The 242043-nt window shown below is 42.0% G+C and overlaps 3 protein-coding genes and 1 long non-coding RNA gene across 37 annotated transcripts; 2 read left to right on the forward strand and 2 right to left on the reverse strand.

The window, feature by feature from the left end:
• The first annotated feature begins 3138 nt into the window (after positions 1-3138).
• On the forward strand, positions 3139-91886 carry Lrrc9 (leucine rich repeat containing 9). 23 transcript variants are annotated; one of them, XM_087552730.1, is made up of 32 exons: positions 3139-3322; positions 17382-17462; positions 17730-17948; positions 18754-18894; positions 19687-19750; positions 20278-20348; positions 22392-22574; positions 24362-24517; positions 27580-27761; positions 28617-28748; positions 31022-31198; positions 31527-31644; positions 32643-32775; positions 35849-35971; positions 36933-37036; positions 40141-40353; positions 45459-45578; positions 46544-46735; positions 48025-48146; positions 49817-49951; positions 51359-51484; positions 52991-53211; positions 54375-54497; positions 75066-75196; positions 76132-76327; positions 76858-76997; positions 78973-79109; positions 80091-80308; positions 82608-82676; positions 87632-87772; positions 90149-90220; positions 91660-91886. In XM_087552730.1, exons 2-19 carry the CDS (start codon positions 17415-17417, stop codon positions 48031-48033), a joined length of 2385 nt encoding a protein of 794 aa, XP_087408856.1. In that variant the 5' UTR covers positions 3139-3322; positions 17382-17414; the 3' UTR covers positions 48034-48146; positions 49817-49951; positions 51359-51484; positions 52991-53211; positions 54375-54497; positions 75066-75196; positions 76132-76327; positions 76858-76997; positions 78973-79109; positions 80091-80308; positions 82608-82676; positions 87632-87772; positions 90149-90220; positions 91660-91886.
• LOC102549502 (uncharacterized) lies at positions 81400-161176 on the reverse strand. 3 transcript variants are annotated; one of them, XR_015623116.1, is made up of 4 exons: positions 161031-161167; positions 157169-157389; positions 113334-113447; positions 81400-81535 (listed from the first exon to the last, which is right to left on the reverse strand). It is a non-coding gene; the product is annotated as an uncharacterized LOC102549502 (long non-coding RNA). The 3 variants fall into 3 exon arrangements; XR_015623115.1 differs by lacking the exons at positions 81400-81535; positions 113334-113447 and adding an exon at positions 145323-145641 and having other exon boundaries at positions 161031-161172; XR_015623117.1 differs by lacking the exons at positions 81400-81535; positions 113334-113447 and adding an exon at positions 155945-156059 and having other exon boundaries at positions 161031-161176.
• Positions 111615-162307, forward strand: Pcnx4 (pecanex 4). Of its 6 annotated transcripts, none has more exons than XM_087554766.1 (11): positions 111615-111816; positions 125541-126283; positions 140005-140184; positions 140468-140982; positions 141204-141304; positions 141421-141540; positions 145246-145609; positions 149798-149901; positions 153631-154661; positions 155302-155488; positions 161497-162307. In XM_087554766.1, exons 2-11 carry the CDS (start codon positions 125595-125597, stop codon positions 161746-161748), a joined length of 3543 nt encoding a protein of 1180 aa, XP_087410892.1. In that variant the 5' UTR covers positions 111615-111816; positions 125541-125594; the 3' UTR covers positions 161749-162307.
• Positions 162308-184175: 21868 nt separating this feature from the next.
• On the reverse strand, positions 184176-198554 carry LOC120093108 (dehydrogenase/reductase SDR family member 7-like). 5 transcript variants are annotated; one of them, XM_087555104.1, is made up of 7 exons: positions 197784-198061; positions 195698-195850; positions 192818-192924; positions 191919-192158; positions 189326-189364; positions 188858-188980; positions 184176-188250 (listed from the first exon to the last, which is right to left on the reverse strand). In XM_087555104.1, exons 1-7 carry the CDS (start codon positions 197908-197910, stop codon positions 188029-188031), a joined length of 1011 nt encoding a protein of 336 aa, XP_087411230.1. In that variant the 5' UTR covers positions 197911-198061; the 3' UTR covers positions 184176-188028. The 5 variants fall into 5 exon arrangements, with proteins under 5 accessions (XP_087411230.1, XP_087411231.1, XP_087411232.1 ...); XM_087555105.1 differs by lacking the exon at positions 189326-189364 and having other exon boundaries at positions 197784-198554; XM_087555106.1 differs by lacking the exon at positions 189326-189364 and having other exon boundaries at positions 192072-192158; positions 197784-198513.
• Positions 198555-242043: the final 43489 nt, after the last annotated feature.

Consider the following 242043-nt stretch of genomic DNA (forward strand, 5'->3'; position numbering starts at 1 on the left):
ACCCAACCCAGAAGTCTCTGTTCCTTCCACCAAGGTCAATAGACTCTTCAGCCCCTCACCCTGAGGTGCACCTCAGGTGTACCTCCTAGTATTCCATGCCTCAGCTGGCCAGGAAATCTGCCAACAGTCTGAGACCTGCCTTGACAGCCTGGTTTTTGCTCTCTCTCCCCCTCCCCCTTCCCTTCTCCCTCTCTTCTGCTTTAGGGAAGTAGCAAAATGGCTACTTCCTCCTATTTACTTTGGACAGGGCCATAGTCCATGGAGAGCAGTCTGAACACCACACCACAGACACTGGCAGAGGTAACCGGCTTGAGCTGTTTCCCACACAGCCTGATCTTTCCCAGAAGGAAGGGCCTCCTTTTCTTTTGCTCAAAGGTGCTATCCCTAAGTAAGGTTTTCCCAGGATAGCCTTTTCTGCTCAAAGAAAGAAAAGTTCTATGAGCTACTGTGGACAAGGTTCACTCCCTTCCTAACAGTCTGGGCAGAGAATCTCTAGGACTGCTAACAGCAGAAAGACATTTTCTCCCACTTCCAGAATCCAGAAGTCCCGAATCAAATGTTAGCTGTATCACACTCCCTCTAGCGCCTTTTGGTAATTTTAGTCTTTTCCCTGCCTTCTGTTGGTAGACGGCCATCTGGTCACCCCTGACTTGTGGCCGTCCCCTCCAATCCCTGATTTTTGACCTTTCTTTCTTCTATTTGTCTGCTGCCCAGGGCCTTTTTGTCTAAACAAGTCATTAGATTCAGATAGGGCCCAAACTAATGTAATATTAAATTGTTCCCAACTGGCTTGTGTATAATTATCTTATCACCATGGTGTTTCATGCCTAGAATTGGGGAAGCAGAGTCTAGCAGATTGTCACAAGTCCAGGGCCAGCTTCGAATACAGGAGAAGTCTGAATTTACTAAGCCATGTTTATCCAGGAATAATTTACCTTTTTTGTTTAAAGTTCTTTTTCCCCCATATAAGAAACATTCTGAATGGGGGTAGACACTATGCAACTCAACACAGAGAACAATGCCCTTTAGGGAACATTTGTCCCCTTTATGCTCTTCCCTGCTAGAATCATGCCACTCCATCTCCCTCACCTCAACCAGGGTCTTAGTCAGGGTTCTCTAAAGAAACTTACATACACACACATATACACGTACCACACACACACACACACACACACACACACACACCACATATACATACCACACACACACACACACCACATATACATACCACACACACACAAACACACACATACACACACATACATATACAATCCACACAACACACACACACACATCATACATACATACCACACGAATACATATACATACGCAGACACACACATACACATACTACACACACATACACATACCACACACATACATATACAGCACACACATACATATACTACACACACATACATATACTACACACACATACACACGCATACATAAACATACCACACACACACACACCACATACATATACAACACACACATACACAATGCAGACATAAACATACCACACACACACACACACACACACACACACACACACACACACACACACGTAGATATGTATGCTGGTAATGAGATAAACTTGCCAGCAAGTGTTAAGGTGAACAGGCAGAAAAGCAAAAGCTCCCTTCTTCCTTTTATCTTGTCTGCCACTAGGAGGGACTGCTCACATTTAGGATGGCTCTCTTCTTCGAATAATGAGATCAAGCTATCCCTCTCCAGAGTGTTTTGGTTCCTTTCAGATCCAGCCAAGTTGTCAACCAAAATTCACCATCACATCTAACATGACAAGCATGGCCCTTGCCTAGGCTCTGCCAACTCTCTGCTCACCCTGAGTCTAGAAGCCAGCAAAAGAGAATCCGTTGCAGAAAACAAATGTTTGGAAATGAAGTAGCTTCCCTCAACAGAATAGCAGCTACAAGAGGGAAGAGAATTGTGTTTGTTCACTGATGTGTGCTCGATTCAGTGACAGTAAATGGCAAGATGGCAAGTGGCTCTTCAACAGATCAAGGACTCTGGGAACATCTCTGAATTCAAGTCTTTGAAATTGTTAGTTTTGGTTAAAACCCATGAAATAACCATTGTTCCACATTCTGTGCTGCTGAGATTTGATATAAAATGTTGCCGAAGCTTCTGCAAATACTGCTTTGCAGGTAATAGGTTCTATTGTGTAACTAGTCAACTCTGCCACTGTAATGAGTAAATACATGGGTGCAGCTATGTTCTAATGCAAACTCATTTTACAAAAACATGGAGCAAGCTGGACTTAGACCAAGGCCATAGTTTGCCAACTCTTTCTCTAAACAAACACTGTCCTGTACAACTCCTTTTTTATTCTTCTCTCTTTGCCATCATCCTTCACTGTGCCCAGCCACCAGAACAACAGGAAGAATACCACTTTTTCTTGTCGAGGGTGTACAGAAGCTACACCTGCACCTGCATGGAGAATACAGTTTGGTATTTGTTGAACAAATACCATCTGTAGAGTATGTGCCTCTAAAACTGCACAGAACCTGGACAAGGAAATGCAAAAGATGTGTGGAGGGAGGAGCAGCCATGGGACCACACACTGAAGACTGACAGAGCCACCAGCATGCAACTCCTTCCTGAGAGAAACACACACGTGCAATCTTAACCTGTGAGAGCTACAATGGGGGCAATACCCAGCTAAGCTGGGCCACCCAGAGTTCTGGAGGCCTAACCTTTGCTCTGGTGTGTCTAGAAGACAGGACAATAAGCCAAAGGTTAATTTTGTACTGGAAAGCTTAATATTTTCCTTGTTTAGTCTTGGGAACAAATGGTATGTACTAATTATTCTTCTTTCCTATGCCTCCCTCTCAGAATGGGAAGAAGGTCTCCCTGTGCCTGTCCCATTGTTTTCATTGAGGATATTGCTGGAATTATTTTACAGATCTACAGCCAGCCAGGAATCTGCCTGGAGATTCGCTTATGCTTGATTAATATAATATGAAGGCTCTTGGCTTTGGCTCTCAGTTGATGCTTGACTTTGGGGCTGTTGGGATGGAGGTGGGCATGTGAAGATGACGACAGCTGGGGAGAACCAGGAGTGGAATGTAATGATCAGAATGTCTGTGTCTCCCCAAGTTCTTATGTTGAAATTCTAACTCCATGGCAATTAGGAGGAAGGGCTTTGGGGAGGTTAGATCATGAGGAAAGAACATTCGTAAATGAGATTAGTGCTCAGAAAGAATGGCCAGTGGAGTTCACTTAGTCCTTGCCCTGGTGAGAAAGCAGTAAGAAGTTTGAAGCCCTTCATCTTGCCGAATGGGGATTAGATACACTCGTAGTAAGTCATGGTTGTTAATTGGAGCTTTATAAATCCCAGTCTTCATATAGCATTTAGTTTGTTTAAAGTGGAGGAAACTTGAAATGTTTTAGAGAGAAAAATTACCTGTAAATATGACATGGTTTAAATAAAGTAATAAGCATATCACTTGGTAAGCATACAGTCAATGGTACTTTTTTTTTGTTGTGTGACAGCTACTAAGCCAGATGCTGGGGTTTCAGTCACAAATGAGGGAGGGATGGTCCATGCCCTCACAGAGCTCAGGACCTTATGGTAGAGGCAGACAGGATACAAGTCTTTAGCAAAGATGAGAGTGATGGTGCGAATACAAGTAAGGAGAGGAAATGCCCCAACATAGAAGGCGAGAGAACCTGCTCCCCAAGTTTCCTTCAAGGTACTTTCTTTTGTAATCATAAATTCTTTATTGTCTTGCTTTATCTGTGTGTATACATATGACCTTTCTCGTGACGTAGGGGACATCTCTTTTAAATGTAATCCTCAAGGGAGATCGTTCCCTTCTCTTGTTTCCTTGGTACAGTTGGGACCTAATTACTGTGAGGCGCCTCTGTCTCCATCTGCCTTCTGTTAGGAAGCTGGCTTGTTTTTCCTCTAGCTCAAGCCATTTTAGTCAGTGCAGGTGGTTTAAGCAAGTTACTAGGAGAATTTAGGATGAACTTTATGCTTATCCCAAAGGTGTGACAAGGGTGCTTGCCAAGCTTTCTTAATTGAGAACAAGCTGTTTATTTTTAGAGTATGTGCCATGAATTGTATCTGTTTGGTTATATAATGTCATCCTGCAATTGTCATCTCTTTAGTGGCTTGCCTGTAAGATCTGTCAGCATTGGTACGATGCTTTCATACTAGAATGACTTCTTCCAATACTGTGGAAAGGACTTTTGGAGGATTGGCCAGAGATTTTGCTTTCATTTAAACTTTCCCAACAAGAAGAGTAAGATTCCCCAAGTACTGCTGTAGAAAGGAAGTCTGGGACAGCCATTCTGGGGAGTTACCAGATCATATTTGGTAAATAAGAATGCTTACCTTAGCTTAGAAGTTCCATTCCTGCTATTTATCCCAGAGAAATTGTCCTTGAGAAAACAATTACAGGTTGAACACTGTGGTGTTGTTTATTGGAATCAAGCTGGGAGCCCATTACTAGGAACATAACAAGAACAAAAGACAACAATGGCTGGTGTATGTTATAGTCTAGAATGCAGAATACAGAACCAGTTAATTGGATGTATATATTGAAACATAGGCATATAGTAAGATAGCATGAGATTTAAAGATTAGAATAAATTTTATATCAAAACACCATGTATATAAATAAAAATATGGACATGCAAACCATTTAAAAGATAAATGTATGAAACTCATAAGAGGCATTCAATTGCATTGCATCACATTAAGAACTTTCTAGCTCAGAGGCCGTTATGCTGCCAAACCCAGTGACCTGAGTTTAGTCCCTAGGATTCCCATGATAGAAGAAGAGAACTGACTCTTGAAAGTTGTCCTCTGACTTCCACATACATGCATACATGTGATAAATAAATGTTAAAATACAACATGAAGGATGAGAGAAAATACCTTCCAGCCATTCTTCCAACAGAGGAACTGTATCCTTGATATATAAAGCACTTACATTTTGCTGAGCAGTAGTGGTTCACCCCTTTAATCCCAGCACTCAGGAAGCATGGGCAGATGGATCTTTGTGAGTTTGAGATCAGCCTGGTCTACAGAGCAGAATTCAGGACAGTCAAGGCTGCACAGTAAAACCCTATGTCGAAAAAGCAAAAGCAAGCAAGCAAACAAACAAGCAAACAAACAAACAGAACTTAAAATTTAACAGCAAACGAATAAGTAATCCCATCAATGTACATACAAATGAACTGAGACATTGCTCAAAGTACGGACAGACAATAGGCATTTGACAAAAAAAAATTAGACATTTTTTAACCATCAGACAAATGCAAATCAAAGCTACCTTGAGGCTTTTTATCCTGCTCCAGTTAAATAGAATGGCTGTTATCAAGAAAGCAAAGGAAATAAAAGCTAGAGGGGATTCAGGCAGGCAGGAACTCTTGCATTGATAATAGAATGTAAATTGGTGCAACCTCCTGGAAATCAGTAGAAAGATTCCTCAAAAGACTAGAAAAGATCTACCATATGACTGAGCTATACCAGTCCTGGTTATTAAGGCAGCATATACTAGATCCGCTTAGCCGTGCTTGTTACGTCTCTATTCCCAATAGCCAGTTTACAGAATAAGCCTACATATTCATCAGTGACTCAATAGATAAAGAAAAATACACAACACACACACACACACACACACACACACACACACACACACAAATAAAAAATATGTAACGTGTGTGAAGATATCACAAGGAAACCCATTTTCTATGTAGTTAACATGCATTAACATGAATACGAATCCTTGGGTTTTGTCAGTGGCTAGGATGGAGGTAGGATATAGACAACAGTTGGGGAAGAAATGTAAATGGAGAAGGGCTTTGTGTACGTGGCTGGTAAATGCTGAGGTCTAAGAATATGGTCAAGGCTTTTGGCCTAAGTTCTAAGTGCAGAGAAGGTAGAGATGGGGTTCTCCCCAACAAGGACCGTCATCTCTCCAGTGGATTAAGCCTCCCTCTCTGGTTTAAATCCATTGTCCTTGGATGCAGCCTAGAGCGAAATGCAAGCCTAAGGGGAAGGGTGAAAGGAGGGATGAAGCTGTCTGAGACACGGAAGTTCCTTTTTCTGTCCATTAATTATGAACCATAGCCAAAACCTAAGTCTTTCAGGTAGAAACCGTGGAAGTAGAATTATGTCAACCTAATTAAAATTTTGCCTAGCACAGCTTCTAACTTTTAATTGTGTCCTAATGTATTCATTTCATAGAATTTGAATATTCATTGGTAGACATTAGTAAGTAGGCCTTTAATGATGACTTTGTAAGTACCACATAATTACTCCTTCTACTGCTTGAGTAAGTTTTGAATTGTGTTCCGTTTATGGGTTTTTATGACATGTAAAATTCAAGCACAAGGCAGTGAACTTTTACAGACAATCTATGAAATCATTAGTTGGGAAGTGGTCATTTGGACGAAGATCAAGTGTCTATAAAAATGAGAAATTCAAATTAACACCCAAACTTTTCATTTTCCCACTTACATTTGATGGGACAGTGAGGCGCAGCTGTAATTAGTTATCATTGCTGTTCTCTTTCCTTAATGGTGGCTTTCTTGGATAAGTAAATTTAATAGTCAATCCAAAAGATTTTAATTAATGAATGGTAACATCATTCAAGCTTCTATTTTCTTTTGCTTTTTTCCTCTTATTGAAAATAGATTTTTTTCCTCGAATAATATATACTGATTATGCTTTTTTCTCCTCACCTTCCCTCCCATCTGGATCTACCCTCTTTATGTGTCTAAATAGTAAATGAACAGGCTTCTAAGGACAACAATAAAGTATAATATAATAAGATAAAACAAGGACGCATCTGAATAGGACAAAGCAAACAGAAGGAAAAGAGCTCAAGAGAAAGCACAGGAAACAAATGTAGATGCACAGACCCTACTCGTTCACACAAAATGCCACGAAAATACTAAACTACAAGCCATAATATGGATGACAAGAACCTGTGGGGCAAAATAACAATAATAATAATAATAATAATAATAATAATAATATGAAAAGTAAAATGGAGGAGAGGAAAAGCCCTGACAGCATTATGAGACCAGGAACCTCCCAAGATACCGTTAAGTTTGTTTGTTGCTGGCCATCTATTACTGGGCACACAGCTACCCTTAGGAGTAGTTTGTTTGGCCAGTGAGACTCCCTGGAAGAAAACTAAATTCTCATTTGCAAGTGATAACTATTGGAGATGGCTTTTGGGTTAGAGTTGGGGACGTATGTGCACTTCTTCTCTTGGCTCTATCAGTGATTTCACTTCCATTTACAGATACATAAAAAGGTATCATAAGTCAACCTCAAAATGAGATTGACTGCTGCTCGCACCTTTCCTCTTTAAATGACATCTGGAGTATTGACACAAACAAGCAATCTTTTTGGACAAAGGACTTTTAATCTGGCAAACACTGAAGGCTTTTACTCTGAGCCTATAGAGGTTGCTGACATCATCCTACTGGCAAAGTCCTTGAGTTTCTCTAGAGAGAAAGGGCACTCTTCCCATTAAGGGTGGGTGTGAGGAGATGGCTCAGTAGGAAAACTGCTTGCTGTGTAAGCATGAGGACTGGACTTCAAGGCCCAGAACCCAAATAAAACATCTGTTAGGTAGTGAGGCTTGCCTGTCATCCCAGCTGGGGACGGAGGCACTGGCTAGACAGAGGACCATAATTCTAGGAGCACCAGCTTCCAGTGAGAGACCCTGTCTCAGGAAACAAGATGGATGGCTCCTGAAGATAGACTGGGAGCTGGCCTCATCCTGTGTGAGTTTACACAATCCCTTTTTATGTAATACATATAGAGTGCATACTAGCACTTTCTCTTGTAGGGGAAATTGCAACAGATTTGTATACTTCAAAACAAAACAATGTATTCTGATAACCTCTACCTATCCCTGAACACTACATTCTTCCAGTTCTGGTTTGTTTTCTAGTGCCATGAGTAGCAGCATGACCAAGCAATTTAGATAGGAAAGGGTTTATTTTGTCTTCCGACTCCATTGGTGAAGGGAAGTCAGGCCAGAAAATCAAGCAAGGAACTTTCGGGCAGGGTCTGAATCAGCAGAACCATGAAGAAACTCGGCTTACTGGCTTCCCCCCTCCCCCATGGCTCTCTCAGTTGCTTTCTTCTACAATCCAGAACCACCTGCCCACGGTGGAGCTGCCCACTGGTGGAACTACCCACAGTGGCCTGGGCCCTCCCACATCCATTGTTAATAGGAAGATGTCCTACAGACTTGCCTTCAGGCCAATCGGATGGAGGCATTTCCTCTATTAAAGTTTGTGGTAAGTTGAAAAGAACAAACAAAACCACCCAGACAGACAAACCTAACTAGGATACCCCAAAGTGAAAATCTTGATGCATCCGTAGGTAATTTCATCTAACTGATCTATGCTGGGATTCCTTTAAAGTTTAGAAATAGAAACTATCCCCATATTTAATCTTTATATTCTAAACAGAAAGCTTCTACAAGCACAGGTTATCTTGTTCAACTAGATTTTCAGAGAGTAAATAGTAAAAACTAAAACACATATCGGATTTTTTTTTTAAACCTGATATCACTTTTACCCTTAGACCTCAAAGTTTAATCGGCTTACTTTTGGTCTGTGGCTGACAGGAACAGCGCTCAGTGGAATGAAAATACAGAGGGGAAATTAATTTACTTCTTCAGTGAATTTGTTTACAGACTATATTACAGACAGCGAAGTCATCAAATGAATCCAACTCTTCAGTTGTTGAATAGAAATATTTATAATGCGAAACTTTTCTTGAGAAAACAATTTAAAACTAGGCTGAGCAAAGCAGCCATGCGGTGATGGAAAAGCATTACAGATATTCTTTTGCAAGAGGACCCAACGATCATAAATATTAACACAAGCCCACTGAATTATAAAAATTAGTGCAGTGTTGTCAAGAGTTTTGTCGATTTGATACAAACCCAGATACAATGACAGAATCTCAACTGAGGAACTGCCCCTCTCAGAGTGTCCTGAGGGCATATCTGTGGGACATTATTTTGAAGGGTGACTGATACGAGAGGGCCCAGCCCACTGTGGACAGTGCCACTCCTGAGCAGGTGGTCTGGGTTGTGGAAGAAAGCAACCTGAGCCCGTAGCATTTCTCCACTGCGCCTGGCTGAGCTGACTCTCCTTGTGAAGGACTGTGATCTGACCATATAAGCCAAATAAACCTTCACCTCAAGTTGCGTCCAGTCTCGGCGTTTTATCTCTTGCAATAGACAGCAAGCAAGGACAGGCCGTGTCCAAATAACCCAATGCAAGCCTCCCCAGCAATTATAAACTGTCCCGATAGCCAAAGTTTCAACGTAACAAGCAAAACAAAAGCTTATTCAACCCAATGCACCCCCAAACAGTTTAACATGTGATCGATACACAAATCATTAACGAAATCGTTTCCATTGCATCTTTGCATTCTAAGCATTTAACTTTTGAGGTGTATTTTACTGTACACGTCAGTTCCGACTACTGCATTTAAAAGGGCACAAACATGGCTGTGGTTAGTGGCTAACTCTAGTGAACATTGTGGATGTCAAAAAACGTGGAGGGCTGGAAGCTTTCTCAGCCAGTCTCTCCCTGTGCCTTTAACTTCTACTCTATTTGTAAATAAATTATTGGCTTCTGAATTGGCAAATTTAAAAGACACTCAAAAGCCTGCCTGAGAACTAAAAGACCAGTGTGGGTGGATTGGATTGCTTGGAGAGGGTGGCTTGGAGACGTTCTGAGCGCGCGGTCTTGCGCTTGCTCTGGGGGGGTGGGAGGGCTCTGGGACCGAGACTCTCAGCTGCGGGAGGGGGCGTGTCTGGGAACCGTCCGGTGACCTCACTGCTCCCCGCCATGCTTGGGGATCAAGACCAGTTAATACTGCTGACTTCGAGACTCCAGGTGCCAAAACTTTCACTGTGAAAATGCCAGGACCAGGTCCCCACAGCCTAGCCCACAAACTGTCACTGTCCTCGGAAGGAAACAAAGAGAAGAGATACACCCAAGACTAAGAAATAGCCAGCGACCGGCTCCCACCGCTCCCCAGGAGCCATAGCTAAGGTGGGAGGGGAGGTCTTACGGAAGGGGCGGGGGGGGGGAGGATCTTCCCTGCTTATGTTATTGGTTGTAGGTTGTCATCACGTGATGCAGAAAAGGATGGGCGGCTGATTTCTCCGCCCTCTTCATCCCTTCTTGACCCAGAGGGAGAGCGGGTTTCCTAGGCAACCTCAGTGGTGGGTCAGTACACAGCAGGCCCAGGACTGGAAAGCGTGCGGTGTTAGCTGCACCAAAGGATTGGGAGGTCGAATTGCACTCTGACCTGTCTAGGAAAGCCCAGGAATCCAACCGCTCTCTGGAATAAGGTACTGAGTATCCGTCTTCTAGTGGCCTCTAGGCGTCCCTCTTCCTGTAGGAAGGAATAAGGAGTGAACTCTACTCACGCATGGAGGAAATCTATCAGCAGCACACAGATCAAGGGACCCACGTGATGGTGCAATGGGGGGGGGGTTACGATAATATTGTGATGATAGTTATACTAATAATAATAAATAGTGATACTTTAGAGAGGACTCCTAGGAAAAAGAAATAAAAGATGAACCACATGCTCGGGTGGCCACTGGACTGAAAAACTCGAGTGCTCTCTGGTGAAGCTGATGCTGATCATCTAGAAATAGGAGGGCGTTTACATGAGCCAACAGTTCTCACTGATGGATTCTGGTCCCTTTATCCTCAAGTGAGAAAACAGTTGGACCATGTAGGGTTTCTGCTGGACAGAAAAGTTGTAGTTTCTTACAATAGTAGTTTACTCTGCTTTCCTGGCAGACAGAAATAGTTCTTACCAGACCAGTTAGTACTGTGTTTCAATTTGTCATGCAGAGCAGTGTTTAAAATTATGCTGGATAGCATCTGTGTGGCATGACAGTTAATTAGAACCATTTGATAAGTTGCGTTGTACACTCACAATGTGTCAGACATGATTCCTATTCTCAGTGAGCATGTTAAGAGGAGAGACCTGCAAGTACCACAATACAATGTAACAGACAGTAGCTATACAGAGGACACGCCCTACCTAACCCAGCCACATGAAAGAGAGTGTTTACAATAAGACCAAAGAGGATGCAAGCCTTTGAAGAAGACTCAGTGCACTCTAAGGGTATGCGGAGTATAAAGTCAAGGAGATTTCAAAGACAGGAAGAAATTAGGTGCTAAAGTACAGCCATACTAGCTCTCACAGGATGAGAGTTGTGGCCAGTCCTAGAATGTTGTATGGCTATTTCGGTTGACCAGGAGTTTAAGAGATTGGCGTGAGTCTGAACATGGTGGACATAAACAATTTCCAAGAGGGATAGCATAAGCAAGTGTACCCCTCAGGAGGCTGGCTGCTCCCGTGAATTAGAGAATGGGGTAGGTGGTGAGACAAGAGGGGGCATGATGGCGGAGAGTGGAGAGGAAGTGTGAGAACTGTGTGTGTGTGTGTGTGTGTGTCTGTGTGTGTAGACACAGTCTGTGTGTGTATATGTATGTATATGTCTGCGTCTCTGTGTGTATGTGTGTGTCTGTGTGTATGTCTGTGTATGTGTGTCTCTGTGTGTGTGTATGTCTGTGTGTCTTTCTGTGTGTGTATATCTCTGTGTGTGTATGTCTGTGTATGTGTGTGTATGTCTGTGTCTCTGTCTGTGTGTATGTCTGCATGAGTCTCTCTGTGTGTGTATATGTCTGTGTGTGTGTCTGTGTGTGTATATGTGTGTCTCTGTGTGTGTCTGTCTGTGTGTATGTCTGTGTATGTGTGTCTCTGTGTGTGTATGTCTGTGTGTCTTTCTGTGTGTGTATATCTCTGTGTGTATATCTCTGTGTGTATATGTCTGTGTATGTGTGTGTATGTCTGTGTCTCTGTCTGTCTGTGTGTATGTCTGTGCATGAGTCTCTCTGTGTGTGTATGTCTGTGTGTGTGTCTGTGTGTGTATATGTGTGTCTCTCTGTGTATGTGTATGTCTGTGTGCCTGTCTGTGTGTGTGTATGTCTGTGTGTGTCTGTCTGTGTGTGTGTATATCTGTGTGTGTGTGTGTGTGCTTGGTGAGGAATGAGCATGGGGGAAAAGCATGGGGGTAAGTCTCAAGTTTCCAACTTGGATGAAGAGGGCTTGGATAGTCTTGTCCTTTGGCACAAGAAAGCATTCGTTAAGGGGAAACAGTAGTTAGAAAGGTGAGTTCAGCCTAGGACACACTGAATTTGAGGTACCTGGGTCATGTCTATATGGAGCTTTCCTCGTGGGCTTTTGAGTTTATTGCACAGGAAAGAGGACATAAAGGACGAGCGACTTTTACCAAGAAGGAAGCCGTTAGTGCAAAATAACAAGTAGAGGACTAGGGCGACAGTTCAGAAGCGCTTTCCTTGTAAGCAAGAGGACCTGAGCTCCATCCCAGAGCCCCTGTAAATAAAACATGGCATGTACATGGCATGCAATTCCAGTGCTGGAGAGGCAATTCCTGGGGCTCCTTGGCCAGCCAACCCAGCCTAACAGGTGAGTTCCCATCAAGATGAGAGACACTGTCCAAAAGAAAGTCAAGGTGGACAGCACCTGTGGGATGGCCCCTGAGAGTCTCCTTTGGCTCCACACTTGGATGCACACACCAGCGTTTACACCTGCATGTGCATACACAAGAGTGGGAGAGACGGGGAGAGGGAGGGAGGGAGGAGACTGAGAGAAACCAAGGAGAAATTTTAAGAGTAATCAGCATTGCTCAAAGTCATGTCAAGGTCAAGTTGAGCGCTGAAACATGTCCACTGCCTTTGGTAATCTGGAGGTTCCTTACTGTTGATCTCGTTTGACCGTAAGTAGAAGCTGAAGTGTGGTGTGAAGTGTTTGCTTTCACATTACAGTGGGTTGAGGACTGAATGGAGTAAATTGTTGCTGCTGATTGTCTAGAAAGTTCTTTGTAAAAGTGTGAAATGTAGCTGCTATTTGGGTTTTTTTAATGCAATATAGAAAGGACTTTTCTAAATAGGGGAAGCTGGTACTCACACACAGAGGAAAGGAGGCCCTGTGGAAAGATGGAGGACTCACAGAGCAGTCTCTAACAGAGGTAGAAAAGGTGGACCCATGCAGAAAAGCTAATGCCTCTTAGTCAAAATGAAGACTTTATTTATTGTATGTGACATGTGCACACATGTATGGGGGGGTGCATGCTCACCCAAAGGTGTGTGGAAATCAGAGCTTGCTAATATGGAATCTTCCTCAACTGTTCTCCACCTTATTTTTTGAGACAGTCTCTCATTAATCACAGAGCTTACCAATTCAGCCTAATTGCCAGACCCCACAAACCTTCCCCAACTCCCACACCCCTACCTCACCACTCCCACACTCCTACCCCATAATTCCCACACCCCTACCCCACCACTCCCACACTCCTACCCCATAACTCCCACACCCCTATCCCACCACTCCCACATTCCTACCCCACAACTTCTTGGGCCCTTTGTCTCCACTCACAGGCCTGGATTGCAGGTATCCAGCATTTACATGGGTGCTGGGAATCCAAACTGAAATCCTCATGCTTGCAAGCAAACACAAACACTCTGCCCACTAAGCCAGCTCTCTCAGCCCCAAAATGAACATTTCTACTGAGCTCTAAGTCCTAAGGGGTGGTGGGGATGTGTCTTTAAGGAGAAAGGAAATTGAAGGGAATACATCCTATGACAGCCCTGTTGTCTGTGAAGGAGAGGACAGGATAAGCTCATCAGAAGGCGGGGAGAGAGGATAGGGGAGGGGAGAAGCTGGGGAGAACAGGGGAAGGCTCCAAAAGGGTGGTGACTATTAGGGTGCTCTCATGGACCCCTGGATTTTGTCTTACATCCTATTCTAAAGGAAAAGGAGCTGAGGACAAACAGAAATGGTCGCCCCTGTAACTGGGGAACAGCTTCTCAGAGCTCAGATGTAGTTGTGCAGATTTGGGGGCTGTCATTCAATTTTGCATTGTTAATTAACTACTGAGTTAGAAGATTACTTGTCTAATGGGGCATTGATGCTGACAGAGTAGCATGAAGTTGAGAATCTGCAAGTTCGTACACCCAGAAAATGTAGTCTTCTTGACTGTATGAAGAGAGGTGCTTCGTTCTTATGAAGGCTCAGCTCTGTAAAAGTCACACCCTTCCTATAGGACACTTTTGTAATGTGCTCTTCAATCAGAATCCCAGCTGGACTTTTAAGATTCTTTTTTATATTTAATTCGTATTGTGTGTATGGATGTGTGCAAAGTGAATAGGTACTTACAGACACCAGAGGAACGGGATCTGCGGAGCAGGGGTAGCTCCTAGCCCACCAGTGTGGGGACTAGGAATGGAGCTCCAGTCCTCTGGAAGAACAGCAAGTGCCCTTAACCACTGAATGATCTCAAGCCCCACAACAGAGTACCTTTAGCAGCAACAACAAACCTTAAGTATTAGTCATAAAAATAAATATAAAAGATTAACTAAGAAACTTAAAAGAAGGAAAAGGAGGAGAAGGAAGAGGAAGTAGAAGAGGAAGGGCATTGTACTGGCAAGTATGGAAGCATAGAAGGAAGGCTTTATTGTGGCCTTGTGCTTCTAGAGGGTTGAGAGCCTATATTAGTCAGGGTTCTCTAAGAGAAGAGAACTGATTGTGTGTGTGTGTGTGTGTGTGTGTGTGTGTGTGTGTGTGAAGAGGAACTGATTAGAGTGACTACAAGTTGTGGCTGTGGTCTAGCTAGTCCAAGAATGACTGTCTTCTGACTGGAGACTTGACTGGACAGCTCAGCTGGTCTGCAGTCTGTGTTGGAATCCCTATTGAAATAGGATTCTAATGCCAGCAAAGTCCTGCCTCAGCTGCAGGATAATTGGGTTTGTCTGTGAGAGTGAGAGAAAGGCAAAAACCAAAAAGCTTCCTTCCTCCACCAGAAGGCTTAGCCTAGATTTAGGGTGGGTCTTCCCACTTCAGATAATCAATCAAGGAAAGGAAAAAACTCTACAGGAATGTCCAGATGTTTAGGTTTTAGTTGACTCCAAATGTTGTCATCACAGAGTGAAGTGTGGCGACAGACAAGCATAGTGGCAGAGTTAGCTAAAGGCTAACATGGCTTTTGAAAGCCTGCTCCCCTCCCCCCATGACACACTTCCAGCAAGGCCACTTCACATCCACCAACTGGGAACCAAGTGTGCAAATGCCAGAGATTATAGGGGACATCTCATGGAAGCAGGGTGACACAGCTACTGGAGAAGGGGGTTGGGGGAAAGAGGTACAAGTCAGAAAGTCCAAAATTAGTACAAAATGTCTGTAATCATTTGGGAGGAAGCAGAGTAGTTCTTTCCAGAATTGATATCTTGGGCATAAATTAAGATTATCTGGGTACTTATTTGGTGTCTTTGGAGGTCCTGGGGATTGGCTCTGACCTTTGCATTGTCGTGGGCAGATAGCCCTCCCTTCAGCTCCCACAGACATTAGACCAGTGTAAGGCTACAAACCCTTCCTCTACTTGGTCTTCCTTCTGAGTAAATCTAGGGATTGGATACTATGGCCTGTATCTACATGAGGTCCTTTGATGGAGCAGCTAAATGCTTTCAAGTATTTTCTAGCTAAATTCCTTTACTGCTAGTGTTCTCTTCCTAATTAAGGTTAAAGTCTGCCATTATCCAGATAGGCTTCTGAGCTGGGGCAAAGTGGCAGAATCCGTTTGTCAGCAGGGCTTCTCCTTCTCTGCTTGCCTAGGGAGTTCAACATCCCCCAACACACACACACACACACACACACACACACACACACACAGAGAGACACACACACACACAGACACACACACACCTCTATCTGCCAATGTCATGCAGATTTTGTTAGATTACAGATTCAGCTTCCTTTCTCCCAGTAAGAACCCAGACAGCTAGACCTGAGATTCCTGGAAAGTCTCCCCATGCTAACGAGGCACCTCAGGTCCTTAGCCTTCAACCAATAACCTTTACCCACCCTGGATAACCCTACCCACTTCCCCAATCTATTGAATCCTTGAATCTCACCCCAAGTAAAGGTGGTCTGTCTCCCCATCTCCCCAAAGCTTGCCCCAGTAAGTCATTACTACCTTACCGTTCGAACTCATGGGCCATCTGAAACCCTGTCCGTGGACTCTCCTTCCTTCATCCGCATGGGCTGGTGGACAGTGAGCCCAGGGAGAAGGAAGACCCACACGGTAGCACTGCTGTATTCTGGATGTGAAGATGCCATAGGAAGCAGAGAAGGAATGAGCAGCAGAGGTCCAGCCGTACAGCACTCCTCTGACTGCAGGTCCCGTTAGCCTGCATGGTCTTCAGTGTGGTCCATCACATCCATCCATCTGCTTTGTTGTCATGCAGATATCCCAAGCATCCTTAGCCTGTGTTCTGACTGCTACTCCCTCGAATGCATGTGACCCAGATTCCTTCATGCTTCACCTTATGTATTCAGTACTTTGCTCAGACTCCATACACCAGCTCAACCTGGCGCTCTCTCCCCTCCTTTTTCATCTGGTATCTATTAGGTCTTTGATACATAGGTTAGTGACTGGGGAAACGGCTAAACTGACCCAAGACATCAGCGCAAATAAGGTAGTTTTCTGATTGCATTTTGCTCTGTGGAATTAGCTGTGTGGGGTTCCTCCTCTTCTTGGCTCAATGCCTTAGTCCGTTTCATGTTGCTATAATAAAATGCCCAGAGTCAGATAGAATCCACAGACATTTGTTTTCTACAGTTGTGTATGCTGGGAACTCCAAGATCAAGGCACTGGAATCAGATATCTGGTGTGATCTCCATGTGGCAGGTGGAAGAGGAAAAGGGGAAACAACCCCATCTGTCAGGCTGGTGCTGGACACCAGGCACCGGTCTGGGGAAGGAACCCTCAGGGCCTCTTAGGCACTCTACCTCGTGATGACTTTGTATTGACAACATCTGACCTTTGGAGGGTCCTTATCCAAGGCAAAGCTTCATCAAGGTGGGGCAGTGTCCCCAGTCCCCAGGCCGGAGTGCCAATCCACAGGTGCTTTACTGTAAGCACTGCAGCATCGAGAATGCAGTTGCCGCTCTGAGTTTGAAAACAGCTTTACATCTTTCTAAAAATTAGCTTAGTAAAACTTCTCTTTCCGGTGTCTTGAATGTTGGCATGGTTTGTACAAGTGACTTTTCTCCCAATCCGATGTCTGGTTCATCTTGAAACAACCTCATCGGTGTTTCCAGAGGTCAGCCTTTGCCTGTGCTGGTATACATTCCTTTACCTAACTGGCTAGTTGTAATCAGGGACCAGAAAACGCCACAGTTGCCAGCGGTAAGGTGATTCCTCAGTCTGCCTGACCCGACTCCAGGACTGAACTCCATCTTTTGTTTTCTTTAATAGATATATTAGTGTGACCATTGTTTTTAGTGGAAGATGATTGAAAGTGAACACTTTAATCGAGGTGAAATCATTAAAGAACTGGTGAGTCCGAGCCCTTCTTTCAGTCATATTTGTAAGAGTATTGAGCAGAACATTCTGACTCTCCTTCCTGGAGCTGAGAGGGTTGATGGGAAGGAGATCCTCTTATTGGGTGACTGGAGGCACAGGTGTCTGGAGAGCGATCCAGCTTTCTTTCTGAGAACGGTATCTGTTCCCCGGGAAGTTTCTAGTTTGTGCTGTCAACAGACAGTTTTTTTTAAAAAAAAGCTAGTTAAAACATAATAATTCAAATTCTTTCTTTTAAAACAGTGTTTGTGCAATGGTTTATCTTATGAGATGGTTGGACAAGAAGGATCAGATACTTCAAAACTGGAGATGTTCTTTTCAGGGTATCCCCGAATAGTTGGATTATCACTGTTTCATAATTTATCAAGTCTTACAATTGTTGCTCAAGATATAAAGGAAATTTCAGGGCTAGAGACTTGCTTACGGCTTAAGGAACTTTGGATTGCTGAGTGCTGCATAGAGGTAAGTCTAAGCAAACAGTCTCACGAGGTGCATCTAATCCTGAATTCTTAACGTTGGAAAAATGGCTCATTAAAATATGTGCAGTGTGTATGGATCAAAACTGATAAGTGGGCAAGGATAAAAATATGTACAGAGTGTAAACAGAATAAGGAATCAAAACATAAGGGTTGTTTTTGTTTTTTTTAGGGGGGTAAACATATCAACTCAGGTCATAGTCAGTATTGCTTTCTAGCAAAACTGATTCACCCTGACACTAAATGGTTAGATGTGTGTTTTAGAAAGAAACACTACAAAATTTATCATGGGTAATTAGAAATGTACGTACCTTTGAACTCAGAAGCCCCTACCCTAATAATTCTATACCCGAGAAGTAATTCAACAACTGAGAGCAGTTACACATGAAGGTGTCTATTGTACCTCTTTCAGAACAAATAAAATCATCAAACGTGAATATTCTGCGCATAGGGGACTTTTAAAGAAAGCTATTATGACCTTCATAAATATTTTGTAATTATTAAATATTAGGCTTTGAAAATTATGGAAATGTGTTAGATGGTCTTGATCAAAAAAAAAAACAACAACAAACCATACCACCCATAAAATCACATGCATATGATTATATTAATACCAGATAGATGTAGTTGGTCAACATTTAAAGGAAACATACAAAATTAAATATAGCTGTGTTTAGACGGGGAAATTATATGTTTTTCTTAATTTAGAGCTGATTTTCTGGGTATTTATTCAAAACTCGCTTTAAGTCAAACATGAAATAAGTAACGCTTCTCAATCTCCTTCTCAACAGAAAATTGAAGGCCTTCACGGATGTAGAAATTTGGAAAAATTATATTTATATTACAATAAAATTTCCAAAATAGAAAATTTAGAGAAGTTAATAAAATTGGAAGTTCTGTGGCTGAACCACAACACGATAAGAAATATTGAGGTGAGATAATTTGGATAATTTCCATGTAAAGTCACTTTACTGCTATGGCATTAAAACCACAGTGTCTAAGATACAATGTTAAGGGTTAAAAATATTGATTAATAGCATAATTATTATTGTCAAAATAATACCTTGGGGGTAGAGAGATGGCTTAGAGGTTAAATGCACGGCTGCTTTTCCAGAGGAGATGGGTTCCAGTTTCAACACCCACATAGCTCATAACCTTCTGTAATTCCAGTCCCAGAAAACCCAACACCCTCTTCTGTTCTCTGTGGTACCCAGCATACACACAAGCAAAACACACATACACACACACACACACACACACACACACACACACACACACATATACACACACATATACATTTTTTTTTTGGTTCTTTTTTTCGGAGCTGGGGACTGAACCCAGGGCCTTGCGCTTCCTAGGCAAGCGCTCTACCACTGAGCTAAATCCCCAACCCCATATACATATTTTTTAATAAAGTATAAAGAGGAACTACTGTGTAGATAGCGTTTTCTTCACAACAGGGCTGGTGTTACAAGGGTTTCAAAGCAAGGTCTGAGAAGCCACGTGATGTGTTGTTGTCTCTCCACTCACTGAGCTGATCTTCCCCTTCACTCCTTTCTGCTCCTTCTACTAATTCTCCATTGATGTGGGGGTGGGGAGGCTTCATTGGACCCATCTTCCTCTGGGCCCATGAAGCACATGGTTTCTACTTTCCAAGCACCCAAGAAAATAACAAGATTGATCAGAGTGGACGTTTTAAAGGTACACATTGTCTGTGCTTTCAGGGCTTGCAGACTTTGAAGAATCTAAAAGACCTCAACCTTGCGGGGAACCTAATAAGCAGCATTGGTATGTATGCTTCCCACGGAATCTGTGCTAAGGCATCTTAAAAGCCTGTAATAGATTTGTCTCTTAGACTCCATGCCATTGAAAAGCAGTTTTACTTTTGCACATAGTTTTACCTTAGATCATGGTTCTTTCTATTGACCTATGAGGATCTTTTTAAGAAATTTTTGGTTTTTTGAGAGTTTCTTACACTGTGTTTTGATCATATTTATACCCACCATCTCTTCCCAGATCCACTGCCACTTCCCTACCTAACTTTAGATCAATGGTTCCGGTGTTTAACTCTCAGCCATTGATCACTATTGCTAATGAAGCACTGGTGTCTTTGATACTATTGAAATGCTGGGACAATGGTCACCCGTGACTTACAAATGTGCCAGGGTATATTACAAAAGGTAGAACAAAAAAACCTAAATATTTTTCGTAACGCTGAGGATTGAACTTGTGGCCTTGGGTATGCTAGAAAAGCACCCAGCCACCGCGCTATGCCCTCTTTCTAACGTTTCTTTAATTTTGTTTTCAAATGAAAGGTCGATGTCTCGATCCCAATGAACAACTGGAAAAACTAAACCTTTCTGGAAATCAAATTACTTCTTTCAAGGTATGTTCAATTAAATGATTGATTTCTGTTTATTAGCCTGAGTTACGAACTGTATAGACCAGAAAATACACCAAACAGTCCTCCTTCAAGGAGCAATTGCATTGAGTTCATTGCTCTGTGCCTCCTGGTGGTCTGGGGCAGTGGATCCCAACCTATGCTTTGCAATCCCTTCTGGAGGCTGCATATTAGAGATTTACATTATTCACAGTAGCAAGATTGAAGTTATGAAGTAGCAACAGAATAATCTTATGGTTGGGGTCATCACAACAGGAGGAACTGTACTGAAGGGTCACAGTGTTAGGAAAGTTGAGAAGCACTGCTCTAGGGAGTTTGAGTGGCATCTCCTCAGTTAGTCATAGGACTTGATCCTTTCGGAACCAAAAAGCTAGCTCCTCAGTTGGCCAGTAGGATGCTGCTTTCTCTGAACTTTGTCCTAGTCTCTCTGGCTATATTCATCTTGTTGGGGGTTCAGCCCCTGCTAGCATCTGTAAAGGTGGACTGCCCCCTCTGAGTCCTGGGGCTCTTCACCATTTCTGTGCATACTCAGTCTCTACATAATCCCATCCTCTGTTCGGACTGTGAGTGCATCTGCTCTAATTACTGCTCAACTGGTCCCTCTGTTTACCCTGTTGTCGCCTCTGAACTGCAGATGTCTCTTAACGAGCTCCAACTGTTGTACCCTCCCCAAACCCTCTTTCCTTGCAGGTGTCTCTGACTCTCTAAATACTTTTTCCACTCTTCTAGTTAAGCAAAACATTTTACAGCCTTTTTTACCTCTATTATTCTTCATATCTCACCTTCATTCTGTGAGCAAATCTTGTTGTCCATTCGAAATATGCCCAGAGCCTTACTACCTGGGTCACTGTCAATCTGGTTAGCAGCATTATCATTACCAATCTACATTAGTGGGGGGGGGGACTTCTCACAATCCTCCCTGTTTTTAGTGTGTGTGTGTGTGTGTGTGTGTGTGTGTGAGCGCGAGCGCGTGCATGCCGTGACACACACGTGGAGACAGAAGACACCCTGCAGGAGTCAGTTCCCTCACTCTACCACATGGATCGGGGGATCAAGCTTAGCTGGCAGGCATGTCAGGCAGCGCCCTTACCTGCTGAGTCTCCTTGCCAACCCTCCTTCCCTTTTCTCTGCCCTCAGTCCACTCTCTGTGCAGCAAAACTTGCTGGAGCACTTTTAAATGTGCTATAGTAGATCTCTCTTGTCAAACTCCTTTGTCGTCTGGCCTTGCTCACACTGTGATTCTGACAACGTGAGACTGAAGGGACACAGTCGAGCACAGCTTATGAGAACACAAGAGAAAATGGAGTAAGAGGTGATTTTAACTCAGTCAATGTAAAGAGATACTCTTTAACTCAGAGAAAGCTTAAGAGTAGTGCAAGGCAGTAGAATGAATAAGAAGAAATTTGAATAAAATGCTACCCGATTAGTCCAACTGCAAAGGAGCTAATCAATATGAAAGGCTAGAAGCGTTTTAACAGGCGCTGGAAGAGGCTCCTCTGGGCGGTGCCAGTGGCCATTCTAAGAGGGAGAGATGAGTGTGTTCATGAGAACATGGAGATAGGAAATCACGGATGCACTGAGTAAAGTCAGCGTTGCTGTTTGGCTCAACTTCCTGGTGAGCACAAGAGCACAGGGAGGTGGGACTAAAGGGCGAATGGAATCTTCAGTGTGGCATGTTTGGTAGACGACACGAAGCTGCCACTGCTTTTCAGCAAGGGGCTATTATAATGCCATCACAGATGTCCCTCAGGAACGGTAAACCAGAATTCGTGTTTATTGGTTAGGAGCAGCTGGGACGCACAGAAAATGCATAGCTGTGAGGTCCGCCATTTAGCCAAGGTTGATCTTCTCTTTGGAACTTAACGTGTGCTTTCCCGAGAGAGTAGCATCTCGGCCATCTAGATCACTTTGACATGCGTACTTAGGTGTGTGGTTAGAGTGGTTCACTGGATTGTGATCTTAGGTGTTAAAACACTTCCTCTCAAGGTGAGCGTGCCTCACTGATTGAACATTCTCATTGATGTTTAGGACCTTACTAACTTGACCAAGCTCCCTCGCTTAAAGGATTTATCTCTGAATGACCCTCAGTATAAATCAAATCCAGTGTGTCAGCTGTGTAACTACTCCACCCACGTGTTGTATCACCTGCCTTCTCTTCAACGACTTGACACGTTTGACGTATCAGCAAAGCAAATCAAGGAGCTGGCAGATGTAAGTGTGGTTGCAATGAGGTATCTTTGGCTCATATTGGTGTAGTTCATGGCTTCTTTCTGGTTGGGTCCTCATAGGGCTGTCAACATGCGGTCAGTTCTCGTCTCCTGTTTGCTCTTGCCCCTTCCATAAACAGAATGTTTCACCTTAAAGTGTACAGATTATAACATTAATTCTGGAATTCGGTAGTCAGACACAAATGGGGAAACTGATGTTGGAAATAGATTTTTTTGATACACGATTCTTAAAATTATTTTAGAACAAATTAAATGTAGTATTTTAAAATCTTTTCCCCTGCATGGAAGAAATTAAGTTTAAATTTCATAGAAAGTATGTCTGGACAGAACTAAAGGAGTACAAGCAAGTTGGTGAACACCTTGCTGCTTGAGATGTAACCTAATAGCCTCTATTTTGTCTGGCAAACTAAGCTACTTAATCCTCAAAACATGATGGTGTTGGAGATTTAAGAATTTATTTGAAATCCCTTTACCTGTCAGTGACTCACATATATTTGTATTGGATTTTCCATTTACCCCAAATATTTAAAATAACAAGAGACATCGTTTTCCAATGTTTTTCTTCCTTTCACACACACACACACACACACACACACACAAACACAAACACACAAACACACAAACACACACACACACACACACACACACACACTAGATGACTAGATGTCAGGTGTTTGCTCTGATGTTCTCCACCCTATTTTTCAAGAGGGAATCTCTCACTGAACCAGGAACTGATCTTTTGGTTAGACTGGCTGGCCAGTTCTTTTTGACTAATGTAATTCTCAGGCATCATTTAACTTGTATAGTTCGTAATGGGCTATTTAATCAATTTGTTATTATTGTGAGTTAATAGGTGAATGGTTATTAAGTGAAGTAAATTTAAGGTTGGATATAATTACATTAGAATGATAATTTAATGGTATTATCAGTCTAAAAGGAGTTCACTTAGAGCACTGTTTCACAGATTGGGGTGATGGCAATTTTTGAGGTCAGGCTCTTAAAAAGTGAATTATATTCAATTTGACATTTACTTTTAACTCTTTTAAATTTGTTTTCCCTGAATTAATAAAGTAGGAATAATGTGGCTTAATATTTGCTCCAGTATTATGTCTTTTTAGCTAAGCATACTGCTTTATAAGTTAAATAAGTTAAATTGTATCTGTGATTTCTTTACTGGAAATCTTAGAAATAGACATTCATATGCCTCATGCTCACATATTAAAAATAAAGATGCTCTTTGGGATTTTATGTCATACCATAAATTAAATACAAAATCCTGCAGCACTGTCATGTCTCTGTCTGCATGAGCATTTCTGATGGAGCTGGCAAACTTGCAGACTTATAAAGAACTGTTACGTTTACAGAATTCCACAGATAGCTATAGCTTAGACTTCTATTGCTGTGATCAAAACTCTTAGGGAGGAAAGAGTTTATTGCAGTTTACTCCTTGCAATTTATCTCCCAGAAAAGTCAGGGCAGGAACCTGGAGGCAGAAGCTGATGCAGAGGCCATGGAGGAATACTTCTTGCCAGCTTGTCCCCCGTGGCTTGCTCTATCTGCTTTCTTACAGCACCCAGGACCACTGCCTGCAGTGACCTGGGCCCTCCCATATGCATTACCAATCCAGAAAACACACCACCAGCTAATCTGGCTGCACATTTTCTAAATTGAAGTTCTCTCTTCCAAAACAACTCTAGCTTGTGTCAAGTTGACATAAAACTAGCCAACACAGCTTCCTGTAACTTGTTTTATCTAATTTTTTACCTTCAGTCAACAGCAATGAAAAAAATAATGTATTATAACATGAGAATAAAAACTGTTCAGAGACATCTGAATGAAGAACTTGAAAAACTGAATGACAGGAAATGCAAGTTACAGAAGCTACCGGAAGAACGGATAAAATTATTCAACTTTGCAAAGAAAACAGTAAGATTTAATCATGTAAAATTTTATTGGTCACAGTGTAGGAAAATTATCCAAACACCTGGTAAATCCTTAATTCTACTGCCCATTCACTCCTACCGTGTGTGTGTGTGTGTGTGTGTGTGTGTGTGTGTGTGTGTGTGTGTGTGTGTGATTAATACTGAGATTTGAGTCAGGTTTATTCTAAAAATACTTTGGTTCCAGATATTTAACTGAGCTGCATTCTATGTATAATTTTTTAAAGGTATGAGACCTCCGTTCTGATCTCCAATGCCCTTATACACACACATACACTCACACATACATAACACACTCATACACATTCAAACACACATACTCACACACACAAACACACTCACCAACACACACACTCAAACACATGTACTCATACACACAAACACACTCACCTCACACATACACACACACTCATACACACACAGACACACACTCAACACATATACACACTCACACTCATACATACACATATACACCTCACACACATATACACACACATATATACATACACACCCACTTACAGATCATACTCACACATACATACATACACACACTTATAATACGCACACATACATACATACACACACACTAATACACATTCACGCCCACGTACATACATAGACACTGACACACTCAAACACACACACACACACATACATACACACACTCACACACATTCATACATTCACATACTCACAAACATACACACACGCAAACATACACACACTCACATATACATTCACATGTACACATATTCACAGTCACTCACACTCACATATACATACACACTCACACACTCAAATATACACACTCACACATAAATACTCATACATACACACACATACACACTCACATACACATACATATACACACTCATACACAGGTATACACACTCACAGGTATATAATGGGGAACTTTAAATCAGACTCTATTTTAGTAGTGTGTGTTTTTTATGCAGAATAATTAGATTACTTTTATTAAAAGTAGATCTTGAAAAGTTAAGAATCATTTACTTGAAAACAGAACCTTGTGAGTGTAAAATTTTCTGTAACTTCTCAAAAACATGAAGAAACAGTGGATTCAGCAAATGGTGCTAGAAAGCTGTCAAGGTACTTAGGAGCAGGGGAGCTGGGTGCTCTGGTTTGCACTCTACCAAAAGTGTCAGTGGGGATAAAATTAAATGACAAAATATCAAGAACAAATATGTAAATGGATTGATTTAGCTGATCTCAATCTGCCAAATACTAGACATTGCAGAGAAAAGAGACTTAAGTTCAATTGCAAAACAAAAAGTGAGATGCTGTTGTGCTACAAGGCATTATTCATAAACAGTATGAACACGGGCTAGGGAGACGGCTCAGTAGGTAAAGTGCTTCCTGCACAACATGAAGACCTGGGCCCAGTTCCAAGGGTACATATAAAGGGTAGCCATGGTAATGCGTGCTGCTCCTCTTAGAGCTGGGGACATCCAGGCCAGTGAACCTTGGCCACCAGCTGAGGTACTTGGCAGACTCCAGCACCTTCCTTGGCCTTCATATGGGGCCTTCGTTCATTACACATAACCACACACCCATAGATTTAAAAGTAAAAGAAGTAAAATAAAATGTTTATGGAGCATAGGTTTAAAAATATATTTAATGGCCCTTTCTACTACTGAGCATATTTTTGTCTTATAATCAGAATGAGATTCTTGAAGTACAATGTTAATTAAATTTAAATTATTTAATTAAAAACCACAGAAAGACCAAATGTCAAAATCCATTTTATAATGTCCCATTCTTACCTAGAATGCTTTACAACCAAATGGATTTCAGAGTTTGGAGGCTTTCACATTTTGGAATGTTTACATGAACTCTCAATGTCCCTTATCTGAATAAAATATGTCCAAAGTTTCAAATTTGGGTGCACTTCAAACTTCAGCCACATTAATTAAAACCAGCAAACAAGGAATGGTATATATATTATATAAACTGCATGCATTGTTTAAATATGTAATTTGGTTATAGCAGCCAGATATAGCTAACTAGTGAAGAAATATCACTAACTACTACATTTCTGTTTGCAAATGTTTTGCATTATAGTTTATCTTTAAGTCCTACAAAAGATTTGCCCTAGTCTCAGACTTTAAGGGAATGACACAAAGGCTAGGTAAACAAGATAAACAATATTTAAAGCAATATTTTAAATATCCCAATTAGTGCCAAAAAGCCTAATATGGACAAGTCCCAAAATATTAAAATCTGACACAGTGTGTAGTTTTGAGCTGGTCAGATACTGAAGCAAAAGGAAAACGCTGTCTCCCCTTTGTGTGTTTTCAATGGTTTATCTCTCCATACATAGTTTTAAACAATTGAAACACTGAATAGTTATTATGCTAGAAATTACATTATATGAAGTGTAAGGTTTTATTCACAAGCAGACCAGCATTGATGGTAATTTCACCTTGGCTTTACGAAGCAAACACAACATTTCACAGCCTGTTTCTTTAATGTTCTGTGAAGAGACAGCCACCCTCATCGTTTAAACCCATCACTCATTCAATGGACACTAGCTGAATTTGCACCAAGATTGAAGCCGCCTATTTGGCTTTTATAAAGCTTGGGCTTCTTGGGTTTCTACTTTGACCATTTTTTTTTTTTTTTTTTGGTTCTTTTTTTCGGAGCTGGGGACCGAACCCAGGGCCTTGCGCTTCCTAGGTAAGCGCTCTACCACTGAGCTAAATCCCCAGCCCCCTACTTTGACCTTTTAAACTGACTAATAGATCTAACCACAAAATGAAATCTGAATGGAGGCCTTGCCTTAAGCATGTTTTATTTATTTTTTTAAAAAGATTTATGTATTTATTTTATATATGAGTACACCGTAGCTGTACTCAGACATACCAGAAGAGGGCATCAGATCCCATTACAGGTGGTTGTGAGCCACCTTGTGGTTGCTGGGAATGAACTCAGGACCTCTGGAAGAGCAGTCAATGCCCTTAACCGCTGAGCCATCTCTCCAGGCCCCATGTTTTATTTTTAATTTGCTCTTTGGTTCGTTGACTTCCACAGTTAGAACGGGAACTGGCTGAACTCAAGATCTCTGGCAAAGGGCAGAGTGATACTGCACCAGAGGCCGAGAAAGCCCGGAATAGTGAGACTCTCACACAGGAATCGGTTCTGCAGCAGAAGATACTGACCAAGCTGAATGCCCTGGACGACAGAGTCATGTTCTGGAACAAGAAGCTACATGAGTATGTTTGCTGAACTGTCTAGTCAATCTGATTGATAACAGGAAAGAATAACCGTGTTGGAGGCCAAGAGTTGAGCTCAATTCCTTTGCTAAATGGGAGAAAACAGAACATGAACTGTGTTGGCACACCAGGTTCCTAGGGGCTGGCCCACTCAAAGCTGGGCTTTGGCTGAAGCCATTTTCAGTTAAGCAGAGTGGCTTCTTCCCCTCCGCATGGTGTCACATCTCTGGTTCTGTCTGCAAACTAAAAGCAATTGTGTGCTCCTTAGCTGAGAAACCCAGCAAGCTGGGGACCGAACCCAGGGCCTTGTGCTTGCTAGGCAAGCGCTCTACCACTGAGCTAAATCCCCAACCCCCACACCTCAGTTCTTACTGTTCACACTGCTCCTTCATTTGTGGGGACACTGGGTAAATGGGTTCCTAGACCCCTGTAATGATCTTAACAACAGGACTTAGCATTTGGAGGTGGGGACTGCTCCATGCAGGCGACCCTCCCGCTAGCTCTTCTGATGGAAGTCCTATTAGTCCTGCTGTGGTGCTGAGAATACTTTGGTGTACGAAGACAAAATGGCCTGTCTAGGATATGGCAGCCATGCTTTTAGACCGGGGAGAGTCTCAGCTTTCCATCCTCTGCAGGAGGGTAACATCAGTGGGGCCTTCACTGCCAGAGCAGAATGTCTTGTTCTGGGTCTAACTGCTAACACTCGTGTTACTCATCCACTGGAAGTGAGATGTAACTGATACTAAAACGCAGGTTCCATGCTGACGTTCACGAAGCCCATGAACGGACGGCTTTGCTTCAGTGCTGTCTGTGACTTTCATATCCAATGAATTTTGTGTATTTTGTCTGTGGTAGAATTGAAGCAATTTATCGTACTGAAGTAAAACAGAAGAAGAAGAGCCATGGCTTACTGACCCCATTTCTGCTCACGGAGCTGGAGACCGTGGGGAACATCCATTTTGAGGAAGGCACTCGAGCTGATGAATGGTAAACCTGAGCTTTAAGTAGAGCTCCAAGATAACTGTACTTAAGATCGATCCCGAGCCAGGGATCGCTTTCAAGACAGTTCTTACCTAAATACTCATCTGCTGACACTTTGCTGTCAAGCAGTTTTCACCGGTACCTTTGTCTCACTACTTTATCATCATCGCCACACCCCGGACACCTCAGCGGGGTCACCCCTCACCCATTCTTCTTAGCCAGTCAGCAGGAAAAGTAAATGGGAAGTTTGTAAAGATTTTAAGGGTTTATGCCCACTGTTGTCCTTGTGATGTTTATGCAGTTGCTGGGCAAACAGCCCTGGATTCTGAATTCTGCCTGAAAACCAGAGCAGGGCAGATGGCCCAGCGGGGGGCTGTTGGGGTGTTGAGTGGGGCACATTATGGAGGCCTCCTGGCTGTCCTGCAGGCCTGTAGTCGAAGGGGAAGCCGTTTGGGAGCTAAGCTAAGTCAATGGTTCGTGGCCCTTGGGTGTGGGAGAAGGTACACAGAGCCAGACTCCAGGCTGCGGGGTTCTCTGTATCACAGCCAGCCAGGAAACGGTCTGGGCAAGGTAAGAGTGAGACTCTGTCCAGGCCAACTTTGTCAGCTCTGCTGGTTCTACTCCTGGAGTCTGACACCACGTGGCTTATTATAAGCATATTTAAACAAAGCAGTTTGTTACTGTTTCCTTGTGTAATACAATCTCTGATCCACAAGGAGGCACAATTACATCAAAACCTACTTTGAAGTGCCTGTCATTTCTGGCAAGAAAGTGAGTTCTAGAGACAGGTTGCATGTGTTAGACTAAGGGCCTAGGGAAGGATCTGCCATGGTCTGGGTCATACATTTAACACAGAGGTCATTTGGGCTGTTAGTCACCTCCTGCATTGATAAAGCCTTTGCTTGTAAGGCGCTCTAAGCTATGAGTTCAGATATGGAACTCAAACCACCCATGAGGAAGCTTCCCTTTGTGACTGTAGCCCTCACATCCATTCATTCCAATGGTTACAGGGTAAATGTATCTTATAAAGGATCATTTGCTTCCTGGTCGAATGGTCCATCTTCCGGTCTTAATGTTCATTCTGTGCATTTTAAGACAAGATTGTAATTTTATAAGAACAGCCAGATGAGGGCAGCAGAGAGCCGACCAGCCATTGCTCAAAGCTGATACATCTTCCTCTGGTTCTCAGATTGCTTTTCTTCCTGGAAGATCTCTGAGGCTTCAAGAAGGTTCCTTGAGTGCTCCTCACCCAAGGCTTCTTCTCTTCTAAGTCTTCACTCTTTAGCATTTGTTATATTCATGGCTTTATATATTATTGAATGTCCACTCCCTTTGGAATATAAAGCCTTGGGAGAGAGGTGGACACCGCCCTTCTCACTGTGTGCCCTAACTGAGGATAGACCCAGAGACAGTGCCCAGTGTTGATGATGACCCAGGGTCTGATTCAGCAAGTGTGTGAGATGTGATCAGGTGTGCTAGAGGGTGAAAAAGAGTGGAGATTGTCACTCCTGCTGTTGTAACTACAGGTTGGGGCCAGGGGCTGAGTAAATTAGCTTTGAAAGGCCCTTTACATATCTACACTGGTGTTTTGGAAAACAGTGGATATTAAAATCTGGGTACTACAGTTACATTTGGATAGAAATGATTATTTGTGTATGAATACATACATATGTACATACATACATACTTATATACATGCCAGATAAAATCATCTAAGGACAGTGGAAACAAGAGAGCCATAATTTTGGTTCCTGGGGAAATGCAAACTTTCCAAGTCTATTGGAGACTGGGGAATAGCTCAGTGACAAAGAGCTTCTTCCCTGCAGGCAGAAGGTCCTTGGTTCAATCCTTAACACCATAAAAACATAAAGTAAATGAAAATTTAAAAAAGGAATCACTTCAGGGAACCAGAAAAAAAGGAAAGAAAAGACGAAGGCCTAGCCTGCAGGAAGGCAGCAGGAACTATGGCCACACTGAAGGTAATCAAATCACCATGGGAAGGAGGACTGTTCAGGTCCTGACATTGTCTTCAGGTAGAAGGACCAGATAACAGAAATAAAAGTAAAACACATTTTACTGCGTTTCAAATTTTAGCACCTTTTCTGATCAAATGTGCCCATTGGAACACAAATGCAGTTACCTTGATCTGATGAAGTATGTTTAGGAAAAATATCACAAAATAGGACCTACGAGTTTTATGGCACGGGCGTCATTTCCTTCAGCATTTTGAGGGCAATCTCTTGTTCTGCTTTATGTGTGTATTCTGTATCCCCACATAGGTTTAATTCCTGCTATGAACTAATTCTTTCACGTTTCTGCACCTGGGACTTCAGAGCATACGGCATCACAGGGGTGAAAGTCAAGCGTGTCATTAAAGTCAACAACCGTATTCTGAGACTGAGATTTGAAGAGAAATTCCAAAAGTGTTTGGATCTAGAGGACATACAAGATTCAGAGTAAGAATCAATTCTGTAATGAGTAACTGTAAAAAGCCTGCCTTTGTTTCACTTTGAGGGAGAGAGAATATGAATATTCCTGTCTTAAAAGTTAACATATAAAAGATGCACCCTGCTAGGAAATGTAGTCTGGTCCTGTGTCTCCCATGGTCAAGATGACCTCACGATCCATCTACACTGAACCTCTTTCTGATTGTGGGGTAGAAGCACTGGAGGTTTTAATGACATTGGAAACAGGAAACTCTCACATGGTGTACAGTTAACTTAGCAATGGTTACGCTTTTGTGACATTAACTCTCACTCTCTTTCTGCCTCTATTCTTCCTAAGGAGCTATCGAAAGATGCTGGAATGCCTCTTCTACGTCTTTGATCCTGAAGTGACAGTAAAGAAAAAGCATCTGCTACAAATACTTGAGAGGGGATTCAAAGACAGCGACACAAGCAAGGTAGCACACGCTCTCACCCAGAGTACTCATGGGCTGCCCCTGGTCCGGTGTGTCTCCCCACCCCTGCATCACTGTTTACTGCAAACTTCTGCTCCTGTTTCCCAGGAGTCCTCCATGGCTCGCTCTGCCTGTCTGCTTTGACTTGGTTCTTCTCAGAGTCCTTTACTGGTGACTTTGAAATCTCCTTTAATTGGCTTTAAACTCAACACGAACCTCCAACACTCCTGTAACTCCATGTTGAAAACATCCCATTCCCTCACTTCAGCTGTGCCTTCTAGCTGCCACCGGGCTTTCTATTTCCTTTTTCTGCCACCATTTCTTTCCTCACCGCTAATACTGCATCCTCGCTGCATCCCTGAGCTCCAACATATGCAGCCCACTCCCCTGCACCTCCTGATGAGGAGCTGTAGCCCAGCGTTACAGACTTTGCTAGTTTCTAGTCCCATACTTGGAATCTCATAATCTCTCCTCACAGATCTAGGTTGCTTACTCAGAACAGTGATTCTCTTTGCTCTTTGTGTAATAATGATACAGTTTGGAAGAAGTGAAGTTAGTCGCAACAAAACTAAGATGTCTGTGCACAATTGAAAAAAATGTCGACTGTATAGCATACACCCGAAAGGAATGGGATCCTTTACAGATGCAATACCTCGCCCCAACAGGGCCTTCCTTTTGGAGTTAGCAGGAGTCTTTCCAGAAGTGCTTGTTAAAGCTGTTGAACCCGGCACCATGCAGTGCTAACGTTGGTTATGACTTTGGCTTGTTTTCCCTGTGGAGCAAATTTTGTTCCTTAGCACTTTTGTATAGACCTATTTGCATGTGAATTTTGAATATTTAAATGAGTCTGCATAATGAACCTGCACCTGGAGGTAATCTCTTTGTAGATTTCTTTGGCCCACACAGAAATGTAAAACAATAAGCTATCCGCATCCAAGCAGGGATGCTGTTGATTTTACACTTTTAAAAGAGCCCTCAGATGGTTTTTTTCTCCTGTGCAGCCCCCTCTTAGAAAGGAAGCTGTTACCCTTGTGAACAGCCTCAGTATGTGTGAGTGCCCCCGAATCGAGTTCCTCCAGCAGAAGTATAAGGAGGAGAAGAAAAGCCCATCAGAGAGCGACCTCTACAGACACGGTAAGGACAGTGCGTGCATCTGAGGTCGTCATAAGGCCCTCGGCTCCTCCATCCCTGCATTCTTGGTTTTATCAATCCAAGGGACACTGTCCAGGTTGTCGTGTGGCTTACTCACCAATAGTGACATGCCCCTGTCAGTTCAGCCTCGCTGTCTGCTAAGGCCAGCCTTAGGGAGATCCTTTGTTGTTCATACATTTCACCCAACTTGCATATGCTTTTCAGAGGCTGCTTCTGTCTTTATGTTGCATCATAAGAATAAACTCAGAAGTATGCACATGCTAGCTTCACGAGAGAGGAAAGAGAATTGGCTTGTATGTGAAATACTCAGATAGGGCAGCCAGGAAGACTGCATGTACTTGTTCTGAGTCATCACAGTCTAAGGTGATGAGAAAGCCTGACAGGAGTTGTAAGTCATGCGGATTATTGTTCTGTAGGAGGCAAAGGGTGTGGTAGTTTATTCAGTTAGTAAATACCATTCCCACAACTTACATAGATGGCAGTGTTAAGTACAAGAACCAACCTGTAAAACACCTTGGAAGCACTTACAGGCTGACAGCCTTCTCTTGCCTCCCCTTCCACTCATCATTCTTCAGAATGTACTCATTAACAATGTGCTAATTAAATGCTTATTGTATCTCAGGCACTGTCTGGTTTTCTGTAAACCAGTTTTCCCTACATAGTGCCTGCAAAAATCAATAATCACAAAATGAAATAAAAGTTGTAGTTACTGTAATAAGTATAAATACGAATGAAGTATCAATGCATACGATAAAGAGGACAGACAGACCATCAGGCTAGGGGTTAAGGGCACTCATTCTGTTATCTCTCTGACTGACTTAGTGTCAGGTAGGCAGAACTTTGGTCTGTCCTCAGCAGGGAACGCCTGTCGATAGGAGGTTTACCATCTTAGCAGAATGCCTGCCTGGTGTGCCTGGTGCCTTGAGCTAGCAACACTTACTGATTCTTTGAGAATAACAGGATCCAGACCACAGTTCTGCTGGGATGGGTCACGGCAAGCTGTCAACTGTGCCTGGCTTCATGTAGTTAAATATCATCAGAAACACAAACTGGCTGCTAAATCAAGGCCTCTTCACTTGAGAAAAAAATTGATACTTTTCAAATCATTCTTTTTCATTACAGTTATTAGACAAACCTCATATTTACCATCTAGTTACTCCTTCTCAAATACATTTCTAAAACAGGCTGGCCTGATTCACATTTTATATCTTGTATAGAGTAAAAATAAAGAGTCAGGCCTGGGGAGATGGCTGAGTGCGTAAGAGCACGGCTGCTCTTGCCGAAGGCCAGAGTCAATTCCAGCACCCAACTGGGAGGTTCATAACCACCCTGTAACCCCAGTTTCAGGGGATCCAATATGCTCTTCTGAGCTCCACAGGCACTGCTTTCATGTGCAAACGCTCACACACACACACACACACACACACACACACACAAATAAAAATTAAAAATTAAAAATAATTTTTATATAATGCATATGTAATGGTTAGAATTTTTTCAACTTTATTGACTCATAGGAATCCTTAGTATTTAGCAGATTACAAGGATCTCAAGAATCCATGAGAGAAGAAATGTCTGTCCTTCCATTCCATAGATATGTACTTAGTACCTGTCAGATCTCAGGTGGAAGAGGCCAATGTCTCAGCAGGTACCTGAGTTCAGTCCAGGACCCGACACAATAAGAGACAGTGCATACACACAGAGACACAGACAGAGAGACAGGCAGAGTCACACACACTCACACACAGAGACACAGACAGAGAGACAGGCAGAATCACACACACTCACACACAGAGACACAGACAGAGAGACAGGCAGAGTCACACACACTCACACACAGAGACACGGAGAGACACGCAGAGTGACACACACTCACACACAGAGACACAGACAGAGAGACAGGCAGAGTCACACACACTCACACACAGAGACACAGACAGAGAGAGACATGCAGAGTCACACACACTCACACAGACACACAGAGAGAGAGAGACAGGCAGAGTCACACACTCACACACAGAGACACAGACAGAGAGACACGCAGAGTCACACACACTCACACACAGAGACACAGACAGAGAGAGAAACGCAGAGTCACACACACTCACACACAGAGACACACACAGAGAGAGACAGGCAGAGTCACACACTCACACACAGAGACACAGAGAGAGAGAGACAGGCAGAGTCACACACACTCACACACAGAGACACAGACAGAGAGAGACACGCAGGTTCACACACACTCACACACAGAGACACAGACAGAGAGAGACACGCAGAGTAACACACACAGAGACACAGACAGAGAGAGACACACAGGGTCACACACACTCACACAGAGACACAGACAGAGAGAGAGGCAGAGTCACACACACTCACACACAGAGACACAGACAGAGAGAGACACGCAGAGTCACACACACTCACACACAGAGACACAGACAGAGAGAGACACGCAGAGTCACACACTCACATACAGAGACACAGACAGAGACACGGAGAGTCACACACACACACACAGAGACACAGACAGTGAGAGACACGCAGAGTCACACACACTCACACACAGAGACACAGACAGAGAGAGAGACAGAATCACACACACTCACACAGAGAGACACACAGACACAGAGAGACTGGATACACAGCAGAGGCATTTCTAAATTCCTGTGTTCTTTTCTTGACTCTTTATAGTTTTATTTATGTTTCCTTTTCCATTTGTTAGGCCAGCCATGTGCAATTCAGTATGTAAACTTGGCCTACAAGTTATAAGGATCCTGCTTCTGCCTCTTAAGCACTGGGCTGTATGAGCATAAGCCACATGCCCAGTGCTTAGTGTGTTCACTGAAATCACAATGTCCGATTTAAGACCCGTTTATTAATTTAACAGATATGCCCTAACTTCTACCTTGAATCAATTTGTATGCTGTGCACTATCCAGAATCAAGATAGCCATGGCGTCCGCCAGTACAGAGTATTGAGATTAATAAACATTACATTGGATATATATTAAGGTCATATTTGTTAAAATTATGTCTTTTTTCATATTTAGGCACCATCCTCATTGCGAAGGTTTTTCTTGGCCAGAGTATTCAGGCTCGTGACCAGGAACCCATCAGTAAAGCCAACTACCCCATGGTTAACTCGGTGTTTGTTCCTCAGAGACACATGCTAAGTATGTCTGCCAAAAAGAAAGATGCGCTGTCATCCCTGTCAGTACAAACATCCCCTTCAACACAAGTCTGTGACTTACAGCATGGTCTAATGTAACCTAACAAGGCCTATCACTTTTCTGTGCAAACCTGCTTCCAGATAGTAATGATTTTTCTCTTACTCATATCAATAATGTGTTGAAACGTATTTCAATAATTATTATTTGTGGTAGGTGTGTGTGTGTGTGTGTGTGTGTGTGTGTGTGTGTGTGTGTACACTCACCTACACATTCAACTCTCATTCAACTATCTGTGAAGAATTAGTTCTAGAGTACACACACACACACACACACACACACACACACACAGATACACACACACCTATAGATAAAAAAAACTTCTTGAATTCTTAAGTCCTTTATGTCAAACGGCATGGTGTCTGCATGCCATCTACTCAGCCTTCCTGGCGACATGACACCATCTCCATATCATCTAATACAGTATAAATGAGATGCTGCAAACCCTTTATTGTTCCAGGCATAGTGACACAGTTCACTACAGACACTTTTTTAAAACCAAATACTTCTACTCTGCAGTTTTTGAATCAATGGTTGCAGAAGTCATGGGGATGGAGTGATTCTTGTGCAAGTGTGTGCAAACAATTAGTTTTCAAAGGATTAAAAAAAAGAAAGGATCTTACAGTGCTACGTTTATCAAAACTCCATTTAGTCCTTGGTATAATGAAGATTTAAGAGGAAAATGATAAGTTAAAAGTCAAGCCTGCTCTGTGGGGAAAGGGCTATAATTATTCTGACATCCATGTTGGGGCACCGGAGGCTTTTATAACACCCTCAATTTTGTAATTGTGAGAAATTGTTGGTAAGAATTTGTTGTCACTTCTTCATATATGCTGGAGTTTAAATGTTTACTGTATTTTGAGTGTTTATTTTCCAGACTTTTTTTTAACTCTAGATTCTATCATAGGACAAAGAACTTGTGATTGTGGATATCGGCAGTACAAATGGTTTGTCTTTGACCACGACCTGGTTTTGCCAGAGTACATCGTTGAGTTTGAGTATACTACAGTGGTATGCAGTTTTCTTTTTCTTACAGTTTTTAAAAATGTGAATTACTTAGCCTGGGGAGGAATAATGTGAAATGCAATAATGCAGAGATGGTATTATATATGCTCATCAAAGTTTTGTGTGCATGTGTGTGCACGCATAATGGCTATTCTGTGAAGGACTGAATTTCAAAACTTGTCATCATGATACCTGAATACTTTTATTATGTGAGCACATTGTTGGTTTATTCTATAGCTGTAGTCTCACTGGGAAACATCCTAAGCCTATGAATGCCTATAGAATAAGTCTAGGAAGCTACCATGCCCTTAGCCTCCTGCCCCTTCCTTTCATCAACCAGTCCCCTAACAGTTTTGTCGTTTGCTTTCAGTCCATTTCTGTTGACACACACACAGTCTTAGCTACCAGAAGCAGGCTCTATGTCTTGCTTTCCACAATACTTTATGAACATACTTTGTGTCATTGCACATAGATGTATAGTTTTCTTTCTGAGGCTGTTTAGTACTCAGAAAAACTGATTTAAGTTCTCCTGTGCTGATAACATTTATAAGTTCTATGTAGTTTTATTTATTTAAATCCTGTTTGAGTGAACGTTATTATAGATGTGTGTTTCTATGATTGTAGATGCTCTTATGCAAGCGAGACCTACAGAAAACAATAAAAGTGCACAGATGCATAGCATTTAAGTTTTGGCATTTCCACATATTTGTCACAGAGGCTTGGCCATTTTACATGTATCCAGCAGAGAGGGGATTTCGTTGTTGGTTTTTTGGTCTGTTTGTTTTTTGTTTTTTTGTTTTGTTTTGTTTTGTTTGCATCCTTGCTAGTAGGGTATACTATCAAACTTTCTGTTCTCTTAGGCAAAAAAGCAAAATATTACAAATTTTATATGCCTAAAACTATTCACAGCATTACAAATCACCTGTTACATTCTACAAGATGGTTGTTTTCATGCTGATTTTTAAAACTGTATATTGTGAATATTAGTACTTCATTTTATAGTGCAAAGTTTCTGAGGTCTTCATTTTAATTGTATGGATACTATCTAGTCATTGTCCTCTTGCTGTGTTTTGAAATACTACCTTACTCATTAAATTATTTTAACGTTTAAAAAAATTTATGTATAAATCCCTGCTCTGTTCCACTGATTGATTTATCTGTCTTCAGGATCTATTTGTTTTAGTTAAATACAACCTGATAATGCATTTTAATATACGATAGGATAAAGTCTCTTTTAAAATTTTTGAAAAACTCTTGAACATTTTTATTCCTAAAAAAATTAAAATCAGCTCATCAGTTTCTATTAGAAACACTTTTTAAAAAAATTCTTGATCATTTTTTCTCAAACTCTAAAATTAGTTTACCAGTTCCGCTTTTGAAATTCCTACTAAGATTTGATTGAAACTGTATGGAATCTGAGGCTTCATTTAGAGTGAATTGTGTGTGTGTGTGCCTGAATGTGTGTGCACACACGTGAGTGTGTTCAGTTTATGCCGTGTATGTGTGTACACGTGTAGGCCAGCACAGGACATCATCAGGTGTCTTCTTCTGACACTTTCAGTTCTCTGAGACAGGACCTCTCACTGAAGCAGAAGCACACTTGTCATTGGGCAGGGCTGCCTAGCCTGAGCCCTGGGGATAGCTGGCCCCAGCCTCCCATTGCTGGGCTTGCAGGTACAGGAAGGCATGCTCAGCCTTTTACCCGGGTGCTACGTTTCTAACTCACAGTCTTGTGCTTTGTACCCACTGAACACTTTCTCTACCCCTGATTTAAACTAGTTTGATTCATCTGTCTTCTTGTCCAGAATCACAATGGCCCACCTCACTCATCTGAGTATGGGCACATACTCCCTTCTGTACACGGGTCTTTACTTCTCTGTAGTGAATAGAAGTCTAGGTGTCTTTTATTTTTACTGATCTACCTGTCCTGTACACAGAAGCTCACACAAACAGTAAGCAGCAGTTCATGTAGCGCACATGACACAGCAGTCTGGGGAGGGTGTGGGGAGGGCAGTCTGGACAGTTTGCTGTCGCCAGCCAGACATCCTGCTTGCTGCTCGCCACTTCAGGAACTCTTCGAGTCTGATGAGTCAGTCTTGTCTTTACCTCTGGGAAGTTTCTTCTCTTAGTTCCTTTGATTATTTCTTCTTTTCAGTTCTCCGTTGAGTCTTCTGAAATCTACTCTGGAGAAGTGGCTCTGAAATGATGATTAAAAGATGTGGAAATGACTTTCTCCTTCTTTCTCCTATTCACCTAGTTCTTTGCTATGGGAGATTTCCTCAGTACTGGCTCCCAGGATGACAATTTAATCTGCTGTTATATTCACTTGCCTTCTTAATACTTATTAAGTTTTATTTTGGTATTTGTTTTTACATTTATTATAGCATTTATTCTATTCTTTTCTATAGTGTCTTATTATTTTATTATACCTTCTGTATTCTCCTACATTTAAAAATATTCTCTGATTAATTATTTCCTTCTCTTCTAGGGTCAGTTCTATTTGTTCATGTAGCTCTTACTTGTTCATTCACAGTTCTTGCTGTAATCACTTTCTTACCCAATGCCTACCAACAGCAGCCTCCTGTCCGACTGCCTACCAATGGTAGCCTCCTATCCCACTGCCTACCAACAGCAGCCTCCTGTCCCAATGTCTACCAACAGCAGCCTCCTGTCCCAATGTCTACCAACAGCAGCCTCCTGTCCCAATGCCTACCAACAGTAGCCTCCTGTTCTATTTATTTACTCTAAACATCCCATTTCTCTGGATCTGGTCTTAAAGGTTATCACCTGCCTGTGTTTTCCCTAAAAGTCACAAATTCTGCTCTTACCTGCCACACATCAATGCCTTCTGCATTATCTGATAATTTCTTAACCCTTGTTCTATGCATTAAAATATTTTAAATTTATTCTTTGCCAGTTTTAAGAAATCTTTATGGGTGAGAACACCCAGGCCTTGCTCATGATCTTAATCTACGCTTATACATTTACTAAAGTGATTTTATTATCCTAGATATTATTGTAAACTGCAAAACCCAATTCTTTTCTATACAGTTTGTTTGGTTTTATATAACAAATAATCAACTGACTTTCAACATTTGAAATATTTTTAGGTCAAAGTCCACTCTTTATTTTCCACATTAAACAATGTTATTCTAGAAGAAGGCAAAAAGTATTCTGAAGGATTAGTATTCTCGCAGGATTTGAAGTTTGACGATGAAGTTCTGAAGATGGAGCCCAGGATTAAGCCCCGCCCAAAACTCATTAGTTTGGATGAGAAGACAATAATTTCCCTTGCTAGGACTAATATTTATAGCCATATTGTGGTGAGTATTGTAAGGATAAAATTGGAAGGGAAACCTGAATTTAGAATTTGAATTTGAATCTAGTATGTGGAGTCTAAAGTTACTACCTGATGTTGTTAGAAATTGTGTAATTGTCTTGAAAAGTACCCAGTCCTCTCTTTGTATGAAGACTAGACCAGTGTTCTAAAGTAGTAATCAAGTGTGAAACACATGTGTAGTTTTAAGTTCTCTTAAATCACTTACATTTTCTTAAATTACTTTTTTGCCACAATTTTGTTCAGGTAAAACTCATCTTGATGATACACTTTATGTAACCCAAATATGTAAAGTATTTCAACATGCAGTTGAATATGAAAACGTATTATGGAGAAATATTAGTATTAAGTCTTAATTTTGGACTGTATTTTCTGCCAATCGCATGTCTTAATTCAGTCTAGCCATGGGTTGGGAGTTCAGTAGCTCTTGACGTGAAGTGGCTTTCCAGTAAGCAATTTTATTCTGAATGATCAGTAATCTCTCTTTAAATGATTTAGGTAAAAGCAAAAAGTTTTGAATCGGTTTCTATGATTAATCAGCCAGCATATGACAGCTTTATCTTTACAGATGTACGAGCAGAATGTGAGTTACTAATTAAAGCAATATTGTACACGAAACAAACTCTATGTGAGATAGTAACCTATTTGCACTTCTGACTTTGAGAACTATCATGTTCAGATGTGCCGCTACCATGATTTCCAAACTACCTTCACGTCTGACCTACTGTACTGTCCTATCTTTGTAACCAGGACTTCTATACTCTGCAGTAACAATTCTGAAACTCCAGAAAGTGTACACTTTGTATCCTACTCCAGAAAGTATGGCACATTGTAGTCTGCTAATGGACTTACAACTAAATAAAATTCAGGGCAGGAAAGATGGCTCAGCCAGTAAAGTGCTTACCACCAAGCCCCATGACTTGTATTTGACCTAGAACCTTCTGTAAGTTGTCCTCTGAGTGCCACACGTGTGCCATGACACATACATACACATATAAATAACAGCGTGGTTGGAAAGAGAACCCAGAGATGCAACAAAGGCCTGCCCATGTTGGCTCCACTCAGCTTAGTCTGATCTTCTCAATATGCAAGTCTGACAATATTAGTTCCACGCCACCTCAAACACTCCGGCTTAAAACCCTCAATGTGTTCACACTACTGTACGGTACCCCCAAAGTGTTTAACTTGGCCTGTAAGTTGTTGCATGGCCTGATCCATTATCTACTTTTCTACACTCTTTCCATTTTACCTTCCTGTCAGGTCTGCTCTGCCCCATGTGTATTTCTTAAATGTGATATGCTCTCAGCTTACACAAGGTCTCCTCCCACAACCCTCCCCTCCCGGTTAAGCCCTGCTTCTCTTGGAGCTCAACTTAAACACTAAGGACTTCCTTTATCTCTGAGCCCATGCTATACTTCTTTGTTCTATGTTCCATGCCTTTCCTAGAGGGTGAGGAGGTGTGCAGGTGAGGAGACTCTGACCATTCCTAGTCATCTGTGCTTCCAGAGCCAGGAGAACAGTGTGAGGTTGAGTAGGATGCTTTGGGCATGAGGGCCATGTCGAAGGAACACATTTTAAAACCATAAGGTTTTATGGTTTTAAGCTTACAACAGTTTTCTAATAACTGTTGACATAATTTCTTAGCAAACCAGTGTTATCTTAAAAAATTATAAATCTAGCCCTAGGGTATTTTGAGGAAAGGATGGTTAGCTTCCTCTTAAGCTACCCACAAGAGCTCTATGGACTGCCATTAACCCCACCAATACCTGGCACAGTATGTATACATATATGCTTGTGTGTGTGTCTGTGTGTGTGTGTACACATATAAACCAGAGACACTGGTTGCTTGCTTATGCATGCATACCGTGTGTGTGTGTGTGTGTGCGTGTGTGTGTGTGTGTACACATATAAACCAGAGACACTGGTTGCTTGCTTATGCATGCATACCGTGTGTGTGTGTGTGTGTGTGTGTGTGTGTGTGTGTGTGTGTGTGTGTACATATAAACTTGTTTGCTGGAACCTGCAGAAGTGTGTGGATGCACCTTGAGAAACCAGGTTTTTCCCATATAACACTCACTATGTCACTATAGGTACTGTGAGTGCTGAAACATAGATAAAGATGCAGAAATTATTTTGATCTTTGAATTTAATTACATGACTTCTGTACCACAATTCTAAATACAAGAAGAAAATCCTAAAGCAACAGAATCCAAAATTGAAAATAAGGGAACTTGATAATTCTATTTCCATAATTTCAGAAAATATATCCTTCAAAGTATTACAAATTTTTGTGTTCATGGAGCTGGATTGCCTCCCTCTACAGAATATTTAAGTCTAGACGAGGTTAAGCATGTCTTAGTTGGTTATCATGACTGACAGAGGCTTCATGGCACCATCATCCACTGTGGTGTCAAAGCACAGAATGGTATGACAGACACGCTCCTCGAAGTTAACGTGTTGGGAAAGTATTTTCAACTACAGTGCTAAGAGGGATCCATTTTCACAATAAATCTTAGTAATAAGATGAGTTTGAAAAGATGAGTGTAGCTGACTAGACCGAGCCCCTTCAGCATGTTTCTTTAAACTTAAAGGGATTAAATAAAAACCAGAAAAACAGCCACAGAAAGTGGGAGTTGTAAATAACATAGGAAACAGGAGTGAGGGAGACCTGGTAGCACTTGTCCTTAATTAATTAATTTGACTGCTTTGATTGACACTTATAACCAACATGGGCTTTTTCACTTTAAATTTGACTATACTGCATAAAACCAGCAATTTCTAGGGTCACTAGTAAGAGTTCTCATTATCGTAGTAAGACTGTATAGACAATTTCTCCTTTCTGTCCTTTTTGCACATGTGCCAGTACAATAAATGAACTTCAGAGTGCAGTGCATCTCTTATTTTCTTTTTAATCTAATAATTTTATTAGAAATTAGAAAACTAAATGATATTTACAAAAATAAAATGAAATATACCCTTACAACTTATGGCACTGAATTCTATATTCTCTTATAGACAGCCAAGTGTCGACCTGGCTAGTTTGTTTGTTTGTTTGTTTGTTTGTTTGTTTACCTGCCTATAATCGGTTACTTACTCTAGTTGGATTTCTATTGTTTTGACAAACATTATAACCCAAAGCAATCTGGGGAGGAAGGGTTAGTTTCCACTTACAGCTTTACTAACGTCATCCTGCATGACCTGGGCTGATTCCGAGACAACGGGGGAGCACTGTTTACTGGCTCCATGACCCACATAGCCTGCTTGCTTATACCAACCAGAACCCAGGGTGGCCTCCCCTGCCCGGAAGTGAAGTGGACCCTCCTACATCAATAATTAATAAAAAAAAATTCTTCATGGACTTGTCCACAGGCAATCTGATGGAGACATTTTTCTCAACTGAGGTTTCTCTTTCCAGATAATTCTAGCTAGTGTCAAGTTGACAAAGCTGACCTGGGCAGTACTGAAAATGGATAATTATTTTCCCCACTTCAACATCACTCTAGTTTCGGGAACAGAGGTACAAGCAAGTGTAGGAAGATTGGAATCCTGGGCGAGCTTTATAGAGATGAGTTTTGTGTGCACTTTTTTTAAGGATATGAGAAATGCATTGCCTATAGCTCTTAGAGAAAATACTCTTTCTTATAGAAATATAGCTTCAAAAGATACTAGCATCTTGTGGGAACACTGAGATCTTCAGTCTGACTCAAATACAGGGTTGTGATGGTGGGAGACACACATGTATGTTGGAATGTAAGGAAGATACAGGAAGCTAATGCAGGAAAATTAGGAGGTTGGAGCCACATAAGGATGAGTTTTAGAAGCCAAGTTCAGAAGATTTGCATTTTCAAGGAAGAGAATCTTACCATGGCTGAAAGCTGAAGTCACTCCACAATGCCACAATGCAGCAGTCAGGCTGGTGGTGTGAAGATCCAGCGGGAACTGCTGCAGGGGGTCCACGAGGAGTTAGTCAGTGTGACACACTGGTGTGGGTGCAGGATTGCATAGCTGGCATGAGAAATACTTCTAGAGTCATATATATGGAAAGAAGGAAAGGGGTGTTCAACAAATACTGAATCTCAGAAGCCACAGGCTTAAGGAGAAGACAATGACTTTCATTTCAGATTATCCATATTCATATTAAATATGATGCATCTGTACAACCTATCAGTGAATATCAGTGCATTATCTAGCCTTTCGTAGCAGTTTTAGCCAATCTTGAATATGATGAGAAACTCAGTTGTCTCTCCCTGCGAGGAGCTCAGTTGTATTCACACCAATAAGATGACTGCAGTGTGTGACCATGGCTGACAGTAGAAAGCTGAAGTCACTCCACAATGCCACTTGTGCTCAGCTAGTTGTACTGTTTTCTTGTGCTGGTATTTACTTCCTAGTGTACCCACAAGTGCCTCTCTTTCACTCGATACCATTCAGAACATCATGAGCACTTCTGAGTACAAAACTGAAACAGTGTTCATCTTGTGTGTGAGCGGATGACAGGAACAGGGAGTGTCTGGGCCAGCGTGGGATGTAGGTGTGGCCTTAGATGCCCCCTCATCTCCCTCTTTGACATTCTGTCCCCCTGTTTCAAGACTCTCAGATTTTCTTCCTTGGTCCAGTGGCTCAGTCGAGGGAGACACTTCCACTTCTTTCCCGTGTGGTTTTCTGCCTCATGTCTGAAACCGTGAGAGCCTCATTGTTTACTGTCTAACCTGAGAAACAGACCTTCCCTAATAAATACCCTAACCAGCATATTTATTCACTAAAGAAGAATTGCTAATTATTAACAAACTTAGACCAAATAGGAAGTCATGTTAGTCACATACCAGATGCATCTGTGTTGTTACATACTATTATTAAATTTCAACATCTTGTATCAGTGATATTTATTTACTCTATTAGCATTCTCTGAATGTTATTCATAACCACCATGTTCTCATTTTTGTAGATGATTTAATTATTCTACACTTGATCTTAACCAAAAGGCCAAGAACCATTGATAATTATGTTAAATATGTTAGACAGTATCACCTAGACTGTGTCACAGAAAGTAACGTATGTTGTTTTTCAATTCACATTTTATTTTGCTTCCAGAATCTGAATCTACATGGGAATAGCTTGAGTAAACTGAGAGATCTTTCCAAGTTAACTGGGCTTCGAAAACTGAACATTAGCTTTAACGAGTTTACTTGCTTAGATGATGTCTACCACTTGGTAAGAGCTGCTCTTTTGAAACGGAAATGCAAAATCAGCCTCATAGAAGCAGGAGGACAGTCTGGGCCTTGGGGGAGAGGGAATGTTGGTCAGAGGAAAGAAGTGTTCATTTATGAGATGTCCATGTTGTGGGGTCTAATGCACAGCATAGTCAGATGGCCTCATTACCTATTTTATTACTTACGATAAAATAACATTAAGATACTTTAACAGAAACAGTACAAATGTATGAGTTGAGGCACTCTTAGGAGAGTGGGCTTACAGGCAGCCAATGCAGAAAGAGGGGAGTTTGCTACTGAGAGCCTCCTCTGCCCCTCCCCTCTATCCTATCTCTGCACTGTCCCCTGGTCATGCTGTCACCTAAGTTGTAGTCACACCCATGTTGCACACACTGTTGTAGTCACTTGGCTATGTCGTTTTAAGAGGAGCATTTTTTGCTTGCAGCAGTCAGGGTCTCTACCATGAGGCCATGCACCTCTACAAAAAAAAATTATAAAATAAAATTAAATTTCTGTCTCTAAGGATATACACTGTAATTGAAGCCATTTCAACACTATAACTAGGTATAAAGTCATGTATATTTTTTGTGTGTGGGTAACAAGTTGTCTTACAAGTTGCTGTTTGCCTGCCCTTTCGTGCAAACAAGACCCCACAGCTCTGTGTTCAGAGAGATGAGGAAGCTTATGCTGTAGTCTTTAAGAAGTGCATGTTTGACGGTGCTCCCCCATTGTCAAAGCCATAATCTAATCGCATATCCACAATCCTATCTTCTCCCAAGTTTAACACAGCCAAGCCTGACCTGAGAATTTGCAGTGACCCAGTGTGTTACCTGTATGGCAGAGTGATTGTTGTATGGGCTCTCTGTGTGCGTTATAAGGAAACATGTGACATGTTTAAAGAAGTGGGGGAAGCCTATGGTAGCCGCAAACCCCGAGTTAGCATTCCCCTGTTTGTATGCGCTGCAGTACAACCTAGAGTATCTGGACGCCAGCCATAACCATGTGATAACCCTGGAGGGCTTCCGAGGCCTGATGAAGCTGAAGCATTTAGACTTGAGCTGGAATCAGCTCAAGAAGACAGGCGAAGAGATCAACGTGCTGTGCAAACACACCACCAGCCTCCTCACCCTGGACATCCAGCACAACCCCTGGCAGAAGGTATGTAGCAGGCACCACTAGAAAAGCAGACACTCTGAGTTCAGAGCCAGTCTCCCTGCTTCACTGGTCAATCCTAGCTGGAAATAGACAAGCCACACCTATCCCTGTGCTTCCTTCAAAATCCTGTATAAGTGTGTTCAGAGTGCTGATCTAGTGGATGGAATGTCATGTATGAAAAGGCTGTGCTGTCATGCCAGATACCTTGTAACCCGTGACAGTGTGAATGCCGTTATTGCTCTAAGAGTCATTGAAGTCACTGTCATTTACAAATTTCCAGAGAATTCAAAAGTGCTAGACTGTTTTTATAATGACACAGGGAGCCAAGAATAATCTGATATGGTAAGGGAAACACACTGGTAAGAAGGGATCAGCATTTTACAATGTGCCCTAAACTCTGAATAATAAATATATAGGTTTACTCTGCAGTTTCCATTATTTATTCTCTTTAAAATGTAAAAATCATATCTCTTCATAAACTTAAGTTAGAAAATCATATTGTTATAGAAGGAAATTTGAATATTATTTTTATTATTGTTCATGTTATATCTTTAAGGCTATCACTAAGTATTTTAAATGTACCCAAATCTATAATTTTAAGAATCTTTTTATTGCTTCTAAAATATATACAGAGCCAGACACTGCACTAGAGAGGCAGAAGCAAGAGGGTTGTGAGTTCAAGGCCAGCATAGGTTCTGTAGGGAGACCACACTCCACAAATAAATAACTAAATGATGCTTGTAAGGTTATGTTTAGTGTTTTAAAAGTACTAGTAAAATGACTGGTTCTATTAAGTGGACTGTATTACTGAATTTCTAACACTGAATTTAAGCTAGGTAAAACAATAGTGTTCTGTTCTGTTCTGTTCTGTTCTGTTTTGTTCTGTTACCAAAGCAGACTTCTCCAATGGCCACTATCTCCCTGTAGTCAAGTTGGACTTCAACTTACTGAGTTCAGCTCAGAGCTCCTTGGCTTACTGCCCACTCAATAAGCATGAGTCTCCACTGTGGTTCCCATCATCCTTTTCACCAGACACTTTCCAACAGCTCCTGGGATCTCCCACCCAGAGCAGTAAACTCACATCCTGAAAATGGAACAGATTTATCCTTACATAATTTAATTCCAACTATTATTTAAAGAATGAAATTAAGTCTTTAGTTTTAGAAGCTAAGTAGTTTTAGAAGAGGGATATACAGTTTTCAATTATATGGAAAGGAAGTGTTACTTTCCCATGCCATGATACATGTGGTGTCTAATGAAAATGAACTTTTTGATATTTTTTCCCAAGCCAGCCACATTGAGGCTGAGTGTTATTGGCAGACTAAAGACTCTTACGCACTTAGACGGACTCCTCATCTCTGAAGAAGAAACCAGAGCAGCTCTGAAATTCATTAGTGGAACAAAGATTACTCAGGTTAGCATCAGTAGGTAACTCTTCCCTGTGTCAGGTGGAACATACAAATAACACATTTCTGGCTTATTTTCTTTCACTAAGAATGATATTCTCTCCTAGCATATTGATAAAAATCGACATATACTGATGCTATCACTTGACAGTTTTCCTACATCAATGTGCCTCCCATACCCTCCCCCATAAATGGCAGCGGGCTTTATGAATTATCTTGGATCAGCCCCAAATGACAGCCCCTCCCCCAATATCTTTAGGGTAATTACTGTCTAATCACATGAACTTACTGAGTCTTTTCTAGAGGCTACATGAAAATAAGCAGTATTTATGTATGCAGTAAGCTGAGGACGCTATGAGAGAGCATTAGTACACATTCTACTTAGTATCAGTCTCATGTGTAACCTGCTAAAAACAAGCTAACCTGTTAGCCTGCAGGATAGAGATACATACATTACAGAGAGAGAATCCTGCACTTTGGATGTGGACAACCAACTGAGGGAAAACAAAACAATGAAGGGGGTTGGAAAGCATTTTACTGGGTAGGATATCGGAAGAGCCAGCTAATTCAGAAAATGATTCTTTACCATACTAACATTCAAAAACCAAGGTTCAAACACAATGATTTGCCAATTAATACAGATTGCCAAAAAGTTTGTTGCAGCCAGAATATGAAACAGCAACTATAATTGTTACAATTGTTTTGGAAATTTTATTTGACTTCCTACCTCTCTGTTCACTCCCTCTCCTCCCTTCCTTGCCCTCCCCAACAAACTTCTGTAACTTTGTATTCTCTGAAGAAACCCTGAGTATGCCCAGGAGTCATGCCCAAGAGCACGAGGGTATCACAGGGGGAGTGCTCGATAGCCTTGGGCTCAGCAACAGTACTCACGGTCGGCAGAGTCATTAAGCGAAATCTGTACAAGGCCAGGGATGTAGCTCAGTTAGTGCTTGTCTGCCATGCAAAAGGCATTGGGTTCAATTCTCAGCAGCCCACGAACCAGGCGTGGTGTGCATATCTGTATCTGGTATGCTTGGGAGGGGAAGGCAGTGGACTCAGAAATTTGCCATCCTAAGCCACATAGGAGGTTCAAGGATGTTCTGTGCTACATGAGACTTTGTCTAGAAAAGGGAAGGAGCAGGGAGAGAGAGAGACAGAGGGGGTTTACACACCACTGACTACAGATAACCCAGCTCAGTGTTGCAGCACAGACGAACTGCAGAGTGTTGAGGAGCAAGTAAGTGCAATGCACAGTTTGGTTTCCAAAAAATTCAAACACTGTAGGGCTTAATGATGCGTTGTGTCTGAGGAGAGAGAGAAAGGAGTGGATGGTAGACAAACATGCAGGAGGGATCCCATCTAAGGGGAGATGCGGGGAGCCCTTGGACTGGGACCCAAGGGGCCTGCAGGACAGTGGTACTGTTCTAGATCATGTGTGGTCTCATGGGAGCATTATATGGATGTTCATAGTATAAACATTCTTAAAGCTGTGGGTAGGAAAACAAGACAAACTGAAAATTAAAACTTATCTGGATATGGAGAATATTTTAAGGGAAAGGGAAGGTTTTAAAATCATTAATTGGGCTATTCACCTTCTGTGGGAAATAAAACTTTTTAGCTGTGTATAAATGAACATCATTATGCTGTCCCTTTTATTCATTTTGTTTTTTTTTATTAGTTAACTCTCTTACAGCATTCTAGCTCTAAAGAGGAAAGACCTCGGATGCTCAGTATATGGCCTTCTGCCAAAATTCTGACCCAGATTTCAAAGTTAGGACCCCACTTTCATCTGACTGGGAACTGGTACTTGAAGGTAATGACTCATTCATTAAAACTTGTGTCAGCTTACATTAATCTCTGTATTAAACATTGGTGTGAACCATGAAGAGGACACAGATAGATAAGAAACAGAAACACAAAGAGATAAAATGGGAAAAGAAGACTTAAGATGTACTTCCTTGGCAAATCTCAAGTATATTATACAGTGTTTCCAACTGTAGTCATAATATTATACGTTAGCCCCTCAGAACTCACTGTTCTTGAAAAGTTAAAACTTAGTGCCCTTTGACTCCATTTCCCTGCCCTCCCATCTCCATCGCCAGAAACTACCAATCTCCTCTCTGTCTCTGCGAGTTTAGTTACTTAGAGTCCACGTCTCAAAGAGATCACGGCCTTTAATTTATAATGCATGGCTATCAAATTAAATAATATACTCTAAATATCATTGTAAATGGTAAATTATGCTTCAATAAAGTTGAGAAAACATATAAGGCAATTTATGGTTTTTAAAGTAATAAATGTACCATTGTTGTTGATGTTTAAAAACATGAAACGACAAGACCAAGTTCCAGAATGGTGTCGCAGGGACTCCTCTTCAGCTATGGTTATTACGGAATTGGAGACGTAGAATGAAGGGTATAAAGTGAAGAGTAGACTTTGATACTGAGTTTAGCCAACTTAATGCTCCGAGCCAGAGATCAAGTCAGCATCCTGATGGCAAGGGAGTAGAAATTTCTGCAAGAGAATCTGGGAATTATTGAGGCCTCAGCCAGGGACAAGTCACAGCCTCAATGGCTTCTTGCTGCACAAGGTCACCTGACCATATCAGAGTCCTCTCTAATGCAGACTTGAACGATACCAGTGAAGCTAACAGAACCCTTGAAAATGGGAAACATTGGTGGCATTTTTCTCATATAATATAGGTTATTATTGTGCTGCAGTGCAGGCTCAATGGTAGTCCCAAATCCTGGAATCAGAGTGATGCTTTAAATATGTTCCAAGTGGGGCTGAGATGGCCAGATTTTTATAACCACCACTAACAATGAGCCAGGCTAGGAATGAGTGTGCCCTGAAGCAAAGTGACTCTGCAGCTGAGGCTGTCCCCAAAGGGACTGACAGCTCTACCAGGAGCTGTCCCAGTAGTTGCAGTGACTGACCCAACTGGCACACCACTGTGCCCAGATCACAACAACCTCCCTAAATCCCATTAGAATCCTGTCGTGCTTTTACTTCATTGTAATCTAAGACTTTTCCACATCATTAGCTCCTGAAGGAATTCTAGCATTTACGTATCACATTTGGATTGTTTTTGTTAGCTTTTTAAAATCTAATAACTTTGAATTTGTTTGCAAGATTCAGAAGTAACATGTAATATAAATTATTGTATAGATAACTGCCTTAAATTTAGATGGACAACATCTCTTTGAAATCACAAATCTAGAAAAATTGGAGAATTTGAAATGGGCATCGTTCAGCAATAATAACCTCTCCAAAATGGAAGGCCTTGAGTCCTGTGTCAACCTGGAGGAGCTCACATTAGATGGCAACTGCATCTCAAAGATAGAAGGTAAGATGTCACAGCCCCCCACAGCTCACGCAACCAAAGGGGAAGATGTCTAGAGAAGCTTCCGGAAGGCCTGTGTTGGAATCTTCTGCATACCTGTGGACAGGATTGAGCTGAACTGCTAAGCACAGTGAACCCCAGCAGCTGTCAGCCCCCCAGCTCTCCTTTCTCATGCAGGGGATTACCATCAATTTCTACACTCAGTGTGTAGCCATGTAGTCAAAGTGGTCATGAACATTTGTAGCACTGAAGAAATGTATGAGTGAGGCTTCCTTTGGGAAAGAGCCAACAGTCTCCCTTCATTGTGTAAGATGTGGAATTAAGGTGATATTTAGAAATGTGAAGTCAACAGAAGTGAAAATTATACTCACTGGAAATTAGAAAATGAAAAAAAAGTCCTGTAAACATCTTCTATGGCTTCACTTCCAAACCACTTATCTGCTTTCCTAAGATCTCAGTCATAAAGACATGAGTGCATGTTGATGGTTTAAAGTTTAACATCAGATTCTTTGCCAGAGAGTGAATTCTCCTCCCCGCAACAGCTACCCTAGATTCGCCAGATAACATTAGTTTGTGCTTATCTGCAGCTAAAACCCATCATTTACAGAGCGTGCTTTGAGACACACTAAATATTCGGCAGCTGTCTTGGATTCTATCCCGTCCCTTGCTTGATGCCTTTAAAAGAAAGAACTTGAAAGTTTCCTCTTCTGGCCTGCTAAAAACTGTCTCATAGTCTTCCTTCCTAGAAACAGCTGTGCTTAATTCTGTATCCCCTAAGCAGTGCGTTTTCACACGACCCTTTATGGTTGAGGAAAGAAAATGATTGTATCCTTTACCTGTGGCTCTGTGTCACACATTTGACGAAGGTGACTGTGACTCCAAAGTTCTTTCAGCCAGCTGTGTGGTGACTCGCGTCAGTAACCCCGGCGCTCAGCTGTCTGAGACAGGACAACTGTGAGCTGTGAGTCTGAGGCCAGTCTGATCTACATACTGAGACCTTGTCTTTAAACAGAGAAAGAGAAAACTTTCTTTCAACTTCTCTCTCCTGCCTGCATGCTTCTCCACTGTAAACATTAGATCCTGCTGGGAATGGCCAGCCCTCAAATTTCATTCTAAAAACAATTTTAGGCATGTGATGTGATAATTAGGAAAAATGGTTGCCATTAAGACGGCTGAGTCCATAATTTCCAGAGCGTTTACACTTTGGTTTCTAATCTTTAGAGTTAGTTTAATATGAGATCTACTAGCTATTATATTTTTATTTTTATTTTTGAAGGAGAAATTGTTACCTACAAAATGCCTTTCTTTAACATCTAAGAAAAGTGAATCTACTTAGAAATTCAAAATCAAAATTTGATGCATGAGTGGAGCTTTCTACACATGACTCTGTCCTTCTGAAACACAGAGAAAGAAATGATTTACACAAGGAGCATCGGTGCAGTGGCTAGCTTGTTCTGTTTGACACTAACCTGCCATCTGAGTCTCTCCTTGGCTTTGCTGATTTTCTAGGCATCACCAGGCTGACCAAACTAAGCCGCCTCAGCATGAACAACAACCTTCTCACCGGCCTGGAGAAGCACACGTTTGATAACATGCTTCATCTCCACTCCCTCTCTCTCGAGAACAACAGGATCACATCACTGAGCGCTTTACAAAAGACATTCACTCTGATCGAGTTGTACATAAGCAATAACTACATAGCCGTGAACCAAGAGATCTACAACTTAAAGGTGACTGCCTGGGCTCTCAGTTTTCTGCTTTTAATAGCATTTACTGTTTGTTTACACTACAGAAGTCATGCTCACTACACCGAGTTTGTTGAAACAATAAGGAAGAATATCAAATAACAAGGTTTATTGAAATGCATTTGCCCTCATTTTATGTAAATGTACAAATGACAGCATTCTGATACAAGTATGGGGTAACTTTTTATCAGCATACTTAGTGGTGCAAAATCATTTGTTTCATTACGACATTTTCCCGGCACATACAGTTGTTGTGATCATATCCATACCCTTACTGCCCCTACCTCCTGCTCCTCATCCTTTTCCTCTTCCCACCCTCATGGCCTTTGTTTTCACTAGCTCCATATATGAGGGAAATCACACAATATTTGTTTTTCTGAGACTCTCTTATTGTAGTGCATAATTTTAAAAGGACCCACGCTTGTTCTGGCTAGGTGCCAGCATCAGCATCTTGTCCATCCCCCACGGCTAGCTCCAAGTGAACCCCAACAACCACTCTGGTCTCACTCAGTTCCCTCTAGCCCCATGAAAGGAAAACACTAAGAACTTACATTTATACCAGAAACTTACATTCATACCAGCCAGATTTATATTGGTAAATCTCCAACCCCAAAATGCCCGTGCAAAGAAAATACAACTCAGTTAATATATTTATAAGCCGCACACCTAGGTTGGACAGATAAGGCATTACACTACTCTACTGCCCCGCTGTGAAATCCCTAGCTACTTGCAACTCCTCCAGACCACATGGGTCTACTCCATCTTCTACCTCCTCTTCCTCTATCTTCTCCCTCTGTCCTCCTCATCTTTCTCTTCTTCCCTCATCTGTCCCTCTCTAAAACTTCCAGCCCTGCCTTTTCCTTCCACGGCCCCATCACCAGCTCAAGCCTTATCTGGCCAATTAAGGTTTCACCTGAATACTTCATCTACTCCTTGTCTGGGCACCTCTCTTGCGGGAGCAGAATTAGCAACAAAATACAAACAGCAATCCACAACATCTTATTTTCCATGAACACTCAAATTCCATAATTATATATACGATATAGTTGAAATATTAAAATTCAAGGCTGTCTCACCTCTGGGAAAATAACTTGATGGAGTGTGGTTGATTTTCTATGTACATAATATAATGCATTCTCATTATCTAGGGTTTATGCAACTTGGTCATTCTAGACATGTATGGAAACATTATTATATGGAACCAAGAAAACTACCGGCTGTTTGTAATATTTCATCTTTCTGAACTGAAGGCCTTGGATGGAATGTCAATTGTAAGTTTTTTTATGAATCATAATATTTGATCCACAGTGCAGACATTTGCATACTCATAGGTCATAAGCATTTTGAATATTGATTTATCTCTACAATTATACTGAACCCTACCATGCTTATTAAAAATATCCTTTTCCAAAGCTCTTTTCGGTTCTGGATCTTACAACTCACTCACCTAGCCAATTCTTAATAGTCTTAACATGAGGCAGAGAGGGAAGATGGAGTTTACTTTTTCATACAGTGAATTGGGTGCCTCTAAACTGAAGAGTGGGCTCAGCAGGTAAGGTGCCCATAGCACAGCACGAGGCACTGAGCTGGGATCTCTGGATCACATGTAAAGCTAGGCAAGTTCTGCACCTGTAACCCCAGGGCTCCTCCAGTGAGATGGAAAGCAGACACAAAAGACTCTTCAGATGCTTTGGGCAGGTAGCCTGGTATACTCAGCACTGAAAAACAGGAAGGACCTGTGCCCAAGGTATCCCCTGACCTCCATATGCAGAGACACTCAGGAAAAAAAGAGCTCTTTTAAGAAAAGCAGCAGTGAAGGTGGAGCTCAGTGATGGGTAACTGCCTGATGAGTGGCGTTCTGGGTTGAATCTCTAATCAGTGCTGCAGCAGACAAGGCCCAATCCTACAAGGCAGAGTAGAAGTACACACCTGAGTACCATCATGTTTCTTAGTTCTGGGGAAATACAATGTTGGCAGTTATGGAAAACATATTTGAATCCACAAATGTAGTGTGGTAAGATTTCTTAAAAAGAGTAAATGGAAAACCCAGGATTTAGGAATGAACACAAAATCTTCATGTGAACACCCAGGCTCTATAACGAGTTCATGGGGGACTCCCAGGATCCATGTAACAGGTAAGTGCCAGGCAATCCTATGAAGGATGCAGTTCCCTCGTGAAATATTATCTAGCAGAAACAGAAATGTACATCAAATTTTCTAGAAAATTGAGAGACAACTCCTGGTGGTTTAATACTCTGAGACACTCTGAAGAGATTACTAATACCACATTTTCAGGGTCTCACTGAATAAAGCATCCTATTCCAATAAATATAAATTCTCTGGAAGTGTGTACATTGGACTCATTCCGTCATTCAGCCTTCACTGAGGGTGGATTCTTCCTCATAGTCTTAATTTAACTGGTATACATTCGCTCTAAATATGTTAGAGCTCTTATCCTTCTTAACTGCCCTCATTTAAAAGGTGTCAGGAGAAAATATTTTTGTGGGGGGAGTCTTGTTCTGTTCACTAACAATATTATGCAAGTATTTCCTTTTTCACTTTAGTATGTCAAAAACTCAGGGCCAATTTTATGATTCAATAGTAGAAATTCTACAGTATACTATATTCTCTCTGTCCCTAACCCTAGTTTTTATCTGATCTAATTTATGCTCTTGTTGGATTTTTGTTTGTTGGTTGTTGTTGTTGATGTTATTGTTGCTTTTTGCTATTTTTTATCTTTATTAACTTGAGTATTTCCTATTTACATTTCAATTGTTATTCCCCTTCCTGGTTTCTGGGCCAACATCCCCCTAACCCCTCACAATCCCCTTCTATGTGGGTGTTGCCCTCCCCATCCTCCCCCCATTACCGCCCTCCCCTCAAACTGCCAAATGTGGGGCAGGCTCTGAATGGGTGTTCCTTCTGCCTCTGTTCTAAACTTTGCCTCCCTATCCCCTCCTAAGGCTATTCTTGTTCCCCTTTTAAAGAAGGAGTGAAGCATTCACATTTTGGTCATTCTTCTTGAGTTTCATGTGTTCTGTGCATCTAAGGTAATTTGAGCATTTGGGCTAATAGCCACTTATCAATGAGTGCATACCATGTGTGTCTTTCTGTGATTAGGTTAGCTCACTCAGGATGATATTTTCCATTTCCATCCATTTGCCTATGAATTTCATAAAGTCATTGTTTTTTTTTGTTTTTGTTTTTTAATTAACTTGAGTATTTCTTATATACATTCCGAGTGTTATTCCCTTTCCCGGTTTCCAGGCAAACATCCCCCTCCCTCCTCCCCTTCCTTATGGGTATTCCCCTCCCAACCCTCCCCCCATTGCCGCCCTCCCCCCAATAATCTAGTTCACTGGGGGTTCAGTCTTAGCAGGACCCAGGGCTTCCCCTTCCACTGGTGCTCTTACTAGGATATTCATTGCTACCTATGAGGTCAGAGTCCAGGGTCAGTCCATGTATAGTCTTTAGGTAGTGGCTTAGTCCCTGGAAGCTCTGGTTGCTTGGCATTGTTGTACATATGGGGTCTCGAGCCCCTTCAAGCTCTTCCAGTTCTTTCTCTGATTCCTTCAATGGGGGTTCTATTCTCAGTTCAGTGGTTTGCTGCTGGCATTCGCCTCTGTATTTGCTGTATTCTGGCTGTGTGTCTCAGGAGCGATCTACATCCGGCTCCTGTCGGTCTGCACTTCTTTGCTTCATCCATCTTGTCTAATTGGGTGGCTGTATATGTATGGGCCACATGTGGGGCAGGCTCTGAATGGGTGTTACTTCAGTCTCTGTTTTAATCTTTGCCTCTCTCTTCCCTGCCAAGGGTATTCTTGTTCCCCTTTTAAAGAAGGCGTGAAGCATTCACATTTTGATCATTTGTCTTGAGTTTCATTTGTTCTAGGCATCTAGGGTAATTCAAGCATTTGGGCTAATAGCCACTTATCAATGAGTGCATACCATGTATGTCTTTCTGTGATTGAGTTAGCTCACTCAGAATGATATTTTCCAGTTCCAACCATTTGCCTACGAATTTCATAAAGTCGTTGTTTTTGATAGCTGAGTAATATTCCATTGTGTAGATGTACCACATTTTCTGTATCCATTCCTCTGTTGAAGGGCATCTGGGTTCTTTCCAGCTTCTGGCTATTATAAATAAGGCTGCTATGAACATAGTGGAGCATGTGTTTTTGTTATGTGTTGGGGCATCATTTGGGTTTATGCCCAAGAGAGGTATAGCTGGATCCTCAGGTAGTTCAATGTCCAATTTTCTGAGGAACCTCCAGACTGATTTCCAGAATGGTTGTACCAGTCTGCAATCCCACCAACAATGGAGGAGTGTTCCTCTTTCTCCACATTCTCGCCAGCATTTGCTGTCACCTGAGTTTTTGATCTTAGCATTCTCACTGGTGTGAGGTGAAATCTCAGGGTTCTTTTGATTTGCATTTCCCTTATGACTAAAGATGTTGAACATTTCTTTAGGTGTTTCTCAGCCATTCGGCATTCCTCAGCTGTGAATTCTTTGTTTAGCTCTGAACCCCATTTTTAATAGGGTTATTTGTCTCCCTGTGGTCTAACTTCTTGAGTTCTTTGTATATTTTGGATATAAGGCCTCTATCTGTTGGAGGATTGGTAAAGATTTTTTCCCTATCTGTTGGTTGCCATTTTGTCCTAGCAACAGTGTCCTTTGCCTTACAGAAGCTTTGCAGTTTTAAGAGATCCCATTTGTCGATTCTTGATCTTAGAGCATAAGCCATTGGTGTTTTGTTCAGGAAGTTTTCTCCAATGCCCATATGTTTGAGATTCTTCCCCACTTTTTCTTCTATCAGTTTGAGTGTATCTGGTTTGATGTGGAGATCCTTGATCCACTTGGACATAAGCTTTGTACAGGGTGATAAGCATGGATCAATCAGCATTCTTCTACATGCTGATCTCCAGTTGAACCAGCACCATTTGCTGAAAAGGCTATCTTTTTTCCATTGGATGGTTTTGGCTCCTTTGTCAAAAATCAAGTGCCCATAGATGTGTGGGTTCATTTCTGGGTCTTCAATTCTATTCCACTGGTCTATCTGTCTGTCTCTGTACCAATACCATGCAGTTTTTATCACTATTGCTCTGTAATACTGCTTGAGTTCAGGGATAGTGATTCCCCCTGAAGTCCTTTTATTGTTGAGGATAGTTTTAGCTATCCTGGGTTTTTTGTTATTCCAGATGAATTTGCAAATCGTTCTGTCTAACTCTCTGAAGAATTGGACTGGTATTTTGATGGGGATTGCATTGAATCTGTAGATCGCTTTTGGTAAAATGGCCATTTTTACTATATTAATCCTGCCAATCCGTGAGCATGGGAGATCTTTCTATCTTCTGAGCTCTTCTTCAATTTCTTTCTTCAGAGGCTTGAAGTTCGTATTGTACAGATCTTTTACTTGCTTGGTTAAAGTCACACCGAGGTATTTTATATTATTTGGGACTATTATGAAGGGTGTCATTTCCCTAATTTCTTTCTGGGCTTGTTTCTCTTTTGTGTAGAGGAAGGCTACTGATTTATTTGAGTTAATTTTATACCTAGCCACTTTGCTGAAGTTATCAGCTTTAGTAGTTCTCTGGTGGAACTTTTGGGATCACTTAAATATACTATCATATCATCTGCAAATAGTGATATTTTGACTTCTTCTTTTCCAATCTGTATCCCCTTGATCTCCTTTTGTTGTCTGATTGCTCTGGCTAGAACTTCAAGAACTATATTGAGTAAGTAGGGAGAGAGTGGGCAGCCTTGTCTAGTCCCTGATTTTAGTGGGATTGCTTCAAGTTTCTCTCCATTTAGTTTAATGTTAGCAACTGGTTTGCTGTATATGGCTTTTACTATGTTTAGGTATGGGCCTTGAATTCCTATTCTTTCCACGGCCTTTATCATGAAGGGGTGTTGAATTTTGTCAAATGCTTTCTCAGCATCTAATGAAATGATCATGTGGTTTTGTTCTTTCAGTTTGTTTATATAATGGATCACGTTGATGGTTTTCCATATATTAAACCATCCCGGCATGCCTGGGATGAAGCCTACTTGATCATGGTGGATGATTGTTTTGATGTGCTCTTGGATTCGGTTTGCCAGAATTTTATTGAGTATTTTTGCATCGATATTCATAAGGGAAATTGGTCTGAAGTTCTCTTTCTTTGTTGGGTCTTTGTGTGGTTTAGGTTCAAGAGTAATTGTGGCTTCATAGAAGGAATTCGGTAGTACTCCATCTGTTTCAATTTGGTGGAATAGTTTGGATAGTATTGGTATGAGGTCTTCTATGAAGGTCTGATAGAATTCTGCACTAAACCCGTCTGGACCTGGGCTCTTTTTGGTTGGGAGACTTTTAATGATTGCTTCTATTTCATTAGGAGTTATGGGGTTGTTTAAATGGTTTATCTGTTCCTGATTTAACTTTGGTACCTGGTATCTGTCTAGGAAATTGTCCATTTCCTGCAGATTTTCAAGTTTAGTTGAATATATGCTTTTGTAGTAGGATCTGATGATTTTTTGAATTTCCTCTGATTCTGTAGTTATGTCTCCCTTTTCATTTCTGATTTTGTTAATTTGGACACACACTCTCTGTGTCCTCTCATTAGTCTGGCTAAGGGTTTATCTATCTTGTTGATTTTTTCAAAGAACCAACTTTTGGTCCTTTTTGTTTCTACTTGGTTGATTTCAGCTCTGAGTTTGATTATTTCCTGCCTTCTACTCCTCCTGGGTGTATTTGCTTCTTTTTGTTCTAGAGCTTTTAGATGTGATGTCAAGCTGCTGACATATGCTCTCTTTTGTTTCTTTCTGCAGGCACTCAGAGCTATGAGTTTTCCTCTTAGCACAGCTTTCATTGTGTCCCATGAGTTTGGGTATGTTGTATCTTCATTTTCATTAAATTCTAAGAAGTCTTTAATTTCTTTCTTTATTTCTTCCTTGACCAGGTTATCATTGAGTAGAGCATTGTTCAACTTCCATGTATATGTGGGCGTTCTTCCTTTATTGTTATTGAAGGCCAGCTTTAGCCTATGGTGGTCTGATAAGATGCATGGGATTATTTCTATCTTTCTGTATCAGTTGAGGCCTGTTTTATGACCAATTATATGGTCAATTTTGGAGAAAGTACCAGGAGGTGGTGAGAAGAAGGTATATCTGTTTGTTTTAGGATAGAATGTTCTATAAATATCTGTTAAGTCCATTTGGTTCATGACTTCTCTTAGTCTGTCTATGTCTCTGTTCAATTTCTGTTTCCATGATCTGTCCATTTATGAGAGTGGGGTGTTGAAATCTCCTACTATTATTGTGTGAGATGCAATGTGTGGTTTGAGCTTTAGTAAGGTTTCTTTTACGTATGTAGGTGCCCTTGTATTTGGAGCATAGATATTTAGGATTGAGAGTTCATCTTGGTGGATTTTTCCTTTGATGAATATGAAGTGTCCTTCCTTATCTTTTTTGATGACTTTTAGTTGAAAATCAATTTTATTCGATATTAGAATGGCTATTCCAACTTGCTTCTTCAGACCATTGGAAAGTTGTTTTCCAGCCTTTCACTCTGAGGTAGTGTCTGTCTTTGTCCCTGAGGTGTGTTTCCTGTAGGCAGCAGAATGCAGGGTCCTCATTGCGTATCCAGTTTGTTAAAATATGTCCTTTTATTGGAGAGTTGAGACCATTGATGTTGAGAGATATTAAGGAATCGTGATTACTGCTTCCTGTTATATTCATATTTGGATGTGAGATTATGTTTGCGTGCTTTTCTTCTCTTTGTTTTGTTGCCAAGACGATAGTTTCTTGCTTCTTCTAGGGTATAGCTTGCCTCCTTATGTTGGGCTTTACCATTTATTATCCTTTGTAGTGCTGGATTTGTAGAAAGATATTGTGTAAATTTGGTTTTCTCATGGAATATCTTGGTTTCTCCATCTATGTTAATTGACAGTTTTGCAGGATACAGTAACCTGGGCTGGCAGTTGTGTTCTCTTAGGGTCTGTATGACATCTGTCCAGGATCTTCTGGCTTTCATAGTCTCTGGCGAAAAGTCTGGTGTGATTCTGATAGGTCTGCCTTTATATGTTACTTGACCTTTTTCCCTTACTGCTTTTAATATTTATTTATTTTGTGCATTTGCTGTTTTGACTATTATGTGATGGGAGGAGTTTCTTTTCTGGTCCAATCTATTTGGAGTTCTGTTGGCTTCTTGTATGTTTATGGGCATCTCTTTCTTTAGGTTAGGGAGGTTTTCTTCTATGATTTTGTTGAAGATATTTACTGGTCCTTTGAGCTGGGAGTCTTCACTCTCTTCTATACCTATTATCCTTAGGTTTGATCTTCTCATTGTGTCCTGGATTTTCTGTATGTTTTGGATCAGTAGCTTTTTCCATTTTACATTATCTTTGACAGTTGTGTCGATTATTTCTATGGAATTTTCTGCTCCTGAGATTCTCTCTTCTATCCATTGTATGCTGTTTGTGATGCTTGTATCTAAGGCTCCTTGTCTCTTCCTTTGGTTTTCTATATCCAGGGTTGTTTCCCTGTGTTGTTTCTTTATTGCTTCTATTTCCATTTTTAATTCCTTCAACTGTTTGATTGTGTTTTTCTGGAATTCTTTCAGGGATTTTTGTGATTTCTCTCTATAGGCTTCTTTATGTTTTCCTGTGTTTCTCTAAGGGAATTCTTCATGTCTTTCTTGAAGTCCTCCAGCATTATGATCAAATATTATTTTAAATCTAGATCTTGCTTTTCTGGTGTGTTTGGATATTCAGTGTTTGCTTTGGTGGGAGAATTGGGCTCTGATGATGCCATGTAATCTTGGTTTCTGTTGGTTGGGTTCCTGTGCTTGCCTCTCACCATCAGGTTGTCTTTGGTGATACCTTGTTCTGCTATTTCTGACAGTGGCTAGACTGTACTATAGGCCTGTGTGTCAGGAGTGCTGTATACCTGTTTTCTTTCAGCCAGTTATGGGAACAGAATGTTTTGCTTTCGGGTGTGTAGTCTTTCCTGTCTACTGGTCTTCAGCTGTTCCTGTGGGCCTGTGTCCTGAGTCTACCAGGCAGGTCGCTTGGAGCAGAAAAGTTGGTCTTACCTGTGGTCCCACAGCTCAAGTTGCTCGTGGGGGGCTGCTTTTGAGCTCTCGGTGAGGGTGGCAACCAGGAGGGCCTGCATCACCTTTTCTGGGAGCCCCCATGCACCGGGGTCCCAGGTGGCATTAGGTGTTTTCCTCTGGAGTCAGAAATGTGGGCAGAGTGTAGTCTCTTCTGGCTTCCCAGGTGTGTCTGCCCCTCTGAAGGTTTAGCTCTCCCTCCCATGGGATTTGGGTGCAGAGAACTGTTGACTGAGTCCCTTCAGGTCCAGGCAGTGTCTGGACTGTAAGTGTTGTTTTTGTTTTTGAGACAGGGTTTCTCCATGTTCTCTTTGTAGCAGCCCTAGCTGTCCTGGAACTCCTTCTGTGATCTAGACCTGCAACTAACTCAGACATCTGCCTGGCTCTGCTCGCAGAGTGCCGGGATTGAGCATGTGTGCCACCACTTCCTAGCTGGCTCAACTTACCTTGTCCTTAGTCTTGATCTTCTTCATTATTTATTATTCATGTTTTTATTGTTTTTTATGTTTGCTGTAAGCTGCTCTAAGTTCTTTGTGGAATGGAGTATGTTATAAATCTATGAATGATTAATGGGACATAAAGACTAGGCTCTCTCTCTCTCTCTCTCTCTCTCTCTCTCTCTCTCTCTCTCTCTCCTCTTGCTCCTGCTCCAGCTCCTTACTCTCCCTGTTTCCTCTCCCCCACTCTCTAAAATAAAAAATAAAAAAAAAAGACTAGGCTGAAGAATTGGACTTCAAGTTAAAGAGAATGGGAACACACCAAATAGTTTTCAGAAGGATAATTACATATCTAGAATCTAGAACTGTGTATTAAGAATTGTCATCTAGGGCTGGAGAGATGGCTCAGCAGTTAAGAGCACAGGATGTTTACTCTTCCAGAGATCCTGAGTTCAATTCCCAGCCACCACAGGGTGGCTCACAACCATCTGTAATGAGATCTGATGCCCTCTTCTGGTGTGTTTGAAGACAGCTGCAGTGTACTCATATAAATAAAATAAATAAATCTTTTTTTTTTCAAAAAAAGAATTTTCATCTAATAGCAGTATTCATGGCAGTAGAGAAGATAACAACAAAGAAAATTACTAAAATACACCAGAAACAAATAATGAGAAAGTGAACCAGAAGAGGTGACTTTAAAAACAGAAAGATGGCTGGGCAGTGTGGATGCATGACTTTAATTCTAGCCATTAGAGGCAGAGGCAGGCAGATCTTTGTGAGTTAGAGGTCAGCCTGGTCTATGCAGTAACTCCCAAGACAGCCAAAGCTATATAGAGGGGCCCTGTCTCAAAAAACAGAAAACAATCAAATAAATAAGTAAAACAGAAAACTGAAATTTATGAGAATCAATAGGGCCTCTTCAGTCATACCATGCTAAATGTGCCTGCTCTTATCTAATCCTGTAAGCTAAGCAGGGTCAGGCCGAGTTAGTACATGTACAGGAGAACTACCAGGGGAAATTGACAGAATTTATCAGCCATACACAGCAAACATGAAAAGATACCTGCTGATGGGGTCCAGGGATCACCACACAAACCACTCACTCTGGACTCAGTCAAACAAGAATAGTTTATTACACACACACCAAGACTGACCAGTCAGGGGATTAGGGGCACAGCATACATAGATTTGGGAGCTAAGATTCTCAGGGATTGGTTTATAAAGGCAAATGCACAATGAGCTCATGCACAGTTTCAGGGTGGTCCAAGCTAATTTGGCTAGCTAAATAAAATAGTTCTAACTGACCTTTAATCTGATTGGTCCTAAGCGGAGCCTACGGTTGTGGAATTTCCAAGAAAAACAAAGCTCAGAACATAACAGTATATGTGGTCAATCTGACCCTGAAGAAAGAATTTTCTGTGTCAGCATTACAACAACGATATGAAATGGCTGGCAGGCATGAAACAAAAATGGCTACAGTTATGCTAGGGAATCTGGTTCTAACGACTACGAAGTTTGCAACTACAATAAAAGTGTTAAGGGGAACTTGAGTTTACCTCTTTGGATTCTCAGCCTTCATAAAAGAATTTTAAAAGAGACTCACTAGGAAGCTTAAGGTCAACTTTACTAATGCATAAGAGAAAACAACAGGTAAGCAAGTTATAAATCTTGGCAGTCGTTGGGAAGGGTCTGTGGAAGGGAGGGAAAGAGAGAGCCTTGAGTTAGGTCTGCATGCTCTGCAAGGGAGGCCAGCAGCCAGGCACATGGCAGCAAGCAGGTACACAGCAAAGGAGGTAGCTTCAGAGGAGGATTGAGAAGACCCAAAATGCTAGAGAAAAACATGCACAGGCTTTGGTTAGTAGCCCTCCACACACACCCCCAAAAAAGTGACAGAAAAGACGGCTAGACCTTAAAAGATCAGCCTAGTGACAGATCCATGAGTGACCACACTGCAGGTGATAGTCCAAAGAAAAAGCACATCACCTCACTAACAGGAAATTATTCCTCCCAGTGTTTCAGCACATCTTTGAGTGAATAAACCTTCCTGAGGGGTGATGCCTTGGAAAGGGAATTGACAGTTCTGGTGAATTAAGTCTCAAGAGAGGAAACAATGGTATGTCAGGTCTCCACTCAAGCCAGAGCCTGATTCCATGCTTTAGAGGAGGAGGAAATAACTTTCCCTTGATGAGCATCGACAGATCTCTGAGAGTATCCCAGACTGCTGTAACAAACAGGCCCCAAGAGAAAGGAGCTTCCGGAGAAGAGTTTCAGATGAATTACATCTCAGGACATTTGGTTATCTGCTGGAAATATCAAGCAGGCAGTTGAAGTCCTGAGACTATATTTGAATGTGGAAATTTCATTCATATTTTTTTTAAGAATAAGAACTGGCTTGAAGAGAGCTGATAGTTTAAACTGAAAGCATTTGTAAGGCTGTCTAAAGAAAGAGAATACAGAATGCAAGGAAGTTTCCGTAAGGCCTTGGGGGAGGGGTATCCTAGCACTCGGTTTCCTAAGGAAGGAAGTGGAGTCAGCCATCAGGGCCAAAGATGCTTCTGTCTGCGATCATGTGGCCAAAAGCCACTGGCTTCTGGTGATGAACTCCTGATGAGCAGGGGAAAGAAATTACTCTTTGACTCAGGCCGCTCCCTGATCAGGCGCGAGGTTTGGAGTTCCTTGTCTCTTCATGAGCCAGAGAGAAAGGAGAAGAAAAGAGTATGGAAGGAAAGGGAAGAGAGAAAGGGGGGAGGGGCATACCGCATGAAGCTGAAGACGGTTGTGCCACCATTTTCTTGTGGTTCTTAGTTTTTATCTTTTCCCAGGATAATTGGTCACATGACTTCCTAAGAATTTTTACAGTCTATGAGTTCATACTAAGTTTAAGGCAATAGTTCATGTCATAGATTGATAAGATTTAAGGATTACAGCAGAATTGTTTACATGTCTTTCCATTAAGGCTATTACCTGTCTAAATATTCATTATCTGTTACTAGATCCATAAGTTCATAAGTTTAAAGCAATATTTTTATGTCATAAGTTAGCATGGTTTTATCAAGAGATAAATATCTGCCTTGTATCTCATTATTTGGAAGTCTTATATAGATAAAATAGACTTATTTATTTTCTGTTCTTTTACCTACAATAAATTGACCATTCTTAGTTTATGACCTTCAGTTACCAGATAAATGGTCTCACACCTAACCTAAAAGGAATGTTTTCCTTGATTGTAAATTTGTTCCAAACCTGTTTTCTTTTCCTAGTGCAATTAGCCTGTGACATAAGAAGTTTTACAGAGCTCTATTTGCAGCTTTTATTCTATAGGAAGTTTGCGATTGCATATATCAATTTAGGAATTCTATAAAATCATTCTTGGGAATTACTAAATCAATTTGCCTATTCAGTATTACTATGTGAAAGTACATCTTCGTATTGATTCTGCAGGAAATCTGCCCACTAGGGTGGGCTGATGCCCAGGAAACATTAGGCTATGTAATAGTGACAGGAAAGGCAGATCAGCAACAAGAAGCAATCCTGGAATGAAGTCTCTATAGACCCTCACCCATCTCAGAGCTCACCCATCGCAGCCATGCAAAAAGACGGTGGGCCATCTCAAAAAATAAAATAACCTCACTTGCTTACCATAGCCTTTCCTAGGTGGCTTCTGACAGGCTTTAATATTTTGCCTAGGAAACCTAAAATGAAAAAGGAAAGGAAGAAAAGCAGTGAGGAGTCGGGAGGGAACTAAAGGGTAGCATCTCCCTGGGGTCTTTTGACCTATAAACAGACCAGGAATGGCACAGGTCAAAACACTGATGCACACAAGAACTGAGAGATGACCCATGGCCTGTTTCAGTTGGCACAGTTCGTTATTTGTTATTGTTACCTAAGTGAAGGCAAAGTCTCTGAGGAGCTACGGAGCTCTTAGTGGTCGCAACTTCATTGTATCCCACCTTCCTACCTCGTTTTGAAAATGTAGGAAATGCAGAAATCAGTTTGCATACAGAGTATATATCTTCATTTTAAATATGAAGTCTTTGTGAATTAGAAATATAAGAAGGGAAGATAAGTAAATGGTGATCAAATGACTTATCAATTTTATGGAAAAAAAACTGAAAAGCCACTGCCCTTGGGATACCTGCCTGGTTATATTATTTTTCAGAATTAAAATCTTTTCGTAGCATCTATCTCTTTCTTGGGGTTTTACTTCCTTGCTGGTACTCAGCGTTTTCATTTGCTTCAGGTACACTCGTAATGGCTGGAGTGGTTTTGTGAGGCCTGACTGTCAGTAATTATTCTTGTCTATTCCATTTCATGATTGTCTCTTCACACTGAGCTTTGTCTTGTGTTTTGTGTGTGTGTGTGTGTGTGTGTGTGTGTGTGTGTGTGTGTGCTTCATCTCTTTTTTTTTTTATTAACTTGAGTATTTCTTATATACATTTCGAGTGTTATTCCCTTTCCCGGTTTCCGGACAGACATCACCCTCCCCCCTCCCCTTCTTTATGGGTGTTCCCCTCCCCACCCTCCCCCCATTGCCGCCCTCCCCCCAACAATCTAGTTCACTGGGGGTTCAGTCTTAGCAGGACCCAGGGCTTCTCCTTCCACTGGTGCTCTTACTAGGATATTCATTGCTACCTATGAGGTCAGAGTCCAGGGTCAGTCCATGTATAGTCTTTAGGTAGTGGCTTAGTCCCTGGAAGCTCTGGTTGCTTGGCATTGTACATATGGGGTCTCGAGCCCCTTCAAGCTCTTCCAGTTCTTTCTCTGATTCCTTCAACGGGGGTCCTATTCTCAATTCAGTGGTTTGCTGCTGGCATATGCTTCTGTGTTTGCTGTATTCTGGCCGTGTCTCTCGGGAGAGATCTACATCCGGCTCCTGTCGGCCTGCACTTCTTTGCTTCATCCAACTTTGGATGACTGTATATGCATGGGCCACATATGGGGCAGGCTCTGAATGGGTGTTCCTTCTGTGTCTGTTTTGATCTTTGCCTCTCTATTCCCTGCCAAGGGTATTCTTGTTCGCCTTTTAAAGAAGGAATGAAGCATTCACATTTTAATCATCCGTCTTGAGTTTCATTTGTTCTAGGCATCTAGGGTAATTCAAGCATTTGGGCTAATAGCCACTTATCAATGAGTGCATACCATGTGTGTTTTTCTGTGATTGGGTTACCTCACTCAGGATGATATTTTCCAGTTCCGACCATTTGCCTACGAATTTCATAAAGTCATTGTTTTTGATAGCTGAGTAATATTCCATTGTGTAGATGTACCACATTTTCTGTATCCATTCCTCTGTTGAAGGGCATCTGGGTTCTTTCCAGCTTCTGGCTATTATAAATAAGGCTGCTATGAACATAGTGGAGCACGTGTCTTTTTTATATGTTGGGGCTTCTTTTGGGTATATGCCCAAGAGAGGTATAGCTGGATCCTCAGGCAGTTCAATGTCCAATTTTCTGAGGAACCTCCAGACTGATTTCCAGAATGGTTGTACCAGTCTGCAATCCCACCAACAATGGAGGAGTGTTCCTCTTTCTCCGCATCCTCGCCAGCATCTGCTGTCACCTGAGTTTTTGATCTTAGCCATTCTCACTGGTGTGAGGTGAAATCTCAGGGTTGTTTTGATTTGCATTTTTCTTATGACTAAAGATGTTGAACATTTCTTTAGGTGTTTCTCAGCCATTCGGCATTCCTCAGCTGTGAATTCTTTGTTTAGCTCTGAACCCCATTTTTTAATAGGGTTATTTGTCTCCCTGCGGTCTAACTTCTTGAGTTCTTTGTATACTTTGGATATAAGGCCTCTATCTGTTGTAGGATTGGTAAAGATCTTTTCCCAATCTGTTGGTTGCTATTTTGTCCTAACCACAGTGTCCTTTGCCTTACAGAAGCTTTGCAGTTTTATGAGGTCCCATTTGTTGATTCTTGATCTTAGAGCATAAGCCATTGGTGTTTTGTTCAGGAAATTTTTTCCAGTGCCCATGTGTTCGAGATGCTGCTCTAGTTTTTCTTCTATTAGTTTGAGTGTATCTGGTTTGATGTGGAGGTCCTTGATCCACTTGGACTTAAGCTTTGTACAGGGTGATAAGCATGGATCGATCTGCATTCTTCTACATGTTGACCTCCAGTTGAACCAGCACCATTTGCTGAAAAGGCTATCTTTTTTCCATTGGATGGCTTTGGCTCCTTTGTCAAAAATCAAGTGCCCATAGGTGTGTGGGTTCATTTCTGGGTCCTCAATTCTGTTCCATTGGTCTATCTGTCTGTCTCTGTACCAATACCATGCAGTTTTTATCACTATTGCTCTGTAATACTGCTTGAGTTCAGGGATAGTGATTCCCCCTGAAGTCCTTTTATTGTTGAGGATATTTTTAGCTATCCTGGGTTTTTTGTTATTCCAGATGAATTTGCAAATTGTTCTGTCTAACTCTCTGAAGAATTGGATTGGTATTTTGATGGGGATTGCATTGAATCTGTAGATCGCTTTTGGTAAAATGGCCATTTTTACTATATTAATCCTGCCAATCCATGAGCATGGGAGATCTTTCCATCTTCTGGGGACTTCTTCAATTTCTTTCTTCAGAGTCTTGAAGTTCTTATTGTACAGATCTTTTACTTGCTTGGTTAAAGTCACACCGAGGTACTTTATATTATTTGGGACTATTATGAAGGGTGTCATTTCCCTAATTTCTTTCTGGGCTTGTTTCTCTTTTGTGTAGAGGAAGGCTACTGATTTATTTGAGTTAATTTTATACCCAGCCACTTTGCTGAAGTTATCAGCTTTAGTAGTTCTCTGGTGGAACTTTTGGGATCACTTAAATATACTATCATATCATCTGCAAATAGTGATATTTTGACTTCTTCTTTTCCAATCTGTATCCCCTTGATCTCCTTTTGTTGTCTGATTGCTCTGGCTAGAACTTCAAGAACTATATTGAGTAAGTAGGGAGAGAGTGGGCAGCCTTGTCTAGTCCCTGATTTTAGTGGGATTGCTTCAAGTTTCTCTCCATTTAGTTTAATGTTAGCAACTGGTTTGCTGTATATGGCTTTTACTATGTTTAGGTATGGGCCTTGAATTCCTATTCTTTCCACGACTTTTATCATGAAGGGGTGCTGAATTTTGTCAAATGCTTTCTCAGCATCTAATGAAATGATCATGTGGTTTTGTTCTTTCAGTTTGTTTATATAATGGATCACGTTGATGGTTTTCCGTATATTAAACCATCCCTGCATGCCTGGGATGAAGCCTACTTGATCATGGTGGATGATTGTTTTGATGTGCTCTTGGATTCGGTTTGCCAGAATTTTATTGAGTATTTTTGCGTCATATTCATAAGGGAAATTGGTCTGAAGTTCTCTTTCTTTGTTGGGTCTTTGTGTGGTTTAGGTATAAGAGTAATTGTGGCTTCATAGAAGGAATTCAGTAGTGCTCCATCTGTTTCAATTTTGTGGAATAGTTTGGATAGTATTGGTATGAGGTCTTCTATGAAGGTCTGATAGAATTCTGCACTAAACCCGTCTGGACCTGGGCTCTTTTTGGTTGGGAGACCTTTAATGACTGCTTCTATTTCCTTAGGAGTTATGGGGTTGTTTAACTGGTTTATCTGTTCCTGATTTAACTTTGGTACCTGGTATCTGTCTAGGAAATTGTCCATTTCCTGCAGATTTTCAAGTTTTGTTGAATATAGGCTTTTATAGTATGATCTGATGATTCTTTGAATTTCCTCTGAATCTGTAGTTATGTCTCCCATTTCATTTCTGATTTTGCTAATTTGGATACACTCTCTGTGTCCTCTCATTAGTCTGGCTAAGGGTTTATCTATCTTGTTGATTTTCTCAAAGAACCAACTTTTGGTTCTGTTGATTCTTTCTATGGCCCTTTTTGTTTCTACTTGGTTGATTTCAGCTCTGAGTTTGATTATTTCCTGCCTTCTACTCCTCCTGGGTGTATTTGCTTCTTTTTGTTCTAGAGCTTTTAGGTGTGCTGTCAAGCTGCTGACATATGCTCTTTCCTGTTTCTTTCTACAGGCACTCAGCGCTATGAGTTTTCCTCTTAGCACAGCTTTCATTGTGTCCCATATGTTTGGGTATGTTGTACCATCATTTTCATTAAATTCTAAAAGGTCTTTAATTTCTTTCTTTATTTCTTCCTTGACCAGGTTATCATTGAGTAGAGCATTGTTCAATTTCCACGTATATGTGGACATTCTTCCCTTATTGTTATTGAAGACCAGTTTTAGGCCACGGTGGTTCGATAGCACGCATGGGATTATTTCTATATTTCTGTACCTGTTGAGGCCCGTTTTTTGACCAATTATATGGTCAATTTTGGAGAAAGTACCACGAGGAGCTGAGAAGAAGGTATATCCTTTTGCTTTAGGGTAGAATGTTCTATAAATATCTGTTAAGTCCATTTGGCTCATGACTTCTCTTAGTCTGTCTACGTCTCTGTTTAATTTCTGTTTCCATGATCTGTCCATTGATGAGAGTAGGGTGTTGAAGTCTCCTACTATTATTGTGTGAGGTATAATGTGTGTTTTGAGCTTTGGTAAGGTTTCTTTTAAGTATGTAGGTGCCCTTGTATTTGGGGCATAGATATTTAGGATTGAGAGCTCATCTTGATGGATTTTTCCTTTGATGAATATGAAGTGTCTTTCCTTATCTTTTTTGATGAATTTAATTGAAAATTGATTTTATTTGATATTTGAATGGCTACTCCAGCTTGCTTCTTCTGACCATTTGCTTGGAAAGTTGTTTTCCAACCTTTCACTCTGAGGTAGTGTCTATCTTTGTCACTGAGGTGTGCTTCCTGTAGGCGGCAGAATGCAGGGTCCTCGTTGCATATCCAGTTTGTTAATCTATGTCTTTTTATTGGGGAGTTGAGGCCATTGATGTTGAGAGATATTAAGGAATAGTGATTATTGCTTTCTGTTATATTCATATTTGGATGTGAGGTTATGTTTGTGTGCTTTTCTTCTCTTTGTTTTGTGCCAAGACGATTAGTTTCTTGCTTCTTCTAGGGTGTAGCTTGCCTCCTTATGTTGGGCTTTACCATTTATTATCCTTTGTAGTGCTGGATTTGTAGAAAGATATTGTGTAAATTTGGTTTTCTCATGGAATATCTTGGTTTTTCCATCTATGTTAATTGAGAGTTTTGCAGGATACAGTAACCTGGGCTGGCATTTGTGTTCTCTTAGGGTCTGTATGACATCTGTCCAGAATCTTCTGGCTTTCATAGTCTCTGGCGAAAAGTCTGGTGTGATTCTGATAGGTCTTCCTTTATATGTTACTTGACCTTTTCCCCGTTCTGCTTTTAATATTCTTTCTTTATTTTGTGTGTTTGGTGTTTTGACTATTATGTGACGGGAGGTGTTTCTTTTCTGGTCCAATCTATTTGGAGTTCTGTTGGCTTCTTGTATGCCTATGGGTATCTCTTTTTTTAGGTTAGGGAAGTTTTCTTCTATGATTTTGTTGAAGATATTTACTGGTCCTTTGAGCTGGGAGTCTTCACTCTCTTCTATACCTATTATCCTTAGGTTTGATCTTCTCATTGAGTCCTGGATTTCCTGCATGTTTTGGCTCAGTAGCTTTTTCTGCTTTACATTATCTTTGACAGTTGAGTCAATGATTTCTATGGAATCTTCTGCTCCTGAGATTCTCTCTTCCATCTCTTGTGTTCTGTTGGTGAAGCTCGTATCTACAGCTCCTTGTCTCTTCTTTTGGTTTTCTATATCCAGGGTTTCCATGTGTTCTTTCTTGATTGCTTCTATTTCCATTTTTCATTCCTTCAACTGTTTGATTGTGTTTTCCTGGAATTCTTTCAGGGATTTTTGTGACTCTTCTCTATGGGCTTCTACTTGTTTATTTATGATTTCCTGGAATTCTTTCAGGGATTTTTGTGACTCCTCTCTATGGGCTTCTACTTGTTTATTTATGATTTCCCGTAATTCTTTCAGGGATTTTTGCGATTCCTCTCTGTAGGCTTCTACTTGTTCTCTAAGGGAGTTCGTCATGTCTTTCTTGAAGTCCTCCAGCATCCTGATCAAATATGATTTTTAAACTAGATCTTGCTTTTCTGGTGTGTTTGGATATTCCGTGTTTGCTTTGGTGGGAGAATTGGGCTCCGATGATGCCATGTAGTCTTGGTTTCTGTTGCTTGGGTTCCTGCGCTTGCCTCTCGCCATCAGATTGTCTCTAGTGTTACTTTGTTCTGCTATTTCTGACAGTGGCTAGACTGTCCTATAAGCCTGTGTGTCAGGAGTGCTGTAGACCTGTTTTCCTGTTTTCTTTCAGCCAGTTATGGGGACAGAGTGTTCTGCTTTCGGGCGTGTAGTTTTTCCTATCTACAGGCCTTCAGCTGTTCCTGTGGGCCTGTGTCTGGTGTTCACCAGGCAGGTCACTTGCAGCAGAAAAGTTGGTCTTACCTGTGGTTCCGAGGCTCAAGTTTGCTTGTGGGGTGCTGCCTACGAGCTCTCTGCGGCGGCAGCAACCAGGAAGATCTGCGCCACCCTTTCCTGGAGCCTCCGTGCACCAGGGTTCCAGATGGCGTTTGGTGTTTTCCTCTGGCGTCAGAGATGTGTGCAGAGTGCAGTCTCTTCTGGTTTCCCAGGCGTGCCTGCCTCTCTGTAGGTTTAGCTCTCCCTCCCATGGGATTTGGGTGCAGAGAACTGTTTATCCGGTCTGTCCCTTCAGGTTCCGGCGGTGTCTCAGGTGCAGGGGTCCTGCCGCTCCTTGGCCCTCCCCCACGGGAACCCAGAGGCCATATGCAGTTTCCTCTTGGGCCAGGGACGTGGGCAGGGGTGAGCAGTGTTGGTGGTCTCTTCCGCTCTGCAGCCTCAGGAGTGCCCACCTGACCAGGCGGTGAGGTCTCTCTCCCACGGGGTTTGGGAGCAGAGAGCTGCTGCGGGCCAGGATCCGCGGGTTTGGGACTCCCGGTAAACACAGGAAGTGCCCGGTCCTAGAGGAATTTTGCCTCTGTGTGTCCTGAGTTCACCAGGCAGGTCACTTGCAGCAGAAAAGTTGACCTTACCTGTGGTCCCGAGGCTCAAGTTTGCTCATGGGGTGCTGCCTACGAGCTCTCTGAGGTGGCAGCAACCAGGAAGATCTCTTGTCTTGGTTTTTATCTACTTCTCCCTGGACAGTTTTGGGCTTGTTGCAAAGCAGAGGTGACATTTCTCAGCAGCCCTCCTCAACCCCAAGCAGCCCTCCCCTGACCATGCACTGTCACCTTTCTCCAACCCATGTGGCTCTGTGTCTGTGAGACCTGGGAGCTGAGGATCTGAAAGAACCGGGCAGGCAGACTACGGCCCAGTACTGCAGGCAGCCTTTCCTCAGTGTCAGTGCACGTTTATACACGGATGTAACACAGACTGCAATGAGCCAAGGAAGGTCGTTTGGTTCAGGAAAACATGGAAATAACCATCAGAAACCCATACTAAATACCAACAGAGCAGCCCTTTCCAGAACTTTCTCAGGACAGACAAACTAAGCACAATGGTGGCACATGCTCTAGAGAGCATCTGAGAAAGCACGACAGCAAGGCAGAGGCCGGATCCAGATTCAGGGTACACTGAGCACATCAGGTTCTAAGCTGTGTTCTGACATCCGACAGGAATAAATGTCTTATAAGTTAAATGTAGATGTTGGTCCCAGGATGCACGAAATCATGTCCAAGAACAGCTCAGGGATCAAAGTGCACCTGAGGTAAAAGGCCTCCGCTTTCATTCCTGGAGCCTCCCTCAGCTCCCCAAGGCATTGTTTACCATGTGTCATTCTCTTGACTGTGCTCCAGTATGTGCCAGTGAGAAAATTCGGGGCACCAGTTTGTTGCTGCCAGTCTGAAGTGTGTGTAGTTCCTTAAGGCCAAGGCCAGGATCAGAGTTCATGCTTTCCAACACACCTCCATTGGTTATGTGTGTCTAGGAGAGACATCTTGTTATGTTCTCCATTGGCCTCTGCTGATTCATCCTGGCTGAGAACCGGCCTATTTTTATCTCAAAGGCTAACAGTCCTGGTCTTCTTTTCACTTCTCCAGTGATTGGAGACAGTTGGATCATGGTGGACTTTTAGTTTTCTGGCTTCCCAGCACCCAGTTTGGCTTCTATGAGTCAAAAATAAAATTCTGGGTATCATCCCACAGCTCACAAAGTCCCTAAAACCCTAGTACCATCTTGTGTTGTTTGACCTATCCAATGTGCAAGGGGCTGGGAGTAGCTGCTTCTACTGGAAAAAAATAAAGAGAAGTGCATTGTTTCATTTGAATCTGTAACTAGAGGTTTGGTCATCTATCAGAGAGGTCATCACTTTCTATATGTCCTCATAGGAACCATCAGAGACTGAGAATGCAAAAGATTTGTTTGGTGGTCGTCTCACCTCTGACATGATTGCTGAACGACAAGGACACTCAAACTTTGTCCAAATGCAAGAGCTAAACTGGACCTCCTCATCCATCAGGTATGTCCACTTCCTTATGGGCATGTGTCATTGTAACATCGTGTGTGGTTGTGTGCAGGTGCCATTGTAACAACAAATATAGTTATTAACAATTTTTTATTTCCTTTCTGAACATACCCAATAATTGTGCCCCTTAAAATGATGCAATAATTCTTATTGTCAGGAGCTATGGTTAAAAAGGTACCAAGAGGTTTTGTTTTTCACCTGGTTTTGTTTCTCCCGTTTCCTTTACAGCCAGTCATATTAGATTTACTACTTACATTTGGTGTGTTACTGTTGTTCTGTTAAGGAACAGCAAATGTGTAATTACAACTTAAGAAAATCATGAACATCACAGATAGTATAAAAAAAAGCTGTTTACACTTTTAATTGCACCTCACTGTAATGGGGCTCTTAGACGCATGATAGGACATGAATGTGTCAATCTCCGGAACCTCTCCAATGACCCCACAGGGCCATTACTGTTCGCAGTAGAGTTGAAACCAGTGCTGTGAAGGATTTTCCAGAGCTCAGAAAAGTCTGGTGTCAAAGCCCTCTCCTCTCTCTCCCTTCTGTCCACTCCTTTCACTTCTTGTCATTTTGGAAACAGCCTACTTCACATGTGCCCATGGAAGCTTAGGACCTGCTTGTTTTATGAATTACTGTATCCAGTCTTGTGTGAGTTCATGAACTTGTGTGTCAATTTGTAAATAAATCGGAGCTGGTTGTTGTGTAAGTGTCCCCTACAGTGATTGTTTAATGGTGATAGATACGGGTTGCTTTATTTTTAAGCGATTGGATTCTGTCATTTTCTTCATACCTGTGCAACAGAGCAAATGTTTAGCTGAACATTCATCTCCTGCACTTGACATTTTATGTAATTTGGCTTTGGGAGTCATACGTAGTGGAACTCACTTTGCCCCATTGGAATAATGACTATTGGCTTCGTATTTCAGGACTGTGGATCTGATTCCTGTTGACCACTTCAGGAATGTGAGCAATGTGAATCTCCAGAACAACAACCTCACGTCATTCAGTGGCCTCATCTACCTGCCCAACGTGAAGGCACGTGGCTGCCGAGCCATATTTGCCCTCAAAGACTTCAGCACAAGTTTTAATCTTCATTTACATTAAACTGTATTCCTTATTAAGGTGTCGAAATTATTCCCTAAATTGTATTTTATTTTGTTTTTCACTGATCAAGAAAATCTTAGTCTTGCCTTCCAAATTTTTTAGTCAATCTATCTTATGTCCTTTACTTACATGCAGATCTTACTCTTCAGTAGGAGACCGGGTGAGAGACACTGTCTCTAGTGAGCAGATATGAAACGAAATTGAGAATGAGGTGGTTTTGAAAGCACTCTCATTGCCTCAACTCAACAATGAAAGGCATCTAAGCACAGAAATGAGCAACTTGCTAAGTAATTATTTCATCTCTCTCAGGCCTAGACAAACTAGGAGTGCAGATTGAGAACACTGCGAAGCTGGCTAATGACTTGCATATTTTATTTGTTGTGATTCTCCAACATGTACGATCATTAAAAACACATTTGAAGATAAATTTAAACACTTTGGGATAATTTTATATTTCACAATAAAATATTATTGCTATGTTCTTTATCCCCTGTACTAGTCATACCATTTGAATAGTTCATAGGATTAATGAGATGTTCTTTCTGTAGGTCTTATGCCTCAACTATAATCACATTGAATCAATCATGCCTAGACTAAAGCCTCAGACTCACTTAAGCAGCAGACAGATGCTCTACCAGAAAGTGCCCTCAAGTGGCTATGGACAGCAAGGAAGCTCAAAACTAAATAGGTACTTTAAAAAAATCTTTTATTTTTCACACTTAAAAACAACTAGAGAAGTAACACATAGCAGTGCACATATTTGGCTGATCTTAAGAATTATTTTATTTGGGGCTGGGGATTTAGCTCAGTGGTAGAGCGCTTACCTAGGAAGCGCAAGGCCCTGGGTTCGGTCCCCAGCTCCGAAAAAAAGAACCAAAAAAAAAAAAAAAAGAATTATTTTATTTAACAAACAGTGTGCTGAAATTAAATGTCACAAATAAAAATATAAACTATGTCTTTGTTATTATTTCTCACCCAATTTTTTGTTTTTCATTCATTTATTATTTTATGTGCGTACACTGTTGCTTTCTTCAGTCAAGCACACCAGAAGAGGGCATTGGATCCCATTAACAATGGTTGTGAGCCACTATGTGGTTACTGGGATTTGAACTCAAGACTCTGGAAGAGCAATCAGTGCTCTTAACCACTGAGCCATCTCTCTAGCCCTCTCCACCCAGTTCTTATATTAATTGGAAAGATATAGTTTGTGAAGAGGAAGACATATCTATCCTGCCTTCCTATACATTTATAAAAGAAAGGATGGCTAGATGGACAGACAAAGATGTGTGTGTGCATCACTAAGTCAAAATATGTTCATGTTCATATTCTCAATGAAGAGCATTTCTGTTACCGTCTTTATTGAGGTCCAGTTTGTATGCAACGAAGTTACGAAATTCAGTGTAATATGTGATGATTTTTGACCATGGAATTCAGTCCTATACCTCTGTCTTAGGCCTCACTAGTCACAGTGTGGAGTGCCTGGCCCCTCGAGCCACCCCACTTTTCTTTGCAATCCCCTTCCCCACATCCAGGTCTTTGGCAATAGCCACAGACCTGCTTTCTTTCCCTACAGTTTTGCCTCCTTCTAGAGTGGTGTAAGATTGGAATTACATAGTCAGTGCTCTTTTGCACTTTCATTAGCATTTATTAATTGTATAAAATAGTGGATTTCATCATGGCATTCCATGTGTGTGTAACCCACTCTTGTTCTCTTCAGTCCCCTGTTCCCTCTCCCGTGGTTGCTCTCCGTCTGCCTCCGAGTTCCTACTTTCATTTTAAGTCTGGCTGCTTTCACTTATTTTCTGAGGCCCATCCCTCGTCACAAGGGCCAGTCATGAGTTCACTGCGCCGCTGTGACTGTTTCAATACATAGAATGTGAGAAGGAAGCCACCTAACTTATTTCCCTTTTTTAAATATCACTTTGGATATTCAGAGCTCTTTGAATTCTTTGTAAAATTTAAAGCAGTTTATTTTCTCTCAATGAGTTTTTCTCTATCTCAATGATAGAGATTGTATTGAATCTATTCATGGATTTGAAAGAATTGACATCTTAATATTCAGAGTTCTAATCCACAAACACAAAATAATTTTTGCTGACACCTCTGTTGGTTTCATTCAGTTATGTGTAGCTAACTATATATAAAATTTGTGCCCTTTTTTGGACTTTATTCTAAAGTGTTCTGAAATTACTTTTTCTTGCACTGACATAAAAAGTGGAAGAATTGTTTTCTTAATTTTATGTTTTATTACTGGTACTGTAATTTCAGACCACATTTATTATTTTATCTTGTGACTTTGATGAATTAATTTATTAGCAAGATTATTTCTTTAGTAGATCAGTCATAATTTAATACACTTGAGCATACATCCTCTTAGAGTCAAGGTAGCTGCTCTCATCTCCTCATGGAATACAGCATTTTCCTTTTCTTGCTGATTCACTTTTCACTGTGACCTTTGATACTTTATCCCATATAAGCATTTCTAAGAGATAAAGTTGTTGTTGTTTTGATGATGATGATGATGAAGAAGAAAGTACTACTCAAAAGCTCATGTACATTTTTATCTTACTTTTACTTTATAGTAAATACACCTCAGGCTGCCTTCTATGACAAGATTGCTTTTAAATCAAGTTTATGACTTCCGACTTACCTGTGTGTTTCAGAGACTCAGTAAGCAGCGAGAACTTGCCCCCAATAATGCAGAGTTTAGAGGTTCTTCATCTGGGATACAATGGAATTTGTAACTTAGTCCAGCTGCAACTTAACAGACTAAGAAACTTAAAGCTCCTCTTTCTACAGGGTGAGTAGACGTGCTGCTCCTATAAGTGGCTGGGTTGTCACCTCGCTTTGAGAAGTTGGCGTAAGCATCATTGATTATTGGCAACAAAAATTTAATAATCACAAGGTTTTCTTTAGTTGTAGATTATTAAATAACTTTTTAAAGAGTAACTGATTTTACACACTCATTGTACCTGGTAGCATTATGTAAGGACATTTTCATACATGTATATTATGTTGGGTGTACTCTCTATGTCCCTTGACTCCTCCTCCTGTCCCCATTAGTCAATCCCTTTGTTCTCTTCACTTCACTTCCACATATGACTACCTTAATTTGCTTAATGTGATTATCTTCATTAGCATGTGTTTCTTGCAATGAATATAATCTCGTTCTTCTTTATGACTGAGAAATTCATTGTATGTTAACCCATCACATTTTCTTAGCCATTTCTCTGCTCTTAGACACCTTGGGGGTAGGAAAGAAAAAGTAATTGAGGTTCAATGTGGCTAAATAATGTACCCAAGTTTGCACTGGGGTGTAATGGTAATCAGTTCATCTAAAGCATATGCGTTTTTGATCCAAGATAATATATATCAATCACATATTAACATATTATTGTTATATATTATATACTATATGTTAATATAATAATATATTAATATATATACTAATAATGTCCTGGCCCACAGTGGAATTAATAGAAGCGGTAGGTCTAAAAGGAGGAATTATGAGGACTAAGAAACAAGATAGAGCAAATGGAGAGGGAAATTAGTCAAAGATTATTTTGTAACTAAGTTAAGAGATTGACAAGAATGATTACTAAGGTTAGATAAAGTCATTGCTCACTGGAGGTTAGGGAAAGATCAGCTTGTGGTATAGTTGAGACATAAAAATAAGTGTGGTTTTTAGCTTTAAAATCATTTGGCGAATATCTAGATGACGGTGGGTAGATAAACTTTAATTCTGGAAGTTGAGGCTCACACAGCATGTCATAACTCTTAGGAAACGAGATCAGTCAGGTAGAAGGGCTGGACAACCTCATCGTCCTCCAGGAGCTGGTTGTCGACCATAACCGCATCCGGGCATTCAGTGACACTGCGTTTGCCAAGCCAAGTTCCCTGCTGACTCTTCATCTGGAGGAAAACAGGCTCCGAGAGCTGAGCAAACTGCAGTCTTTGATCAAACTGGAGAAACTCTTCCTAGGCTATAACAAAATCCAGGTAATGTTATTTGGGAGGGCTGTCGTTTTGAGGTCTGCATGTTTGAAATCCTATGATCTGAACATAAAGCCCCCAGATACACCAATTAGAGCAGTCCATTTATGAGTTCTCTAGCTCTACGCCTGGGACGTGCCCTCCTGTGATAGACATGTCACAAGTATACCTCTCCTGAGGAAATGTACAGTATGAGAGTTGATACAACCTGACAGAGCTTGTGTTTGTGTCAGCATTTTGGTTAATGTTGCTCCTGCTCTCCATACTTCTAAGGCAGCTTCAGGACAAACTAACCTGTACACTCCCCCCACAAGAACAAGTCCTGTGTTCATCTTGTCTGTGTAGCACAAGGTGCATGGTAGACACTAAACACTTGACAAATATATGTCTGAGGCTCTGTTTGCTACAGTTCGTAAAGCCTTTTCTGGGACAATATGAGGTTTCTTTCCATGGTTAGAAGGAAATCATGCTTTTAACATAGCAAGTAGGAAATATCTTAGTGTGAAAAATAGCATATACCTGCTTAATTCAAATTCAAACACCAATCTGAGGAAAGCCAGCCTGAATTGGTAGTGATCTTACCAAAACTTTATTCAGAAAAAAATAAAAGTTTGGAAAATTGGTGTTCTATGGGAAATATTTCTGGCAACAGCAAGTGATCTTAACAAGCAAGATTCAGAGCTGGGAAGCAGGTCCATGGTAGGGTACATGGCCAGAATGCCCAAAGACCAAGCTTATACAAGCTCAGTAAAAACAAACAGGACCTCCACACAACCATAGTGACCTCATCTTGCATCAGGTTTTGCTTCTCAGTCCAGTAATTAATACCTGAGACCTTGGACATTCTATTGGTTTCATGGTTTTCTTCCCACACCACATAGGCTGTCTAACTCAGAATGAAAGATGCAGTCTCCAAAGAAGATTTTGTAGACCAGTCTCAGAGCAGGGGATGTTTCATAGTTTATACTTAAGCTTCTGTGCCAGAGTAAGGACCCTCCTAGAAAATGTCATTGCTGTCTGCCAGGACACCCAGTTAGCAGCATACTTAAAGGAGCTTAGAGCAGATAACCAGCTTTCCCCAGGATGTCCTTGCTCACCTGTTGACACTCTGTTTCTCAAAAGAGGTGGAGGAGAGAGTAGGTCAGCTCAGTGTGACAGCCCCTCTTCAGCCACGTGAGCAGAGTCGTGCTTAGTGGGATTCACTATCAAAACTTAATACAGCTATAGAGTAACCTGTGTGACAAACCAGAAGATTATCATGCATTCAGTGGATTACTTTAGCCTTTTATTTTTATCATTGAAATGGTATTCTCCATTGAGTTTAGGTGGATTGTTTCACATATGAACTTACACTTATGATTGATGTTATTGTATGTTAGTGTGGCCATATGCAGTTAACTGGAGGGAAAAATCGACTCTGGGGAGTGAGCCTATGTTGGAAACTTAGTTGAATTCTTCTAAAATCCTTTTTTTCAAAACCTGGCTATCCAAAGTTTCTTTGAGGGAGAGATTTTTGTTCTCTGGATTAATACCAACTTAGGCAGTCTGATGTCAGGATGATTTCTAGAAGTGAACACTAAGAATACAATCTCTGGGTTAGCCAAGAATGATAGGACAAGAGAAAGCCCTGTTAGAGACTCGGTCTCTCACTGACTTGCAGGCATGGTGAGGAGCTTTTGACTCCCCCAATATGCCCAGCAATGTCAACTGAGAAAAATGTTACCATGCTTCTAAGAATCATCACAACACAAATGAAGACCTCAGCTTCACGGTCCCATTTGATCCCTGTGGCTAGGTGATCCTTCTGTCTGGCATCCAGATTCTCCATGTACTTTTAAACATCTGAACATGCAATGAAGGCAAAACACATACTCCTTAAGGAGAAGTAAATCTATTTGAACTTAGCAAAGCTACAACATTGCAAACTTACACTGACGTCACGGGATGGTAATAAACAGTCCTGTGCAGTGTGAAGGGCAAGCATTTAACCAGAGAAAGTTTTATCTGACTTTCACAGATAGTGGATCAGAATATAGCGAATCTTGCATGTTCTTCTCTTATTGAGGTCATCATCTAAGCCCTAGGATAGCTCAAAACTCTTCCTAGAAACGTTTACACTTACCTCGCAAGTTCTGCTCATTTCCCATGTTGCAGTGTTATCTTTGTGGGCCAGGTATTAGGAGTCTAGTCCTCACTCACGTTCACATCAGAGGATTCAATTGTGAGCTACCTGAAATCTACACCTTGCATAAAACGACTTCAGAGACGTAAGCTAACCAAATATAATTCATTACCTTTTACATAGGATATCACAGAACTGGAAAAACTTGATGTTATTCCTTCTCTCAGAGAGCTTACTGTCTATGGCAATCCAGTGAGTATTTATTTACCTTTATAACTTAGTAATTTTCCAATAGTCATATGCAATTAACCTTATATGATATGAGAAAGTGATTCGATCTTTCTATTTCTATATACATACCTAGCTGACCCAGCACCATTTTTGGCTTAGTGTTGTCTCCACATAACTGTACTGCAAACAAGCTCTGCCAAAAGTGAGCGTGTGTGTTTCCCGTTCTGCACTGCACCCTTTGGCTTACCTGCCCATTGCTGTGCCAATGATGTTACAGTATGTTAATGTCTAACGCTTTATATTTTCCTAATTCTTATCCCCCTCTTCCTCCTTCGATCCTTCACTTGCTTTACTGTCTTTGTTATTCTTCACATATCACACTTTCCTTTGAATTCTAGGAGGCAAATTAAGTTGAAGAATCTTGTTGATGTTTTAATTAGAATGTACTTATTTTAAGTTAACTTGGAGACATTTATCACTTTGCTTATTGGAGTCTTGCCCACTTAACATGTAAACACACTGAAAGACATGGCAAAGGAGAAATGGCCTTCTGGTCAGTGTGCTAGTGTTAGGAAAGTCCAGCATAAGAGCTGACAGCAGAACATGTAAGACTGAAAAGGCCACGAGGCAGCAGGACCAATGTCCCCAGAAGCATGCCAAGGGCTGCAAGACAGTGGATCAGAGAGAGGCGCTTAGGTGATGGCAGGACAAGGGTCTTTCATCTAACCTAGAGCAGTTGGTTTCAAACTAATATCAAAGAGGTGGTCAGGTACACGCCTGGCAGTGATGGCATCCAGACCCAGTTAGAAAGCTTCACACACTGTTCTAATGGTTTTGTTTATTTATAGTACTGGGAAACTTTGTGGGGATGTGGACAAACAGGTCAGGGCTGGTCAGAATCATTACAGGGATTACAACACAAGATGACAGTGATCAGGTCAGGCTGATGTGTACCTTGAAAATGTCAAATAGGCATGCTGGTAGATTACAGACATTTGCAATCTGATTCCAATGGACCAGGAAACTCCTGATGGGAATCTCTCTGTATGGGAGAGTTGAACACTCTCCCAGTGAAGAAAGAAGATATAATTCCAGGAAGGACGACAGAATCCATGTTGTGTATTTGCTTGTCCTAGGGGAGAGAGCCAACGAGGTCGGGGCCACCATAGTGCTAGGTGGTGGTCGTTTGGGTCTTCCACCAAGGAGAACATGTCTATGAGCCTCCTCTCCAACTTTCAGTATGCATCTTCTGTGTTCATAAGTATATATTATCCTTTATGTGTCTGTCTTAGTCAGGGTCTCTTTCCTGCACAAAACATCATGGCCAAGAAGCAAGTTGGGGAGGAAAGGGTTTATTCAGCTTACACTTCCACATTGCTGTTCATCACCAAAGAAAGTCAGGGCTGGAAGTCACACAGAGCAGGAAGCAGGAGCTGATGCAGAGGCCATGGAGGGATGTTACTTACTGGCTTGCTTCCCCTCGCTTACTCACCTTGCTCTCTTATAGAACCCAGGACCACCAACCCAGGGATAGTACCACCCACAAGGGGCCTTCCCAACCCTTGAGCACTAATTGAGAAAATGCCTTACAGCTGGGTCTCATGGAGGCATTTCCTCAAGGGAGGCTCCTTTCTCTGTGATAACTCCAGCTTGTGTCAACTTGACACACAAAACCAGCTAGTACAGCATCTTAATCAAAAATTTAGAATTCTTTTGATTAGGAATATTATCAATGGATTTTAGGTGACAGGAGCCAGAATCTGTGGTGTGCTATTCAGTAAGGTGGTAATTACAATGACTGGTTACCATACCAGTCATTAAATTATGGGAAATTAGAACAGTGGTAACTGAAGGTGTGTGCACCTGGTTACATGAAGTATACATTATCCAAATGTGTGGGTTACATGAAGTATACATTATCCAAATGTGTGGGTTACATGAAGTATACATTATCCAAATGTGTGGGTTACATGAAGTACACATTTATCCAACTGTGTGGGTTACATGAAGTACACATTTATCCAACTGTGTGGGTTACATGAAGTATACATTATCCAAATGTGTGGGTTACATGAAGTATACATTATCCAAATGTGTGGGTTACATGAAGTATACATTTATCCAAATGTGTAGGTTACATGGAGTATACATTATCCAAGTGTGTGGGTTACATGAAGTATACATTTATCCAAATGTGTGGGTTACATGAAATATACATTTATCCAAATGTGTGGGTTACATGAAGTATACATTATCCAAATGTGTGGGTTACATGAAGTACACATTTATGTTACATGAAGTGTACATTTATCCAAATGTGTGGGTTACATGAAGTATACATTTATCCAAATGTGTGGGTTACATGAAGTATTCATTATCCAAATGTGTGGGTACTGTGTTTTGACTGGTGGATAATACAGTTTTCTTCTTAATTTGCTGATTTGGTAAATCACATTAACAGACCTGGTAGAATAAAACAATCCTTAAATTCCTGGTGTGAATATTGTTTGTTTATGTTTTATATTTTACTGGATTCAATCTGATATTCAATGTAGCATATCTACATCTATGCAGATAAAAAACTGTAACTATCTTTTTTATACACCGCCTTTGAGTCTGGCACAGTGTCTTTGCTTTATAAGATTAATTTGGGAACAAATTCCTATTCCTAGTCTATGGATTAGCTTGAAGACTCATATGGTCCTTGAAAAGTAAGTAACTTTATCTCTAAAACCCCTGGGCCTTAATAATTCCTCAATCCCTCCATAACTATAAATCCAATCCCAGTTTCTACTTCCTTAGAAGCTCATTTTGAGAAGTTAATTTTTTCTAGGACTGTTCTTTGATGTAAGCTCTTAATGCACTGCTGTCCTAGTCAGCCCAGGGTGTACTTTCCACCCTCCACTGCATCTATGCTGTCGCCCTGCTGTGCCAAAGATCGTCAGGTTTTGCTTTTACATTTTATTCCTGATAAATCTTGCTCAAGCCTTGTTCACAGTGCGTCTTCTGAACCCCGTATATTTCTTCACCAAGGGCGTTTGCTTTCTCTTTATCAACATCTACTCTTTGTCATTTCCTTTTAGTTTCTTGAAATTTTTCAAGAAATTCTTAACTTCTTATCTCTTAATCATTTAAGCTTAATATTAATTTTCAATATGTTTCTGAATCAGCAAGTTCTAGGTTACGTTGTACTGGTCTAACAATGTCCAATGTTTTTATATTACACTGCCTTTACTAGTATCTGAAAGTCTTGTGCTCTTCAAAAGCTTTTCATTTATAAATTACTGAGGACTGTGCACAGGTTTTTATTCTTTTTAAACCTATGGCATGTTTCCAGTGTATCCTCATCCTTTTCCTCCAGTGTTGGGGTTTTTCAATCAGAGGAAGCAAGCTCTCTGCTCTTTGGTGTTTAGGGAAAGTATTTTGTAATCTAGAATGTGGTCAACGATGTGTTTGGAGCCACATGTGTTAGACGTCTCTCTGTCACTGAACATGCCCCTCACAGTCGCTTCAAGCAGTCTGTTCGCTTAACTTTCTTTCTTTCTTTCTTTCTTTCTTTCTTTCTTTCTTTCTTTCTTTCTTCCTTCCTTCCTTCCTTCCTTCCTTCCTTCCTTCCTTCATTTCTTTTTCTTTCTTTCTTTCTTTCTTTCTTTCTTTCTTTCTTTCTTTCTTTCTTTCTTTCCTTCTGTCTGTCTGTATTTTGTCTTTTAATTTCAGCTTGCTCTATATAAAACAGGTCGGCCTGTAACTCACAGAAAGCTTTCTCTTTACCCTGTAGAGTGCCAGGACTACAGGCCTGAGCCACCAGGCCCAGCTTGTGCATTCATCCCCAAGAGTTTGTTGTTCTTTGTCACTATACATAGTGCTGTATACTTTCTATTAGGGGTCCTGAAGTAATTTCCACTACTTCAGAGAAGAGAGAAAGAGACTCAGCATGTTTCCCTGTGGCTAAAAGACAGTGAGGATACACAACAAAGACCAATTGCAATGCCATAATAAGGACACAAACTCACGGATATGAGGAAGAGAAAATAGAGTCCGAGGAATCTGTATGCAGTATACTCCTTCACACTTCCTCTTCCATGGCAGGGACACAGAGCACACTCTTCATTTCACCACAAAAATGGCCTGTCTTCCATGTTGTTTTTATTCAAGGGAGCCCCTTAGAGACTTAGCATTTAACAATTGAGAGTTACTCACATAGACACCCTTTCCAATCAAGAACCGAAACTTTCCAGATGGAAAAGAGGCTAAGCATAAATCCTACTGGTTTTTGTTTTTTTTTTTAGCAATTATCAAGACATAGTCAACTACCCTTATGAACCAAGGAATGATAAGAACATCCCCAAGTCCAAGTACCAAACTCCAGCAAAGACCCATCCTTGCAAGCAGAACCTTCTAAAAGTAAACACCCTGAGACCACTCTCCCTAAGTCTTTCTACCTACCTTTTTATGGGCATAAACAATTTATAGAGCAGGTCAATACTATGAAGAGATGGAGATACAGACCAGAAGATGGTGAATTAAGTGAAATGGGGCCTTTTGGGAAACCTCACATAAACCAACCACTCTGCCCGTGAGTTGAGGTTGTGCGGGCTAGTGCTCAGTGCTAAGGTCGTGAGAGGGATGATAGTCTGAGTGTGCTGGTGGCATGCACCTGTGTTCCAGCACTGAGGAGGCTGAGGCAAGAGGATTATTTTTCAAACCAGACTGGGACATGGAGAGGGGAAGGAAAAGGGAAAGAAGAAAGACTAAACCTATGAATGCTGGCCTTAGTTTATAAACATTTTCTATTTTTATTTGGTATTACGGAAGATTGAGAAATCTTTCAGGAAGAAGCTCCTGCCTGTAGCAGTTAGTACTGTAAAGTAGCCATTCTCCACCATCTTTGTGTCCTTTCCCAGGCTGCCTTCTTTTGAAGATTTTTTTAATATAACTGATTTGGGGATTAAACTGTTGTTTTCACCTTTCTTTAGATTTGTAGAAAAATGGTCCATCGACATGTGCTCATATTCCGCCTGCCTAATTTACAGATGTTGGATGGAATTCCTATAAATTCTGATGATAGGGCAAAAGCTGAATTTCATTTCTCTGAACTACAAGCAAAGAAAAACTCAGTAAGTATGCTGTTTACACTTTTCCTTTGACTGTAGATTATTGTAAATGAGCATTATATCATGTACATTTTGACTTAATTTGTTTAAGCACATGTGATTCTGTTAATTGTAGTATTTACTTAATGACTACTTTCAATGGGAGCTTTTCCTAATAAGACATTGCTATAAGGCAAATGATTTAATACTTGATTGCTTAGTACCTCAAATGACGTTAGAAGGTAAGGAACTGGGACATGCCATGTCTATAGAAACTAACCGTAAAATTGCTTCAATGTAAGCACAGAGGAAGGAGGGGGATTTCATCTCAACTCTCTGGACTGCTAGTTCACCTAACAGAGGTACGCTGCTATTATAGATTGGTGGGATTAGTGGGGTCTTTACCCATGAGCCCTAAAATGTGCCTGACATGATAGGAGCAAAATTATAGAAACAACAGAAATAGGCTTTTAGCGATTTTATCATTCGCCACTTTTATTTGTTCTGATCATCCTTTAAATACTGTATTTAACACAGAAAGATGATGGTTTGTTTTTCTTTTTTAACAGAAATGTAGAATTATTAGAGTTGAGCTTTTGCAAAGTTTGAAGAAGAGACAGGAGTAGAGAGGGAAGCCAGCTGAAACTTTTAGAGTAATCCAAGAGAATGGTACAACGACCTTGAGCAGGTGGGGAGGGGATTGAACCTTTAACATAACTAGAAGCGAAAATCCAAGGACATTAGAGTCAAGGATCCAAGGTTACATTAAGGACAGAATCTTCACTGGGGAGGCAGAGGCAGGCAGATTGCTGAGTTTGAGGCCAGAGCAAGTTCTAGGACAGCCAGGGTCACACGGAGAAAGCCTATCTTAAAACAACAAAAGAAAACAAAGGGAAAAATGCTCTAGAAGAAACAGGAGGTCGTTCCAGATGAACACCTTCCTCCTAGGATTCATTCATGATGATGGCTCCCCTCGGCCCTTCATTAAAAACTGGTAATTCTGATCCTATCAACTCTTCTAGCTTATGTCTTCCTTCAGCAATAGAGTCACATGCGCAGAGAGAGATGGTTCTGTGTCACAAACTCATAGAAAGATGGCTTTGTTTAAAAAAAAAAAAACCCTGCTGTGCAGACTTATACTAAGTCAACAGATGAAATGTAAGTTCAAATTTTAAGTTAGGAGTTCTATGTTAATATAAAAACCAAATGCAATACATTGGGAAACCTGTAGAAAGAATAATCACATGCATACAATGTCAAACTGGATGTGGGATTTTAAAAAGAAGTATAAAATGTGGGAGAAAAGACACAGGTTTAGAGATAACTAACTTTTAAACCTAGACAACTTATTGTCTTTAAATTTTCTTCCCTATCTTTAAAAGTTTATGCTGTTTTAAAGAAACCAGCAGAAGAAATGACATGTAGGATCTTAAAGGCTAATCAGATAAAATATCCACCAAAGACCCTTGCTTAGAAAAGGGCCTTGACCAGGCATGGTGGTGTGCTCACTTGTATCCACCACACTTGGGAGTCAGGAAGATCAGAAGTTCAGTCATCCTTGACAGGGGCTGCCTGAGAGCTTGCCTCAAAAAGGCAGGGGATTTCTTCTTCATGAAGCATATGCAATTTGAACAATGTTGTCAGAAGATAAATGTGTGTTATATATGTATTTCTTACCCTCTTTAGTAGTGCTGGGGGCAAATGTAAGTCACACTAGGTAAGTGTCCTACCACTGAGATGCAATTTTATCTCTACTTAAAATTTTTAATGATTCCTTGACTTTCTAACTATCTCAAGTTTTAAAAATTAATCTTGACATGTTTTGATTAAATGCACTTCTAGAGTAAGTTAAAGTATCTACAAAGACCTTAAGGTTCACAGTTGTTCAATGTTAATAAAAATTAATTTAAACAAAAAAGATTAATTTATAGGTTTAAAAAAATTAAGGCATAGCTTTGAATTCTAACCACTGATGTAGCTAAGAGTACTGCCTAATACCATGTACTTGTCAAAGGCTTCACCTTCAAAAAAGAACAAGTCAGATGAACTTTAGTTTCATAATTAAGGCTTCTTTCCCTTTCTTGATCTTCAACTTCTTGAATAAAAATAAAAAGCCCTGTGAAGTAGATTTCTGTTGCTCTTGCATCAAATTATCCCCAAAGCATTGGCTTAGCAGAGTATGGTTGTCTTCTGGTTCTGAAAGCCAGGAGCCTTACATGGAGGCATGGGCTGAGCTGAATTCTTGGGAAGCTCTGGAAAGACACTCAGCCGAGTGCTTTCCAGCTTCCAAAGCTGTCTTGGCTCCTGGCTCTCAGCCAGCAGTGGCATCTTCCTGCTCCTCCCACTTCTGTGTCACCATAGCTCCTTCTTCCTTTGACCCTTCTGTCTCCCTCTTTTTAGATAATCCAGAATAATCTCCCCACTTCAAAGTCCTTACTTCCGTCACACCTGCAAGCTCCTTTGCCATGTAAGGTAAGGTCCTCATACGTGTAGAAAGGAGGCTGGTAGAACCTCTGGGGGAAGGCGCTCCTACCACTCTGCACAGGCGGTGACACACTTATAAGAACTCTTGTCTAGTTAAAATGTGGAAGTTCTATTTTAAAATAATATTGCTAAATTTTAAAGCAAACAAACACAATACTTTAAAACACCATTTTTCATATATAAATTTTAAACTGGTTTAATTTATCAAAAGTATGTAGACTAATGTTCAGCATTTCATTCCACTATTGTTTACTTGTGTATTTTTCTCAAGAATTTCTATTTTTCCATTATTCTGCTGTAACAGTATAATGATCTATTCAATATAACTATTCTTGCCTTCTAAATAGCTCTAATAAAAGTTTAACTATATACTTTTGTTACATAAGCAAGCATCTTATTTAAATTATTTTGATCCATCTATACTCAGTAAAGTGTTTGGGATCTTTGTTTTACAAAAGTGTCTTTTTAAAGTTCATTAATAACTCTTACACTCATGGCTGGAAGAAAACTGTGCCATTGTTTCTTTAGCTCTTCAGAAGAGACAAGATTAGGAAAGATTGCACGTTTCTCAATTGAGGTCTTATTTTGGTCACTGCAGTTGTTTCTTTTCAATAGCAGAAGGGCAAATACAACTCAACATTTCCACCTAAGGGTGTTCAGGGTTCGGCTTTAAGAGAGAAATCAAGCACATACCACAGTAGTGACAAAAAAACAAACTCCCGTAAATGAACTGTTGGGCAGCCTGGGACTACACAGCGTTAGCTAAAGAACCCTGGGATCCACCGACAGCTACATTTTTGGGGATGCTTGCTGAAGTCAAGTTGGTTACTTTAGACAAATAACAAAATGGAACCACGTGTTCAGAACGCATAACTTCAACAAGCTCACGGTCCTAACGAAAATAGAATATTTACACAGAGGCAGGTCAGTTTCCAACACCCATGTGGTGGCTTAAATCGACTATAATTCCTTCCAAAGGGTCCCACAGTCTTTTCTGATCTCTAACCTCTGCTGGCACTAGGCGTGCATGTGGTTCACACACACATTCAGACAGGCAAGACATTTATACATACAGAGTAAGCAATAAGTATTTGAAGAAAGGAAAAAAACCATTACAAACGAAACATCTCATGTTCATGGTTTTGCTCTTCCTTACTAAGAACTTTTGGAAGTAAAATAGACCATTAAGCACTGACTTCTAGTGACCAGTAGTACAACGTAGTCTGAAAAGGCAAACCACAAGACTGAGGGAAGTCAACCCTGGGGCTGCTCTGTCCATATTACAGAAGTGCCAATCCTGAGCTTAGGCAAGCATGTGAAAGTACTTTCTAAAGTTTATTGTGCTTTGGGGCTTGTGATAAGGACTAAACCTATTTATTTCAGTTTCAGAGGTAAGATGTTCTTAACTGTTTTATTTTATTGTGTAGTTCGTTCCTGTTACCAGCTCTCCTACGGATGGTGGGTCATTCTGCCACGTTAAAGCCTCTCCCATTAAAATAACAAATGTTATTCTACCTGCTGGATTTAGCCATTTCTTGGGACCTGACTTCTCCTTAACTCCTGAAGTTGAAGGTATTTTTACAAAGAGTTTCAGAGAGAATGAAAAAACAAACAAACGACAGCAGCAGCAACAATAAAAGGAAAGAAAACCCTCCTTTAAAACAGCGATCTCATTTATGTCTAATGTTACTTCAAATCGCATGGCTTAGTTGTGTCTTAGCATTATACCTTTTGTCAAGAGGTCTGTGGCCATTCAAAACTGCTTCTTTCTTTTAATTCTATTGAATCACTTATGGGTTGTGACTGATCTGCTCTCAGTGTAAACACGACTTCTTTTAAAGATGTTTATATTTTCTGCATGTCACTGTGAACAACTCGCAAGACAAGTTCAGTGGTGAATTCTGCTAAAAGTAGAAATCAGAAAACGTAGAACTTCACAGAATCTTCTAGTCACATAGAGTATCTTCCAAAGAGACAGTGCGGTTCCCTCGGGGTTATCTGTGAACTCCTGAAGCTAGCCTGAGGGGGGATTTTGAGAGCCAGGGCTTTAAGGAATGGGAAACACTAAAAGAATAGGCCACGGAAAGTATTTCATTTAGCACATTCATTTTAGTTAACATTTAGAAGACGCCTACTCCCTAATGTCAGATCCTTGCTCACTCTGTTTCGGAACAGCCGGAGGGATGGTGTTCCTCCCTGAAGAGAATTTTCCCCATTCCTTTTAACATCCCCCTTTGTTCAAAATCACCACAATAGTTATAAAATTATCTAGGAGCCTACAAAGAGGAAGAGGTTGTCATTTGTGGAGAGACATAAAGAAAGGCCTGTCAAAGAAACTAGGTGTTGTTGGATGGCTCAGCCGGTAAAGGTGCCTGCTGCCAAGCCTGAGTTCCATCACCAGGACCCACATGATGGGGGGAGAAACCACTCCTGAACATTGTTCTCTGACCACCACAACTCACAGTGGGCTGCACCACCTATACTCCTACCCCTACCACTCCAGCCCTCCTACACACAGACACACAGACACAGACAGACAGACAGACAGACAGACACACACACACACACACACACACACACGTGGGCACACAAACACACACACAGACACACACACATGGGCATAAAAACACACACATACACAGACACACACACACACAAACACACACACCACACACACACACGGGCATGTGCACACAATAAATAGACTCAGCATAATTAATCAATGTAGTATTTTATCTTAGCTCTCATGTTTCTAATCATAATGAGGATTGTTATATTTTTGTTCAAAAGATTCAACTATGCACACAATTGGGTCTGTCAATTGGTCTCAATCTCCTGGAGAGTAAAATGCTGTCTTTGGGGCGTTGGTTTGTTCTTCCGTCCTCTCTCCCCACTGCTCTTTCCGGTGAGTCCGGCCCTGCTCTCATCTCTGTCTTCTCATTTGTATCTTTCTTCGAGATTGGTCAGCAGCTCCTTAGACTTTCTGAAGAAAAAAAATCCTTACTTTTCTATTCCCTGATTGTACTGCTCAAATTTTTAGTTTGAAAAGTATGGTCACTTCTTGTGTGTGTTCCTATCTAGCATAGAGATCTGGATCTCTACATTTTATTTGAACACCTACAAGGAATCAAATTGATTAGTTTGTGAAAATGTAAGCCATACGAAGTATCAGCAATATATGTGACAATGTAATAAGTTGTTGACGTTGATGTTGTTGTTGTTGTTGTTGTCGTCATCGTCGTCGTCTTTCTTTGTGGGGAGCATGTTTGCTTTTTGAAGCAGTATCTAGTTACATAACTTTGCCTATCCTGGAAATCACTCTGTAAGTCAGGCTGCCCTTGAACTCACAGAGCTCTAGCTACCTGCTTCTTCCTGCCAAGTGCTGGGATCAAAGGCGTGCACCACCACACCTAGCTTGTGTGTGTTTTTGAAGTAGCCTCTCGCTATGGCCCCCAGCCTCTCCCCCTGCTGCCTCGATGTGTCTCCATTCCCAACCTAACTTTATATTTTTATTTGAAATTCGGAATTCATATTGTAAACCCTATATAGCATGTACTGAGCTTAAGGGCAACTTAAGTTCTCTGCTTAATGCTCCTCGTCATTTTATAATTTGTAACGATCTGAATTCCTGATTTCAGACAAAAATAACCGAGAATAGAGGGATTCTGAACAATCCTCAGAGGATCTGCCCAGAAACAACTTTTTGGCAGCTCAAAAGGATAACCTCTCTCCTCTTTTATCATGCTAGGCCGTTTTGTCTCCAACTGTACAAATGTACCAGATCCATCCAGATGAGGAAAGGTACTGCTGTCCGCGTGCCATTAACGTTCTTCTCCACTTAACAACTCACCCGATCTGCTAACCATGAATCAAAATCATGACTTTTGCCATATATTGCCATAGCTTACTTTGCTTTCCAGAAAAAGCTCTTACCGGTGGACCGTCTTTCCCACATACACGAAATCCTTGCCAAACCTCATAGATTTGAATAATAATTCAAAAGGTTTAAAATGACGAAGTTGAACTGTGTTCCAAAAGTAGGAAGTACTCACTAGTGAGAAAAGACAGAAATAACAACAGAGCAGGCCCGTGTGCTTCCCCCTGACCCGCTGCACTCACTCAGCCTGTGGAGCAGCTCACTGCCTGCACTCACTCAGCCTTGCAGCCTGTCTTGCCCGCTCACCTGTATTCAACAGCAAAGAAATTCACCACTGAGATTGCGATTGCAGAGAATTTTGTAAATATTCCAAGCTTTCTTTAAAATTTCCTCTTCCCTGCCTCCAACATTGATCCATCCCCAAGCCCAACTCAACCCCAAGAACCTACCACTTAGTGCTCATTTAGAGTCTGCTCCACTGTGCGGGAGGTGCCCACACTTGGGACTTCTTTTTTTTTTTTTTAATTAACCACGACAAAAATATTTTATTAACAATGAAAAATATCACAGTGTTAAAGATGAAAGATTACACCATTCTAGTCGTGATGGCCTGATGTTAAATACCAAATAGCTGAAAGGTCTACATTAGGTAGAAATACTTCTGTCACTCACACTGCTCATGGGAAATGGTGCTGTCACAAAGTCACATAAGCATGTTAACTTTCCGAAAGCTGCAATGGCAATTAGTGGCAAAGAAATTTTTATTGGATTTGGATACATTTTAGACAATTAGGTGTCCTCCAAATGTGATTTAGCCAAGAACCCCAATGGGATAGATGACTTATCGGCATTTATCACTCACTGGAGGACTCCTGCCATAGCTGCATATGTTATCATGATAAATTCAGATCAGCTGATGGACTGCAGCCCTTTGGCAAAGTAAAAATCTCTAGGTAAAATACACGAAATATAAACTGACTGCTGATGTGTGCTCTAATAGAGGTCGGATGTGTACACAAGCTTAAACACTTCAAAGCTATATAGTATATTTTCAAAATATAACTTATAAGGTATTTATTTAAATGGTTCTTCCTAGACCCACAAAGAGAGAAGAAAATTACACTATATATTTTTCACACCACACCCATCCTATTTCTGGCTAGACTCCTCTAAGTGTGTTATATGTGGCAAGTGTTCCCATGTGAATGCACATACATGAATAAACACACACGTGACTTTTTGAATGAAATTCAGTACCACACAAAATTCAAAATGTTCCAGGCTAGGCTATTCAGTAATTGCCCATGGGTCTGATAGCAGCCACCAGAGCCCAAACCATACACTATTATGACTGTTTTTCTCCTGCTTATTCCCAATGTTGCTCCATCTCCTTCAATGTCTCCATTGTCTTCAGGAAAAGAAAGTGCCAAAGTTCTTTAAATACAGTCCTGGCTGCTGTGCTGAGTCCCTCGCTGTCACCAGTTGTTTTGGTGAATCTTTACGCTGACACAGTTCCTAAATAGTCATGAAATTATATCCTCCATACTGTGTCCTGGGAACCAAATGCATATACAGCACAGAAGCCACTTACCACGGTGTTGCTCCCAGTTACCCGAATCAGGAAGTGGCCAGTGTGTGATTCATACCTACCTCGTTTCTTACAGAATTCCTGGGAGTAAGTTTCTAAACAAATCAAATGTAGCTACCTAAAAACAAATGGACACAGATCAGCAAACATGTATTTTAGCAGGCAGCGCGCAGTGATATCACTCATGTGGCTGAAACACTTCGGCTCTGTGTGAAGATGTCTCCCTTGATTAATCCGATGTAATACCAGTGATCTGAAACTGTGGTTATTTTAGTCATTTGCCCCAATTTTTATATTGTAACAAGCATGAACTGCTTATTATGTATTCAAGAATCTGAGAAGATACATGTGATGGGACATGAAGCAAATTCTAGAAATCCGAATGTTTGCTTCTGGTATAAGAGGCAGTGAGCTGTGAGAGTTCAGGGAGGCCTGCCCTGGGAGCACTTTGGTCAGTTAACTTGTTTAGAATTATAGAGGTCATTATTAAAGGTCAAAACTCAGTTCGAATATGTCTCTTTTAGCCTGACACTGTAAAATCATATCACTACAAGCACAGCTGTCTGTATATGAAGTCAGACTGCTCTAACTCCTAGAACAGGAAACAGCAGACCAAGGCAACCACTGCTAAGCAAAGCGAGCCTTGCTAGTTGAGTTTTGCCACAGGCTACTTTTTAGGCCTGTTCAGTGGGAGAAAAGAAGCCAGGACATCTGTTGGACTTGCTTAGTGACCAATGCAAAAGTGGACATCGGTGCGAGTTCCTAAGTGTACCCAACCATGGACACTGCAGGCGATAGCCTTTAAACTGATGTCTGAATGGACTGGGCCTGTGATGCAGTGAGAGTGCCTGCTTAGCCTAGCCCACACAAAGCCCTGGTTCAGTCACTATCCCTGCCTGACTCCAGCAGGGAGGCTCACAATATCTAGGGTAGAGGCAGGAAGAGTGAGGTTGATGCCACCTGCGCTACAAGCGACCTATCCCAGGAAAATGAGAGTTCAGTTGTTAGTCCTATTTTGACATAAATAGACTACACAGTTCAGAAAATACCCTCTATTTAAAGTATTGGCCCCATGTTGCACATAATTTTCATACTATTACAATGTTCCTTAGATATACATAAGGGGACTTTGTCTGACTGTTTAAACCTTATAATCTACCTGAAAATAGTCCCAAAGGCATTTTGGAAACTATCATTCCAATGTGCATGCAAGAACTTCATGCTTTTTAATGCTTTATTTAAAGGCTTGTTTTTGTAATTTAAATCATGTAATATTTTACATTTCAAGCCTAATTACAGATAGATTTGTGCTTCTTAATGTGATTGTTAAACAGCTGTTGCAGTCAGGCTTTGTTCAGAGAACAACTGTGCAGTTCTTAAGACGCCCAGAAGGTGTCTGGGTTGCACTGTGGTTTTCATGTGGCAGTGTCTGACAGAGCGCGCCTATTATGAAATCAGAACTCTGTGCTCTTTTTTCATTTCTACAAATAGAAATGAAATCAAACTTTTATAATAAAATATCTTTTAAAATACTAGAACAAGTAAGTGTAATGTTTTTCCTGGGGAAAAGTGTTCAAAAACAGAAAAATATAAAGCAGAAAAGGATGGCTTTATACCACACCAACTGAACATTCTGAGATTTTTTTTTATTTCTTCTATAGATTTTTCATAAACACTATCTTTTATGTTCATTTTTAAAAATATGTGGATATTTTATAAATACTTTTAATTACATCTGAATTTCTTCTTGAATATAAAGTTTTAATGTATAATTTAATAGTGACACAAAGAATAATAATAAACCTTAGTTTAGGCATTGCTAGGTGTGTGCAGTAGATAGTAAACACGGAACTAACCTGCTGTAGCCTTTTCATATAGATCACAGTGCTCTTATATGCAAACAATGAGGGCATAACTCTGAACATGATTTGGCAGATTATAATTTTTTTTGCCGTGACAGCAGATGTCACTGATGTGAAGAACTCCCCTGGGACTACGGAATAGGTGGCACTGCATGTTATTCGTGGCCAATACATTGTCCCCATTGCATTTAACAAAACAAGCAAAATGCCATGAAATGCAAGTGATATTTGTAGATGCCCTCTACCTGGCACACACTGTGAGTGACCTGTTCCAATACTCCTACTAAGATAGGCCTGACACGCACTATCTGTTTAAAGAAAGTGTGGCTTATGAAAAGGATGGCCTATAATATCTAACCTAGATATTTTCTACTCCAAATCCATTGCTTTTTCAAACGCACATGAATTAGCAACTAATAATTATGTGCTATTTAGCTAGCAGTTTGTGTTAGGCCATTATACAACTAATGTACCTACAGACCATAAACTCCTTCCTTTTCTTCCGATATATTCAGCTTAGATTAAAAAGTACAGTTTCAACAACACAAGTGGTATTTCCTTGTTCTCAGTAACATGTATTTTGCATGCACCCAGTCAAATGCACCATGACTTGATTTTCAATTCCACAAACCTGGAATGTGAGAGATTAACACGTTAGTTACAGAGTAGGAGCCTGCCATGCTGAACTGAAAGTAAGATGATGGCCTGCCAGCCTTCTAATGTCTACATCTGACAATTAACTGCGATTATAACTGCTCAGTAAGGATCTTATCACTTACTCTGTTCTTACAGCCTTGGAGTCTTCTACTGAATTAACTATGCTTGTGAGTACTTTTGTCCACAGTGTACATGATACCCTGTATGTACACGTGTACACATGTATGTTTGTAGGCACTAATGACCAGCTGTACAGTAATCCTATATATGCAACATACATGTTGTTGTTTGCCCATAAGATACCATACATTATAAGAAGCACTTAGTGTTTTAAAATATTAGACCTGATTATAGTTTCAATTAAATATTACTGACGTACTAGGAAATAAATTATTCTTAGTTCTGTATGAGTAGAGGCAGCACACATGGTTGAATTGTCTTGGTTTTTAAGGGAATCTAATCAAATTGATTTGTTTGTGCATTAGAAGCTCATTTTCTAAGGTGGACTTAGAGCACTACATGGTAGTGCTCAAGGAAAATGAAGACCATTTCTTTAAGCATCAGGCAGATATGCTTTTGCATGGAATTAAAGTAGTGTCCTATGGGGACTGTTTTGAACTTTTCCCAGGATATGTGCAAGACCTCGCCACTCAGATCTGCAAACAGCGAAGTCCAGATGCTGAGCGAGTAGACAGTACCACCTTACTGGGTAATGCATGTCAGGACTGTGCAAAGAGGAAGCTGGAAGAGAATGGAATTGAAGTTACAAAAAAAGTTAGACAGTCAGATACTGATGATGCTGGAGGGTCTTGAAGTTTTTAAAACTTGAAACTTGAAAACCAGCCTTCTGTAACCACAGTGCCATGCCCGAGCGATGAGGAATGTACAGAGGACTCCATATGGATCTCTTAATAGTGAACTGTCACATACCCCCAAAAGAGCCATGTGGGTGTGTGGCCTTTGTGGTTGAATGACAGAGCTCTACTATGTGTTTAGCTGCTCAGGAGGTGACATGGACACACTTCAGGTATACTTATACGGACTAATGGACAGCTACCTCAGGGACCAAATTGAGGGGTGGGAGGTGGGATGTACCTGACATTGTTCCCTTTTCCCATTTGACATGTTTTCCTATGTTAGGGTGTTATTTTTCCTAATAAATAGAGGAGAATGAGGACTATTCAAGCAACTGTAGTTGCCAAAGAGAAAATAAGACATAAACATTTATATTTTACATCTTTATGTGGAAATATCTTTTACTGTAGAAGGTTTTTAAAAGATATGTTGGTTACAGTGTTAAACAGTAAAGAACAAGTGGACTGTAAAGGGACTGAAGCCGCTAGTGAAAATTGTTGTTTTTAAAGGGATGACTAGATCAATTTGGTTTCTTTGGAATTGTAACATTTCAGTAATTTCTGTTCCAAAGAAATGGTAGACTGTCTGTTAGTGAGTGTTAAGTCCAGAGAGACTGAAGACCTTTCCCAAAGTCTTTAGTGCTGTCTAGATCCACTGTGTAACTTCCAAGTTAGAAAGGGAAAGTGAAGCACAAGACCAAGCTTTAAACTTTTAGAAGCTCTAAGCTTTCCAAGTCTTATTTCTCCAGGATAAGGCCCATCCTTTCTGTTCTCCTCTCTTCCCATGGTTCATATTAAAATTTACATGGAGTATGGTAGGCACTAGTTTGAAAGGGCTTGCCAAATTTTAACTACATTCAAGGTTACTTCTGGGGAAACACCCATGCTCAGAGTACTGCATATGCCCACAGCTCCTTTGATAGTGACTGTGGCAATGGCTCATATGTTGTACAGAGTAGTCCTGAAAGGAAGACTTCTTAGAAACAGGTCCTGCATGGTTCATTTGAGGCTATCCATCTTTGATAAATGATGCCAAGCTTTGCCTGTGACATTGCATGGATGGCACTGTAGCTCTCAAGGGACATTGACAATTAAGAACAGGAAACAGGTTGCTACAAGGAATAAAGTAGAAGCCAGAGACAGGCTGAAGACAACTCCCTATCCCTGTGCTTTCTAAGTGTGGAAAATAAATCTTTTATGTCACTGGTTATGAATAAAATTTTAAAGTCAAAAAAAAAGAAGCTCATTTTCTTCATCAGAATAAACCTAGAAATTCCAGACAGTCTTGGAGCTCTTAACTGTTTTCTTGTTCAGCTTTGCTTCGTTATGGAAATATTTGTAAAGGAAACCAATACTAAATTGCTACTCAAGTTCACAGTTGCTTTTTAGAACTAGATTGGCCAGGAACACATTGTTATTTTACTGAAAAACAGTCTGCTTCTACACATTTTTATTTTTAAAAAATCATACCATTATAACACTAATCTTTTAATTTTAATTTAACTTATTTATTCAAAGGCACCTTTCAGATTCAATGTATGCACTTTATCTTAAAACTTAGCTTTTATAATGACATTTGCTTATAATTAGTTAATGATTTAATAACTAAGAATTTGTAACCTAAAAATAAAATAGCTAGTCAAAGAAGTGTAGGAATATCTTTGAAAGTCTTAATTACCTTAAATGAAAGTGTTTACCTGATATATTTTATTGGACTTCGCCTTAAGTCTATGCTCTTGATTCTCTGTATACCCATTTACTGACCTGTGCAGTCCTTCACTTGGTTCCCAGTACAGCAGATCAGCAGGGTGGCGGGGAAGCCCGGGGAAGAGAGGGGTGAGCATTAGAGCACTCTTTCTTTCCCGGTCCGGCTGCAACTGGGACCATTTCCATGGGTCTGAGCGAAAAGTACATCAGGATAACACATTTTGGTAATTTTTAAATGAATTACATTTTTACCAAAGAAGGCTAATTTTCACAAGTATTAAAAATGTATGGTTATACAGTTGTGTAAATGTAAACCTGTAATTCTACATATTTTCTAGTTTGTAGTTTTATGATTCTAATTAATTTATAAATGTATAAAAATATTTCCTACCAGTAGTTTTTTTTTTTAAAAAAAGTGATCTTACTATTGTGTCAATCATAGACACAGCAGCTGAACTTTATTTTTTGAAAATGAAGTTGGTGACATTTAAACACCGTAGCTCATGTTCATGACCTATATGGTTGATGTCTTCCTTGCGGTAATATGAGGGTTTGTTCTTTTTTTAGAAACTCTTTGTGATAATTTTACTGATTTAGTTTTAGTCTTTGTTCAATCTGTAAATGTAGCTTGGTGTTCCCTCTCTCTTTCCATCAAAACGTTTTAGGACTGTCTCTATGAACAGCCAAAAAAGGCTAATCGTATACATATACACATGTGTATGTGTGTAAAATTATATACATATATATATATATAAAATTTTAAAGTTTCCAATTATTTCTCATTTTTCCTCTCAATCTGCCTGAAACAGGTATTTGCAAACACTGTAGCCTTTCACTTATTCTGGAGGGCTTTGCGACAGCTCAATCAACATTAATGGTGCATTTCTAGTTAAGGACACAGAATAGGGAGAAGTCAATTTGAGATCCCTGATGAACAAGTGTTTTCAGAAAGAATGAGCACAAATGGGTTTAGCAAACAGAAAGCACAGAGAGCTGCCGCGCGCGGAGCACTCAGGCAAGCCAGACACAATGGGAGACCGAGGCACTGCAGAGCTTTTTAAGTGGCGTACAATTGGAGCCATGGACTTGATCCAGCCATCTCTGTTAAACTGTTCGGAGATAGGTGAAAAGCAGAGCAAGCGGGAATTCTATAGAGTGCCGAGGAACAGCAAATGGAGAGCTAAATGTAGAAAGAGTGAATGCGCTCATTCATGGATGAAGTCAAAACCAGCGCATTTCCCTAGTTAATTTACCTTGGAAGGGAGCTTTAGGTACTGAGCCATTAGGAACAACAAAAAGTATTTAAACTTCCACCGTTAGAATTTTGAAAGAACGTAGTCTACATCCAGTATTTTATGAACATATTTATATAGATGCATGAAAACATAACGTATCTCATATAATTATAGTAAATTCCCACAACCTTATAGCCAGCATCATAATTATGGTGAACTTCTTCCACCCAAAAAGATGCCACTCTATATTAATGACAAATGAGCAAGTGTACAGTTATAGAAACGTGAAACTAGATGTCAGATATTACATACAGAACATGGAAGGATTAATATCAAATGGTTTTCATTAGTTGGAAAAAGTTGTATATTTTTAAAAAGTCTCTTAAATATATGAATATGCTTTATGGCTTTGAAATTTTTAATGTTATAAAGGGGCATGGAGGAATAATAAATTCTAGAATTTGAAGCTGTTAAATACATGAAAAAGATGAGTCATATCTTAATTTATCCATCACTAGCAACTTGGAGAACTAATTAGTCTTCAAAATAATTACTAAGAATTAGCTATATTCCAATTAGTGTCGGGCTAAAAGGGGAAAGCTACTTTATATACATAATATTAGATGGTTCACTTGTCAGAAACAGTGAAATACGAGTTTTGAGACTGAGAGCTCGAGGAACTGAGGGACAAGCTCAGGGTTAAGTCTTAGGTCGCCAGTGCCTTGCTGTCCCAGACAGTGTGTGCTGCATGCGTGCTCCTAGCCCTGACAGTACTGGCTGCCGTCAGAATGACCTGGGACTGTTTCTGCCGCCATGCTTCCTAGCCCGTCCGCGTTGAAAGCCCCAGGAAAATGGCCAACCTTAGGCCAACTACCAGAACCTTAACAGTGCTTAAGAAGAGTATCTGAACCTTTCAACTCCCCCAGCAGGGCATGCAGCCTGCCTTCCCACTAAGGTTCTGCTGGTAGCAAGTTTCATAAAAGGAAGGAATTTAAAAGTTAGGAAGACAACTGTGCAGTCCACTAAATGGCATGAATACTATAGTGGCTTGGACAGGAGCAGTAGTAGTCTATCAGTCTGAATAAAAACGCCATTTCATTTTAAAGTAAGAAACCCCCGGCTCTGTGGACAGCGAAACTCTTGTGTCTAATTTCCCCAGACTTATTCTTCAGCCCCACCTCCCACCTCCAAACCCCCTTTTTTGGAAAGTCCATCCCTGTTCCATGAGTTACCTTTGGGATTCCCAGTCACGTAAGTGGGCACACAGCATACAGTTGGGTATGGATTTAGGGAGTGATTTCTTTAGTATATGTCCTTGATGACAGTTGATAAGTGGGAGGGTGTGACACAGGCCTCTGGCAGCCACTTGAGGGATAAGGCAATGAAAGCAAAGTGATATTATTGACTAATATTTGAGTCTCCAAATGAAGTCTTATGATGTGTCTTTTGACTTCCCAATTAGAGAGCCAGTATGTTCCTCTTGGGCAATAAAATTGCTGTCGTTTGCAACCAAAAATGTGCTCAGTGTGATTCTTAACTTCAGTCTGGGATAAGAAGGACAGTATCACTTTTATTCTGAGTAAATTATAATAATTTAGAGAATATTGAGTATTAAGAATTTGAGACAAATTTATAAAATACATTATTCTTAAGAGTTTTCCACCCCTCTTAGGGTCAAAAGGATGAGAAAAGAAACTCAATAGAATATAAAAATAACATCCCCAAAATAGAGCCATAGACACAAGAACCATACAAGAATCTTTTGTTTAATAAAATAACTTCTTGATAAGGAAAGCAAGAACTGGATGTATGAATCCTATAATATTTTTTAAAGTGTCCTGGCATATATCTAAATAACACTGAAATGTAAATCAAGGGCCTGGGGTAGACAGGCCTGTTATGTATTTGTAGTCTTTACTGGACCCCCACTTTCCCTCCCTTCGTGAAAGCATCTCTACTGTGAAGAGTTGTGACTGAACACTCAAACTTCACTGTGGCCTCACGACTGCATCTCTTACTGCTACCTACTGACGTTTACACTCCCTGCTCCTACCTAGGGACCGAGGAAGGCACAAGATACACTCAAGCAGTACAGATTTTAAATCACAAGTGTCAGTTTCATATGAAATATAATTTGATGACATTTAAGATTCTTTATCAAGCTGCTCTGTGGATTCAATTTTTAATTGTACTGTACTCTTATTTTGTAAACTAGACCCCTTTTTATTTCTAACACAGAAAAAAACCCACCCTGTTCCCCGATTCCTTTCTAAAAATATTGCAATGAAATATATAAAGCAATTATTTATTTATTTATTTATATTTACTTAGATTTATTTATTCTATGTATATAACTACACTGTAGCTGTCTTCAGACACACCAGAAGAGGGCATCAGATCCCATTACAGATGGTTGTGAGCCACCATGTGGTTGCTGGGAAATTGAACTCAGGACCTCTGGAAGAGCATTCAGTGCTCTTAACTGCTGAGTCATCTCTCCAGCCCCAACTATTTTTACGTGGATACATATAATTTACGTGTTATACAATGTATGTATGTTTGTACGTATGTATGTATATGTATGTTGAGATAGGGTCTCAAGTAGCCCAGGCTAACCTCCAACTCCTTAGGAGAGGATGATCTTGAACTTCTGCCCCAGACACCTCTATTTCCCGAGTACTACAAGTCAGTGTATACCACTGTGTCTGGTTTGTAGAAGCCAGGTCCTCAGCCAACTGAGCTACCTCTCTCGTCCCATTTTAACCACTTTGTTTTTGGAGATTGTGATGAAAAGGACATGAGGTTTACCATTTTAAACTCTATTAAGTGTGCAGTTCATTTACAACCATCGTCATCATTCATCTTTAAAGTTTTCTTGAAAACTTCAAAACCTTGTACCTGTTAAACGGCTTTCCTGTCCTCTATCCAAGACATCTGCCATTTCCCTTTTGTCTTGATGGCACTGACTACTATAAATAGCTCAGTCTGTGTAATTATATCAGTATGGTGAATGGTGAGTGGAGTGTTTCACAGACGTTGCCTTTAAGGCTTATCCATGTGGCAGTATGAGTCACAATTGTCTTCCCTCTCAAAGATGACTAAGACTCCATTGTGTGTATACAACACTCTTGGTTTAGCAATTCCTTCACCTTTGGGCTAGTTTTAGCGACCTTTCATGAACATATGTGTACAAACACCAGCTTGAGTCCTTCCTTCCAGTTCTGCTGGGCATACACTCAGAGCAGAACTACTGGATCATATGGTAGTTCTAGCAATGACTTTAAGGCCCACCATACTTTCCCCAGCCGCTCTATCACTTTACATTCCCACTGCGACACCCGGAAGACTGTCATACATTAGAATAGTCTGCTAGATCAAAATAAAACACAATGCTTAGAAAACAGACATGAAACTATTGTTCAAAGTAGCATCAAGACATCATCATGACATTAACAAAATTGTCAGTAAAATTTTTTCCAAGTTTTCTCATTTGCCTATTGTTTTCAGAATTAGAATACTTCATACAACTTTTTATGCTCTGTGTGTGTGTGTGTGTGTGTGTGTGTGTGTGTGTGTGTGTCTTTTCATGACATTACAAAGACAATATAATAATCTTACGTGTGTGTGTGTGACAGGGTCTTGGTGTATCTCTGGATGGCCTGGAACTTGCTGTGTAGACTAGACTGGCCCCAAACTCTCAGACATCAACCTGCTCCTGCCTCCCCAATGTTGGGATTAAAGGAGTGCACCATCACACTTGGCCATAGTTATAATTTTAATATGTGTGTTGTGTTCAACCAAGAAAAATACTGTAATTTTCTCAACCATAAAAGTACATGGTATTTAAGTTGCTAGAATTTTTTACTGTCTTTATAAATATATAACAAACATATTTATAGATAAGTACTTCTTTTTAATAATTCCCATAGGAAAATATCAGTTAAAAGATGTATTTTTGACAGTTGCTCGTAATGGATTTGTTTCCAAAGTTGCTTCATAGATTTTGTATAATCTCACCTTTCTAAATAGAGGAGCCCACGGCAAGAGGTCCTGTAGTTCTTCTGTGAACCATTACACCTCTAACCGATTATTTATGACCTAATAAATACAAAATAAGTGGGTGTGCGGTGAACTTCTGGGTCATGTACATCAGGTCAGTCTGATCTGTTTGTATACAGCACTGCTGAGCAAGTGAGGCAGGGCAGGCAGTGCTCCCGCCACACAGCTCAAGTGTAATTGTTGCTAAGGTCGTCTTTGTTGTTGAAAATAATTTTCATATAATATGCTCTGATCACAGTTTCCCCTTCCCCAACCACTCCCAGATGCTCCCCACATCCCCACTCATCAGCTCCACACCCCTCCCCTCCCCTCTCTCAAATAAGCACATCTTTGAAAATCCACAATTTAAGAAAAAGGAAAAAGGTACAAGAAACACAGACAGACGTACACACAAAAACAGACACACACACTCACACACATACACACATTCACGCACACAGATACACATACACCCACAGTCACACACACACATGCTCACACACATATACACAGAGACACACACACTCACATACACATGCTCACACACATATACATTCATTACATATACAAGCACACTCACATACAAGCACAATCACACACACATACACATGCATAGTCACACACACATACACACACACACACACAAAAACACAAAAGTGCTAAGTTTACACGTATCTGTGAAACTGTTTAGTACAAACTTTTGCACATAGTAAGCATCAGTTGGGTCAAAATTATTCTACTGTTTTTTTTTTATTGACTGGGCATATGTTTTAAGTCACGATTAGAAAGTACATTATCTACACATTAACACATTACAAGGATTCCCTCTTTTATGTTAAAAATGTGGAGTAAAATTAGCAAATAAAGAGAGAGCCTTATAAAACTGTCCTGAGAGTCAATGAAGTATTCCATTTTGACCGGACCGTAGATGATAATAGACACATTACTAGAACTGTCAAACTCTTCCCAAAGCAATCTCCCAGGCTAATCACACAGACAATCACTCTTTTCATTTCTATAGTAATAACAAAAATTTAAGCAATAGCTCTTGATTGAAGTTGTCTTGAAAATTGCTGAGTTCGAGACCTTATTTTAAAATGCAGCAGCCCTGAAATGCTAAATGCAATTTGCCATGCAGACCAGAGAAAGACATGAAGTGTTTGCTACATTTTCCCTAATTGTTTGTGATTGCAGGCTGAGTAGCCCCCGCACTTCATCTTCAGAACCATTTCTCAGGGCCTCGTCATCTTTGACCACTAGTTTTAATCAAAAGGAGGATAAAAATAAAGTAACTTCACCTTTACAAGAGATAAACCTTCACATTGCCAGCCTTAACATTTTTATTTAATTGACCTTAAAGAAAAAGCTCTCAGTGGTTAAACTGTTGGTTCTTGATGGATTCTAGTTAAGGTAGCATATTACCCAGGGTTAATACTGACAAAAATCATTGTCTTAGAAACAGAGTTAAAACAAATTGTGTTTAGGTTTTGGTCTGTACAGCAATAAATAAAGCACACACTTATATTTAACTATGTTGTTTAGAAAGCTTATGCAATTAAAAAAGATAACTTGTATTAAAAGTTGTATACATTGGCCTTTATTTCTATCCATAAATATGGCCAATTAAACACAAAAGCCAGAGTGGAATCAGTTCCCTGGAAATTCAGCACTGTGTTTGTTAATCTCTTCCCGTCACTGAATGTCACTCTGGAGAATCTGGAGAGTAACTTGCCCCATATCAAATTATCAAGTCTGCCATAAACAGCAAATCATAATTCAGACTTCAGCACTGACCAAATGTTTTCCTTAGCTCTATGAAAATCAAATATTCCTTCCACAGTTAAGAACAGTGTTTTTCTAAATTTTTCATCATTTTAATATTGAATAAATTACTTTTCTCATTTATTTAACAATGACTTGCCCCTTCCCAAGAGCAGCTACTTTGTTCATGCTTGATAAGAATGAGGGAAATGCTGGTCTAGTATGAAGATTATGTAGAGAGGATGAAGTGTCCAAGGTGCTGTCAATAGGGGTGCTTTTTTGTGCGAGGAAGGAGCCATTTTCCTCAGAGGACGCAGCAGAGGGTAGAGTACAGGTGACCAGTCAAGAAGGAGAAAATCAGACTCAGACTTTTAGAAAATGCTTTCCATTCTATGCATCAGTAGAAAGGGGGATTAAAAACTCCCTCTGGATGAGTTCCCATGGCATTAAGTATTTTTAATGTAAAACAATTTGCTTATTGAGAAGGGGCTTAACTAAACCGTTTTCTTAAGAAGAAATATAACTATATTTTCACAGCCTCTCTGTTCTAGAGTAGGACCGGGCATACCAAGGAAAGCCACAAGCTGACTTGGGAGCAAGCTGTGAAATTCAGAGCACACTTCTATACTGAATTAGGAGACTGAAATTTTCATTCGCTATTTGCAATATCGAAATAAGTGTTTTTATTGCATGTGTTAAGCAAAGTGCAATCCCTTAAAATAAACTTTGTTTCTCAAATGTTCTTCTTTTCATTATTACAATGCCATGGGAAAATGTTTATAGGGGAAGTAAGTCCATGGGGTGGTTTTATATAAAAGCCACAAATAAAAGTGATCCATCATTTCTTAACATACAGTCATCTAAGTAAATGCATTTTTGTACATACTCTTTTTTAATGTATATACAATCTCTACTAAATAGTAGGAAGCAAATTTCTATACTAAAAGCAAGTATCTTATATCTAGCTTAAGATTGATAAAGGCTTTCTTGAGTTTAAAGAATCTACTTTTAATTAGTAAATTAATTCTCTAAAGTACACATAAATGAGGGCGATCAAAGCCTGAGTTTGGTAAAATATGCTGAGATTAATAAGTTTTAAGTGGTTGGCCAGAGTCCATGCCCTCGGACGTTCAGACCAGCAGGAGAAGAGCAGGTGCCAAGGCCCATCCACCAGCACTTCTTCCAACTGGTGATGGCTGGGTGCGCTGGAGGAGTAGGCGGTCAGGAACCTGCAGAACCACTGTGACAAGGTCCCTGACTACAATGCTACCATAGGTAAGATGCAGGACTTCACCAACAGTATCAACAGTGTCTTGGAGTCCTTGCATCTGGGAATAAAGAAGGGGGTCACTGAAAACGACAGGGGCCCATTTATGAACTGGTGAACCTTGCCACTTCAGTCTCCAACATTGTAAATTTTGTTGCAGCCCAGCTAAGTTTCAAACCTGATCCTCTGGCCTACAACTTATATTTTATGTATAAAACTTGCTAAGTGTGGTTTTACTCCCTCTAAATAGCTAATAGGAACACCCTTTAATTTTTAATATCTATATTATCCTGAAGACAGAATCGCCATAAAAATTACAAACCAATGTGGGCTTTTCTAAGCAAGTGAAGATAGATCTTAAAGAAAAAGAAAGATAATGTTTACAGGATTGTAACGGCTAGCATATTTATAATCAGAATTTAGAAGGCGGATACCAAGGAGGAGGTAGCGACTTGAAGTTACTGCGGTTCTAACTTTAGAAACTATTACTAATAACAAGGCATCATATTCTTGGCATCCCTGTCAACAGAAGTTGCTGATGCCCAATCGTAGTCTCTGATGCTGGGATAAAGACTGCAGTCTGCATACTCAACTCTCAGTTATAGTTGACAAAACAAAGGGGTATCTTTGTAATTCAAATGTAACTTAACTGTAGAGCCATAAAGTACAAATATGTTGTTACTTACAGAAATAGTATACTCTTAAAATGTGAACTTGCAGTGAGATTACCTTTTGTTAATTTTAAATTAACTTTTTTAACTTATTTAAAATAAACATTAGATTAATTTTTTAAATTAAATGTACCCTAATTTAAAAGTGAAACAACACTAGTCAGGCATGGTGGTTTACATAGAAAATTCTAGGCCAGCCAGAGCTACAGAGTGAGACACTCTTAAATAAATAAATAAGTACTTGCTTTCCATCTGCAAATAGTCATGTCTTCGCTTTCTGAACAAATTTCAATTTCCAGTAACAATAGTTCTAAAATAATAAGTACCTTAAACACTAAGCCGGACGCGTGGCTCACACCTGTAACCTGAGCATCCGGGCAGTGGACACAGGCAGACTGCTAAAAGACGAGACCAGCGGAATTGTCGTCTAGCATAAAAACAAGAACACGTACAGCAACAAAAAAAACCTCTAAAAGTTAAATTTTTCATATGTGAAGTTACTAATGGCAAACAACAGTGAAATATACAAGCTATCCAAGAAATTCTTGATTGCTATTTTAAAAAAAAACGTCTTGGCTGGTCTAAAACTCTCTGTATAGACCTGACTGGTTTCAAACTCACAGAAATATGCCAGCCATGGACCACCAGGCCTAGGAAAAAAAGTTTAATTCACGATAACAAAATCTGAAAACTGTCTTTTGAACCTTTTAACACTCTCCATCAAGAATTACTGTAAATATTTTTTTAGAATTTTCTATGTTACAAGAAAGCTTAAACCAACTCGGTCAAAGCCATGATCATGCTAGTCATTTATTTCACAGTCGTGTGTGTCCGTGGGACATCACACATGTCTGTCGATACGATGAGAGGATCTAAAATTCCACCTATCACATGATCTCTTTACAAGTATGTGTATCAGTTGTGGTGCATGCCTGTCTGTACTCTGCGCACAGGCGGCAGGACAAGACGTTAAGTTCACAGTCAGCATTAGCCACACAGCGAGTTGGGAATCAGGCTGTGTAATATGTGAGAACTCGTCTCAAAGATAAACGATATTCGGATCGAGATCTGTGAGATAAGGCATCAGGTAAATTCCCAGGAATTGAGAAACTACAGCCTCTTCTCCTCCTCGTTTTGGTGATTTTCTTCCCTGGTTATCTTTTCAACTGAACCTTACCAATCTTTTCCAATCTCACGATCTGAACTAGTTTCCTGTATTCCTAGCTGTTTTTACGTAGCTGAATACCCCACAAGCCCTTCAGCCGGCTCTCAGATTGCTTTGGTTATCTTCCTTCTCAGGGGAGCCTCTCTTCTCTCACCCATTCGTTTCTGTGTGCATTACTCACTTGTGTGTTTTCTGTTACTTCAGACTTGATGTGGAGACTGAACTTGAAGTCTGATCTACTTCCTTTTCTCTTCTTCAGTCCCCCCATTACCATCAAACCCAGTCATTTACCGTTCTAACTAGGGGTATCTGCCTGCCTGAGAAGCTCAGTTTTTCTAATGTCCTTCATGTACTCTTGATTTAATTTTTTTTCTTTTTGCTTTTATCCCACTGTTCCTGGCACTGCAGCTATGAACTGAAACTACACCTCGTGTCTATAAGCTAAGCCATTTTCCCTGTATCATGATCGTAGCTGTCTTAAGTGGGAAATTCTGGGATTTTTGGAAGGGGGGACTCAGTGTGTCATGGGATGTTTTGCTGAGGCAGACACGGGAGCGGATGCATGGGAGTATAAGTTAAGACCGCACAGACAGCGGATGATGCTCTTGCGCTGGTTCGCATGCCGTGCTTGCTTCACTGACCTTCACTGACCTTCGCTTGTTGTGATGTCATAGACAGAACTTCTCGTGGCATTCTGGCTGCTCTCTGCCCGTGTGCAGACCTGTGTGCATCTGGTGGAGCCTTGCAGCTCCTTTTGGTGTAGCTGTTACTACTGATTCGTGTGTGGTGTCTGCCCGTTGGACTGGACTGGCTCTACTGACTCCTGTTTGATGTTTTGGACTGGTCTGCAGATATCCTGACAATGACACTCGGCATAGACCCACAGAACTACTACTAAACAGGTCCATACCCCCCTTGTCCTGTTAACCGTCTTTCTCCACAGCCTTGGTCGGTGGGCTGTCAGGGAGGCTGGAGCACTTAAGAACCCCTATTAAAGTAGGTTTTGAAGACTCTAAACCTACAGCTGTTCCTACATTTTCTTTGGCTGGTGCAGCTGCTCTGTACTTTTCATCTGCTTATTTCGTATGAATCAGCAAGGTGGTAGGAAACAGATGAGATGTAAAGATGTACAGACATGGCCCAGGCTTCATTCATTTGACTCTTCTGAAACACAGATTCTGGTATTTAAAATTAGATTAGCGACAGATGCCTCCTGGGGGTCACCACTGAATGAAGTGCTTGCCACTGCATTGCCTAAGCGTCATCGTGGAATGATGTATTCGCTGGAGTAGACCCTTTCTCACACCTCCGTCCTGCTAATCCTTTTGGCCTTTTTTAACTGGACTGCAGCCACCCTTTGTTTTCCCAAAATATTTTGTGTCCTAGTTCTGATTCCTGTGACTATCGACGATGTCTCTGTTCATCTCCCAAGTCATATTTTGTTAAATCCCTTGAGGATCACTCTATTTTATTTGACCTCTTTAGCTCCAAGAATCAGTGTTGTTACTGACAACTAAGAGCCAGGCTACTCATGACTGTCGGGTGGCTATTGAAGCCACAAATAACAGCTGATGGTTTTGTAGCATATAGCAGGTATTTCAACAACAAAAACAGGCTAATTCATGCCAATCCTGGTGGACCACAGTAAGTGCTCCTGAGAATAAAAAGCATTTTAAAGTCTCTCTCTCGCGCACACACACACACACACACACACACACACACACACACACACACACACCAGGAGTTCACCCTTAATAAGCACCTGTTACCATGCTAAAATGATTTAGGATTACTTGATTTAATTCAATCTACTTAACTCCCTGTGGTTAAATTACCTTATTAGCTCTATTTTATAACACATGGAGACCTGAGACAAAAAAAAAATGAAATAAATGTTAGAGTTCTGACCTAGGTGCCCTAACTCTGGAGTGCCTCCTCTTAACCACTTTGTCCTTAGACTTCTTGGCAGTAACTGCAATTTCAAAGATGCTTAATGTGGTACTCATCCCAAGTGACAGAGCTTAGCTTCCCCAACAAAGAGGGGGGCCTGTGATAGGCCAGGAGCACATTTTCTCATAATCCTCCCTACTGTGAAGACACTGATGTAAGAGTCTGTCTGCAGATTGGGTCTTTGGTTAGCACATCGTTGCTACCTCAGAGTGTTCTTCCACACAGTCTACATTTAGAAATGTTTTAAAAGTCGATTTATAATTTTTTTGCTATTAACACAAAATTATTATCCCATTATGCTCAAAGTCAAAAAACTCTATGGAATCCTAATTTACTGTATTTAAGCTAGAGAAAAAAATATAATTTTAGTTTAAGATCCAAGTAAGTAATTTCTCAAGCTATTCGAGGCTGGTCAAGTGTATAAAAGTGTCAGAATGTCATTCACGCCAGGAAACGCAAGGACCCTTACACCAAAGCTTGGCTTCAGAGTTCCGGTGCATGAGTCGGCTGAGATGAGTTGACGTTAGGCCTCTCAGCAGCTCCCTTGAGGACTTCAGGTGTCAAGCTGGAGTGCGTCCAGAACCTGAAACACAGATGAAGAATCAGGGTGGTGGGTGTTGAGGGAACAGGGAAGTCCTTAACGAGAATAATGGATCCTAAGTTAAGATTCCTCAACCTCAAATGAATGCTGCACTAGACAGTTACCCCCTGCATTTAGGAGATAGTTGGAACATATGAACATTTCTGGTATTAGGAGAACAGGAATCTTAGTAGCAGGTTTCAGTGATTGCTATTTTGGTCCTCCATATCTAAGAGCATTGCCCCAAACAGACTCATGGGAAAAAAGAAAGAGACGGGTGCACACGTAGAGCACATCTTGCACATACATCTCGATTAGTTCTCGCCACCCCAGTAAAACCGATGTCCAAACAGTCACTGCCTTTTTGGTTTCTCAATACATACGAAAGTTTGACCCAACTGTATCGCAGCTTATTAAACATCTAAAAACAACACACGTGCCTTAATTGCAAAATAGGGGGAGCAGAGGGATGGCTCAGCAGTTAATAGTGCGTGCTGTTCTTCTGGGGGACCTGGGTTTAGCTTCTCAAAGCTAATTCTTCACAATTAGTATCCACATCGGACAGCTGACAAACACCTAGAACTACAGTACCAGACACGACACCACCATCTGGCTTCATCTGGCACACACACTCAAATGCACAAATCCATATTCAGTAACGCACATAAACACATAATTAAAGTTAGTATAAAATGTAAAATATTTTACTAGTACTAAATTGCTAATAACCCTCTGATCCTTCAGAGTTATCACCAGTAGTGGAGGGTCTTGCCTCAATGCTAGTGGCTGCTGATTGGTTCCTAATGGTGACTACTAAAGCTTCAGAATGGCTGAGGCGATTTCTCTAGACAGCGTTACTTCACTGATTCATTCTTCCTTCCACAAATGATTTCATGTGATGCTATTGGATAATAGTTGATAAAGTTTTAGCAGTAGAACTTCTTCCAAGATTGGAGTTTATTCTTTCAAATCTTGCCACTACTTTATCAAGCACACTTAAGTCTCCAAAATCCCTCGTTGTCATTTCAACACTACCAGTAGCATCTTTTCCAGGAATAGATCCCATCTTATAAAATCATCTTAGCCTGTTCCTAAGATACAGCTACTCATTGTCATAGTCTTACCACAGAATTAAAGTAACTCAGTCCAATCTCCAGGCTGTATTTGTACACTTAAAACCAGCTGTTTAGTGTGATCACTTTCAACGTCTTAGCTAGATTTTCCAGGTGACTCACTGTAGCTGCTTTGTTGGTGTTTACAGCTTTCCCTTGACATGCAATGTTATGGGAACAGCTTCTTTCTTTAGGCATCATAAACCAACCTATGCTAGTGTCAACCTTTGCTTCTGTGGCTTCTCCTGCCTTCACAGAGTTGGAGAGAGTGTGACTCTGGTTTTCCATCCAGACCGCTGAGATCTTCTCTACACCAGCAGTCTCTTTAATCGGTTGTTTCTTTGTACTGTGTGTTCTCTTAGCATCACTTTTATTTCCTTTAAGACTTTTTCATTCACAGCCTTATTGGCTTGATCTTAGAGGCCTAGCTTTCAGCCTGCCTTGGCTTTTGGCAAGCCTGCCACAGGAGGCTCACTCAGTCTAGCTTTTGATTTAAAGAGTGGCACTCAACTCTTCCCTTCACCTGGACACATGGAGAGCCCTCTAGAATTATTAATCAGCCTCTCCAACACGATTTTGTCTTAAGAAATGGGCTGGAAAGTGGAAGAAAAAGAAAATTAACGAATCCGTAGAACAATCAAAACACATTTATCACTTAAGTTGGAGAGCCAGAAAGGGAAAATAAGGGACCATGGGCAAGGAAGAGAAACCTTTTCTCTCCAGAGTCTGGTTGAAGTTCTGTGAGCTAAGAGTCAAGAATTCTGCTGGTCTATCTCCTTGATCCCCCAGGGAAGTGTTCTGCAATTAAGATATGCATGTTGTTTTTAGATATAATGCTACTATACACTTAGTGACACACAGTGTTTTAAGGTTAAAAACTTGTATATGTGTTGAGATGCTCAAAGAGGTGTAATTCTGTTTTGACATGAGGTGAGATAGTCCAGCAAGTGAAGAACCCTAGCATAGTTAAAAATATTCTGTGAAGGTTATTTTTTAATAAGAATGGAAAAATATTTATGAGCCAGGCTTAAGGCCTGAGTATTTATGATCTCACTCCTTTCTCAAACATATGTAAACCTGTTATGTTCTGGGATTCTCCAAACTAGACTATAAACATATTTTTCAAAACACTCTTTTCCCTCTATCAGCTGTAATTAGATCCAAGGAAACTTGGGAACCTTCCGATATCACTCAACTTCCTTAGCATAGCTTCCTTCATAACCTCAGACATCACCAACATTGTATATGTAACTATAAAGAAAGGAAGTCCCACACTTTGGTATGTCTTACCCTGTCATTGAGCACATCTAGCAACCCCTGAACTTTTTATTATAAAATCACTCATAGACTCCAGCTCTGTCTCATACTGGCTCACCCTGGAATTTTTTTCCTGTGGCAAATTCAAGAATTCCAAGTTCACTAGAATGGAGATCTCTGAAAAAACAAAAGACAAAAAAAAAACCCCAAACAAACAAACAAACAAACAAACAAAAACCAAAACCAAAACCAAACAAAAAATTCCAGTTGCTAAGGTAGCTGGCTATCCACAACCTGTGTCCCCCGGCGCTGGCTGGCTGCCACCAATAGGTGCACTATTTTACATGAATGTAGTTTATAATGTGCCAAAAGTATTATAATATTAAGAGCAAAAATACTTGAGCTCAGATCACAGTGACAAATGTATACATTGTTTTTGAGAATCACCAAGATGTGACACAAAAGTAGGCACCTGTGGTTTGAAAGATGGTAACAAGATTTGCTAGAGTCAGAGCTAAAGCCATGAACTTTCATTTTTTTAAACGGGAAAAGGCAGTATCTAATAGTGCAAGAAAAATATTTGATATCAAATATAAGTAGAACAGGGCACATGTTACCATTTAAAAGCATTCATACTCCTGGGGCTGTTTGAATAACCTTAGTTCTGTAGTCATTAATGGAGGTATCAGAACCCTGTGGGACTTTTCTCCTATTGCACTCCCGAGTCATGGGGTCCGCCTATCTTGGAGAGCCTAGGCTTCCCAAAAGACAGTCACCCCATCCATCTATCCAGCCTCAATATTCCACAAGATGGGACTTCTCATCACCAAGGCAACCACGTTCCTGCGTCTGGGCGTGGCCAGGGTGAGAGTTCAGAGGTGGTGCTTAGGCCGCTCTAGAACCAGAGCGGCAGTCCTGGAATACCGGAGTCTCCCAAAATTCTAGCCTGCCCCGCCCCGCGCGGAGGAAGCCCCGCCCACCCAGCTCGGCTACGGAGCGCACGTGACCCGCCTCCGCTGAGCCTAGGCGGCCGGGGGCGGGGCGAAACGCACAGCCCCGCCTCCGAGCGCGCGTGCGCACTGCCCCCTGGGAGGCCCGAGCGCAGTTGATGTTAGCCATGGAAACCGGAGCGGTCCTGGAGGCCTCCGGTCAGCTGCTGGTGGGGCCCTCATCCAGCCTCGGGCGAGACCTCCCAACCTACTTCAGCAGGGGAGATGTGGTCCCAGGACGCGCTCTCGTCGCCTCTCCCCTGCGGTGACTCCAGGTATGTCCGTCCTCGACACACCTGGGACGTCGTTGGCTGCCTTAGTTTCCACCGCTGGGTTCCTTCAGCTTTTTATACCTCAAGAATCGTCTTCCGCTCTCCATTAAAAACCTTTTAAATGCAATTATTGCTTTTTTTAATGTACAGAGTAAATCGAGGTAGTGATCCAGCACGGCTTTAACGTGACTGAGAATACTTTTGCAGCCCGTGGAATTGCGTTTTATTCCTGAGAGGCTTCTGTGAAATGGAGGATGGCCCTTTGGCCCTAATGAGGGATGGGCATGTTATACTAATCAAGTTCACGGTCTATTCCCCTTAGGTAGAATTCACTCTTTCTTGGTTTGTTTCTGTCTTAAGCCCTCCTGCCCAAAATTTGTTCATTCTTGGCCTCCTGGATGTATATAGCACGTTTTTCAAGTTTCTCCGTCTTTATATAATCCTTTGCGTGTCAAAGACCAGTCTAGAGAGAGCATTCATTATTTTATGTTTGCTTCCATTTATGCCCAATCACCCATAATTTCTCACAGCATCCAATAGAGATATTGCCATTTTACTGATTCAACTGTCAGGATCCATGCTAGCTACAGGTTATACCTTTCCTACCTTTAGAAAATGCCTATTGGTTATTAACTGCTGTGGAAAATCTTGGGAAGGGGACCTTTCCATCTTCCTCTGTAAAAGCTTTCTTGAGGAATATACCACTCATCCTCTGGCAGTATACAACGCACTGGTTTTGAGCATATCAACAGATTTGCACAATCATCTCTACCATCCGTTTTGGAACAATTTGATTATCTCCAAAAGAAATCTTTCATTTCTAGCTCTTTTTCTCTCCCCTTCCCAATGGATTCCTGCCCACATTAGTTATTAGATATTCTATATAAACAGAACCTTAAAACATGTCATCTGTGTGCGTGCATCTTGCGTATTTCATGTTGCACCTGTATTGTTTATTATTGTTTGCTAGTGTATTATGCAGATATGCCCTATATTATTTAACCATTAGACATTGACAAAAAAGTTGCCAGCAATACTATGCTATGGACATTTTGTATACATTTTTGTGTAGGCATGTTTTCATGAATGTAATACCTGGTAATGGAATAAGTAGATCATAGGCTAGTCCCTTGTTTGGCTCTTTGAGAAACTGACGGATTTTTTTTTCCCAAAGCATTTGACCACTGTACATCCCCACCAGATGTGTTTGAAGGTTTTAAATTAACCTCACCAACACCTGTTTTAGGCTTTTATTTTTATTTTAGCCAATTGGGGAAATTCAAAATATTTCATAGTAGGTTTGACTTGCATTTCCTCAGGGTGAGCTTCATTTCCAGCTGGGCCATCATCCAGAAATTATCAATTCTAATCCTTAGTTCATCTTTTTAAAACCAGGTTGTGTTTTCATCATCGGATTGGGAGAATTCATTAATTAATATAGCTTAAATGCAAACCTGTAATTACAGCCTTTCACCATTCTGCAGGTTGCCTCACTTCCCTGATGGCCAGGGTCTTGACTACTCTCATTCAAGAGTGTTGGGTGCCAACATCCTCAGACTAGCTTGGGTAACAAGTTTCACATTTTAAAACTTTTTATATTCCTTTCAAGTCCACTATGCAAGAATCCTCAAAGTATGCCTGGTGGCTCATGCCTTTAACCCCAGCACTCAGGAGGCAGAGGCAGGTGAATCTCTGAATTTGAGGCCAGCCTGGTCTACAGACAGAGTGAGTTCCAGGACAGCCAGGGCAACATAGAGAAACCCTGTCTCAAAACAATAAGCAGAAGGAAAGAAAGAAAGAAAGAAAGAAAGAAAGAAAGAAAGAAAGAAAGAAAGAAAGAAAGAAAGGAAGGAAGAAATCAATCCTCAAGACAAAGTTTACTTTTATTTAACAATAGGTTGGTATGATTCAAAAGCTCAGTTTGCCACTAGTTAATATTATGACTTAGTTATCACACTATTGTTGGTTTTCACTCTTTAGTAAAATTATTTCTAGTTATTTATATGAATATCCCATTCTACTCCAATGATATCTTATTTTGAGAGAAAAGGTTGTCAGCCCAGTTGAATTGTTAAGGTGGGAGTGGTAGGGGAGGATAGTTTGAATCCTCAGCCATTTCTTAACATTTTAATTTTCCATGAGTAGCAGAATGTTATGTTAGCTTAATTTCATGTCAGCTTGACACAGGCTAGAGTCATCAGCGAGGAGGGGACTCCAAAAGCATCTGTAAGACTGGGCTGTAGACAAACCTGTGGAGCTTTTGTTTAATGTGATTGATGGGTGGGGTTAGGCCTGGGCTACTGGTCCTGGGTTCCAAAAGAAAGCAAGCTGAGCGAGCCACGGGGAGCAAGCCAGTAAGCAGCACCCCTCCATGGCCTCTGATTCAACTCCTGCTTCTGGGTTCCTGCCCTGGCTTCCTTCAGTGATGAGCAGTGATATAAAGTATATGTCAGTCATATAAGCTCTTTCCCAAGTAGCTTCAGTCACCGAGTTTCATCATCACAATAGTAAACCTAAATAAGACAGCTGTTCATTTATATTCTGGGGAAAAGTGAAACAGAACAGATATCTCAGTGTACTACTTGTGAGGCACTGCCAATGTCAGCTGTCTAGTATCCCTGTCTTAGGTCTTTCTTTTCCCTTGGGGGAGGAGTTGGGGTACTAAGGGTCAAACGGGCCTCTTGCATGCTTGTTAAGTGCTCAGTCGCTGAGCTCTGTTCTTAGACTCAAAAATTTGAAACAATGTTTCAGTAAGTTACCCAGGCTGTCCTTGAACCTGAGTTCCTCAAACATTAGCTTCCTGGATAGCTGAGATGAGAGGCCTATGCTACTTGATTTATACTTATCAATTTGTTTGTTTGTTTGTTTGTATATTCTTACAGACTACACCAGTAGTCTGGTGAAAATTAAATAAATAAAACCTCTTCAAAAGACCTTCTCGAGGACTTAATAAATGCCATTTTTTTTAGGTTCAGAGAGATGTGGTGACCCTTTGCAGGTACTTAGACTGATTTTCTTCCCATGGTGGATGGGAGAGGAAGCCACACGTGCTCTGAGAACCACAGGATGCACTGTGTGTGTTACTTACATATCAAATGTCTTCTAAAGGCTCTGCAGTAACTCAGTGTGTGTTTGTGGTGTGGCATCCAGTCAAGAGCCCAAGAGTATGTACAGAATTAGCCTGGCAGTTCTCTTTGTATCTCTGAGTTCCAGCCGGTACACGCAGCAGTTTGCACCGGTCTCCAGAACAAACAGGATCTCCACATCTGTGTGCTGTTGGAACTATTCTACTGGGAACGCCTGACTTTTATCTAAGGAATGGGGAATTGAGTTGTTTCTTCAGTACAGTGGAATGGGCTGTCTTAATTCTGTACTAGTCATACGTATTTGCTTTGAAAATTAGTTAATACAATGATACCAGGAAAAGGAAAACTTTGATATATTTTCTTTCAAGTTATATGAAATATGGGAGCATAGCTGAGTATATTGTACTCGTAGCATGATATGATGCACTTTAAGAATAAACCTAAGTGAAATTCAGACAATTGCCAAAGCAGCTACTTAGGAATTTGTTTCTTCTGACCTTAGAGGAATGTGTGCACATGCATGTGCTGTGCATGTTTTCAGACTACTACTTTTTGTTGTATCTTTCTTTATTTCAAGGGATTTTAGTCAATAGCATATGATTGATGAGTTGTAGTTTGGCTAACTAAGAATTCTGCCACAGTAGATTGCCGGTTTGAACTGTTTCTTACTCTGTGGGAATTTCACGACTCAGATTCCAAATACAGCAACATCCCAGAGTCTGTTTTGCTGGCCCTTCTCAGTAACATATGTAGAGAGCGTATGGCCTCAGTCAGTGCTGTGCAGCCATGGATAGTGCAGCTCTCCTTTCCTCAGGCTTGAGTATACGTTTGAACATGCTGGAGGACGCCGCCGTAGAGATGTGGTCAGTCCTTCTGTGGGCCAGCGGTCCTTCAGAAGCATATGCCAAAGTGTTACTCAGGGAACGAGTTTAGTTCTTCTGATTATATTCTATAAGTAATCCGGTTAGCATTTAGAATATTTATCCACATAAAAGTTATTGATAGCTTTAAATTTTTAAAAAAACTTTAAATTCTTACATATTTTTAAATTTCTATGGTCTAGAATGACAAGTCAACTTGTACCAACTTATTATATACTTTTGTCCTATTGATCACTAGTGAATTTTTAGGAAGCAGACATCAATTTTTAAAATACAGTTACAATATTTTAAAAATATGATTAAATAGTTTTTTATGTCTGATATCTAGCTATAGGATTTCTTAAGTTTTTCTTTGCATATGTTTGCATGGTTGCTACGTGTATTCCTCTTCTTCCTGTCTTAGTTCTTTAAGACTCAGATCAAAATAATCCACAATTTTTCAAAGTACTCTCTATAAAATACTCAGTGCATTTTCTGTTACTAGATAACAATGGAAAAGTGGGTTCTGTAGTCAGACATGTTTAGACAACTCGAGTGATACAATTTAAAGAGGTTCATGGTCCTCGTGTTCTTCTCTGAGACTCTTAAAGTTACTGGCCTGTTGCTAGCCATGCGACTCTAAGATAACAATCTGTTGTGCAGTTTCTCTTTGACTTCCTTGACTATGAGCTCCTTTTCAGGAAACATCGTATGAGTAAGCAGTCCTTTGTGTCCTTTTACTCAGATGTCCCACTAAGGTAACTAGCATCTCAATAACCCCCCTTGTCTTAAGGCTGGCTGCGCAAGCTCACACTCATAGTCTCTCTCCTTGTAGTTCTTGGGACTCTCATGAGTTCTGATTATTCTAACTTAATTTGGGCTTTTGTGAGCCCTGGTCTGTTTCTGCTTTCTCAGTATGACGTCTCCCCTTTCCTGATGAGAAGATTGGACTATAATATAGTACAAGGAGGAAAATAAAATTGGACTTCTTCCTAGCACCTTACTGCTGTCATTTCCTCGACCCAAAGAGAAAACTAGCTGTGTAATCCCTCTCACACCCAACCTTTGTTATTTTGAGATCAACCTTCTTTGGCAGAGTCATCCCTGAGCTAAAAATATTATCAGTAACTATTATTAGTTATTCCATAATAAAGATAAATGGAGATACCTTCATATTCCAAAATGGGAAACAAGCAATTTATGGATTTAATATTTTAAGTGGAACAAAATACAGTGCAAGACTCAAAAATTCAGTAACCTCTCCACCCTTAAAATAGGAAGGTCTCCTGATTATCATCTTGACCCTTATTCCTTAGGCTATGCCTTTAACATAACTATAGACCTTTACAGGCCAACATATTCTGCTAAGTTTGAGGGGCCGATTGAATCTCAGGTGTTGGCTGCTCACTGTGAAGAGCTGAACCAGACAGAGCTTGCTCTGAGCTTGCCTCTAGCCAGCCAGAGCGCTCTCTCATTAAGAGTGCTACAGAAGGAGCTGTGTTTGAGATACAGAGAGAAGGGAGACCGTTAACCAAGTGATTGCCAGAACGTTTACAAGTGATCAGGCTGAGTCATAAAAGTTAACTAAATAACTGACTGGAGAAAGGACAAAAGAATATAGGTAGAGGATGTGAGAAGAGGCTCCAGGGGAAAACCCAGGATATATTTGCAGGGCGCGGACTAAAAGTCAGTTGTACAGGGAATTTAGTAATCTGAAGAAGATAGAATATCATAAAAATAGTTTACTTGGTGTCCCTTATACAAAGTTTAATGCATCTGCATGTGATATCCAGCCTTCTACTATGTAGGTGTGTATACTTTTTAATACAAATGCAATCAACAATTTACTTTTACTCTTTGGTATTTCAAGAACATCTTTCCATGAGTCTCTATGATAACAGTGTATTACAGAACTATTAAAAGGGAAATGAATGAGAGCATAGCACTTTATATGATATCACTTCTCTGTCTCCCTTTCTGTCTTGTTTCCTGACCTCTCTCATGGAGCAGAAGGAAAGTTTTCTTAAACTCCATGGAGAAAGCTTAAAAAGGACTTTAAAATGCTGGCCATCTAATGCAGCTCATTTTCCTGACCAATGGGCATCTGCCATAGATGATTTATGTTGGGACATCTACCCCCATTTGCAGGGGCGTGACCTTCTGACCCTGCCACACTAGGAAGCTATTTTAGAACATTGAATGTAAACCACTAAGGCAGATAAGCTCTTACAGAGAGAAAGGGAAAACAACCAAACAACAACCTTAAGATATTAAGATTCCTGCCTTAGTCAGTACACTGTTGCTGTGAAGGGACACCATGACCATGGCAGCTCTATAAAGGAAACATTGAGGCTGCTTACAGCTTAGAGCGTTTCATAATCATGGCAGGAAGCATGGTGGTACGCAGGCAGCACCATACTGGGCAGAAGCTTTGATTTCTCCATCTGCATCAGAAGGAGGAGAGACACTGGACCTGGCTGGAGCATTTGAAACATGAAAGCCCACCTCCATGGCACACTTCCTCTAACAAGGCCACACCTACTCCAACAAGCCCATACTACCTAAGAGTGCCATTGTCTGTGGGCCTGTAGGAGCCATTTTCATTCAAACCACCACAATTCCCTGACACTGCTGCTCTGTTACCCTGTGAGGTTACTCGGCTGCTACTTAAGTGAAAGCTGTGCAGGCTCTACATAGAACTAAGAACAGTTGACTGAAGGGGTAAGAACACATGTTTAAAGAACATTCTAAAGCATAGCAAGCAACTGTTGTCTGACACTGGTTGGATAGAATGGTTGACTAAAGGCTACTGTAAAGAGCTATTTTTAGGTATTAAATTTTCTCAGCTAACATGCTCCACTGAAATAATATTTTTCTAGCTGATCTTGTATCAGGAAACTGGTTTTATTGTTTGGTTTTTATTTTCAGAATAAGCTATGGATGAAAAGTAAATAGAATCTACTGCACGTAATACTTGACCTCTGAGTACAAAGGACCTATACTAAATGATACAAAGTTGCACAGGTTATTTCTGGCATATTGTAGAAACTGGCAACAGAGAAACTGAAAAGTGAATTGCTGCCTGTGATAGTATAGCTATTAAAATAAGCATCTACTCTGAATTCTTTTCATTTCCAGCTTATTTTTCCTTCTTCTACATCTTATGGGTGATGATGATGCTGAGACAAGTTCTCACTGCTAGCCCTGCCCCAGCCCCTGCCCCTGCCTCTGCCTGTGACCCTGTCCTTCCCTTTGCCTCTGCCCCTGCCCCTGTCCCTCCCCCTGCCTCTGCCCCTGCCCCTGCCCCTGTCCCTCCCCCTGCCTCTGCCCCTGCCCCTGTCCCTCCCCCTGCCCCTGTCCCTCCCCCTGCCTCTGCCCCTGTCCTTCCCCTACCCCTGTCCCTGTCCCTCCCCCTGCCTCTGCCCCTGCCCCTGTCCTTCCCTCTGCCTCTGCCCCTGCCCCTGCCTGTCCTTCCCTCTGCCTCTGCCTCTGCCCCTGCCTTTGTCCCTGTCCTAACCTCTGCCTCTGCCCCTGCCCCTGCCCCTGCCCCTGCCCCTGCCCCTGCCCCTGTCCCTGTCCTTCCCCCTGCCCCTGCTCCTGCCTCTGCCTCTGCCCCTGTCCTTCCCTCCGCCTCTGGTCCTCCCCCTGCCTCTGCCTCTGCCCCTGCCCCTGCCCCTGCCCCTGCCCCTGCCCCTGCCCCTGCCCCTGCCCCTGCCTCTGCCTCTGCCCCCACCTCCGCCCCCACCCCCACCCCTGCCTACCGAATGCTGGGATTAAAGGCTGGCTCCCTACTAGATTTGAGCTCCCAGTTTCCACATGGATTCATTGAAATGCTGCTAATTTTATATAAGATTTGACTTTTTAAATTATTTGAAAATCCTGTTTATTGTAATTTCTAAGTGATATTTATAACATTTAGTTGTATTTTCTACTTTGTTTCCCAAGAATTATAGAGAAATATCCTTATTTAGACAGTTGTGATTGACAGTGTGTGCATAGCCTATTTAGGTAAATACTGTGCATTTTACAAAATACAACCTCTCATTAATTTATGTATTATATTATTTATGGATGCTTTTATGGTGTTAGATAGGATTGTTATAACAGAACTCACCAAGCTGAAAATATTTACTATCCGGACATTTAGAGTCAGTTTATAGATTGTAATTAATGGCCCAGTAATAGAAGCAACAGACCAGCAGCAGAACTCAGTGGGAAAGAGTAGAACTGCAACAGATCTGTCTAAGTAGAGAGCACTGGCCTTCTGTTCTACCTTGGCCTCAGAATCTAAACTATGAGTTAAAAACCTAATGTCAAGGTATTTATGCTAAGTAAACAATAAAGAATAAGATTTCCTTTTTTAAAAAATAAGTTAGCATGATTATTTTGAAGAGAGAACAAACTTAGTACCAATTATGTTCTGATGTGTTAAGAAGGAACCATAGTTAGAAATCTTGTCTGTAAAATAAGACTTTTGGGCTGTGTTTCTAAACTGTAATTTATTTTTTCTTTTTTTATAGATATTTCTGGTTATAAAAAAGATGTGACTCCCAGACGAATCCTGAGTGGGAAGTATGAGTCCAGATGTCCCTCTGCTAAACGATTACAAACAGGACTTCCTGCTGAAGCGCTTTCCACAGACTGTTCTCGGAGGCCCTCGACTCAAATTAGGCTACTGTGCCCCTCCTTACGTATATGTCAGTCAGATTGTCCTTTTCCTGATGCCATGGGCCCTAGGCGGAACAGGAACACTCCTGTACCAACTGGACATCCTGAGAGACTACACAGCAGCAGCTCTCTCAGGAGGACTGATGGTGTTCACAGCGGCTGTCATTCAGCTCATCAGCGTGTACGCCAAGAGCAAGTCAGTGGTGGTAAAGAGGATGATAACCAGGAATATCCTAGCAGAGGAAGACCAGCACGAATTTACAAGTTGTGCTGGTGCTGAGACCGTCAAATTTCTGATTCCTGGCAAAAAATATGTAGCCAATACAGTCTTTCATTCTGTTCTTGCTGGGCTGGTGTGTGGTCTTGGAACATGGTATTTGCTCCCAAACCGAGTAACCTTGCTGTATGGCAGCCCTGGGGCGACTGCTGTGCTCTTTGTCTTTGGGTGGATAACACTTTGCATAGGAGAATACTCACTCATTGTAAACACCGCTGCAGAGACAGCTACATTCCAGACCCAGGATACTTATGAAATCACTCCTCTCATGAGACCACTTTATATTTTTTTCTTTGTTTCTGTGGACCTTGCATACAGGTAAAAACTTGAAGAATATTTAATAACTTGCTTTGTTTTTAAGTATACCTGGCAAGAGAGCTTTTCTTTGTGTTATCAAACGATGAATCAATGAATTAAAAATTACGACCCAACTATTGGGATAGATTATTTTGATGATTAATCTTTTAGTAATGATCTCTATAAAATATTCATGTTATAATGAAATAGCAATTCTTATTGAAGAATCAACACATAACAAAAACACTTTAAGATACATAATTTTTGAGTCCAATATTTCATTTTATATCAAGATTATTAATTAGTTAATTAATTTGCATCCAAAAATGCTGCTCCCCCTCCCTGACCCTTCCTTACATGGAAACTGAGCCACATGTCTGCTACACATCTATAGGTGCCTCCTTCCAGCCCCTGTATCTTCTTTGGTGGGTGGCTCAGTCTGAGAGCTCCCAGGGGTCCAGGTTACTTGACTCTGTGGCGTTTCCCTTCCCATTTAGGGCCTTCAGTCCTCCCCCCAAGTCTTCCATAAGTGTTCTTGAGGTCCATACAATGTTTGGCTGTGATATCTGTATCTGTTTCAGTCCGCTGCTGGGTAGAACCTTTCAGAGGACAGTTTTGCTGGGCTCCTGTCAACAAGCATAACAGAGTCTCATTAATAATGTCAGGGATTGGTGCTTGCCCATGGGATGGATTTGGAGTTGACTGGGTTTTGTTGGCTTTCAGTCTGCTCCATCCCTGCATTTCTTATAGACAGGATAAATTTTGGGTCAAAAGCTTTGTTTATGGGTTAGTGTTCCTATCTTTCCACTGGGGGTCCTGCCTGGCTACAGGAGGTGGCCTCTTCAGGTTCCACATCTGTACTGTTCAACCTCTCAGCTAAGGCCATCCACATTGACTTCTGGGAGCCTACCCTATTCCAGGTCTCTGAACTTCCTAGAGATTCTTCCTACCACCCCAACACCTCCCCAAAGCCCCCCAAACCCTACATACCCAGCTTACAGCTGCAGATTTCCATTTATTCTCCTGGCCCTCTGGACCCCTCTCCTGTCTCTCCCCATACCCGATCCTGCCTCCCTCTACCCTTACTCTTTCCCACCCAGTTCCCACCAACCCTCTGCTCCTATGATTATTTTGTTTCCCCTTTTAAGTGTGATTTAAGCCTTCTTACTTGGGCCTTCCTTCTTCTTTAAGTTCTTTGGGACTATGGGGTATATCATGGGTAACCTATACTCTATGGCTAATATCCACTTACCAGTGATTACATACCATGCCTGTCCTTTGGGGTCTGGGTTATCTCACTTAGAATGATATTTTCTAGTTCCATCCATTTGCCCACAAAATTCACAATGTCCTTGTTTTTAATAGCTGAATAGTACTCCATTGTATAAATGAATCACATTATCTATATCCATTCTTCAGTTGAGGGACATTTGGGTTATTTCCAGTTTCTGGCTATTACGAATAAAGCTGCTATGAACATAGTGGAGCTCATGTCTTTGTGGCATGGTGGAGCATCTTTTGGGTCTATGCCCAGGAGTGGTATAGCTGGTAGAACTGTTTCCAATTTTCTGAGAAACTGCCAGATTGATTTCCAGAGTGGTTGTACAAGTTTGCAAGCCCACCAGCAATGGAGGAGTGTTTCCCTTTCTCCACAGCCTTGTTGACATGAGCTGTCCTTGAGTTTTTTTCTTAGCCATTCTGATTGGTATAATGACCTAAGGGTCATTTTGATTTGCATTTCCCTGATGACTAAGGATGTTGAACATTTCTTTAAAAGCTTCTCTGCCATCTGAGATTCTTCTGTTGAAAATTCGCTTATTAGCTCTGTATCACATTTTTAATTGGGTTATTTGGTAGTTGGAGTTTAATTTCTTGAGTTCTTTATATATTTTGGATATTAACCCTCTGTCAGGTGTAGGGTTAGTGAAAATCTTTTCCCAATCTGTAGGCTGTTGTTTTGTCCTGTTGGCAGTGTCCTTTGCCTTACAGAAGCTTTTCAGTTTCATGAGGTCCCATTTGTCAATTGTTGATCTTAGAACCTGAGCCATTGGTTTTCTGTCCAGGAAATTGTCCCCTGTGTGTTCAAAACTATTTCCCACTTTGTCTTCTATTAGATTCAGTGTATCTGGTTTTATGTTGAGCTCCTTGATCCACTTGGACTTGATTTTGGACAGGGCAATATTTATGGATCTGTTTGCACTCTTCTACACTCAGACATATACTTAGACCAGCACCATTTGTTGAAGATGCTTTCTTTTTTCCATTTTATGGTTTTGACTTCTTTGTCTAAAATCAAGTGTCCATAGATGTGTGGGTATACTTCTGGGTCTTTGACTTTATTCCATTGATCTAACTATCTGTTTCTGTACAAATATTATGTAATATACATCACTATTGCTCTGTAGTATAGCTTGAGGTCAGGGATGGTGATTTTTTCAGAAATTCTTTTATTGTTCAGGATTGTTTTGGCTATCCTGAGTTTTTGTTTTTCCATATGAAGTTGAGACTTGTTCTTTCAAGGTCGGTAAAAAAAATTGTGTTGGAATTTTGATGGGGATTATATTGAATCTGTAGATTGCTTTTGGTATGTTAGTTCTACTGATCCATGAGCATGGGAGATCTTTCCATCTTCTGATATCTTCAATTTCTTTCTTCAGGGATTTGAAGTTATTGTCATATAGATCTTTCACTTGCCTGGAAAGGGTTATACTAAGATATTTTATATTACTCTTGGTTTTGAAGGGAGTGGTTTCCCTAATCTCTTTCTCTGCCTGTTTTATCATTTGTATAAAGGAGGGCTACTGATTTCTTTGAGTTAACTTTATATCCAGCCACTTTGCTGAAGGTGTTTGTCACCTGTAGGAGTTCTCTGCTGGAATTTTGGGGAGTGCTTCTATATACTATCACCTTGACTTCTTCCTTTGAGTTCCTTGTGTATTGTCTTATTGCTCTGGCTTAAACATCAAGTACTGAATAGATAGGGAGAGGTCTTGTCTCTGATTTTAGTGGGATTGCTTCAAGTTTCTCTCCATTTAGTTTTATGTTGACTATTAGCTTGCTGTATATTGCTTTTATTATGTTTCAGTATATGCCTTGAATCTCTGATCTCTCCAAGACTTTTAACATGAAGGGGTGTTGTATTTTGTCGAAGACTTTTCAGCATCTGATGAGATGATCAAGTGATTTTTTTTCTTTCAGTTTCTTTACCTAGTGGAGTATGTTGATGGATTTTCGTATATTGAGCCATCCTTCCATTCCTGGGATGAAGCCTACTTGGTCATGGTGAATGATGTTTTTGATGTGTTCTTGCATTTGGTTTATTAAAGTTTTATTAAGTATTTTTGTGTCGATGTTCATAAGCAAAATTGGTCTGAAGTTCTCTTTCTTTGTCGAGTCTGTGTGGTTTAGATGTCAGGGTAATTGTGATCTCATAGAATGAGTTAGGTAGTTAGTGTTCCTTCTGTTTCTATTGTGGAATAGTTTGGAGAGTTTGGTATTAGCTTTTTTTTTTTTTTAAGTCTGGTAGAATTTTGCACTAAAACCATATGGGCCTGTACTTTATTTTGTTTGGGAGACTTTTAATGACTACTTCTATTTCCTTAGTTCCTTAGTGGTTATGAGACTTAATAGATAGTTCCTGATCTTGATTTTACTTTGATAAGTAGTATCTGTCTAGCAATTCATCCATTTCATTTAAATTCCAGTTTTGTGGAGCATAGGTTTTTGAAGTAAGACAATGATTTTTTTTAATTTCTTCAGTTTCTGTTGTTATATCTCCCTTCTCATTTCTGATTTTGTTAATTTGGACACTGTCACTGTTCCTTTAAGTTAGTTTAGCTAAGAGTTTGTCTATCTTGTTGATTTTTCTCAAAAAAACTAGTTCTTGGTTTTGTTGATTCTTTGAATTGTTTTCTTTGTTTCTAATTGATTGGTTTTGAAGAGACATGGGAAATCAGTCCCCATCTCTGTACATCAAATCCTGCATTCTCCTGTCCCTATGGAGCCAGAGCAGTTAGCACTACCCCCACCAACCCACTCCTTTTTCCTCCAGTATAGTGCCTTCAGCCTTTGGAGAGGGCAGACAAAAGGGAGCCCAGCCTGTTGCAATCCCTCTTTAGTGGCACCGAGCCCCACAAGATGCCCTTGAAGGAGGCAAGAGCCAATATCCTTGAAGTGATAAAAGTCCACTCTTGGACTATGGGAAAGAGGCAATTAAGTGTTCCCACACAGCTGTGACCAGTTTGTAAAATACACTAGCTTCTGATAAAGCAAAGAGTTATTATTTCCCAGATCAGGAAGGTCACTTTCCAGCTTCTGTGATTCTGCCCCTCTGTCTGAACAAATGTTATCAGGTTTGAAGGACGGCATTCCTTTACCCACTTCCCAATCATAAAACACCAAAGCTTGAGAATGCCAGCCCACACATGTATGCATGCATGCATGCATGCATACATACATACATACATACATACATACATACATACATACATCAAGCCCCTGGACTCGAGCATGGCATTCCCAACCTGTGGATCCAGGTCAGCCTCGTATAATAAAGACTCGGTTTATTTTTGCATCTGACTCGTGGTGGTCTCCTGGGGTACCCACAAACTGGGCATAACAGTTTCAGCCCTGAGTTTGACTATTTCCTACCATCTACTCCTCTTGTGTGCTTCTTTTGTTCTAGAGCTTTCAGGTGTGCTGTTAGGTTGCTAGTATTCGATCTCTTCAGCTTCTTTATGAAGGCTGTGACCTTTCCTCTTTTCATTGTGTCCCATAAGTCTGAGTATCTTGTACATTCATTTTCACTGAATTTTAGGAAGTCTTTAACTTATTTTTTTATTTCTTCCTTGTTCAAGTGATCATTGACTAGACAGTTGTTTAGTTTCCATGAGTACGTAGACTTTGCCTTGTTGTTGAAGTTCAGCCTTAATCCATGGTAATCTGATGAATTCAAGGGGTTATTTCAATCTGTTCAGGCTTGCTTTCTACCCAAATATTTGGCCAACTTTAGAGAGGTTGTATGAGGTACTAAGAAGGTATATCTTTTGGGGCAAAAGGTTCCGTAGATATCTGTTAAGTTCATTTGGTTCAAAAACATCTGTTACTTTCATTGTTTAGTTTTTCTTTTAATGGTCTGTCTACTGGTAAGAGTGGGGAGTTATTGTGTGTGGTTCAATGTGTGATTTGAGCTTTAGTAAAGTTTCTTTTATGACTGTAGGTTCCCTTGCATTTGGGGCATAGATGCTCAGAATTAAGACATCATCTTGGTAGATTTTTCCTTTGTCCTTCCCCATCTCTTTTGATATCTTTTGGTTGAAAGTCTATTTTATTAGACATTAGAATGGCTAATCTAGCTTGTTTCTTGGGTTCATTTGCTTGGAAAATCTTTTTTCCAGCACTTTACTCTGAGATAGTGTCTATCTTTGTTGCTTAGATATGTTTCTTTTATGCATCAGAATGATGGATCCTGTTTAACATATCCAGTCTGTTACCCTTTGTCTTTTTATTGGTGAATTGAGTCTATTGATGTTGAGAAATGTTAATGACCAATGACTGTTAATTCCTCTTATTTTGTTGTTGGGGGTGTTGCTATGTATATGTGATTCTCTTTTGGTTTTGCTGTGATTAATTACTTGTATTTTCTTGAGTGTAGTTACTCTTGTGTTGGAGTTTTCCTTCTAGTATCCTCTGTTTAAATTTGGTTTTGTTGTGGAATATCTTGGTTTCTCCATCTGTTGTAATTGAGAGTTTTGCTGGGTTTAGTAGTCTGGGCTAGCAACTATGGTCTCTTAGGGTCTGCAAGACATCTGTCCAGGATCTTCTGGCTTTTAGAGTCACGGTTTAGAAGTCTGGTGTAATTCTGATAGATCTGTCTTTATATGTTACTTGGCCTTTTCCCCTTACAGCCTTTTATATTTGTTTTTTCTTCTTGTTGTTCTTTATATTTAGTGTTTTGCTTATTATTATTGGCAGGAGGCTTTTCTTTTCTAATTCAATTAATATTCTGTAAGCTTCCTGTATGTTTATAGTCATCTCTTTTAGGTTATGGAAGTTTTCTTCCATGATATTGTTGAAGATGTTTTCTGGCAGTTTGAATTGGGAATCCTCACCCTCTCTTACTTCTGTTGTTATTAGATTTGGCCTTTTCATCGTGTCCCAAACTTCCTGGATGTTTTGAGTTAGGAACTTTTTACATTTGGCATTTTCTTTGACCTGTGTCTTAGTTAGGGTTTTACTGCTGTGAACAGACATCATGACCAAGGCAACTCTTATAAGGACATTTAATTGGGGCTGGCTTACAGGTTCAGAGATTCAGTCCAATATCATCAAGGCAGGAGCATGGCAGCATCCAGGCAGGCATGGTCAGGAGGAGCTGAGAGTTCTACATCTGCATCTGAAGGCTGCTAGTGGAAGACTCACTTCCAGGCAGCTAGGGTGAGGGTCTTTAAGCCCATACCCACAGTGACATACCTATTCCAACAAGGCCACACCTCCTAATAGTGCCACTCCCTGGACTAAACATATACAAACCATCACAATCTGTGTATCTATTTCTTCTATGGTATCTTCTACGCCTGAGATTCTCACTTCCATATCTCGTTGGTGATACTTGCATCTGTAGTTCCTGTTCTTTTTCTTGGGTTTTCTATCTCCAGTGTTGCCTCCATTTGTGTTTTCTTTATTGCTTCTATTTCCATTTTTAGGTCTTGGACTGATTTATTCATTTCTATCTCGTGTTTGTATTTTCCTGTGTTTCTTTAAGGGATTCATTTGTTTCTTCTTTAAGGACTTCTACCTGTTTGCCTGTGTTTTCCTCTATTTCTTTAAGGGAATTATTTATATCCTCTTTAAAGGCCTCCATCATCTTCATGAGCTGGGATTCAAGGTCACAGTCTTGCTCTTCAGGTGTTTTAGGATGCCCAGAGTTTGCAGTAGTAGGAGAGCTGAGTTCTGATAGTGCTGTATTGTATTGGCTTCTGTTGATTAAATTCTTGCTTTTGCCTTTCCCCATCTGTTCTCTCTGGTATTAGTTGGCCTGGATATCCGGATTGGAACAGGCCTCCCAGGAAGCAGTTGGAGCCATGTGTCTCTGGTTTGACCAGGCCTCTTGGGGAGGGAGGCAGATCTGTGGGGTGGGGTACAGTGTGCTGATCTGCCACTGTTGCTGGTGTAGGTGTGGACTGGAAGGAGGATGGAACTTCTCAAGGTTGCTGGGCTTACTAAGGTCCCAGCAGGTGTGTGTGGGGGTAGGTGGAGTCTGGGGTAGGGGATGTGTCTCACCTGTATGTGTGTCAGGCTAGAACCAGCCTCCTTGGAGGCAGGCAGAGATGTGGGTTATGTCAAGGTGCTCTAATCCATGACTGTTGGTGGTGTAGGTGTGGACTGGGAGTTTAATTTAAAAAAAAAAATTGAGATAGGCTGGGTAAAACCTGGGGAAAGAAGTAGAACTTTCTAGCAGGGTAATTCTTAATAAGGTATAACTTAAAATGTGTTCACTTACTATTATATAAAGAGCAAATTAAATGAATAGATTTATGATTTTATAATATTAAAAATGTAGACAGAATGATGGTTTTTTAAATTAGTTCTAGAAGGAAATGGAAAATCTTTTAAAGCAAGCATTTTGTAAAAGTTTTTGTTTGTCTTTTCTAAATCTGGTTTCTGTTTGTGTGGTGTAGACTGGAGCTTTCTCTACCAGGTTGAAATGTACAGACATGTGACAGAGCACATGTTTAGGTGTGGCAGAGGTCATTCAGTAAAGCCCTAACCCGTACGTGACATCACCATGGAGCTTTTGAAAGATGATGAGGTCATGAAGGTGGGCTTTGATCTGAAAGGACTGGTGCCCTTAAAAGAGACATGGGAGGGCTTGATCTCTATCATGTGAGAGACAGCAATCGCCTCCCTCTCTAAGCCAGGAAGGGAGCCCTCACCAAACCATCCTCCTGGCACCTGGGTTTGTACTACCGACTCTGAAACTATGAGAAAACACATTCCTATTGTTTAGGTTGCCCAGGATATATTGTGTCATGGCAGCCCAAGCTGACAAAGGTAAGGAGAGTGTTTATAACAAATATGTAGATAGAAAATGGAGGTAAAGATCTGAGGTGTGCAGGCTAGAAATTGAGGCATTAACACTAATTCTGATGAGATCTTAGCTGGAAACCAGAAGAAAAGCAATCCTTTCTGATAAACTGGCAAAGGACTTGGCTAACTGCTCATGTTCCATGGAAGGGAGAACTTGAAAATGATAAATAGAATATCTGAGAAAGGACATTTTGAAACAAATGGGCGAAAAAATAATATCTTTACAGTTTACACTAAAATGCAAGAGGGGCCAGGTGAAAAAGATGTTAATCAGGAAAGAAGAACCAGAACATGAAATTTGGAAGATTCCCAGTCTCTATGATAACAAATTTTGGTGCAAACACAAGCCGAGGCTGTGTGCCACCCAGTAAGTCAGTTCTGCATCCTAGAAGGAGACAGTCTGAAACCAGCAGGTGGTAGATAAGTGAGGGGAGCTGCTGACCTTGGATTTCAGAGGGCAGACTGACAGTGTTGTTTAACTGTGGGTGTGCAGTGTTGGAATAGAGAGGAGAATGATGCCCAGAGTGATTCTGAAATCAGCTTCAGGCCAAGTGGCCTCTGTCTAGGGCTGTGCAGGTGGGATCACTCTTCTCAGCCAAGAGCTTCTCTGCCTGGAGCGGTGCTGGTTAGAGCGACTCCAGGGCCCGAGAAAGCCAGTACAGAACCACAAGGTTACTCCCAAACCAAAAGATTAATGCAGTTTGTCCTGCTGTGTTTTGAACTTCCTGGGGACCAGCCACCTATTATTCCTTTCCCCTCCCATGTTTGGTATTGAGAGCACATCACCGTGATAGCCTGTATCACCATTCATTTTGGAAAGCCCTGCACTTAGTTCTTCAGGGTCACCAGTGAAATGGATTTTGCCCCAGGATGGATTGTACCTTGAGCTTCACTCATAGCTAATGTAGTTGGAAGATAGATGAGATTAGGCACATTTAGGTGGTCATTTGGTGATACCTAGATGAGGTTTTAGAATTAATGCTGGAAGAAGTTAAGACTTTGGGAACCACTGGGACAAAAATGTATTTTTGTCCCTGAGAAGTGTTAGGTCTTAAAGAAGCTCCAGACAAATGGCTGAGATGCCTGTTTAACATATCAAAGCAGACACTAACCACAGACTCAGAATCAGAAGTACCTGTTTCACAGTCATACCCTGCCCCTACCCTAAACCGCTCCAAACCCTGAACTTCCCTTCCTACCCCAGCTTCTCTTCCCTATATAACTCAACTGTTTTGACTCAGCCATTTTGGCCAGGGACCCTCTTGGCTCTTGGCCTCCTCTCTTCCTCTTTCCTCTCCCACCCCACCTCTCCTCTCATGGCCAAATTCAGTTTGGACCTCTGACTGTTTGAGAGCCAAAGGTATGTTTTAAGTTTTAATTACTATGTGTAAGGGATCCATGAACCAAAAATGCCTCTAACCTGTAAGCCCTCGTCCAAGGACAGAGACTTCTGAAATGATGTTGTTTATGGGAGACAAGGAGCTATGTTTTCCCTCCACCAAACAGGCAGGAAATAGGTCAAGATACATGTTTGCCCCTCACTGTTTGGACCAGATTGGAATATGGTGGCCTTGTGGGGTTGCCTTTTAAAGCCTCCAAGGTGTGACTCCTGACTGTTTTCTGGGAAACCAGAGATGGGCCTTGCCAGAGTCCATCAGCCTGGCCAGTATTTAATTAAAGTTCCCTTCAAATTTGGCTTTAAATTGTAGCTCTGGTCTTCTTCTCAGCAGGTGGGATTAACACTGTTAACTTCCTCATATCTACAATAAACCTTCTCCTTAACCATACCTTGGAGTAGTCATGTCCTCATTTTTTCATTTAAGAAACACCTGCATTGTGTTTAACTGGGCAACAATGAAATATGTGGACTCAGTTGTGTGATGCGAAGCCCTGAATGTAATGTAATTAGGAGGAAGGCCTTTTATGAAGGTGATCAGGTCCAGCAGCACATCAACCTGGTGAGATGCACTGAGTCCCTTAGGAGAGACACAGCAGACCCGCTTTATCTGCAGTGTGAGAAAGAGCTCTCCTCCTCCTCCTCACTGTGGTCTTAGACTGCCAGCATCAACTTTCTTACTGAGAATATAAATGTCTATTATTTTAAGCCACCCACTCTGTTGTATTGTGTGATGAGGACTGAAATAAGTTGACATTTGAGAATACAAAGACAGTTTGTATACCGACATTGACCATAGATGTCCTTAACTCTCAACCTCTTCTAATTTTACTATATGTATAGATCAGATGGCAGTGGGGGCCCTATGCAATTCTTTACCTAATCAGCTATTTAAGGGGAGGATAAATGGGAAGTTTATTTGGTTTCCTAATAGCACTATCATTTACCAACAAGTTACAATTCAGTGCTTAGTTTTGTAAAAGTTAGCTATAAAATTGAATGTATCCAACTTAGTTAAAAATTCAAAGTTATAAGACTCAGAATTTTCAGAATACAATTTTTTTGTTGTTGTTGTATTTGGGGTTTTGTGTTGGGGCGGGGGGTTTGGCTTGTTTGTTTGTTTTTTGTTTGAGACAGAGTCTCTCAAGTAGTCCTGGCTATCCTGGAACTTACTATGTAGACCAGGTTGGCCTCAAACTCATAGAAATATTCCTGCCTCTGTCTCTGATAAATGTCTGTCTCCATCTTGGCTTGAAAGCCTTCTTACTGTAAGACAAACTAAAATTTATAAATAGGCTCCCCTTCCTATTCATGATTAAATCTGTGTCTCCAGGATTGGGCTAGGCCCCACCCGTAACCTTGACTAGAAATGGTTGTCTTCCTGCTCCAGGACTGGCAGTGATTCCTTTGTTTGGACAGTTGTTATGACCACTGTGTTATAACCACCTTGTTATAACCACCTGCAACCACACCTTATTCTTTAGAAGGTTCTTATAACCAACTTGTTCCACTTATGTTCTGCCTCTCTGACCCCGGTTTATTTGCCTGCTAAATCCCCCATTTGGAAATCCCCTACTTACTCCTAAGCTTAAAAAACAAAACAAAAACAAAAACATATCTTCCCTGTATCCAGTGCTAATCTCTTGAGCCCTGCCTTAGGGAATGACAGTCCGTACACTCGAATACAGCTCGCTTTAATCCATTTGACCATGACCTGGGCTGGTGGTCTTTCTCCGCACATCTATGGGATTAACGCTCTGAGTCAGAATACAAATTCCTAGGTTACTATTAGATTTCTGAAGTCAGAAACTAATACCTGTTGTACTATTTCTCTGCTTCAAATAGTCCTAAGTTCTTTCACTGTATTTCCTTTAAAACAGCATTTCTCATTTATAAATAAAAGTGCATAAAATATTTCTTGCTAAATTTTTGCTGGAATTAATCTACTATTTTAATGTCTGAATGTTTTATAATTAAAGGGGGTTTTAACTATGACTAAACATGAGGCAAAGAAAGCCTTACATCTGTTTTTAATGAATAAAGTATCAGTTTTAATGCAGACCAGTTAACCTTTCATTTTTAGAAAAACACCTCAAAGATGACTATGCACAGAGTCCCTCTATTAGGGACAATGGCATATACAACCACAGCGGTCTGTTGTATTGGTGATGCTGTAGTATGGTGATGCAGCTAACTGCTGTATAAAAGTGTGTGCGTACCCACTCTGCACAGAGGTACCAAACTGTTTCTTAGTTTTATCTCTAAAGATAGCAAAGGAAGCTGAAGAGATGTAGCCCATACTACAGCTGTGTTGTGTTAATAGTAAATGGCTTCCTGTGAATTTTACATTATGAAAAGTAGGATTAAATCTGCAGTGCTTAGCTGGAGACTTGGGAATTACCTGAGGAAATGTTTTACATTTACAGCTTCTTAGCCACTGTGTGGGTTTTTTTTGTTTGTTTGTTTGTTTTTGTTTTTGTTTTTATGGCTTATGGATCTTCAGATGTGTAGAATTTGAAATATTTGTTCATTTCAAGCCTAGGTTTTCTTTCTTTTTTAAAAAGATTCATTCATTTATTTATTACATATAAGTACATTGTAGCTGTCTAAAGACACACCAGAAGAGGGCATCAGATCTCATTACAGATGGTTGTGAGCCACCATGTGGTTGCTGGGATTTGAACTCAGGACCTCTGGAAGAGCAGTCAGTGCTCTTAACCGCTGAGCCATCTCTCCAACCTTAGTTTTTCTTAATACCTGATTTCTTTTTAATTCTAGGAAATTTCTGTTACATTATCAGATGCATCATACTTTTTATAAAAACTAACTACAATACTACTCTTTTAAAGGTCAAGTTATATATAGAACATAATAATCAGTATTTGGCTAATTATATGTTTATATTTACCTATATAATGGTCTTATATTTGTTTATAATGTCTGATAAATACTGTTGCTATGATATTGCCTATTAAAAAGAAAAGTTTTCAAGGTACAGCTTTATTTTGTAAACCATTTCCTGAGCAAGGCTATTCTCATGCAGATCTGCTCTTGAGTGTGCTTTGGATGGGAAGGTTGTCTTGAAAACAGACTAACCTGGTACTTTACCACCTGTGGGCTGTTATACATTACTTGATTCTTTTTGTTATCTGGACATTTTTTTCTCAGAATAGAGTGTATTTTATTTCAAATTTCACTGATGGAAAATATGTCCTCTAATTTAGCACCATGTATTAACCTTTTGCTGTCTGTTCCCTGCTAGAGCAATTTGAAAGACATACAGTAGAGCAGTGTGTTGACCAGTGTAGACCAAGCATGCCCATGAGCGAGTATGTCTAGATTATTATTATAGCCATAGTTAATGTGTGCTTGCATTCAGACTGCAGAAACTCTTAAAGCTGAAGTATTGACGTTGTCCTTAATTCTGCACAGCTCAGGTATTCAAGCACAATTCCACTGTAAGTATGAGTCTTGGCTTTTTCTTTTGAAAGTTTCTAGTACTCCATTAGTCCCTTGTTAGCCTCTTGACACAGTATTTGATATTGTTTATTCTGAAAAAAAATTAACAGTAGGTTGAGGACGTTTTCCTATGTTTTAAATTTTTATTAAGTGATTTAAATAATTTTTGTTAATTTAACCCTAAATATTTTGCTAAGTAACAGTTTTCTCCAATTAAAAAGGGGCCACCCCTGCTCTGAGGAGATATTGTACAAATATGTCTTAAATATTTGTATTTAAGCATTACTTATCTGAAATAAAAGAGCATTACTTATCTGAAATAAAAGAGTATTATTAATGCTAATGAAGTTTCCAGTCATAGCCTAAGCTGCCTACTGATCCTGAGCCCCAAAAGAAAGACAGTGGAGGAGACCAAGAGAAGGAGGGGTACCAATAAATGCTGCTGCCCTGTGTGGACTGTCCAGAGTGACTCGCTATTTTAAAGTCTAAAGAATCATCGGTAGGACTTTAGCTGAAGTAGATTTAGGGGGAGAGTATGTTCTGGAATCATTTATTCTATGTTTTAAATCTCTGCATTTAGTGTTGCAGATGGCCTATTATAGTTTCTTTCTTTGCATATTTGAGCCCACATACTCTGTAAAGCTTTGCACAACTGAGGTAATTCAAGGCTTAGGGCAATGGTCCCAACCCATGCAGATCATTTGGAGATAGGGCCTTTCACATAAGCTCGCTTTCTTGGGATATATGCTGTTTGTGGGCTACTACTTTGTATGATTTAAGTATTTTCTTTTCCTTGTAGGTTTATTGTTGGTATTCCAGCTCTAGAGCAAGCGAATCAGATTTTGCACATCTTGTTTGTGTTATTGCCCTTCCTGTGGGCACTTGGGACACTACCCCCACCTGATGCCCTTCTCTTTTGGGCAGTGGAGCAGGTTTTAGAGTTTGGTCTTGGGGGTTCATCCATGTCAACCCACCTACGGTAAGTTGCTGCATTATTGTGAGTTTGGGAGTTTGGTGTAACGTCTGCTTTGACCTGTTCACGTTTTGTGTATTTATCGCAGGGTGGAAGTAAGTGCCCGTGGGCTACCGTGCACTTTCAGGAGTCCGCTTTCTCCTTCCACCCTGTGAGGTCTACACACAGAACTTGGGTCACGGGGCTTGGCAGGATAAACCCTTACCCACTGAGCCACCCTGACGGCTCTGACATAACTCTTAGAGAACAGATTTCCTTCACGTCTGTCTTGTATCTTCTTCCCTTCCAGGTTATTGGTCATGTTCATCATTTCAGCCGGGGCCCCAGTCGCATCATACTTCATTCCCAGCACTGTCGGAGCGGTTGTTTTCATGACTGGACTCGGGTTCTTACTGAGTCTCAACCCAACTGACTTGAGTATGGTCTTCAGGTGTGGTGTGGCCAGGCACAGAGTAGGAAGCAGGTGTGAGGCTTTCCCCGGCAACTCAGGATATTGGTTCCGGTGGAAGGAGTGCCTTCTGTGCATTGCTGTGCTGGGCATGGCTCTCCTAGAGGCTGGGCTGCTGCATCGCTATGCCAGCTCCTCACAGGTCTCCAGAAGCAGCGCTCAGACTGTCGTGGGCTATGTTCTGATGGTGTTACTTTCAATACTGTGGCTACTGAGAGAAACTCAAAGCATCTACATCTTTGGGATTTTCCGAAACCCTTTCTATCCGAAGGATATCCAAGCTGTGTCTGTACTCTTTGACAAACAAAGCAAGCTCCTGAAGATTGGTGCTGTCAGATGGATTTTGCTAACTCTAGGTAGGAAGGTGCAGTTTATTGACTCTTACAAACTGTGGTTAGGAAAGACTCCTCACACTTCTGTAGTATACATGGTTTTTATGTTTGTTTGGGTTTTTGTTTTCTAGTTTGTTAGCTGACTGCTTAGATGTGCCCCTAAGAGCTATTTACCAGGATCAACTGTGGCAGGAGTAGGTTCTGCAGTAGTCAAACTCACCGTGCATTTGTCTGTTTTGCTTCAGTGTCCCCTTTGGTGATGGTGGCCTTCCTTGCACTGGACAGCTCCTTACACAGGCTCCACTCTGTGTCTGTCTCCATTGGATTCAGCAGGGCTTTCAGAACGGTAAGCCCAGTATGCACTGCAAAGCACTTCGTGTGGCTGAGTGTATCTGTGGTTTTATTAACCATTTGCTTAGATTATTGACTTCTACCTGAAAGCGGATAATTTGTGTGCTGTAGGTGTGGCAGAATACAGAAAATGCTTTACTGGAGACTGTGGTTGTATCAGCAGTGCACATGGTGTCCAACACTGACTGCTGGTGGAACAGGAGCCTTGATACAGGACTCAGACTGCTGATGGTAAGTGTGTTTTCACAGCTCTGCTGAGAGGTTTTCTTACCCAGAGTCGAACTCCTCCATTTGAAGGCCTTTTGTTCTGTGGTGTGTGCTCAGAGTAGTGCAGCTGTCATTGAGTTCTAACCCTAGAACATTCCGAATGTGTGCTTTAATGGCCGTTCTCCAGCCCACCCTCCCTCCCTATCATCTGTATCTACTCCAGACCCAGCCACCACTCACCTACATTCTCTCTGTGAGGATCTGCACTTGTGGACGACTTACCTGAGTGGCGTCATAGCGTGTGTGGTTCTCCATGTCTTTTTTCTTCAACTGTTTAATACATTCTCGAGGTCATTGGCGTAGCATGGATCAGCACTTCTTTCTTGTCGTCAAATAATATTCCAGTGTATCCATGTGCTGCTTGGTTCATACACTCATCAGATAACATTTAGGCTTATGCTTTTCAATGTTGACAGGAATGTTACTCTGAACATCTGTGTACATATTTTTGTATGGACATGGTTTTCATTTCCCATGGGGGGAAGAGAGAGAGGGTGATAGATGTGTACTCTGGTCATATAGTAATCCAAGTTTCAGGCTTCAGGCTTCTGTACTGAAATTTTGGAAATACACTGTTAATGATAGATGAAGTCTCTCCAGCCGTTTGACATTCTCATCGGCAGGCACTTGTTACCTGACATTTCTGTTATGACCATGTGGCACAGCCATATCCACTGGAAACAGTGAGAGTCATGTAGCCAGCACAGAGGCTTGACACAGTTTCAGCAAAGCTGAGCCAACCACTGTCACAGGAGTTCTGTCTCTAACTTTTGGAGTTTGGTCTCCACATGTTGCATTCTTGGGGACTTCTGGCATTATGATTCATTTTATATCTTTTCCTGAGAACATTGTATCTGAGTCTTTTTAGGAAAAACCCGAAAGTTACTTCATCTGGCCACTCTTAGGAGGTCTTCCTTATGCCTTGGTATATGCCCATTGCTAGATGAGGCCATTACCCCAGGAATCTTCTTGAGGTCTCTGCCACTGAGCTAACTCAAACAGTATGATTGGTGCAGTGTAAACAAAGACAACTGACAAACCCTGCCTGGCCAGGAGAACAGGTTACAGATTCAAGGTCTCCTTTTATTATAGGCTTAATACTCTCTGAAAATCTAATTTAAAGATAGCGGGTCATACAGGGTACACCCCTGAAAGACTAGAACTCAGGAAATAAGATAAGTTGAGTAAAACAAACTTTTCTAACTTTAAAGTGTAGATGATGAAATATATAGCAAAAGAAGTTAGGTATTAGTATTTGCTATTGATTTGCAACTTAAAAAGACCAGTTCAGGTATCTTCTGTTTGTCTGGAGTATTTTAAAACTACAGCACTGCCAGCTGAAAACCAGGCCGTCATGTAGTAACGTTTGTTTTGGAGTAGATATTCTTTAGATTCTTTAAGTTGGAGTTGTAGGACAAGATAGGTTGTAGGATAGGATAACTTGTACTATACTTTGTAGGATAATAAGAATGAAATCTCGGGCTGGAGAGATGGCTCAGTGGTCAAGAGCACCGACTGCTCTTCCCGAGGTCCTGAGTTCAAATCCCGGCAACCACATGGTGGCTCACAACCATCTGTAATGAGATCTGATGCCCTCTTCTGGTGTGTCTGAAGACAGCTACAGTGTACTCATATATAATAAATAAATAAAATATTAAAAAAAAAAAGAATGAAATCTCTTGGTTTGTGTTTTCTGATTGTAACTGAACTTGTAACCATGGACAGGTAATGAAAAATCCAACTACACATAATCTGTACCACTTGGATGATCGTTAGTCTGTCTTTAGTCTTGAAACCTGTATAAATAAAGAAGCACCTGGTTGCTAGTCAGTCAGAGCTGGGAGTTTGCCCTGACCTTCCTTGTCTTATCACCTCTGCGTCTGCCCTGTCAGCAGCCACCCTTGGACTGAGGAAGCTCCTCACTCCCCCTCGCCACGCTTGGTGTTCTCATGACGTAACGCACTGCCTTGCAGTGGTGGGCTTATTGCTACTGTTGTTTTGTTTTGTTTTGTTTCAGGTCAGAAAAAAGTTTGGTTGAAGAGGGAAAGCAGGCATTTCATGAGGAAAATGTTTAGCCTTAAACATGTCAATTCTTTATCATTAAGCATTCTGCATAGATCTTGTAAAGTGCCCTTCATTGCTAAGTATTTTTGTCACAAAGGGTGCTAGAGTTCATCAAATGTTTTTTTCTGTGTCTTACCACAGTGTGATGTGTTGAGCTTTGATTATTAAAACAACATTATATTCCTAAATCCTACTTGGTCATGTAACCCAATCAATGTCTTTTATATGGTGTGGGATTTAGTTGCCTAATATCTAATCTGTCATCTGTATCCTCAAGATGCGTGTGTAAGCCATGTGTGTGTATATTTATGGTTAGTTTTCCTCATGATAGTGTCTGGTTTACACACCAGGACCACCTGAAATGGATCGAAGTACTCCATATAATTAAGGTTCTCTGGAAGAGATGTTATTGATTGGTAAAGGACTGGTGTTGATCATTCCTAATATTTTATAATATCTAGTAAATATTAATATTTTAGTGTTTATATTTTTATATTAATACTTTACATCTTATATAAAATGTTTTATGCTTATATTTAAATGTTTTATATAAAATATTAACATTTTATATTTATATTACTATGTAAGTGTTATAGTATTTTGTAACATTAAAGGTATAATATTTCAGTTATTCTGTATGAGGAGTTTGGGAGAGTCATTATTTTCAATTTTGTGCCTACCACCGGTAGGTAAGCCCACCAGACTCCAGTGGATAGTTCCTAACCCAGTGTCACACAGATGCCTCTGAATAAACTCAGTAGGTCACAAAACCAAAAGTCATGAATGTGAGGGAAAGATTTGTGGAGAGGGGTGCATTGAGAGGGGAGGAGATGAGAGGATTGTGGGAGTATAATCAGAATACATTGTATGTATGTATGAAATTGACCAAGAGAAAAAAATTAATTAATTGAAAAAAGAAAAAATAGTAACATAAAATAGTGCTTAGCTGAGCTCATAGAACTAAGTTATAAACTTTAATCATTGTACTACATTTTAGAGATTAAGTCTCCCTAACAACCTGTACTTCTAATATAAAAATACTAATTCAATCTTAGTTAATTCAATGTAGTTGAATTCAATCTTTTGTTATCAGTCTAGCTTTTCTCTTCAGTTGGCATCCATAACTGTGCTTTCCTAGAGTTTATCCCAGTCACTTGTGGTCGTTTACCATAACATTTAAGTGGTGTAGCACAATTTACTTTATATAGACATGAAGCTTAGGTTGACAACACAACCACTGGGTGGAGTGATGAGTGGCGTGGCAGATATCACACACATCAGATGCTGCCAGTACAAGCCGGGGTCTGTGCTCCCATGCTCTTAGGAGGCAGAGGCCGAGAGTGTTGGGAGGTCAAGGTCATCTTCAACTACCAAGCAAGTTTGAGGCCAGCCAAGGCTCCATGAGATCCTTCCTCAAAACACCAAACTGATAAACCTAGCTTCTCCTTTATTGCTTTTGAGGTTCCAGAAAATTATAAGGAATTGCTTGCTGGGGCTGCTCCCTCAAAATAGTGAGGCAGTCATATAATCATTATGTGATTTATTTTTACATGATTTTCTGAAACTACAAGACATGGTTAAATGCTCATTTTTATGTGTCTGCAGGTTGGTATCATGAGAGACCGTCTGGTTCAGTTCCTTACTAAGGTGCAGTTTGCTGTGACTGTACTTTTGGCATCATGGACGGAGAAGAAGCAGCATAGAAAACTGACGACAACTTTGTGTGTTCTCAACGCCATATTTGCTCCCCTTGTGCTGATTATTATAGTTGTCTCAACAGTGCTGTCCTCTCCTCTACTGCCTCTCTTCACACTGCCTGTTTTCTTGGTGGGGTTCCCTCGTCCAGTTCAGAGCTGGCCAGGAGCAGTGGGCACTGCAGCTTGTGTGTGCACAGACACGGTGTTCTACCAGCAGATGGTCCCCAGGCTGACCTCAGCACTGCAGACTGCAATGGCCGCTGGAAGTTTAGGTGAGTGGTAAGCTGTGCTTAAAAACTTCTTTCTGATATATTTGAGGTAAAAGAAAAGGAGGGAGAGAAGGAGGGAGGGAGGGAGGGAGGGAGGGAGGGAGGGAGGGAGGGAGGGAGGGAGGGAGGGAGGTAGGGAGAAAACAAAACAGAAGATCCCTTTGATCCAACCATAAAACAGATTCTAGTACTTTGATGTATAACCAGAGACTAAATATGAAATAGAATTATATCTCTACTGCTTACTTGGAGATAAAATGATAATAAAAATACTTAAGGAAAATTTCCCCAGAGTGAATTGGCCATTTAAAAAGGAAAACTTTTTTTTTTTAATAAATTCAATTGGCAGGCTCACCATTGAAACAAAACCTTTCTGCCTTTCTGCTCATGCTTCTTAGGAACTTAAAATGAATTTCTGTCAAGTCAATACAGTGGGTTCTACCTGTAAAAGGAAAGCAGCTGCTGGTGTGGATCACCCTGCCTAGTACATCCCAGTACGGAGACCTTTAAAGGAAAGCAGGCATACAAACATGTGCAAATACTGAGGGCCAGTAGAGATTCACCAGGCGCCCACTTGGGGAATCAATCTCTTGTAGGCATTTCAGTGGGTAGTGTCCAGCCCTGCTGAGCTAACCCATCATGGCCACATGTTGAATAAGGACACAGACACACACAGGCACACAGAGAGAGAGAGAGAGAGAGAGAGAGAGAGAGAGAGAGAGAGAGAGAGAGAGAGAGAGAGAGAGAGAGGTGCTATTTCTAAGAGCAAAAGAACTAGAAATACCTAAATTGTTTCCCAGCCAGAAAAGGAATGCTCAAAACCTCCTACAGTCACAGTGAATTCTAACGACTTGAGTGACCGGGAGCTGGAGGCAGTCAACATGAGCAAGGCTTATATATAGGTCCTATGTTGAAAGAGAGACCCAAGTTTTAAAAGCATACATCGCAAATTGATGTAAACTATATAAACATCTCAAAACCATAACACACTGTTCTATGTTTATCGTTTAGATCAGCGTGAGGCCGGCTTCATGCATTGTAGTCTTCCCTAGTAGGCTTCATGCATATTGAGCATTTTATTCAATAGTCTCCACTTGGTGGTTTTGCTGACAAACATAGCCTCAACTTTTCTGTATTCTGCCTTTATGATAACCCTTCCAAATGTTCACAGAGAGCTTGACTTAATGGCATGCAGTGAGTACTCATTTCTATTCTTTTGTTGTTGTTGTTGTTGTTATTTTATTTATTTACATTTCAAATGTTATCCCCCTTCCCAGTTTCCCCTCCATGAGCCCTCATCCCCTCCTCCCTCCCACCGACCTCTATAAGTGTGTCATCCCCCAACCCCCGTGCTCCTGCCCCAGTGGCCTAGCATTCCCCTATCCTGGGTTATCAAGCCTCCATAGGACCAAGCGGCTCCTCTCCAGTGATGCCAGATAAGGCATCTTTGCTATCTATGCAGCTGGAGCCATGGGTATCCTCTTGTACTCTTTGGTTGGGGTTTAGTCCCTGGGAGCTTTAGGGGGTTGGTTGACATTGTTGTTCTTCCTATGAGGTTGCAAACCCCTTCAGCTTCTTCAGTCCTTGGCCTAACTTCCCCATTGGGGTCCCTGCTCTCAGTCCAATGTTTGACTGCGTATATCTGCATCTGTATTGTTCCAGCTCTGGCAGACCCTCTCAGGGGACAGCTATACAGGGCTCCTGTCAGTAAGCACTTCATGGCATCAGCAATAGTGTCTGGGTTTGGTGTCTGCAGATGGGATGGATCCCTAGATTGGGCAGTCTCTGGATGGCCTTTCCTTCAGTTTCGGCTCCACTCTTTGTCCCTGCATTTTCTTTTGATAGGAGAAATTCTGGATTAATATTTTTGAGATGAGTGGCCCCATCCCTCAACTGGGGGCTGTGCCTATCCACTGGATAAGCTCTCTGCAGGTTCTATCTCCCCTTTGTTGGGTATTTTAGCTAAAGTCCTCCCTATTGGGTCCTGGGAACCTCTTGGGTCCCTGGCATCTGGCATTTTCTAGTGGCTACCACCAGTTCCCCATCCCCACTGCTACACACCGACTTTCAAATTCCTGACCCTCTGTCCTTCTCCCTCATCTCCTCCCATAACTGAACTGGCCCCCCTTTTTCCCTCCCAGATTCCTCACTCCCTCTACTTCCAAGAGATTACTCCCTTCCCCCTACTGAGTAGCACTGTAGAATATACACTTCTGTGTGATGTTCTTTCTTCTTGGGTTTCATATGGTCTGTGAGTTGTATTGTGGGTATTCCGGGCTTCTTTTGGGTAATATCCACTGATCAGTGAGTACATACGATGTGTGCTCTTTTCTGTCTGGGTTACCTCACTCAGGATGATATTTTCAAGTTCCATTACTTGCCTGACAATTTCATGAAATCATTGTTTTTAATAGCTCAGTAGTACTCTATTGTGTAAATGTACCACATTTTCTGTATCCATTCCTCTGTTGAGGGACATCTGGGTTGTTTTCAGCTTCTGGTTATTATAAATAAGGTGGCTATAACATAGTGGACCATGTGTCCTTGTTATGTGTTGGAGCATCTTTTGACTATGTGCCCAAGACTGGTATAGCTGGGTCCTCAGATAGAGCTATTTCCAATTTTCTGAGGAATCTCCAGACTGATTTTGATTTCCACAGGGGCTTTTCCAGCTTGCAATCCCACCAGCAATGGAAGAGTGTTCCCCTTTCTCCACATCCTCACCAGCATCTGCTATTACCTGAGTTTTTGATCTTAGCCATTCTGACTGGTGTGAGGTGGAATCTTAGGGTTGTTTTGACTTGCTTTTCCCCCGATGACTAAGGATGTTGAACATTTCTTTAAGTGCCTCTCAGCCATTTGAGATTTCTCAGTTGAGAATTCTCTGTTTAGTGCTGTACCCCATTTTTAATAGGGCTATTTGGTTCTCTGGAGTCTGACTTCTTAAGTTCTTTGTATATATTGGATTTTAGCCCTCTATCAGATGTGGGATTGGTAAAGATCTTTTACCACAGTGAAAGCAGTGCTAAGAGGAAAACTCATAGCTCTGAGTGCCTTCAAAAAGAAACTGGAGAGAGCACACATTAGTAGCTTGACAGCACACATGAAAGCTCTAGAACAAAAAGAAACAAATACACCCAAGAGGAGTAGACAGCAGGAAATAATCAAACTCAGGGCTGAAGTCAGCCAAAAAGAAAAAAAAGGAACTATACAAAGAATCAACAAAACCAGGAGCTGGTTCTTTGAGAAAATCAACAAGATAGATTGACCCTTAGCCAGACTAACCAGAGGGCACAGAGACAGTATCTATATTCACAAAATGAGAAATGAAAATGGAGACATAACAGAAATTGAAGAAATTTTAAAAAATCATCAGATCTTGCTACAAAAGCCTATACTCAACAAAAGTGGAAAATCTAGATGTAATAGATAATTTTTTAGACAGATACCAAGTACCAAAGTTAAATCAGGATCATATTAAACCATCTGAACAGTACCATAACTCCCAGGAAGGAAATAGAAGCAGTCATTAAAAGGCTCCCTACTAAAAAAGCCCCTGGACCAGATGGTTTTAATGCAGAATCCTATCAGACCTTCAAAGAAGTCCTCATACCAATACTTCTCAAAGTATTTCATAAAATAGAAACAGAAGGAACACTACCTAATACATTCTATGAAGCCACAGTTACACTAATACCTAATCCACACAAAGACCCAAGAACTTCAGATCAGTTTCCCTCATGAATATTGATGCAAAAATACTCAATAAAATTTTTGCAAACTGAATCTAAGAACACAACAGGATGATCATCCATCATGATAAAGTAGGCTTCATCCCAGGGATGCAGGGATGGTTCAATATACAGAAATCCATCAAAATAATCCACTATATAAACAAACGCAAAGAAAAAACACATGATCATCTCATTAGATACTGAAAAAGCATTTGACAAAATTCAACTCTCCTTCATGCTAAAAGTATTGGAGAGAACAGGAATTCAAGGTTCATTTCTATTCTTGACCTAATGTGTTGGACAAAGTAGTTGAATTTGGTTATAGATGTTTAATTTTAAATATTCCCAGGATAAAACAAGCCCAAATGTTATTTCCTTTCTTTATTTTCTTCTTCTTCTTCTTCTTTTTTTTTTTTTTTTTTTTTTGCTTTTCTCTCCTGTTTTAAATTTCTTTTAGGTCTCCTTGTACCTGGGTCTCATTACTTGGGCCGTTTTGAGGATCGTTTAATATGGATAATGATTCTAGAGTGTGGCTATACTTACTGCTGCATTAATGTTAAGGTCAGTACCACTTGAAACTCTTCCAGTAGTCTTTGCAAGGTGTATGTCAAGTTTAACCCGTTACGTATACATCAGCAACTCACCTTGAAAGAAGTGGATCTTATCCGGTGAAAATGCATGATGATTTTTAAAGGTATATTTCAGTAAGCAACTATCGATAGCTGACTAGTGCTGTTTGCATATTAGAGCATGGTAACAAGATTACCTACATTTTTCTTGTCTTTTTAAAATGTATTAATATTAGTATTATTTTATTACACATATAGGGGGTTTGCCTATATATGTGACTTCATCCTTGATACTTATGGAGGTCAAAAGAGGGCATCAGATCCCCTGGAACCACCATGTGGGTGCTGAGAATCAAACCAGGGTCCTCTGGAAAAGCAGCCAGTACACTTAACTCTGTGCAACTCTCTGGCGATATCTCCTAGTCTTGTTCTTGTCATCCATGTCTAACTGAACATCTCAAGAATGTGAATCAGTAATTTCTTAAATCCACATGTGTTACATAAACATTTTCAATTTACGAAAAATGCCCTCCCACACACTACCCTCCACATTACAACATTCTTCTTTCTTTTAAGGGCAAAATGTCTATGAGAGTTGTGTATTCTAAATTCTCCCCATCTGCTTCACCTTACTCAACTGTTTGACTCTGTTGCCAACCTCGCACTTGTTGAAATGTTCAGTGACTTTCACCTTGCCAATAGCTCCGGTGTGCACTCGTAGCCAGCCCCACATAGCCAGGCAGCAGCAGCTGACCAGATGCTCTGGTTTCATGAGTTGTCTGTACCAGTCCTCCCAGACAGCTGTCATTCTGGTTGCTCAGGTCACACATAATAGACACTGGTGTGCTTCCCACATTCAGTCTGACAGGATCCCTTCGTCCTGTAACTGTCTCTGTCTCCATCACCTCTCACCCCTGCTTGTTTCATCCTTTACCCACCCAGATCATTTTAGTAGCCTCTTAATCTATTATTAAGCAAAATGATCTTGAAAATAAGGTTAGGTCATGTCATTTCCCTGTTGGAAACCCTATAGTGCAGTGGTCCTCAGTCTGTGGGTTATGACCCCTTTGGGGAATTGAATAACACTTTCACATGGATCCCTTGAGAGATACCCTTAATATCATATATATTTACATTTCAGCTCATAACAGTAATAAAATGATATTTATGAAGTAGCAATGAAAATAATTTTATGGTTGGGGGTCACCACAACATGAGGAGCTATATTAAAGGGTCACAGCATTGGGATGGTTGAGAACCATTGGTCCAGCAGATCTGTTTCATTCAGTCAAGAATTACTTCTACTTCTTGAACCTTATGTGCTACTTTAACTCCTGTTCTAGCCCACTGGCTGTTTCCTCTCCCTTCAGGTAATCAATCACGTGTCTCACCACCTTCAGGTGTTTTCTTTCTAGGTATTATAGCCATTGTATTTAAAACTATAGCCACTCCCATCCCAGCAGCCCCAACCCTTGCCTTGTCAACACTTACACCTTCTAAAAACTGAGTAAGTGATTCCTTTTTATTGTCTGTGTCCTTCACTCATGCAACACCACTGGGAATGTAGTTCTGCTTTTATCCAAGAAAGTAACCTAAGGCCCTGTAATAGTGCTCAACACATAGCGGACCTTTAGTAAACAGTCCTGAGTCCAGAGTAAATGGATACATTCTTCATCTTAACAAAGACTGGAGGAAAGTACTAGGAACCAAAATGCTGTCCCTTTTCAAGTGTGACTCTCAAAATTCAGTCCTCGGTCTACATGAATTAACTTCAAATGGAAATGCAAGAGTTTCACTTTGGAACAAATCAGAAACCGAGGGTTGGTCCACTGATGTGCTCTAAAGTATCCTTTACATCTTATAACTCACCTACACTTTGCTTGAATAGTCTGAGAAGGAACATGCAGACTATCGTGAGTATTTTTTTCGTTTTTTATTATTATATTTTTAAATCATACAGTTTATATTACCCAGTGGCATACATCCTTCTAATGGTCTCTCATGACTTTCACACTATTTATAGGTAACCTTTATTGGTCTGTCTATTTATTTATTGGCTTTGGACTTACTAACATTTGTATTACTTTGAAGTTTAGAAAACATAATCTTCATAAACGTATTTACTAATTTTCTTGTAACTCTTAGGTAATTTCATATGCAGATAATGTAGTTAGGTCATACACACCCCCAGTCCACCCTCCAAATCCTTCCAGACTCTATTCCCACCCCATTCCCCACCCCCATCAAGATGGCCAACCAAAAGCAAGTCTCGGTTTTGTTAGAACTCTGAGCCCCATCAGTGCTTCCTGAGTGCTGAGTGTGCAAGTGAGCAGGGCTATCTGCTAGAGTATTGACAACCTGTGCGGGCCACACCCCTGAAGAAAGCTCTTTCTCCTTCCCCGGCAGTCATCAGTTGCCAAACTCCTGTGCTAGGGATAGAGCATTGTGAGGCCTTTCCTGTGGACACCAGGATATTGACTGTGTGTACAGGGGACCACAGCCTCTCTGGCTTCCTAAGAGCAGCAGCTTCATCAGGTCCAGAAGACATGATTTTGTAGCAATTCTGCTTAGCCTTGGGCCTGTGAGGTGTTTCGGCTCTCTCTTGCTGATAGTCTCTAAGCTGTGAAAAAAGTGGGTGTATGTAGATGCCCATGGAGGGTGGAGCACTCAATCCTTGCTCAGTGTCTAGCTGTCATATTTCCTATGAAATAAGAGGAACCTCCCAGGAGACAGGAGATCTGTGGAAGGTCTATGTGGCATGTTGGTGGAGCAGCCACTTAAACGTGGGTCAGGAAGGCACTAGCGGTTTTGTGATATATGTAAGTTACCAACTCTAATAGTGAAGAATAACTACTTTACTCCTTGTGTATTAGTCGTCAGCACAGCTAGACTGGGGACAAGTGATTCCCTTAATGAGCACCTGGGGAATGTATGACGTCACCATGTCCAGGTTTCTCTGTGAAGCTACATCAGCATGTATCTAAAATTGATACAGGCACAAACTCATTCACTCAACCCCTCATCTCATCTGGCTTAGACCCTGGGAATAGTCAAGACCAAAGACAGCTCTTTATAAAACTTAGGCTGCAGTTGGTTGAGACAAACAGTAATTAAATAAATGTTATTAAAAATTAAAATAGGGGGATTGGGGATTTAGCTCAGTGGTAGAGTGCTTGCCTAGCAAGCGCAAGGCCCTGGGTTCGGTCCCCAGCACTGAAAAAAAAAAAAGAAAGAAAAAAGAAAAAAATTAAAATAGGAATAGGATTTGATAAATTATGGTACTTTCAACACTATAAAAATTCCTTTGATCTCATATAAAGTAGGATGAAAAGAATACAGAACTTTTACAACACCCTTAACTGTTCTTATCTTGCTTCCCCTCCTCCCAAACTAGTCTGAATTACGAGTTTTTAATGTGTGATTCATCCTTCACAGCAGATCATCTTATAAAAGTAAGGCATAGTATGCCACAGTAAGTCTTAACCAGCTTCTAGTGGGATATTCTATAATTTCTTTTAAAATTGTAGTGGCCTTCCTTGTTATCTCTTTATCCAGCGTCAAATGTGCTGGCTGACATAAAGCTTAAGTGGTAGCTGCTCTTAGAGTTTGCGTTTTCCTTCTCTATATCTGTGTGATGAGATTCCACTGCACTCCTGAGATTGGTTTCTGTTCGCTGGAGAAGAGATGGTTGTGAACCCAAGCGCTTCTCTTTCCTCTTTAGGGGTTAGAATTGCAGGAAACATCCTGCCACACTGCTGAAGCCCAGAGAGTTGATGAAGTGTTTGAAAGTGCTTTCCAGCAGGAACACCCGAAAGTGTGTTCCCTTAATGAGCACCTGGAGAACGTCCTGACGCCATGTACGGTTTTGCCCGTGAGACTGTATTCTGATGCCAGGAATGTCCTAACTGGGATAATTGATTCTCCTGAAAACTTGAAGGAATTTAAAGATGACCTTGTTAAGGTGCTTGTGTGGGTGCTAATTCAGCACTGCTCCAAAAGGCTCAGCATGCAGGAGAATACTCACAGACCTGAAAATAAGGGAAAATCCTCACCAGTGGTCCCACCAGCTTCTAACAGCCCACCATGCCCCAAGTCCCTGGAAGACTCAGATAGTTCAAATTCAGACACTGTCCATGACTGGTCTGACAGTAGTATTTTTGATGATGAACCAGCTATCAAAAACAGAAAAGAAAAACTTCAGCTCAACAATCTACCTTGTACAAATTTGCCTATTCCGGGGTCAGTAGATTTCCAGAGTGCAGATGACCATTCTGCAGGCACTGGTCCAAAAAATGATCTTTACAGGACAGTCATGTTGGGACTCCCTGCTGTTGACAAAGGACAGCGAGCGGATGGGGCGTATATTCCTCTCGTGGAGTTCAGTTGTTCCCAGTCTCGCTTGCTGAGTTTACCTGAAGAATGGAGATCTAACTGCACACCCCGTTCCAAAATAATGGAGATGAGCCCCTTGTTTCCAGAAGACTGGTATCAGTTTGTCCTAAGGCAATTGGAATGTTTCCACTCAGAAGAAAAGTCATGTGTACTAGAAGAAATTGCAGAGGACACAGCTTTAAAAGACTTGTATATCCACACAGTGATGGCTTGTTACATTGGCTTATTTGGAAAAGACAATGGCGTGCCTAGTCCTGGTCAGCTAGTAAGAGTCTACAATGGTGGCTTGCCCTGGTCTGGCACCTTGGATTGGCTCTCAGAAAAACCAGAGCTTTTCCACCTGGTTCGAAAAGCCTTCAGGTAACTTGTTTTGATTATATACAAGTAGTTCTTTTTTTTAATCACTCAAAAATTCTTTTATTTTTCTTCAGCTTGGTCTATTGTATGGTTGTATTGGGCACAGGTTAACATCTACATTTTAGATTTTGTGTGTGTGGAGGATTGTTTTAATGGGACTCGTTGAATTTCTTCACTTCATTTTTTATTTTTCCCTTGTTTTGTTTGTTTAGGTTTTGTTGTTGTGTCTGTTGTTTTTGTCAGTATTGAGGGTAGAACTGGATATCCTGCCTCTGCCTTCAGAGTGTGGCTGTTAGAGGCATCGGTCACCACTGCCTAGTTTATAAGGTGCTGGCATCAAATCAGGGCTTTGTTGTGATGGTCAGCAAGTACGCTGCCAACTGAGCAACACCTCCCTCTATGTTTTTTATCTGAAATGGATGATTTCATTTTATGGGAGGCAGGCTATTGAGACGTGATCCCAGTCCGGCCGTGAGCTCATTCTAGATAGGCAGGGATGGCCTGGTCACCTTGCCTCCGCCTCTGTCACATGTGTGTCCCCCTGTGCCCTCTGTGGCTTACTTCCACTTCCAAGGCTTAAAAATTGCTTTCATCTCCAAGATTTTTTTAATATTCTGAAATTGTTTGTGTTCCTATTTTTTAGGTATACACTGAAACTAATGGTTGATAAAGCAAGTTTGGGTCCAATAGAAGGCTTTAAAGAACTGACCAACTGCCTCAGAGAGTATGAGAGGGACTGGTACATCGGCTTAGTGTCAGAAGAACAGTGGAAGGAAGCGATTCTAGAAGAAAAGCCGTGTTTGTTCTGCCTGGGGTATGAGTCTAGTATGGTAAGGCATTTCCTTGCAGAAACCTTCAAGATTGGATGTCAGAATGTGAATTGACAGATGATGTGACTTTCTAGCTGTGGATAATGTGTTAATAACAGTTAGAAGGCATAGCCTTGGTTCTGTTATTAGATAGTGTAACTTGGACTAGCCAGTTCATTTCCTTCTGTGGCTGAATAGGGACAATATACCATGCTGTGCAGTTACCACACAGCAGGTGACCTAAAGACAGGGCATGAAATCTGCATAGCACAGTTGACAAAAACGTGTTCAGGTTCAGTATTCCCCCTTCAAGTGTAAGAATTACCACTTAATGTTACGTCCAAAAAGAGAAATTCATTTGTAAGTTGTATATTACTTTTTTTGCTGACATATAGACTTCATTTGAATCAAATCTAATCTTTGAGAATCCAGAGAGACTTCAACCTGAGGACCTTAAAAAATAAACCTCCTGCTTACTTTTGTTTCATTTAGATTATCTCTAATTGAGCCAATAGAAAATGGATGTTTGGAGCCTGTTTTGGGTTTCAGGTCTGTCTAGCTCTACAGCAGAATGAGAGGAGTTCAGCATCATCTGCCAACAGAAAAGATTTTATTTATATTACCATGCTAAGGCATATAGCAAATAAAGAAACATTAGCTTTTCTAAATGTAGTAAATCCATTTTTAGAGAACAGCAGGAAACCTCTATGTGAAGCACATCTTGTTGCCTCCTTCCTCAGCAAGACAGAAACTCCATTACAATGGTGTGGCTGAGAACCTAAGGCTCGCCCTCCTCTGCTCCCATCCTGGGGTAGGATGCCAGCATTCCAAATTCTCTTCCCCACTATGACCACCCAGGTAGATTCCAGACAGTCAGGAAATGGACTCCCTCTGCCCCTTCCTCTCATGGGAGGCTTTTTCATAGACATGATACTGTCCAGAGTCTGTCCTTGATCCTGCTTGCCTGTTCATGTGATAGAGGCTGTTCATTGAAAGAGGAGAGCTAGGGGTTGGGGATTTAGCTCAGTGGTAGAGCGCTTGCCTAGGAAGCACAAGGCCCTGGGTTCGGTCCCAGCTCCGAAAAAAAAAAAAAAAAAAAAAAGAAAAAAGAAAGAGGAGAGCTGAAAAGGCCTGTAGTTCCTTGTGCACACCGTGAAGTGTTATATCCTGAGGTGGGAGTTTCTGTCAGGGAGCCACATAGAAGGGTAACATCTCCAGACCCAGACTGCATCCAAAATATCCAAGAAAAATAATGAATAGAAATCAAATTAAAGTTGAGTCCTGAAACATTACCCAAAAGAAACGATTCATTAGCCGTGTTGTGGCTACATGAGGTGTGCAATTGGTGTGTCCGTGGGCTTGTTATAGAGATGAATGTGCTCTCTAGGAATTACACAGAAGAGAGCAGTAGGGAAAGTCATACCGGGCAAAGAACTGACTCCATCATAATGGATGCAGAATCCTCAACACAGTATTGACAAACTGATCAGCACCTATAGAAAGAGCTTTTGTTTCAAAATAGTATATAAACTGGTTTACCTTTTAGAAAGCCAATCAATGTAATACACAATAACAGCAGAATAAGAAACAAAAGCCCTATAATTATCTCAGTAGATAAAAAGAAAAAACTCATTTAACAAAATTCAGCATAATGATAGTAAGAACATTTTATCAGCAATTAATATAAAAATGTATAGTTACCATGAGAGTGCAATGTGGACAGTCCTGCCCAGTGCACTGGGAAGTGATGAGGGTCTGATGAGATCATGAACGCTGAGCTCCTTGATGGGATTAGTGGCCATTTCAACACAAGGACACATTGGATACCTCACAAAGGCAGAGGAAGAAGGCGGCCTTCTCTGAGCCAGAACGAACCCTTAGCACTGCCTCGCCATGCTGAGTCCTGATTGCAGTCTCGGCTTCTAGAACGGTGGAAAACAAACCTCAACCAATCTCTCTTCTTTCTCTCCCCCTCTCCTCTCCTCTCTCTCCGCCTTTCAACAAGGCTTGTTGTGCGATTCATAAATACCTAAGATCTATGACCATCCTGTCTCAGTCACTCAGGTGACCTGTGCCACTGAGCTTGGTATAAATGTCTGTTGTAAGAGCTGAGCCGTGACAGCAGAGTAGTGAGGAGAAAGGAAACTGCTGTCCTACAATTCAGAACTGAGGAAGGAGCATTATTCACAGGGAGCAGAATCTTACCTTTAGAATATAAGGATTCATTTTTAAAACTGTTTAATTATACGATATAAAAAGTTGATCAACATAAAATATTTTGTATTTTTACATACCAGAAATGACCAAAACCAAAGTAGAATAAGGAGACACCACTTCCAAAAGAGTGAAGGGCCGCTGAAATGGCTCAGCAGATAAAGGCACTTCCTCTGCTTTATCTGATGACCTGGGTTAAATCTTCAGGGCCCACATAGTCAAAGAGAATCAAATTCTAAAAGTTGTCCTCTGACATCCGTAAGTACACTGTGATGTGTGTCTGTGTACACACACATAATAAATAAATTTTTAATTAAAAAAAAGTAAAATATAAGCCGGAATATCTTGTGCCTTCCATCCCTATGTGCAAAAGACCAAGGCAGGAGGATTGTGAATTCCAGGTTACCTAGACAGTATAACAAGACCTTGTATCAAAAATAAGTAAATACATACATACATACATACATACATACATACATACATACATACATAAAATACTTAGGCAGAAATGTAATAAGTATGAAACATGTACTGTGAAAACTGTAAAACATTCTTGAAAGAAGGAATCAAAATCTAAATCAATATCAATAAAATAAAACTACTCATATTTATAAAATACCTATATCTTAGATAGGATCTTATTGCTGTGAACAGACACTATGACCAATGTAAGCTTTATAAAGGACATTTAATTGGGACTGGCTTACAGGTCCAGAGGTTCATTCCATTATCAAGGTGGGAGCATGGCAGCACCCAGGCAGGCATGGTGCAGGAGGAGCTGAGTTCTACATCTTCACCCACAGGACGCCAGGAAGAGACTGAGCATCCCCAGGCAGCTAGGAGGAGGGTCTCCAACCAAGCCCACACCCACAGTGACACACTTCCTCCAACAAGGCCACTCCTTCTAACAGTGCCACTCCCTGGGCCAAGAATATGCAAACCATCACAACCCATGTTTGTGAATAAAACTATATTATTAAAATGCTAGTACTTAGGACTGGAAAGATGGCCCAGCAGTTAAGAGCACAGGCTGTCCTTCTAGAGGACCTAAATTCATTTTTCACCACCACCCGCATGGCACACAATCACCGGCAGCTCCAGCTCCTAGGGATCTGGGGCCTCTTCTGACCTCCCTGGGCACTAGTCATGCAAGTGGTACATAGACCCACATGCAGGCCAACACCCACACACATAACGCATGTAGGTTTAAATGGTGATGCTCCTCCAACTAGTCCACAGACCAAACACTGTTCCAGTCAGGGCCCAGCTGCCTGCTGTGAAAATAGGCAGAGTGGTTTTCTAAACCTCATGATATGTCAAAGAACCCAGAAGAGTCAGAAAAGTCTTTTTTTCTTTCATAAAGATTTATTTATTTTATTTATATGAGTCCACTGTAGCTTTCTTCAGATACACCAGAAGAGGGCATCCAATTCCCAGCTACCACATGGTGGCTCACAACCATCTGTAATGATGCCCTCTTGTGTGTCTGAAGACAGTGACCGTGTACTCATGTACATACCCTCTACTGGCCCTCTCAAACACTGTATACAGACATGCATGCAAGTAAAACATCCATACACATAAAAATGAAAAGGAGCATTTTAAGGGAAACCTTGACTCTAGGATACAGCTCAGTTGCTAGTGTGCTTGTGTAGGATGCTTGAAGCCCTGGGTTCAGTTACCGCTTCCCCACTTGCAAGGCAAGGTGACATAGGACTGTTAATTCTGCACCTAGGAGGTATAGGCAGCAGGATGAGCAGTTTAGGGCTATGCATACTATAACAAATTCTCATATATCCTGACTTCATGTGCCCTGTGTCAAAAATGAAGAAAGTAACTAAGTAGGCTGACCAAGACTGGGAAGTTGCCCATTGGCAGTGTTTGCCTTATGTGTACAAGACCCCAGGTTGGGCCAGGACACATTCTATTCCCCAAGAGGATCAAGACTTCACCGTCATCCTCTACTACACAGAATACAGTATTTAACTCTATCCTTCCTAAGCATAAAACAGTATTGAAAAAATAACCTTTGTGTATTAAAGCATACTGTCAAATAGTGGAAACCACCCCGAATGGGAAAAAAAAACTGCACATCTCATAAAAGATTTGTTACTATGTATGTAAATAATATAGATCTAATAAAAACAGAGGCTCCAATTGAAAGTGGACAAAAGCTATGTACACACTTCTCCACAGATACCACGTAACTAAAAAGAGTGCGAATGCACACACACACACACACACACACACACACACACACACACACGCACACAATGCTCTGCATCGTTAATGATCATAATAAAAGTAGGGCTGAGGCATGTAGCCCACTGGTAAAATTGCTTGCCTAGCATGTTCAGGCTCTGACCTTGATCTCCAGCACTACCCAAGAGAAAAACAAAAGCTGCAACATTTTACTGCATTATAATAGCTAGAATAAAAAGTCAGTAAGTCTTGACAAGGGAGTGAGGGGATTAGAACCCTTATAGGCTAATGCTGGCAAAATACTCTAGTAATTTCTCAAGGAGTTGGTCATGGAACCATGACATAAATCTTCTCTTGTACTGGAAAAGAGCAAAAGAGTTTGGCTGACACAAAAACTTGCACACGGATGTTCACAATGTGGTATTTATCGTGGCTGAAAGGCAGGAGCAGCCCAACTGTGCATCAGCAGATGGCGGATATGGAGTAAGGTATATAGTATATGGGCTATATTATAGTATACCTGTGGCCACAGAAAGGAATGAAGGATGATGGTTCAAGTACAAGGGGGGTGAACTTTGAATGGGTGACTCTGTACAGGTCGAGAGCCATTGTGGAACAGATTGAGGAGTTAGCAAAGTGACAGCTGAGAGTGCAGTGTTTCTTCGTGAAGCCATGAGGACTGGTCCAGGATGTACTGTGGTAGTTACTGCATATTCTGGGAATGCCCAAGAGCCATTGTGTGATAAATTGACAATTGAAATGCGCAAAGTGTGCAGAAACTGAACCACATCTCATTAAAACTTTGTGAAACGGCTGGAGAGTTGGCTCAGAGGTTAAGACCACTGACTGCTCTTGCAGAGGCCTTCAGTTCAATTCCCAGCAACCACATGGTGGCTCACAACCATTTGTGATGGGATCAGATGCCCCATTCTGGTGTGTCTGAAGACAGCTACAATGTACACATATACATAAAATAAATGAATATATCTTTTAAAAACTTTTTTAAAAGGAGCCTAGGCAATCTATTATTCAACATGGTGATTAATCTTATCTGTCAGCTGGGAAGGATTTAGAATCATCACGAAAACAAACTTCTGGGCGCATCTGTAAGAAAATTTTAGATTGGATCCAGGTGGGAAGTCCTAACCTTGTGGGGAGGAGCACAGTCTCGTGGGCCTGGGTCCCAGACTCCTGGAAAGGAAGAAGGTGCTGAACAGCTCTCCTCTCTCTGCTCCTTAGCTGTGGACTCCATGTGCTCAGCTGCCTCTTGCTCCTGCTGCCAAGATGTTCCTCACAGGGGTGGGGCAGACCTTCCTTTATTAAGTTGTTTGTCTGCTATGTTGTCACCAATGAGACACTACCAGATCTGTCCAGTAACTAGCATTTTCTGCTCTGCATTGCCAGGTCAACTGAAGTGGTGGGTTGGAGTCAGAGAAGACTCACTGAAATTTTTCATAATTAAGTGAAATTTTTCTTCTCATATTTATTTGAAGGGCAATTCTCCATTCTAAAGCTAAGCAACTGGCACATTTTAAAACACCAATCTCCATTGCCTGGTGGACACTTTTGCTTTATTTTGTGGTGCTCACTCCCGTCTCCTTTTACACTCCCAGGGCGTCTACACCTCGAGGGTCCTGATGCTTCAGGAGCTCTCAGTGCACATCGGGAAGCTGAATGCTGAGGCTGTTCGAGGTCAGTGGGCCAACCTCTCATGGGAACTGCTTTATGCCACCAATGATGATGAGGAGCGCTACAGTATCCAAGCTCACCCACTCCTGCTGAGGAACCTCACTGTGCAGGCCGCTGACCCTCCCTTAGGATATCCAATCTTCTCTTCCAAACCTCTTCATATACATTTGTATTAGTTCATTTCTTCATCCAAATGCAAGCACATCAGAGGAGGTTCTAACTGAAAAGTAGGAGTGTAAGTGTTGTAATTTCCCGAGACTCTCATTGCCCCAAGAATGCCCGAGAGGAAACCTAAGGTCTGCGGAGCTACTTCTCAGCCAGTTGAATGACTCAAACAACAGCTCCTCTGTGTCTCAGATGGGTAAAGTCGTTGGCCAATATTTGTGCTGTATGAATTCTGATTGGTTTTGGTACCTAGAGAAATTTGTACAAGATTAGATGGTTTTTTACTGCTTTGTCAAATGTCTAAATGGTGATGTGTCTTTTAAAAAGTGAACAGGTATGTAATTACATAGTTAAAGGACATTCATATTAGTGTTTTTAAATATTAATGGGTCCTTTTAATGGTTAACATAGCATGTACATATATTTATTTGAAAGGTAATTAATGTTTGGTATTTTCGAATATACTGTTGTAGCATTTAACATGGTGTGAACTGTTCCATTCATTGTATTCATTTTTCATATACTTTGTTTGGAAACCGTAAGCACTTGAAATAAAATCTCACCAGCTAACTTTTGTTCTTTCTGTTTTGTGATGGATATCGGTGTGAATTGGGGCCTACCCATGCTTGTGGAGGCCCGAGGTCAACCTCAGGCAGCATCTCTCTCAGGGATGTGGGGCTTGCTGGCTAAGCTGGCCAGACTGTGAGGCCCATCCTATGTCCACCTCCCCAGCACTGGGATTGGAAGTACATGCCTCCATGCATGGCTTTTTTCATGAGGTCTGGAGAACAACTTCAGGTCTCCATACCTAAATGGCAAGCAGTTCACCAACTGAGAGACCGTGCCAGCCTCTCTCCAACAAAGTACTATCCATCTTTCCACATACTTCAGTCAAATGTAAATGAAACAGGACCTTCATTCACCATGTGTCTCCCAAGCTGAAGACATCCCGTAGTTCTGACTCCATACACAATACTGACAACTGACTTACCCAGTGGGCCACCAGTGCTGTAAGTACACGAGCTAAAATTTGGAAACGAAGGGAAACTTCCATAAAGTGATCAGAAAGTCATCATTATCCTCTCACTGCCTAGAAATGAATTAGTTATCTAGAGGGAAGAAAGACGATGGGTTTGAGACTCAGCAGATGGGAACCTGCTTTAGTCCTATGAAGAGACACCATGATCAAGACAACTCTTATGGAACAAAGGATTTAATTGGGGACTTGATTACAGATTCTGAGATTAGCCCATTATCATGTTAGTGTGTCTTAGGGTTTTATTACTGTGAACTAACACCATGACCAAGGCAACTCTCATAAGGACAATATTTAATTGGGGCTGGCTTACAGGTTCAAAGGTTCAGTCCATTATCATCAAGGTGGGAGCATGTCAGCAACCAGGCAGGCCTGGTGCAGGAGGAGCTGAGCGTTCTCCACCTTTATCTGAAGGTCACTAGGAGAAGACTGACTTCCAGGCAGCTAGGATGAGGGTATTAAAGCCCACACCCACAGTGACCTATTCAAACAATGCCACACCTTCTAATAGTGCCACTCCCTGGACCAGGCATACTCAAACCACCACAGTGGTGGCAGCACTCAAACAAAGCATGGTGCTGGAGCTGGAGTTGAGACCTTCACCTTAATCCACAGGCAGCAGGCAGAGAGAGACTGGGCCTAGACAGGCTTTTGAAACTGAGCTCACCCCAAATCGGCACTCTTCCTCCAACAAGGGCACACAGGTCATCATCTGAGGAGCCTGTGCGGCCCATTTTCATTCAAACCACTACAATGATGGACCATCCATACAAATAGAGTACTTATCACAATTCAACCAACTTCCCTGTGTGAACTGCTTTTTCTACAGAGTGGCACCAGAAGCAAGTGAAGGAACTTTTTTTTTTCAAATTAATATTGTTTGTTGATTTTTTGGAAATTTCACCTTGTACACCCTGATCACACTCACTTCCAAGTCTGTCCCTGACCCTTGTGACACCCTCCCTCCAAAACAAGTTCAATTTGCATTGTTCATACTTGGTTAAACTCCCAGTGGCCCACCCCACTAAATAAAATCGAGTCCTTTTTCACCTACACCTGTAAGAGGAGATCCTGATGCTAAGAATCTGTTCACGATAATTCCTTGATTTGTCAGTAAAGAAACTCATGGGACAATTGTTGGGCGAAAGGTAAAGACAGGATTTCCAGGTCTCAGGGGAAAAGGCCTGAGAAGAGAGGAAAGAGAGAGAGGGCAGGACCCTCCTGGGACCCTGCAGTGTTCCACCCCAGCTTAAGCCCTGCTGATGCACGTAGAAGCCTTTTCTTCCCAGGAAGGAGCACCCTGGCCAGGTGGCAAAGCACCAGGGTCATACACCTGGGTGAAGGTCCATTCCTTCCTGTCTTTTGTTCTCAGTCTTTGTTCCTGGGGCTTAGGCTGGCCTTCCTGGATTTCTCCCCAGTAAATTTGGGGCACATGTTTAGTCTTTTGTTCCTGAGGCCTTAAGCCAGGCTTTCCTACTGTGCTTCCTGGAATTTTCCACCCCCTGAACTTGGGGTATATATTCAGTAAATGAAGCTAACGATTTGGCATTCACCTGAGGGTGTGTTTTTTTTTTTTCTTTTCTTTTTTTTTTTCCGGAGCTGGGGACTGAACCCAGGTCCTTGCACTTCCTAGGCAAGCGCTCTACCACTGAGCTAAATCCCCAACCCCGAGGGTGTGTTTTTTAACCCCACAAGCTTATGTCCGGCTCTTGGTACAGTGTTGGTGCAGGCATCAACAAGAGAAGCTCTTCTGCCATGCTTTGGAGGAAGAAGAATGCAGGTGGCCAAGGATGTCTGGCAGGGACTTGGTGGGAATAGCCACTCAAGTTGAGGGCAGGTGGAGAGGTGGAGATAATAAATTGGTAAGGGAGGTATCAGCTGGGAGATATCTGTGTCCAGCAATTCTGACAAGAAGGCAAATGGTAGAGTAACAAGCTATGTGTGTTTTATCTACAGGTTTCAAGGGAAGCTCAGAGAGCACTGGTAGCATATACACCTCCGGGAGCTAAAGCCTGGTAAACAAAAGGGAAACAGGGCAGTGTTTGGTAGCTCAGCCTGTCCAAGAGCAAAGGCAGTGATGATTAAAAACTAAACACAACATAAACCCTGCCAGAAACCATCAGTTGTAGAGAGCTACCCTTCAGTATCCTTAGGATAATTTTTAAGAGTTCTCTTTGATAGCTCCTGTTTAGGCTGATATTTTGCAGGGGGCTGATACTTGGAAGGTAGGAATTCAGAGAAGCCTTATGTCCCTCTTAATTTTTTTCCAATACAGAATCCCACTATTGAGCTCTAAAGAGCAGGCTGATGTCCCTCTTTCTCAATTGTGTCTCCAGTCATTGATATCACTGCTAAAGGAGTCTCAGCTAGAGTTCAGATCAAGGGCTTGCTCATGGTTTCTGGCAATAGCACAGACCACAGACACAGCCCCCAGATGCAGTAGAAAACCATGGACCCAGACAAGGCCCTCAGAGCACAGCAGGTCACTCTGTCTCATCAGTATGACCCACAGGGGCAGCACAGCCCTCAGACACCAGCATGCCTTCAGGCTGCAGCATAGATCACAGACATCCAGGTACTTTTTGTTGGTTAACACAGGCACCGACATTAACAGAGGCACAGACATCAACACAGACCCCAGACATGGATGCAGACATGGCACTTGGCGGCAGCAGTGGAGTCTCATGACAAGTTTGGAGGATAGGGTATCAGAACAGTAGGAACCCAGTTTTTTCTTATCCTTCTGTACTGGCCAGTTTTGTGTGTCAACTTGACAGAAGCTGGAATTATCACAGAGGAGCCTTCCTTGAGGAAATCCCTCCAAGAAATCCAGCTGTAAGGCATTTTTTCAATTAGTGATCAAGGGGGGAGGTATGATCCCTGTGGATGGTACGAAACCTGGGCTGATATTCTTGTGTTCTATAGACAAGCTGATATTCTTGTGTTCTAAGCTGAGCAAGCCAGGATAAGAGAGGCAGCAAGTAACATCCTTCCATGACCTCTGCATCAGCTCCTGCATCCTGCCCTGCTTGAGCTCCAGTCCTGATTTCCTTCGGTGATGAACAGCAATGTGGAAGTGTAAGCTGAATTAACATTTTCCTCCCCAACTTGCTTCTTGGTCATGATGTTTTGTGCAGGAATAGAAACCCTGACTAAGACACCTTCCCACCTTCCCTTCTCCATGTAACCACAACTATGACAAAAGTACCTTTACTCTGTGGCATTGTCCTACCAGAGGTGCCACCATAAGCCCAAAGCAGTGGGGTCTGTCAGCCCTAGGCTGTAGCCTCCAAAACTGGGCCAAAATGAAGCTCTTCTCAGTATAGATTGATTATCTCAGGCAGAGGAAATAACACAATGTTCCCAAACTTAGACTCACACAGAATTCATTTAACAGTTGCTAGATCAGGCCCTAAAACTGCAGTGTGTAGTATTCGTCAAGATATAAAACAGGACTGAGAATGTTAGCAAAGAAGTAGAACCTACAGAAGAGAATCAGTTGGCACACCCCCAAATGAAAGACATAAGCCAAGCTTTAAAATTCAGTGAATCGAGATATTCTGGACTCCTGGAGATTGAGGGTCCATGGCTTTGTGGGTACTGGGTGTTTTACCACATACCTATGCACCCAGGTCCAAATTTTAAAGGAACCTCAAAGCCCATGGCATGAGTAAACATAAGAAATAATAGTAAAACCACAGTTTTGGTGTGCCATAAACATAGAGACATGCAGGAGGCAGGGAGTGTATAGTGTGTGTGTGGTGGGGAGGGAGTCACAAAATATTGCCAGAAAGGCATAAAAGACATTACAAGGAACAGAAATTTCTTTAAATGAATGGCTAACTTCTCAACAGGAAAAAGAAAAGCAAATGCAAATGACAACAGAATGCTCAAAGGACAATAAACACCACTGCAAGCATAAAATCATGCCTAGTCATTCCCCCAAATCACTCAAAAGTGAAGATAAAGTCACTTCCAACCACAATAAGCTCAATAGGCTTTTACTAGAGAAAAAGGAGAAACACCTTCTACCGTTCTATCTCAGATAAAAGAAGTAATAATAACATTAAGTGCCTAAGTCGAAATGTCAAAGTGTGTGACGATAACAGTATAGTTGGTGTACGAGTTCAAAGTTATCCACAGAGCTTGAGGCACTAAATATTAATTCCAGCATTATCTACATAATGACAAAGATTGGCAGAAGGCAAAATAACCTGAATGAGTGTATGTATAACTACAAACCCAGGAGTTGGACAAGAAAGGAGATAAAAAACATAACACAAAGCAAGATACACAGATATCAAGAGTGAATTAACTAACTAAAGGCAAAGGTAATCAGATTGGAGAACAGAAAAAATGACCTGTCCAGCAGATTCAGTTATTCAGGGTCCTGAAGAGGCTCTACGTGAGTGTCAAGGGGTGGGGGTGGGGTGGGGGGAGAAGGAGACCAAGCAAGGTTCTGTTGTCAAGGTCTCATTTATTGGGGTGAGTGTTATGGCTTATAAGGCATTCAGATAGGGGGAGTGCCCTTTTTGAAACACAAAGGAAGGAGGGACGAGGGTACTCTGATAGCAGGAGGTGAAGAGGTCATGTGGTAGAGACACCGGGTGTTTGCTCAGGAGACATCTGGTATTTGCTCGGGCTGAAGCATTCCGTGGTTGTTATCTTCTTGTGCCGTAAATTCATGGGAAAGGCTTTTGATCAACAATCTCATGACTTTATGGCAGTCATTTTAGGGCTGAACATGTGTGGCCATGCAGCCAAGAGTCACGTAGGCATTCTGAGCTACACAGTCACAAAACGGCCAGGCCCAAATCCAATACGGCTCCCTTACATCTCCCCCGTTTTTCTTTTATAAAAGACCATTAGGTGGAAGTAGTGGTCTGAGAGAGATCAGACATGCCTCACAGAGTGCCCAGCTCAGCCATGGTGAGCCACTCTTGCAGTTAGAACTGCACCCCAATGGCTAGGAATGAACTTATGCTGTAACACACCATTCTGGGCTATACGTGTGTGTTTTTTGAGTGGGGAGAAACTGGGCAGAGGAGCATTTGACTGGCCCATACGTTTTAACGTGGTGTAGCCACCTCTGTCTTAGGATCGACCTCTCGAACCCTAGCCTTATCCATCATAGGATTACCTTGTCGCCCTCAAGGCTCCATGTCTTAGATTGGTCAAGGGTCAGAGGAAGTTGCCTGTCACTGAGTATGGCTACTTCGGGTCATCTTCTCATTCCTCTCACTTGAGCCCAGGGGCGAAAGAGTAGGGGCCAGATGGCATTAGTTTAGGAGATTGTGGAAGTTGAGCCTCTCCCGATATGTTTTGGGCACCTCATCTTGTCGTCTCTCTGGTTCTCCTCAACTGTTCTGGTCCCCAAGGGATGATAATGTACTGAAACAGAATTTCTAGGCAAAGCAGAAATTTGTGATTTAATAAAGCATGTAAGTCACTGAAAGGCCCAAGGACCAAAGGAAATCAATAGAAGCAGGCCCACAAGTTGTCCTAAAAGCAAAGGCAACAGGGTAGAGAGCCATGGGGATGTAGAAAACCAGTTTTTATACCAGGACTCTTGTTCTCGTTCTCTCTTTCATTTTTCTAGGCTATCTCTCACTTTTCTTAGACTCTTCTATAAGTCCAGTCTTATCTACATAAACACAGCATTCCTCTTTTAAGGCTGTACAAAGTCCTCCTTGTTGTAGGAAGAGCAAATCAAGCCCTCTTCTATTTTGCAGTACTACTTCTGAAAGGGAGGCAACAGAATCTTTTAAATTGACTAAGCCCTCTCTCAGTTCATCTAGGTCCTGGTCAATTGTAGTGCTGAGTAAATGATAGTGTTGTTGAATTTGTTGGGAGGTCACAAGAGAAGCGATGCCTGTGCCTGTCCCTGATGTCCCTAACCCAAAGAGAACTGCAAGAGTGATGGCCGATATAGGCTCTCTCTTTTTTCGATGGGGTGCACCAGGGTTTCTATCCCAAAAATCCAAGATATCTTGTGGCTCATGAATGGTGAGTCTGGGAAGTAATTGTACTAATACGCAATAATTGCACTGCTACAAGAAATCAGATATTATTACATAGGTAGTCAGCCCTGATGAACATGCCAGATAGTTATGATTTGGGGCGAGCAGGTACTCACGATGTTTGTTAACAGCCAAGGTATGGTTGCATATTTCTAACAGCTGGTGAGGAGGGAGCATATGTTCTCCCAAAATACAACTTCCCACCCCAGATACCTCAGTGAGGGTAAATCCTAAAAAGTCTCCATATAGGACATTGGATTCATTGGTACATATAAATTCTCCAAAAAGAGCGATGCCTTCATAAAATGGAGGGGAGGCAGAAAAGCACATCCAACATTCTACATATTTGGAGGAATTATTTATCTGCTCTTGGAGAAGTGAAGCTGAGGCGGATGCATTAAGGATGGAAAGCATGACTCTGGAGGATGGCATAGGGCCTGGAGGAATGGTTGGCTGAGAGACAGTACTCACGAGGGAATCTTGTGGGGCCTGTGTGGCCACCAGGTTTTTGGGCTCTGAGCCCTTTTTAGGCAGAGAGGGGACTGAGTTTTTGGGCCCTGAGCCATTTTTAGGCAGAGAGGGAACAAAATTATGAAGAGCAGGGTTTGGTCCAATAGAAGCCCTGTATGTGCTAGGGACAGTTTTGAGTAACTTTATGGTAAAATAGAGCCCCTGGTCATAGCCACTCAGATAGAGGCGAAGGCCCCAGGAGAGGCCTCGTGGCCCCTTTGTCCAATCTTTTGGTTTTCCTTGGGAAGTGAAATTAATTACCAAGGGGCTGCACCAACTGGTACAGTTGTGAGGTTTATTTTGTGTATCCACCTCCACGGTGATATAATCCCATGTGGAGGAGGCTTTCCAGTAAGTATTCCCTGTAGTCTCACATCCCCATGAAGCACAAAAAAACGTCTCCTGGACCCCACTATAGTTTTGTGATCTGGGCCGATGGGGCCCAGGACAAACATAGAACCCAGTATTATAGCCAATTTTGTATAGTAGTATCTCATAAAGGGCGTTTTGGCCGGCAAGGGAGTCACATTCTGAAGAGGTAGAGCCAGGCATGGTACACCCCAGTCCTCCGCATCCAGGGCTTCCCGAGTTGAGCCTCCCTTTGTTAGGGGGTGCCTTTTCTTGAAGCCAATAGATGTTGGGCACCCCCCAGGCTGGTTCGGCTCCTAGGGCCAGTTTGCATAAATCAATATGGAGGGGGCTCCACGTTGGTGAAGTTCCTGTATGAGATGTACTATGGACCTGGTCTCCAGCCTGGTTTATAATTACCCATGTATAGTTGTAGATCTGATAGGGTGCTTGTGCTCCGATGATCTCCAGCTGGAGGGAGAGGAGGCACACCGTAATCCAGTAGCAGATCATTATCTGAAAGGAAAAATAGATTGTTCTCAGGCGCCACCCTGGAATTTGTTATAAGGCTTTATCAATCTTGGAATTCGTTTGGAATTTATTGTAAAGCTTTATTAATCTTTCAGGGAGCCATTTGGCTCCTCCTTCTTTAGAATTATAAACACAGGCAGACCCTTTTCTCCAAACTATCACAGGGTCAGGACCTTGCCATTGTCCAGTTAGGGGATCCTTCCAAAGAACATGAGCTTCATCCATCTTGGTTGAGGGGTGCCATAAGTGATCGGCAGCTGAACGCCCTTGATTATCCAAGGTTAAGAAATTTAAAACAAAAAGGGCATGGGATAATAAAAATTTTGTGTTGCCTTTAAGGGAATAGATAGTTTCTTGGGCAGTAAGTTTTAACAGCGTATTTTTAAGGATTTGATGGGCTCGTTCCACAATCCCTGGTCCATGAGGGTTATAAGGTATGCCTGTAATATGTTTTATTTGAAATTGGGAGCAAAATTGTTTAAAGCTATGACTAACATAAGCAGGCCCATTATCTGTTTTTAACATTTTGGGCTGACCCATAGCTGAAAATGTATAAAGCATATGAGTAATGACATTTTTGTGGCCTCTCCTGTGTGTGCAGAGGCACATATGAACCCACTAAAGGTATCAATGGTAACATGTATGAACTTTAATTTTCTAAAAGATGGGACATGGGAGACATCCATTTGCCATATTTCTCCCGGAACAAGGCCCCTGGGATTGACCCCAATGTGTGGCTCAGGAAGTAGGGTCAGGCAGTTTTTACAATTTTTAACAATTTGTCAGGCTTGTTCTCTAGTAATTTTGTACTTGAGCCGCAATGTTTGAGCATTAAGGTGATGGAGTGAGTGTGCCATCTGTGCTTCTTGGGAGGAATCAGTAAGAGGAGCAATCATTGTCAGCCTAGTGGCCCTGTCAGCCAAATCATTACCTTTGGTTAAAGGACCGGGCAGATTCGAGTGAGCTCTGATATGCCCACAAAGAATGGATTTGGCCGGGCCCTTCTGTGTTTTTGTATTTCATCATGTGTATATGCAGCCAAGCAAACTGCTCCTGTGAATATGGAGAAATGATAATGTCTGGATCGCGACCAAAATGGCGGGTAGCCAGCTTAAGCCCCAAGAAAATGGTCTGGCAAATCAAGGAGGGATGAGTAGGAAGTATTTTAGGGGGGTTGCGGGTAGGTGGATCCACATTAGTGGATGATTGTCTTGCCATAGGAGGCCTGTGGGTGTAAACTTTGTTGCAAAAAGGATCAGATACAGTGTCCTGGAGGGGCTGAAATAACCTATGAATTGTTGGCTAATAGCCTGTTCAACCTTTAGTAGAGACTTTTCAGCCTTGGGAGTCAAAATCCTAATGGAATTAGGATCAGGGCTACCTCTCAGAATTTCAAATAGAGGTTTTAGATCAACGGTGGTTAGCTTAAGGTAAGGTCTAAGCCAATTAATACCACCCAAAAGTTTTTGAACATCAATTAAGGTATGTAACTGTGATCTTCTAATTGTGAGCTTTGGAGAATAAATGGATGTAGGTTCTAATTGGAATCAAAGAAACAAAAAGGGGTATTGTGTTTGAATTTTTTCAGGGGCAATAGTGAAGCCCCTTTTTTGCAAGGCTAAAACAATAATTTGGGCTAATTTTAGGGGTTTCCTGTAAACAAGCGGAAGAAATCAAATGGTCATCTATGTAATGAATAATATAAGCAGAGGGGAAACGCAGCCTTATTGGATCTATAGTTTGGGCCACATATCTTTGACACAGGGTAGGGCTATTAGCCATCCCTTGTAGTAACACGAGCCATTGAAAGCAGGCATTAGGGCCCACATGATTAATGACAGGGACAGAAAAGGCAAAGCGAGCACAATCCTCCGGATGGAGGGGAATGGAAAAGAAGCAATCTTTTATATCAATGACTATTTTATAAAAGTCTTTAGGAATAGCTATTGGGGAAGGCAAACCAGGTTGTAGGGCCCCCATAGGGACCATAGTTTTATTAACCGCTCTAAGGTCCTGTAACAATCTCCAAGAACCATTTTTCTTTTTTATGACAAAGATAGGGGTGTTCCACGGCGAAGTGGACTGGTCAAGGTGCCCTTGCAATAATTGTTCCTGTACCAACTGTAGGGCCGCTTGAGCCTTTTTTTGAGGCATGGACCACTGATCGATCCAGACTGGGGCATCTGACTTCCAAGATATTTTATCAGCCTGGAGTGCAGGAGGAACAGTGGTCTCTATGCAAAAAGGTCTGCTCCTAAACCTCCTCTATCTGTTTTGAGTGTGGGGATCAAGGGTTCTGTAATTCCTTGTTCATATCTACCTAATCCTTTTCCAGGGAGGAATCCTGTCCTTAACATTTGGTTAGTAATGACCTCATTGGGACTACACATCATCACTCCTATCTGGGACAGAATATCCCTTCCCCAAAGGTTAACAGGGAGTCCAGAAACTACAATTGGCCTAACTGTGCCTGTATTATTCTCTTTATCTTTCCAGGTCAGGAGCTTTGAACTTTGGAGTGTATCTTGTGTTTGGCCTATCCCTTTTAAATGTGTGTTGGTAGTTTTAAGGGGCCAGGTTGAGGGCTAGTGTCTAGAGGAGAGCACTGTTGTATCCGCCCCCGTATCTAAAAGGCCCTGAAACTGTTTGCCATCGAGCCAAAGAGACATCATGGGTCTTTCATCAGTTAATTTTTGAATCCAATAAACATCTGAAGAGCCAGGGGAGGAGGAACCATGCCCCTTTTCTTTGTGAGGGATCTGTCCCATGAAGGGAAGCGGTAGAGCTTGTGCAATGCATTGTCCGGCCCTAAGCGTTAAGGGGCCCCGCGTGGCAGTGGCTAGAAATTTAATTTCTCCAGAATAGTCAGCATCTATTACAGAAGGAAGGATGATAAGTCATTGAAGAGCACTCGAGGCTTGCCCAATTATTAGGAAAAACATGCCAAACTCTCCAGATTCTATGATAATAGTCCCTTCCTCAGGGGTTATAATTCTGGTGGTGGAGGAATACAGGTCCACTCCTGCGCTCCCTGCTGTTGTCCTGGATAAGTTGGCGTTGCAGGAGCTTGCTGCTGTACTAGGGGGCGTGTGGTCACCTGTGGATAGGGGCCAATGCTTGCCTGTGAAAAGGGGCCCCCTCAGGGGCCCCCAATCCATTTCCCTGGACCGCAGGGAGGGCTTGTCCACTCGTGTCAGTCTTAGACCGACATTCTCTGGCCCAGTGACAGCCTCTCCTGGAGCGGGGACAAACCCCCGGGCAGTGGGCCCTCCAGTAGGGTTAGGGGGCTGTCTAGGGTTGGGGGTGTTACATTCTCTAGCAAAATGACCGGGTTGTCCACATTTAAAACATGTTTTGCCTCTAGGGCGACCAGAATCTCCAGGTTTTTGGAACACAGCCCCAATTGCCAGGCTAATAGACTTGGATACTTGGTGTGAGAAAGAATCGACATCATTGCAAAGTTTAATCATGTCTGGGATATCAAGGTCTTTGGTCTTGCCTCGAGGTGCAGCTCTGCATGCCGAGTTAGCATTTTCGAGAGCAAGCTGTCTAAAGAGAAACCTTTCACTTTCATTTTGACCTAGGATTCTTTCAGCTGCTTCTTGTAGTCTCCCCACAAATTGAGCGTAGGGCTCTTGTGCCCTCTGGATTATTTTAGTTAGGGGGGTAGTGAGTGCTCCTATAGCAGGGACTGCTCTTCAAGGGGACAGAGCCGCCTGTGCTGTTTGGGCGAGTACACCTGGGGACATTCCGAGTTGTTTTTCCTCAGAGGCAAATGATCCCCTCCCACATAGCTTATCTGCTGTCCAGAAAGCAGTTTTACTTGGAGGATTATTTCTGTTTCTAGCAGCAAGGCTCTCCGCCCTATCTATAAACTTGGATTTCCAAGTTAAATATTGCCCTCTAGTGAGGACAGACTGTACCACCTTGGTCCATTCACTAGGAGTCAAGTACCCAGATCCTGCAAGTCCCTCTAGGACGGACAAGGTAAAAGGGGCATTTATACCATAATTTTTGACAGCTGAATGTAATTCCTTTATGTGTTTGAGTTTAAGTTTCTTGCATAAGGGACACTAGGTCCCACCCTCATTCTGATCAGGGCTTTCCTCCTCCGAATCTGAGAGTCCCTCATGGTAATCATTTTCCTCCTCACTCCTCATTATCATTTTTTCCCTGGCTATTGTTAGTATTGTCTGGTTCAGGCTCGTCCCTGGCCTGTCTGGCAGGAGCACTAGTCATGACTGGGAAGGTCAACTTTGGCTGAGGCTTTTTAACAGCCTTAGGTGGCCCTTTTTGGGCAGGTTGTCCCTTAGTCATTGTCTCTTGTAAGTTCTGAATCTCTAATGTAAGCTCCCCTAATTCTTGTTGTAGATGTAAGACTTGTTTTAGTCCAGTAATTTGTGCCTGAAGCACAGCCTTAGTCTGAGTCAGCCCCTCTACCACTGCGATCAGTAGAGGCGCGCGGGGAGGGGGGGAGGCCGACGACATAGGGGGTAAGTAAGGTGGGGGGCAGACAGGCCCGGACCTCTGAGTGAAGAAGATCCGAGTCTCCTGTGGCTCGGGACCATATCTCTCTTCTTCATATCTGGCAGCTTCCTCTTCTAACACAACCTCAGAGGCGGGACCTAGACCTGATTCAGAGGGGCGGCGATAACGGTGGCTTTTGTTTTTGCCACTATCATTTTCCCCAAAAAATTCTTTGAGAGAAGGATAAATGGTTTTTGAATTTGCGGACATCTTGGGGTCTTCTAGAGACCGTAAGGCTTCAGATGAGGAATTTCCCTCATCCCCAGGCATATCAATGACAATGGAAGGTCAAGGAGAGTGCGGCTTTCTGTTTTCACTTTTGGCTGATGGCAGTTGGGAGGTCCACGGGGCTTCCCCTGGAGCAGCCAAGAACTCTGACTCTTAGCTGTTGCAGAGGACTCTCCGCCGGCCCTCTTCGGTGACAGTGGTTGTGAGGCTTGTAAGAAGTCCTCGGCGACATCCAAAAGGCGGGCACTTTCGCCCCCCTTTTCAGCGTGTGGTTCTCCTCCAACACTAAGCCAGGGAAACCTAAACCCCACCCTTGTCTCTTCTGCTCAGCTATTGGTTGTTGGCATATTGTTTTACAATCAAAAATAACTTGGGAGCAGGATCACTTAGGTTGGCCTGCAGATTCCAGGTCCTAGGGACCCACACTTAGCATTACAAACATGGAAAAGACAAAACCAAAACAGGATACCTCTCCCATTCATGGTGGATTGCCCTGTATGCTCTCAACTTGGTTCCATCAAAGTTGAGTTTGGGCTGTCTTCCCCAAAGAGCATGTTTCCTGACACAGTATCCATGGATAAGTGACCCGGTAACACACTAACAAGCTTCCCTTGTTTCTTCTCCATTATTTGATATAGAAGACTGTTGGTCAGGGACACTGCCTCTGAGTAGTATAACTCTATCAGATCCTTAAAAACATCCAGGTTGTTATTTAAAGGCAAGGAAAACAGGAATCCTTCAACATTGCTGACCAGCACATGAATTCAGTTAAATAAAGTCAGAAAGGGACACTGTGGAGATGTTCTGTGAAATGATCGATAGAATTCCTAGTGAAAGGTAATCATGCTGTTACCTTCATAGACTAATATTAAATTATACAAGTCAATAATAAAAATATATAATGGAGTTGAGGAGATGGTTCAGAGGGTAAAGCAGTTTATGTATAAGTAGGAAGATCTAAGTTCAGATCTCCAACACCCAATTAAATGATGGAGACAACCAGATGTGTTTGTAACCCCAGAGTTGGATAGAGTAGAAAATGGGAAAATGCCAGGATCTTCCTGTCTAGTTGGTTCAGGACAAAACCAAGCTCCAGGGTCAATGAGAGACCCTGCCCCAAATAATAGAGAGCAATAGAGGAAGGCAGTAGACATTGACCTCTGACCTTCACTCTTACTCCCAGGGAGGAAAAAAAGGCAGACAGAGAGACAGAAAATCAGAATTTATCTGATTTTATCTATGAAAGTTATATTTTTAGTAACTTTTTTTGAGAAGTACAAATGTCAAAGTACCAATAAAATTTAGAAGTTTTTTGTTCTGTGTCAAAGAATTAGATACTTATAATGGTATGAAAAATACTAATTACTTCATGGCAAAGACTCAAGTTATAGAGCTGACCTTACTGTATGCATTGCTAAATTCTTTTGAGTGAGACAGGACAGATGAGACTCTCTGGGTTAGTTCATACAGACTAAGTAATCAAATGGTCTATTAATATAAAATGTTACGAACTCTACCAAACTCCTGAAAAATTACTTTGTTAACTTCATCATGGGAACATTTCTCAGGTATGTCTTTTCCTTTTAAAATGCTCTTCTCTGAGGGGAAATGCAGAGGGTCAGAGGCCCTTGTGTACACAGAGAAACAAACACTGAAGAAGCCAGACACACAGACTTGTGTCTTCAAAGAAAAGATATAATTTACAACTTGGTGATTTTTTTTCTATCTGTAGTCCATGATTCGCATGAATTCCCTGGGTTATTATGTTTGTTTATCCCAGATTTTTTTACCCCCTTAAGTCTTAAGCATTACTTCTCAGTTACTAAAACTTATGAGAGAGGTCACTTGTTCTTTACAACAGCCTAAGTGGCCTCTGAAGTATCTTAGGGCCAGACCAATCCTGGCTCCCACAGGCATTGGTTTACCTCAGTTATTCTCCCTTATCTTAAGCATTGCTTCTAAGTCAACAGAACCCATCTTTAAGGAAGACGTCATACATGTACTCTGTAAGGATTTCAATGTAAACACATCTTAAACTTTGTTGTTTAGTCGGGACTGAGTTAATTATAATCAGGAAACTTTTTAACCAAAATTATGCTGTGTTTAAGGATGGCTAAAATAAACCACTTGATGACAGATTCCAGAAGTTTGAACCAGTTACACCTAATTAAAGGCTTACTGATCTGATTCTCCCTCATCCTTTTCCTCAGATCATTCTGCTGCCAGCCATAGAGCTTGCAAGGACCCCCACGGGAAAGCATATCAATAGTGGAAGCCATGATAACAACAAACTCAATCTCAGACCAGGCACACTTCTGCCACACTAGAAACACCCCCACTGGTTAAACTAGATCACCTATAACTCATCCACATACTCTTAATCCCTATACACTTCTACTGTGCCACACACACCCTGTCTGACCCAGTCACAGGGTCTATTTCCCATTGCCACACTGCATACACACGGGCTGTGCAAACAGAGAATATGAGATACTCCTTCAATTTCCCATGCCCCTTCCCAGCACACATTCCCATTACCCCACATTAACCCCGGTAGGTCACATCAACCAGCATGTACTCCTCCCCTCTAGTGCTCACTTGTGGCATGCCTGAAGCACACTACTGAGTCCCTAGTGTACACATCAGCCATCTCTCACACCCATGAGATGTGAGAGACCCATCTCTCCCTATTCCCCCATATCATTGTTCACACTCTGGATCCTGAGGTCAGAGACCTTGTAACCATCTGTCTCTGACCCCATAATTCCACAGCAGCTTGAGCACCTAGTTAGTGAAGTCACTACACGCAGCCTGCAGCCCACAGCCCTGCCACAGAGAGCCCACTCTGACTCATGGTGTTAGAGGAAACAGCCTTTCCCCCTGGCCTTCAGTACACACTTATCCATACCAAGCACAATGGATTGTGGGATCAGAGCATATGTGATCACTGTTCCATCCCAGCATACCTTTAGACACACAGAAAAGACCTCAGTCACCCTACCCATGAACCAGCAACAAGTATCCCCACAACTGAACCATAGAGATGTACAGGAATAAAGCTCTGAGTTCATACCCCAGCTCTTGCATAAAAGGCTAGGCATGGCCACATGTACCTGTAACTCCAACACTATGCTAGATGGAGTGGAGGCAGGAGCATAGATGAGGTTTACTACTTGGTGACCCAGCTTCCGAATCAGTGTGAGTGCCTCTCTGAAGGGAATGAAAGGAAAATGACAGAGCCTGAGACAGGATATCCACCTCTGGCTTACATACATACACACTCATATGCTCACACACACTCACCCACACACCCGCACACATGTGCACATTCAACACATACAAACCATAGACAATACATACATACTTAGACATGCATATACATATACACAAAGTAGCAGTAATAACCAAATAAAAAGGGAAATGTCAGTAACAAAAAGAAGAACAGAGTAACATATGCAGGCAGGCCCATCAGAGTAGCAGCTGACTTTTAATGGGAACTCTCAAAGCCAGAAGTGAACAGAAGAGTGGACTTTAAGCTCTAAGAGACCACAGCTCGTGGTTCAGACTATAATACCTAGAAAAACTATCATAACTGGAAAAGTACGAAAGCCTTGCCTGGCTCAAAGTAGTGGATGGTTGCTAAGTCTCCTCTACAGAGGACACTGGAAAAAAGTCTTCAGACCATAGAGAAGGATAAACACATCCAACAGATAATTGCTAAGCAACTAAGGACTAAGAAAATATCAAACTCACTGGAGAGATGGCCCAGTGGTTAAAAGCAATGACTGTTTTTCCAGAGGTCCTGAGTTCAAATCCCAACAAACACATGGTGGCTCACAATCACCTGTAATGAGATCTGACACCCTCTACTAGTGTGTCTGAAGCCAGGTACAGTGACTTATAAATAATAAATAAATAAATAAATCTTAAAAAAAGAAAAGAAAGCATTTGAATGCTATAAAACCAACAACACCATAGGAATTAATATACCTATCAATAATAAGTCCATATCAGTGGACTCCACTTCACAATCAAAAGACACACATTAGAAGATTGGATGAGAAAAGAAAATCCTTTTTTATATTTCCCATGCCTCTTAAGAAACACACTTCCCCATTAAAGATAAATATGACCTTACAATGAAAATGCGAAAAATATTCCAAGTGAATGGAACTAGGAAAACAAGCAGGTCTTACTAATATAGCACCTCACAAAACAGGCTTTAAAGCTGCCATATTAGTTTCTAATGTAAACTTATAACAGCCCGGGGGTATAGGAAAAAACAACAACTGAGGCATCTGCTTGATTTAACTCACCATGGGTGTGTCTATGGGGTATTTTCTTAATTGCTGACTAATATGGCTGGTCCCAGCCCACTGTGGGCAGTGGCATCCCCTAGGCAGGGGGACCTGTGTTAATTAAAAGAGCTGACTGCACATGAGGAAGGGAGAGTAGGCCAGTAGGGAACAGCATTCCTCCACATCTCAGTTTCAGCCCCTGCCCTGGCTTCCTTCAGTGGTGAACCATGACTTGCAATTATAAACTCAAATAAACCTTTACCCTTTGGATCCCTTTGAACAGAGTGTTTCATGGCTTCAATAGAAAGAAGTTCACATCTAGATTAGAAAAGCTGAACGTTGAAGCCTAGTGTTAGTAAATAGTTGTTAAATCTTGTTTTGTTAAGAAAGACAGGATAGAAATAGTCAATATCCAGAAGAGAACACAGTGCTTTCATTTCTCACAACCTGAAAAGAATGTAAGAAGGCATCCTCAAGATTGATGGGAGAAATGAGGTAACATTGCAAAACTCTCAGAGCTGTACCCGATACCTACTCTCTTCTTAGGAAAGGTTAATTGTTCTTAATACTGAGAATGTTTAATCTGTTATTTGAAACAAAACAGGATAGTCAATGGTTGTGACATCTAATTCCTCCAGCCAGAAACAGTGAAGTTCCTAATATTCATGGCCTAAATTTTCTTCATCACGTTCTATGAACTTATCATTTACCTTGTTAAAATCCTCATAGAACTCCATGACAGAGGTAGTCATACTTTAAATCTATAGAAAGAGGAAAGTTTTGCAGAGATTAATTTACTGCAGTACACTGTAAATTCCATCAGGATGGAATCTTTCTGTCTTGGGTAGGCTGGGGCCTATGTCACTAGAAAAGAGACTGATACACAGGATGTTAGACAACCAGGTGCTCTGGCGAGGCTCAGGGATATCTACAGGATAGGCACTGGATAGAGCTCTACAGCGCATACATTCAAATAAGGTCAGTTTTTCTTGATACAAGTCAAACTGAGGACTCTGTGTGTACTGAGCAAGTACTCAATCATGAGCTACACTCTTAACCCTAAAGAGGTCCAGTATTTGAAAACTCTACTGTATCCTAGACTTGAAGAAACAGAACTTGTCCTTAGAGGGGAAGGTGGGGAGGGGGTATTTGGGTAAGGGGAACAACCATATAGAAGAAGGAGAGGAAATGGGATGGGGGCTTATGGTCGGGAAACTAGGAAAGAGAGTAACATTTGAAACATAAATGAAAAATATCCAATTAAAAAATTAAAAAGTCTACCCCCTACCATGCCTCTTCTCCTAATCACCATATCCCAGGTCACAACTCTGGTGACGCCCCTTTTTTCTACCAGAGGCTATGCTGGCTGCCAGAACTCCTGGTAGGCCACTTGCCAGTGGACTGCCACCATCTCTCACTGTCAAACCTACTCACAACTGTTCTTCTCCTTCTTGTCCTGTCCCCCAACTCTGCTGAGGTCACAGCAGCCACCATAACTCCAGCCTCCAAATCAACCTGAAATCCCAGCTCAACCACACAAAATATTTTCAACCAAACTATAGGAGAAAAATTCTTAACTTAAAGAAAGACATGCCTATAAAGGTACAAGAAGCCTACAGAGCACCAAAATAGAGTGAGCCAGAAAAGAAAGTTGACATGCCACAGTATAATCAAAACACGAAAAATCAAAACTCAAAGCTACAATGGAAAATGATCAGGTACCAAAAAGGCAAGCAATAAATTACATCCAAGATCTTAAAGGGGACTCTAAAAGCCAGGAGGGCCTAGATAGATGTCTTATAGACTCTTAAGAGACAAGGGATGTCAGCCCAGACTTCTATACCCAGAAAAACTTCCAATCACCAAAATAGGGAAAACTAGATACTCCATGATAAAGTCAAGTTTAAACAATATCTACCACAAATCCATTCGTATAGAAGATACTAAGAGGAAAAGTCCAACCCTGGGAGGTTAATTACACCCACGAAAAAACGCGAAATAATCTCACACCAGCACCACCAAAAGAGGGGACACACTTACCACTACCACCACCACCACCACCAACAACAACAACAAAAATAATAGGAATTAACAATCATTGGTCATTGATATCTGTCAATGTCAATGGACTTAATTTCTCCCAAAAGACACAGACTAACAGAATAAATGTAAAATCAGGATCCATCCTACACAAGAAACACTCCTCAACATCAGAGATAAACATTAACTCAGAGTAAAGAACAGGAAAAAGTTTTTTTTTCAAGCAGATGGCCTAAGAGACTAGTTGCTCAAGCCATCTAATATCTAAGAAAATAGACTCTAAACCACAGTCAACCAAAAAAGATGGGAAAGAACACTTTATGCTCATCAATGAAAACACCCACCAAGATAATCTTACAATTCTTAGCCTCTATGCCCCAAACTCAAAGGCACCCATATTTACAAAGGAAACACTACTAAAACTTACATCACTGATCAAACCTCACACATTGATAGTGGGAGACTTCATTTCCTCATTCTCACTAATAAACAGGTCATCCAGAGAGAAAATAGAAATAATAGAGCAAACAGATATTATGCACCAAATTGACCTAACAGTTTGCCTACAGAACATTTTACCCAAAAATAAAAAATATGGTTCTGAGCACTTCACATAACATTCTACAAAACTGATCACATACTTGGTCATGAAGCAAGTCTCAACAGATACAATAACATTGAAATTACTCATTTCGATTCCAGACCATCATGGACTAAGCTGGACTTCAACAACAACAGAAACAAAAGAATGCTTATAAATTCATGGAAAGTGAATAACTCTCTAATGAAAACCACTGGGTCAAGGGAGAAATAAATTAAAGACTTTCTAGAATTCAGTGAAAATTAATAAACAACACACTCAGATTTATGGAACATAGTGAAAATGGGTCTAAAACAAGGTTTCTAAGTGCCTAACTAAAGAATTTGGAGAGAACTCATACAAGCAACTTATCAGCATACCTATAAGTGTAGGGGGAATAAAAAAAGCAGCTCACACAAGATGAGTAGATGGCAGGAAATAAACTGAACCATGAAATCAATAAAATAGAAACAAAGAAAATAATGCAAAGAATTAATGAAACAAAGAGTTGGTTCTTTGAGAAAATTAGCAAGGTAGACAAACCCTTATCCAAACTTACTAAAAGCAGGGAGAGAGAATATTTGGTTTAACAAAATTAGAAATAAAAGGAGGGGCATATCAACAAATACATGCGCGCGTGCGCACACACACACACACACACACACACACACACACACACACAAACACAAACACACACGAAATCCAAAAATCAATGCTTAGGTCATGATTTAAAGAACTGTTTTCTACAAAATCAATGAAATCAATATCAGACCCCTAAGCAAATAGAAGCAGTCATTAAAAGTGCCCCTCCTCCCCCCGGCAGATGATTTCAGCAGAGAGAATTTCAATCCTCCTCAAATTATTTCACAATATAAAAACAGAAGAAATATTACCAAATTCATTTTTTTTGCCACAGTCCAGAGTGAAGAAAGATGCCTAGTGATGAGGAATTTGGACCCTGAACCAGCCATATTATTTAGCCATATTATTAGTTAGGCAAGGATCCCTGCCCTGGGCATCAACCCTGCCACAATACCTTTGACCTATAATCTGTCCTGCCTGCCAGATATGCTGGGGAAATAGTGGCACAGAACATGTGGGACTAGCTAACCATCTTAGTCAGGGCTTATATTCCTACGGGAAAAAAAACCATTACCAAACAAATTGGATGGGAAAGAATTTATTCAAATTACCCTTCCACATTGCTGCTCATCACTAACAGGAAGCCTGGGCAGGAACTCATACAGGGTAGGAGGCAGGAGCTGATGCAGAGGCCATGGAGGGCTGTTGCTTACTGGATTGTTTTTCCTGACTTGCTCAGCTTGTTCTCTTATAGAAACCAAGACTACCAGCCCAGGGATGGCACCACCCACAAAGGGCACTCCCACCCTCGATCACTAATTGAGAAAATGCCTTGCAGCTGGATCTCATGGAGGCATTTCCTCAAGGGAGGCTCCTTTCTCTGTGATTAACTCCAGCTTGTGCCAAGTTGACACACAAAACCAGCCAGTACACCAAACAATGAGAGGTCCAATGCCACAAATGACACAGCCTGGATGTCCAGAAACGAGAGAGGCTGGACAGTCCTGAGACCCAGAGTAGAACCGAACATGACTGGATAAAAGAATGTCAATGGAATGATTCCTAGTGATATTGTGCATATACTTGTACACCAGAGCTTATCCCAGTTGTCATCAGACACATGTCATTCAGCAACTGATGAGTGCAAATGCAAAATCCTACAACCAAACACTAGGCAGAGTCAGAGGTACGCTGGAGAAGAGGGAGAGGAAGGATTGTAGGAGCTAGAGGTGTTGAGGACACAAGTAAACCCCACAGAATCAACTAAGCCGGGCTCATAGGGGCTCACAGAAACTGAAGCAATAATCACACAGCTTACACAGGTCTGACCTAGATCCTCTGTGTATATAGTTGTATAGCTTGGTGTTTTTGTGGGACTCCTAACACTGGGAATAGAGGTATCTCTGACTTTTTTGCCTGCTCTTAGGATTCCTTTGCTCCTACTGGGTTGACTCATCTAGCTTTGATATGAGGGTTTGTGCCTAGTCTTACTGTAAATTGTTATACCATGTTTGGTTGATAGTGCTAGGAGGTCTGCTTTTTTTTTTTTTTTTTTTCAAAAAAAGGCAGATGACAGAGAGGGAATGCATCTAGGGTAGAGGGGAGGGGTAGAACCACTGGGAGGAGTGGAGGGAGGGGTCAAGCAACACAAATAAAAAAAATCAAGCTGTGTGGTATCTAAGTCATGACAACTGAGATTGACCCGACAGGTCTGCAAAAATAAGCGGACACACACACACAAAATTAAATGTTATTTTATTCAATTATGTAGTATAATTATCCATTTTTTCAATATTCATGGCAATATTTTACTTTTTATTTATTTCATCTTGAGAAAGTTAAATCAAAGATTAAAATGAAGGACAATAGAGGATCAGATGCCTAAAATCCCAACACTCAGGAAACTATAGCAGGAGGGTCCTGACTTAGAGGTCAAATTTCTTTCGAAACCACAGTGGTTCCCAACTTCTGTCCACTAGTTGAGTGTAAGTCTAAGTCAGCTGTTTGTTAGGCCTCTCAGAAGACAGCCATGCTACGCTCCTATCAGTAAGCACACCATAGCACTGGTAATAGTGTCAGGCGTTGGAGCCTCCCCTTGAGATGGATACCAAGTTAGGCTGGTCAATGGACTTACTTGCTCTAGAACTCCCAGAGTCCTGTGAGAAGTCCATTACCTCCCACCCACCCACCCCAAGGTGGTACATCCAAGGACTTACATTAGACCTACTTCTTAATGGAGGTTCAGCAAGAAGACAAAGCTTTAGAGGATGAAATCTCCAGGGCAAATACCAGGGTACACCCTGAGAGGAACTGAAACCAGTGTGAAGGAGCAAAACACATTTCTGCCTTCACATCACTGTTCATAAGTGTCACAACAGGGAAACAACCCAGTCATCTACACTCGCTACTACCAAACTCAGCTTGAAATGGAGAATAAAATATCAGCAGCCCTGATAGCCCTGATAAGACTCTAGGCTGTTTAGGAAGTACTTCTGTCCTGTATTCTTACTTAATGCCCATAATAACTCTATGATTTGTTATTACCCTCATCGCCTATGGTGAGTCCAATAGTGAACTGCTTAAGGCCATGGACAAGTAGGCCTTGTACCGGGGATTTGAACCCAGATAGCCCAGCTCTGACCAAGGGTACTGATCTGTCGCTTCTACAGAATCGTTCCTTCCCAGGGCTTCTCTGTCACTGAGCTGCAGGCAGCTTCCTAAGCCATCCCCCTGACTCAAAACTCAGGAAGCTTTTCATGAAGTCTGTTCAACCATCCCACATGTCCAAGATCCAGAACTAGAATGCTTATAAATGACTGGATGCAATGAAACCTGGTAGATAGCAAAAGGCCCTCTTCATGGTATTTCAAACTCTACATCTTAAGATAGCATGCAAATGTTTTATAATCTAAATGTCTTTAAGCATTTTCTTAAAGTTTACTCTTGGATTTTCCCTACCCAATTCATTTTCACTTCAACATAGAAGGATAAAAGTAATTAGGTATCTAAAAATTAGGGCAGACTGCTTAATTACTGGTAGATTACAGAATCTATATTATGGTCCTCTTATATAGTGATTTTTATTTATCCAGCTTTGTTGTTGTTTGCCTGTTTGCTTGGTTTGAGTTAGCTGTTTGTTTGTTTGTTTTTAAGACATGGTTTCTTTATTGTGTATCCCTGGCTATCCTGGAACTCAAAACTCACTGTAGAACAGGCCAGTCTCAAATTCATAGGGATCCATGTGTCACTGCCTGTGCCTCAAGTGTTGGGATTAACTGGATATGCCACCATACCCAGAAATAAAGCAACTATGGATTTTAGTGGTTGTAGCATGTGCTGGAGAGATAGCCTAACTCTTTAAACACTTGCAGTTCTTCCAGAAGACCTGAGTTTGGATCCTAACAACTACATCAGGAGACTCACAACCATCTGCAGGCATCCTGAGAGTCTTCTGTCCTTCACAGGCACCCACAGAGAGGTAACAGATACATACACATAAAAAATACAAATACATAAGTAAAAATAAATCTCAGAAAATGTTCATCACAAAGTATACAGAGGGAACAACTTCAGCAATGAAAACAATACCCAGCAATAGCCTTACACCTGTGATAAGAGATTTTAAGCTTTATTCAAAACTCAGGCTGCTTTCCATGAAGTCTGCTCAACCATCCCACAGGGCCAAGACATTGAACTAGAATGCTGTAGGACTCCCCTGGGCCCCCTCAAGTGGTTGTCCTCTGCTGAGCCTTGCTGCTGCATGTGGAAGCCTTTTGTTCCTAACAAAGGAACATCCTGACCTTTCTGTTTGGCACCTGGGAGCCTACATCTTTGATGTCAGCTCTTGGTTCTGGTTTCTGTCTTCCTGCTGAGAATGTAAACTTATTTTTCCATTGTGCTTCCACTCAGGGGACTTGGGGGTATATATTCTGTGAACCTCAGTAAAGCTTTGGCATTCTCTTACACAAATGAGCCGAGTATGTGTTTTTTCTTAAACCTCCCAGGCCTATGCCCACCCAGTTCTTGGTACCGTAGCTGCATGGATGCCATAATAACTCCTTACATTTGCTGTGATATGAACCCATGAAACTTTTTTATTTAGAAACAGGTAGTATTCCCCACTCAGCGTTGTAGTAAGCAGTCTTGTTCCCTTCATATCTGAGTTGAGCAGAGTGCTTTAGGGCCAGACAGAAGAAATAAGGACTGCACAGTAAGTGTGCATGCATGCGTGCCTATGTGCATGCATGCATTGTCTTAGTGTAGTGGGTTGTTCTGGAGGTTGAACAATCAAGGGCTGAGGAGCTCCTGTCCCTAGGAGAAGTAGAAAGGAGGGAAAGTGTCCCTTCACGGAAGTGACTCCTGAGCTGAGATGGAAGGCCAGGTAGGACATGATGGGAAGGAGCAGAGAGAGAGTTTCCTGAAACTTACTCTCTCAGTCACTAAGTATAGAAGAAAGCAATGCTTGCCATGTGAACCTCCCAGAACACCTAGTCCAGTGACAGTTGATGGGAAATTGTCAGTTACGTGGAATGATATGATACTGCTTATGTATTTTTGGTATTTTTTATGTATTTTTTTATCTTTATTAACTTGAGTATTTCTTATATACATTTCGAGTGTTATTTCCCTTCCCGGTTTCTGGGCCAACATCCCCCTAACCCTCCCTTCTATATGGGCTTCCCTTCCCCAGCCTCCCCCCATTGCCGTCCTCCCCCCAACAATCACGTTCACTGGAGGTCTAGCCTTGGCAGGACCCAGGGCTTCCCCTTCCACTGGTGCTCTTACTAGGATATTCATTGCTACCTATGAGGTCAGAGTCCAGGGTCAGTCCATGTATAGTCTTTAGGTAGTGGCTTAGTCCCTGGAAGCTCTGGTTGCTTGGCATTGTTGTTCATATGGGGTCTCGAGCCCCTTCAAGCTCTTCCAGTCCTTTCTCTGATTCCTTCAACGGGGGTCCCGTTCTCAGTTCAGTGGTTTGCTGCTGGCATTCGCCTCTGTATTTGCTGTATTCTGGCTGTGTCTCTCAGGAGAGATCTACATCCGGTTCCTGTCAGCCTGCACTTCTTTACTTCATCCATCTTGTCTAATTGGGTGACTGTATATGTATGGGCCACATGTTGGGCAGGCTCTGAATGGGTGTTCCTGCTGCCTCTGTTCTAAACTTTGCCTCCCTATTTCCTGCCAAGGATATTGTTGTCCCCCCCCCCCTTTTTTTTTATTAACTTGAATGTTTCTTATTTACATTTCGAGTGTTATTCCCTTTCCCGGTTTCCGGGCAAACATCCCCCTAATCCCTCCCCCTCCCCTTTTTTATGGGTGTTTCTCTCCCCATCCTCCCCCCACTGCCGCCCTCCCCCCAACAATCACGTTCACTGGGGGTTCAGTCTTAGCAGGACCAAGGGCTTCCCCTTCCACTGGTGATCTTACTAGAATATTCATTGCTACCTATGAGGTCAGAGTCCAGGGTCAGTCCATTTTTATGTATTTTCATATTGTGAGCTGGGTCTGGAAGTTAGCAAAAACGACCCTAAAGCATTTGAAGACTTGATATTTGCATGCAAGATGCACATAAACTACTGGAAACAAGTGAGTCACACATACCATGTTATACCTAGAGCTTTCGATATATATTTTCCATAGCATCCTTGAAGTATCCAGTCCCGGAATGGCACATACTGCCACACATATGCCCGAAGCAAGACAGGCTGATTAGCTATCCAGACTTCCTCCAGATCATTGGCCAGGGAGACAAGGATTAGCTGCACACAACGGCTTGTTTCCATCATGAATAGCGGGATTTCAGGCAGTCTGGTCTAAAAGGGTTTGAAAGGAAAAGGATGCTGAAGATTTATCAAGCTTTTTTTCTTTGCTACAGAAATGTTATGTTAAGAAGGAACCAGTGAAACACAGGCAGTGTGGAGCCTTGCACTCATTACAAGTTTCTACAGGTGCTGATGGGTGTCATAAATTTCCATGATGTCTCACCAAGGCTCATCAGAATCGTATAGAGGCTAGTAGAGACTGTACTGGCTAACAGAAAGATCAAAGTTCCTCATGTTCTTTGCCACAGCGCCTAATAACTGTTAGCATTTGAAAAGCCATATGAAAATCTCACAAAAATGAAAACCCACCCATCCGTGGTGATGAGGTAAAAGAAGATAAAAACGGACTTTATTACCAGCTAGAGAGTTAGTGCACAAGAATAGACAGGGTGACCAACTTGGCACTGATACTGTAGTTATTTTAGTAGCCTTATAAAAACTGGATACTGAGCATTGCCAGCTAATGTTAACAAGGCTAACAAGAGTGGTTATGTGACAAATTCATAAGCACTTCTGACAGAAGCACTCATCTGTGTCATTCAACACTGTGGGATTAATAGTAAACCATTCCAGCTATTTTCCAGTTAAAAATGTTTACCTTAGTGAACTCTCCAGTTATAAAATTCTGGAAAATATTTGAATGTACATGTCCTGGGCAAATCGTAGACAACCTTATACCTGGATAGTCAAAAAGTTCAGTTCGAAGTGCACCAACAAAACCCTAAAAGGCAATAAAAGAAGAAAGAGAAAGTAGAGGTCTCATTTCATCCCAATTCCTCCTGATTAGAGGAACTGTATTCTAAAATGCTTGAGTGAGGGACCACGCATGTGTACACAGGACATGGACCTTATGTACATGGACCATAACATAAACACAGAGGCAACCAAAGCAGGGATTCTCAGATCTAGCCAGACTTCAGGGGCTCTAAGGACACTAGCAGTAGCTTCTGCCATCAATGCTTCCGTGGCAGGCAAGCACCAAGCAAGAACCTCTTATCTCTGAAGAGCCCTGTATACCCCTCCTTGTCTTGTCCTAACTTCTCCATTCTACAAAATGCATATTTACAGAGGATCCCTGGTAGCAGTGGAGATGCATCTTCATTCCCTAGATAGATAAAAAGTGAAGGTTAAAAAAAATGGGGAAAAGGCAAAAGGCAAAAGAACAAACAAACAAACAAACCAGGAACAGAAACTGATGGGAATTGGTTCTAATGTTTTGTCTTAATTTGACTCCCAAAAGCCTAATTTATAGATGCTGAGGGTCCCTGCCCCTAGCTGGCTTTACTCAGAGGCAGATGGATCAGATTTAAGAGCTGCAGGAAAGAAACCATCCAGCAATATAGGTGGGAAGGAAAAGCAGCCATACCAGCACTGCCTAGAAGGTGACAGGGCTGCAAAGATAAACTTCAGGTTTAGAAGATTAATTAAGCCAGGAATATCAGAGGGGAGGGTGTGCTAGCTGTGGCAAGGTTTAGAAGTGCCCAACCATTGAGTTAGTCAAAGCATATTAAAAATTAGCTGGCACGCGCGCGTGCATGTGTGTGTGTGTGTGCGTGCGCGCATGTGTCTGTCTGTCTGTCTGTCTGTCTGTCTGTCTCTCTTTCATTAGTGAATCCAGAGCTTTTGGTTGTGTGCAGCACATGTGTGACCCACCAGGATCTGAAACGGATTAATAATTCACCACTTCCCAGAACTTTACAAAAACTACCATAGATATTCATTTTTCAATTTATATTACCATTTTATACTGGTGAATTAGTTTATATGAAGTAACTTTAGGTTGATGACTAGTACATAGCTACTAATGAATGCAATGGGATTGCCTTCTATTGGACCTGTAAAAGAAGCTAGACTGGGAATGAACCCACTACTATTATTTTGCTATATGGACATAGTATCAAGTTGCCCTCTAATTTGTATCTCTAGAGCTGAAGAGAAAGTTCAGTGGGTAAGAGCCCTGGCCACTCTTCCAGAAGATCCTGATTGGATTCTCAGTATCCACATGGTGCTTCACAACCACCTATAATTTCAGTCCCAAAGGATCTAACATCCTCTTTTGTCCTATGTAAGGACCAGGTACACACCTGGTGTGTAGACATACAATCAAGTAAAACACACCCATAATATATGTACATATATGTGTATGTGTATAAATGTGCACACACACACACACACACACACACACACACACACACCCCTGGTACAGTTCTCAGCCCTCATTAGCTACAGCGTCTCATAAGCCCATCCAACTGGGTGCACATTGCCAACCCATTAAATACAGTTATAAAACAGGGCCTTGGAAGACAGGTGAGATAGTACTTCTGGTTTTCACAAAGCATATTCTGCATGTCTTATAAGTCAAATCCCAACAGATGAAGAATGTACTCAACTGCATCTGGCTGTCTGAGAAGGGACTGTCTCTATAGAAGGTTGATTGACAGGCCTTAACTAAATCAGATAAAAGTATCTGAGCTGCAGCCATTTGTCACTATGTACTTGTCTATTTTGTGAAGCAGAGGAGGGTCTTTTCTACCACACCTTAAATTTCTAGGAAACTATGGTGACCTGAACCACTACATCATCCAATTCTAATGGTAAAATTTTCTGTTAAAACTTCTTTCAAGCTACACGTCCTGGACTACACCTACAATCTCAGCACTTGGAAGGTTGAAGGCAAGAGAACCAGAAGTTCAATGCCAGCCTTGAAAACACGAGAGTTGAGGCTAACATGAAGAGTCACCTTGGGCTGGAGAAGTGGCACAGCCGTTAAGAGAACTGACTGCTCTTCCAGAGGTCCTGAGTTCAATTCCCAGCAACCACATCATGACTCACAACCATCTGTAATGGAATCTGATGCTCTCTTCTGGTATGTCTGAAGACAGCTGTAGTATACTCATATAAATAAAAATAAATACATATTACAAAAAATAAATAAAAATATTTTTAAAAAGACTCACCTTAATTAGCAAGTATTGCTTCTTATGTGTCTTTTAAATCTCCAGCCTTATCATTGGTTTTTTTCAAAACAGATTTTTCTTGTGTAGCCCTGGCTATTCAGGAATCTACTCTGTAGACCATGCTAGCCTTGAACAAGATCTGCCTCCCAAGTGCTGGGATTAAAAATATGTGGCACCACTTCCCAGTGTTAGTGTCACTATTAAGCCAACCTAAGAATTCATGTTATTCTGATGTTCATTAGTCATAAGATAAAACTGAGCAGTCTTTTCTCCTAGCCTTTGCCTTAATTTTCTTTTTTCGATTAAGCCAGAATGAACAGAGTCCATGTTTCCTTAGGAGCCCAGAACCAATCATCAGGTACTCTAAAATGAGAGCAGAGAAGAAATGGTAGACTCGAAATTTGTCTTGAAAATCTAGCAATGGGCTAGGGCAAAAGACAATAATATATGCTTGCTAGAGCAAAAATAATCTTTCTCCTCAGGATTCATCTCATGCAGGTGCACAATACAAAAAATCTATTGAGTAAGTAATAAGCATGCAGGGTTCTAATATTTTTAGTCATTTAGTCCTGTACTTTCAAAGTTCTTCTCTTTCTGCAGCCCCACCTTGTCCCTTAGTCCCATCCACCACACCCTATGATGGACAAATCCCCCACATCCATTGCAGTCAATGCTAACAAAACTGAGTTGAAGCAGCCTTACCCGAAGAGCAAATTTGCTAGCAATGTACCCACTGCAAAGAGGGTTGGGTACAATTCCCACAAGGCTATTCATGACCACAATCTTTCCTTGCTTTCTCTCCATCATATGAGGTAGAACACACTTGGTCAATGACACTGTCCCAAAGTAGTTCACCTCTATCAGCACCTTGAAGACATCCAGGTTGGTATTTTCAAAAAGGGAAGCATGGACTATTCCACCATTGTTGACCAGAATGTCAATCTAATTAAATAAAATCCGAGAGAAAATTATTTAGAGATAATTTATGAATGCAATTCCGAGTGATAAGTGGTTATGATGTTAATTGAATGAATCAGTACAGCAATGTTACATTTCTAAAGTCAACAATAAGAGGATAAAATCAATTCCGGTATAGGGATACATGCCTTGAATCCTAGCACTTGGGAGGAAGAGGCAAGCAGATCTCTGTGGGTTCAAGGCCAGTCAGGTCTACACAATGTGTTCCAAGATAGTCAGAGCTAGATAGTGAGGTCCTATCTTGAAACAAAACAAAACACAACCAAACAAAAGAAGGAGACAAAAATCACTAGAATTCTCCTTATCAGTTTGAGTAATATTTAACAAAATACACTGAAACGCATAAATTTAAAAGCTGTGGTGAAATTTTGGCCCTTTTACCTACAATAGGAATTAGAAGTTTAAATAGTATCAAAAAAAAAAAAAAACACAAAAAAATCTAATGGCCCAAAGTCCAAGACCCAGATATCAAGAGCTTGATGGACGTGATGGTCCCGAACCACTAATGTATCCCATGTGAATTGCTTTGAATGAGTCATCACAGATAAGAATCTCTTTGGTAATTTTAAACAAACTGGAGAAGTGATATAATGCAAATTCTATCAACAAAAATGGTTACTTACTCTCCCAAACTCCTGGAGAACGGTTTTGGTAGCAATGTCATGGGAACTGGTGTCAGCCAGGTCAAGGGGCAAAACCAGTATGTCTTTTTCTTTTAGGTTGCCATTCTCTGCGTTAAGACACATCAGCACATTAGTGAGAAAGCCATTCTACAAGACAATCAAACTATTTCCTGCTCTAATAAAGACTATTCCTGTACCTTTCAAAAGACATGGAGAGACATAGTGGGACTGGTAAAAAGAACTCTGGCAAAATCGAAATTATTCTACAGCAAAACAAAACAAATAAAAAAAAAAAAAACCCTAAAAATACTCCAAAAAAAAAAAAGAAAACAAAAACCAAACCAAAACAAAACAGAAACAAAAACCCACAGCTCATTTAGAAGCAGGGTTACATTTGTTTTGAAATATGCTCACAAAGTATCACTAATATACAACATTTATAATTTGGCCTGGTAACTGAACCCAGGATTTCATAGCAGCTAAGAAGTGCTTTTCTACAGTGCTAAATCCCCATCTCCACCCAGCCCTTAGCTGTCCTTTCACACAGGGAGAAACCTGGATATTCGGTCACACTGTGAACACTAGAAAAACAAGTGGCCACAGTTCAGACGTAGCGCACACCTTTAATCCAAGCCCTTTCTGTTGACTGAAAACAGGATTAAATAAGGTCAAGTGAAGGATGTTAGGGGCTTACCCGCAGCCCCACACCCGCCAGCCTCAAGGCAAGGCCAGACCAGGTTCTAGCTTCCCATCTCCAATCGAGGCTACGCCAAGTACCATTCTCCACTCACAGGAACATTCTTGAGTAGAAAAGTCTCAGAACTTACTGCTTCATGCTTGTTAGCCAGTGAAATTTAAAGGTCAATATAATTAGTTTGAACTGTAACTTGCTGAGGTAACCTGTGCTCCTAAATAGTATGAAAACTGCTTGTAACAGTCACCCGGATCACCTTCTAGTCACCTGCCTTGAGGAAGGTCTTCCCTGAGGAACCAGAACATAAACCTCTTGCTTTTACATCTATCTGCATCTCAGTGTCTCACTCAGGGCCTTCTCAAAGTACCACTAACTGAGGGTCGGGGATCTTACAAAGTTAGCTGTGGGGGAAAGTCAGATGCTAGTTTTCTCTGTCTCCCTGAGCTAGCAGGTTTTCACCCCAACATCTGGTTCCTGATTCTTTAGTAAAATAAAACAATTGAGATTTTGATAAAAAACAATGTGGGGGGGGGGTACAGTACCACCAAAACATGAAAGAAAGAAAGAAAGAAAGAAAGGAAGAAAGAGAGGAAGAAAGAAAGAGAGGAAGAAAGAAAGAGAGGAAGAAAGAAAGAGAGACGGACGAAAGAGAGAATCCTGAAGAAACCATTACCACAACATGCGAAACGTGATCAAGAGATCAATCCTAAGAATTTATAGGGGATGATTTGTGCTGTGGTGGCCCATGTCTTTAATCCCAGCACTTAGGAGGCAGAGGCAGGTGGATTTCTAAGTTCAATGCCAGACCACTCTGTACATTGAGATCCAGGACAGTAAGGGCTATACAGAGAAACTCTGTCTTGAAACACTAAAGAGCAGGTGATGGGGGGGGGGCTATACTATAAATCAGTAAGAAGCTGAGAAGGCCAGTAGGGGACGATGGGTAGAAGCTTCTTCCCCAAGACCAAGAATTCCACACAGTAAATAAGGAAAGACGTGCAGTCCTTCAGATCATTCGTACTTAAAGACATTGAGACATAATCGATTCTTTCTACTTTTGATCACCAGAGGAATAACTGAATTGGATTATTCTGGGATTTTTAATATAAAATAAGAAACAGTTAAAAAAAAAAACAGCAAATACAGAGACTGGGAGAGGAGCGTGTTCTTTGCCTTTGTGGGCAAAGACAAGAAAGAACGTGACTAAAAACCTGGCAAGTCTTGTACCAGTGACCACACAGAGAAATGGGAGCCAGGGGTCCTCACAGCTCAGCATTGCTGACAGGCTTATTAAGCAGGCGTTACAGATCTCTGTGGTGGAGGACCAATGGCCATTTCAAAAAAGAATAGAACTAAAACACAAGTGGCATCATGAAGAGAGCCTGTGACTGCTGAGATGGGGCAAAGACTCTTGTATCTTTTATATCCCTGGGTGAATGTAGTCAGCAAAGCAAAAGATAATGAAAGAATAGCAGACAGAGATAACACATAAAGAAGCACACTCGTGTGTGTGTGTGTGTGTGTGTGTGTGTGTGTGTGTGTGTGTGTGTGTGCATGTACACAGAGAGACAGAGATTTAAGACTATATAAATGTTAAACAGCTCCTGAAGTGTCTATTAAGTGAAGGTGACAAGATTAGAACTGTGTGAATATAGAAAGTATTGCCTACAGTTCATTTTTAAACTTTATTACTTTCCTTTCATTTTATCCATCCGAACACAACACACGCATACACACACACACACGCACCCATACACACACACACACACACACACACACACACACACACACACACACACACACACACACACCACCCATAACTTTAATATCTGACATAAGGCAAAATGAATTCATTCCTAAGTACATTTCCTTAGTTGCGCCCATGAGGCCCTGTTCTGAAGGAAAGACCTGAGTCATTAAAGTCCACCAGCACCAGCTTTCTCACCACTCAATATCAAAAGTTGGTATAAAAACAATAATGGAAGGTTGGCTGGAAAGAACAAAAAGCCAAGTAACCAGGGCTGCTAAGAGGTGACAGAAAAGGAGGTCTGGGCAGTACGCATGCGCGAAGCTCCGGAGCCAGTGCGAACTGCGCAGGACAATCCCTCCTTCCCTCACTTGCGAAGCTGCACTAAGTCTGGGTTCTCACTGCTAGGAAGCACGGCGGTTGCTAGGAGTTGACTCACCCAGGCATCTTCTCTTCACCCGCTCCAGCTCCTGCCCCCTTCGGGCTGACAGCACCAGACAGACCCCCAGTTTAGATAACTGGAAAGCCAGCTCCTCACCAATGCCGCTTGATGCTCCAGTAATCCACACCACCTTGTCAGCCAGTGCCTGTTCTGTGGAGGAAGGAGGAGACTTGGCTGGGATTGTGATGCTCAGACATCACGGAGAAGCGAAACAGCAGTGGGATGTGGTGGCACACACTTGGGATCCCAGCACCCAGGAGGCAAAAGCAGGTGAATCTCTGGGAGTTCAAGGCCAGCCTGATCTACACAATGAATTCCAGAATAGCTAGAGGCATGTAGAGAAACTGATTCAAACAACAAAATAAGAGAAAAAGACTAAATAATCATTTAACCATGTCATTAAATATGACAAACCTACCGTGTGAAATTTAATATTTCAAATCTCCTAAGACTTCTTAAAAAGGAAAATGTTTTCCACCCAACCAATATTTTGAATATTTCATAATTCTTTGTAAAATCTCCAGCCTTGATTCTAACTTGAATGGTTTCATTCTAAGACTTTATTTATCTATGTGTTTGATAAGGAAAATTAAAGCTTCTAAATAGAAACTAATTGCTTGGATTCAACTTTCTTACCCTTTAAAGGGGAGATTCAGATTAAGTAACTGGGTCCCTTCCAGTTTTGTTTCTCTGTGCACTGGCTGCCAAGATTGCACAAGTTATACCCTAAAAATGACACACTAAAAAGTAAGATTTTGGTCTGTAGGGGTGAGTTTCGCAGGGAGGCGGGAAGACAAAAATATGTTATCAGTTTCAGCATGCCCTGCCACTACCCCAGACAATTTCACCCACTCAGCATGAATAACGTTGTCTTCTGAGCTATCACTTCTAAGCAACTGTCACCACAAACTTTGGGTACTTGTCTTAAGAGACCAGGAAAATTTGACTGAGATCTTTAGGATCCAAAGTCTACTGTGAGCCTGCCATGCACTTGCTGACTGTGACTGCCCTGTTTTTGAAGGAGCGCTTGAAACAGCCAGAATTGGGGTCAGTCTGAGGCCAGTGGGAAAATTCCACCACAAACCTCTCCGCACAGAAAGACCCCTCCCTTCTAGTAGGAGTAGAAATAGTTTAGTTCCTAGAAGAGCTACAAGCCAAACTCTTGAACAAAGCCACCTGTAACTCCCCATCTGAGCCCCTCGGAAAGTCCTGGAATGGTTAGTGGACCACAAGGTCATTTCACCCCACTGATAGTACCCTGCCTAGTTACCATTGCTTGAATTCTGCTCCAACTGTCTGCAAGGTATATAACTGCCTGTTAGAGTCTGCTCAAGGTTGTCTCCGCTTGAAGTGGATGACCCGGACATGTCAGAATGATCAAACTTCTCTTGCCTTTGCATCGATTACGACCTCCATGGGTCTCATTTAAGAGTCCTGGAAGAAATTCAATTTGGACCTCATACACTGACAATGTCTGCTTCTAAACTTTGGCTAAATTAAAGATCAGAGGGTGTGAAATGCTAGTTCTTCGATGGAGAAGCAAGACTAAGACCAAAAGGCACTAGGCAGACTACCCACTAGAGCACAAAAATCACATTACCTCAGAAAGAACACCTGGGTCTTTTTGTGATGTTGAACTTTTAGGCCAATGAGTAGTCAAAAGGTGGATTGTCTAAGATTCTACTTCAAAACCTCGCAGAGTGAAAATGCCCAGATAAACACTTTTGGTGTAAAGAGGCACCTTAGCATGGCACAGAGCTCACTGTTCCCCACAGTATTTTTGTCTTAGCTCTCTGGGGTTCCAGTGACACAAGGTCTTAAAGATGCTCTCTTAGGAGTGCTTTGGCAACCAACTGCTAGAGAGGTTTCCCAGCCTAGATATAAAACTTCCCATTTTTATATCTGGACAGGCTTTTATATCTGCCTATTCCCTTTACCCAGTCTCTTTCTCCCTAACCCTTAACCCTAAGAAAGGCTCAGGCTGGATCACTGAGGCTTCAACAATCAGTGGCTGTCAAGGAGGATCTAAGCCAGCAGAGATCAGGACTCCCACTTGCAGCTGAATGTCACAGAAGATTCTCACCAGGACACTGGCCCATCCAAGCAGCCCGCAGCAGTGTCAGGTCACTATCCAGCCACAGGAAGCTCAGCAGCCCCAAGACTAGCAGCAGCAGGGCACACAACGCCAGCATCCAGAACTCAAAGCCCATCACAGCTAGGAAAAGACAACTACAGCTCTGGAGGCTGCTGGTGCAAGGACTAAAATATGTAGCCCTGGGCTCTGGCTCCACCCAGGTGCAGGCAAGTGAGGAGTGCCATGTGCTCTCTGTCAAGTGCTGCCCCTCCTAGGTACTTTGGAATGAAGTATGCTGGTTCCAAGAGGGCATAGACACTGACTGTACTTCAAAAATAAAAATGTAGCAATAGGAACAAAAAAATAAACAAGGCTGAAGAGATGGCTCAGTGGTTAAGAGCAATAACTGCTCTTCCAGAGGTCCTTAGTTCAAATCCCAGCATCCACATGATAGCTCACAACAATCTATAATGCAATCTGATGTCTTCTTCTGATACGTCTGAAGATAGCTACAGTGTACTTATATAGAATGAATAAATAAATAAACAACCAAATAAGTATATTTAAAATTGTTTTGTGCTCTCTTGGTCTTGCCTTCCTGTCCCTGCTCTGTCCTCTCCGTTCTCTCTCCAAGTATTCTACTACTCGTCTTTTCTCTTCTATTTCCCCTTCCCTCCCCTCCCCCTCCCTCTACTACCTCTTGACTCCCATCCCCATGCCCTGAATAAACTCTTTGAGAGAGAGAGAGAGAGAGAGAGAGAGAGAGAGAGAGAGAGAGAGAGAGAATTTTTTCAAGGCTTTAGTTATACTTGGTGGAAGACAAACAGCCACATTGCCAAGGCCCGAAGTCCACTTTCCCTCAACTCACTTGACTCTCTGCAGAAAATGGAATTCTGCCAGTGCAGGGTAGGTACTCCATTGCTCCCAGCAACCCCGCCCCACGGGAAACCTTTATCAACTAGATGAACCAAACAAAACATAGGTTATGCAGGCAAATGAATGCCTTGCTAGTACATTTTGTTTTGTTTTGTTTTATTTTGTTTTGTTTTTCTTCAGGACCTTAAAAGTACAACCTGTCTTCTAGAATGATCTGCCCATTGCCCTAAAAAACTTACTGTAACTCTGGTTATTTAACACTTGTACAAAGGTCAGCTCAAACAATATTACTCAACATTCCAGAAAGCAACATTAACTGGACTCAGTGGGTTTTAAAATCCAACAACCAAAACCCAGAATGTGGAAGGGAGACAGATAGCCCTCATATCAGAGACTACAGTAGTTGAAGGAAGGAGTTGGGTATATAACAATACAAGGCCTTTTTCATGCCTCTTTCAAAGTCAATTGTAATTTCCCCACTGGAGACCAGGGTACAAATGATAGTGGAGTATAGAATGGTGGTGTTCCTGGTTAACTGTGGTGCCAACATTCAGTTATTAATTACAAAGTAGTTCAAAGTAGTCAAGAAAAAAGCAACATTCCTGTTACAGAAAAAGTTACTACAGGAGTCTTTCTTTCCTTGGTCAGAGTGCCAGTTTGCAGACCACAATCGTCAAACACAGATTTCTCTACATGCTGGAATGTCTCTATATGCTGGAATGTCTAAACCCACTTTTATGTCAAGGCTGGTTTTGCAAATTAAGCCCTCAAAAAAGAACTTTTTCTCCCTTTCTCACCAAATAATGAGGCACCAGATGTAGGGAGCCATTCTGAGCTATGCAGTCACAGGGTGCTCAGCCCTAAGGTGGCTACTGTAAGATTATGAGATTGTTGGACAAAAGTCTCTCCCAGGAAGATTCCGGGAGCAATCACAGGATGTTTCAGCCTGAGCAAACACCGGATGTCCCTGAGCAGATTCCTGAGAAGGGCTCGACCTTTTCAAAGAACATGTCTCCGGAAGACCGTTGCCTATTTGTTTAAGGAGGATATCGTGCAGTTTAGTGATTCCCCTTATATCCTTGGTCACTTTCCAAACTCCCCACCCTAAGCTTCAGTTCCTGCTTCAATTCCTGCTTCAGAGCTTTAAATGCTGTACATTCTTCTCAATAAACGAGACCTTGACAACAGAAACTTGCTTGGTCTCCTTCTTTTCTCCCCCCCGCCCTTGACCCTCAGGTAGCGCCTCTTAGGAACCCTGAATAACTGGACCTGCTGGACGGGTCAACCAGAGACTACAATGTTATCATAGCATTAAGACATAAGGCTGAGTCTGACAGAGAGACCACTATTAAAAACTTGAAGGAGTGACAGTGGCTTGTCCCTGTGGCCAAGGTGTCTACACAAAGCACTTTATTTTCTGTGCTGATGTCAGAATGCCAAGGGCCATCAAGCCTTGTAGTATAGCTGTTGACATCATTTTAGCTCTTAAGAGAGATCTCTTGGACTATGAAATGTTATCTATACCCAAGATGTACTGTGCATATAGAGCTATATACAAAGAATATGGAAAGCCCAAAAATAGAAACTTAAGAGGAGTCAAATAATGGACTAGTTTAAAGGAAAATCATGCAAGGTTCCAACTACAGGGTGCATATTCTATCAACAATGCCTAAAGCCAACAACCTAGGACTTCTGGTAAGTTGGAAGTGAGACTCTGTCCTAAGGAAGTGGTACTGCTTGTGTGTATTCAAAAACATCTGTAGAGGAAATAATAATCCTCCCTTCACAATAAAAGCTCTGAAGACCTGAAGTATAATATTAGAGAAGGGGATGGTTTTGGGGGTTTTTTGTTTTTGTTTTTCTTTGTTTGTTTGTTTTCAGGTTTTCAAAGGCAGTTTTCAGTGGATTCTTGTCTATATGCAGGTCAAGGCAGGCACAAGATAATTCAAAGCCTGTGATTGGGCAGTGAAAAAGTAAGATAGGCACAGAGTTTTAGATAGAGGACAGATAGAGGACAAAGGGGAAGAAGAACCAAGATGGATGAAGATAAGGATGACCCAGATCTGTGTGGCTAAAAGGGCCACAGGTAGTTATGACAATTTCATAAGGGATGGATTTTATGGGACAATTTGTCTTATTTAGGTGGACAGTTTATATTAATATTAATTGATTCAGAGTTTATTGTGTGGATGTTTTGGGGGAAGGAGGATTTGTTGATATAAATCTGATTGATAAATTACAAGCATATTAAGTTTTGATGTTAACGGGTTTTGGGAGTTGGGACAACAACCACAGGGGGTGGATGCTAAGATTTTGAGCAGATTCTGCAGCAAGAGAGTCACAAGAGAGAGGCTGCGGCTGGGCTAAGAGAGTAGCCAGCGGCATTATGGGACGGAGATAGGGAACTTAGTGAGTCAATTGAGATGCTTTGCTGATTTAGATGAAAATGCCCCGCAGACGCACTGTGGCCCGCCAGAGCCAGCACTAGCTTGGGTTGTTGTATCTTTTTTAATATTTACCACGACAGCTACAGGCATCAATCTAGAATGTCAAGTGAGGCTGCTTCTAGAGCAGAGAACAATCTCATAACTGAAAGTGTGTGTGTTGGATCGTCAGGAAGCCACATTCTAACATATCCCTCCAGTCTTATCTCTGTCCATTGCTTATCATTCTTTTTTCCCCTTAATAAAATCTGTGTGTGGGTCTAAATCAACATTATATAACCTGTTTTATTCTAACATTTGTGGGAAGTATGAACTTTGAGGTCAGATTTGCTGTTAATAAGTTTTTACTCTAAGCTTCTATTTTGGCTTGAAAGCTAGAAGTTTTAAGGTTGCCCCCCTAGACAAAAGTTTAGAGCAGAAGAATTACACCAGCCAGTTCAGCAACTCTCTCCCAGGAACTAGCTGACCATAAAGTTAGATTAAACTCTTAAAGAACAACCTTGAGGAACAGGAAGCTTCTCCCAGGAACTGGTGTACCATACAGTTAAACGATCTTGAGAAACAGGGAATTTCTCCTTGTGATTTTTCACTGGTATTCTCGACATTTTCCAATGACACCATCCCTACACCCTTAGGTTGTAGTTTCTGTGGGTTTTTTTCCTGTAAATACCCCTTCTCCCAGCCACTTTGATTCGAACTCCTCTACCCCTGTGTGGGATATGAGTTTAGACCCCAGTGCACTGGTTCCTATCAATAATCCTCATGTTAATACAGCAAGGATCTTACGTGAGTTCTCGTGTGGGGGTCTCATCATCCTGAGACTTGAGTGAGAGTCTCCCCACTCCAAGGGTCTTTCATTTGGGGGCTCGTCTGGGACCGGTGACCACCCTCGTCTCCGCAGAGTCACTTGGAGATGACATAGCATCTGTGTCTTTGCGTTGTGTCTTTTTGTATCCGTGCCGGCTAAACTCTGGGTCTTATTTGCTCATGAATTCTGGATTTGCAGTAGCTTAGAGACAGAGGCTCATGTCTCAGGAGAGATTGCGGGTGAGAGTGGTACACATGCCAAGGGATCACCAACTGTGTTGCCCTGGGAGATGTCCCAGGAGGTCTAGGGGAACCCCAGCGATGCCTTGGAGATTCCCGTCTGGGTACCAGTGAGGACACAGTAGTTCTGTAGTACTCCTTGGTTTGTAGAAATCTACATGCACTCCTGGACATCTGTATTTCCAGAGTAGTCTTTGTCTTTGTTTTGTGTTACTTGTGACTTAGTTTGACTTTAGACCATTGGACTGAAGTTAGGCCTAGAGCACACAACTTGTCAGTTGAGATTAAGAAGGGACCTTGGATGTGAGGGCAATCTGTCTGCAACATCTGTCACCCCATTGATCACCAGGGTTGATTTGGCTGATCTGGCTGGCTAGGTGGGTGTCCCCTTCCTCCCTCACAGCTCCATGTGCATCCCTCCCAAAGCTGCACGCTCGGTCGAAGAGGACGACCTTCCCCAAATAGAGGAGGACCGGTTTCAGTCAAAGGTATACGAGTAACTGTGCTCCCCTGCTAGAACCTCCGAACAAGAAGGGACCAAGGCAGACTTTTTGCTCCTCCTGACCTGGAACCACCACAGCATGAGGGTCAAGTACTGGCAGAAGCCCATGGGTAGAGGGAATAACTCTACAACTGACCGATTGACCCCTGCTGAAAGCCGAGGCTATCTTGTCTACAGACAGGAACAGTTCTCTTTATGTAGGTCAGAGATGAGTGGGTGTGGTCATGGGGGACATTGCAAATATTATCTTGGATAGACAAACCTCTACCCCCCCCCCCAGCACATCAGTGCCATCTCTTGGATGCCCTGATGAAGCCAACAACTGTGACTGTTATTCATTGCCCAGGACATCAGGATGGAAGAGATTCAGTGGCATGGGGCAATAAAAACGCAGATCAAGTGGCTTGAAAAATGGCTATGCAGGAGCCTATCCTGGTTGGAGGCCTACAATAGACAGCCACTGGGAAATGAGATTGGACTAAAGGATGGACTCACTTAAAATGTACAACAGAAGAAAAGGCCCAAATTGCTTAGAAGAGAAAGGACAATGGCACAATTGAGGAAAAGCTATACTCCCCAGAGAACCAACAAAAGACTCACTTTGCCAATACACAAATGGACTCATTTAAGCGATAAGAAGCTTATCCATGTAGTTAAGGTATATATAATAGAGACAGTAAAAAGTATAAGGTATGTCAGCAAGTGAATGCTTAGCAAGTAAACAGGGCAAAGAGACCTAGGGAGTTTTGTGGGAAGTCAAAGTGAACTTCACTGAGAAAAACTAGGAAAATATGGTTACAAGTATCTTCTAGTGCTTGTAGATACCTTTTCAGGAGTAGATAGAAGCTTTCCCCACCAAGCAAGAGATGGCCTCAATAGTCATCAAGAAGATACTGAAAGAAATCTTCCCCTGGTTTGGAGTGCCCAAGGTAATCAGGTCAGAAAACGACCCTGCTTTCGTTGCCAAGGTAAACCCGGGTGTGGCCAAGTATTTAGAGGTCAATTAAAAATTACATTGTATCTACAGACCTCAAAGTTCAGGACAGATAGAGTAAATAAATAAAACTCTAAAAGAGAGCTTGACCAAGTTGACCATGGAGACAAGTCTTAGTAATAATGATTTATATGCCAGGCTAAAAGACCTACAGGTGATACAGAAAGAAATGTGGTCCCAGCTGACAGCAGCCTATGCCCCGGGGGACCCCTGAGACATCTCACCAGTTCCAGGTTGGAGACTCGGCTACATACGACAACAGCAAGCCCAGACACTCAAGCCTCGCTGGAAAGAACCATACTTGGTGCTGTTGACCATCCTGACAGCCATCAAGTCTCAGCCCTCACCAGCCGCACACTAGCTGTTGGGGCTGAAAGCTGGGAAGTAAAGGGACACTCAGATATTCAAGAAGCTCCCTGGACTTGCACGTCAGATAAGTGGATACATCAGAGATGTGACTGATAGGATAACTGTAATGCTAATTTGAAGAGTGTGCTTTAGAAAACAAGAATTTTGGTTCCCCTTGGTTCCATCGAAATAGGTCCCCCAATCGCAGGTGTGGGGGTAGGCTTGATTTCTATTGTGAATGATGTAGCATTGCATATGTTAGTATTCCTAACTCTTCTTGGAACTGTGCCTCAGGGATCACAACCTGTATAAGTTTAGAAGTACCTAAAGGCAGACATGACTTTTGTGTGTAGATTCAGATAGTGTCCAGATTGGAATCCTGATGCTAAAGACTTAGTAAGACACAAAGGAGAGTTGAAAATTACTCTGGCAATTATCTTAGTGCTGAGTTTAGGTACTGCAAGGGCAGCTACAAGGACATCTGCTGCTGCCCTACAACACAAGGTTTATAGAGAATTCAGGGCTGCCATTGACTTACATATAAAAAAGAGTTTAAAAAAAAAAGACCAAGAAACCCCAACCATGCTCTCAGAGGTAGTTCTTTAGAATAAGAGAAAATTAGACCTGATATTCCTTTAAAAAGAGGGTCTGTGTGCTACACTAGAAAAAAAATGTTTCTACCTAGACCATTCTGGGGTTGTTTTATTCTTAAAAGATGGAGTATTATGCACTGCTCTCAGAAAAGTGTTGTTTTTAAGTAGACCATTCAGGAGTAATTAAAGACTCCATGAGTAAGCTTAGAAAAAGGTTAGACAAAGGACAGAGAGACAGAGAAGCACATCAGAGATGGTTCAAGAACTGGTTTCATAGATCTCCTTGGATAAGTACTCTGATTTCTTCCCTTATGGGACCCTTCTTAATTTTGCTTCTGCTTCTGATTATATGTCTATGTGTGTTATAAAACTAGTTACCTTCATTAGAGAAAGAGTGAGTGCTGCTCAGATTTTGATGTTTCGTCAGCAATATCATGTTTTACAAAGTCAAAATAATCAATATTATAAGGATATTGAAATTTAGTTCTATGATTAGAAGTAGCCACTAGAAGAAGTGGGGAATGAAAGGTAGAAACTTTAAGGTTGCCCCCCTAAACAAAAGTTTAGAGCAGAAGAATTACACCAGCTGGTTCAGCAACTCTCTCCCAGGAACTAGCTGACCATAAAGTTAGATTAAAATCTTAAAGAACAATCTTTGAGAAACAGGAAGCTTCTCCCAGGAACTGGCAGATCAGAAAGTTAAACAATCTTGAGAAACAGGGAGTTTTTCCTTGTGATTTTTCACTCGTGTTCTTGACATTTTCCAATGACGCCATCCCTACTCCATTACATTGTGGTTTCTGTGGTTTTTTTCCTTTATACCCCTTTTCCAGCCCCTCGGGGTCGACTCCTCTGCGCCTAATTGGGATACAAGTCTTGACTCTAGTTCACTGGTTCCTATCAATAAACATTGTATTATTACAGCAAGGACAATCTTATGTGAGTTCATGAGGGGTCGCATTATCCTGAGACTTGAATGAGAGTCTCCCCATTCCGGGGGTTTTTCAGGCTGGGAGGAAAAATTTGGAGTGGGATGAGAAATTTAGGGTAGGAAGGAGGAATAAGGGTAACCAGAGCATCAGATCCCAGCAGAGGTTCAGGGTTATCTGTGTGAGAACTTAAAAGGGCGAATCTGAAAAAGCCGAGCCAACAGTTTTGATTTCTTAGACTGGTAGGGGTTTTCTTTTTTGTTTTGCTTGTTGGTTGATGCTAGGGTTGTTTAAGCTACATTAGAAGGCATCAGGAATCTTTAGAATGATGTTAAAGGCCTCAGAATGGACACATGTGATGCCAAGGAATACCTTTGGGTTTTAGTTTAGGGAGTGTAGACCTCTTTCTGGAGGACATGCCAGGGACTGTCAGAAAGTACTTATATTCACATCAGGGAGGTGTGTAAGTCCTAAGCTTTTTCTTAGATTGAACCTGTCCTTGGTTAGGGAAAGTCAGTGGCTTGGTTTTATTTCCTGGATATACTGAAAGAATAACAGGCTCTTAAGATTTCTTTTTTAATTGTGGATCTTACATATTTATGTAAAATAAATGGGCACATATGTTTTAAAGATAGAGGTATCTAGAACAGTTAATGTCTGTCATTTAATGTACCATACATCATGACGATTGTTAATAATTTGTTAGTCATATATGGTGGCACACACCTTTCATCCCAGCACTTGGGAGGCAAAGGATAGTGGATCTTTATGAGTGTGAAGCTGCCTGGTCTACAAGTTCCAGGACATCCAGAGCTACACAGAGAAAGCTTGCTACACCCATAACACACAACCGCATATGACTGTATGCACAAACATATAAACACACACACACACACGAGTGTATACATATACGCACACACTGAAATTTAAGACAATATTTAAGTACTAGATGCCAAGCACACACACACACACACACACACACACACACAGAGAGAGAGAGAGAGAGAGAGAGAGAGAGAGAGAGAGAGAGAGAGAGAGAGAGAGAAGGAAATTTAGACAATATTTAAGTACTAGATGCTAAGCATTCCCTGAAGTATCTATTAAGTGAAAGGGACAAAATTAGAATTGAAGCCAAAGAATATAGCATCATGCTATGTCAATATAAAAAGTATTGCTTTCAGTTCATTGTTAAACCTTATTCCTTTCCTTTCTTTTTATCCATCCTAGCACAACACACACACACACACACACACACACACACACACACACACACACCCCACCCATAATTTCAATATCTGGCATAAAGACAAAATGAATAAGGATTATTATGAATGTGGTGAGGCACAAAGAAATGATTTGAAGAAATAATCTTATGGTAGGATAGATTAAAAAGAATATATGTTAGGTTGTAACACTGAATACCAACAGTGCCAAGATACTGATAATAATAATAATAATGATAATGATAATATAGCTACAGCAAAAATAATTATATAACAACAACAACAACAATAATAATAGACAAAAACCAGAGCACAAAGCATGGCTGCAACTGATTTAAACAAAGTGGTTTGCATAGTTTATCTTCATGTTACATCTATGATCGCTGTGCTGCTTGAAAGTTAGACTCAGGTGTGATAAAGTGGCTTCAGGGAAGGACACTTGCCACTAAGCCTGACAGTCTGAGTTTGGTCCCTGGGATCCACATGGTGGAAAAAGGAAACAGACTCCTCTACATATACCCACTGGCACATTCCTTCCCTAAACCACCTCCGAATAAATAAAAGGTAAAAAAAAAAAATAAAGTTAACATTTAAAACTTTCAGCAGCGATGTTTGGGAGACCTCAGACCTGCTTCTGTATTGTTCACTCTAGATAAGAACTTTGGGCACTATGTTACAAAACCTGAATGTCCTGATTCCTTTACCATAATCAACGACAATACTCACAACATCGCAATGTTGACCAGCAAACTAACCCATTTCAATGTGCTCCATCACTGTCGACTGGAGCTGCAACCTGTCTGAAAGCACTGTCAGAAAGAGCTGGGTACAGTTGACATCCAGAAGTAAAGGGGCTGCAGTTGCTCTGATGAAACTTGGAGATCCTTGTTCCTCAGTGCACCTCATTGACCACTTCGTCCTACAAAGATTCCTGGACCTCCTGTAAGCCTCCTAAGCCACTGCTGCCATGAAGAGCCTGCCCTTTACTATGGTATGGAATGAAAACGTTGCTTTGGAAGATTCTTCTTTATCAGAGTTATTTATCTTTTTTTCTCCATCTTTATTAAATTGGGTATTTCTTATTTACATTTCATTTATAATTCCCTTTCCCCATTTCCAGGCCAACATCCCCCTAACCCCTCCCACTTTGCATCTAAATGGGTGGTCCCCTCCCCATTTCTCCCCGCATTACCACCCCCCCAACAATTCCATTCACTGGGGGTTCATTCTTGGCAAGACCAAGGGTTTTCCCTTCAACTGATGCCCTTACTAGGTTATTCATTACTACGTATGCAGTTGGAGCCCAGGGTCAGTCCATGTATAGTCTTGGGGTAGTGGCTTAGTTCCTAGAAGCTCTGGTTGCTTGGCTTTGTTGTTCATATGGGGTCTCAAGCCCCTCAAGCTCTTTCAGTCCTTTCTCTGAATCCTTCAAAGGGGGTCCCGTTCTCAGTTCCATGGATTTCTGCTGGCATTCTCCTATGTATTTGCTGTATTCTGGCTGTTTCTCTTAGGAGAGACATACATCCAGGTCATGTCAGCCTGCACTTCTTAGCTTCATCCATCTTATCTAGTTCAGTGGCTGTATATGTATGGGCCACATGTGCGGCAGGCTCCGAATGTGCTTTCCATCAGTCTCTGTTCTAAATTGTACCTCCCTATCCCCTCCCAAGGGTATTCTTATTCCCCTTTTAAAGAAGGAGTGAAGCATCTGTGTTTTGGTCATCCTTCTTGAGTTTGATGTGTTCTATGCATTTAGGGCAATTCGAGGATTTGGGCTAATATTCGCTTATCGATGACTGCATAACTTGTGTTTTTCTGTGATTGGGATACCTCACTCAGGATGATATTTTCTAGTTTCATCCATTTGCCTATGAATTTCATGAAGTCATTGTTTTTGATAGCTAAGCAGTATTCCACTGTGTAGATGTACCGCATTTTCTGTATCCATTCTTCTGTTGAAGGGTATCTGGGTTCTTTCCAGCTTCTGGCTGTTTTAAATAAGGCTGCTAGAAACATAGTGGGGCATGTGTCTTTGTTATATGTTATGGCATCTTTTGGATATATGCCCAAGAGAGGTATAGCTGGAACCTCAGGTAGTGCAATACCCAATTTTATGAGGAACCTCCAGACTGATTTCCAGAATGGTTGTACCAGTTTCCAATCGCACCAACAATGGAGGAGTGTTCCTCTTTCTCCACAACCTAGTCAGCATCTGCTGTCACCTGAGTTTTTTATCTTAGCCTTATCTGACTGGTATGAGGTGGAATCTCAGGGTTGGTTTGATTCGCATTTCCCTTATGACTAAAAATGTTGAACATTTCTTTAGGTGCTTCTCAGCCATTCAGCATTCCTCAGCTATGAATTCTTTGTTTACCCCTGAATCCCATTTCTAATAGGGTTATTTGTCTCCCTGCAGTCTAACTTCATGAGTTCCTTGTATATTTTGGATATAAGCCCTCTATCAGTTGTAGGATTGGTAAAGATCTTTCCCCAATGTGTTGTTTGCTGTTTTTTCCTAACAACAGTGTCCTTTGCCTTACAGAAGCTTTGTAGTTTTATGAGATGCCATTTGTAGGTGCTTGTTCTTAGAGCATAAGCCATTGATGTTTTGTTCAGGAAGTTTTCACCAGTGCCCATGTGTTCAAAATGATTCCCCACTTTTTCTTCTATTAGTATGAGTGTATCTGGTTTGATGTGGAGGTCGTTGATCCACTTGGACTTAATCTTTGTACAGGGCGATAAGAATGGATCAATCTGTATTCTTCTACATGATGATCTCCAGTTGAACCAGCACCAATTGCTGAAAATACGATCTTTTTTCCATTGGATGGTTTTGGCACCTTTGTCAAAAATCAAGTGACCATAGGTGTGTGCGTTCATTTCTGGGACTTCAATTCTATTCCACTGGTCTATCTGCCTGTCTCTATACCAATACCATACAGTTTTTATCACTATTGCTCTGTAATACTGCTTGAGTTCAGGGATAGTGATTCTCCCGGAAGTCCTTTTATTGTTGAGGATAGTTTTCAGCTATCCTGGGTTTTTTGTTATTCCAGATGAATTTGCAAATTGTTCTGTCTAATTCTATGAAGAATTAGATTGGAATTTTGATGGAGATTGCATTGAATCTGTAGATCGCTTTTGGTAAAATGGCCATTACTACATTAATCCTACCAATTCATGAGCATGGGAGGTCTTTCCATCTTCTGAGATCTTCAATTTCTTTCTTCAGAGGCTTGAAGTTCTTATCATACAGATCTTTCACTTGATTGGTCAAAGTCACACTGAGTTATTTTATATTGTTTGGTACTATTATGAAGGGTGTCATTTCCCTAGTTTCTCAGCTTGCTTCTCTTTAGTGTAGAGGAAGGATACTGATTTATTTGAGTTAATTTTTGTACCCAGCGACTTTGCTGAAGGTGTTTATCAGGTTTAGTAGTTTTCTGGTGGAACTTTTGGGATCAATTAAATATACTATCATATCATCTGCAAATAGTGATATTTTGACTTCTTCCTTTCCAATCTGTATCCCTTTGATCTCCTTTTGGTGTTTGATTGCTCTGGCGTGGACTTCAAGAACTATGTTGAATAAGTAGGGAGAGAATGGGCAACTTTGTCTAGTCCCTGATTTTAGTGGGATTGCTTCAAGTTTCTCTCCATTTAGTTTAACACTAGCTACTGGTTTGCCGTATATGGCTTTTGCTATGTTTAGGTATGGGCCTTAAATTCCTGTTCTTTCCAGGACTTTGATCATGAAGGGGTGTTGAATTTTCTCAAATGCTTTCTCAGCATCTAATGAAATGATCATGCGGTTTTTATCTTTCAGTTTGTTTATATAGTGGATTACGTTGATGGTTTTCCGTATATTAAGCCATCCCTGCATACCTGGCATGAAGCCTACTTGATCATATTGGATGACTATTTTGATGTGCTCTTGGATTCCGTTTGCAAGAATTTTATTGAGTATATTTGCGTCGATATTCATTAAGGAAATTGGTTCTGAAGTTCTCTTTCTTCGTTGGGCCTTTGTGTGGTTTAGGTATAAGAGTAATTGTGGCTTCATAGAAGGAATTCGGTAGCGCTTCATCTGTTTCAATTTTGTGGAATAGTTTGGATAGTATTGGTATGATGTCTTCTGTGAAGGTCTGACAGAATTCTACACTGAACTCATGTGGACCTGGGCTCTTTTTGATTGGGAAACTTTGAATGACTGCTTCTATTTCTTTAGGAGTTATGGGGTTGTTTAAATGGTTTATCTGTTCCTGATTTAATTTCAGTACCTGGTATCTGACTAGAAAATTGTCCATTTCCTCTAGATTCTCAAATTTTGTTGAATATAGGCTTTTGTGGTAGGATCTGATGATTTTTTCAATTTCCTCTGTTTCTGTTGTTATGTCATACTTTTCATTTCTGATTTTGTTAATTTGGAAACACTCTCTGTGTCCTCTGGCTAGTCTGGCTAAGGGTTTCTCTATCTTGTTGATTTTCTCAAAGAACCAGCTTTTGTTTCTGTTGATTCTTTCTATAGTACTTTCTGCTTCTACTTGGTTGATTTCAGCTCTGAGTTTGATTATTTCCTGCCTTCTACTCCTCCTGGGTATATTTGCTTCTTTTTGTTCTAGAGCTTTTAGGTGGGCTGTCAAGCTGCTTATATATGCTCTCTCCTGTTTCTTTCTGCAGGCACTCAGAACTATGAGTTTTCCTCTTAGCACAGCTTTCATTGTGTCCCATAAGTTTGGGTATGTTGTACCTCCATTTTCATTAAATTCTAAGAAGTCTTTAGTTTCTTTCTTTATTTCTTTTTTGACCAGATTATCATTGAGTAGAGCATTGTTCAACTTCCAGGTATATGTGGGCATTCTTTCCTTATTGTTATTGAAAACCAGCCTTAGATCGTGGTTGTCTGATAGGACACATGGGATTATTTCTATGTTTCTGTATCTGTTGAGGCTTGTTTTATGACCAATTATATGGTCAATTTTGGAGAAAGTACCATGAGTTGGTGAGAAGAAGGTATATCTGTTTGTTTTAGGATAGAAAGTTCTATAAATATCTGTTAAGTCCATTTGGTTCATGACTTCTCTTAGTCTGTCTATGTCTCTGTTTAGTTTCTGTTTCCATAATCTGTCCATTGATGAGAGTGGAGTGTTGAAATCTCCTACTAATATTGTGTGATGTGCAATGTGTGGTTTGAACTTTGGTAAGGTTTCTTTTATGTCTGTAGGTGCCCTTGTATTTCGAGCATAGATATTTAGGATTGAGAGTTCATCTTGGTGGGATTTTTCCTTTGATGAATATGAAGTGTCCTTCCTTATCTTTTTTGATGACTTTTAGTTGAAAATCAATTTTATTCTATATTTGAATTTCTACTCCAGCTTGCTTCTTCAGACCATTTGCTTGGAACGTTGTTTTCCAGCCTTTTACTTTGAGGTAATGTTTGTCCTTGTCCTTGAGGTGTATTACCTGTAGGCAGCAAAATATTGGGTCCTCATTCATATCCAGTTTGTTAATCTGTGTCTTTTAATTGGGAAATTGAGTCCATTGATGTTGAAAATATTAAGGAATAGTGATTGTTGCTTCCTGTTATATTCCTGTTTGGATATGAGATTATTTTTATGTGCTCGTCTTCTTTTTCTTTTGTTGCAAAACAATTAGTTTCATGCTTTTTCTAGGGTGTAGCTTGCCTCCGTGTGTTGGTCTTTACCATTTATTATTCTTTATAGGGCTGGATTTGGAGAAAGATACTGTGTAAATTTGGTGTTGTCATGGAATATCTTGTTTCTCCATCTATGTTAATTGAGAGTTTTGCAGGATACAGTAACCTGGGCTGGCATTTGTGTTCTCGCTGGGTCTGTATGACATCTGTCCAGGATCATTTGGCTTTTGTAGTCTCTGGTGATAAGTCTGGTGTAATTCTGATAGGTCTGCCTTTATATGTTACTTGACGTTTTTCCCTTACTGCTTTTACTATTTTTCTTTGTTTTGTGCATTTCTTGTTTTGACTATTATGTGCAGGAGGAGTTTCTTTTCTGGTCCAATCTATTTGGAGTTCTGTAGGCTTCTTGTATGTTTATGGGCATCTCTTTCTTTAGGTTAGGGAAGTTTTCTTCTATGATTTTGTTGAAGATATGTACTGGTCCTTTGAGCTGGAATCTTCACTCTCTTTTATACCTATTATCCTTATGTTTGATCTTCTCATTGTGTCCTGGATTTCCTGTATGTTTTGGGCCAGTAGCTTTTCCGATTTTACATTATCTTTCACTGTTGTGTCGATAATTTCTATGGAATTTTCTGCTCCTGAGTTTCTCTCTTCTATCTCTTGTATTCTGTTGGTGATGCTTGTATCTACAGTTCCTTGTCTCTTCCTTTGGTTTTCTATATCCAGGGTTGTCTCCCTTTGTGCCTTCTTTATTGCTTATATTTCCATTTTTAATTGCTTCACCTGTTTGATTGTGTTTTCCTGTAATTCTTTCAGGGATTTTTTTGTAATTCCTCTCTATAGGCTACTTGTTTATTTATGTTTTCCTGCATTTCTCTGTCGGGGACTGAACTGCCTGCCAGACTAGGCAAAGCTAGAGCACTGCCCTGAGAAGATTCCTGAGAAGGGCTAGACCTTTTCAAAGAAGATGTTCCCAGAAGACTGTTGCCTCATTGTCTAAGAAGACTATCTTGCAGTTTAGAGATTCGCCTTATGTCCTTGGGCACTTCCCAGTTCTCTCCCGGCCACCCTAAGCTTTAGTTTCTGCTTCAGGGCTTTAAATGATGTACACTCTTCTCAATAAACAGACATTGAAAAGGACACTGCTTGGTCTCGCTCCTCTTTCTTGCCCTTTCTCCAGCAGGTATGGATCCCCCTTGACCCCCACAAATAAATGGGTCCCCACTGGCGGGAGCAAGTGGCTCCACATGTGCGGCTGAAGAATTAAAATTTCAAAGAGTTAGCACATGCCTGAGAGGGTGTTAGAGATAGGACCTGCCGGACCAGCTATCAGCCCCAAGGACATTGACCATCCATAGCCACCCCCTCCCCTCCCTTCACTCCCCAGAAGTGTGTCATCCCCCTGAGTGAGATAAGCCACCCTACCCGCGCTGCCGAGCTCCTAGAGAGCACGTACACCTTGCTGATGTAATTTCACGCCGAAAGTAACTGTGCACCATTTGAATTGACCAATCATGTGTAACCGCGAGAATGCCCCTTACCTCCCCTATATAAACCCCTGAGTTTGGGAGCTCGAGGTTGATTCCTCTGTCTCCTGTGTGAGATACGTGTCGACCCGGGATCCCCCTAATAAAGTTACCTCGTGCTGTTACATCAAGACTGGCCACTCGTGATTCCTGGGGGCACCTCACCCCACAATTGGAGTGAAAGACGTGGCTCCCCGTTTAGGGGTACGCTCTTTCATTTGGGGGCTCGTCCGGGATCGGAGCGTGACCCCCCCGGAACCCCGAATGCCACTTGGAGGTACGTTAGTGTGAGTGCTGGAAAGCGGCCACTGTGTGTGTGTGAGTGTGTGTGAATTAAGTCTTGTAGTCTGTGTTTTTCGGTACCAGTTTAAGGTCTTGGTGCACTGTCTGGGCAGAAGAAGGATTCCTGCCCTGTGCACGGGTAGAAGAAGGATTCCCACCCCGTAGAAAGCTAGCTTGAGAGTGCACTGTCTGGGCAGAAGAAGGCTCCCCACCCCGAATAGGCGCCTGTGAGTAGAGGAAGGATTCCTACTCCGAAGAGTCTTTTTCTTTCTTTTTTCCTTTTTAGAAAGTGCACAGGGGGACGCCCCAATCGCGCAGGTTCTGGGACGAGTGAGAGACGTTCCGCGAGCCAGCCCTTGTCGGGAGGACCCGGCAACTGGCAGTCAAAGAGATCTGACTGTGACTTTTCATAATCAAGGAGACGGAGAGCTTCTCCTACCCAGACAGTGGATTCAAGATCCAACGCCATCCGAGATCGCGTTTGGCTGGATATTCAAGTCCAAGCGCGGGCGTGTGTGCATACACGCACTGTTCTTCCTTTTTGTAATTTCATTTTTTGGTTTAGTTCTTTTTCTTCTTTACCATGGGACAGCCCATGTCCACTCCATTGAGTAAAATATTGAATCATTGGTCAGAGGTTAAGACAAGAGCCCAGAATTTGTCTTTGACAGTGAAGAAGGGACGGTGGCAAACTTACTGCTCCTCTGAGTGGCTGACATTCGGAGTGGGCTGGCCGCCAGAGGGCACCCTAGACCAGGCAATTATTTCATCTGTTAGAAGAATTGTTTTTCAGCAGGGGCGCGGATCTCATCCAGACCAGGTCTCTTATATCATAGTATGGGAGAATCTAGCCTCCGATCCTCCCTCGTGGCTGAGGTCCTGGTCCCGGCCAACCCCCTCTTCATCCTCCCACATACGGGTAGCACAGGAGTCCCGGATGGAGAAGAAAACGGTCCCTAGAATTTACCCTGATGTCGAGGGTCCCCTTGAAGAGGATGAGCCCACACCCTCGGCACCCAATGCACCACCCCCTTATCGACATGACATTGATAGATCGGAAGGCCCCGCCGCCGAAACCAGAAGCCGCCAAGGGGCCAGCCCAGAGGGACCCCCCCCTTGACCCCACCTTCCCGCTCCGAGTTTATGGCCCCCCTGTCGATCCCCCTGATCTACAACCCTTGCAGTATTGGCCTTTTTCTTCTGCAGATCTTTATAACTGGAAAACTAACCATGATTCCTTCTCTGAGAATCCTTCTAGTTTAACTAACCTCATAGAGTCTCTGATGTTCTCCCATCAGCCCACGTGGGATGACTGTCAACAGCTTTTACAGGTTCTTTTCACCACTGAGGAGAAGGAGTGGATCATCCTTGAAGCTCGGAAGCATGTCCCAGGGCCAGATGGGACCCCTACCCAGATGCCCAACCTCATTGATGCTGCTTTTCCCCTCGACTGCCCCCCTTGGGACTACAACACAGCTGAAGGTAGGGAGCGGCTGTCCACATACCGCCGGGCTCTGGTGGCAGGTCTCAAGGGGGCAGCTCGTCGCCCCACCAATTTGGCCAAGGTAAGAGAGGTGCTCCAGGGACCCACAGAGGCCCCCTCTTTGTTTTTTTTTTTTTTTTGGTTCTTTTTTTCGGAGCTGGGGACCGAACCCAGGGCCTTGCGCTTCCTAGGTAAGCGCTCTACCACTGAGCTAAATCCCCAGCCCCCCTCTTTGTTTTTAGAGAGACTTCTAGAGGCGTACCGGAGATACACCCCCTTTGACCCTACGTCAGAGGGGCAACAGGCAGCAGTAGCTATGTCCTTTATAGGTCAGTCCTACCCAGACATAAAGCGTAAGTTACAGAGATTGGAAGGCTTACAAGACCTTACAGTAAGAGACTTAGTTAAGGAGGCAGAGAAAGTGTACCATAAGAGAGAGACGGAGGAAGAGAAGAGAGAGAGAGAGAAGAAAGAAAGGGAAGAGAGGGAAGATGAGAGAGATAGACGTAGGGATCAGAATTTGACTCGTATACTGGCCGCAGTAGTACCTGAAGGGAACAGAAGTGTAGGAAGGAAGACAGGGAACCTGGGCAACCCACGCCATCGAAATGACTGGAGCACACCGGACTGGAAAAGAACGGACAGAGACCAATGTCGCCTCTGCAGGAGGAAAGGACATTGGGCCAGGGACTGCCCAAACCAGAAGGAAAAGATTCGGGGTCCTAAGACCCTGGCCCTAAGGAATGAAGATGACCAGGGCAGTCGGGGCTCGTATTCCCTCCCCGAGCCTAGGGTAACTTTAGATGTGGAGGGAACCCCCGTGGATTTTCTGGTTGATACGGGGGCACAGTTCTCAGTTCTACAACATCCTATGGGGAAACTCACAAACAAGACTAGTATAGTAGTGGGGGCAACCGGCACGAAAATACACAAATGGACAACAGCCCGCCGCGTTAACCTAGGGGCCGGTCGAGTATCACATTCTTTTCTAATAATTCCTGAATGCCCCACCCCCTTGTTCGGAAGAGATCTGTTGACCAAGATGAATGCCGAAATCCAGTTCTCCAGGCCGGTATGGACTTTAACCTTTAAACTGGCTGACGAATATCGCATACATGAAAAAGGTAACAAAATGGACAACCCACAATGGTGGCTTTCAAGGTTCTCTGAAGCCTGGGCAGAGACGGGGGGGGGGGGTTGGGATGGCCTCCCAAGTACCTCCCATAGTAATCATAGTCAAGTTGGGTGCCACCCCTATCAGCGTACGCCAGTATCCTATGAGCAAGGAGGCAAGAGAGGGCATCCGGCCCCACATAAACAAGTTTTTACAGCTGGGCATCTTAACCCCATGCCGATCCCCCTGGAACACCCCACTACTCCCAGTAAAAAAGCTGGGAACACAAGATTACCGACCCGTTCAGGACCTGAGGGAAGTTAATAAACGAATAGAAGATGTACACCCCATAGTGCCTAATCCTTACACCCTCCTCAGCACTCTGCCACCAGAGAGGATATGGTATACTGTCTTGGATCTCAAAGATGCTTTCTTAAGCCTGAGATTACATCCCAACAGCCAACACCTGTTTGCCTTCGAATGGAAGGATCCAGAGACGGGACATTCTGGACAATTGACCTGGACCAGACTGCCACAGGGATTCAAGAATTCACCTACCCTCTTTGATGAGGCCCTACATCGGGACCTGACAATTTTCAGGACCAATAACCCACACCTGACTCTTCTTCAATATGTTGATGATTTACTTCTGGGGGCTGAAACCCAAGGTGAGTGCCAAAAAGGAACTCAACAATTACTAGCAGATTTAGGTCGTTTGGGATACCGGGCGTCAGCAAAGAAGGCACAGTTGTGTCGCACCGAAGTGACCTACCTGGGCTACATCCTCCGAGATGGAAAACGGTGGCTCACCGAGGCCCGGAAGGAGACTGTGCTCCAGATACCAACACCTCAAACGCCTCAACAGGTAAGAGAATTCCTAGGCACAGCCAGGTTCTGCCGACTATGGATTCCTGGGTTCGCTGCACTGGCTGCCCCACTCCACTCTTTGACCAGGTCAGAGACTGAGTTCCAATGGAGGTCTGAGCACCAAGCGGCTTTTGATGCCATCAAACAGGCCTTATTGACCGCACCCGCTCTGGTCCTACCAGACTTAACCAAACCTTTTACGTTGTTTGTGGACGAGAAGGCAGGGGTGGCGAAGGGAGTGCTGACCCAGACCTTGGGCCCTTGGAAGCAGCCCGTGGCATACCTCTCTAAGAAACTGGACCCAGTGGCTAGTGGCTGGCCGTCCTGTCTCAAGATCATCGCGGTGGTAGCCATTCTGGTAAAAGACTCTGATAAACTAACATTAGGCCAGCCAGTAACAATCATAGCCCCACAAGCCTTAGAGAGCGTCATCCGACAGCCCCCTGACAGGTGGATAACCAATGCCCGCCTGACTCACTACCAGAGCCTCCTATTAAATGATAGGGTCTTGTTTGGGCCCCCCGTCATTCTGAACCCAGCCACGTTGCTTCCTGAGGCAACTTCTTGGTATGCAGATGGCAGCAGTTTTCTGGTGGAAGGAAAAAGAAGGGCTGGAGCGGCAGTGGTAGATGGGAAAAAGACTATTTGGTCCAGTGGACTACCGGAAGGCACCTCAGCCCAGAAGGCAGAATTAATAGCCCTCACTCAGGCATTGAGACTGGCTGAAGGAAAAAATATTAACATCTATACTGACAGCCGCTACGCCTTTGCCACTGCCCATGTACACAGGGCCGTCTACCGGCAGAGAGGACTCTTGACATCCACAGGAAAAGAGGTCAAAAATAAAGACGAGATCCTCAGCCTCCTAGAGGCTGTACACCTCCCAAGAAAGGTGGCCATCATTCACTGTCCCGGGCACCAGAGGGGACAGGATGCTGTGGCAAAGGGCAACCATATGGCAAACGCCACTGCCAAACAGGCTGCACTCGGGGCTGTGATCCTGCTGGTAGTAGGTAAAGAGCTCCGCCCAAACCTGAGAGACTCCAGTTTTCAATATTCCCCAGAAGAATTAGAAGAGTTTCACCGTTCAGACTGGATCCAAGGCTTCTCTCCCTATGGTGTGGCGGAGACAACAGACGGTAAACAAGTTCTTCCAGACCAGCAAGGACGTGAGTTCATTACTAATCTCCATCGTCTGACCCACTTAGGTACGAGAAAACTGATAGAGCTCGTGAAGTCCTCTGAATACCACGTCCAGAGACTGCCAGACATAGTCCAAGAAGTTGTACAGAGTTGTCAAGCATGTGCCCTTGTCAACTCCAATAGACCCCCGTCTCTCCATGGCAAAAGGCTCAGGGGAGATAGGCCGGGGGCTCATTGGGAAATTGACTTTACAGAAATAACTCCAGCCAGATATGGTAATAAATATCTATTAGTGTTCATAGACACCTTCTCAGGCTGGGTGGAAGCATTCCCTACCCGCTCAGAAACAGCTCAAGTGGTGGCTAAGAAGATATTGGAAGAGATCTTTCCGCGGTTTGGACTCCCCAAGGTAATCAGGTCTGACAACGGACCTGCTTTTGTTGCCCAGGTAAGTCAGGGGCTGGCCAGTCAACTGGGGATTAATTGAAAATTACATTGTGCTTACAGACCCCAGAGCTCAGGACAGGTAGAAAGAATGAATAGGACCCTAAAAGAGACCTTAACTAAATTGGCCTCGGAGACCGGCGGGAAAGATTGGACAGCCCTCCTTCCCTTCGCCCTGTTCCGTGCTCGGAACACTCCTGGGAGGTTTAAGCTGACACCGTATGAGATCTTATGGGGCAGTCCGCCCCCTATAGGTGAAGTTGGGGGAGTACACGATCCTGACCCTCCTCTTTCTCAACCCCTCCTCACCTGCCTCAGGGCTCTTGAGATTGTCAGGCGCCAGGTGTGGTACTTGCTGAAGGAGACCTACCGGACGGAGAGCCCCGAGATCCCCCACGGATTCCAGGTTGGAGATCTGGTTCTGGTCAGACGTCATCGAGCCGGCAACCTTGAACCTCACTGGAAAGGACCCTACTCGGTTCTACTCACCACCCCAACCACTATAAAGGTTGACGGAATAGCCGCCTGGATCCACGCATCGCATGCCAAAAGAGCTCCCAAGACTCCTGAAGATGAATGGACTGTGGAAAGGACTCCTCACCCTCTTAAGCTTCGCCTTCGCCGCCGTCTCGTCCCGGGTGGGGACATCGAATAAGGATCCACATTCTCCCCAGCAACTAACTTGGCAGGTTTTCTCTTCAACCGGAGACCTGGTGTGGTCCGTCACCGGTAAACATCCACTCTGAACCTGGTGGCCACCGCTGTACCCGTCCTGGTGTAAGCTGGCTGTGGGGGCACCAGGGTGGGGCTTAGAGCATCTGGTCCCTGACGAGGTAAATGACATGCTAGATTTCTCACCACACATGTACACCTCCCCACGGTTCGGAGGACAAGGAGCCGCTCGCGCTCCACTCCCGAAACCGATGCCAGCTGTCGGGCTCCTGGGGCTAGGACAGAACTAACTAAGACTCCCTTCTATGCTTGCCCAAAGAACAGGCCCCTTAGATCTGATATGTGGAAGTGTGGAGACAAATCATATTTTTTCTGCTATTATTGGGGCTGTGAGACTACCGGGCAGACAGATTGGAATCCCACGTCTACTTGGGGTTCCTTAGATGTCAAGTGGGCTAAGAACAAGGTCGCCACCCTTAACATTACCTTCACTGAAATAGGGAGAAAGTATACCATAGGCTGGCTCGAGGGCTGACGCTGGGGGCTGCGTCTCTACATGGCTGGGCAAGACCCTGGAATCCTGCTAGATATTAGACTCAAGGTAGAGCCTGTTAGCCCCAAAGCTATGGGTCCTAACCCCGTCCTCAAGGACCAGAGACTTCCCACTAGAGCCAGACCTAAAGTTACTACTACGCTAAAACCTGTGACATTTACACACTCTGAGGCTTTTGGGCCCACTGGGGATACAACCGCATCAGACTATCTGGCCCCCCACTTACCCAGTGCCCAAGAACGTATGTTTAAGTTGATCCAGGGGACTTTCCAGGCTTTGAACCAATCTAACCCTAACTTGACTACAGAATGTTGGCTCTGCCTTTCGACGAGCCCCCCTTACTATGAAGGAATAGCAACCTACGCTAATTTTACAAAAGAAACAAACCCAGAAGCCTGCCTCCACACCAACAAGCCCAGGTTAACCTTGACTGAAGTATCAGGAGCAGGGACCTGCGTAAGTAAGGTACCTTCCACCCATAGCCATCTATGTCACCATGTTTTCCCTATCAGCACCCCCTCCAGCACGACTTCCTATCTAATTCCTCCCCCAGGGTATTGGTGGACCTGTAGTTCCGGCCTCACTCCCTGCCTGGCTGATTCAGTGATCAATAACATTTCAGACTACTGTGTAATGGTCCAGCTGGTCCCAAGAATCTCTTATCATTCTCCAGGAGAATTTCTGTCTTTGTATGAACCTACCCCTAGAATCAAAAGAGAACCTATCTCTTTGACTGTGGCTGTACTCCTAGGCTTGGGGGTGGCTGCTGGAGTAGGCACCGGGTCTGCTGCCTTAATCATCGGACCCCAACAACTACAGCAGGGCCTGACAGCTTTGAATTCTGCTATCTCCGAAGGTATTGAAGCCCTAGAAAAATCCATTAGTCATTTAGAAGAATCCCTCACCTCCTTGTCAGAAGTAGTGCTTCAGAACAGAAGAGGGTTAGATTTATTGTTCCTGAAGGAAGGAGGACTGTGTGCTGCTCTGAGGGAAGAATGTTGCTTTTACATTGATCATTCAGGGACTATTAAAGACTCCATGGCTAAACTTAGAGAGAGGTTAGATAAGAGACGACGGGAATGAGAGGCCACTGATAACTGGTTTCAGAACTGGTTCAATAAGTCCCCATGGCTCACCACCCTGTTGTCAGCCTTAGCAGGTCCCTTGGTGATTCTGCTCCTCCTGTTCACTTTAGGGCCCTGCATCATCAATCGTCTCATAACCTTTGTCAAAGAACGGATTAGTGCCGTACATGTTCTTATGCTAAGACAACAATATCAGGCTGTGCGAAGTGAGAAGCCCCTAAATGCTGGGCCTATTATGTAGTCCTAAGATTATAACTACTCCCAAAAGGAAGTGGGGAATGAAGAATTAAAATTTCAAAGAGTTAGGATGTGCCTGAGAGGGTGTTAGAGATAGGACCTGCCGGACCAGCTATCAGCCCCAAGGACATTGACCATCCATAGCCACCCCCTTCCCTCCCTTCACTCCCCAGAAGTGTGTCATCCCCCTGAGTGAGATAAGCCACCCTACCCGCGCTGCCGAGCTCCTAGAGAGCACGTACACCTTGCTGATGTAATTTCGCGCCGAAAGTAACTGTGCACCATTTGAATTGACCAATCATGTGTAACCGCGTGAATACCCCTTACCTCCCCTATATAAACTCCTGAGTTTGGGAGCTCGAGGTCGATTCCTCTGACTCCTGTGTGGGATACGTATCAACCCGGGATCCCCCTAATAAAGCTACCTCGTGCTGTTACATCAAGACTGGCCACTCGTGATTCCTGGGGCACCTCACCCCACGATTGGAGTGAGAGACGCGGCTCCCCGTTTAGGGGTACACTCTTTCACGGCTCCATGTGCGAGCCCTCACCAGGCAGAAAAATAAGTTGAGGAACCCAGGTTTTTGTCCAGAAACCAATGCGGATAAAAGGAATGTAGCTGCGCCGATCTGGTGTTCATGGCTGCTCACTCTCACCGCTCATGAGAGAAAGACGTAGCAGGTAAGAGTTTTCTCTCAATTGAGAATGGGCAAAAAAATTGCCTAAGGAAGCAGTCTTTATCAAATACCTTAAGGCTTCTCTCAGGGAAAGTGGAGTAAGAATTAAGAAAGAGGATCTCATTAAATTTTTTTTGTCTTTGTGTCAGAAACTTGTCCTTGGTTTATTATTGAAGGACCAAAAATTAGCTCCTATAGATGGGACAAGGTTGGAAAGTGTTTAAATGACTTATTGTAAGAAAAAGGATCCGAGGCAGTTCAGATTCAGGAGATAGCGTCTGTGTCTTTGTGTCTTTGTGTTTTGTGCCAGCTAAACTCTGGGTCTGTATTTGTTACTCTGGGTCTGTATCTGCTCGTGAGTTCTAGAGTTCTGGTTTTGTATTTGCTCCCATCTCGAGCTAAGAGGGAGGCTTGTATCTCAGGAGAGACTCGAGTGTGAGCGGTAGATGTGCCAGGAGCTCACTGATTCCGCTTCCCTGGGAGATGTCCCAGGAGGTGAAAGAAGCCAGGGACGACTGGGAGATTCCCTTCTGGGTGCTGGTGAGGATTCAGTGATTCTCCTGGATTGGAGAAAAGACCCGCCCTCCTGGCCATCTGTATTTCCAGAATGGTCTTTGTCTGTGTGTCTTAGGTCTTTGTTTTGTGTTACTTGTGACTTTGATAATGGGAAGATTGTGGTTGGGAAGGAGGAGTGATGTGGAATCCGCTCCCCTTCATCTGTCTTTGGTGAGCTCATGGAAGCTCCCATCTGAATCAGTTCGGTTTTGTGGCAATCTTGCAGTGGCCACTTGCTTTTTGGTTTTGTGTGCACTTTCCTTTTTGTCTGTCAATCTTTGGATTGTCTTTCTGTGTGACTGAATGCTTTTGTCCTTTTTGGTGGACCTCTGTTTTATGGACTCTCTTCTTGTTTTCGCACCATCCCACTTGAGATGCTTGTCAGTAGCTATTACAGGAAATCTATAATGCTCACTTGAGGAGTGTGCTTTAGAAACAAGAATTTCATGTTTGCCCTGGGTTCCATCGCAATAGGTGTGGGGATAGGCTTGATTTCTATTGCAAATGATGTAACATTTCATATGTTAGTACTCCTAACACTTCTTGGGACTGTGCCTCAGGGGTCACACCCTGTATAAGTTTAGAAGTTCTAAAAGACAGTCATGACCTTGATGTATAGGTTCAGATAGTGTCCAGATTGGAATCCTGATGCTAAAGACTTAGTAAGACACAAAAGAAAGGTGAGAATTACTTAGGGTTACCTTAAGGATGAGTCTAGGTGCTGCAAGTGCAGCTACAAGGACATCTGCTGTTGCCCTGCAACAATGGCTTATGGAAAATTCAGAACTACCATTGACTTAGATATAAAAAGTGTAAAAAAGACTTTTTAGCTGACCACCAAGAATCCCTAACCTCCCTGTCAGAGGTAGTCCTTCAGAATAAGAGAATATTAGACCTGATATTCCTTAAAAAAGGAGGTCGGTGTGCTATACTAAAAGAAGAATGTTGCTTCTATGTAGACCATTCAGGAGTAATTAAAGACTCCATGAGTAAACTTAGAAAAAGGTTGGACAAAAGACAGAGAGACAGAGAACCATCAGGGATGGTTTGAGAGCTGGTTTAGTAGAATCTCCTTGAATGACTACTCTGATATCTTCCCTTATGGGACCCTTCTTAATTTTGCTTCTATCTCTGGTTATAGGTCCATGTGTGTTAAATAAGCTAGTTACCTTCATTAGAAAAAGAGTAAGTTCTGTTCAGATTTTGATGTTACGTCAGCAATATCATATTTTAATTTAGTTCTATGATTAGAACTAGCCACTAGAAGAAGGGTGGAATGAAAGGTAAAAGTTTTAAACTTGCCCTAGACACAAAGTTTAGAGTAGAAGGAAAAAACTGGTTAGGCCCCAGAATTGTATGTTCCAGGAAACCTCTCCTAGGGCTATATAGAGTGGGTAATTACATCAGCCGGCTTGGCCACTCTCTCTCAAGAACTAGTTGACCATAAGTTAGATTAAAATCTTTGAGAACAATCAGGAGAAACAGGGAGTTTCTCCTTGTGATTTTTCACTGGTATTCTCGACATTTTCCAATGATGTCCTTCCTACCTCCTTTTCCCCAACAGCAGTTTTTTGGCAACAATATCCTCTTTACTGGATACATTTACCCACCTCCTCAACTAGGTACCTTCCCACCTATCCTTTGCTGGTGGCACGAATCATACGTCTTGGAAGAGAACAGTCCCATAAGCTCTTCGGAAGGGACCCCAATGCTTTAATCTTACCCTATAGCCCCTCCTAGGTTTCTTGGCTCAGTCAACATGTAGACGAATGGACAATTAGCTGCATTGCCTTTCAGGGTAAGATAGATAATCATTACCCTCAGATAAGTTGATACAGTTTTTTCACAAAATTACAGTCCCAGTGGTCTTTCCAAAGGTAACACGTGATCACCCTATGTCAGGAGTCCACCTTGTCTTCACAGATGGCTCCTCTAATAGATAAGCCGCATTTTCTATTGATGGTCAAATACAACAGTTCTCTACCCCTTTAGATTCTGCTCAGCTGGTAGAGCTTCAAGCTATCCCCTCAGTATTTTGTGTACTGCCAGATGCACCCTTTAACCTATATACAGATAGCTCATATCTTGCCTTTTCTATCCCCCGGTTAGAAACAGTATCCTATATTCGCCCTACCATCAATGCTGCCCCCCTGTTTACCACCTTACAAAAGTATATTCAGAGGTGTTCTTCCCCTTTTTTGTGGGACACATCCGAGCACATACTGGATTGCCAGGCCCCTTAGCCAATGGTAATGATGCCGTTGATCACCTCACCCGGCTCATGGCCTTGGCCCAGGGGGCCTTCTCTACGCCCCTTACACTTGCACAAAAAGCACATGACTTATATCACCTTAATGCACAAACCCTTAGGATTAAATATACGATCAACCATGAACAAGCTCACTAAATAGTCCGTAATTGAAAAGGCTCTATGACCCTACTGCCTGACCCCCACCTAGGGGTCAACCCCCGTGTGCTGGTTCCTGGAGAGCTCTGGCAAATGGATGTCACCCATCTTCCCTCCTTTGGTAAATTAAAATATATTCCTGTCACCATTGATACCCTTAGCAGCTTTATCTATACATCCCTGCAGACAGGGGAGGCCACCAAACATGTTATAAGTCATGTTCTGACTTGCCTCACAGTTTTACCTCAACCTAAGATTGTTAAAACAGATAATGGACCTAGATGTACTAGTTCTAATTTTAAAGACATTTGTTCCCAACTCAGAATTAAACATGTCACGGGGATTCCTTATAATCCTCAAGGACAGGGTATAGTTGAAAGAGCTCACCAAACCCTTAAAAATATGATCCATAAATTACAGTCAAATGGGGGAATATTGTTCCCCCTCCCCGGTAATCACAAAAATTTATAAATCATGCACTCTTTGTCCTTAACTACCTTGTCATGGACAAGGATGGAAAAACTGCAGCAGACTGACTATGGCAACCCCATAATTCTTATGATTATGCACCAGTCCTATGGAAGGACCCATTAACATCCCAATGATATGGCCCTGATCCAGTCCACATTTGGGGACATGGATCAGCTTGCATTTATGATTCAAAGACTGGGGGCGCCCGTTGGCTACCCAAGAGCCTTGTTAAGGTCTTTAACCCACCCAGGGGACAACCCTGAGGAAAAGTCTAACTATGCTTAATTACAGACCATGCTGACCATGTTCCCCTACATCTGGATCCCTGGAAGCATCATCATGTCTGCCCTTGCTACATCACCTCACCAGATCTTCAACTATACCTGGGTGATTCTTAATGGTGCCAGAGATGTGGTGTCTGCCAACTCTATCATCGCTGCACAAGTTCCCTGGCCCAATCTTGAGTTCCTGCAATTCTGGGAAAGAGGCACTTCCCCGCATACAAAGAGAGAACCCATCACTGCTGTGACTCTTGCAGTACTCCTAGGCCTGTCAGCTGTGGGGACAGGAACTGGGGTTGCCTCCCTGATCACCTCCCAACAGACTTATCATCAGCTCAGTGCCGCCATAGACAGGGACATAAGTGAGCTTCAACAAGGAATAACCTATCTTAAAGTTTCAGTCACTTCCTTGACTAAGGTTGTTCTACAAAATAGAAGGGGATTAGATCTTCTCTTTCTCCAACCGGGAGGGCTCTGTGCAGCCCTCAAGGAGGAGTGTTGCTTTTATGCTGATAAGACAGGATTAGCAGACAACAGCCTACAAAATTTAGAGAAAGTCTACAAAAGAGACAAAGAGAAAAAGAGTGAAGCCTGGTATAAAAACTGGTTTTCCGCCTCTCCCCTGCTCACCACTCTTCTACCCAGTATCCTGGGTCCCTTTATAGGACTCCTGCTACTTGTCTCCCTTGGTCCATGGGTGCTCAGAAAGTTAACTGATTTTATCTAGGCCCAGGTGGACTCAGCTACCAAGCAGGTCTCAGTCCATTACCACCGACTCCATTGTGAGGAGGCTGAGACAACCGGGGAGTGTGATACTCCCCTGGGGTCGCCCTCGGCTGGCCTCAACTTATCTACCTTAAATACAGCCTATAATTCAGGCTGAAAAATCAGTTGCTGGTGGAAGCGTCAATGACGGGAATATTATGGTGCCACATACCAGGCACACACCTCAACGCTGTGACATAACCCAAGACGGGATTAGCACAGGTCCATGATCTGGGTTTCCCACTCTCACAAAACACACATGCATAGCCCAGAACAGTGTGTTAAAGCATAAGATTGTTCCTAGCCATTGGGGTGCAGTCCTAACTGCAAGAGTGGCTCACCACCATGGCTGAGCGGGGCACTCTGTGAGGCATGTCTGACCTATCTCAGACCACTACTTCCACCCTGGCGGAAATAATGGAACTTAAGTGAGAGTGCCAGACGTGGGGGCAACCTGTGTAGCTTAAGACACCGGGCTTCACTGACCAGGTGCTGGTTGTGGATGCACATAGCCCATACCTTCCTCCCACTGATAGTTTAAGAAAGGCAGAGATGTCAAAGACCAGACAAAGGCAAAGCTAGAGCCCTGCCCTGAGCAGATTCCTGAGAAGGGCTTGACCTTTTCAAAGAACAGGTTCTCTGAAGACTGTTTCCTCATTGTCTAAGAAGACTATCTTGCAGTTTAGAGATTCACCTTATGTCCTTGGGCACTTCCCAGTTCTCTCCCCGACACCCTAAGCTTTACTTCCTGTTTCAGGGCTTTAAATGATGTACACTCCTCTCAATAAAGAGACCTTGACAAGGATACTGCTTGGTCTCGCTCCTCTTTCTCGCCTGTTCTCCCACAGGTATGGGTCCCCCTTGACCCCCATGAATAACTGGGTCCCCGCTGGCGGGGATATTTCTCTAAGGGAGTTCCTTATGTCTTTCTTAAAGTCCTCCATCATTATGATCAAATGTGATTTAAAACCTAGATCTTGCTTTTCTAGTTTGTTTGGATATTCAGTGTTTGCTTTCGTGGGAGAATTGGGCTCTGATGATGCCATATAGACTTGGTTTCTGTTACTTGGGTTCCTGTGCTTGCTTCTCGCCATCAGATTGTCTCTGGTGTTACTTTTTTCTGCTATTTCTGACAGTGGCTAGACTGTCCTATAGGCCTGTGTGTTAGGAGTGCTATAGACCTGTTTTCCTGTTTTCTTTCAGCCAGTTATGGTGAAAGGAAAATTATACAGATTTAAGGTTTAAAAATATGAAGTTAAAAGAGTATGTTTCAAAATTCACAACCTCAGGACTAAACACTGTGAAAAGCAAGTACAGGCAGCCCCGCCCTGCCGCTAGAACTAACAGACCATAAAAGGAAAGGAATGCAGAACAGACCAGGAGTACCAGATCTGACTCACAGGCCACCTGGCAGGAAGAGATAAGCCCCCAGCCCCCGACATTCAGGACGCCCCAAACCTGCCAATGTGTGTAGCTATACCTTATTACCTCATCATGTGAAATAGCCAATCATATGTGAACATGTCTATGTGCCTCGTTTGAATCCACCAATCCCCGTAACTATGCATCTGCTTCTGCTTCCCCAATCCCTATAAAAGCCCCATGCTGGAGCTGTTGGGCGCGCAAGTCCTCCGAAGAGACTGTGTGCCTGCAGTGTACCTGGGTTTTCCAATAAACCCTCTTGCTGATTGCATCCGAGTGGACTCGGCTCGGTCATTGGGCGCTTGGGACTCCTCCTGAGGGAAAGGTCCTCTCCGGGGGTCTTTCATTATGGGGGCTCATCCGGGATTTGGAGATCCTCCACCCAGAGATCACCGACCACCCACCAGGAGGTAAGCCGGCCGGCGTTTGTCTTGTCTGTTGTGTCTTGTCCTGTGAACAATCGCTCAATAGGCTCAGATCTGGGGACTATCTGGGCAGGCCAGAGAAGGAGCTGATGAGCTCGGACTTCTCCCCCGCAGCCCTGAAAGACGTTCCAAGGGTGGTTGGAGGAGAGAGCGATCCGGATCCGTGGCACCTCCGTCCATTTTCGGAGGAATCCGCACCCTTGATGACTCTGTCTGAATTTTATTGGAGTAGAGGATCCAAGACCCTCGCTGACTCCGTCTGAATTTTTGGTTTCAGTTTGGTACTGAAGCCGTGTGGCGCGTCTGTTTGTTACTTGTTTGACTGTTGGAATTGTTTGTCTTCTTTGTGACCTGACTGTGGTTTTCTGGACGTGTTGGTGTCTGTTGTTTGTGTTCTGTTTCTGTGTTTGGTATCCCAGAAGCAGCTAAGGTTAAGCTGCAGTTTGGGCCAGGTACTGAAGGTACCAGGCATCTGTGGAAACTGGTTATAGGATGCTTTGTTTTGGTCCTGTTTCTCTGGTTCGTTTTTCTGTGATATTGTCGAGTGTCTTTTTGACTTTTGTTTCGTGTTTGAATTTGGACTGACAACTGTGTTTAAAATCTTGGACCGACGACTGTGTTTGAAATCATGAAACTGTTTGCTTTGTTCGTCGAAGAGTTTTACTTGGTCCCCTTAATGCTTAGTGAGTAAGAAACTTAATTTTGTGGACCCCGCTCTAGTGGCGGTGTGTTGGTTGATAGCCAAAGTTAATTTTTAAAACATAGTGTTTTATCTGTGCTTGTGCTCGCAGCCAACTGTGATGAACTGGGAAAGATTTAAATTTTGCTTGGGAGCAAAGAACCTTAAAGGGACAGGCTACATTAGAAATGCTACAGGAGGAACCATCTGAAAAGGCTGAGAGCGAGGTGGGAGAGGACTCTAAGGAAAACGAGAACAAGAAAGGAATTTCTGACATTTGCTCACAGAAGGAGAGAGCTCATTAAGAGAAGTTCTTTAAGGAAGCCTGCCTTATCTGCTGGCCTTATTCCAAGGGAGGAGTCAGACTCCAGCATTAAATTACTTTTCTCGTAGGTCATCATTAACATGGAGAGTGCCTTTGATCCTATTCCCACAGCAGCCAGTTCCTGCCCCTGTGGTCAAAATGCCCCAGGTTGGGGGACAAAAAGAGCCCCTAAAATAGTTTTAAAGAATCTACAACAAACTGTAAAGAACTTTGTTTTGTTTTGCCAGTCAAGATTTAGAATTCAGGCTTTGGCGGTGGCCAAGGTCAGGATTAATGTTTTCTTTTCCATGGGCCTTTAACCCAGTGAGACAGTTTGGTAAAGGGCTGCTACTGAGGTCCTGATAGCCCCAGGTGAACTGATTACGATTCTTTTGTCAGCCACCTGGCATCTAGCAACCAGGTTCTAACCATCTCTCCATCCTTTTGTTATTAGTTGTTACTAGAAGCCTAGTGTCATTTGGAGGCTGGTTCTCTTGAGAGGCAAAGCCACGGAGCTGACACTGAAGAGAGATACTCCTTGAGGGAAAATCTAAGTCTAGAGAGATAATCGATAACAGATCTGCTGCCTCTCTGCTCGCCTTTCTGTTTCATAGACAAAGCTTGTGCTTATTTGTACAATGGCTTTTGTCCCAAGAGAGCCTCCTGGTTTAGCTGTGTGACTAAATGCTGTTTGCCCTCTTCACAAGATTCTCTTGTTTTCTCACCATCCCATTTGAGATGCTTGTTAGTAACTGTTAGAGGTCTTCTTTACCACTGAGGAAAGACGGAATCCTACTGGAGGCCAGAAAGAATGTTCCAGACACACTGGAAGGCCTTCACTTCTGCCTGTTGACTTCAATACGCCTAAAGGTAGGGAGTGCCAGGTCTGCCCCCAGGCTCCAAGGGTGGGTCTCCTAGGGGCTGGAAAATGCCCCACCAATCTGGCTAAGTAAGGAAAAGATATGAAGAAAAAGTTACAGAAATTTGAAGGGTTAAGCTAAGTTGCTGAGAGTTAGTATAAGTTACAGAGAAAGTAAGGTTAAACAAAGAGAAAGAGAAAGAGAAAAGAAGGTAAAAAAAATAAAAGCAGGATGCTAAAAGAGACAAAAAGAAGAGGAAGCTAGAGAGCTAAAGAGAGATAAAAGACGGGAGAGGAACATATACTGGCCACAGTAGTTAGGGAACCTAGGAAGACAGTACCTGGCAACAGTAGAGAATTCCTGGCTAAAGATCAGTGTGCCTAATGCAAAGAAAAAAAAGACACTGGGTCAGGGACTTCCCAAGAAAGAACAAGAGGGAGGATTGGGGATTTAGCTCAGTGGTAGAGCACTTGCCTAGCAAGCACAAGGCCCTGGGTTCGGTCTCCAGTTCCGAAAAAAAAGAAAGAAAGAACAAGAGGGGCCACTGGAGAGCCTATTGGTCCTAGAGTGCTGGCTATGCACAGAGATAGAAGGGAAGCCCGCCCAGTTGTTTTGTGGATACAGGGACCCAATGCTCTGTGCTCCTATGCCCCCCAGTGGGCCAATATCCAAAGACCTTGAGTACAGGGGGCTACTGTCAACAAACAATACTTATGGACTACCCAAAGAACAGTGGACCTTGGCATGGGCCGGGTAACCCACTAGTTCATGGTCATCTCTGACTGCCCCTATCCCTTGCTCATGAGAAAATTGCTCTCCAAAATGGCGTGCGTGGGCTAAAATGGCTGGGTGAGGCCATGTGTATGCATATCTACAGACTGTGTATGTGGAGCTTAAGACCTGTCTCAGTGCACCAGTACCTGATGCTAGGAGATGTGTGGCTTAGTCCTGTTCTGCCTGGAACACACCACTCCTGCCAGCTGGGCACTAACAATTATCACCCAAAACTGTGATAGAGTGGCTGATGTCTTGCCTTTGAATAGAGTGTCCCAAAAGATGGGACCACTGGTCAGCTGCCATGGAATAGATTCTCCACCTGTTGGGGGCAATCTGGTCACCTTGCTGCCCAGTCCGGACCTGGAGCCACCACAGCCCGAGTGTCAAGTACTGGCAGAAGCCCATGGGTGGAGGAAAGACCTCTGCGACTGGCTGATTGACCCCTGCTGAAAGCCGAGGACCTTGTCCACAGACGGGAACAGTTCTCTTCATGAATGAAGGTCAGAGATAAGTGGGTGCTGCCATGGTGGACAAAACGATGTCATCTGGGATGGCTGAACTTCTACCCCCCCAGCACATCAGCACTGCAGATGCCTTTGCCATCTCTTGGATGCCCTGGTGAAGCCAACAACTGTGAATACTATTCATTGCCCAGGAAAACAGGAGGGAAGAGATTCAGTGACATGGGGCAGTGACAAAGCAGATAAAGTGGTTCGGGAAATGGGTATGCAGGAGCCTATCCTGGTTACAGGCCTGCAAGAGACAGCCACTGGGAACTGGGATTGGACTAAGGGATGGCCTCACTTAGAATGTACAACAGAAGAAAAGGCCCAAATTGCTTAAACGAAAAAAAAAAGACAATGACACGCTTGAGGGGAAAGCTATACTCCCCAGAGAACAAAGAAAAGACTCATTTGCCAAATACAGAAATGGACTCATTTAGGAGATAAAAAGTTTGTCCAAGTAGTTAAGTGTATGTAATAGACTTTAAGATTTTAGCCAGAGAGGCAGTAGAAAGTATAAGGTATGTCAATAAGTGAATGCTTAGCAAGCTAACAGGGCAAAGAGACCTAGAGAGTTTAGTGAAAAGTCGAAGTGAACTTCACTGAGATAAAACCAGAAAAATATAATCACAAGTATCTCCTAGTGCTTGTAGATACTTTTTCAGGAATAGATAGAAGCTTTCCTCACCAAATGAGAGATGGCCTCTCCAATCATCAAGAAGATACTGGAAGAAATCTTCCCCCGATTTGGAATGCCCAAGGTAATCTGGTCAGACAACGGCCCTACTTTCGTTGCCAAGGTAAGCCAGGGTGTGGTCAAGTATTTAGAGGTCGATTGGAAATTACATTGTATTTACAGACCTCAAAGTTCAGGACAGGTAGAGTAAATAAATAGAACTCTAAAAGAGACCCTGACCAAATTGACCATGGAGACTAGCACAGACTGGGTGGCACTCCTTCCTTCTTGCTCTCTTCAGAGCAAGAAATACCCCTTCCAGATTCAGCCTTACCCCCTTTGAGATCTTATATGGGGCCTCAATTCCTCTGACTGTATTAGATGATGTTACTGAACCAACATGTCATAGTAATAATGATTTGTATGCCAGGCTAAAAGACCTACAGGTGATACAGAAAGAAATCTGCTCACAGCTGACAGCAGCCTATGCCCCGGAGACCCCTGAAACATCCCATAAGTTCCAGGTCAGAGACTGCAGCTACACTGAGCCCAGACACTCGAGCCTCGCTGGAAAGGACCATACCTGGTGCTGCTGACCACCCTGACAGCCGTCAATTCTCAGCCCTCACCAGCCGTGTACTAGCTGTTAGGGCTGAGAGCTGGGACCTAGAGGGAAATTCAGTCATGTTTGTCCTGGGTTCTATCAAGATAGGTGTGGGGATAGGCTTGATTTCCATTACAAATGATGTAACATTGCATATGTTAGTACTCCTAACACTTCTTGGGACTGTGCCTCAGGGATCACAATCTGTATAAGTTTAGAAGTTCTAAAAGCTAGTCATGACCTTGGTGTGTAGGTTTAGATAGTGTCCAGATTGGAATCCTGATGCTAAAGACTTAGTAAGACAAAAAAAAAAGAGTTGAGAATTACTTAAGGCTATCTAGGTGCTACAAGGGCAGCACAAGGACATCTGCCCTTGCCTTGCAATGCAAGGCTTATAGAGAATTCAGAACTGCCATTGACTCAGATATAAAAAGAATGAAAGACTTTTTAGCTGACCTCCAAGAATACCTAACCTCCCTCTCAGACGTAGTCCTTCAGAATAGGAGAAGATTAGACCTGATATTCCTTAAAGAAGGAGCCTGTGTGCTACACTGAAAGAATGTTGCTTCTATGCAGACCATTCAGGAGTAATTAAAGACTCCATGAATAAACTTAAGAGAAAGGTTAGACAAAAGACAGACAGAGAAGCACATCAGGGATGGTTCGAGAGCTGGTTTAGTAGACCTCCTTGGATGACTACTCTGATATCTTCCCTTATGGAACCCTTCTTAGTTTTGCTTCTGCTTCTGATTATAGATCCATGTGTGTTAGAGAAACTAGTTAATAGGTTTGACTCCTACAAAAAGATAGAGACGCTCAACAAGGTTGGTTTGAGTCTTGGTTCACTTGGTCTCCCTGGATGACTACCCTACTCTCTGCTATATGGCTGGGCCATTACTAATAATTTTCTTGGTTTTAGTTTTTGGACCCTGCGTGACAAACAGGTTAATTGCTTTTGTTAAAAATCAAGTGAGTGCTGTGCGGTTGATGGTTCTGAGACAACAGTACCAGTCAGTTAGGACAACTTGTGAGACCAAATACGAGACTTGATATCAAAATTCTAAGATTAGAATTACTTAGTAGAAGAAGAGGGGAATGAAAGGAAAATTATACAGATTTAAGGTTTAAAAATATGAAGTTAAAAGAGTATGTTTCAAAATTCACAACCTCAGGACTAAACACTGTGAAAAGCAAGTACAGGCAGCCCCGCCCTGCCGCTAGAACTAACAGACCATAAAAGGAAAGGAATGCAGAACAGACCAGGAGTACCAGATCTGACTCACAGGCCACCTGGCAGGAAGAGATAAGCCCCCAGCCCCCGACATTCAGGACGCCCCAAACCTGCCAATGTGTGTGGCTATACCTTATTACCTCATCATGTGAAATAGCCAATCATATGTGAACATGTCTATGTGCCTCGTTTGAATCCACCAATCCCCGTAACTATGCATCTGCTTCTGCTTCCCCAATCCCTATAAAAGCCCCATGCTGGAGCTGTTGGGCGCGCAAGTCCTCCGAAGAGACTGTGTGCCTGCAGTGTACCTGGGTTTTCCAATAAACCCTCTTGCTGATTGCATCCGAGTGGACTCGGCTCGGTCATTGGGCGCTTGGGACTCCTCCTGAGGGAAAGGTCCTCTCCGGGGGTCTTTCAATGGGGACAGAGTATTCTGCTTTCAGGCATGTAGTCTTTCCTGTCTACTGGTCTTCAGCTGTTCCTGTGGACTTTTGTCCTGAGTCCACCAGGCAGGCCACTTGGAGCAGAAAAGTCAGTTTTACCTCTGGTCCCGGGCCTGAAGTTGCTCCTCAGGGACTGCGTTTCAGCGTTCCATGAGGGCAGCAACCACAAGAGCCTGCCTCACCTTTTCTCAATTCCCTGTGCACAGGGGGCCCAGATGGTGCTAGATATTTTCCTCTAGAGTCAGGTATGTGGGCAGAGAGTAGTCTCTTCAGGCTTCCCAGGGGTGTCTGCCCCTCTGAAATCCTAGCTCTCCCTCCCATGGGATTTGGGTGCAGGGAGCTCTTTGACCAGGTCCCTTCAGATCCAGGCAGTCTGGACTGCAGCTTGAGTGCCCCTATCTTCCTGTTCTCTTGGGCCAGGGATGTGGGCAAGGGTGGTCAGTACTGGCGGTCTCTCCTGCCCTGCAGTCTCAGGAGTGCCCACCTGTCTGGGCAATGAGCTCTCTCTCGCTGGGGCTTTGGGTGGTGGGAGCTGTAGGCCGGGGATCAGCGAGGTTCGGGCCCCAGCTAGAAACCGGAAGTGTCCAGCGCAGAGGAATTTTTCCTTTGTGTGTCCTGAGTCCAACAGTCAGGTTACTTGGAGCAGAAAAGTTGGTCTTACCTCTGGTCTTGGGCCCGAAGTCACTCCTCAGACCTCGATTTCAGCTCTCTGTGAGGCAGCAACCAGAAGGGCCTGCCCCGTCTTGTCTCAGGACCCTGTGCACAGGGGGCCCAGATGGCGCTAGGTGTTTTCCTCTAGAGTCAGGAATGTGGGCAGAGAGTAGTCTCTTCAGGCTTCCCAGGGGAGTCTGCCCCTCTGAATGTCTAGCTCTCCCTCCCATGGGATTTGGGTGCAGGGAGCTCTTTGACCAGGTCCCTTCAGATCCGGGCACAATCAGGACCACAGCATTTCTGCAGCTTGAGTGCCTCTATCTTCCTGTTCCCAGAGGTCTTATACAGTTTGCTCTTGGGCCACGGATGTGAGCAAAGGTGGTCAGTACTGGAGGTCTCTCCTGCCCAGCAGTCTCAGGAGTGCCCAACTGTCTGGGCAATGAGCTCTCTCTCCACAGGGTTTGGGAGCAGGGAGCTGTGGGCTAGGATCAGCAAGGTTCAGGCCCCAAGATTAGAGTTATTTTTCTATTGCTGTGATACAGTATCATGACCAAGACAACTTACATAAGAGTTTCTTTTGGGTTTACAGTTTGTGGTGGTTTGAACAGAAATGGCTTCATTGTAGTAGATGCAGCCTTGTCAATGAAGGAAGTGTGTCATGATGGTGGGCTTTGAGATCTCAGATGATCAAGCCAGGCCTAACATCTCTTCCTCTTCCTGCTGCCTGCTGATCCTAATAGGTTGTGAGCCTTTGGGGGCCACTTGCTTCTACACACTTGAGGGAATTTGTCAACCGGCCAGGATAAGTAAGCTCAAGGCTGGAATCTGACTTTGGGGTAGGACTCAGAAAACAGGCCCAGATTAAGAACATTTACATTTGAGTTAATGCAAAGCTCAGAGCAGGCTCCAGCTGAACCACATGTGGCATTCCTTTTGTCTTGGTCATCCTCACTGAACCCTAGGAAGGTGTTTACAGGATTTTGTTTATTGTCTTGCTTGTTTCTAGACACAAAACCGATCTCATTATTCTGCATGTAATTAAAGTAGTATAAAAGCAGATTGGAAAATAATAAACCCACTTTACCCTCAGCATTGGCTGGAGTCATGTTACAGTATTGTCTAATTGTTTTTTCTTCTTAATCCTCACTCCTGCCCTGGGGAACCTGTTGACTGAGCTGACTTGGTCACTAATACAGAACTCTTGGCTCCTCTAGCACCATGTCTGCCTGCGTGCTTCCAGGTTTCTTGCCATGATGATAACAGACTGAACCGCTGAATCTGTAAGTCAGCTCCAATTAAATGTTCTCCTTTATAAAAGTTACCGTGGTCATGGTATCTCTTCCCAGCAGTAAAACCCTAAGACAGAATGTGGTACCAGGGACTGGCATATTGCTGTGACTGGCCTGACCAGGTTTTTACTTGGAATAATATGGAACAATTTAGGACTTCAGACTAGAAAAATGATTGAACTGTTGTGGAGGCTGATGGGCCAAACTATCAAAGCATGAAAGCATAAGATTCAAATTGAGTCTTAACTACTGGAAGACACACCCCTCCCCAACCCAAGTGAGACACAAGAATGGAATTCAATGCAAATGCAAGAGGTTTATTTTCCAGTATGTGGGGGTAGACCCTCAATCGCCCCTTGTGGCAAGTGACTATAACAAGCAGTTTTTATACCTTTTAGGTGTATAGGTTACATCAGCAAAGTTACAGTTTAAACTTATTGCCTAAGCATATAGACCTTTGAATCTGATGGTTAGCAAGCATGGACGGATTATGACATGCCTTGGAACTCTATCTGACCAGAGGTTCCAGTGACTGTCAGTAGTACATTGTGTGTGTGTGTGTGTGTGTGTGTGTGTGTGTGTGTGTGTGTGTGTTTTAAGAATGTTCCTGCTCTTCTCGAGAACTGCGGGTGTAGAATGGAGCTTGGCCTAGCATGACCTGAGGCAGGTGGGAATAAGACTGGTGAAAGTCCCTACGATCCTTCAGAAGATAATGATGCTGAAGGTGACTCAAACTGTGGGGGGCCAGACTTAAAACGTTTCAGAGGAGAAAAATTTTAGTATGTGGCCTTGAGACTGTTTTTGTGATAATTTTTTAAAGAGATGTCTACTTTCTAGCCATCCCAAACAAACATACAAAGAAACAAAAATCTACCTAAGCTAAACTTCAGTTTGGACTAATTACATTTGCAGAGGAAATTTCAAAACAGCCTATCAAGGACTGTGTCCTGTAGTTATTAACTGCCATGCTTATGCAGATCTAAAATGAAAAGGAACAAGCTGAACAAGAAAAAATACAAAATATACAATTTGAGGAGAAAGGGGCATAAAGAAGCATAAACAGATTAAAGGAAAGCCTGATGCTAAATGGAATAAAGGGAGTGGTGACTTCAGAAAAAGGCCCCACCTAGTTAAGCTTTCAACTTGTGAAAAGGAGTTAAAGAAAAGCTTAGAGCCAGGTGCTGTGATATACACCTTTGATCGCAACACAAAGAAGGAAGAGGCTCGTGGATCTCCAATTTCAAAATAAACATGGGCTGTGATAGCAAGAGAAGTAACAGCAGAAAGTCAGTCATTTACAAATACTTTGTGGTTTGAGATCAACAGCACACACAACATAACTGTAGACTAACTCATAACTATGAAGGATGTGGGAGCCACCCTTGGGCTACCCTTGTACAGCAGCTCTTATAAAGGAAAAGATTAACTGAGGCTGGCTTACAGTTCAGAGGTTGAGTCCATTATCGTCATGGCAGGAAGCATGGCAGCATGGAGGCAGACATGGAGCTGGAGTGGTAGCTGTGGGTCCTACATCCAGATCCCTAGGCAGCAGAAAGAGAGCTGGGCCTGGATTAAGCATTCGAAACCTGAAAGGCTACCCCTCCCCCAACACTGTTTGACTTAGTCCAACAAGGCCACAGTTAATACCATACCAGCAATGAGTGTATTTCTCATAGCCTTCCTGTACTACAGTACTATAGGAAGGAAAGCCACAAGCTAACAGAAACAAACTTGCTAAAGTGTACATAAGACATTTTTTTCCCATCCCAAAAGCCTCCCTGTTTCTTCCAACAAGGTCAATAGAATCTTTGGCCCCTGGCCTTGAGCCTCAGGTGCACCTCCTCTTATACTTCAGTGCTGTAGTAGGTGGGGAAATAAATCTGCCAACAGGCCTCATCCTGCCTTGAGTCTGCCTATCAGACTTTCTTTCTTTCTTTCTCCCTTTCTTTCTTTCTTTCTTTCTTTCTTTCTTTCTTTCTTCCTTCCTTCCTTCCTTCTTTCCTTCCTCCCTCCCTCCCTCCCTTCCTCCCTCTCTCCCTCTCTCTCTTTCTTTCTTTCTCTGCTTCAGAGAAGTGACAAAACAGCTCCCAACACTTTATTTTGGCCTAAAAAGCTTTGAGATCTTTGAAAACAGCATACTCTTTTAAGCATATCTTCTAGATATAAAAGGAAGAAAACACACCTATCACAGTAGCTGCCATGGGGAGCAAAGTAACCAAGCAGTCCCGTGTATCAAATGGCATGTCTCAGGTGTTCAACCACGATGCATATCACAGGCTGCTATACATTCCACCAGCTGCTTCAAGCTAGTCATCTGCACCTCCCCACTCTTCTTCAGATGGTGTAAGCATTCTGGATAAGGATTGTTCCAAATATTTCTTTATATCCACTCTCTATATACAGTAACTCACATCGCTGAGGTTTAAATTACTTTTGTTCTCTCCAAAACTGTGGTGGAAAATCCCAGTTCAAAGTGTAGAAAAAGGCTTGGCCTGTAAGAGAAGATTAAGTCATGACACACATATATATTATTTATATATTATATATAATATATAAATAGTATAAATAAAAATATTCAAATACATTTATTTATAATAATAATATGTACAAATAATATAATAATATAACAGGGCTTAGTGATCAGGGCCTAGTGGCTATGGCATCTACGTCCAGCCCTCTGATAGGCTAAGGCAAGAAGTTGCAAGTTTGATTATTGAGTAGGCTACAGGTTGAGGTCAAGACCAGTTTGGACAAATTAGTCATACTCTTCCTCAAGACAAAATGTGAAAAATGAAGGAATAGAACCAAGGAGATGGCTTTACTGTAGGCATGCAGACCTGAACTTAGATTCATAGAAGTCATGCAAACCAGCTATGTCGATGGCTCTGTTAGCTCAGGTCTCTGATGGGGACAATGACAGTTAGAGAGAGGAGAATCCCCAGAAGTTTATAAGCCAGCTAGTCTACTGTACACGGCAATAGACAGGAAGTTGTCTCAAATGATGTAGAAGGTTGGAGGCTGATCTTCAATGTTGCCCTTGACCTCTGCCTGCACCCAACGGTGTAAGCAGGCCTGTATTAACACATACATCATACACACAAGATGTTTTTTAGAATAGACTGAAGGTGTAGTTAGGTGGGAAAGTGCAATATTGGCTTACAGACAATTCTGCTAGTCTCCACCCAACAGCTACCAACCAACAGCTTGCACTGTTGTGAGTTACTGCCTTGTGTGAGTCAGATGACTGCTTGCTACCCCAGCACTCTTTACTCTTTCTCTCTATGTTGACACATAGCCAAGTCTCTTCTCTTCCTCTCTTTCTCTCTGTCCTCCCCCACCCCCTTATCCCTTTCTCTGCCTCTACTCTTTTTCAGGATCCTCCTCCCTTCCCCCTCTAGAAATCTTCTCTATATCAGGTCTGTCGCCTGGCATGATTTCCCTTACTCCTGCCACATTATTATGGTACCTTACATTTCATAACATGTATGCCTAGTATGTGCAAAGGCTGTAGTTTCAACCCCCAGTTCTGAAATGAAAAAAGAAGCAAACTAGACATTGGGCTTGGTGAAGGGGGGTTTGTCCTACACTTCCAAGTCTTCTGCCAGCCCAGGCTGCAATTCTCCTCTCCAGAGGACACAGCAGCACAACACTGTGTTAGAGTCAGAGATCATAGATCTGACCCCTCACATGACACTAGTGACACTGATGCCTTCAGGTAGGGCTCCTCAGCCTTCAGAACTGTGGACATTTATATAGTCTACAGGTAGCCAGTAAGTGGCATTGCCATTCAGAAGCACAAGTGAATTGGGACAATGTTAACTACACTGCTACAAGTCCTTAGTTAGGTTTCTGTTAACCACATTCTAAGTTTGCATTCTTTTTTTTCTTCCATTTTTATTAAATTGGGTATTTCTTATGTTTCAAATGTTTTTCCCTTTCCTGGTTTCCTGTCCATCAGCTCCCTAAACCTTCCCCCTTGCCCATTCCCCTTCTATATGGATATTCCCCCCCACATACACCCCCCATTACCACACCCCCAACAATCCCCTACACTGAAGGTCCAACCTTGGCAGGAACAAGGGCTTCCCCTTCTACTGGTGCCGCAACAAGGCTATTTACTGCTACCTATGAAGTTGGAAACTAACATGGGTCAGTCCATGTATAGTATTTGGGTAGTGGTTTAGTCCCTGGGAGTTCTGGTCAGTTGGCATTGCTGTTCTTATTGGGTAGCAAACTCCTTCAGCTCTTTCGGCTCTTTCTCTGATTCTTCCAACGGGGAACCGTTCTCAGTTCAGTGGTTTGCTGCTGGCATTCGCCTCTGTATTTGACATGTTCCGGCTCTGTTTCTCAGGAGATATCTGTCTCCAGTTCCTGTCAGCATGCACGTCTTAGCTTCATCAATCTTATCTAGTTTTGGTGGCTGTATATGTATGGGCCACATGTGGGACAGGCTGTGAATGGCCATTCCTTCAGTCTCTGCTCTAAACTTTGCCTCTCTATTCCCTGCCAAGGGTATTCTTGTTTCCCTTTTAAAGAATGAGTGGAGCATCTACATTTTGGTCATCCTCCTTGAGTTTCATGTGGTCTGTGCATCTTGGGTAATTCCAGCATTTGGACTAATATCCACTTATCAATGAATGCATACCATGTGTGTTTTTCCGTGATTGGATTACCTCACTCAGGATGATATTCCAAATCTGCATTCTTAAATATGTTAAATGTTATTTTATTCAAGAAGGTACCACATACTCTTGTACAAATAAAAGATAGAGGACAAAGTTTACTTTATTATTAATTACATACTGAATAGAAAGTTGTATCAAAAATTAAACTCAAAAGTACTCACTGGCCTGCCTTCTGTGTGCACGCTTACTGTGCATATGCTGTTTGTCATCCTCAACAAGTGGCTCAGACATCCTTGGTGGCTCTTTCAATCCCTCTTTGCCTTCCACAATGTATATTGCGAGTCTGGATCCTGTAAAAGAATAAGAATAACATGAACCAGAACCAGACCTTCCTCTTCTTGACCTGTGTCTGAGAACCGAGTGTCTCCTTTAATGAACTGTACTGTCATTCAATCAATATTGAGCTTTGTCAGCCACTGGCAAACTTGAACTGGAATTAAACCATCGCACCAATATCTACATGCACTGGCAGATGCTGTCCTCTGGCTTAGCACAGGACAAAGATGGCGTCAATTTTTTCCTACTCTTAAACAGTGAGTG

The sequence above is a fragment of the Rattus norvegicus genome, chromosome 6, assembly GCF_021556685.1.
Source record: "Rattus norvegicus strain SHRSP/BbbUtx chromosome 6, alternate assembly SHRSP_T2T, whole genome shotgun sequence".
Lineage (NCBI taxonomy): Eukaryota > Metazoa > Chordata > Mammalia > Rodentia > Muridae > Rattus > Rattus norvegicus.

Coding starts and splice junctions, on each gene's coding strand:
- LOC120093108 (XM_087555104.1), bottom strand. CDS start 197,910: ATGGGCTTTGAGTTCTGGATGCTGGCGTTGTGTGCCCTGCTGCTGCTA. Junction 192,159..192,817: donor TTCTCCAGGAGTTTGGGAGA/GTAAGTAACCAT, acceptor TTATTTAATTAG/ATTGACATTCTGGTCAACAA. Junction 189,365..191,918: donor CTAGCAAATTTGCTCTTCGG/GTAAGGCTGCTT, acceptor TTATCTATCTAG/GGAATGAAGATGCATCTCCA.
- Pcnx4 (XM_087554766.1), top strand. CDS start 125,595: ATGAGTCCAGATGTCCCTCTGCTAAACGATTACAAACAGGACTTCCTG. Junction 145,610..149,797: donor AATGGCCGCTGGAAGTTTAG/GTGAGTGGTAAG, acceptor AATTTCTTTTAG/GTCTCCTTGTACCTGGGTCT. Junction 154,662..155,301: donor CTGGTTCGAAAAGCCTTCAG/GTAACTTGTTTT, acceptor CCTATTTTTTAG/GTATACACTGAAACTAATGG.
- Lrrc9 (XM_087552712.1), top strand. CDS start 17,415: ATGATTGAAAGTGAACACTTTAATCGAGGTGAAATCATTAAAGAACTG. Junction 48,147..49,816: donor GTGGAACAAAGATTACTCAG/GTTAGCATCAGT, acceptor TTTTTTTATTAG/TTAACTCTCTTACAGCATTC. Junction 75,197..76,131: donor TGGACCTCCTCATCCATCAG/GTATGTCCACTT, acceptor TTCGTATTTCAG/GACTGTGGATCTGATTCCTG.